This window comes from Esox lucius, chromosome 10, assembly GCF_011004845.1.
Source record: "Esox lucius isolate fEsoLuc1 chromosome 10, fEsoLuc1.pri, whole genome shotgun sequence".
Classification (NCBI taxonomy): Eukaryota; Metazoa; Chordata; class Actinopteri; order Esociformes; family Esocidae; genus Esox; species Esox lucius.
Window position 1 is genome coordinate 21,419,373 of NC_047578.1, and position 288,358 is coordinate 21,707,730.

Genomic DNA, 288,358 nt, shown 5'->3' on the forward strand with positions numbered 1-288,358 from the left:
AGGGGGTTCAGGGGTCAGGGAGGTTCATTCTGTGGTTCAAGGGGGTTCAGGGTTCAGGGAGGTTCATTCTGTGGTTTGGGGGGTTCAAGGGAGATTCAGGGACTAGCAACAACATGTGGCAAAACGCTATTCCTCATTCACCAGAGTGGTGATGTATCAAAAAAGACACAAGCTATACCACTTTTCCGACCAATCCTCAGTGATTGTTGTTGTTCCATAGTTTTGAATAGGGGTGAAGAAACCAGTTCCACAGGAATCTACCACACCTCTCTATCTCTGCCTATCATTAACACTAACCCTAACAATCCTCTCTTTTCACCCATGCACACACGCACGCACATATATAAAGTTATAAAGGTGAAGAGGAAGTGGTACAGAAAAGGGTGGAGCCAACAGGTGAGTTTCAAAGCAGAGCGACATGAGGAAAGAGCAGGGCAACAGAACAGAGAGAGACTGACAGAAAGAAAAGCTGGTGGATGCCAAATATCAAACGCCGGAGTTATGGGGATTATAGAGCAATGGACGCTGACAGAGAACCGCTAATATCAAACCTCAAGTGATTCTCATTCTGAGAAGCAGCACAGAGGCAGTGGATGCCTGGGACATAATACCATTAACAAACACATTGAGTCACTCAGCCTAACACAAGGAGCATGCCACGTAAGTTTAAGTCCAATGCGGTTCATAGATTTACAACTATGCGTTGGCAATTTTTCATACATTGACATTTAAGACTAAGTGGTAAATATTTAATACATAAAAGTTCCATGCTGAATAAAATACTGCGGTGTGTTTGTGTGGCATATGAATGAGGTGACTGTCAAAGAGCAATGTAGCCAAACTGGTTGAGTAACACAGACACAGTAAAGAATGTGAGGTAGGGAATAAGTCAGGCTGTGGCTATGTGCTTCAGATCAGTGGAGGAGTGGGTTGTGTGAGAAGCGACGTTCATTACCATGAGAGCAGTGACAGGAGTGGTGGTGGTGGTGGGGGGGGGGGCAACTTAACACCCACGCCTAACCTGAAATGACCCCATCAAAGTGTCTATCAATGATTTCATAAAATATAGTTGATATTTGGAGAGTTAATCATTTAGACAAGTTATCACCTGAAATTTGTGATGGTAAAGCATATATAGCAAAGCACCTCATCTGTTTCTACCATAAACAACTAGTCTATTTTGGCAAAGCAATGATATAATTGAGACAGCCCCCCCAATATAGGACATTGTATGCTATTCCAGTATTTTGTTAATCTAAATATGACTATACAGTCACTGGATCAAATCCAAAATGTGTTGCACCCATGTTAAATATGAACAAAAGTTGTAAAATGTATAATATATAAAGAATCTTTTACATTGTAAGATCATATTTTTTATTTTATACTAATACTGTTTAAATTGAGAAAATGTTTAAATGATTCCCTCTAAACAATTTGTACATTAAATCTAACTAAATAAAAACTTGACTCTTTATAAAGTTATTCTCAGCTTAATCAACGGTTTTGTGGCATTTGATAGTTTCCTGTTTCACTCAGGTATAGAAAATAGATAACACCCATGTAAAATCTCTGTTATCCATGATAATAGGAAACAGCAAATAACTCCCAAATGTTATACACAAATAGCAATTGACAACAATAAATGTTGCCCTTACACTGAAATCCATACCAGCTATAAACCACAACATTAAATTATCTGCTCATTAAGAATATCTGATCACATTTGAAATGTTAAAGCTTTACTGAATTAAAAAAAGTATCTCTCAAATAGCAAAAAAACATGCAGGCCCCTGGATCCCCTCAGGTTCATTTGAAATGTACTGTGATAAACAAAGAAATGATCAACGGTCCTTACATTTGTCAGCAGGGGATGAGCACTGCACTACAGAAGTAAATAAGGTGCCATGTCACACACAGCCAGTCTCTTTAGCTCATGACTATTCATTCATCCGACATGCCCTGAACCTGAGTTTGAATAATTATGTCCACTTTAACTCTTAGTAGAAAGTGCTTATTAACAATCCCACTGAAGAACAGACAGTGAAACAATTAGTTTTTTTTATTTGGTCCCAAATATTAACATTGAATCTTTAACAGTGATGAAACCAGTTAATGAAGTGACCAAAACATGTCAGAGGGTGTATGAATGTATCATCGTGTACAGTAACCTAAATACCAACAATGTTATGGCACCGACGCCCGGCCAGGCGGCCCATCCCTTCCCGGGCTTTGCTTCTTTAGGACGCACATCCCAAATGCCAAGCGTGAGGAGAACGCTCAAGCCTTGTCACGTTGGTGCTATAATGCAGGGCCGGTTCTAGTCATGAGAGACAGAGGTGGATGCTTAGGGCCCCAAACCGCTAGGGGCTCAGACAGCTAGGGACCACTAGGAGAGGGTCCTAATTTTGCTTAGGGCCCCCAAAAGGCTAGTTTCGGCTCTGCTATACTGCTTTATCAGTCCCTTGCTAAGCTGTCAATATCACCATCTTATGCAGTTGTATGCACCTTATTTTCACCTCGTAATCAGACACTACTGCATTTGCCTTTATCTATAATTCATCCAGGTTAAATGTTCAACATTAAACATTCAGCAGAAGAATTCTCTGAGATAACATTGTTCTCTGCACAGTCAAAACAATGTAGAAAATAATAAACTCATGTAGACAGGGTCAACTACATAGGTTTCCCACAGAGCAGATAATCTAGTGTTTAGACCATTTGACCAGCAACATGTTGCTTAACTGAATCAGAGAGCATGAACACCTGGAATTGCATCTTTGAGCAAAAGATTACAGCCAAAGGTTACTGTAAAACATCAGCTAAATCAGTGGCTCCCAACCTTTTCCAGTTACTGTACCCCCAAAAAGATTTTGCACAGCTTGGAGTACCCCTGAAGTACCCCCTCGTGTTAATTTCCCTAGTAAATCTATGGTTTCATGAGTTTTCTCATGTACCCCCAGGGGTCCTAGTTCCCCTGGTTGGGAATCACTGAGCTAAATGGTTACAGTCTCAAATGTAAATGTTTCACAATCCTCTTATTATTATTCATAAGAAGTGGAAGACATGCAACATGTAATGAAATAGAAATGGTATGCCAAGTCTGTCGCCCATCACTGAAGTAGCCATTGATCATCCAATGTACAGACTAATGGACTCCAAAAGATCCTGATCTTGTGTGACAGTAGGTGTTAGACATTCCATGCTGTGTCATTGAAGCCCAGGGACTTAATCAGACTGCTGACTGATGGTAATGGGATCATGATATGTGTGTTTCCTCTCCTCAGGATGTCATCTAATGCTAATTCCAGTGACGAGTGTCAACCAACCGACAGAATCTGTGGTGAGACCTGCTCTTCCATTTCATCTTTACCTTCCTCTTTTTCTCCTCTCACCCTGACCTTCCTCTTTGAAAACCAATTTCTACACCTGGCTGGTACTAGGTAAATACACTGGTCAACTTAGCCTCTGTAGTTTTACTGCAACAGAACTTTCGGGTAAATAAAAATCACCCATTCACTGCCTTTATGAAGCATTTGACCCAGTTGTACATAATACATTTTGGGTTAACCTATTTATGTAAATGCTAAGGACATGCGAAAATAGTTTATGAGGCAGTTAGATGTTCAGTACTGGGTTTCTGTAAGTGGAGACGTGATGATCTTCCCATAAAAACAATGAAAAGCAACAAACAAACCAGACACCTAGTAACTGAAAATTAATATGTGGATAATCATTGCAGTGTAAGTTATCGCCTTCTAGATACTTCTATTTACACAAGATCTAAGTTCAAGGAGCATGCTATCTTAATATAATTAGTCAAACTGAATAAATATCACAATCTCCGCAGGCTGGTGACTGTGGTTCTCTTGCGGAGCCTTTCACAAACAAAGCCAGAGCCAAAGGTGCTGTTGTAACCAAGACGATAAACCACCAAAAATGGTCAATAATTAGAAAGAAGACCAGAGAAACACAGATATAACATTAGGGTGGTGTCCATTGCACACCACCTTTGACAACTGTATAAAACTGTGAGAATTGAAAAAATGTAGGGAATAGTAAATGTTCACAAAGAAGCATTTTCACCAGTCTGCCCAAAAAAAGTCATCAGTTTTCTTATTTTTAATTATGAATTAATTAAATTTGACAATTTAGATCTCCACACACTTATCCTCGGCCAGTGTAGGTCTGCCAAAATGATTTAAAGAGGCACTTAAGAGTTAAGATGAAGAGTTCAGATGGTACTAGACAGTAAGGAACCAAAAAGGTGACTGGCTAAACATCATGGATCACCTGAGAACAAACCAAAAGCTATTAATAACAACAGTCATAAAAAAATCCCATTACTCACTCAGGACACAGTGTGCAGTGATTTCGGAAAGTATTTTTCCAACACCTACACTTTCTACACATTTGACTTAATTTACAATTGATTAAATATATTTTGCCATCACTCTATACACAATACCCCATGATAGCAAATGAAAAAGTTTAGAAATATGCATACATTTATTGAAAATAATTGAAATATCTATTGTACTTAAGTAATTACAGCTTTACGGTATTTAAGCAATTACAGCTTTGAACCTTGTTGGGTATGTCTCTGTTTTGCACACATGGATTTGGGCAGTTTTTACCATTTTTCCTTTCAGATCCTTTCAAGCTTTGTCAGATTGGATGGAATGCGTCAGTGAACTGTGACCCATAGCCACTTCAGCGTTTTTTTTTTTACTGTGTGTTTGGAATGACGATAGTTATAGGCCTGAAAGATGAATCTTTGCCCATGTCGAAGTTTCTGTACCCTCTGAATCAGGTCTCCCTTAGCAACAGGCACCCATCACCATGACTCACAGGGATGATAATAGCTAGGTGATGAATGGTACCTTGTCTTTATTCGCCAGATGTGGCGCCATTCAGAACTAAATCATGTCCAATCAATTAAATCTGTCACAGGTGGACACCAAATTGCCATGTTGAAGGGCCTGAATACTTCCGTACATTAAATATTTTTATCAATTACAAATGAATACCATAACACAGCAAAATATCTAGATACTCGGACCGAAAGCACCACACAATAGATTGACTTCGCCCAGCCATTGAGGTGTGGTGCACTACAAACACATTACACCATCACCTCCACCCATTCCCAGTGCTTCCACAGCACAAACGGGGTGTAGCTAAATGGAGAGCGTATTAAAATAACACGACAGGAATGAGGAACAGTGAAGGTTGACAAAAAATGCTTTTAAACTCCTTGCAGCGCGAACCTACCGATGAGTACGGCTGGCGCTTTTCTCGGTCTAACCTGTATATCCAAAACGTACAAAGGAGACAACACAGGACCAGGGAAGTGCAGCTGCCCCACAGCAGTATGAAACACTGACTCTACTCTTGACCCCCCTCAGTGATCACACTGCACGAACAGGAACTGATCATTGTGCCGGTCCTGTTCCTCGCCTTCTTCCTGGTCGTCATGCTGATCGTGCTCCTGCTGAGGTACTGCCCGAAGAGGAAGGACAGCAAAGGACCCGGCGTAACCCGAGCCCGTCCACACGGCAACGGCAGGTCAAGCAGACGCACGGAGAGGCAGAGCGCCAGACAGAACCTCCAGGGCATAGAGGGTAAGCCGGCGTGCGACGGAATGCTCCGACGACCTCGAATGAATGATGAGTCGGCATAATGGTGTCTTTCACCCTTTGCTTATTGCTATGTCACCGTTCCGGTTTAGCACGTTTTTTAAAGTTGCGGTGCCAGTTAGAACCGACAGATAAAGCATGGGACCGGTTACCAAATCCGCCTCCTGCCCGGGCTGAAACGGGCATGGATCCCTCTAGGCCACACCAACTCATCCAGACATACATTCTGTGAAACAGTCATTTCATGCGCATCATACACAGTTATTTGGAACACGCACTGGCTTGAAAATATGTAATTAATTGTTTCACCTTGCATTTCTGGGATCGTATTCACAAGACATTTGATTGTACCACTAGGATGACTCCTAAACAACAACGTTCCTAGTTAAGAGTTTCCTCTTAAAACCTATTCAAAGTTGCTAAGTCCAACTTTTACTAAGGAACGGGGAGAAATCTTAAGCTAAAAGAATGGGCAGGGTTGACCCTATTGCTATGGATGGTGTTGTGTTCCACGAGCAAGCTTACATACAATGCCCACAGTGATTGGCTGATAGGGTCGGGGTATCTGTCAGTGAATTCATCATAGCAATACTGTAGAAGAATGTGTCATGTTGCCATATTGAAATAAATATATGAAAATAAAAATGTAGGCTAAGTGTTACTGACTAAACATGAAACCAATAATGATATACTGACTAGTCAAGATATGTTCAACCAATTGTCAGCCTCTTACATGTCTGGCAGCTCTTAAAGAAATGTGCGTTCATCTTTTGATGGTTCAATAATCTATGCAGTTGTGTCGAATCTATAGCACCAACACCACCTGGGTGGCAGTGCTATGGCCACAAAGTCGGCTTTGTGTCTATGTAGTTGGCAAAATAGGGGTCTGAAGAGGGCATTTATTGATGTAATATTCTACTGACAGATGACTTGAGATGTACAGAGTTTGTCTGCGCTGCATAGCTGCATGTTCCTCATGGCCAAGTAGCGTAGAGTTGTCACAACCTTGATGTCAGATGTTATTGGGTTGTTTCGGTTTGTAGGCAAATTGACAACATCCCCGACTAGCTCTACTATGATCACAATGCCCTCGCAATTAAGGCAATACTTTGTCTTAGTATCAGTATCATTAAATGTTTCTAAAGCGTTGACCTGATAACGAGGCGGATTGCCGGCAGAATTGTCTGTGACTTGGTCTTAGTGACTTATGAGTCCTCTTGACTACTCCTAACTTTTCCCATATTTTGGAGTTGGTTTAAGCGCTAAAACACTGAAATACTCTTAGCCAAAAATGTTGTTAAGACTGACACGCCCATTTTTTTATGACTTACTTTTAGCCTTAAGATGTAACTTTTAGGCCCCAGATTGCTTAGATATTTTTTGGCAACGGAAAACAATGTCAGAGTGAAACAGACAACCTCCCCTCACTTTGTACCATCACCATCTACAATGGGGAGAACAAGTATTTGATACACTGCTGATTTTGCAGGATTTCCCACTTACAAAGCATGTTGAAGTTGTCATTTGTATCATAGGTACTCTTCAACTGTGAGTGACAGAATCTGAAACAAATCACATTGTATGATTTAAGTAATTAATTTGCATTTTATTGCATGACAAGTATTTGATACATCAGAAAAGCAGAACTTAATATTTGGTACAGAAACCTTTGTTTGCAATTACAGATATCATACTTTTCCTGTAGTTCTTGACCAGGCTTGCACACACTGCAGCAGGGATTTTGGCCCACTCCTCCATACAGACCTTCTCCAGATCTTTCAGGTTTCGGGGCTGTCCCTGGGCAATACAGAGTTTCAGCTCCCTCCAAAGATTTTCTATTGGGTTCAGGTGTGGAGACTGGCTAGGCCACTCCAGGACCTTGAGATGCTTCTTACGGAGCCACTCCTTAGTTGCCCTGTCTGTGTGTTTCGGGTCATTGTCATGCTGGACGACCCAGCCGCGACCCATCTTCAATGCTCATACTGAGGGAAGGAGGTTGTTGGCCAAGATCTCGCCATACATGGCCCCATCCATCCTCCCCTCAATACAGTGCAGTCGTCCTGTCCCCTTTGCAGAAAAGCATCCCCAAAGAATGATGTTTCCACCTCCATGCTTCATGGTTGGGATGGTGTTCTTGGGGTTGTACTCATCCTTCTTCTTCCTCCTCCAAACACGGCGAGTGGAGTTTAGACCAAAAAGCTCTATTTTTGTCTCATCAGACCACATGACCTTCTCCCATTCCTCCTCTGGATCATCCAGATGGTCATTGGCAAACTTCTGACGGGCCTGGACATGCACTGGCTTGAGCAGGGGGACCTTGCGTGCACTGCAGGATTTTAATCCATGACAGTGTAGTGTGTTACTAATGGTTTTCTTTGAGACTGTGGTCACAGCTCTCTTCAGGTCATTAACCAGGTCCTGCCGTGTAGTGCTGGGCTGATCACTCACCTTCCTCATGATCATTGATGCCCAACGAGGTGAGATCTTGCATGGAGCCCCAGACTGAGGGAGATTGACCGTCATCTTGAACTTCTTCCATTTTTTAGTAATTGCCCCAACAGTTGTTGCCATCCCAGCCTTGTGCAGGTCTACAATTTTATCCCTGATGTCCTTACACAGCTCTCTGGTCTTGGTCTTGGCCTTTGTGGAGCGGTTGGAGTCTGTTTGTTGGAGTGTGTGGACAGGTGTCTTTTATACAGGTAACGAGTTCAAACAGGTGCAGTTAATACAGGTAATGAGTAGAGAACAGGAGGGCTTCTTAAAGAGAATCTAACAGGTCTGTGAGAGCCAGAATTCTTACTGGTTGGTAGGTGATCAAATACTTATGTCATGCAATAAAATGCTAATTAATTATTTAAAAATCATACAATGTGATTTTCTGGATTATTGTTTTAGATTCCGTCTCTCACAGTTAAAGTGTACCTATGATAAAAATGACAGACCTCTACATGCTTTGTAAGTAGGAAAACCTGCAAAATCGGCAGTGTATCAAATACTTGTTCTCCCCACTGTAGATTACTACCAAGACGGAGTTATCTGAGGCCAAGACTAACTCTGTACTAAAACATTAGCGCTTATTACTAACCAACTACGTAAAGAGCATACTGATATTGAATATGTAATATCCATCTCTCTATCTGCAGCTCCCGTGGAGCTGAACCCACTGGAGCATGAGTTACCTTGGAGCGCTCCAACCAGGCCCGACGCACAAGTAACCGTGGCCGCGGAACCGCGGCCGCTCGGCACATTCAACCTGGTCACTCCGGTGCCCATCTCCTTCTCTGTCAAAGCTAACGACGCGGTCACGCTCTACCGAGCGAGGTCAAATAACAGAAACGTGATTCTACGAACTCTTAAGGGTAACACTGACACACTATGTACTATGCTTCATTGGAGCTATTGAATGAACACTCATCCAGAATCACTGAAAGACAGTGCAAAACCTGTCAGTAGGCACAAGAAGAGAAACAGGATCGCTTATTCTGAATAGTTATTTGAGGTGCAAGGTGATTTGTAGATCAGTGATTTACACAGGTTTACTGAGTTGCATTCAGTCTCGACATGCAGGCCTACATTTGTCTCCCCGCTAGAGCCAGAAAATCCCAGCGAGCGCCAGTCCTTCCTGGGGTTTGCCTCCTTCCTGTCTGAGCTGGGGCCCCACCCCTTCCTGCCTGGCCTGTTGGGCGTGGTCTCGCTGCGTTCTCCCCTCATCATTGTGATGGAGGAACTGGAGCACAGGGATCTGCTGGGGTTCCTGTGGCGGTGTCGACAGGTATGGTGCTCATCTACATGACCGGATAGTTGGGTTGAGAGAAATAATCATCTTTAAAAAAGCCCAAATGGATATCAGAAATATTATTCTTGTTAGATGTTTTGCTAGAGAGTACACCACCTGTACATAACACTGAGTTAGATCTCAAGTTAGCACCACGGTAACTTCAGGAATACCTAGCTAATTATTTTAAGAAAATCATTTGTCGTGTGAATACTTACGCTGTGTGAATATATTAGGGACAGTGTGAATACTTACAGTGCTCTTTGGCAGGGCACAGACAGTGAGCACCCATGTGACATCACTGAGAAACAAATCTTCATCATGGCCGGACAAGTGGCTTCTGCTCTGGTTAGTCTTTCTCACTTTGTCTTATCCATCAAAGTGGTCCATTTACCTCCTTATGGTTACAACGAAAACAGAGTGCATGTGCTATTAAATATCAATCTAATGATTTCCTAATTCCTAATTAAATTCCTAATTAAAGCCCAATATCTCTGTGTATTCAGGAATACCTGCATGGTAGGAGCTGTATCCATGGTAACGTTGGAGCTCGGAGCGTGCTGGTTGGCCGAGGCCTGACGGCTAAGTTGTGGGGATTGGGTCCGGCTTACCGCAGGAAAACACAGGCGGGAAGCCCCAGAGAGCTGGAGGACTTTGAGATGAGGAAGTGGCAGGCCCCTGAAGTACTGGGCAGGAGATTTGTCAGTCAAAGCAGTGACATGTAAGTAGCCAATCTGAATGAAAATAGTCAATTGCGCACATTGTCTCCTCAAAAGATGCGAGACTCCCTACTTTGTTCTCTTTTCGCAGCTGGTCTTTTGGTATCCTACTCCATGAAATGGTCACGTTAGGCAAGTATGCTTGGCTTATATTTGTTACTAAATAAGTCTACCATTACTGGTGTACTTAACTCAGATAACAGACCAAAAATGTTTTACTACACAATGTTAATCATGTACACTATCATTATTTGTTATCTTGTTATTTTGCAGGTGACCCACCATTCCCTAAAATCATGGCCAGCGATCTTCTTCAATTCCTACAGAGGGGGAAGACTCTGAAGAGAGCGGCTAATTGTTCCAACTCAATGTAAGAGTCCAGTTTATGTAACAACCCAACATGCCTGTACACGCAACACAGAACCCGGCTGTAGCAGTGTTGTAATAGCTACATTGGTTACAATAGCTACTGTACCCTTTTCCAGGTATTCCATTATCAAGGCCTGCGGCCAGTTCGCACCACACGAGCGCCCTGCATTTGCTGAGCTGATCCGGAAGCTCCAATCGGGAGAGAAAAGTGCCAGCGATAAGACAGTACTTCGGGTGCATGAGCCACTGGACATCGAGAAGTACATGCGTGAGGCGGGATATGGAGATGCCTACAATTACGCCGTTCTCTGAGAGGCTCCTGGACTTACCTACGTTCAGGGTTGCTTTTCCCACATTATGATGAAGCCGACTGATAAATACTCACAATCTCACAAAAGCGAGTTCACCCCTCACATTATTGTAAATATTGGATTGTATCATTTCATGTGACAACACTGAAGAAATGACACTTTGCTACAATGTATGTAGTGAGTGTACAGCTTGTATAAGTGTACATTTGCTGTCTCCTCAAAATAACACAACACATAGCCATTCGTGTCTAAACCGCTGGCAACAAAAGGAAGTACACCCCTCACTGTGAAAATGTCCAAATTAGGCCCAAAGTGTCAATATTTTGTGTGAACACCATTATTTTCCAGCACTGACTTAACCCTATTGGGCATGGAGTTCACCAGAGCTTCACAGGTTGACACTGGAATCCTCTTTCACCCCTCCATGACAACATCACAGAGCTGGTGGATGTTAGAGACCTTGCGTTCCTCCACCTTCCATTAGAGGATGCTCCACAGATGCTTGGCCAGTCCATCAACTTTACCCTCAGCTTCTTTAGTAAGGCATTGGTCGTCTTGGAGGTGTGTTTGGGGTCGTTATCATGTTGGAATACTGCCCTGTGGCACAGTCCCCGAAGTGAGGGGATCATGCTCTGCTTCAGTATGTCACAGTACTGTAGCTCCCCAGTGCCAGCAGCACTCATGCAGCCCCAGACCATGACACTCCCACCACCATGCTTGTCTGTAGCTAAAACACTTTTGACACAATCTGAACCAAATAAGTTTATCTTGGTCTCATCAGACCACAGGACATGGTTCCAGTAATCCATGTCCTTAGTCTGCTTGTCTTCAGCAAACTATGTGCAGGCTTTCTGGTACATCATCTTTAGAAGAGGCTTCGTTCTGGGACGACAGCCAGGGAGACCAATTTGATGCAGTGTGCGGCGTATGGTCTGAGCTCTGACAGGCTGACAGGCTGACCCCCCAACCCTTCAACCTCTGCAGCAATGCTGACAGCACTCATACATCTATTTCCCAAAGACAACCTCTGGATATGACGCTGAGCACATGTTCTCAACTTCTTTGGTCAACCATAGCGGGGCCTGTTCAGAGTGGAACCTGTCCTGTTAAACCGCTGTACGGTGGTGTTGGCCACCGTGCTGCAGCTCAGTTTCAGCGTCTTGACAATCTTCTTATAGCCTAGGCCATCTTTATATAGAGCAACACTTCTTTTTTTCAGATCCTCAGAGAGTTCTTTGCCATGAGGTGCCATGTTGAACTTCCAGTGACCAGTATGAGGGACTGTGAGAGCGATAACACCAAATTTAACACACCTGCTCCATTCATAAGGAAAATGGCTAATTAGGCCCAATTTGGACATTTTCACTTAGGGGTGTACTCACTTTTGTTGCCAGCGGTTTAGAAATGAATGGCTGTGTTGTTATTTTGAGGGGACAGTAAATTCACACTCTTATACAAGCTGTACACTCACCATCTTACATTGTAGCGAAGTGTCATTTCTTCAGTGTTGTCACATGAAAATAATCAAATATTTGCATAAATCTGAGGGGTGTACTCACTTGTGTGTATATATATATATATAAGAATATTATGTTCATTTTGTATTTAAAGAGTGATATGTATATTTCTATATTTGTCTACTTTATGTGTGAAATATCACAGTGGTTTTATCTATTATTATTTTTTTTTTTTAATAAAAATTCCTTGCTTGCTACTGGTTTTAAAGCCAGTGTCTTCAAAATCCATATCACTGAATGTCATTACAATACCTCTCTCTTACATAAACTGTGATCACTTGCACTTTAACGCTTTAAAACAATCACAGTGACCTTAACCTGCCATGGTATTGAATAGAAATGGTGGAGTATCTCATCATAAATTACAAGGTAAGGTAACGTATTTGAGATATATTATATATATTTTTTTATTATTTTGCGTTTGAGGGGACACCCCTGCCTAACAAATGTTCACATTGTTACGTTTAACTTCTCAGGCAGTAAAGCTCAGTTTACAGAGCGCTAGTCAATTCAGTTGCAAAATAAAAGCTGTGCCACTCCTCCATGTTGTCCTATAGTAGTTTATTGGGTTTTTTTTGCATGTTATTGAGCGTGCCTTGTCCAAGTTTAAAACGTAAACACACAATTAGCAGAGCCAGTATTCAGAAGATTATTGATCATTCATAATAGCCACAGTCACTGTAACAAGAGCCTTGGTTAGGAACGAGGAAGTGATGAGGAACACTAACAGGAAGACAACAGTCCAGGGTCATGTTTGTGCTGCAACAGAAAAAAAATTAGCTTCTCTTATTGGACAAGTTCAGGCAGCTCTGAACCAGTTTCAGTCAGTTTTAATGAACATGAGCCTGTTGTCATTTTTTCCCCACTACTGTACATTTCGATGTGTGTAAAATGACAAAGATTTTACAAAAGAAATTAGCATTTTAAATAGACAAGAAGGCTAATGTAATCTAAAACCGGTTAGGAAAACTGCAGTAGCCTATGTGTAAGGTAACACTTGGATCGTGTTTCCCGGGACTTTGGAACTACATAGATTATTGCTTCTACCTCACAGACATTTAAAAAAGGACGTATTTTTCACTTCAATCCTGTGCAACAGTTGCCCTAATTGACCCTAATTTCAGTGGGTAGAAAAATGCCACCCTTTATTTTTCACCATCCCTCAGGCAATACATTTGCTACTCTTCGGTGATGGTAGGCAAAGGCAATGGTTCATCGCGGAAAATGGCCGTACCATACACATGTGCACTTAAAAATAAGGAATGATATTAAACCTCACCCACCCCCCCTACAGACTACTCCATCCTAGTAATCATTTTTCAATCGTCGTAACTACCTAAAAAAAAGGCCACAATTTCCACAGAGCAAAAAACGCGATGAATCTCTACAGTGTAAACAATGGCCGTCCAGCCAACAAAGGTCAATTTAAATATATAGGCAAATATTAAACACGTATTTAGGATCAACCAGGCACTCACTCATTCACCGTCTCACTCAGGCACTACCTTTTAAGGTACACGTCCTAAGGGCTAGAAGCCTAGCTTTTCTTTTTTTTTTTTTATGTCTGTCAATGTCACACAAAACAAAGTCAAATCAACAGGGTTGACTTCAACGGTTAGCCAAGTCTTTTAACAGCCATATGGTCACCTCTCCTCTCTATCCATCCTGTCTTCCCCTCCTTATGTTGGGAGTGGTTCAATAGCACCCCTGTCTCCGGTCGCCCGTCCTCTCAGTCCCTCAGGGTGTTGATGTGGGCGCAGATCTTGAGGGCGGGGCCGAGCTTGATGTTCATAGCGGACATGAGGTGCTCCTCTCGGAGCAGGAGCAGGGCCTGTCCGTCAATCTCCTGGGACAGGAACTGAGCCGCTAGCTCCTCGCAACCTGGGAGGTGAGAGTAAAGGGTCCGGAGCGGGGGGGAGGGGGAGGGGGTTGGAGAGTTAAGGAAGACAACATTAAAGCAGAGAGCAAGGCTACACATTAAAGCAAAGTTAAGGACCTGGAAACACAAAGACAACGAACGGGGCTAAGTGGCCTGTGTCCCAACCTTGCAGAGAGGATATGAAATTAGACACTTCCTCCACACTCCACCGGGTGGGGCTGCCGGGCAGGAAATGGGGTGACGCCGAGCTCTCCAGACGGAGCGTGGGGGGGCGCTGGTGGCAGGAAGAGGAGGCCGGGGAGAGGGACATGGGATCGTCATCCTCCTCCTCATCCTCCTCCTCATCATCCTCCTCGCAGCTGGAGACGTCGTCCGAGCGGCTGGATTCGGAGCGACACTGCGGACAGACAACCAGGGCTGTGTGAGCGGCGCGCATGTGTGTGTGACAAAATACCCGTCAACATGTGGAGTAGATTAAAAGGTGTAGGTTAGGCTTGGTGGTTTAAATCACATATGGGGCTACAAAGCTTCCACTCTTTCTAGCGTGGACCGACGGCAACACCCATTCGACACAGGTCGCTTTGGACATCCAAGCCGGCAGGCGACGGTCAGGACTGCCAACGACAGGCTGGCCATTACCTTGGCCGGTAAGGGTCTCCCGGCTATTTTGGCACTGGCGATCTGGGAGCTGGTCCTACGGGGCACGCTCCTCCTCAGGACACCGTCCTGGTCAGAGTGGGAGAGGTGACCCCCCTGACGCAGCCGGAAGTGCTGGCTGCAGCTCACATTGTACCTGGAGCCCCAGGGGGACACGGAGTAGAGCAGGGGTGAAAAGGAGGAATGTAAAGAACTCGGCCGGGTTCACTTTAGGGACGTCTCGAAATAAGACCTAAAGGACCAGGTAAAGGGACTTAACTAACAATTAGAAACATCCCTAAACTGGTGAACACAGTTGAACCCTGCAGACTACTTTTACTTTGCATTTTTTACACCACGGCAGTGGACCGGGCGTACACAACAAATGTATATATAGTATATACTGAAATGTATTGATCGCACACGCGTCACTTGGTTATGTTGTCACCATGAGTCATATTTATGTCCAGAAGTTGGACCGGTGGGCTAATGGCTTTATACAGCGGCTACGGTTTAGTCTAAATTACACTGCACAGGCTTTACGACAACATTGCTAAAGGTTAATATTTAGTTGAAAGCAACATTAGCTTGTTACGTGACATTAACATCATCCTGTATCGAAAATCAAGGTGACCTTTTTCAGGAACGGTATGGTGTTTAAGCCATAGTTATCCACTTCAGACCAACTGATCTGCCCGAAAATGAACATTCAAGACAGTATTTCCATGAAAACTGACAGAGTAAAATGTGCTGACATACTAATGTACCGTAAACATGTATGGACATATAGAACACATCAATTGAAATAGTATATTGCAGTTAATATTTAGTATGACAGTACCTCTTGGAACAGGTCAAGGAGCAGAAGCGCTTGGTGCCTCGAAACTGTCTGGCTGGAGCAAAGCTTTTACAGTATTCACACTTGAGCACTGGGATGAGAGAAGTGGGGGGTTAAATAATGATATAATGTGGATGGTAGTGAAAACAGACCTTGATGCAAACGTTACAGAGCACTGTGAAACCGACCTGTTGCAACATTCACAGTCTGAGGACGGCTGGCATCTGGATTCTCCGCGGCCATATCAGTTGCATCTTTTACTGGACCAATCACCTGTCAATCAAAACGCAGGATCAATCAAAATGAGCTTTGATCAACGTGACTGATAGCTTTTATAACTCTCCCTAGTGAATCCACACACCATTAAAAAAAAATAAGTATTCATTAAAGAGGCAATCCATTGTTTTTGTATAATTTCAGCCTCTAGTGGTAAAAGCGCTACATAGTACTACATAAGCAATTTGCAATTCATATATAATGATAGAAGACTTTGGGGTGCTGCGTTATGTCTTTTCACTAAACCTATTCCACAGCGTCAGACACATACAGGGAAGGGCTCTGCTCCCTCATGAATGACGAAGCCCTCGATGAGGTGGGTCAGGACGTGGGGTTTGACCACGGCCTGTGGAGGGGGAGCCCTCTCCCCGTGGCCACTCACGATGCGGGTCAAAGGGAGGGTGGCCGAAGGAGTGGGAGCGGGGGAGGGGGAGGGGGAGAGCGGACCAGGGCCTTGAGAAAAGAAGAGGTAGCGGGAGAGAACGGACTGGATGAACCATAGCACAACCACTTTGTACAATTCGTACTTTCTAAATCTTTGCAAATATTTGTCTGGGCCATAATGGAAAACTGTTTCAGACACGTGTCACAGATTTCTTACAGTACCTGCTTCCACAGCGGGGGAGGAGAGGACGGGGGAATTTTCCCTCACTGGAACAAGGTGGGGAGGTGGGGGGCCGTCTTCGTCGTCGGCCGCGCTAGAGTCGGACTTCCTCTTCATCGACTGAGAGAAACGCCAAGTACTTCAACAACTGCCAAGTAGTTTAACTAAAACAACAGTAAAGTGGAAAACAACAGTAAAGTGGAATGCAATGTGTGCGGGCGAACAACTCACCTCAGGTGGCTGGGGACACGTTGACTCTCCGTTGGTGACCACTGCGGCGGATGTGCTGCTCGCTTCAACAGATGGCAGCGGTAGAGCGAGGGTGGAGCGGGAGAGGGCGGGAGGAGAGCTGACGGCCCGGGGCTGAGAGGAGGCGCTGGTGGCCAAGCTGCAATTTGGACTGGGATTCACCGCGGGGCTCTGATTGGCTTGAACCTGCACGTGGGAGATATGGGCCAATGGGAGGGGTTCCTGGGCTGACTGAAGGCTCTTCAGACTCGCCCCCCGGCCAATCACCCCTCCCTCTCTGGACGCAATGGAGGCCACCATGGTCAGGAGGCTGGCGCTGCTGGAGCTACTCAGAATGGTAGCCCCCTCATGGGAACAGGCGTTCCGGGCATGGACCAAGGCCAAAGCCTGGGGGTTTCCTACGGAGCTTTGCCTGGCCCCTACTATCTGGACGGGGATGTGTGGCGGAGGCTGGGCGGTACTGGCGGGGGGAGCGGGAAGGATTGGAGGTGGGTTGCGCGATGGAAGTTGTAGGGGCATGCGGAGAGACTGTTGAGTTTTCGGCTGGATCGGAACAGGACCGTTCCCCTGACCTCCTTTGTCGTTAGCACTGACAGCACTTTTCTGCAGCGGCTGAACGACCAGAGTTTGAGCGCTTCCATTCGTCTTGATGGTGGCGCCGCCCATCTGGTAACCTCTGCCATGGGCGGGCGCACTGGAGGTGGGCACCAGAATGTGAGTCGCTGCGGAGGCGGAGGCCGCCGTGGTGACGGCTCCGCCCCGGCCAAATTTGGGTCCGGAGAGGAGGAGCTGGGAGAGGGGGATGGAGGTGGACGGGGAGGAGGGGTGGTTCGACTGGTGGTTGGACGTCTTGAGGTTCAGAGAAGACAGGCTGGCGTTGGAGCTCTGGGTGTACGTAGGGATCTTGATGTGGGGCTGTTGGAGCTGGTTGGGTTTAATGGGAGACTGTGGAGTAGACTGGTGGAACTGCTGCGGAGAGGACTGGATAAGGGAGTAGGTTGCTGAAAAAGGAGAGATTAAATGGTGGATGTAGGATTAGCCTCTAAGGCTATGCATGCACAAGGCTATGTATGAGATTTGGCGCCCACTGGTGTCACCTCGGTCTGAGACTTCAGCTTTGACCCCAACTGCCTTCGGATTGGAGACACCCCTCAGAGCCAGGTTCTGCACCTGACACACCGAAAACAGGAGATGGGCTTAGAATGCCTGACGCTAAGTAGCGGATGACAAGAAGCCAGAGAGTTGGACGCAAGACAAGTGCGAGCAAGAGTTCAGAGCAGGATCCTACAGTTATGCTGCATAAGGATCTTCGATTTTGCCAGGTGCCTTAAACTATGTGCTGTAATGACCACTGGATTTAGCAAGGAAGCACATATATACATCCAGGACAAGACTATTCTAGATGTCATACTTTCAATAAAACACGACTCACTTCAAAGCTTGTGGTCACAGACACAACGTTGACCTTGTACCTGATCAATATCCGACTGGTTGCTGGACGAAGTAGGCGGAACTTCCTGTTGCTGCTGCTGGTGCGGAGTCTGCGGTTGCTGGGTGACTGTTGCCACGGCAGCGGTTGCCGTGCTACTGGGCATGAAGATTAACTGGGAGGAGAGGGGAGACCTCAGAGATCGATTGACCTACGCGCACAAAAAGAGAAGCTGTTACTCAAACAGACAGATGCAATAACGGAGAGCAATCGAACTATGCTTCGGCCTTTTGTGACTGACTCTGCCCCCAGTCAGAGGGAAGGTCCGAGGGTTAACACGCATGCAAACTTAATAGACACATATGTAAAACAGCTGAATGGGAACGTAGAACAGTAGTGAGAAAGGCAGTGAATATGGTGGAGGTTTTTGGTCCATCCTGGAACAGCTGTTGTGCGATAGAGGTGAATGTGCGTGTGACCTGGGGAGCCAGGTGGATGGGCCATGTTCAGGCCACCAGCAACCAGCCTAGCAACAACCCAGTCAACCAATCCGAGGCAAGAGGCTGTGGTGCGAACGGACAGCTCAAGACTTAGGACCTTTGGCCTAGTACGCCAGGCTCCCGTGGTGGAAGGGCGGACCTAATGCAAATTATTAGAAGGTTTTTTCTCTGAGGAGAATCTTTTTTTCTCCTCAGAGACGCAGTTGACGCTTGAGGTTCACTAGCAGTGATATACCAATATCCTCAGAGATCAAAAATTTATATTTATTAAATTGTATTTTTATATTACTATTCTTAGTATTAAGTAATATCCAGAGGGGAGCAGGAGGGAGACAGAGCAGAGGAAGCAGGCTGCGTATGGCTCATTCAGGGAGTGAATCACAATCCTCGCCATGGGGCGGATGGGAAGGCATATGGTTCCAGAGTCTAGAGCGTTAAGACAGTTAACCTTGTTTGGGAACCTGGGGTTTATTTTTGACCACCTAATAATATGTTGTTCGTTCGGCAGTTGTCACGACACACAGCTGACTGGTGAAGGACACACAATATGGACACTGTCAACAGCGTGCAGTCTATCTGAACTAACAAAGAGGAAATCGGGCAACTCCGTCACGATTGATTTACCGTAAGCAGCCACCGGTATTGTTAATCATGTCCAATTGGAATATAGTTGGGTCTTTTTTTTGCTGAATAACATTCAGAAGCTGTCCTGTTCAGTGACAGCTAGCTGCTATTCGATTTTTAGCGGGTAGCACAGATTGTGTACACACATTGGTAATGAAATTCAAAATTGACTCTATTTTCTCCCCTTCAGGCACTTTTAGTATTGGTTTTAAAGCCAACTTGTGGTTTGCACCACTACCTTTAGTGGTGCAAACCACTACTCTAGAAGTCTTCCTGTGCCTACCAACAGTGCAAGACTCCTTAACTCAACAGTTCTTTACTCCTTTTCAATCATGTTCAGGTGTTGTTATCGGTAAACATAAGGTTTATCCTTGTTTTTAATTGATTTTCAGCCTCAAACCGGCTCCTAGATTTAGAGTCTCACCTCGTTGGTGTTAATACTGACATATTAAGCAGACGCCATCAAACAGAAAAAGCGTAAAATCAAGACTAGACGTGCTCACACTAGCCTGCAGAAATTACATGACGGAACAAACCTGACTAACCATGAACACCTGCCAAACCAATTGTCCCAATACTTTTGGTGTTCTGAAATAACTGGGCTGCATATAAAGTGTTGTCATTTGTTAACTGTAAAACAAATATGTACAAATACCAAAGAGAAGCGGATAATGTAATGTAACCTAGTAGACCCAAAACACAAATGACATTGTCCCAAAGCGCCTTAATTCACAACAATGAACAGTACTGTTTATGGAGCAACGGCAATCAAAAAAGCAGATCAGTAAGTATAGCTGATTAACATGTCTGAAAATTATTCTTGCCGCCTTGGTTACAAACATTTGCGCATAAAAGGCACCTTAGCGAGTACCAAGAAAATATTTTTAAAAAGAAAAACAGCAAATTATTTTTTTTTTAACAAAAAATAGCATTAGGTTCAACATTGCAGAACATTCCTGAAAAATCCATTTTGGTTAGTACTTTTCATCATTTAGACCACCCCCATAATTCACAAAAGTGCACAGATTGGCCCAGTTAAACGGTAGCTGGCTCCAAACTTAAGCCTATTCATCAGAACCAGACTGATATCCGTGTAGTGTTTAAAACGTGAACTCATTGGATCAGGTGGCTGTGCAAGGCTAATTTTTCTATGTGGCAATGAGAAGATTCTGTATTTTTCCTTTTAATGGCATTTATGTTGTTTTGGCCAAGCTCCACTGACCCCTAAAACATATACAGTCTCTGAGAACCAGCTACATTGACAATATTCTTAAAATTAACTCACTCTCAGATACATCTGTCCCTGTCCAGCTGTGCTCCCGCCCAGCAGCACTGATTGGCTGATAGTGGACGTTGCAGAAGAGCCTGGGCCAATAGTGCGGGTGGTGGTTATGGCCCCTCCTCCAGAAGTGGTTACATTCACCTAAAAAGGAAAGGAAAGAAAAGGACATGTAAGACACTGAAACATGTAAAAAAAACATGAGATATTAAGGGAGTTCTTTCTTCGAAGGTGTATTCGGAGTAGTAATTTCAGGGTAAAAGTTTACAGTATTTAAACATACAGATGTGACTGAAGTGCTGGTGGTCTGAGAGGTGCTGTTGGTGGAAGGGCTGGACTGGCGACTGGCAGCTAGTGTGGCCTGGAACAGGGACAACAAGGCTTAATGTCCAAAGCCATTGCCATACATTAAGGACAGAAACAGTTACCCAGTGAAGTTTAAAGCAGTGAAAATGGATTATGTGCCAAACCTCATAAAGACATTTTACCATCATACCGCCACTGTATAGCCTCATAAACACTCAGCTTTTAAAATGACAAACCACTCGTAAACTGATTGTGTCAAAACAGCATTCAACTAGAAAAATGACAAAACAACATTTGAAACATGCGTTGTTGGCGGGGATCCAATACTACTCCACCTGTTGTACGGCAGCCAGGTTCTGTAGCTGGGCACTGTTAATCTGCTGCTGCAACATAAGCTGCTGGAAATACTGTGCGGCATTGGGCTGTCTCTGCAGTGCCTGAAGGGCCTTCCGTTTTGCAAGACAGAAAACAGGGAGAGGGAGTAATTACATTGCACAGTCAATAGCCTGCAGGTTGATGTATGAGCGCTTGCACAAAGATGAAGAGATAACTACGCTAACGACGAGGATTACTGATGATCCTGTTTGACACAGAGTGCAACTTGAGATTGTCATGTTAGAAAAAGACAAAGGCTAGGCTATCCCTAACTCAAATGTATGCACACTCGGGCAATGCACAAACACATACAAGCGGACGCACGCACGCACGCACGCTCACCTGCACAGCCTGTCTCTCGTACAGGGACATGGAGTTCATTTGCGAGGGACGGGAGTTCACCCCCGATGGAGTGGTTCCGTTGGTAGAGCCTTGGTTTTGGTCCCCATCCGTCTCCATCACTGTGGAAGAGGAGCTTTCAATCAAATGATGGCTAGAAAAACAATGTGAAAAGGGTTGGCTATCAGTCACTAGTTGAAGGTAAAAAGATTAATCAGACTGCATCGTTTTGAGGTCTGGATGTATCTGTCAGGGATAACTAACGTCTGTATTTACATGTTGATGCAATTCTATTTCGATTGATGAATAACGATCCTATCACTCCATTACTTGACTGCTAGCAAAAATTGTATTGTCTTGCAAGATAAATGAAATTACATCTCAGTAATATCATTAGTCGACATCACTTTGCAAGTTAGATCATTATTACTGCTAACTAGCTAACATCATTACCGCCACTTATTGCACTGAAATTAAATGAAAGATAAGGAATGTAAATAGTGTAGCAGTTAACTAGCTATAGTATTAACTCGTTGGAGTGTTAGCAGACAAGCTTGCTAACTAGCTAGCCACTGTGGCTTGCTTCTACTGTACCCCGTGAACATCGTAAAACCACATTCCTACCGTGCACGTTGGTGTATTGTCAGCAATGATTCCCTCCCACATTCAGTAGAGTATTATGCAATGACTCCTTATTGCAAGACGATATGACAAAACAGTCAATTAGGCTGTTTATATTTTTGCATAAATTTGGGTGGACAACGCCTCCTTTTGATGGTTTTCATTTCCGGCGCAATGGAATGACGGAAGGACGTAGGTCGCGTGCCAAAATGTGTAACAAAATAGTTCTGATGTAATGATTAACTTACCTACAGTAGCAATGTATTGGTGACAGTTTTACAACACATTTTATGGTGCACATTGTGACGCTGCGGTAGCGTTCATGTGCTGCCAAATTTGCGACCATAAACCATTTTAAAATGAATTTTCTAATGCATGTATTTAAAGCTTTTTTGTTTTGTTGGTAGACACCATTTAAAATGGTGTCTACCAATTTGAATAGACTAACCTCAGCAGTATCTGCTGAAATCCTCAGCTGTTTGTATGCCTTCTGGTGAATGTCATAAATTAGGTTACAAAACATTGGTAGGATCACTGCAACCTGTTTGCCACTACTGGTGGTTTTTCCCTGGATGAGAGCCCGCAAGCTGCTGGAAGTATTGATTGGTAGGGGGCACTTCCCTCTGGTCTAATAATCAAGTCCCAATGCCCCAGAGTAGTGAAGGGACACTGCTTTGTGTAGGCTGTTGTTTTTCAGCTAGGTTGTTAAATAGGTGTTCTGACTCTGTGGTCACAAAATATCCCATGCCATTCATCGTAAGACTAGGTATGTTAACCCTTGTGCCCTGGACACATCATCATCTCCTGCATTCCTAATTGGCAAATATTGTCCCCTTGACAGCTGATGTGTGGCGAGTGTTCTGGTGCAAACTGACTGCTGTGCATTTCCAAAGTGGATGGGACTCTGTGGAAGTCACTTTACGAATCACATTGTTGGTGACTGAGGTGAGTTCCCCCCCTTACTGCTGAAGTGCTTTGGGTGCCATATTTATAATTTATTATAAGTATCATTTATAATAATTGATTATAAGTATGTATTACACCCTCACATACAGTACATTGATTCATAAACTTAATGATCCAAATCCAGCAGTGCATAAGTTAAGAACAAAAGAGTTTGTATAGTGGGGTATTTTATTTAACAATGTATAATGTATATAAATAAACACATAAAACAAATAGATGTAACATGGGGTGCATGACTGCTGTTTGTAGTACCGTTTCATCATGTAAGTCCAAAGGCCATTTAAAAGACAGGTTTATAAGGTTTGTGATACATTTTCCCAACAAAGGAACTGCCTTCAAATGTGTGCTTTCCTGCATGTCACACAATTTTGATACAATTAAGTAGGCAATCATTTTCAACACATTTTCGGCATTGATTAAACACATGGATCATTTGATATGTTTTAATTTCAAATGGAGCAGATGTATAGAGCTTTCTTAAATGTCCTTTGGTGCCTAGTAGAGTAAAAGAGTACAATACTTTGGAACCAGGAAGAATGTGTAAACACACATAAGCCTACACATCAGATGTAAGGTTCTAAATATGAGGCACAAGCAGAGATACAACACACAAACACAATCACTCCGAAGCAAATAGACAGGCCAGGATAAACAACTGAAAACCACAGCAGCAGGAAGGATAAAAACAAAACATTTCAGACATTTCATATCAACACTATTTTCTGTGGTAAAATTGAATACATCTGTGACAAACGGGGACACAAGTGTCATTGACAAAAATAAAACATTCTTTAAGCACACTACGAAGACAGTGGACACTATAAATGTAAAATGACATTGATAGTGTTATGTGGTCAGGACATGGGTTTTCTCTATTACAGTGTACATTTAGACATATAAGACATTAAATGGGTATTTTAATCCCACAGTTAACATAGCAATGTGTCTCAATGCTTATTTGTATTAGGAATAATTACAGGAACTATAGAAACGTGTTGTTTTCTTTAATTCCTCTTTCACTCATTGGACAATTGGCACCCTAGAAGCGAGAACAAGCGCACGGTCGACCACTGTAGTCAACATATAGAAATTCATTAAAAAAAGACATATTTACAAATAAATACTCTCCGAACTTTGTACAGTAAGTGAATGTGCATAAGGTAACTGGGCATGGTTTAGTTAGTACTGTTCCACATTTGTTAACAATAGTGAGGGAATGTTGCTTTGGAAGAAAATGTTGTCCTTGAAGGAGAGGTCAAATACAATACGAATACTACCATCAAAGGAATGTCTTTTCCCAGTGCAACACATACATACAGTATTTCCACAGTATCCTATATAATATGTAACAAAAGCCATGACCCTGTTAACTTTCTAGGCAAAATAAATAATGTTTGAGACAAATTACTATGTCTGATTGACACAACAACAAATAAAAAATAATTTCATATAACATTTCCATATACTATATATACTATATATCTATACAAGAAAACTTTTAAATAAATCAACCTTTTTAACCAAAGTTCACACAGTCTTCAGACAAAGTGTCACACAGTATAGAATATCAATTCAAAACAGAGTCATTAAATATCATTTTGCACAGATCCTTTCATTTGGTCACAACTTCACTCCATGCCTCGACTCTGGCATTCAATACTATTCTACATTTTGCTGATAGTAAGAGAACAGTCATATCATTGCCGCTCACATATCTACTTAATAACATCTAAAATAACCATCTTCACGGAAATGATCTGTCCTTGTAAAATGTTATGTTTTACCCTTTTTAATTTTAAACATCTATCAATCTCCTAATATGACAGTTAATGCATTTCTATGACATCTTAATTTTAAAGGCTGGCAGTAAAATCACTCCCATGAGTAGATATTTCAAATAATTCATTTTGATTCATTGAATAAATGAACAAGTATTGATTAATTTGTATTAAGTGTATTATAGTAATTTTGGCATTTTAAAGCAAGTTTAAGAAGTACCATACAAATGTCTGTAATGAAAACATCAGTAATCTTACTTCATTATGTAACCTTTAGAATGGGATACTTTATCAGTGGATTTTGAGTATGCTAAAAGTAAATCCTTTTATTCTCAAAAACATCAGCTGCTAAATTTCAACTATGCTAATTTTGGAATATTGTTGTTGTTTTATTTAAAGAAAAGCTACTCCTAAACCCTCACCCATAAAACAGTGCAATGCTAAGCTATTGATTCAGCGTAACTACAACACTTTACCTGAAACACTATTGAGGTTTTTTGTTTGATTAGGCCAGCTTCAGCATTTCTACAACCTGTTCAAATAATGATGCCTTCAGTAAAAAGGACCAACAAAATGAAAAGACTCTCTTTTGACCAATACGTTTTGACCAATACACTTTTAGAAAGACAATACATGTGGAAGAAAGAGATGTGAGAAAAATAACACCAATTTATCCTAGCTACCAGTTGGTGCCAACATGTCTGCCTCCAAAAATAAAGCTTCAATCTTTCTTTTTACCTCCGACTGTTGACCCGTCACAGGGTCCTACAAGCTCTACTGAACAGTTGAGTTGGATCTGTCCTCTGCTGCGGCTGCCTCCACCAAGGGTACCTTTTCCTTAATGGGCGAGGCAGGGAGTGTTCCACCACTGCCAGTGGGAGGAGCTTCTGCAGAAGTGGCGACGGGAGGGAGGGTCCCGCCGAAATCGCGGGCAATCTCTTCAAAGGTCTTGCCTTTGGTTTCGGGGACTTTGAAGTAGGTGAAGACGAAGAAGAAGATGAGGAAGACCAGAAAGATGATGAAGACGTACGGCCCACACAGCTCCTAAAGCATTTTAAACCAAGAGAGATGAAAATAAGTGGAAGGTCAGCACATATGATTTTAAATAATTAGCTAATTAAATTCCATTCAAGTGGAAAATTGCGTTTGCCCCTAATGAGAAGCCTCTCGCACCTCCAGTTTGGGGAAGCTTACTCCCACCAGGAAGTTGGCTGTCCAGTTGCAGCAGCCGGCCACGGCCATGGCGGCAGGTCGTGGACCTTGGGAAAAGAGCTCCGCCACTATGAACCATGGGATAGGACCAGGCCCCATCTCAAACATGGCCACAAACAGAAACACTGCCCCGATGCTCAGGTAGCTTAGAGACGAATAGCCCTTCTGCTCAGAGAGAGGACAAGGGAGAGGGAGAGAAAGTGAGAGGGTGGATATCATCAGCAGTGATAGCGATTGAAATTAACTATTGTCATCATTGACATTATCTGTACGGAAAGCGGTACCCACCAACAGTAAAGCAATAGTCATGAGCAGGGCACTGACGGCCATTCCAGCCAATCCGATAAGATGCAGTGTTCTTCGTCCCGCCCTCTCAACCAGGAAGAGCTGATGACAGAAAAATAAGTTACCTCACGGTGAACATTAGACACCCATGTAAACGCTGAAGAGTGAGAAATGGAACGTGTCCTACTTACAGATACCACAGTAAAGACGGTGTTAACAGCTCCTGCTCCGATAGTGGCGTAAATAGGTTGGGTGACACCGGCCGACTCAAAAATACCAGTTGAATAGTAGAAGACCTGAATAGGGATTGGGAAGGAGTACAAAATGGTTATGCTCTCGATCTGCGGTGAGGCCATTAACCATGACACAGCATGACGCCGTCTCTCTTTCTTTTTCGCTTTGTCATCTCCCTGTAACACTATGGAGTCGCCATACGTCCTTTAAGTTGTGTAATATCCAGCGAATAATCCAAAGAAATCTCCCAAAACACGCAATCCTTGAGCCCATAGCTGCTGTTTGACAACTGCTGTTTATCTAAATAAAGAGGCAGCTGCAGACCCCCCCGGTTTGATCCCTGGGTCGTATACGTTAAGGCGCACCGCTTACTATTGGACAATTTAGATAGCACCTCCACCCTTGTCTGCCTTTTTGGCTCCCGTTTGGTGCTTGGTAATATGACCCCATGCTGTAAGGCTGTCTGTGTGATGACCTCCGTGGCCTTTCAGCTAATGGGTGTGTGTTTGTCCTGCGGCCCCCTGGGAGGCGTGGCTCACTCACGGCATTGATTCCGGACAGTTGCTGGGAGAGGTGTAGCATGACGGCGATGAGGAGCGGCTGCCGGTAGGCCGCGATGCGGAACAGCTCGGGGATGGTCACTTTCTTCTCCATGGCCATCTTGGCACTCTCCTCTTTCATCTCCTGCATGTCTTTGCTCACGTCCTCAGAGCCGCGCAGACGCACCAGGGCTGGCGGGGACAAAATGGAGCAGTGAATGGGGGAAACGTAGTGGAGAGTGAAAGGTGAGATGAGAGAGTGTGTTTGTAAAATATAAATGTTGGTCAACCAATGGTAATATAATAAAGGGAAATGTATTGGAACACAATAAAGGTAAAGAACACAATATGTTTATAGTAGGAGCCAAACTACAAAACAGACAACAAAAGTATTGTAACAGTAGAGAAAAATGTAATAAGGACAGTTAGATTTATACAAATTATCATATGGATATTCTTGATGTGAGAAATGTGTCACAGTTGTGCTTGTGGCAGCACTAAAGCCTGTCTGCGTTTAAGATGTTTGTTTAGTGGCTGTGGTTTTCTGTCTTCCCTTATTCCCCAATGCCTGTCTTGTTAAAACAACAGTGTGAAGCAGACAGAAACGTTCACTCAGGTGACCACCACAGCCCTGATGGTACTGGGATGGAAGCCAGACCCTACTGCCGGGCATCAGTCGATTCATCTTTTCTTGGCTCAACAATCCTCTGTCTCGTCTGGCCTTTCTTGGTCTATTTCTGTGTGCATTAAACTCATGCCCAGTCAGATGAAGGTCAATAATTCCACAGGTCTTACTCTGACATTAACCTTCCTCACAGACCAATGGCAAGGAGCCTAGCTCACTATTTAGTCAGCCCTTTTAACAGAATGCTGCTTTTCATAATCAAGACGGGGTCAATACTAATCAACAGAAAGTAGTTTCCTTTTTCTGGGGGAATGTGTGACAATCTGGGTACCTTCACTAAAAGCAGGTAAATGCCAACTGAAATGTACGGGTGAAACAAGGCCCTAACACGTAGTCACCTTTGCGGGCCTCCTCCTCCTTGTTCTGGTTGATGAGGAGGAAGCGCGGGCTCTCTGGACAGAAGGGCAGCAGGATACACTGGACCACGGCCGGGACGACCGTAAGAGCCAGCAGCAAAGGCCACAGTTTTTCCGAGCCCAGGAGAGACTCCAAGCCAAAGATCTGCAACACAGAGAGGTTTTCTTTCAGGTTAACTTCACTACCAGCTTTATAGATAGGACTTGAGATTAAAATCACAATCACATACTAATAGTAGACCCTATTGTGAATTGGTATGAAACAAAACACTTTGGTATGAAACAATCTCTTCATGCCATTTTAAGGTTCAGTACAGTTGTATGAAATTCATTCAAATAGGTGTGTTTCTGTGTGAGAAAAGGCGTACTAGTACTGATAGTGTTCCAAAAGAAATATGTAATCTTCCATTAAAAACTCATTTGATAGAAAAAAAAATCCAATGCTCCAATGTGAAAAGCCATGGTTCCATTATCAGAAATATGAAAGTCAGCAATATTGACTTTATCATATAGGAACATTTGTCACACACATAATAATGTATTCTTTGTTGGGGAAATTAACTATGGGGTTTCCATGATCTCAGTACATAGCTTGTTGTTATAAATGTTTCTTACTTGTCTTGATGGCTACTGTTACTTAGATGAAGTAGTTGTTTTTTCCCCTTAAAATCTTATTTGAACAAAGTGAGTACATTTGGCTCTGGATGAGCGTAATCTAAATAAACAGAGAAAGATATGTTGATTGTAAAACAAAATGGCTGCCTCCGAGGACTGACCTGGGCCACCAGGATGCCCACCACCACGCCCAGTTGGTGCAGGGTGCCAAAAGCTCCTCGGAGAGGGGTGGGGGACACCTCCCCGACGTACATGGGCGTGAGGCCGGTGAAGAGGCCGCAGAAGAGGCCGATGACGAGGCGCCCGGCAATTACCATCTCGTAGGAGGAGCAGAGTGTGGAGAAACCCATGAGGAGGCCTCCGATCACGGCCAGGATGTTGACCAGGATCATGGACAGTTTTCTTTTGTCCCAACACACACACACACACAAACAGACAAAGAGGTTGTGTTGGACAGAGTGAGCGACAGAGAGGGCAAGGGAGGGGGAGGGAAGGCTAACAAAGGAACAGCTGAAAGGAATATCCAGGGCAATGATTGCAACCTCTCCACTGACTTCTTCAAGCTTGATTGGTTACGACAGAACAATACAGAGCAGATGAGTGACTCCACCTATTCCATAGGGAATGATTCCCTATGGAGATTCATCAACAGGCAGCATTCACAGCTCAATGTGACATAAACAGATTTTTTTTTTCGGGGGGGGGGGGGTTATGTGTTTAAAATCAGAGCCAGATAAAATGCACAATACTCTTATGAGCATAAATACAAATGTTATAGTGTTCTAACTGTTATTTCATATCCTAATGTTTTTTTGTGCAGTTATCGAAATGGAGCCCTTCACTTCCTAAACAGGAACGTCGGGCAGGTAAATGAACAAGAATCAATGGATTCAGTAGCATAGATGCTAGGTCAACCGCTCGAGTAGCATGGATGCTAGGTCAACGCTCACCTCCCGAATCTGTTCGCCAGGACGCCAACGCTGAAGGAGCCCACCATGCCGCCCACGCTGAAGATGGCCACCGAGAAGCTCCACACGATGGTGCACATCCCTGGTTCAATGGGCCTGCCGTATCGCTCCATCCACGTGCTGTTGAAGAAGGCCCGCAGTTTCTGCATGTGTGAAGAGAAAGGAGGGAGGTAGGGTAGATGTAGAAAAAGAGGAGGATGAAGATAGACAGAGAAAGCAAGTGAAATTGTGCAGTTCAAATGCAATACTGAATGGCAGTAGAATCTCCATAAATGTAATAAAGAGCTATTCAATAACATACAGTTCAACAAGACCAAAACACGCCCGCGCCTTTATTATGAAAACGCAAACAAAACCTACATACCTGTTCGGGCGCATTGATGACCCCTGTGTTGTAACCAAACTGCAGTGAGCCAATGACTGCAGTGGACAGGGAAAACAGGAGGTATCCTGTCACCTGCTTTGTCTAGGAAAGGCAAAGGGAATTGAATGAACGTTATTACAGTGCTGTCCTGTAGTTTCTGGAAGTTACTGTATCTGGACAGGAGCCATTTGCAGCCTGCATGACATGTCATTGAAGCATCCTCCAGTATCAGCCAAGGTTACACATCATGTATGTGTAGTTCATAGAACCTCCATTACATTCCATTGCATGTACATAAAGCTCAAAACTGGAGGACAGAATGAGGGCTATTTACATTCCACCATGTCCTTAATTGACCCTGGGGCAGGTTCTCCAGTGAGACTCCTTGAAGGATGCACAAATCAGGCCACTGGGTCTTTTTTCTGCTGAAGCCAGTAAAACGAAACACAGAGCATAGTCGGTGCTGAGAAGGCACATTGTTAGAGGTTATTTGATACTGAGGTGGCCGTGTCTGGGGGTTTCGGTGCCCTTTGGTGCACCTGTATAGAGGGTGTTGGACGCTGTGTTGAGATGGTCAGATTTGGGCAGACACAGGTGAAGGATATGCAAGGGACTCTTGTGGGAAATGATACTAAAGCCTTTAAAGCCTGAATTGACCACTGGAACAATAACATAGCATAACCCACGCCTAGTGTCAAAGATGGGGCTGGAGGAATGTCTGAACCTTTGAAATTAAAATACCTTGCTGGTGATGCTAGCACTGATGATGCACGATACCAAAATAAAAACTTGAAACATGTTTTATATTTACTTTGTTTACAAACTAAGGTGTGAACCAAGCTAGAGTTTTGGCTTCTGATTGGGTATAAGAGTAAAACTTAGTTCATGAGTCAATATAAAAATGAACAGTCTGGGTCCTCTCTAGGTTTCTTCCTAGATTTTGGCCTTCTTAGGGAGTTTTTCCTAGCCACTGAAATTCAACACTATTGTTTGCTTCTTGGGGTTTTATGGAGGCACTTTGTGACAGCTGCTGCTTTATAAATACATTTGATTGATTTATTGATTGAACAGCAAAATATGGTGCTTCATAGGTATAAAAAAAATAGATGCTACAACTTCCGATTGTCTCTTTAAGGGACTGCAGAACAAAATGTTGTTGTAAATGCCATGTAAATGCAAAAAATGTTCATGTCATCAGTATAATTTAATTTATCCTCATGATGATTGAATTATGGTCCTCTATGATCAAGGAAATGTCATTTCTTCCTCTAATCATTAACAAAGTCTGTATTACAGTTCACCTCCAACAGACAACATATTTATTTCACTTATATTTACTGTGTTATGTATTTCTGTATTTTGTTGGGAAGGTCTCTCATAGCGATGGGTGCTCAACTATAAAAAAAATAAAACATGAAAAATGAACTATTTGGAAATTGTAATGAAAAACAGGAAAGACGACATGGAGGCATCACAAGACCAAACATTTACACACAGCATGTCCACTGTGAGTCTATTTCAATACATTGTAAACAAACACAACAAATACAATAGCCCCTCCCCCTCCCTTGCTTCCCATTTCCTGCTGTTGCTGCCTTGTCAAGTCACAATGACTCAGTAAAAAGTTGCAGAAACAAGATCCAGTCAAAACAATGATCCAGTCAAAACAATGACCTCCTCTGTCAATTTTGCATGATGTGAACAATAATTTGATCCAAAGCAAATTAATAATTTTAAAACCGAAAAAAATACAAAATACGGTAACTATTGAGTGATTTTTATAATAATACTGCTGTAGTAAAAGCGCTTCCCTTTGGTTCTACACAAACACTGGATCATGCGTGTTCTGCAAGTACACAGTGTTGTGCCTTGGCTATGTTTACCATGCTGCTGTATGCCAGTAGCCTGCTTGTGGGGCTGTTTGCAAAGTGAGCACTGCTCAGCTGGAAATAAGCAGCCTGCAGGAAAGCAGTCATGGGAGTGGAACTTATTCATCTGACCTTAGTGAACTGATTCTTTCACGTTACTCTTACCCTCTCTTTTTTCCCTTCTCATTCTTTCTAACGATGTAAGACACTTACAGCCTACTCCCAGACTACATGACTATCACTCCTTATAGTTTTGTGCCTTCCTCTGTTTTCACTAGTGCACACGCACAACTTCCTTCAAGGGTCTCAGAGGCTTTCCCTTGTTGTCATAACAACTGCTTGAGGGTGACATTTAATGTAATGCTTTCCAAAAGAGAACAAAACACAGTGATAAAACATGACATTGTTGCATTGCTTGTGCCTATGCATTGTGGGAGGGAAGAGACATGTATGTTACAGTGTTACACTCTCTTCACCTCCCATGGTATGACAGCTAAGGATCCTGGGATTATTCTTCATAAGCCATTTGCTAAACTGCTTTTGTTTATCCCTAATTCAGGACACGAGGCCAAATTGTATTAATTATCTTAAATATTTTAATTTTGTCAATATGACAGATGAATGGTCCAGTTCTACCAGCTTGTTGCTCATGGTACATCAACTCATAGTGTAGAGCGCATGACTCACTGGGATTTACAGAATTATATACAGCACAACGCCCACACCATGGAGAGGGTTTCAACAGTCACATGACAATTCAGACTGCATTACACAGAATTGGAAATCAATTGATGGATTGCAGGCATGCAAAGGTGACCTTTTAAGGGGCCACACATTCTATGGTCAAAGTATATAGGCCTTGGGTGCTAGTAATACAAGCTCCTATATACGAACGATTAAATTGGGGAGCAGAACTTACCTCCTCCACCATATTCAGTAACTCGGCAGGTGTTCACAGAGAAATTGCGTCTATCAACGGAGAGTTTATAAAACGGAGGAACAAATCTTCAGTTGGAAAATTCTCGCGGGAACCGCCCAGTTGTTAAAGCTAGAGCCTGCAACAGTAAGGAACTGATAAGCCGCTGTCCTTGGTGCTGAAACTGATCACAGAATTAAAACAACCGCCACACTGCTGCGTTAACGAATCAAAGTCAAACTAGGCCTGCAATAACAATTTTAAAATTGCATAACCTGCCAAAATGTTTTACGTTTTCATATGCATTTAGAATTCAAACCATCCAACCATTGATGTTTTTTTTATCAGTCGTTTAAAAACCTATAGATATACAGGGCTATAGTGAATACGATAAAACAAAATATAGCCAAATCGTAAATTAACGTCTCTAGGTACTTTTTAAGATACGCTGCGATCAAATCGAACCACCCCTATAAAAGGTGCCTTCTTAGTCGTCCAAAGCAATAAATGCAAACTTGCTTAACCTATCGATCTGTTATAACGAGTTTGTCAGATATGCCCAAAATATATCATTTAATAACATTATAAATAAATAAATGCACAAAAATTCACCTGTCGTGACCAGTGATAATGGACTCTTGCGCTCCACGATTCCACCGGCCCCAATGCGGTAAACTACTATAACTCAGTCCTTTGCAAGTATCTTCGTCATTCGTAAAATAAAGCTTGTGGAGGGGTTGCGCGACAATCTGCACGTTTCACTTTGACGAAATAGGCTGGCTCCCATCAACCTATGAAAAACGAGATGCTCTCTGCGTAGCCAAACCTCATTTCGGATTCATCCGTGACTCTTTAAAAAAAATCTTATCTCGTGACAGCTATGCTGTCATGGTCCCTTCTCCTAATATGGTAGTGATGCTGAACCAAACAGAATTGTTGGTCTAGTTTAATGGGCGGTCCTCGCGTAGAACCAGTGGATCCAGTGTCTTCCCATAATCCTCTGCGTAGGCGACCTTGAAAGAGTGATCAGCTGATGATGGATGCTGCTGATGCAACTCTGCCCGGGTACCAAAACATACCCATCACGCGCCTGTCACGGTAGACCTAGGGTATTGTCCGCGTTACGGGAAAAATGTTTTTAGAAGCTCTGTTGTGCACCGTTTCTAATGTAGTTTCTATGTAGCGAAGTGGGTTTAACCAATAGTTTTATATCCAGCATATTTCTTACATAATTATTCCCAAGCAAAACTGTAAATGGATAATAGTATGTTTATTCTATAACGCTGGTTTGGCATTTTCAAAATCCCCTAATACTGAGACAAACGAATGGTTTTAGCCACTAGAAACAAGCAGAAGGAATATCATTATCATCAACAAATATTCTCATACTGCTAAGTTGAAGTTTTAGGCTATATATCCAGCAAATCACCAAAGGCCTACATCAGTTTTTCTATTATTTTGAAATCAAAATGAACATCACAACCTTGCCCAATTCACTTAGCTGGTGATAGAAGTACACCACTTTTTACAATCCATTTTAAAACTAGGTTAAGAGTAACATGGACAGTCTGTAGCAGCATCACATTCAACTGCGTGTCACAGCACAGCAGGTTTCATGACTTTTCATCATCATGTTTGAGTTAAGGTGGTGCCTACTGAGGCAACTGGCAATGTTTCATGTAAACCTAACTAGCGTCAAGGCTTATTTCCGTTTGTGTGCGCTCTTTGCAATTAGAAAAATGTGTCAGTTGAATGAGCATTTTTGGCACACAAAGGTGCTTGTTATGCATAATGATTGGTCACTGGAAGAAAACAGCAGTATCTTTGAGATTAGAATGTGTCCAACAGGTTGTGAACAGAGCAGTAAATAAAGGGCATCAAGTATGACTATTACCAGCCTGTCAGTTTTAGAATAGAGTTGTTATACTAGGCTGGACAGGAGTCGTTGAGGCCTCCCATCTTTTACATTCTTCTTACATAATAGAAATACAGGATTGATTTGAAATGCAGTTCTTGTGACTGAATAGAGGTGAAACACACTTGAGTGCAATGACACCTGGTGGCCAACCATGTTAAAATCCATACATTAGGTGTTAAATCAGGAAGGATGCTTTCCATAGGCATTTATCGTTGAAGTGCAGGGGCAGCTTGATCATCTGGTATTTAAGGCTGATAACAAAAAAAACTAGTCCAGTTGGTCTATTTACTGGCTAAAATGCAAAAAATACAATGCTGGGATCCATTTCAGGTCACATTCCGTCCCCTAGTATTCATGAAATGTAACAAATGAGAAATGTCTGCACTCGTTTGTAAATGTAAACAACAAGAAAACATAAGCAAATATAGTTGTAACATTAAATATTTATCTTAGCCATTTTTACAGAAACATCCAAGATGCTTCGACAGAAACAAAGATGTTCATGGGGAAAGTCAGGGGAATGGACGCGAGATCAGATGAAGATGTCATGGAATGTGTCCATTTATATTTTCCCAGGGAAACTTCCAGCTTCGATCTGGTCATCCCATTTCGCCACCTGACAGAAAGAGGGAGAACCTTGGTAAATGACCCGAGGTGGACAACACAATGGCTGACTAAAATTGACACTTATCATGAGGGGGAGTTTTACCAGTCACATTCCCTTCAACCTTACATAAATCAGCATGTTTATTATAATGTGAAAAGGGCCATTAGTTTAAATATGTGTTTTAAGAACTATTATACATCACAGTGTGTCATTGCTATACATAGAAGTGTGTCATTGCTATACATAGAAGTGCGTCATTGCTATACATAGAAGTGTGTCATTGCTATACATAGAAGTGTGTCATTGCTATACATAGAAGTGTGTCATTGCTATACATAGAAGTGTGTCATTGCTATATATAAGTCAGTAAGCTGCAGTAGGAACCAGTGAAACATACCCAGCTTAAGGGGCACAGGCTCTTGTAAACCCTCTGGTACCAGTCGCATGGAGCCACATCCTGGTCCTTCGCAGAAAGAGCCTTGTTACATCTGTGGAAGTCTGGAAGGAAGGCACAGGTTACTGATCCATATGGACAGACACTGGGACCATGTTCATTAATAGAGCATGTCCTGTGCCAGGATTTCACATTGAACATGCAAAGACAGTCCTCTTCGACTACTCAAATATGTAGAGCAACAGCAATAGTGATCTGAAAAGATGAGTGCTCAGTTTGTAAATGTCAGTCGACCAATTTAGATAATTAAGCTGTTCACACTAGATAATACATATGGCCAGTAAAAAAAGCCTACCACAATACACTGAAATCCTACAAAAAACATTAACATTAAATCATCTCAGCTGCATGAACATTCAAAAAATTATCATAGAAGACTTTACAGTTGATGTTTAATTCCTCAATTTTAAACACACAAAGCTGGTAAAATACAAAACATTTTGTTAATCTCATCATACACTGTTTATTGTCAGCAGAAATGGAATGATCATATGATGTTAGATATACAGTTGGTTAACAAAACAGCCAATGACTTCAGATTGATCACCTAGCAAACCAACAAGACCAGGTAACTTAATTGAGGGAGCTGGATCAGAGGACACAAATGTTCTGGCCTCCGATTCCCTTTTTTAAAGGGAGAAATGTAAAAAATGAAAAAAGGTGGCTGCAGATCAGATGACCTCGGACATTAAGAGAATAAGTATCTCTTTCATCAAGACCCAGAAGCTTTGGCGTGTGTGTGTGGAACATGAAGCCACTGAGACCATGTCAAATTACTTTCATATTGCTTTTTAAAACTGTATCTAATTGTGTATACAAAGCACAACCCTTGTCATTAATAGCCATGCAAATGATCATCTTTTGAAATGTCTAAGGGTTATTTTCACTTGTATTTCTGATGCCCTGTGGAGTTTTTTCCCCACCTTCTAATTGCATGTCGGAACGTTTGCACATAGCCAGCGCATTTCTCAAGATAAATATTAATTTGTTTAAATGGCCACATTGCAAATTACTACAATAGGAACATTTACATATTGCTTTTGCTGTTCAGTAACCCAACTTTTTATTCCAGATACCCAACACAAGGGGGCACTAATAGCTATGCACAGATCTACATTGATCCCTTAAGAATGCATGAAACCAAATGTGTCACAGTGACTGGGAACTTTTAACCCCAGATGTCAAGACTTTGGAACTCCAATGTTCTTTTTGGAAATCCATAGATAACTTCATTAATGTCTCTATGTAACCAATGCTTATACATTTCGTAGTTACAGCTTGGTTCAGGAAGTTTCCTTTCAGCTGAAAAATGGACACAGGAAAGATCATTGCAAGTGCTTCTTGCTGAGACTGATGGCTGCCACATTGGCATAGACCGCCAGAGACAGAGCAAGTGGTGCAGGCTGGGTGGGATATTTTAGATAATCCTAATAAAAAAAGATAACAGTATATCCATTAATTTCTTTAAATGCAATAAAACTATTGGGTTTTTAGTGTGCCATTCCTTTAGTATACTGTGGATTTGGCAAAACATTACAAAGAAAACTTAAGAGCACTACCTTTAACAGACAGCTAAAGGTCATAAGAACTTGATGATAACCCTATAGCGTCTGAATTCATCTTATAACTTTCCTAATACTTGCAAACGTTTCATTTTGAGTTGATAGAGGCGGTAGCTTGCATTACCAAAACTGTTGGCCGAAACACTTTGAAAGCGGTTTTCACCTAGTTGTCCGATGTTTTTAATCAAAACCAAAAGAAGCCCCCTTCTAACTAATAGTTGATTGTGTAGTTTGAGAACAGGGTGGTCCACCTCCATGTGGGCTTTCCTCTATTCTCCACCTGTCTCCAGTGACCTTTGCTTACAGAAAGCATTTTTGCAGTGTGTGTATTTGTTTACATTGAAACAGAAAAGGAAAGACTAACATGTGTTGTTATTAGATTCATTATATTATCTCTTTGCAGTTCTGGTCTTTTTAGCCAACACGAAAACTGAGCGCTTTATAATGAAGTCCAAAGGGGTGGTGTGAAGGTTTTTACCCAGGTAATTCTGGAAGCAGTTACGGGTCTGGTTGGTGTTTGGAAATCGGGCGTCAAAAGGTGCCGTCCTGTAGTTCTTGATCTTTTCTTCGATTACGTCAGACATTTCGAGCGATATTAATCTGCAAAACATTTGTACCAATCAAAACAAATAACTTCGTATTAAGATTACCTAAAATTCTATTCCTTTAAGTCAGATTATAAGCTTTAAGACCAGTCCTACCTCTTCCAACATTGACTCACCTGACCTAGCTACTACCATTTGCCTCGAATAACCTTCAGTTTACAGTTCTTACCAGAAGAACATATAATGGTAGATGTTAGTCTTTCAATTAACAGCACCCAATATAGTGTTACACATCAAAACAAACTGACTGAGGTCGAGGAAGAATCATACCAGCGGTGCGTTTTATATTTAGCTGGGCAAGTGTCAAACTAATGTTACACAATTTGTAGCTAGTTATACCGGCAACAGCATAGTTCTCAACTTAAGTGTAACGTTGTAAACTAATCAGCTTGACAAAGTTCAATGGTCAATGAAAACAGGCTTGTTTACAAGACATCTTGGGTCAGCTCGGTCAAACTATCTCGGTGAAAGATAGAGCCAAATAACTATAAACTATATAACTAACTAAACCTTAGGCGTTGTAGAGTTCCGATTATAAGCTAACAAACTACAATAGCTAGCTAGCTAGCTAGCTAGCTTTAACCGTGTTCCATTTGGTAAACAGACATATTATAATAAGTATATGTTGCCTTTTTCACCTCTATATAACAGCGACTGATCAAAATGTCGTGCATCTATTTGTTATCTAAATAACAATAAATGTTAAAACTAAGAAGGCCTACCTCCGTGCTAAGTCCGACCTCTTACCGTGTCCTCTGAAGAAGGGTGTCATACGCAAAGCATGATGGGAAGACAGACAGTACTATCCAAAAAGGTTAGGAAAAGTATTTTGCATTGAAAATGTACATTAAAATTATTATTATTATTATTCGTAGTAGTAGCATTAATGGATTAGAGGAGCACAAGGACCCTGAAGGGAGAATTACTTCTCCAGGTAGTTCAGTGACTGCGTACGTAGACATATTTTGGAAGGATAGGAGAATGCTAGTGGTTTGCACATCTGTAAACATTACTAAATGTGAAACATTACTGAATGTGTTTTTTATTACACACACAGGCACAGTGACTGCTACTACACGTTGATTTTGCTCATTTTATTTCATTCGGAAGATGTAATTCATGGGTAAACTTTGAATATCTTTCTAATTGATTTAGAATATTATAAATACATCCCGTACCGGCATAAACAACAAACTAGAGATGTATACAACGTGTGTCTTAATGCAACTTATTTTTAATATAATGTAAATTCCTCATATGTATTACAATGTATTATTGTACTCTATATGTAATCCATCTGGCTGTTCTAGTTCTCATTCTATTGATGTAAAAAGGCCTATATGAATAAATTTGATTGATTCTTTATGTCTAATATATTTTGTATGTTATTTTGTTGAATAATATATTTATTTTTTTACTTCGACAGGTAGCCGATTCAAAGACAGTGCAGTGCTGCCTCCTGCTGTAAAATAAAGATAGTCCTTTCATTGATACCAATCATATTCAGCACACGAGCCAATCAAACAGCGTCAAGCCAACGATTGCTAGAAACACATATAATGTACTAATAGAAAGATTAAAAAATATATATATATTATTTTTTTGTTGTTGATATAAGCTACTTTGTATGTTTGAGTAGAATTGGGAATTCCGATACAAGAAGTTAATGGGACAATCTGCTGTTCAAACAACAACATATTTGTATACCCCGCCACTGTTTTGTAAAGGGATCTCGTATGGACATTCAGGCCCAATCCCAATCCCAAGCGCGTTCTCGCTAAATCTGTAAGGGATAAGGGATGTCCCACTGTCAAATCGTCAAGTGCGCAAGGGCTCCTTCGCAGACATTTTGAGGCCTTTATGCATCCTTCTCGCATTTCTGCAGACTTTGCCTGAGGGAATTGCCCACAGTTCATATCGTTGTGACGTGAAACACCGGGGTTACCAGGGGAAGCCCGGATGCGAGAGAAAAAAGCAAATCGCTTTTTAAGAGAACAACGGTAAACAGCACTACATTATCAATGATTTAAGATGGCACTTAGAACACATGACATCACCTTATTACACACCTAGTATATTCAACTGTGTTTTGCTTAACTGTTTTAACTAAAAATAGTACATTGATTATTGACAAATATAGATTGTTATTGACAATTGTTCACTCTGTAGGGCAAGAGCCTGCAAAACATATAAATCAGGCAGTCAGTCTATTTAGTGCCTTGGCCACAAAGAAAGTAAAAAGTCCCAAACCCACAATAGTGTACGTGCCACATGTTTCAGCGTCGTCAAGGTAACATGATAAAGTCACAAAGTGCTGTCCCATTACTATTTATAGCAGTTAGAGCCCTTGCAGCCTCTTGCACTCAATCACTTACCAGGTGCTGTCAGTTAAGTCTGTGAAGGGTTCAGGGCTTAGGGTTTAGGGGGACATTGGGATTGGGCCTCAGACATTTCACCACTTTCAAATTCATTGACAAAGGTTTGGATAAATGCATGTTGATAATTTATTATATACAAATTATATATATATATATATATATATATATACACTCACTTAAAGGATTATTAGGAACACCATACTAATACTGTGTTTGACCCCCTTTCGCCTTCAGAACTACCTTAATTCTACGTGGCATTGATTCAACAAGGTGCTGAAAGCATTCTTTAGAAATGTTGGCCCATATTGATAGGATAGCATTTTGCAGTTGATGGAGATTTGTGGGATGCACTTCCAGGGCACGAAGCTCCCGTTCCACCACATCCCAAAGATGCTCCATTGGGTTGAGATCTGGTGACTGTGGGGGCCATTTCAGTACAGTGAACTCATTGTCATGTTCAAGAAACCAATTTGAAATGATTTGAGCTTTGTGACATGGTGCATTATCCTGCTGGAAGTAGCCATCAGAGGATGGGTACATGGTGGTCATAAAGGGATGGACATGGTCAGAAACAATACTCAGGTAGGCCGTGGCATTTAACCAATGCCCAATTGGCACTAAGGGGTCTAAAGTGTGCCAAGAAAACATCCCCCACACCATTACACCACCACCACCAGCCTGCACAGTGGTAACAAGGCATGATGGATCCATGTTCTCATTCTGTCTCCAAATTCTGACTCTACCATCTGAATGTCTCAACCGAAATCGAGACTCATCAGACCAGGCAACATTCTTTCTGTCTTCAACTGTCCAATTTTGGTGAGCTCGTGCAAATTGTAGCCTCTTTTTCCTATTTGTAGTGGAGTTGAGTGGTACCCGGTGGGGTCTTCTGCTGTTGTAGCCCATCCACCTCAAGGTTGTGCATGTTGTGACTTCACAAATGCTTTGCTGCATACCTTGGTTGTAACGAGTGGTTATTTCAGTCAAAGTTGCTCTTCTATCAGCTTGACTCAGTCGGCCCATTCTCCTCTGACCTCTAGCATCAACAAGGCATTTTCGCCCACAGGACTGCCGCATACTGGATGTTTTTCCCTTTTCACACCATTCTTTCTAAACCCTAGAAATGGTTGTGCGTGAAAATCCCAGTAACTGAGCAGATTGTGAAATACTCAGACCGGCCCGTCTGGCACCAACAACCATGCCACGCTCAAAATTGCTTAAATCACCTTTCTTTCCCATTCTGACATTCAGTTTGGAGTTCGGGAGATTGTCTTGACCAGAACCACACCCCTAAATGCATTGAAGCAACTGCCATGTGATTGGTTGATTAGATAATTGCATTAATGAGAAATTGAACAGGTTTTCCTAATAATCCTTTAAGTGAGTGTATATATAAAACATTTCTGTGTGTGGAGTGGAAAAACAATGGTTAAGGTTAACCAAAGATTCTAATATTTTGTTTTTGGGCTAAAGAAAGGCAAACATGTTTAAAAACTCTATGGGACCTGTGGGCTAATTCGTAAGCTGGATTCAAACCCTGGTCTCAAGGATGCAGCTAACTGCAGGGCAGTGACTCTGCCATTCCACGGCCCCAAATTATATAGAATATGTTGTGAGTGTTCACATCCCATTACATCGATAAAAATGAATGACAAATCACATGTACATTTTTATTTCATGTATTCATACATTACATAAATACCAACACCCTTCACAATCTGCATCAAAAGACACATTTCTCAATAATTAAATCATACTGGACTGACTCTAGCAACACTGACCTCTCCCTTTCTCTGTCTCTACTCATGTGGGATTTCAGTCATTGCAGTGTGCCTTGTGTCTTCTCACAAATGCTCTTCAGGCTGTTCATACATGTGGTGGCATACCAATCAGCCTTGTGGCTGTCTGCTGGTAACAGCACAGCACACAGCTCCCTGGTGTCCACGTTCTTAGGATCATTATCTCCGAAAACGTCCAAAAACCTGAAGAGGTACAGTCTTGCATCAGGTAGATATTATTATATATTATTATATACAATGATTTGAAATGTCTCTAAATATATAAGACAAGGTATGTAACATAGTACATTTGTAATTTCTTCATGAGCCTAACTAGACCAGTATCTTATCAATGTGACCTCATACATTATGTAGCTTTTTGATACTGTGGTTTGAGGTAATATAATCATGCATGGTAATGTAGACTTGATGCTACAGAACTTCACACCATAATACAGAATTGAGACCCAAACCAAGGCCATTTTTAACACAATTTAGACCTGTACTTGGGAACATTTTTAGTTCATTTTTCCTCACAGATGCATATCACTTTAAAATAAGATTCTACTTTACCAGTTCGCCACAGGAGAATTGTCCACCCATTGCGAGGCTTTGCCTGGGTTACCCTTTCTCAGGCCGACCCAGTACGAATCTCCTTGGCTCAACTCCTTAGCTCTCTTCCAAAGGAAGATCTGAGAAGAAAGTAACACAGTCTCAAATAGACAATGGCCCCACATTATCCATTCTTATACTTAACTGACAGGGTCAAATGTATTGAATTGCATAGTGAATGCCAAGTAATATTAGACTTTTTTTTTAAGTTAGTGCAGTTCAGTGCATGTCGATGTTTAATGATACCACAGTCTGATGTGCCATGGTATAACTGAAGTATTATCCTGTGACAGTACCCCTTGTGCACTTATCAACACACCAGATCGTAAGTCTGGGCATGGGTCAGTTTGTGGCAATACTCCCCGGTGCAACTGGTGCTAACCAGGTCTGAGTAGATCTTTTTAAATTGGGAAAGGATTAAAAAAAAAATTGTGCCATTCCCCTGAAAACCATTACTCCACACAGACACAAATCAAGACTGTATTTGTTGCGTACCTGTTGTTTGCAGACTGTCAGAAAAATGCAGATTAATGCAGTGATGGGAGTTTTTATACCAGTTAAACCAGGCACAATAGCAATGATGTGGTCGATTTTGCTTAAACCCTGGAGAAGTTGGTGTGGGTAGAGAACAGGATGTCTAATTGCCCTCAAGGCCATCAAAACCATCAAGGACCATCAATGTGCGTGAGCAGAGGTACTCAGGAGGCTTCATTAGCGTTATTTCAGCAGCAGTATATTATGCTGGCAGCACTCAGATTTTAAAAATTACAATAAAAGCCATCATTGAGATTTCTAAGGCAATATAGTTAAAAATGTAGTCTGTAAAAAAGAACAGACATCAACAACATTGGAATGGACATTAAACAGAAAATGACAGACTAGACTGACAGTTTAGATTGTTAACTATTTTGCCGTATATATTTCAAAGATGGCTTTTATTTTGAAAAAGAAAATCTGAGTTAGCGCTGCTAGAAGAACGGTAATGAAACCTTGAATGGCCATCACTAGATGTAGGTGTTATGTCTTCCTATATCCTGGTGGCAGCTAAACACTCAACAACGTTTTATAGCTGTGGAACAAGGGAATTGTCAGTAGCCGGTTGACTGATGGGTGCATCCTGGGAGTATGCATACTTGGGGCTTTTTTTACACTGGGAGATGAGTTCCCCTTGCTGGAATGATGTACTGAGGATATAATAGATGGGTGGAGTCTATTCTCTTAGGACCCTCTGTGAAACATTCTTGGCCCTGGAGATTTGTTGGTTTGAAACATCAGGTTATAGCACCAACGTTTAGATTTTATCTTGGAATATCTTTAGAGGAGCTCCTTGTAGTCCAGCCATGATATCCTCGACAGAGTATAGAATATGGCATAACATACTCCTCATTCTAAAACATCACCTACTGAGCTATCCAGTTGGGACAGTTTTATAACTCAAGTTAATACAGATTTAAAACCAATTTGCTACAGTGCATTTCACCAAAGAAACAATAACATAAAAACCAAAACTCCTCTGTTTTTCATCAGTATCATCAGCTGATAGGGTTTATGTGTCACGTCCTGGCTATGCCCCTAGCCATCTCTGCGCTGGACATGGGGCATAGTCAGGACAGGAGGTGACAAATCTAGCCACCTCCAAACCTTTTGGTCTCCCCAACTGGAGGCAGGTGTCGGTCGTTGCCTTCAATTGGGGACCCTATTTAAGTTCCTTGTTTTGCCACACCAGTGTGGTTCATTTAGGTTTTGTCCCTGTATGGAATAGCCCATGTCACTGGTTGCTGTGGTTGGTTTTGTTTGAGTCTTTTCTTTTTACTAAACATGGATTACCTGTGTTTATTTGACTCTGTGCCTGTGTCCTTCCACAACCCAACTCGTGACATTATGGCTCTGTCATACCTGCTCCTCCTCATTTTTCACCATGGCAAGGTTGCCCCCTGCAGACAGGCAGTGGTACTGACTGGAGCTCCAATCCCATCTGTCCTGGGAGTAGAGGTAGCATTTCTCCCCAAAAGATTCCCATCCCTCTGGGCATGAACTGCACTCACGTTCTGGGAAACAGGTGGTAGGTTACTGAATGTTTTAGGGCTAAAAATGTAAAGTGTCCCAGTGTTATCAATCTAGGAGCACACATAAATGCATAAACTAAGTCTATAAATAAAATAAAAACTCTTCAAGTTACAAGCTGGCGATTCTTTATTATACATGTCTACATTAATTGATCTGTCAGGTAATGTAATGCTCTCCTTAGGATGCTTCTTTCAGAGCCTAGGATTAGGTGTGAAGCTGCCCAATTTTCACCACTCTTGTTATAACTCGCCATTTTGGAATTCTAATTTGATCGTGGATAGTATTCATTAGCTTTTCTCTGCCTGCACATTATATTAACCAGATTACTGGATTAGTGTCGTTTTCCCAACAGACTGTCCTCCATGTCTCAGGTAAAAGTGCCCATACTACGTTAGGGTCTCGGAGAGCTAACAGGATTATGCATACTCACATAAGCTATTCATATTTAATGGCACTGCAGGAAGCAGTTTTAACACTCTGTACAGTGTGCGTTCCATAGAAATAGTCCCTAGTCGAGCACTTAGGTTTTTATTTTAAACTGACTGAAAATATTCATTTGTTCAGCGCGCTAACCATTGTTGGTGCTGTTGGCTATGGAACAGTACTGGTTGAGCGCTGGGTACTTGCGGAAGAGAAGTAGGTAGGACTGGTTCAGAGAGTCCAGTTTCTGAGTAAGGTCTTTGAGCTTGGCCTCTTTCAAGGTGGACTGTGACTGGAAGCTCAAGGTGATCTGCAACACTGCGTCAAGGCCGCACGATAACCCCGTTGCCATGGATGCAAAACAGAATAAAGAGCAATGTCATAAGAAGGAAGCGTTAAGAGCCAATTAGAATCTGAAGGAGAAGTTTGGGTTAAAACATAAGATCTGTGACTATTTATAAACAATTTAGTGGAACATTTGGTACCTATAAAAGGATGACCTCTTTAAACATAAAATCAATGATCGATTCATTATTTCTACTCACAGTAACAGGTCTGTAGGAGTATGGCCAAAGTCAGCAGAAAACAAAGCAAAGCCAGGTAATGTGCTAACAGTCGGTATCGTGAATAGCAGCAATCTGAGGTAAACAGTAATGTCAGAATAAACATAATACATTTAAAAGCAAGATATGATGTATTTTAGACATCCAACTGACAACAATGCAGACTTGAACTTCCTCTGAGCTTTTTTTCCATTAATGTAATATAATTGCATCACCCATCTCTGTGGACCCATCCATCTTTCTTAGTTGAAGCAGGCCCGTTCCAGATGCTGTATTCTCCCCGGCTTTTACATTGTCCATTTTCCCAGAGCAGTAAGAAAACTCTCCTGAGTTCAACCTCCCAAATAAACGTTGAGAGGTCATGCTATCTGCACTGTACCTTTATGCAAAGTACATCCGATTGCAAAAAACCTGTTAGCCAGTAGAAGTTTTAAAAATAGTCGTTCAATCTATTGCCTGGATTTGCAAAAACATGTTATGCCTAGTCCTGGACTACAAAATAAATGAAGAATCTCCATTGAGCTTCTTTTTGTCCAAGACTTGGCTTAACCTATGTCTGGGAAATCAGCCAAAATGGTCTTTGTAAGAACTAACTTGTAAAAACAAGTTTTCCTGTTAAGAATATTGGTTGCTCTCCAGGTCTTCACTGTAGATGTTGACTTGGTCAGCCCAGTTTCACATGGTGCACTAAATAAAGATGTTTGCATACCCAGACCATAAAAAAGCAGTGTACCACGGCAAGACTTCTATTTGAACACCCTCCGTAAGTACACAAATACTCATACCTGAAATTGTATACTTTCAAAACATTCCCCTAATCCCCTAATCCTTAATAATCCACAATCATATTGGTTGCAACTGTCACAGCTAAGGTGATATGCTATGATTTTATGTGGACCCATTTGTATGCTTTGTGAGAGTCTTGTTTTGGCATCTGATATTCATCAGCCAGTTAAGACCGGTCACCACAGGATTTGAATTACTCCGTGAGCACTAACCCTCTGCACTGCTAATCAGCTGTGGTCTCAACACAGGGAAATGTCCAGGCATACAATATTTTGGTAGTTTGAAGGTGCCATACAAAAGAAACTCAAGGCTTGAGGCTAAATCCACACAGGCTACATTTTAAAATATGTTACCTCTAGAACTGATACTGTTATTTGATATTCCGAAACTAGTTTATATTAAGCCAAAGCCTTCGTTTCTATATTATGTAAAATGCCTTGTTAAGGTTATATCCGGGGAAGACAAGACAGTCCAGTAGTGGATTGAGTGTTGGGTTGATGACCAGGGGGGTGCAGGAAAGGGGTGTTGGGTTGATGACCAGGGGGGTGCAGGAAAGGGGTGTTGGGTTGATGACCAGGGGGGTGCAGGAAAGGGGTGTTGGGTTGATGACCAGGGGGGTGCAGGAAAGGGGTGTTGGGTTGATGACCAGGAGGGTGCAGCAAAGGGGTGTTGGGTTGATGACCAGGGGGGTGCAGGAAAGGGGTGTTGGGTTGATGACCAGGAGGGTGCAGCAAAGGGGTGTTGGGTTGATGACCAGTGGGGTGCAGGAAAGGGGTGTTGGGTTGATGACCAGGAGGGTGCAGGAAAGGGGTGTTGGGTTGATGACCAGGGGGGTGCAGGAAAGGGGTGTTGGGTTGATGGTAGCTACTATAGTAGACCGGCGACGCCAGGGGCTGGAGCAGGAGAGGGGCAGGCGTGATAAATGCTGCATTTAAATTCTCAAGCAAATGACTTTTATCAAGTACTTTGAGACATCATGGGGATATATTATGTAGTGTTATATTGTGTTGTAACCAAAGTCTACCAGGCACAAGGTTGGCAAAAATATGCAAGAGTCAGAGCTCTGCTTTGGCAGACCTCATGAAACAGCAAAGAACAGCAAAGAACACCAAACAGAATTGTCTTAATTTCTATGGTTGCCACACAAACACGACCATAATCCCCCAAAACATTCCGAAGGTTAACATTGTACATAAATTACAAGATGGCACAAAAAAACAAAGCTCTGTCACCTTTTTATCAATTACAACACAAAATGAACAACCACAAAACATGCTGGGATATCGATAATGAAAAAAGAAATACTCCTTATTTATGCTGTTTATTTTTGTACACACAGAAAGTTTTTCCAGTAATTTTCCAGGACAAATATTAAATGCAGGTTGTATGTCTAATTCAAAAAGGAATTTTACTGTCATTGTGAAATAAGGAAAATGACAGGTAAAATGTAAAGTAAATGACCATAAAATAACATGTATGTTAACAGTGTACAGAAATGTTAAGGGACAATATAAGTGCATGAATGCCCTCTAGCGTCATACAGTTTAAGCTGTTCTGTAAGGAGTGGGCACAAAACAAAGACATGTATTCAGTTTGAACTTCCTATATGTATTTCTGACGAAAGGTTTCCAGTTAGCCAGTAGAAGTTTTGAAAATAGTTGTTCAATCTATTGACTGGTTTTGCAAACTTCCTGTATTTATTTCTGCCGAAAGGTGCAACCTTCTTTTTCCATACTAGGAAAATAAATTATGTTAATGTTTGTTTGATAAATAAACAACATTTTTATGTACAATGAGTTAATGTAGGTTGCCATTGTCCATTGAGAAAAAAATGACCATGATCCAAATATGTCACAAGAAAATGTTCATGGGGCCTACTTAATTCCTCAGAGCAAATTACTGAACATGCAGAAAGAAAGTAGGAGCAACTAACACCCTCATGTGGCCAACAAATATAACTTATCTTTGAATCATGCTTCTTGCTCAGCAGAGGGTGTGTAGCCTTTTGCTCCATCCAAGCATTAACATCTGATTGTACAAATATTTTCTTTGTATATTCAAGGTTTTTATTTGTGTGAAGGTTGGTGTTGGGATTTTCACTTACTCAAACATGTCCCCGAAGCAGATCTGCCCTAAAGGCAGACAATAATTTGACTCTTTGGAGCGGGTAGAGCTTACCTTCCAACTCTGATATCACACAATGTGAGTTTATTTTAAAATGATAGGGCTGGTTTCACAGACACGGTTAAGCCTAGTCTATGACTAAAACATCAAGTAAAATGGAAAATTCCATTGAGCTAGATTTTATTAGATTAGATATAACTTTATTGTCATTGAACAGTACAAGTACAGAACAATGAAATGCAGTTTGCGTCTAACCAGATAGAGGAAAATGAAATTAAAATGCATTACATATGGCAGTTCTAAATGTGCAGTGGAAAATTCACAAATTTACAGAAATTGTACAGGTATTAAGTCAAATGTATGTACAAGTGAGATAAATAGTTGTGGCAATTCTTAATGGCATTCTGAATTTGCAATGGAGGCAAATTGAAGGAGTAAGTTAACATGTGCAACTGGAATGCAGGGATAGCAGCAATGAGGTTCCCGAGGTAGACCTGTATGTAACAATTGAAAAATAAAGTATAAATGTGCAATGTGCATTGAGGGTTAAGGTGCAACTTTAAGGTGCAAGTCGGCATTTGCAAATGAAATACAGGAATAGCAGCAACACACACGCTCCACCTCAGTGCCATTGATGAGAACTGGGACGTGGCTGCAGCCTTTAGACTTCCTGTAATCCACAATGAGCTCTTTGGTTTTCTTTGCATTGAGAGCCAGGATGTTATCAACGAAGCATGCTGCCAGGCACTTGACCTCCTCCCTGCAGTCCTAGACAAGGCTTAATCTGTGTCTGCCAAACCGGCCTAGAATGTCAGAAAGGTCAGTGTTAGGTAAGGGTTATCTTAGGGTTAGTGTGGGGACAAGTTAAAATGTGGGTCAAATGTCTACTCAGGGCCCAGTTTTTTTCACACATTTTCTGACGGGAGCAACTTGGATTGATAATGCTTCTGTTCAGCTGCTGCCACAAGACAAAGAACTTTAAGACTTGTGGCTGGGTTTGGGAGGTTGACGCTGGTTTTGTTGTTAGGAGAGTCCAAAAAATGTATATGTGATTTCCTTTATGTAACTAAAGGTGTGTAGTCAGCAGTACGTTGTCAGTTACCAATATTAAGTCCTGGTTCATAGCATGAACAGCAAAGGCACTAAAATGCCTGTTGTATTCAAACACATTTTATATACATTTTATTTGTTTGAAGGATTCAAAGCAATGACTGGAAAATACTGGAAAGAAGGTTGGATCCCGATTGACCACAAAACAGTACTGTCTATAAAGGACAGGAATGATAGAGTGGGACTGCAGATACAGAGATAGCAGAGGAGTTGTTTCAACAAGGTTCTCCTCTGGTGCATCAGAATTAGGCCATCTCATTCTATTAACCATAGTTCCTCGTATGTTTGTGCTAGCTGCGTAATTTCACTGGTCGTTGTCACATCAACATTCTCCATGACCAAATGGTTGGTTGGAGTTACAAACTTGTAAGTAACCCAGTTAGAATCAGGAAAGTCTTTAGAACACATTGATTTGTTTAGTTTTGCCGTTCAACCAACCACCTTCATTATATGCACTTACAAATAAATTCCCTAAAAATGAATGCTATAAAAAAATACAAATAAATCCCACATGCAGTTTTGCTCTAGGATGCCTAGGCAAAGGTAAGTACAATACGCTGTTGGAAAATTTAACATGAGGGTAAGGAAAATGGAACAAATGCTGCTATTGTATTTCAAAGACCAGAAGGAGATATTTATCAATGCATTGCTCGGTGCCTGGTGTCCATATCAATGACAACAACACTTTTTTTAATGCATCGCTGTTTTCCTAATTTCTTTTATACCTATTTATATAAATATTTACATTTTCTATTGAATGTTAATGTGTAATTTGAGCTCATGGAAAAAGTAATTAATGACATTCTGTTGATTGTTGAAGAATTGCCTTTGGATTGCCAAAAACACATGGCCCTACTTGAAGCAGTTGTACCACCCCTGAGTACATTTCAATATTATCATCAGGCAGATTCTGAGGTCTATTCCTGCTCACTAATATAATGTTTACTTTCTGGAATACCCTCCAATAACAAAGCAGTCCGTCCACCATATTTTTTTTTGAGAATCTATTCATATTTGTATATACTGTATATCATCAATGTATATATCATACATCTAAATGTAGCAGCAATTAATGTAACAACTGCTTATCAGCAAGGCTGAAAATGTAATCTGATCGGTTTGAGATTTATTTAAAAAGAAAATACTTTATTGAGAGTTAAACATTGAAAAATGTTCAAATGGTTACGCTATCAGGGCAGAGAAACCTACTGCTCCAAAAACAGTCTGTCTACAGTATACTTACAACATGGTCATCTAGAAAGAAAATTAACATATTCAATTAATTGGACAAAAACAGCTAGCTACCCATTCATAGCCAGCCTATAGAGTACCATGGCATAATTCTGTTTGGGTAATTCATAGCAAATTGTCCGACACCAGTTGATTCTTAAAATGACAAGTAACAGTAAATAACTGAATAGCTGGCTTCAGTAGAACTACATACAGTTAGTTGGCACAGCAACCAGTCTGTTTTAATGAGCCCAGTACTCTTTTATGAAGCAGCACTTTTAACACAAGCTATTTCAATAGTATGCACAGAACCTCATACCTTTCTTGATCTAGATGAAAACCATCCATTCTAGCTAGTTTACATTCATGAATGTTGTTGTCCTTACTGTTAATCTTCTAATTAAAACACAAAACCTTAGTGCTGACATTACCCAAACTCCCTGGTAACGCACCAGTGTTGTGAGTGGATAAAGCACTAATTCAATTTCTGGCATCTTCATTGAGTCAAACAATCACATTTATTTTTGCCTCCAGGGCAGATCTTCCCCAAAGTCATGTTTAAGTAAGTTAAACTATGTGTGTTAGAGTTTGACTAGCCCAAAAGCTTTGATCAACATCAGCCTTTGTGATGAAATACTGAGTGCGATGTATCCATTGATAAAATAGGGAATTATTTCAAAATATTGATTTTATTTACAAATGAAACAGCATTTATTTGTCATTCATGGTTTATGAATAATGTTACAATTTTGGCTTGCACACAAACACACCGAGAAGGGATTTTGACCAAATATACAGGAGTTAATGAATACAAGGTTGTTCAAAAGGCCCTATGTACACACAAGAACAAAAAAGAAGACATTCTATAGTATTTTATACAGATTAAAAATGCACACCAAAGGCGAGATTAAGCAAACTTTATGCAAGCAACATATATTCTGTTCATAAAACGGCATTTATTATGTATTCTTTCCAGCTATATTAACATTAGATAATCTCCATAAACAACATATTTGTATCGAGAAATTGCCCACTATCTGGAAAATGAAATGAAATGGGAGCATGGATTTGTTAATGCTCAACTTGGCATTATAAACTCTTATAAAACCATCCAGACCACTATATCCCCTCAAACGAAAGTGCATGAATAAATATTTACCAACTTACTGTAATAGTGTGGACTGAAATGGTTGTAATTATTATTAGCAGCCAGGGGGTATGTCCAGCCGAGCATAATAATATCACCATGGCAACAACAGATACCCCTTTTACGATCAGTGTTCATGTAAAACAATGAGACGATCCACAGCCCGGGTGAGTGAAAAAATAAAGATGTTTTACATTCCTCAAATGTGTATGCTTTACAGACAGAGAAAAGATACTCAGATACTATGAAAGGACTGAAAAGAAAATTATTACTTGTATATAAGTAGGGTGTATTTAAAAAGAAAGAAATGGTTTGTGTTTGTTTATGTAACTTGACAGTAGCTATTCAATAAGAATTATACATGCATAAAAAGCTGAAGACCCGACTAATAAAACATTGGATGAGATTGACACTAAATAATAAGCATTTTAAAGCCTTTATTAAGCTGTTTGGGGTCCATATGCGTACATATATCAATGTATTTCAGAGCACGTATTGACAGCACCGTAATAGTGTAGATCTGGATGAGAGCTCCACTTGTCAAGTAAATCCCATAGTAAGCTATTATGCAGACGTCAACATCATTGTTCACCTCTTGACAGGCATTTAACCTGTATTGTTGCAGGCTCGTGTCAACACTGCTTTTCCATAAAACCTCGTAGCCATTTCATGAACACTGATAGACATTTAAAAAGTCAAATTCAAAGTATTCAATTTCAGCTTTTTTTGCATATAAAATACCTACAGAAAATCTGTTTTTGCAAACCAAATACGAACAGGTCATCTGTGGCTAGGACTGGAGAGAATTTGTCCGGCAGTGCTAGGCTAGGGGTTTTGATTGCCCATTGAAAAAATTCAATCTACATAATGCAAGACAATGTCTGCTAAATGACATATTTTTGTGTATATTAAATTCCTCAGTCAAAAGCAAAGAGCACCAACATCTACTTTTCCTGTGAAAACTCCTGTCCAGTCTTGATTGGTTGTATTTACAACACAGTAATAAAAATAGGCTTAAAATCTCTGAGGGCAGGATAGATTCGTGACAGGCTAAGAGCCCAAGAAAATCCCTCCATCATAATGTACAGCATATACAATTCATTTCACACCTCACATCTATCACATTCAATCATCAAATCATTATCAATGCTGTTTAACTCATACACTTACCATAAGCATGGCTGTGTTTTGGGTGACCTTAGTTTGTTAATTCCATGGTAGCCAACATTGGTTTATAAACATCTCCAAGCTTTCCATTTAATCATTGGTACTTTGCTGTTTACCAGACAAAAATGTGAAGATTGAAAAAATAACACCTGGCAAATTATGATTTTGAGAACCATGTGAACTTTCAAGACATTACTTATGAATGGCTAAAGTGAATGGAGGGACCAATACACAGTCAGAGTTAGGCAAAGAACTTTGAAATTAAGAGATTTGTTTTACTGAAGAACATTCAGAGTAATGTATATCCAAGCCTATACTGGTGGCCACAAATATCTGCTTTCACTGGACATCTTCATACATTTTGAGTAGTATCACAAAAGAACAACACAACCCGGAATCGAGAGGAGAAAGTGGCTCTATCAGAACTTTCAGCTGCATTTCTATCTAAATTACTAAATTATCTGTATTGGATCAGGGGAGCAGAAGTGGTCATGGTTGTTAAGGTATATACAACATTTGCGCTTTTTAAAGCCCTCACACTTCTTCGGCCAAGTGAGAGGAAAGGCTAAATAAAAAGGAAACGAATAAATAGCAATATAGCTGAATGGCTCTATGGTTCTTGTTGCTAAGAGCCAGCCAGGTTTGTTGCTAAGGGTCTGTGACGTCTCTACAGCATAGTGAACAGACCCCTCTGCCTTGCCTGACAGCTGGTTGACTAAAATCATGGGCTTGGTGATCCCAAAAATGGGGGGTGGGGGAGCAGCCATTTTGATGAGGCAGAGAGAGGTAGTGTTAGTGGCAGGGGTCGAAGGGATATTTGGTGACCCCACCGTGAAGCTCCACCACTGCCTCTGTCCAAGAGATTACGTCACCTGCCAAGTGACCTCCACAGGAAGCCTGGCTGTAGATTTCGTTCGGCGTAAGAATGCGGGACCACAGCTGGAGGTCGGACATCTCGCCCACAAAGGACTGGGTGGCATCAAATCGGCCACCTAAAGTGTCCTGTTGGCATAGCATTCTAAAGTTATTATAAAGGCCCCAAAATACATCTATTACTTTATACAGTCAAATCAAGAAGTATTGGCTCCCTTAATGAAATGCAAAAAGTGAATGCAAAAAATAAACAACACAAACACTGAGTCTTATTTTGGTCTCAAACATAAAAGGGAGACTTTCATTTCAACACAATTATTTCTCAAACACAAAACCTTTTATTTGCCTAGCATGATCTTTCTGCAAAACACATGTTTTAAAAGCATTGGCACCCCTGAAGAATATTTGACATGAAACCAAACAAAGTGGCATCTGTTATGAAATACTACGCTTTTTAGTTTGTCTCCAGGAACTGTATTGTGCCCTTCATCCATTCCTTTTCCCCTGTGGTATAAATTTGAGGTCGCACACCTGTTAAATCCCTTTGTCATTCATCACCATGCGTAAAATCAAAGAACTGTCACCTGAAAGGAGACAGATGGTTGTTGACCTTCACAGATCAAGTAAAGGATAAAAAAAACCACACAAAAACACAGTCAATCGCAAACTCAAGATGGCACCGCAGATGGCCTCCTTGGTTTGCTGGTACACATTATTCTGTCTTATTTTGTGGGTTAAATCAGTGTTCTGTGACAGTTCTCTGATTGTTTTCTCAAGAGAAGAGATCATAAAAATTGGGGATACAATCAGGGGTTTATTCCCAGGTCTTCTCGTAACATCCGTTGATTTACTGGACATTCTGGTCAAAGCTACATCTGCACTTAGTCAAGCAGTGGATGGCAGTCAGCGGTGACCTGTGGCGCTTGTACGCTCTGGGCACAGTGGGAATATTCCTCGCCAACGAGCGATCGCTTAACGATAAACTGGACCAACTTAATTTGCTGTTGGGGAACAACAGAGATCTCTCCCTCATCTTCCGCCTTGTGTTTTCTGGAAACGTGGCTGTGTGGATCTAAATTGGACTTTGCGGATTGCAAAACAAAGGGAGGAGGAATATGTTTCTACATAAACAACGGCTGGGGCAACGATGTGAGAGTCATAATACAGTCCTGTTCTCCTGACCTGGAATCATGTATATCATTGATATGACAGTCATACTACAGTCCTGTTCTCCTGACCTGGAATCATGTATATCATTGATATGACAGTCATACTACAGTACTGTCCTCCTGACATGAAATCATGTATATCAACGATGTGACAGTCATACTACAGTACTGTTCTCCTGACCCAACTGGGAGTGCTCGAGTCTCCTTCATCACCTTCTGGTACGCATCATCTGCTCGGCAGAGAGGGTGATTGGCTTCAATCTGCCCTCTCTACACGACCTACATACCTCCAGGATGCGGAAGCGAGCGGCAATGATTAGGGCTGATCCCTCTCACCCTGGAAATGGACTATTCAGAGCTCTCTCCTCTGGAAGAAGGTTGAGGTCTATCAGGACCAAAGCCTCTCGCCACAAGAACAGTTTATTTCCTAAAGGACTAGGCCTCATGAACATGCCCCTGGAACCAAACTGACTATAGCCCGCTCCTCACATACACACACAAACCTCAACTGGACAAATCTACAACCCCTCCCCACATACACACAGAAAACCCTCGATTGGACAAATCTTGTACCTTATATATTTTTGGGAAATGTATTAATGCTCAGTCTACTGTTTTTATGATCAGTCCACTGTTCTTATTTATTTTTATTTTCATTTACTAGTTTTGTATAAGTTGGTGCACTAAGGGGCCAGAACAAATTCCTTGTTTGTTGTGAAACTTCCTCAGCAATAAAACTCTTTCTGATTCAGATAAACAGATGGAAATACTGCTGACCACAGTTAGGGCAATAATACTTTTTTTTTAGCTTGTCTTCCCCCAACGCAAAATGAGGGAGACGGTGAAGGAAGCAAAGAAAAATTCAAGGATCACAGTCTCAGATCTGGAGTCTAGTGGAATCTTGGGTTTATCAAATCTCAGAACCAATGGTTAAATGCCACCTCCATGTCAACTAACTCTTAGAAAGGGTTGCAGTAAAGATGCCCTTACTGAGCCCAACCCACAAATTGCAGCACCTGGACTTTGCCAAACGTATTGGAACTACATTATGAATTATGTGTTGTGGTCAGATGAGGTTTTTGGCCATGCACACCAACATGTTTGCCAACAAAAGAGACTGCACACAATAAAAGCACATGATAGCCACAGTAAAAAACGAATGTGGATTGTTGATGCTTTCTGGGTGTTTTTCAACTAGTGGTCCAGGGGCTCTTGTTAAGATCGATGGCATAATGAATAGCCCAAAACCTACTCTGTCAGGAGATTGAAACTTGGCCATGGATGGACCTTTCAACAAGACAATGACCCCAAACATCCATCACAATCAGCACAGATATGGTTGCAGGAGCACAAAATCAATTTTTTACAATGGCTCAGTCTCTGGACTTGAATCCAATATTGGTTTGCACAGTACACAAGCGCAACCAAAAGCTATCAAGGATCTTCAAATGTGCTGCATGGTGGGCCAATATCCCTCAAAATGTGTGTGTCAACCTTGACAGACTTTACAGGAAGAGACTCAGTGATGTTATTCACTCCAGGGCAGACTTCACAAAGTATTGATTGTAGGGGTGCCAATAATTTTTAAACATATGTTAAAATGTTTTGTTATTTAATAGTGTTTTGAGTTTGAAGAATTATTGCATTGTAATGAAGGTATACAGCTTCCCCTCATGTTTGAGCCCAAAACACAACTAATTATTGTCCAATTTCATTTTAATGTATGTCCCACAATAAATAAATACTTTTTTTGAACACGATTTGTCTCAACTTTCAGTTTAACTGCACCCCCTTTTAAACAATTTTGGTTAGTCGGTAACAATGTTCTAAAACAAGTTAAGATCAAACAGTTTTTCTTAAATCTCATGGTCTGAAAATGGAAACGTTAAATTTTTTGGCCTAAATCATCAGTCACTACCAGAAATGCATTAACCGAGATATTTGATTCCTGTTTAGAGTAGATCTCTCAAGGAAGAACAAACTAACTCTTGACTGACTGAATTTATGCTGACAAGTATTCCGGCTATAGTATGCTTCGCGGTTACATTTCAGTCATCTAGTTGATGCATTCCTTGTTAGTGCATTCCTCTTAAGATTCTCGATCTTGGTGTGACAACTACATATCAAAATGACTATCAATGTACTGATTTTCAAGGCAATTGTGTTCTCAGGACATAAAAAATATTTGATTTATTTATTTAATTTATAGCTTATTGGGTATGTTAAATGAAAGAGAGACATCATATAGTAAGTTATATACACATAGTTACAGTACCAGTCTAATGCCACCTGAATGGAAAAGTGTGTCCTAACTTTGACTGGTCTTGGATACATAGTCATACCTGCTCCTGGCCAAGAATAAAGACTCCTCCAGGCTTGATTGGGTGCCAGGCAGATAGGTCTTCTCCAGTCCCCCTCTTTATGCCATCCTGGAATGCCTCCCAATGCCCATCATGTGTTGACCAAGTTATGCACAGGTGGTGCCACTTCCCATCCGTCATTACAATGGGCAAAGTCACTGCCTGTGGGGAGACATTTGAGACAATTGACAGGTTTCTATTTACCCTGAATTTTGTCCATGGGAAAAAAACACAACATTGCAATGTATAGGACATTACAGCTCTAGCAGAAATTTCTTCCGGATAGACAACATTACTCTTCATTTGATAGATGTGGATTTTTCTTTTGGCAAAAGTTGATTGCAAATAATGATGATGGCAACCGTGTTCAAATGACGACTGTTCATTTTGCTGACATTTGACATCAAGTTTTTAATCTAAATCCCTAATGCTTGCGCAAACTATTTTTCAACTAAAATATTTGGATTTCTGAATATCAACAATGTTTACATTTTTCAAACGTAAGGGGAGCCAGCCAAGAAGAGAGAATGTCTCTTACTGACTGACTGATTGATTGACTGACTGAGTGAGTGACTGCCCCTTGTTAAATAGCGTGTCGAATCTCGTCACAGTCAAAGCAAATTATGCGTTAGGATTTGTTCTGGGTAGACAAACACTTCGCTGGATACAACCTTCAGTTGCCATGTTAGTGTAAGCCTAAAATAAAACTGTTTACGTTTATATTATGACAATTTCTGGAGAATTTCCGAAGTAGTGTATGCTTTTTGGGTCAAGATACACAAACACTTTGCTGGCTACAATCTTCAATAGCTACGTTATAGTAAGCATAAACTAAAACTGTTTTCTGGTTAAATTGCGCTAATTTCTGCTGGATTTTCGAAGTACGCATCCGTACATTCTTTTTGGGGTAATATTGGCTAGATCAAAACCCCTTTGGCAGTAAAAGAGTATGGGGTTTCCACGATTCTCTCGTCTTTTCACCTGATGAAAAAGTCGGTTGTCATCATCTATATTGATAGTTATATCAATGTCATTCACGAATGAAAGAAAACTAAAAGTTTTACTTTTAATAGCTAATAAGCTATTAAAATGGCCAGTGGCACAAGCTATACATACAGATGTTATCTGTGGTGGAGGTAAACTTAATAAGAAACGTTAGTCAGTTTAACACAATGTAAAATGGTGTCTAACGAAATATTCAAACTTGGTGTGATGTTAATGCGTGACAAAATGATCTAATGTCGAGATGTTATACCGACACTGGGCCAAAGTGTAGCACCGTGGGTAGTTGTTAAGGACACTGCCTCTCACGTGGGATACCTGGTTTTGAATCCAGTGAGGGCAGCAGTATTTATCACTTTTAATTGCTGGCCGGCTGAATTAGGCTTGTCTGATTCCTTTTCTGGTTCAGTTAGATGTATAAATGTTTTACAATCCAATTTTACATATATACAGGAGTGCACGTAGATCTGCAAAATGACAAGATCCGTAGTAATACGGATTCAAAAATATTTCACTGAGAGAAAAGGGCTGTCACTATCCATTTGAAAGAAGAGATTTTTACCAGTTTAATTAGTTAGTTTATTATTCGTCTCTGTTATTCCAAGATATCAGAAGGTCATGTCATTTTTGAGGGAAATGTAATATTTTATCAAAGAGTTGTAGGACTTACGTTCAGGTTCTAAATAATTTAGTAACCCATGTGTCACATTATCACATTGAATGGAATGATAGCAGTCGAAACAATGTCATATGCCATTATTATAGCGTACATAGATACCTTGAGTAAAAATAAAAAGGTGTTATAAAACAATTATTAACAAAGTATCTTATCCTGTGAAATTAACTACATCCAAAATCTTGAAAGCATTTAACTTGATTTAAGGTGTGCACACTATTATTACATTTGGCATGGTTATGATGGCCATCAATCCATTCAGTTTAATATTGTAACACACAAGTTAATAAGCCCAGAAGTTTGTTTGCTTGTTCCAAATTATATTGCTAAGCAACAGGCATGTTGTATATAGCCAATACTAACTGCTTCATGCCACATACCATACCCATCAGGCCTTATTGCTTAAATACACAAAGGCTTTCAGCTAATCAGTATTTATGTAATGTGTTATATAGCTGTGTTAATAATGTGTTATACAACTGTTATAAAACCTATATCAATTAAGGAATGAAGACGGCAATAGTAAAGTGTTACTCGCCATCACAGTGCGCTTTCTGTCATTTAGTGTGCTTTACGTCAGTGCATAAAAACATAGACTATGATGCCATAGCTAAGTGTCCCCAGGTTAAACTACCAAATCCCCTCTGGTCTGAAAACCACCCTGACTCATGCTGAGCCACGGTCTCAACACTGATCATGTGCCACCCTGCATCCACCCTGCCAATATGTGCCGCTTCGCATGACTGCATTCTGTAAGCTGCTTGCTCTTTGCCCTCCATGGTCTTAATCCATTAGGTAGGATGATAGATGAGGACAGGGCCGCTGTCTCTTAGGGGCAAGATGAGGTGAGAAGAGGCTACAGATGAACTGTGACCGTTACACCTGTCTTCCTGTCTCGCTCCTTGAGGACCAAGATAAATCTAATTCTGGCGCTTGGTTGAGTCATCTGCCACTGGTGTGGGCTTGCATGCCTTGAAGTGATGTATTTTCGACTTGTGCTACCAATGGGGCATCTGACTACATGTGTTGGCTTACTAAAATGGTGATCAAAATGGTGATACACTAATGTTAATTAGGAAACCATTTAGCAGACAAATTTGCATAGACACCAGTGTAGAGAATATATATTCACAGGTTTTTCAATAGGGGATGAATTTGAAAATTGCTAATGCTCTTACCTTGTCATTGACTAGTAGCTCCATTGGGTTGTTGCCCCATTCGATCAGAACCAGTTCGTTGGCCTGTCCCGGGACAGAATAAGAAAAGGGTGTGCCGAGACCAGGCCCTGATCCCCCTTTTAGCCAGAGGCAGACAGTGAGGGCGAAGATTTCACTGAGTAGGGTCCTCTTTATCCTTCCATACATGTAGTTAGTGCGCATAGGAAAGCCTATCTGGAAAGCATCAGGACTCTTAGGCTTTTTGCGGGTTCCTGGAGTGATATGAAAAAGTAAAATATCACCAATGATCAGCTGATAAGTAAGGTTAAGTAATTCGTCAAAAATACTTGACTGAATATATTTACCTGCAAATCGCTAGAAACACAGGATGCAACTCAGAAAAGGATCTTATAGTTTTAAGGTTAAGTACAGTGCCCTCCAGAATGATTGGCACCCTGGGTAAATATGAACAAAAGAGGCAGTGACATTTTTTTTATTGTTGTTTATCAGCTTGATGTTACACTCAAAAGATCATATGAATCTAACCTTTTGGTGAAAATTCTTCAAAGAATAAAAAATCTACAACAAGAAATAAATATTGAATTAAAAAACGAGCTACAAAAAAGCCACCGTTGAATTCAATACTTTGTGCACCCTCCCTTTGCCAAGATTACAGCAACAAGTCGTTTCCTATAACATTTGATGAGATGGGAGAACACATATAAAGGGATTTGATGACACCTCCCCCTCCCCTGTGTTGTCCCTTTCCTTGTCCATCTGGTCATGCTTTCTGACCTGGACTAAGTTTAAATAGACTCTAGACTCAGCCCACATGCATTTATTAATTATTACAATTGTTATCTTAATATTTTCATCAGGCACAGCCAGAAGAGGACTGGTCACCCCTCTGAGCCTGGGTCCTCTCTAGGTTTCTTCCTAAATTTTTGCATTCTTAGGGAGTTTTTACTAGCCACTTACATCAGCAATTGTCACAAAGGGCTTTATAAATACATTTGATTGATTGATTGATTGATATGAGAAAATTCCTACACGGAGAAACTCTCCAGATCCTTCAGAGTCATTGGTCCTCGATTGTTGACTCTTCTATTTAGCTCCTCTTTAGTGGACTGTGATGGCCATTGCAAAAGCTTTATTCTACGATCAGTGGAGTATTTTTGACTGGATTTGGATTGTTGTCATGTTGGAAGATCCAGTGATGAACAGGTTTTAGCCTCCTTGCAGAGGCAGACAGGTTTTGGCCTAACAATTCCTTGTTGTTGAAGTATTGCATATTGTCATGTATCCTAACAAGGTTCCCAGGGCCTTTGGAAGTAAAACAGCCAAAAACATAAAAAACCCACCAACATGCTGTACTTCACAGTGAAGTGTACTGATCTGCATGGCTATTGTTACGCCAAACCCGCCCCTGGTATTTGTTGCTAAACAGCTACATTGAATTATCATCAGACACTAGTTCCAATGACATTTAACAAACTCCTGGTGCTTTTGTTTGTGGTTTGGTGGCAGCAGAGGCATTCTTCTTGTAACACTAACCCTAACACAAATGACATGTTGGCATTAAAGTGGCATCTAATTGTAGTTTTGGAGACCCCAAGATTTAACCAATGTCTGCAATTCTCCAAATATGACCCTTGAAGATGTTTGGTATGAACCATCCTTCTCACTGTATGTGGTGGCAAAATACCCAGTAATGATGTGTCCTCTTCCTCCTCATTCGTCACAGCTCCAGTTGTTTTATATTTCTTAATCGTTGCCTTAATTCTGGAGTAGCTATAGCCATTTCCTGATTTGTAAAGTCACACAACCTTTTGTCTCCTTTTCTTTGTGTTCTATGGTCTTTCCTATGTTAAAGGTTGGCTAAGGGATAACAGGGTGTTATGGATGACCACTTAAGAGTTCCTGCAGACTCACATTAACATCTTAATCAGAAAACATCAATTCGATTTTGGACATCAGGTTTTCTTGGGGTACCAGTGATTGTGCCACACAGGTTTTTGAATTAAATAATTATTTCTTGATGAAGATTTTTAAATCAATTAATGGTTGGATTAATGGGATTTATTGTGTAAAATCAAGCTGAGAAACAATACAGCCTTTTTTGTCCATATGTACCCAGGGTGACAATCATCATGGAACGCACTGTATGTGTTATTAAAAGTGTTATTATCTAAGATGTCCAATACCAGTGTCAGTGTTCCTGTGATTCAGGTGGCTCAGTACAGTTTCCAGCTTGTTGTGTCCGCGGCCAGGAGGTCTTGGAGCCGGTGGTTTGCTGTTATAGGATGGACGAGGACGATGGCCATGATCATCATTCCCATGGTGACCATCCTCATGGGGACTGTTTCCATGGTTGTCCTCATGATGATCGTCAAGGTGGTCTTCATGGTGGTCATCGTGGTGATCGTCATGATGGTCTTCATGGTGCTCATCATGGTGGTCGTCGTGATGGTCATCATGGTGATCGTCATGGTGGACTGTACTGTGGATGTCATGGCGGCCCTGGCTACGATCATAATGGCGGTCGTAGTGTCGGTCATAGTGATGGTCGTCAAGGTGACTGTTATGACGGCTGTTGTGGCGGTTGTTGTGCCGGGTGGGGGTATGGGTGTCGTGATGGTCCTCATGGTGGTCATCATGGTGACCGGGTCCATGGTGGTCGTCGTGGTGGTCATCGTGGTGACCAGTTCCATGGTGGTCATCATGATCGTCATCATGGTGACCGGGTCCATGGTGTTCCTCATGGTGGTCATCGTGGTCACCATAACCATAGTGATTGTTCAGCTGCTTCTCAAGTGCATTGATTTTGCGTTGCAGAAGGTCTCTTAGTGAGCTTGAATAAGAGCTGGATGAATTCCTGGCCTGGAGAAAGAGAGACATAACTAGTTATATTAAGAAATCGTTGGACATTAAAACTATTAGATGACATTTTTTTTACCCAGATTTCATTCAGTTTCATTATGCCAGGTACTGTATGCCGTGACCAGAATTTTAACTTTGACACAGCTTTAATGCAAGGCAGTGACACACTTAGACCAATCAGATGCCCTGTAGTCCATGTTTAAAATGAAATTATAATTATAATTATAAATTATAAATGAACGTGGATGTGATAATGGCATTTAAAGCTTGCCCTATAATACCCCACCGTTTACCTTCCTTATATCTTCTTATAGTCTCTCTGGGAAAATCCAGGCTTTACTCAGTGCCAGAGCACACCCTGATTAATAGCTTGTCAACATGGATGACACTAATTTGCATTGAAGGTGGCTAGCACACTGCTGTGCTTAGTTCCAGATTTGACGTATAGACCCTACAAACAACTGTAACTTGTCAGGACATCCCTGGAACTTTAGGAGGCTGTATTCTTTTCCCCTGGACGTCCCTACGATATCCACTGTTATCTGGGGAGATCTTGTTCATTTGCTCTCCTTTCGGTCATGGTTTTTGTGCGCTATTAAAAAAGAATCCTCCAAAAACTACACATTTCTATGATATTCATTGTTAAATAATGCAGTAATATGATGGCAATATACATACAGTGACTCAAAATAAATCACCCCCTTTTGACTTTTCCAAATTTTATGGCATTACAACATTAAATCAAAATGGATTTAATTAGGTGTTTTTGCCACCAGTCGACAAAAAAAGTAAAAAATTAAATCTATGAATTGTTGTAAATGAATCACAAATATAAAAAAGACAATAACTGATTGCATAAGTATTCCCTGCTTTAGTAAATATTTGTTTTCCTTGTTTCTATGAATCTCGCTCCAATTTGTTTTGTGTGTAGTTGCTGTTGTCCTAATTTGATACAGCCATTAAATATCTTTTGGTGATGCTCCTATCTGCAGATATATTGACAAACATTCAAGGTGTCAACATTTTGTCCATAATTGTGGCGGTCCCAGCAGGACGGGACCGTTCCGCTCCGTGTTTTCTGTGTCCTTGGTTTTTCATGTCCTTCTTTGGTATTTCCTGTTCTTGTTTCAATTTATCAGTTTATTCCTTTCACCTGTGTTTAGCCCCCACCTGATTCTGTTCTCCTTGTTAGTCTTTGTATTTAGTTCTGGCATCACTGAATCAGCTGCATTTGCTGATATTCGGGTGAAACATTGAAATACGAATTGAAGAATGTATTCATTAATTGCATTTGGACCAGTTTAACAGTTTAATCCAAGATGTCAAAGCTCTACTGTGGTTGTGGAAATACACATACTGCGTCTTTTTGGGAGGTTTAGAAGCTACAATAACTTGATCTGACGTAACATCGTTTTAAGTTATCGAAAAAAAATTATCCCAGTGGCTCGAATGCACTCGCACCCCAAAAATCAGTGTTGCCCCAACACAACCAACGGAATCAGCTGGTACATTCTGGAAGATTCCCCACCCCTACACACCTGCCTCCTCTTGGGAACTCGTCAGAGGAGGCATTTTCGGGTTCCCAGGAAAAGGCTCATGGTTGAGACAGATAGAAGGAAAATTGACAAGATAAGATTAAATGACAGAGGTGGACCAAGATGGCCAGGAGATGGATGGTGCTGGAGCAGCCTCCAAAATTACAACCGCCAGTGCCAATTCCTCCGAAACCACCCATCAGGGCCCAGAACCGACCCTCTGTGTCTGTGCCTGTGTCTCTCCCAGTTGCACTCCGTTTCTGTTTATCAATATATGTGCTTATAGGAAACATAAATGAATGACATGCAATGGCTCTATCAAACAAGGACACCTTGACTACACACAAAACAACTTGTAGGACGATTGGCATAATGGAGGCTTTGAAATTAAATGAAACAAAACCTGGCTACATTCATTTTTCAGATTTCGTTCGCCCTTCTATACACGTTCTGACAGTGTGTTTTTAGCATGCCAATGCCATTCCTTGTTTAGCATGTAACCTGCGTTCCTTCTGGCCAGTTTGTTTCAAGTGGCTAGAAGGAAAGCCACCGAAGGGTTTCCCAGGGTGAAATGCCCCTTTAAATCTGTGTCATGAGATCTAAAATTGTTGATAGTTGAAATGTGATTGGAAAATAATGATAGAACAGAGCAGTACTAGCAAACCTATTTTCATCCAGACAATGTAATATTTGATTATATGGGTAACTATATTTAAGGTTAATGAAAGCTAACATTAACTGCTTGGGTAGCTGGTAATATAACTAACCTTAACTAGCTAGGTCGTAGCGATTTTAATGCATGTCACTATTTACTCAGCTAAGCAAAAAGCTTTGAGATTAGTACATATTACTTACATAAAAAATCAATCTCTGCTGACCGGCGGATCCTGTTGCCAATGTTGTTAGACAGAGAGATGCTACAGCTGAAACAACTAGGATTATTCAGGCTAAACCAATGACTACCTTGTAGAAATTTGTGAAACTGTTGGGAGAGAAATGGTATTTGCACATCCAGCTCCTTGCTGTAAAGCTTTTAGTATACTGGCCATGGCTCTCTACAAACGAAATCAATTTCTGCCTTGACAAAACATTTTTATAGCAAGCAAAGACAATCGGCATAGATAGCTTCATGCTTTGATCCCGCCAAGAATGTCCAAGAAATTGAAAATGGGGGAAATTCATGGAGAAACAAATGGTTTATGGTTAGAAACAGAATTAATTACAATGAAAAATGTTCTCCCAAATCATGGTCAATTTAATTGGATTTCATATATATGCGCAATAAAGTAATTGACTGGCGGGAAACTAAAGAGTAAATAGACTAAATAAAGCCACGAACTTTGAACTTGCTTACATCATACAACTTAACATGACCCACTCCTGGGCTTCAGTAGTCATCAGTGCAACACAGGATGAGAGTCAGGATAAAGAACTAATCAACTTAGGTCTTTCTTACGCACGGACACGGATGGAGCTTGGGCTGCAGGGCACTGATATCCACACAGCGTGGGAGAAAACCATAACACCCTTTGTCCTGCTTAGTTTTAAGGTCAGTTGAATTACAAACACCAGACAAATTTACGGAAGTGGGTGCCCCTTAGTGACGCATACAATGTCCTCAATTCACGCAGGGCAAATAGGCTTACACTCCTTTGTAACTCTCGTTTGTTGCTGTTCCCCAACTCACCTGCAGGCTTTCCAGCCTTTCCTTGAGTGTCTGGAGTGTTTTCCTAGTCTGGTCGGGGGAGAACGCCCCGTGTTTACTGCCAGAGTTGTCCTTCCCCCTGTGCAGCGGGTCAGATCGGTGTCCGTTGCTCAGCGGGTAGTGTATGTCCCCGTGGTGACCGTTGTCATGGTAGGAGTGGTGCGAGCTGGTGTGGCGGGAGCTGTGACGCGGGGTTCCGTGATGGTCGTCATGGTGGTCGTCGTGGTGACCCACACCCCGGCCGAATCCCTCACAGAGGGTCAGCTTGGCGGTCAGTTCCCTGATCGTCTCCCGCTGGTCTAAAATGGTCTCCTTTTGCCGCACCAGGCTCTCGCGAAGATGCAAAATTGTGGATTTGGCCTCGTCTGATATTCCTATCCCCAAATCCATTCCAACCGGCCTCCTGCTGTTCCCGTTGTGGGCACCAGCGGCAGGTCCGTGATGCCCGTTACTGCTGGGTCTGTCGTGGGCAGGCCCATGCGTTGCCCCACCTGGCGTGAAGCAAGTTGGGTCGGCGTCCGCTGGAATGGGGGTGCAAACGAACTTCGGTTGGATTCCATAGTCGTAGTCTAATCCCGGCAAATTAGCCTTTGAGGAAGATATGAGAGTATAGAGGAGCAGAAGAAGTAGATGTACGGAAGGTAGGATGGAACCTGGAAGTGATACACGCCAGCGCATCTGCACCGCGGGCATGAGCATCGAGCGTGGGATGGCATTGTGGGCCATCTCTGATAGCTGTCTGGAGTCTCACCTGTCAAAGGAGACCGTCCTTCCAGGCTTTGTTTTTGGTGTGGTATACACCTCGAATAGGGGTCATTTGGAGTGGGTGGCGAGCGTAGTTCAAAATCCCCTGTGCAGCAGGATAAACTCCTTAGTGAGGTATTCCAACACGCTGGACCTTGTCTCTGCCAAAACCGTTAGTGCTTCATCAACGGCTATCGTACACAATGCACGTTGGCTCAATGACAGGACAAATGCTTGTTGACATGTCCTTTGCCACTTTTCCCAAAACAGGGGCCTGCCTCCAGGTGATCCCTCTTGGCACAGCTTCTCTCCTGTGTTCGGGAGACAAATTAATCCCTTTATAGGTGGCCTTTATCCGTTCGTGAGCTCCTGTCGGGATGTAGTCTGGAAGTGGAAGACAAAGGGAATTAGTCTTTAATGTCGTTGACTCTTACAACTGTTCTAAAATCCTAGGGAATTATCATCCTTTCCACGAATGCTATAATGACAAATACATTGTTATACTACACAGTACATAACAATAGGATAGCGATGACTGAAGTAGTGTAGTAAATAATTCTACTCCATTTATTGACCCAATCACCACAATTGTTTTTCAGTGAGCCAGCAATGGCCCATAATGAGTGATGCCAACAGCTGAGAAATTGCACTATACACCCCTTGGCAATGTAATCAATTTACACGGCAACCAGCGGCATACAGTTGGGAGTAATGGTTTTTACTTTAATGTGAATCAGAACGTTTATTTTGGACAGGTGTATTATTCATCGAAGCTTTTTACCAGTTTACCCAAACTCTTTTCTATGTATGGACAACATTTTAAATGTTATTTTGTTTTTAAAACAAAGATGTCTCAACTGCATATCTATGCAAGGCCCAGATTCAATACCTATTGGAAGGATTGTTTGTATTACATCTGTAATTTATTTAGAAAAAGATTTCTTGAACTTGATACTATTTATTGTATAGTTTGTATTGCTCAAGCTCTCTTAATTTGGTTGGAATTTATTAGTGGACAGCAATATTCAAACCTTGTCTCCGATTTTTATATCAACATCTATGAATCAGTGGTTATACAGGACCACTCCGGATGATTCTTCTCTTTCTATTTAAATGTGAGTGGCTCCTACATTTCTTTTTAACCCTTACAACTCCCCAGGCGTTGCTGATAACAACCATGCCCAAACATGGTGTTACCGACAAAATACTTAGATGATACAAGATGATCAACATGTCTTACCTCCACATTACTGGGCTGTATTGTATGTTAAGGTGAAAAGAAGAAAGGCTATTTTAGAAAAAAACTAATATCCAGTTAAAATAATTTAATGATCAGAGACACTTTTTCCTATATTCAGACAATACTCAGGCCATACTGTATAAAGAGTAAAGTATGTTACTGCCTCACTTTTCCTCTGCTGACCCCCCGAAATGAGGATGGAACCAGCGATTCTTTGAACACACCCAAACCAAAATTAAACTGTTTAAAGTGTTATTATTTTGGAACCACTTAAGTTGTAATTTAGTACACAAAATATATTATTTATTTGTTTAACTTTAAAAATAATTACCAGGCAAGTGAATTACAAACAAACAAATGTAAAATAATGACCTGACAGGAGGCAATAATAGTTATATGTATACATAAGTGTATTAAAATGGACCCACTAATTTCACACATATAATATACAGTATACTGATAATACATGATTGGAAATAGCATTTTAGTACACTAAACATGTACTCCTAATGTATACGTCACACCCTTTAATCTGAATAGCATTAATTGACCTATTAGACAAGACTAGCATTGTTAGCATGGATTTCTATATTACATGTACTCATTCCCAGGCTATTGTGCACAGCGCATATGAGCCTAGAACTCCTTCCCTTCAAAGTTAGCCTTTTTGGAGGGACAGTTTTTTTCATCATTTAATTTAATGATTATTATATTTTCAACTGTAGCAAAATGTTGAGGTTGCATGCTAATGGTATGCTAGACTTAAATGCTGTAAAACCTGAGTTAGCTAAACAAAGTAGTTAGCAATCGTTAGCTTCTGTCGTTAGATTCTCCATAATATTCAACAACGTTTGTATTGTCAGCATATTTCCAAACCCTAGTGTAATTTAGACAAAACAGTAATTATCTGCAAATTTGGGCGGCAGTGTCTGGGAATGAGAGTACGTGTACTGTGCCATCAAACCAACAGTCTGACTTCCGTAAACATCCCAGAAGCTGTTATTAGGCCTTAACTAATTGATTACTTCCTGAATTGGGGGTCAGCCAGAAAGTGAGCCAAAATCAGCAGCGGGTGACACAGCTCAAGGACATTGCCATCTAAGCCTCTTACCCAACCCCCACGGAAATAATTAATTTACCACACCTACTGATAGACCTCAGCCTGCTGCAGAATAAATACAGTCCCATGCCTTGTTTTCATCAAATCTTTAAGTGTCATGTATTTACCAAATTAGTTATACTTAATACAGCGTATACATATATGTATTCAGAATAGCATACATAAAGCACAGTACAGGTATAATGTCTAGCTGGCTAATTTGGATCTGTCAACTTCCTCAGTGGATAACAACTATCCAATGTAGGCTAGTATGCAGGTGTTGTTGAAGAATTACACATTGATCAGCATGAGTGCAACCAATGCAAAGTATGCATGACACATCAGTCTGCAAATGAACTCTCCACCATCTGTGTGTTCATTCACTTAAACACAGTAGAGTAATCTGACTTGATACTTTATATTTAAAAATGCTTGTGTGTCACGCGTGAGTTGTGCGTCATCATACTCTTAACAAAAGAGTCAGAATTGCTGCAATTACCCTAGTAACAACATTGTTTTAACATGGTCTTACAGTAATTCCGTTATCGATTTGTAATAGCAAACTAATGATAGCCCCTCTGAAAATCTCAGTTTGAAGACGTGTAGTCTTGTCTAAACTTACTAAGGAATTTATTAAAATCCAACGTTCTTCATAAAGTAACAAGTATGTTAATGAGTCAGGGTTGGGGCAATTGGGGTCAGAATTGTCTTGTTTGTTGAAATTCAAAATCAATGTCAAGAAGGTAGAACTTTTAAAATGAGAAAAATACATGTTTTATACAAAGGATATGATATTTAATGCAATATATATGAGTTCTTTATACACCAATCCGCCATAACATTATGAACACTGACAGGTGAAGTGAATAACCCTGATAATCTCGTCATCATGGCACCTGTCAGTGGGTGGGACATATTAGACAGCAAGTGAACATTCTTTCCTCAAAGTTGATGTGTTAGGAGCAGGAAAAATGGGCAAGCGTATGGATCTGAGCAACTTTGACAAGGGCCAAATTGTGATGGCTAGACAACTGGGTCAGAGCATCTCCAAAACTACAGCCCTTGTGGGGTGTTCCTGGTCTGCAGTGGTCAGTACCTGTCAAAGGTGGTTAAAGGATGGAAAAGCGATGAACCGGTGAAAGGGTCTGAAGAACACATGGCACCAGGATACACTATGGAAAGGAGGCAAGCCGACAGAAGCAGTGTGATGCTTTGGGCAATGTTCTGCTGGGAAAACTTGGGTCCTGCCATTCATGTGCATGTTACTTTGACATGTACCACCTACCTAAGCATTGTTGCAGACCATGTGCACCCTTTCATGGCAACAGTATTCCCTGATAGCATTGGCCTCTTTCAGCAGGTTAACGTGCCCTGCCACCAAGCAAAAATGGTTCTGGAATGGTTTGAGGAACACAACAACGAGTTCAAAGTGTTGACTTGGCCTCCAAATTCCCCAGATCTCAATCCAATTGAGCATCTGTGGTATGTGCTGGACAAACAAGTACGAGCCATGGAGGCCCCTCATTACAACTTACAGGACTTAAAAGATATGCTGCTATCATCTTGGTGCCAGATACCAGAGCACGCAGAGGTCTCAGGCTAGTGGAGGTCATGCCTTGATGGGTCAGGGTGTTTCCCTTTGGCCAGACATACCGTACAGTAACAGGAACTATGTTATTTAGAAATTAAACTCAAGTTAGCCAAAACAATCTGGGAATAATCTATCAAGACTATCCAAACTCCTGGAAGAATTGTCTATGGACAGTTGAATAAAAGTAGAGCTTTTTAAGTGACATTGATCCTGTCATATCCGGTGAAAACCAAGCAATGAATTATTGGTTGTTGACTTCTAATTAAAGGGCAAGCATGGTGGTGGTGGTGTGATATTTTGGGGATGCTTTGCTGCCCAAAATTCCAGTTCAGTTTCACCCATAAATCATGCCATCCATCAGCATATACACCGCAGTGGCAAACCATTCGGTATTGAAACAATGTACAAAATGAATAATCTAGAAGAATAACAGAATCATAGCAACACTCATTTAAGACAGATATCACGTCTAGTGCAAATGCACGAAAATCTATATTTTTTGATGACATCAAACATCATAGACAAATTCAACAAGTCAGACTATGTAAGCCAAAGTATGTGAGCACAGTGGAGCGAGGAGTAGAGCACATCATTTGGATAAAGCACAAAGAGGTTTAGGAAATGTTTAAATGGAAGCCATCTGTTCTCCAGTATTCACACTGGTACTACTCAGCAATGAAGTCTGGCTATACTCTGCCAGTGGTGTTTGTTTCCTTCATTGCCTTTCTTTAGATTTAGGCATAGCCTCAGAATTTTGAGGTCCTTTTCTCAGGCAGACTTTGACATTTTGAGCCTGAGATTTGGGCAGCCCCTCGCTGAGAGACAACAGTGGCCCACCAGCACAGAATAATGTGACAACACCCACACTGTGAAACAACCAATCTGTGGAACATCAACACCCACAGCCACAACAGTCACTGACATATCAAATTATGTGACAACTAGGGTCCCAAAGAGGCTGTGTACACTAATAGACTCTACACACAAATCAACATGTAATTCTATAGACTGTAATAGGCGACGTGTCATAATCCCCATGAGACCAAGCGTCCACTTTTGAGACACGTTCTTTTCACATTTCAACAGTCATTTTATTTTAGAATTGCATAAAAATAAGGTCTGTGTTTTGTTTAGGGTTACCCTAGCTCACCGATTAGACAACTGTGTAAATCTTGTCAGAACAGGGTTACAATTGTCAATATCAATAAAAAAATATATATTTTCTTATATTTAGCCATTATTGATAAAAGTCAACTTGCTCCATAAATGATTACATAGTTATCAAAACTGGTGTATGCCTACAACCATAAACAGACCTTATTTGAAATGGATCAAAAAAATTGCTATGGAAGAAATGAATGGTGTAAGAACGCAAACAGACTATTTTGTAGTGCTGGAGATAAAGACTCATACTATTTCAGACAATAACTGTTCATTCCAAACATTTTTAATTAGCACAAAAAGTAATCAGTGGTCTAATGTTTAAATGCAACACAATAATTCAAGCAGAGTCTATACTATTGTAATGGAGAGATAGTGGCAAGCGAGCTGAATTTTAAAAAGGTACCATTTACGAGACAGCAATAATTTGAAAAGTAACCTTTTGTTGATAGTTCATCTTGAAAAGGGTGATGTTAACAAACATTATTCTCCTTGATAACACCAACTGGAGTAGCAATCACAGTCTGTAATCTCAAAAAGAGCCAGAAATCTATTGAACTGCTTGCTGTTGTCTCTCAGGGACTGGTCTGTATGCATACTAAGAGCCCTTAACACATCACTTCTTCCCCCAAAACAGTCCCATCCATTGCAATTCATTGTTGATTCAATGTTGATTAGTTGATTCTACTGTCATTTCAAAAGGCTGCTCTATTACATTTGAATGACAGATGCCTTCTCCCCAGATTCTGAAAGCCCAGCCAAAAGGTGGCTGAGTTGCTTAGATTTTAATGCTTAAGAGACCACTAAAGAACAAGCCTTGTTTTTTTTCTTTTTGGTATTAACCCTTCCCTTTCCAACTCAAACAGAAAGGATTGAATCAAAAGATTGCTAAAATAATTAAATATACATTAAACGTAACACAATCCACATATCTAACTTAATGCAAGTTCCGCCAAAAGTAATGGCATAATATGACTGTATTTGAGTGTCACCAGAGCACAAGGGAGTGCAAGTACATTGGTAATTCTGCTAAAAAAAAATTGTGCTTAACGGGTCACTTTTAACTTGTTTTGCAAGGATTGGCAATGTATTACTGTCTTATTGGAAACAATTTGTTGGGTGGCAGTATTCTGTGTGAATCCTCTTGAATACTTCACATTTTGAGGGTTAGAATAGTAACCAAGGTTCCAAACTAGTCAATTCCAAATAGAGTATGTAACAAATATGACACAACTAGCTGATCAGTAACAGTAGGCTATACGTTTTTATGTAGTTATATGAACAGTTTATTTAGAGAGGGATAAAGATCCCAGGAATATGAACTGTTCACCGACAGTAAGACGTAGGCTAGAATCCGCTTGGCCCTGGACCTATTATAGTTATGGAAGATAGAATCATCATTCAGTAAAATAAGTTAGGCCAACTGTATTAGCCTACTACTGGAAGATATAATCACCATTCAGTAAAATAAGTTAGGCATACTGTATTAGCCAACTATCATTCAGTTGCATCCATTTAATAAGAGAGAAATTTAAAACTAGCACCAGTCATCATTTCTGGCACATCTGCTGACCATCATGACAGTTGCTGACAGACTTACATTTTCATTCCATCTGGTTAAAGAAATGCAGCACAGACAGGCTAGGTCTATTTGAGAAACTTTCTGAATGGAAATAGATTAAATTTGCAATCTCATGCACACACACCCACCTAAAAGGACATATCAATCAAAGCAACCTGCAGTGCATCTCATTCACACACAAGAAAATTACATACCTCCAAAAAGGTATTAAAAACCTTACCGATTCAGTGCTCTTCTGTAGGGTCGAAACTACCAAAAACTAGTCCAAATTATAGGATTATGCAAAATCAATATAAAATGAGAATTAAAGCTTGAAGTGAGTAGGGTGTTTCGCAGAAAGTACATTTCATAATGGTAGGTTATAAACAGTGCCTAATAAGTTTTGCCTCTTTTAGTTCTGTCTGTCCTGTAGCACATTTGGGATGGTGTTTCCCTGCTGATTTCCCTGCTGAGGACAGTATTCATGAATTGTACCCTGCCATTGAACTTCTTCGATGTGGGACCAACAAGATCAGTGGCATTGTTAGCCCTGGGTGTTTGGGACTTCAGCCCCTTTTGATCCATTTCCCCAAAAATAAAATGAAGATGTTTGCTTGTTTCATGCAGGAACAGCTGAAGTTTTCACAGCATGTTTTATTTTTAATTGAGCAGGGTTTTATCTTGCTTCAAATTATACATTTGAAATTCATTAGGTTATAAGTGGGTTCATTTGAACACACTGAATTATACTCATTGCTATTTAAATTAAAGTAATGAAATACTTTAAAAATACTATTTAGAAGTACAACATCAGCAGTTCCGAAATAATACACTTTAAATGCTCTGCCTTTTTGGTTTGGATGATTTGAACTAAGCAGAGTGTCTTCTAATCCTATGTTTGCATCTGTGATTGTGAACAAACTAGACCAGATTCTCTGAGAAACTATAAAATAATAAATCCTAGTCTTTCTACCAACATGCTTTCAATGTGCTCCAACTTTGATTTACATTGAAGCAACTATAGTTAACAATTCTGTGATAGCAAGGTGTAAATAGGCCCTTATCCACAATTTCTGTCATTTCCTTTGAAATGACAGCAATGTGCTGTTAATCATTGTTTTGAGCAACTAGGCAAAAACAATAACCAAGCCCTCAGCAAGTCACAGTGTTCTGACCACCAGACTGTCCTCCTTCCAAGGTTGACTCACTAAAAGGATTCCCAGGATTAATACCCAAGGGTGGGGCGAAGGATAGGCTAAGGCCTGCTCACTTCAGAAAGTCAAGGCATTGTTATCATAGAGAAGCAGCAAGCCTGCCTACAGGGCACAAGCCAATTCCAGCCATATGTGGGTAGACGTCTCCATGTTCCTTGTCCTTGCTTGAAGCTTCTACTCCTTCTGCCACACGCCCATGGCACGCTATCTAACTAGGACGAGTCACATGTAAACTTGGTGCAGTGAGGCACCCCTGTGCTTCAAAAAGACTGACCAATGACAGTCTCTCATCAATTGGAGAGAAGACAAGGTTTACCTTGATGCAATGCAATGAATGAGACAGCAAATAACTAGTCCAGAGAACATTTATTAACAGTAGTCATGGTAAACTTTTCCATGAAGTATGAGGTCTACTACACATAAGTAAATTGTCTTAGTATAAATGCTAAGAATGGTACACAATACATATTTTCACATATAATAAGCCCCGAATGTATTGTGATCCTAGCGACGCCTCTGGTGCTCGGTAATGTTCGCCTGCGCACACTTAAGTTGCTTTGCAAGCGCTGCATTCATTTACTACTCAACCCAGCAAACTCCACCTTAATGCGTGCACGAACCAGTCCGATGTTAATCAAACTACCTCAGCTCAGACGGTGTTGTTAAAAAAACAGAAAAGGTACTAGGCAGGCCTAGTTTGGCCAGCCCGTGATTAGAAGAGATGAATGTTGTTGTCCTCGCTGGATTCAAACCTGAGTATCTCATGTGACAGGCAGTGTCTTTAACCACTATCTAAGCTATACGCGCAGAGTGTCGGTATAGCGTCTCGACATTAAATCATTTTGTCACGCATTAACATCACGAGTTTTAATATTTCGCTAGCAAGACACAATTAAATATACTGGTGATCAACTTAGCGTTTGGATAATTTATTATTTGTTCCTTGCTCTTTTTCTTTGCTCTTTTTAGGCTGGATATCTTGGTAAGCACTTTATAACAAGTATTGATTCAAAAACGGCTTTATGCAATTATGTGATTATTGACTATTGGTGAATTGGACATTCTAATCGTGGTTAATTCTGGTATCCTGTTTGTCTTTTCTCATGTTTTACTGTGACATGGTGATCACGCCTCTCTATGTACAGTATAGCTAGAAAAAAGTCGAAAAGGAAGGTTTTGAGTGAGGAACAGGAGGGTTAAAATTAAGAGACAACTGCACCTTCCTTTTGAACTTTTTTGGAAAGGAAAGAAAAAGGTGCAGTGGTCTCTTAATCTTTTCCGGAGCTGTATGTATAATGGAGAAATAAATAGTAATGTCATTTATCTGTATTGTTAAACTCACAACATGATGATTATTACTGATGAGAACGTTAATTAGAAATAAGAGCAAATATATTGTCTAACAAGGTATTTCGTGTGTACATTGATGCTTTAAAGGCATCTTATGTGACATAACGGATTTAGATAATGCTAGTTTATAAGGTTTCTGTTGTGGAATTGTGGTCTTGGGAATGTAACAGCATTTGACCAATGATTATTTTGGTGTGTATAATACAATACTTATATATTTACCAGGCTTTGAGCTGGTCTCTGATGAGGCTTGTGGTAACAAAATAATGACCTTTGACCCAGGCCCACATGTTTCATATAAATCATTTGCAAATGAGGCCTTGACAGTATTACCACCTTTAAATATTTGTAATCTCAGTTTAGCTGTGATTTAAGAAATCATTTATACCACATTATAGTTTCAATACATATTTGGCTAGAAGTTATTTCTAAACTGTGCTTTAAAATTTGATTTACAGGATTGTTGTGTGTCATACAGGACAACTAATTATGATGTAATATAAACCACTGCACACATGCAGATCCAACTTCCTACAAAGTACCAAAAAGAACCCAAAAAAACGAATTGAATATGTTGGAAATGCAGGTCCAATGAGAAAGAACGTAGCTAGTTAGTTAGTATAGATTTTTTGTCATAGAATATTTTTGGATTAACATTTCTCCTGCCCATGATACTCCAGTTATGACTCAGCTGGCATATGCCAAATCCTCTAAGATTAAAACTGAACAACTGGGCTGCTTCCAGAGATACAAAGCAAATAGACTTAACTAGTGGGCGGCATCCTTGACATAAAATTAATGACCAGATTTGTATGAAATTTAAGATTTGAAAATTGAAAAAGGTTATATCTACTGGTTAATGTGTATTCATTTCGTTGTATTTTGGTAACTGTCATATAAGCTAGATAAATATCTCCATATTGTACATTACCTTAATAAAAAGAACTCCACAAAGGGAGGTAACTGCATCTCAACTTTTTGCGTCGTCCCAGACCATCACTGACCCACCACCAAACCGGTCATGATGGATGATGTTGCAGGAAACATAACGTTCACCACGGCCTCTCCAGACTTTTTCACGTCTGTCACATGTGCTCAGTGTGAACCTGCTCTCATCTGTGAAGAGAATGGTGCTCCAATGACAGACCTGCCAATTCTCTGGCAAATGCCAGTCGAGATGCACGGTGTTGTGCTGTGAGCACAGGTACCACTAGAGGTTCAAGTTGAAAGTTGATTTATCAGATGCACCGAATTACACAGCATTATCCTGCATATCGTCATCCTGCACTCATGGAGTCTGTTTCTGACAGTTTGGTCAGAAACATGCACACCAGTAGTCCTCCTGTTCCTCCTCGCACAAAGGAGCAGATATCGGTTCTGCTGCTGGATTGATGCTCTTCTACAGCCCTGTCCAGCTCTCCTCATGTAACGGTCCATCTCCTGGTCTCTCCTCCATGCTTTTGAGACTGTACTGGGAGACACAGCAAACCTTCTTGCGACGACACGTATTGATGTGCCATCCTGGAGGAGCTGGACTACCTGTACAACCTGAATGGGCTGCAGGTACTGCCTCATGCTACCAGTAGTGACAAGGACACTAGCAAAACACAAAACTAGAGCAGAATCTTTCAGGGAGGATAAGGAGAGAGCAATTGTCTGTAGCCACACCGGCAAAACCATTCCCTTTTTGATTCACAATCACTTATGCTTCCTAACTGGACAGATTGATATCCCAGAAGTTTAATTGACTTGGCGTTATACTGTGATGATTATGTGTTACATTTTTTTGAGCAGTGTAGATAAATTCCAACCTAGTAGGTGTTCCACGGCAATGGTTCCTTATCATGGAGTTGACAATTGGGCATTGTGGGTAGTTATGAAGATATGAACATAACTATTTGATAGTCATAGGAAATCAGAGTGTGACCATAACTAAAAAACTATGTCTTTGACCACACTGCATTGTGACTTTGGTGAGTAAAATTATGCCCCCTACCCTTTAAATTCGCAGTCCACGACTGTAGCAATTAACACCTTAGCTAAGGTTTAACCACATTCATTGATAAATTGGAATTTCTGCCCACTCATCTTTCCAGTGTTGCTTAAACTGTATCATGTTTGAGAGTCCTACCACTGTGTTTTGAAAGTATTAAGATCTAAGCTTTGACTTGGCCATTAACCCTTCATTTCTTCTTTTTGAGCCAGCATAATTTTCTTGTGTGTATTGGATCATGGCTTCTTCCTTCCTGACCTATGCAGGTCAAGTTCATGCCGCCTCTTACTCACAGTTTCTCACGCAATTTACATTAATTGTGGCAAGAGAGCAGATTCTTAGATGTTACCCTGGGGTTCTTAGACACTTCTATGAGCATCTTTCGGTCAGTTCTTGGGCTGAATTTGGTGGAATAACCAAATAGAACGCCAGTGGTCTGTAATTTTCTGCATTTGTAGATGATCCGTCAGACAGTGGAACAATGTACTTTGACTTGCTAGCAAATAGCACTTCAAAATTTCCGAGCATCATGGACATTAATAATCCTTTTTCGAAGGGCCTTGGATAGGTCTTTTGATCACACTCCCATATGGTTCAAACTAGTGACATAGTGGCAAAATAAAGTGGGTGAACTATACAGTCCTCAATGATTGTGTTAAGCCAACAATGATTGATAAAAAACTAAACATATCACATTTTTAAACTGAATCATTTGATTCCTTTTCATGCATGTGTTATTTTTTTAATCGCATTCATGTTATCTCATTTGAGTTGCACTGCAAATATTTATTGTAAACTACTGAGCTATTGAATTGAGCTAGTTGGGTGGCTGGCTAGCTCCTGCAGTTAGCTAACCACCTGACTGAAATATCAGCTATTTGATTTACTGTTTGACCACTCATTTTCCAAAAGTCTGGGTTTTCATTTCAGTTGTGTCTTTCTTTTTATTTAAAAAAGTTCCTTATGTCTGGTATCTCTCTCTGCGGCATCTTGAACTGGCTACTGTAGTTGCCAACACTGGCCTGGTTTATAGACTTTTGCCAGACCACATAAGCGTAGCCGGCCAAGAAGAGCTAATGTCACTGAGTGAGTGAGTGACTGACCCATGTTAAATAGTGGTTAGAGACGCGGACTGCCAGGCAGGGGACTGGTGTTTGAGCCTCACCACAGTCCAATCAAATTATACACTAGGATTTGTTCTGGATAGGCAAAATCTTTGCTGGCTACAACCTTCAGTAGCTATGTTAGTAAGCCTAAAATAAAAATATTTATGGTTATATTGCAACTATTTCTGGTGGATTTTTGACAAACGCATCCCTGCATGCTTTTTAGGGTAAATACAGGCTAGATCAAAATCCCTTGGGCAGTAAAAGAGGGGTTTCCACAATTCTCCATTCTTTTCACTTGACGATAATTTGATATATTGATAGTTATTTTATCAATGTCATTCACGAATGACATAAAAACTAATGTTGTAGTACCATGAAATGAAATAGCTTTGGCAGTGTAAAGAACATCTTCAGCCTCGTTAGCAATTGCTGAATTCTTATGACTATTCCAAGTAGTAAGTTAGTAGATAATAGTAAGCCGATTACTGGGTAATCATCAGTTAAAACGGCCAGTGGCAAAAGCCATACCAGTTCATAGATGCTATTTGTGGTGGAAGTAAACTTAATAAGAAACGTTAGTCAGTTTAACACAATGCTTAAGTACACTAAATGACAGTGTTTCACAAACGCTAATATAAAAAATTGGTTCTGTGGAAAATCCAAAACCATTTTGCTAAATTTCTGAAATACTACCTTTATACTAACCCATAAGCACTGTACACGTGTTTTCACACTATGCTCTTCCAAAGTCTACACACAACTCTCTTTATAAATCACAGTTGTCAATGTGTTGTCATGTAAAAAACTTTACATGGCATTCAATAACCAAACTCAAACTATTGCAGTTCAAACTCTCAACTAACAGTTGCCGCGGTGTAAACACATACAAGCATAATTAGTCAACAAGCAATCAGGTTGTTAGCATGACTAAATAAGGACACAGGTAAGCTCATCTGTGTTTTGGAACAGAGGATGACAAGATCAGAGAGAGACATAAAGGAAGAGGAAAAACAAGACGAGATGAGGAAGAAAATTATGATCTCTGATAGGAAATGGGCATGAGAAACTTAACACAACACAGATGTGCTGACTAGGATAGATAGGGAGTGATGCCTGTTACTGATGGATGGGCCCCACACATCCTGTCCATACATTCTGTCTATACCTCCAGCTAGGAGTTGCCCATGTGACGGACATAGGCTATATGGATAGGTCCATTGACCATTGGTTGGAACATACCATATAAGGGTCTGTGGTAGGATAAACCTTTCTTATTGGAGTGTATTGGAATGTGTAATGGTTGGTTATGACCAGTGGCCACCTCCTATGAATCCAGGTATAAAATACTGTGTTGCCTCTGTAATTATTGGAGAGAGAGAAAATGAGAGAAAAATGGAAGGTCAACATCATAGACTCATGCTGAATAAAGATGGCGCTCCCCTGACTTCCAGTTGCATTTATTTTGTTCATGGATCAGACTTGGACAGAATCTAACATCTCTAACGACATTCGTTGCACAGTATTTTACCATGTTCTTGTAACATGTTAAGACAATGATAGAAACTTGGATAAGAGTACAGCCAAATCTGAGCCTTTTCACTGTTGTATCAATTGTCCGGACAAAAATTAAAATCGTTCACGTACTGTAAACTCATCGGACTGCTGTGCTGACCACCCTGTTTTCTGTCCTCTGAATCTATATGCATTAGCTCAAAGGACAGAACAGCTGAACTATTCATATTCTATTAAAAAAGTTTTTTGTAGAATTGGGAGGCCAGTTGATAGGGAAGTCCATGCATGATTTCTGAGTCACAAGAACTAGACAGTGTGAACATGGTTGCCGAAAACAACCTTTCACGTTTAGAGAAATCTTACCTAGAAAAATGTTATTCAGACAATGCCAATTTTCATTGTACAAATCATGTGACAATTTGGCCTGAGAAGTAGGTGAAAATATCTGGCCTGGGTCAGACACAGGGTGCTGAGGCAGTATAAAAAATTATTGTTTATAAACATTGACATTTTCCCTTTTGAATTGGACTAAACTTCAAGTGTTGGTGAATTGCAGTGCTGCCCCCCTCAGAAAAGGAACCTTTTTATAGTAGTGTTTTCAATTCCTCTTACATGTGTGCAGTGGGTATTGAGTAGTGCCCTTGTATTTGATGCTTTTGTGTGACTTTGAGGGCAAACCTAAGTTTTATGCCAGATTATATGGATTTGGGTATAATGGGTGAGAAGTCTGGGGTGTGGTTAAATTTCAAGAAGTGTATTGATAGTTTTGAGAAGATGTTGTACACATTCAGGAAATGTGTGTTAGCAGTGCAGCATCATGCCCCAAATACCATTATCACTCAATTAAAAAACTTTATGCAAAATTGGATTGTTCTAGAACAAATTGCTATGGGAAGGAGGCTATGTATTCTATACATCTCTGACGTCATATTATAGATATTCATACAATCCCAGGCAAAGTGTATTGACAACTACTAATACATGAAGAGCAAAGCTATGCCTTGAAGTTTGAGCATACATGTTTTTATACTACCTTCTAAATCAAAGACTTACTAGAGAGCATTACTGTGTGTACATTTGCTTGCGTTCTGGAAGACTCTCTGTTTCCAGTAAACACTAAAGTAGATTGTGCTAAAAGCAAGCCAAACAGACCGCTAAGTTTTGTATATTTTTTAACAATTGCGTGTTAAATATTTTTAGGGAGAATAGGTGTCCTTACCTTCTCACAAGCTATAGAGTCCCAAGCTGGATAGTCCATTCTAAACACTGATCTGATTGAAAAGGATTTGCTGCAGGGAGATAATTTTAACCCTCCCCCCCTGTGACTCTGTCTCACTGTAATTTTCACCCCTTTGTTGGTGTTTTCCTACACTCCTCCTAAATGGTTCTCACCGTCAACATTTTTTTCACTGTATTATAGACAAACATTGTTATCCTTTCACTTCTACTGATTGTTTGTTCACACTTTATTTGGATAGTTTATCTACCAACTACCAACAAACTACCTGTGATAAGCAACTGCTCCCTAAGGTTAGTTTTAGGGTTAAGCTTATAATAAGGGCTAGATAAATGGTTAGGTATTGGGTTAGTAGATAGTTGAAATCTTACGTAGGCTAATACGGGTATTTTGAACCCTATTTAAACAATATATCATTGATTAGGGCTAGATTCATTTAGCTCAGAGCAATGTGACTGCTTTTATTTTCTAGGACAGTATGAAACCATTTACATGTGCTGTATAGACTTGGCAAATGGTACAGCCAATATTTTGCCATCTTGGTTCCCCATACATTTTTATCATAGACGTTTCAAAATAGGACTGGTTATGGACATTTGCAATGGTCAGTCCGCAAATGCTAACAAGTGAACGATCACCTAAAAGCTCAGGAAATCACTATTGCAAAATGTTGATATATTGGAAAAAAGTAAAACGTACAAGACTATGTGGGAAAGTTAACTACTTATCCTATCAAACATTACATTCTGTAGTGTCCAATCACCAACTAAATGCAAGTCACCTGGCCTATCTCCTTATAGAGCATGCACATAGATCTGGGGCGCAAACACTGACGTCTAGAAGTTACTTGCTAGCATAACTTTGTTTGGTAACTAGCAGTGGTTTATTTTAGCCTAAAATCCAGCACCTCTCAGATTTTCCTCAGTTTGTTCCGGCATCTACTTTTCGCAGATCCGGTCTGCTGCGCATTACTTGTCTTTTTCCATCTTTGCGTTTGCAAAGCAAACACAAAAAGGATAGTGATCATATGAAGCCATTTATTATCACATAGTTATTTGGCTTCTTTTTAAATCATAATGGTAACAGAAATCACCCAAATAGCCCTGATCAAAAGTTTACATACCCTTGAATGTTTGGCCTTGTTACAGACACACAAGGTGACACACACAGGTGAAAATGGCAGTTAAAGGTGAATTTCCCAGACCTGTGGGTTTTTAAATTGCAATTAGTGTGTGTATAAATAGTCAATGAGTTTGTTAGCTCTCATGTAGATGCACTGAGCAGGCTAGATGCTGAGCCATGGGGAAGAGAAAAGAACAGTCAAAAGATCTGTGTAACAAGGTAATGGAACTTTATAAAGGAAAATGATATAAAAATATATTCAAAGCCTTGCAAATGCCAGTCAGGACTGTTCAATCACTTAACAAGTGGAAAATTCAGGGATCTCTTGGTACCTAGCCAAGGTCAGGTAGACCAAGAAAGATTTCAGCTGCCAGAAGAATTGTTCTGGATACAAAGAAAAACACACAGGTAACCTCCGAAGAAATACAGGCTGCTCTGGAAAAAGACGGTGGTGGTTGTTTCAAGGAGCACAATATGACGATACTTGAACAAATTGAGCTACATGGTCAAGTTGCCAGAAAGAATCCTTTACTGTATAACCAGTGCCACAAAAAAGCATGGTTACAATATGCCTCTTCTGGCACAGTTTAATTCGGAGTGACGAGACCAAAATAGAGGTTTATGGTCACAACCATAAGCATTAGGTTTGGAGGGGGATCAACAAGGCCTATAGTGAACAGAATACCATCCCCACTGTGAAGCATGGTGGTGGCTCACAAATGTTTTGGGGGTGTGTGAGCTCTAAAGGCATGGGGAATCTTGTGAAAATTGATGGCAAGATGAATGCAGCATGTTATCAGAAATATATTTGCAGACAATTTGCATTTTTCTGCATGAAAGCTGTGCATGGGACGCTCTTGGACTTTCCAGCACGACAATGACCCTAAGCACAAGGCCAAGTTGACCCTCCAGTGGTTACAGCAGAAAAAGGTGAAGGTTCTGGAGTGGCAATCACAGTCACCTGACCTTAATATCATCGAGCCACTCTGGGGAGATCGCAAACGTGCAATTCGACCAAAGATTTTGCATGACCTGGAGGGATTTTGCCAAGACGAATGGGCAGCTATACCACCTGCAAGAATTGGGGGGCCTCATAGACAACTATTACAAAAGACTGCACGCTGTCATTGATGCTAAAGGGGGAAATACACAGTATTAAGAACTAAGGGTATGCAGACTTTCGAATATTTTTTTTTATGACTGTGCCATTCTGTAATGACCTAGAGTTGAATGTGAATCCCATAAGAAATAAAAGACGTGTTTTCCCTGCTCACTCGAAAGTTTTCTTTAAAAATTGTGCATATATTACCAATTCTCCAAGGGCACAACTGTATAAAATACACAGCCATGGTTCAGTGTTTTGTGCCAGGTTGTAATCATTGCTATAGAGCGAGTATTTGCAAATCATTTTACCCATTTCTCGACAACAAAGCTAAGAAGCGCCAGTGGACCAGAGTGATAACGTAAATAGCTAGGTATCCAGCTAAATATACAGTAACGTTATACTTCAGGACTAGCTACGACAATGTAGCAATATGCCTAAAGTTAGCTACTTCTGTAGCCTACTGGCCCCATGTAGCTGCCCATCCTCAAAAACCCAGACGAAATTGGTTGAATTAGCCACCACTTTGGTTAGCTCTGAAGATAATTAATTTTTAAGGCAAAGCCAGTAAGGCATATGGTTTGTGAATATTCTTGGTCTCTTAGAAAAACAGAACTGAAGGTAAAACACATTTCTGAACACGGAGGTTGAAACATTTACAACTGATTGCCATTACATAGACATACGAATTGTTTCACCATCTTGACATAGAACAGAACATCTACGTTTCACAGTAATATAGGAATCCTTAATATTTCATATCTCTATGGCTCAAAACAATGGATATTTTACATCTGCAACCTCACTTTCCAAGTCTAGGCTATACAATATTAAACAAAGTCCACTGGTGAAATATGATAATGAACACACTTCAGAGAATATGTCGAATACACTTGAGTACCCCAATGATCAGATTTTTTATAGTAGAAGCATATTCTGTTAACAGATTGCTGGTAGCTTCAGGTGCATTGAAGCTACTGCGACAAAGGGAAGTTTACTGACATCACAACATAGAGGTTGTGAGAGATAATTCAATTTGGGTTGAAAGAGAGCTGGATTTTAGCTCTTTCTACCCACATGACTCATCCTATGTCCACGGCCAGCTGAAAGGCTAAATAAGAATTGATATGTCTGTGTCTTATAGCCATGAACAGTACAGATGAGAAGTGGTCAAGGTTATGCAAGTGTCTATGGGAGTGGAGCCAGGGAATATTAGGAAAACAGGAATATGATTTAAACATTAAGCAGATGTGACTGAAAGATTGTTGGTTTAAATTCCCAAGCCAAGAAGGGGTAGAATCTGTTTAGTGCTTGAGCAAGGCACTTAATCCAAATTGCTCCTGTATCTAAGTCACTCTGGATGAGAGCATCAGTTAAGGGCCTAAAATTTTAATGATTAAGGAGTAAAGATGGGTATTTTCCGCCTGCCTCAGTTCTTCACTGGATCATAGTCCTTTGCCTCCCACACAATAACTGGAGACGCATACATTTTTCCTATGGTGTGTTAAACAAAAATAATGATGAAATCAGTCGGTTACAGAGTATGTTAAATTTATTTTTAATGATCTATGGTTTAGTGAGCATTTTGTTGTATTTTGTATAAGTAAAAAGAACGTGCCACCAGAAACATGCCATTTGAGACTACCAACAGGGCCAAGCAGGGCAATAAATACATTTGTATAAATTTGGCCTCTTGGCAAATCAGGGACCAGGGTCTTAGCAGGTTGCATCAGATCACCAACAAGCCAAACTGTTAAGTGGCAGGTTTTCATCCATGATGTGGTCATCCTGGGTCATCCTAATTTAGCCTCAGTATAAAATGTCTAGACCCAAACAGTCCCAGGTGAGGTGTCCTGTCATGTCTCAACGCTGTCAGACATTCAATTTGTGTCAATCTATTTCTGCTTTTAAAATCGCATTACGGTGGAGCATTTGAAGTTGTCATTCCGACACCTGGCCAGCTGACAGATCCACTGGGGATATAACAGACTTCACTCAGTGTTTGAGCAGCCATTTTGTTTCTCCTGCTGTGTTTGGAAGCTCGATGTTATGCTGCTGTTGTTTACATTGCACATAATGCAGATCAACTCCTGTTATGATGTTGTCGGAAGATATTGAACAGAATTTTTTGAGAATTGAGAAGGGAAAATAATATGAGTGAGAGGGGGGAGAAATGTGCCAAACAGTTGTGTATAGCATAAAGCGACAGAGGTAGCATTGGAAGCTATAGTGTGTGTGTGTGTGTGTTTTTGTGTGGGCGTCTTTTTGTGTGCACACATTAAATGTAATGTGTGTCACTGAATGAATGAGAGATGGATTGAGAGAAAGAGGGACACAAAGGAGGTTGATGAGTATTCCTTTTTCTTTGCAGTGCCCAGAACTTGCGGGCGCTCCTCCTGTGCTAATCCCCTTATCTCTCTCTGAGTCAACCAGGACCTTTATATAATCGGAGAGAAGGAAGCACATCATTATCAGTGGCTGTAATGCAGCTCACAGCCAGGAAGGAGAGGTTGCAACGCAATTCACACATAACAGAGCACAACAACAGATACACACTACTTTTTTACTAGCTATAGCTAACCCATTCCCTGAGTTTTTTCCGGTCAGGTCCCTGATTCATAAGGAAGTCCTGGTCCAACACAAGCCATATGTGCCAAATAAGGCATTGAGAACCACTTCAACATTAAACCCAGACCAATAATCTAGTGCCACAGCGTTACATGAGCAAAACATAATGTGTGAGTTTTTCACAACCGCAAACACACATTTCCTGAATGTGTACTACATTTTCTGAAAAGTTTACGTGCACCTTCTGTAACTCACATCATATTGACCAAACCCCAGATGTCTCATTCAAAATTTTATCCAAATCAAGATTATTTGGTATGTAAAGGTTTCTTGCTTTCTCAACATTGGTTTGGGTAAACAGTCTTGTTTCTGGAATTTTCTGTTTTTAAAGAACCAGATTTAGCAGGTGTGTGCTCGTGTAGTTCAACCAAATTAAAAATGATATATTCTTTTCCTAACTCTGTAAGCAGTTTATGGCCAGGGTTTGACAGCAATCCACACTTTGTTTTATGTTGTAGCATTTGTTGCACACAAATTACATCCAGTTCCTAGTACCAATATTGAACTTTTTCTGGCATTGTGTCCAAATAATCTATGTGCCTTTGTTAAGCTTTACAATACTTTATTTTACTAAATATGGGAAACACATTGAGGCACTTAATCTTTTGCAAGTTTACCCTGTTTATATGATACAATTTTACCCAGTTTATATAAATAAAAAATATATATCAACACATACAGAAAACATTCAACAAGCAACACAACCATATTTGAAAAGTAGGCACATTTGTCCTGAAGGGATATTTCAGCTGTGTTAATTAATGAACAGTTTGAACAGCAGTGGACCCACAATTGACCCATGAGGAATCCCTTTATGCACAGGCCAATGCCCTGATTGATATGGAGTATCTAGTTCTCAGACATAAAGAATCATAGCTGAACCTTCACCAATTCATTTCAAATTCTAGCTAGATAAGAAGGTTTAACCATTGGGTGATTGTGAAGGCGAAGGCTGTAGAAGTGTACCAATCTCTTATGGAAAGGAAGAACATAAGCCTTCTTTCTTGACTTTTGAGTGGTTTGAGAATGCTGATGGAAATCGCTAATCGCAGTATCAGGACTTGGATGGTATTTTTGCTACAAATGCTTAAACAACATTTAGAAAGAGTACTAAGCAAATGAAAACAAAGCATAGATTGTTGTAATATCTCTAGACTACTTACAGAGTAGTCTAAAATGATTTGAACCTTCAACTTTTCAAGTACAGTTACAGTTACACTTAACAACTAGATCTGCCATGCCTTAAAACTTAAAATAGTGCTCAACAGTCTACATAGAAGTCAGCAAATGAAGACCAAAGTTACAACTAGCCACACGTACACATTGACAAAGACATATGACATCATAATTGCTCACTATCTACTTTGTATTCACATTAAAATGTTTCACATCTTCATCAACTTAGCTATTTTTTTTTTTGACATTCAAAATATAAAGTATTTATATTTATATCCAACTCGACACAACCCCAACTTAGCCCCCAAATTTCTAAAAGTATCAGGCATTAAACCTCGCTATGCATGCCTCTTAAAGCTGGGGTGCTTACTTTTGTCAGCAATGTCAGGTCATAAAGCTCTGACTGGTAGTGCCATCTTATGGAGATTATTCACTATTACAGTATCTTAGTAACAGGCAGACCAGGATCCTTTCCTAATACTTAATTATTTTCTACTTTCCTCCAATGTAGCCATTTTGGCTAGTTATTTTGAAGGTAAGCTCATCTTACCCCTATCCAATCACTTATATATCTGTACTTATCTTAAGGACACAAGGACGTAGGGTGCATTTCTGAAGTATTAGAACGGGGCCCTGGTCTCTCATTACTTATCACAATGCTGAGCACATCTGACTGCAGCATTCTATCACAGACGGAAGATTAGTTCCCAGTGTGAATTCATGTTTCCAGTCCCAGAACTACCAGCCATGGCTGTAGAAGTACTTATATGGTCCATAGCAGTCACCTTTGTTGTTTTCCAGAAGTCTGAAGTATTAGTATTCAGGACTAAATGATTTAGATTCTTGTAGTGTGTTATGTGTTTTTATTACTGTCAACTCTTAGCACATGCGGTTGATCATTTTTGTGTTTAGCAACCAACACACCAGACATTCTATACACCTAGCCAGGATAACTGCTCAGTATTGTCTATGAGGGATTCCTCTCCTCTTCTCTCTCAAAGTAGCCGAGTTTGAAGACATTCCTTATTAGGGTCCCTTTATGACCTCACTAGCAATTGTTAGACTATGCCCTGTTCTCTTTGCTTCTGGACTTAAAGTAGAACGTAGAACAGTACGTGCAGGACCTACTATAATGGTTCCACAAGGCATCCCTCCTGCACTCACTGTGTATTGGCAGAGTTTTAATAAAGCATTTATTTGCAGTAATCCATCTGGCATGAAGTTGTATTTATACATGGTAAACACAATCTCTATTTCATCTTTCTCCAGCTAAGAGGATGCCTTCACCTATGGCAGCATTCTTTATTTGCGATCACTTTTACGGTGCATTGTATTCATGTAGTGTTCATAATATGTATCCCAGGGCGAAAGATAGCCCGGAGCGGACAAGTAGAAAACTCTGTTGATGTGCCCTTGAGCAAGGTGCTTAACCCTAATTGCTTCTGTAATATGCCCTGGATAAGAGCATCCGCTAAATGATTAAAAATAAATGTTAGTCAGTTCATGTATCAGTTCACTAAAGTGTACAGGTTATTAAGGATCTTGGATCTGGCTCCGAGGTAAATTACTGTTAAGTGGCATAGACCCTGTGAATTGACCCTGCAAGTGCAGTTGCTTAGCTGTAATCAGATACTAGTGTGTGCTCCACAGACCCAGATTGACATGGATAAACTATGGGTTTGAATGTGTCAGCAAGTGGGAGAGTATCCAGTTTGCCCTTTGCCGTTATTCGATCTGCTTCCCAGAAAGGCTCTCGGTCCAAGTTTCTTATTTGTAGTTTTGCAGTCACAATTCTTCAATCAACAAGAAGCTAATCAACAGAAGAACCAGGAATCTGCATCCACCCCTTCCCTGACAGAATCTCATTGGTGGCCCTGTGCCTCTAGATTTTTTGAAATGTCATTAACAGGTGGTTGTTAAAAATAGAATGAAGAAACAGGCACATACAGAAACTCTCCTGGGGGCCAGCTCTCTTTCACCATAGGGATAGAGTCACACACACCTACACATACCCCCCCCCCCCCACATTCACACCTACACACACCCACACATACTCACTCACCACTTACTCACTAACCCGCTATCCGGTGAACGGTCACACACGTGCGTGCGGGTACACACAATCACGCACGCTAGCACATAGACAAAGGCTGATGAGACAGCACACATACAATGCATATTCTCAGAGACAAATTTAACAAGATAAATCCATTGACCGAACACAGCCATAAACATGTTTACCTTCAAACGCCTAAACATGTGAAGATGTTTGGCCACATTTCTACTAAACCCACCCATTTACTCACTGTCTTCAAAACAAGGCTTGTTTGGCCTACCTCTTTCCACTCCCCCTGCCAGTCCTCTCCTGTCCCGTTCCTCTGTGCCCCCCCCCCCCTCCAAACTACCGCTCTTCACCTCGCCCTATTTCACTTCAAACTGAATCACACAAACGTCCAGCAGGTCAGAAACTTGTTCATATCGTTGTTGTTATGATTTAACGTGACCATGACTGAGTATATATCTTAAAGCATAATGAGTAGAAATACATTTATTTGTGTCTGCTGTAGATGAATATTGAATTACAGTGTTTTGGAATATGGACTGCATTGGTTATGTTCGAACTGTGTTCTCAGAGGTTGCTCTGTGGCGTTGTGTATTTGGTGCGAGTAGTTTTTTTTCTGTGTGCATATTTTAATTATGTCTTTACTTTGAATTTCATATTTATCACACTGTTGTATTCGAATTGAACTGGTTTATTTAAATGGGATGTTCGGAGGCACTTTTAGTATTCAAGAGTGAGTCACAGAAGACTGTTTTGCATCTGTTCTCGTTATGGTTCACAGCTTCCTGTCTTTAAGCTGTAGATTGTGATTTCCCTTCAAGGGTGATGGTTATATCCCTGATGAAACGTTTTCATTGCATTACAGCATTTTGAGTTAGCATCGCTGTGGTTTAGAGATCATCAAATCAAATTTTATTTGCAAGATAGTTTTAGACTAGAGTAGAACCATCATTTTAGACTACAGTAAAAGGATTACTTGTGCGCGTGCTCCCCTAAATGCAAAGTGGAAAGTGTGATACAAGATGTTTTTCTGTAAGCTAGTTTTACAACTGATCTATATCTATCTATCTAATATCTCTCTCTCTATATATATATATATATATATACATAAAGCTCTGGAACAAATTAGGAGACCACTGCACCGTTTTGTTCTTTCTTTTCCATTCTGAGTGAGGAACAGAAGTGTTCAATTTACAGTGATCTCTTAATTTTATAACATATATAAGATATAAAAGTCATAATGCAACTCAAGTCGCTAGTTTCACTTCATATTCGGATTAGTTCTCTGTATGTAAGAATGTGTCCATTTATTGTGTGGCAGAGGGTGGAACAGTACTCTAACGCCCTGCCGTCTGTGCATATGTACTGCATCAGCATGGGTTTGAGTCCCACCTACTGATCTACTCTATCCTGTTCCACTGTCCCGTTCAATATAGCATAAAATACCAGAAAAGAAATGTCTTTTAATCACACTAGTACTCATGCGGGTGATGGTTCAGACTATCCAATCATATGTTATAACTTCTTCGTAAAATGTTCCAACACTAAGACTTTAAGATTATGGGGATGTACAATGTGGTACTTTCTCGGGCTTTGGGACGTGACAGGCAGTTACATTGTGATTATACTGAACAATATGATTGATTAAAGACGATTATTTTTCCTGCCTGATGTTGAAACTGATTGTCCTTTTTTTTCATTTTCTTCCCAGATTAAGCTACTCTCTCATTCTTGGCTTTTCTTCCATATCTGTCCCCCAACATTTCCCCGGAAGCTACTTCTCTTTTAGATCTATTTTTTTTCTCCTAATCTCTTCTAACTGTTGACCCATTTTTCATTATGACCTGCTCAACAATGCATCCTTCTTCCAAACCACACATTAAATCAACCTTTCAACATAACTTGTTACTACTCAAAATGATTCGTGCAGACTAATCAAAAATCCATTTTAAACATCTCATTTTGCAATTTTATTGTGCGTTTGGTATGTTTCCTTCATAAACTGAATCTTCAATTACCTTTCCTGCCAATTCACATATTTCCTGTCAAACCCCCCTCTATCCAAATCACATCTCGTATCTTTACACATTTACACATCACGAACAACTTCAAAGCTGCAATGTGGTCTACCTTCTTTCTGCACGAAGACGATGGGCGGCCGTTACCACCTGGGGCCTCTCTAGGAAGTGGGGCCTTGGGAGGTGTCATGGGTGGGGGCTTTGGTGGCAGAGGGGCTGGTGCCGGGGCCATGGGGATTAAGCGGCGGGCGCTGAAATCATCGACTTCAGGACACCCGAGGGGCTTGACCGAGATGCAGGAGGGCAAGATCAAGCTGGCCTTCTTCGTGGCCATCGTGGGGGTGGTGATGACTGTCCTGGGCCTGGGCACTGACTTCTGGGTGGAGCTTTCCCCGCCAAAGAGCTTCTACAACAACCGCACCTGTCTAGCAGCCCACTACGGGCTGTGGAAGGGATGCACTCGGACGCTGTGGGTGGCCGACATTGATCCAGAGCGGGACAGCTGCGGGCCAGCCGAACTGCCAGGAGGTGACTGCCCTGAGGCCGCATGAATAGGCCAACGTTATTAAGTCAAATGTTGCAATTGTATGTTCCGAGCTATACCAAAAAAATAAGAAAACTCTTCACAATAACCCGCTTTTGCGTGCGGGTGAAATCTGTCAGCCTAAGGGCATTCGTTCAAACTTGTACTGTACATTCATAACTTTTCAGGACACCCTCTTAATATATTCTATGGACCCTTCTGTTTTAAATCAGCAGTTCACCCATACTTCAATTGTCCTAATCATTGTAGTGTAGCCCAGATGTGGCACTGATGTCAAGGCTAAGTAGGATTTATTTCAATTGCGTTCGTAATCACTGAATGCATCAGCTAAAGACAGATGGTCAACATTACCCATTTTGTATTTCGTAGTTTAAGACACTTGAACAAACGTACTTCCTATGCTCAAATATGGGACTGAATTTGATTGTTAAAGGGCGGTGTTGCACTGAATAGCATGATGGTGTACCTGCAGAATCCACTACATTAATTCCCAGATGCATTGACATTAATTGCATGGAATAGATAATAACCTTGGTATTGTCATTGATGTACATGGGTGCATAACAATAAGTGTGCCGCAAGCAGTACGAATCTCACTATGATTCTGGTGATGCGCATGTGGTTGAGGTCTCCTCCTGTTTCACATAAGTTCCTTTTCTCTCCCTGTCTTCTCAAGAATCAAACTGCACCTACTTCAAATTCTACACCACTGGGGAGAACACAGTCATCTTCCGGAAGACGACGGACAAGAGTGAGTCAGCTTGCCCCATGCCCTGTTTCAACCGTTCTCTCACCTTGCCCACCCACATGCTTTCGCGCGTACTCAAGTCTGTCAGCTGCATTTCACTGGGTCAGCCACTAACAGTAGCGAGTGTCTGAAATGTGTTCCTCCTTCTTTTCGGTTATAGCATTTAAGCCAGTAAAGCCGGCGTTCCTATGTGGCTCTTTTGGAACCAACCGTGAAATCCTGTTTTTCTCTGGAGCCCAGAGTTGCCAAGCATTACATGAAAGGCACTTAGGACCAAATTCCATACATTTGGTTGGAAAGAATTCCTATTTTCTTTTTATGCTTTTTATGCTGATGCCCTGCATGTCAAAAGTACATTGTTGCATCCAAAAGATAAGATAAAAAAAGAAATGTATTTTTTCAGTTTTTGAAAAATACATTCTCCAACAGCATATAAAATGCCTTTACCTTTATCTTTGTAGACAAGCTTGTGGGCATCCTGGAGCAAAACCAAAACCTCCTTGTTCCAGCAACTCTACTGCTTATAGAACATATTTGTATCTGTTAATAGCTTTAACTGTTAAGGTTTTAGTAATGTATTTGTAAGTGCACTTGTGATTTTCCCTTTTTACCAGCTATTCCTTCATTTATCTTTCACTCAATAGGATGGTTGTCCAGCAGCATAACTATACAAATCCACATGTTCCAGAGACTTTACCAATTCAAACACACATTCTTATTAAACCAGCTTCAACCATTTGGTCATGGTGATTGTGTATCTGACAAGACAAACGCCAGTATCTCTGGCTATGTGTGACATGTATTTGCCTGTATCTCTGGCTGTGTGTGACATGTATTTGCCTGTATCTCTGGCTGTGTGTGACAACTATTTGCCTGTATCTCCGATTGTGTGTGACAAGTATTTGCCTGTATCTCTGGTTGTGTGTGACAAGTATTTGCCTGTATCTCTGGTTGTGTGTCATAGTATTTGCCTGTATCTCTGGCTGTGTGTGATAGTATTTGCCTGTATCTCTGGCTGTGTGTGATAGTATTTGCCTGTATCTCTGGTTGTGTGTGATAGTATTTGCCTGTATCTCTGGCTGTGTGTGACAGTATTTGCCTGTATCTCTGGCTGTGTGTGACAAGTATTTGCCTGTATCTCCGGCTGTGTGTGTCAAAACAAAATAATTCATCCTCCAGTGTGTAATCCTGGTAGATATTTACGGACGTTTTTGTGACTTTTGTCTCTTTGGCACTCAACCTCTGCAAAAAGACTGCACAATATCGCTTCTGGTCATGCAAATAGATTAATGGCTTATATTGGCGGATTCACAAGAGTCTGATGCGCGCAGTAAAAAAAAGCAGCTTGCACAAAGTCATAATAAACTATGGTTTAATAGGGTAACATGACCTAATTTAGCTATCGGCTGTTCCATTAGCCTCAAGGAAGTCACTAACCTCTAGAAAAGAGCTAGGATAGATTTATACTGCGTGGACAAACAGGTGCTTTGACCATGAATATAATTTGTACCCCACAAATTAAATAAATTGACCTTACCCAAAAATAGATTTCATTTTGAAGTAATATTTTATGATATTATATAAAACCTTTTTTTCTTTTCTCCCAATACATTGGGAATAGATTGTCAAAAATACACTCCTTTTCGCTGAACTCCTTGTCTAATGAATGAGGCGTTGGTTCCCTGTTGTTTCTTGAGTGATCTCATTTTACAGATGCCACATACTTCCACAGTCTTTTTCAAACCAAACGGATCATTATTTTTAATAAAATCCTTAAAGGCCTTACAAAGGAAGCACTCTGCTGCCCTAAAATATGTTAGGAAGGAAATGTACTTACATACAGATTTCCTATTAGGATAATCCAATTAAGTGGGTGTCACAACCTTACCTTGTTATAGATGGGTCATTTTAAAACTTTTACTGACAATGATTGTGATTTGTGTCAGTTTTATCTACCACAGTTAAATGTAGCAGGAACGAGTAGTATAGATAAGAGAATCTGCTAAATGACTAAAATGGTAATTAATTTAATATCATTGTTCTTTGAATAATAGGTTGTATCTGTATTAAGACAGTAACGGCTTATCCTTTTCCAGGTCTAAATGTGGTCACGGCTATGATGGCACTCTGCAGTCTGTTTCTGATGTTAATGGGGTCCATATGCATCAGCATGTCCCTCAGCAAGGGAGAATCATTCTTCCTTAAGCCTGCTTCAGTTTGTTTCATTCTGTCAGGTAAGTACCCAGCAAATGGGCAATACCCTAATGTCGTTCGTGGGAGACATACTGTTGAAATACAATGATTACTTGACACAGGCACGTATGTTATGAGAATAATAATTTGATAGACGTCTTTTCAACATTTATTCAACCTCTTTTCAACCAGGAAGACATATTTTCAACGTCCTTTGCTCAGTGAGATGTTGCAGAGAACTAATAGTGAGTTGGGATTTAACTTGTGCATCCAGCCAATGCAAATTACTCAGCAATCAATAGCCCTCTATATATAAAGATATCTAGAAACATACATGCCGTATAGCCATTATAAAAGCACTTCATTGGATCTCAGTAATTAGGTACGCTGGGTATTAGTCATGGTATTAGTCATGGCCTGACTATAGGAAGTAGATGAGGAAAAGGTTATAAAGTTCAAATCAGTGAGATTGGTCTTTACCATCTTCACGCACATATACACACACACAAACACACACCAAGCCTTTAATATTTCTCTCTTTTTGTCTTTTTCCCAATCTATGAGTCTTTGGGCATTGTTCTATCTAACTGTATTCTATTACTCTTTTCTCTTTCTTAGGCATTCTGGTGCTCCTATCACTTCTTGTTTTCAACCAATCAGTCGTTTTGTTCCTAGCCAGCGACCACTTGGTTCCATTGCATCATGAGCTGTCCTGGTCTGTATCCTGTGTTGGGTGTGCAGGGGCTATTCTTATTTTGGGTGGAATCATCTTTCTCGTGCTTTCACTCCCATACAATCCCTGCCGAAGGTGTTTACCCCAACAGAATGAAAGCAACAGTTAGTGGTAAGGAAGAGGTATCTAAATACAGTAGGGCTCTCATGTTTGGCCCCTTTTATTGTGCTCCTAAACACATTTTAACCACCATGCTAGTAATCCTGCTTCCAAACAATGGAGAGTTGCAAAACTCTCTGAAGTTAATCATTCATTTAAAAGTTAAAAAAAAGTTTACATGGATAAAAAACAAATATATTTTTTATATAATGCATTTTTTTTAAGTAAACTTTTAAATGAATGTTTCACCACAGAGATTTCTGTACCTATTCAACTTTTGAACTGTGTACTGGGAAAATGCAATTCTGTTTGACTTTCCAAGTCATCATGTCCAAAAAGAGGTGGTGGAGCGCGTGGTCTTTGATCTTATACGGATGCCGAAACAATATATAGTCCCTCTCGCCTTAGTTCATTTTGTCTGAAATAAGTTGAAATAATGGAAAGCCTATGGATAATGTAATTTGCAAATGTTTCCCCAAAAGTCAAATCCAAACTAATTTAAAAAAGGTAATGAATAAGTGTAAAAGCAACAATAGCTCACAGTTTTATTTGGTAATATTAAGTATTAAGTGTTTATTTAAAGCATTGATGGTATTGTGATTGCTTTAGTAAAACAATTAAATAATCTTAAGTAATTTGAATACAGTTAAATATAGAATACAGTTAAATTTTGAATTAAGAATAGCTTCAAATTAAGGATTTCTTGCTAAAGTGTCCTTGCAATTCACATATATTTAATACTGTGTTTAATATACATGGTATGCTGTATAGTAAATAGACATTCAATTCTCAAATATAAATGTGTCAGACTTCAGAGGTCTAGTCAAGTTGAGTCTACAGCCTAGGTAAATTTTTTGGTAGTTTCAGTTACATTCCACAGTTTAAACATGGAAAAGATAAGCACAGTGTAAATTCCAGATCTGCAGCAGGGCTTATCTTTTCCATTCAGTTGTGCAGCTTGAGCTACAAAAACTGATAGCAAGGGATGTGCAGACTCATATTTACCTTAAATTATTTCTGAGGTGTGAAAACATTTCATACATTTGGATCATGGAGTCTAATGTCCCTTTGCATTTTAGCGGCGCCATCTACTCTTGTTGTCTTGATGACTATATTCTAGAATTGCTAATAAATGGTTTAGGCACCACTGTCTAAAACATTGTTCCCTGAAAGTCTGCCAATTTAATCCTAAATCTTAATGAAGAGGTCACAATGTGTCACAATTTATAATAGCAGTTGGGGGGGCTAACTGGTTGCTGTACAAAACCAATTCCAAAAAGTTGGGACACTGTACAATTGTGAATAAAAACAAAATGCAATGATGTGGAAGTTTCAAAATTCAATATTTTATTCAGAATACAACATTGATGACATATCAAATGTTTAAACTGAGAAAATGTATCACTTTAAGGGAAAAATAAGTTGATTTAAAATTTCATGGCATCTCAAAAAAGTTGGGACAAGGCCATGTTTACCACTGTGTGGCATCCCCTCTTCTTTTTATAACAGACTGCAAACGTCTGGTGACTGAGGAGACAAGTTGCTCAAGTTTATGAATAGGAAGGTTGTCCCATTCTTGTCTAATACAGGCTTCTAGTTGCTCAACTGTCTTAGGTATTCTTTGTTCCACTTTCCTCTTTATGATGCGCCAAATGTTTTCTATGGGTGAAAGATCTGGACTGCAGGCTGGCCATTTCAGTACCCGGATCCTTCTTCTATGCAGCCATGACATTGTAATTGATGCAGTATGTGGTCTGGCATTGTCATGTTGGAAAATGCAAGGTCTTCCCTGAAAGAGACGACATCTGGATGGGAGCATATGTTGTTCTAGAACATGTATATAATTGTCAGCATTGATGGTGCCTTTCCAGATGTGTAGGCTGCCCATGCCACACGCACTCATGCAACCCCATACCATCAGAGATACAGGCTTCTGAACTGAGCGCTGATAACAACTTGGGTTGTCCTTGTCCTCTTTAGTCCGGATGACATGGCGTCCCAGTTTTCCAAAATGAACTTCAAATTTAGATTCGTCTGACCACAGAACACTTTTCCACTTTGCCACAGTCCATTTTAAATGATCCTTGGCCCAGAGAAAATGCCTGCACTTCTGGATCCTGTTTAGATACGACTTCTTTTTTGACCTATAGAGTTTTAGCCGGCAACTGCGAATGGCACGGTGGATTGTGTTCACCGACAATGTTTTCTGGAAGTATTCCTGAGCCCATGTTGTGATTTCCATTACAGTATCATTCCTGTATGTGATGCAGTGCCGTCTGATGGCCCGAAGATCACGGGCATCCAGTATGGTTTTCCAGCCTTGACCCTTATGCACAGAGATTGTTCCAGATTCTCTGAATCTTTGGATTATATTATGCACTGTAGATGATAACTTCAAACTCTTTGCAATTTTCCTCTGAGAAACTCCTTTCTGATATTGCTCCACTATTTTTCGCCACAGCATTGGGGGAATTGGTGATCCTCTGCCCATCTTGACTTCTGAGAGACACTGCCACACTGAGAGGCTCTTTTTATACCCAATTATGTTGCCAATTGACATATTAAGTTGCAAATTGGTCCTCCAGCTGTTCCTTATCTGTACATTTAACTTTTCCGGCCTCTTATTGCTACCTGTCCCAACTATTTTGGAATGTATAGCTCTCATGAAATCCAAAATGAGCCAATATTTGGCATGACATTACAAAATGTCTCACTTTCAACATTCGATATATTATCTATATTATATTGTGAATTAAATATAAGTTTATGAAATTTGTAAATTATTCCGTTCCTTTTTTACTCACAATTTGTACAGTGTCCCAACTTTTTTGGAATCGGGTTTGTATATAAGATTGCACTGTAAATACACTACCCAAAATAATGTAAGCCTTCAGCGATGTAAATGAATAACCTGAGCACATTTCACTTGTTCAGTGTAAATCAAATGTCACACACATATAAATACTGTGTTATTTTTATAAATGTTTTCTTTTTCATGTGAGAAACATGTCGGAGGTAATCTGTGCTTTTCTGTATTTGAATAGGTATTGAAAGGTGAATTTTCGTAGTTGTTGCCTATTTAAATAATTGCTAATGTACGACTTGGTCTTATTATTAAATATGAACACAACACATGTCCTTCTCCTGCCTTTGTCTTCTCCCTCTTCTCCTCCATCTTTCATCAGCCCGTCATCATAACACACGTCTCCGTCACTGTCCTGATCTCGTTCCAGCGTTTTCCCCGTCTCCGCTGTCTCCCACATGTTGGCACTCAAAGGGGCTAAATTTAGAGTACGGCAAATAGTGCTGGGGTGAATGAGAAACACAGCCTGGGATTCAGACCGTGGTCCCCCCTCCGCCCCCCTCAACCCCCGCACTTTCTTTTTTTATTCCGTCTGGTCAGTCTGGTCCGTTCCTCGCGTAGGCCTATCATGTGTCTTCTCACACTTTCACACAGGTCTGAAGCCTCCTCTGCTGGCTAATCCTCCTGGACGAGGTCCAGATGATTAGTGGTGGGGTCTACAGGATACTTTGTTAACCTTTACCCCGCCAACCCCTGACCTGTCTCGCGTCTCATACAGCCCTGGAACACGAACCAGACGTTTCTAGTCACCTGACCCTCTGCCCACTTTGTATTTATAGCAAGCTAATTGTTTTCAAGGGGACGCACAGCTCGTTTCTTAAAGGGTGTGTGTGTGTGTGTTTGTGGGGGTGGGCCAACACTACAGGTGGTGTGAGTGTTTTTATGAAATCCTGTCATTGATATGTGTGTGACTGTGTGTCTACTAGCTGTACTATACTTGTCAGTACATGAAGTCCCCTCATGCACAGTGGCTCTCAAAAATATTTATTCCCTTTAGACTTCTTTGCATTTTATTATGTTACAGCATGAGTGACAAATGTCATCTTCAAATTGTTTCTAAATAAATTACAAATACAAAACAGAAAATAATTGAATGCATTGGTATTCACCCCTTTTAGTCAATATTTGGTAGAGGCACTGTTGGTGAACCGCAAATGTCAATGACAACTCTTTCCACATATTCTCAATTGGATTGAGTTCTGGGCTTTGACTGAGCCCCTCCAAGACACTGACCTTTGGTTTTAAAGCCACTCCAATGGGGCTTTGAGTGAATGTTTCGGTTCATTGTCTTGCTGGATGATAGATCATCTCCCATCTTTTTTTGCATACTTCAGCAGGTTTCCTTCCAGGATTATTCTGTACATTTTGCCCTCCACCGGTTTTCAAGGCCCTGATGCAGAGAAGCATCCCCATAGCATAATGCTGCCACCGCCATGATTCATTGTAAGGATGGTGTTCTCAGGATGATGTGTGGTGTTAGGTTTGCTCCAAACATAGCTCTTAGTGTTGAAACCAAAATGATCTATTTTGGTCTCATCAGACCAACATGCCTTCTGGTAAACTCTGGCCTAGATTTGATGTGAGTTGTTTTCTTTTTGCCACTCTCACATAAAGGCCACTTTTGTGAAGCACCCAGGCTATTGTCTTCCAGCTTAGGCGTGGAAGTCTGTAACTCCTTTAAAGTCGCCGAATGCCTTTTGGTTGCCTCCCTGACCAGTGCCCTTTTCACCTGGATACTCAGTTTTTGAGGAAAACATTTTCTTGACAGTTCCCAGTTGTCCCCTATTTTCTCTGTTTCTTAATATTGTGCACCCGGGAATATTAAATGCCTTGGAAATGGTCTTATATTTTAATCCTTCTTTGTCTTCATTGTTAAGAGTTGTGCTAACTGTGGGAGACAGGTGTATTTAACATGCTCCGAGGTGGACTCCATTTAAACAGTTATTTCTGAATTGTCATAACAAAGGGGATTAGCACTTATGCAATCAATTTTTTTCTGTTTTATATTTTTAATTCATTTAGAACAATTTGCAATTGTTGTTTTTCATTTTGACATAGACTTTTTTGATCAGTGGTCAAAATGCCAGATTGAATCCATTTTGATTATATAATGTAGAGTAACAATAAAATGTGATCAAGTCCAAGTGGGGTGAATATTTTTGAGAGACACTGTATATTTCACCAAGGACATTTTGGTTTAAGATGAGTAAAACAAGGATTTTAAGGAGACTCAATTTATGTGTGCAGGTGTATAAGAGCGTCTGATTATCTTTAGTATACTGCATTTGCTTGCCCGTGTGTGCAATCTTGTATGCATGGGTCACAGTTTGTTTTAAGATCAAAATGTAATAACAGGCCTGTCTTGACATTATCAAGATACACCTATGCCTGGGGACCTTGTAACTTACAGTACCTATTTCTGATGTGAGGGTGTCCTAAACAGTACCCTTCCCTCTTTGGGCTCTTTCTGAGGTTGAGGGGCATGTTTACTCATTTTCATGCCAATCCTGACCCACTATGTTTCCCTTCCACGTTCTCCTTAATAGCAATGTGGTTCTATGGCGGCTGCGCAACCAGAACTTCTTAGAACAGCTTGGGTTTCTGGGGATGGCAGGTCCGTAGTCGGCAAAAAAAGGGTTGTGTTCAGTAAGGAGAATGATTTGAATTTTGAAGACATCGCATAGACTTGCCCAATAAGGAACACTTGAACGTTTTAAAACATGTTGATACGGTATGATCTACTGAGTGCAACCCATGGCTCCCCAAAGAGTAAGGACTAATTAAACTGCTCAAGAATGTCAAACAACTGTGCAGTCTGTGCTGTTAAACAAATAAAGCAATCCTGTCCTTCCTCAGCAGCCATCCTCCTCCAAAGGCATTGCTTTAATGGGATTCAAACTGTCAACTCTCTTCCTGGGCAGAGTCTTTATCATTTCCATCCCAAGAGTAAAGGGATTTAATTCTATTCAATTATAAAACTTATATTAATTAACTGCCTTTGTAGTTGTAATGTATGGATCTGTCTCTCCTAGCATCAGTCTTCATCACAGACACATTTGACCTCTACCTCAGTATCAGCTGGACAGCCAAGGTCAACTGTTAAGGTATTGAGGGAACAAATAAACTTTAAACAAATATTTTCAGGTGTTTTTCTAGGACCTCAAAAGTGGTCTTTTATTAAAATATGTTATATCCAATCCTGCTAAACAATCTAATATGAATGCCAAAGATAGGTCACATAATTCTTCCGGATATTCGGTGACACAATTCTTCTCGTTAATCTCTTGCATTATAATTTTGTTTGGACATTAAATAACACACTTCACGCAAACATTTTCATATAGAATTTTATTGATTATATTTTTAGTCTTTTCTGGTGAGGCTCAGAAATGTTGTATTGCTTCCCCATCAAGTCCACTGCTCTATTCTTAGTTTGATGAATGGGCAGTAGGGTAGAAATATTGTGTATTGTGAAGAGATTGTTGTCTTTTTCAGTCACAGGACCAAAGGCTTTCAGCCTCCTAGCCCCAAGTTAGAATCTTTAAAGAATAACACTAAGAATATACTATACCACCACTAAAGTAAATAGATTCATATAAAGTCTATAATCTAGTACACTTGTCAGGAACAATAAAAAAAAAAACATGTTGGTTATACTTGTATTAACAAACAGAAAATTCAAAATGTGACGATAATAACAATAATAACGATAAGAATAATACTAATATTATTACAAATAATGTAAAATACATTTAAAATAAAATACAAACACAAAGTACAATATTACACAGATTTGCTCACATGCTTCTCACATGACGCCATCTGATTTTGTGTGATTGAGCAAGAAATCAATAAAAATTCTCAACTTTAAACGGAATAGAAAAATAAAAAATCATAGTTCAAAATGTACAAATGTACCCTGCATGTACGGTTACAAGAATAAAAACAACAGCAATTTCATAATATCCAAAGAAGTTACAATCTTTACAGTCTTGTAACCTGGCTATGATAATCAAGCACTCGGAATGTTAATATAACCCAAAGTTTACCACTACAGACATATTGTGCATTTCAAAATGAATATATATTCAATAATATTGTTAATATTACATTTGATATTCTAGTCTGTGGAATAGATATATTCATATTAGTCAAAAACTGACTATGCGCTAGGGCAGGGAAATGGCCAATTATTCTCTTTCGCATATCTTACACTTTTCTACAGACCTTTTTGGTAACACTTTACATAACCCCATGTCATACAACCCTTTTTTATTAAAATGTCATAAGCAGTCCTCCAACCAATACGGTACATATTGAAACACCACTAGTATGTCTCATTCAGCATTATCAGGGTGCTAGCTAACTACAAAACCACTATATAAGTCCACTATACGACCATGTTAAGGCAGTTGTCCATTTATTTTAAACCAGTTTTCATGACTGCTTATAACATCCGTAAATTCAATGTTGCCTATGGCAGCAGACAGTAGACTGTACAAGTAGTCAAGTCATTTGTAAACCCTCACCTCTTAAGTCATTTTTATGGCAGAAATATAGGTTGTAAGACAGGGAGTTACTTCAAATTGTCACCCGCCATTTTGCCCTGCTCCTTGGCTCGGGCTTCCATCCCAGCGGCTCACACTGGCGTGGTTCTCCTGTTCAGCGTGTCCGAGTCGCTGTCCCGGTTCCGTTTGCCCCCCAGGCGGTCCAAGGTGCCCATGCCCCTCTCTCGCTCCATGGTGCCAGTGGGCAAAGGGGGCTGCTGGGGGGAGGGTCCGGAGGATGATGAGGTATTGAGTGGGGCGATGGAGGAGGCGAGGATGGAGGCATTCTGGCCCGCCGCGGAGAGGTTTGACTTTGAGAGAGAAGGCAGCGTGCCGCTCATCATCACCCCGACTTCCTCTTTGGGGAAGTAGTTGTGCAGCTGGTACAGGGATGCCCGGTCCACCGTGCCGTAGAGGGGGGGCGCGCCGCCGCCAAGACTCCCCATCTTGGAGTCCCGGGTCAGGGTATACATGGAGATATCGCCCCCTCCTCCTCCGCCGGCATGGTGTGGGTTAGGCAGGGTGGCCACCGAGAAAGGCGGGGCGGACGGCGGCAACGCAAAACTTTTGGCACCCGTGGGCGAGGAGTCGCGCGGTGAGCGCGGCGGGTCGGTGGAGTGTGAGCTAGAACGGGAGCGCCGGCGGAAGCGGTAGCTGGGTAGGCGGAGCATGGCGTGCGTGGTGCTTTTGAAGAGTTCGGTGCGCGAGCGGCAGCGCAGCTCCTTGTTCTTCTCAATGTAGATGTTGACGGCCAGGACACCCACCATCTCAGCCAAGATGAAGGACAGACCCCCGAAGTAGAAGGACCAGCCATAAGAGTAATGCCATTTCTTGTCCTCATCCTTCTTTGGTGAAATGTCACTCAGCGCCGCGGAGATGTATACGATCACACCGATAATGTTGCTCAGGCCTGGGAATAGAGAGGAGGGGAGATGTGGTCAACCTAACATACTCAACCAACCAAACCACCCAACCTAACAAACTAAATCAACCAACCAAACCTACCCAACCAATCTAACAAACTAACCAATCAAATTAACCACCCTAACCAACCAAACCAACCAACCCAATTGACCTAACCAAACAAGCCTAACCAAACCTATCAAACCTACCCAACCAAACCAACTAACCGAACCAATGTAAAAAACCTAAACACCCAACCAAAACAAACCCCCCAACCTAACAAATCAACCTAACATAACCAACCAAGCCACCCCATCTAACAAACTATAACCAATCATCCAACTTAACCTACCTAACCAACCACAGATTAACAATAGTTCAGTTAAATGAGAAGATGGAAGAAAATACTGTATCATCAATGGACAAGATAAAGGGTTAAACAAGAACAGTATTTTCCAATTGGAACAAGAATGAATTTAGAGATCATTCAAGACCATTGCATCCCATCATAACAGGACTAAGCCAAACTTAGTGTCCGGGAGACCAGTGTGACCTCAGCAAGAGATTAACAGTCAAAAAGGTGGCACCCTTACCTGCAGCCACAAACAGGATTCCTCCTCCAAGGATGATGTTTCTCTTGCTCTTGTAGAAACTGCTGGAAGCCACACACATTGCTCCCATCAGGAGGAGTGTAGCGCTCAGGATGGGGAAGATACTGGAGGCTCGGACCACACCTGCAGACACAGGGCTGAAATGAGTTGCTAATCTAAGGTCCGTTTTGGTTGAAGGTGGTTAATTGTTGTAATTGGGAGGGAAATCTGATCCTAGGCCTGTGCTTACGGGTACTTTTTAACTGGTGCACTGCTAAGAATTGTTCTACCCTCTGATGATAATTTAAATGGCAGCAACCTTGTGATGTCATAACCTGCTGAGTGTAGCAAAATTATATTATAGATGAATGATTAGAGATGAAGGTGACTTTTCAGGCTGCCTGCGACATTGTCACCATCTGGAGTAAAATAATATGCCTGACTAAGCATTTATTTTGTTACACCTTACACTGAATGATTAATAAAAGTAAAGAGTATTTTTGCCATGATTTCTAATTTCAGGTCCCCCCAAGTTATGCAGTGGTCTAGGTCATTGCCTCGCAGTATCTCACATAAGTTTGAATGCTTTAGGGTTCTGCTGAGCTGTGCCAATTGCAACTGCTTGGGCCAGTTTCGTAGCCACAGATTAAGCCTAGTCCTTGACAAAACAAATCAAGGTCAATGGAAAATGTCCATAGAACTTGATTTTTCTTGTGCTGGACAAGGCTTAATCTGTGTCAGTGAAACTGGCCCACTGTGTTGGAGGGGGCTGCCTGCAAGATTACTCATGCTTGATTGCTGTTGTATACACTACCGTTCAAAGGTTTGGGGTCATTTAAAATTTTCCATAAAAACATACATGAAATAAGTTTGAATAGGAAATACACAAAAACGAATGGAAAATATAGTAACTGACAAGGTTAAAAATAAAGATTTTCAAACTGTGCTTTCATCAAAGAATCCTCCATTTGCAGCAATTACAGACTTGGAGACCTTTGGCATTCTAGTTGTCAATTTGATGGGCACTTCTTACCTACCATTCTGTCAAACTGCTCTTACAACAGCTCAATAGGGTGGCCAGCACAGTCACCGGATCTCAACCCTAATGAGCTGTTGTAAGAGCAGTGCCCATCAAGGTAAGAAGTGCCCATCAAGCCAATCCAACTTGTGGGAGGTGCTTCAGGAAGCATGGGGTGAAATCTCTTCAGGCCACTCCATTAAAAACAGAATACCAGCTGACTGATTCTTCCCTAAATAGTTCTTGCATAGTTTGGACCTGTGCTTTGGGTCATCATCCTGTTGGCTCCAACCAAACACTGTCCACAGAGTATGGCATGGCGTTGCAAAATGGAGGGATTGCCTTCCTTCTTCAAGATCCCTTTTACCGTGTAAAAATCTCTTCATCAGCCAAAGCTCCCCCCCACACCATCACCATGCTTGACAGATGGCATCAAGCACTCTTCCAACATCTTTTCATTTGGTCCGCGTCTGGCAAATGTACTTCTTTGTGATTCGAACACCTCAAACTTAGATTTGTCTGTCCATAACACTTTTTTCCTATCTTCCTCTATCCAGTGTGTTCTTTTCCCCAATTTAATAATTTCTTTGTATTGGCCAATCTGAGATATGGCTTTTTCTTTGCAACTCAGCCTAAAAGGCCATCTCCCTGGAGTTGACTCTTCACTGTTGACACTGAGACTGGTATTTTGCGGGTACTATTTAATGAAGCTGCCAGTCGAGGACCTGTGAGCCTTCTGTTTCTCAAACTAGGCACTGTAATGTATTTGTCCTCTTGCTCACTTGGGCACCAGGGCCTCCCACTCCTCTTTCTATTCTGGTTAGACCCAGTATGCGCTGTTCTGTGAAGGAAGTAGTAGACATCGTTATATGAGATCTTCAGTTTTTGGCAATTTCTCACATGGAATAGTCTTCATTCCTCAGAACAAGAATAGGCTGACGGGTTTCAAAAGAAAGTTCTTTACTTCTGGGCATTTTGAAACTGTAATCAAACCCACAATTGCTGATGCTCCAGATACTCAACTAGTCTATAGAAGGCCAGTTTTATTGCTTCTATAATCATCAAAACAGTTTTCAGCTGTACATACTTGCAAACAGGTTTTCTAATGATCACATAGCCTTTTAAAATGATAAACTTGGATTAGCAAACACAACAAGCCACTGGAACACAAAAATAATGGTTGATGATAATGGGCCTCTGTATGCCTATTTAGATTTTGCATTACAAATCAGTTTCCAGCTACAAGTCATTTACAATAGATATATTTTTTTACACTGTATTTCTGATCAATTTGATGTTATTTTAATAGACAAAAAATTTGCTTTTCTTTCGAAAACAGGGAAATTGCTAAGTGACCCCAAACTTTTGAATGGTAGTATATTGTGGTTGAGCAAGTAGTTTGCTAAGAAGCAGAACAGCTTAGCGAGATCAGAGGACACCCACATCCCCTCACTCACCATTCACATCCTCCCACCACCCACATCTAAATCTCCATTCACATCTTCCCACCACCCACAACCCCAGACTCTCCATTCACATCCTCCCACCACACACAACCCCAGACTCTCCATTCACATCCTCCCACCACCCACATCCCCAGACAATAAATTCACATCCTCCTGCCGCCCGCATCTAAATCTCCATTCACATCCTCCCACCACCCACATCCCTCGCCTCTTCATTCACATCCTCCCACCACCCACATCCCCAGACTCTCCATTCACATCCTCCTGCCGCCCGCATCTCCTTCACTCTCCATTCGCATCCTCCCACCACCCACATCCCTTCACTCTCCATTCACATCTTCACTCCGCCCACATCCCTTCACTCACGCAGGAGGTACTCGGCTGCATCCTGGTCATAGTCTGCATCATCTGGAAAATGATTAATTTTAGAGCACACTCCTCTTTTCAGCCCTGAGAAAGAGAGAGAGAAAACAGAGAGATGGACATAGGAAGATGAGAGAGATTTGGTGAGAAAAGTAATGGGGAGGGAAAGTAGATGGGAGAAGAATGTGAGTGCATTAGAGAGTATATGAGAGAGAAACAAGGACATATCTGGGACTTGCTGTTTGCACATTTTAAGTATTAATTTGAAACCTTTTTAAGTCTGTTAAAATAGCTCAAACCCAATGTTTTTTTCATGACTGTCAAATCAACCACAACCATCCATCCCCTTGTACTCAAAGGAAAGCAACAGGCTGCATCAATAAAAACAATCCACAATAATCATGGAGTCATAATCATTGGTTTCAGGATGTTGAGCAGTCACCTCAAATATGATCTAAAATGGCTGTGTTGTTGTCTTCTTTTGTCAAAGCTGTCGGACGCTTAGGTAGCAAATGGAGAACCACTCTGATCAGACTATCCCCACTGATTCATCGTTCATAATTGTCCTCTTTGACTTGATTCATTTCTCGCTGGCGTCAATAGGGTAAATATGCTAATGTTTAAGGTAAGCGGCACTTGAGACAAGCCATATCACCTCCTGACTGTCTTACACTTCCCTCTGGCTGTTCCTCTCAGTTTACTCATCCAGGTCACGCCTACACTGTCTTTCATGGCACCGCTGCTCAACAACCTTTTTCCGAGAGAAGAAACACCCTAATTTTCTAGAACATTGTAAAGATGTGGACATTCACACACACACACACACACACACATGCACACTGAACCATTAATCCGACCACCAAAACCATGAAAATATACTGAACCCCCTAACCGGTCACTCAGGGCCGGCTGTAGTCATAAGTGACACAAGCGTTCTCTTAGGGCCCCCGACCTCTAGGTTGCCTACGACTGCCAGGGAGCCCCTGACCGATAGGGAAGAGGGGGCCCCAAATGAAATGTTGCTTTGGGCCCCCAAAAGGCTACAGCCGGCACTGAGGTCACTACCCCAACGCCCTTTCCCCCAAACAGCCTCAGCCCAGTCCTCCTTACCCTCCAGGCAGCAGATCCTCCACAGGCCGGAGTGGGTGAGGGCGCCTGGGTCTTTCTTGTCCTTGTTGTTGGGGTCATCCTGGGAGGAGTTGGCCGTGCTGTTGCAGATGAAGGCCCGCGCGTACAGCCAGTAGTCGGTCCCGATGGCCACCGCCATCAGGGAAAAGGCTGCAAACGCCCCCAGAGTGGTGAGGACCACCTGGATTCCCTTCTCCCACCATACCATGACTGGGCCAGAGAGAGTGAGAGAGAGAGAGGGAGGGAGTGAGGGAGAGAGAGAGAGGAAGTGAGGAGGTATCCTCTTGAATGGTGGCGGTTGGTCGGGTGTTTAATAAGAACACAAGTGATCAACCACAGCTGACCCAAAATTGACCTGGTGTCTAGCGTCCATCTCAATTCAATAGGAGTTAATTATTAACAGCAGAGGAGAAATGGCACTGTCAGTGCTGTGTCTCTCTGATGACTTGTAATCATTTGGAATAAGACTAATGGAGGTCTGCTGCCTGGCAGTTACAATGCTTGCTTTCTTGAAAACACTGACACACATTTTATTTACATTTAATGTGCCAATATATGACATTATGGCGTTGAGGCTGACATCATTCTGCTACCTCCTCTCATCATTTCCCTACCTGCGGCAAGCATCCCTATGCAATGAAAACAGCCACACCAGTGAAAGATTCCTGGTTGCACACCAATTACTTGGGCAAAAAATTATGTTGTCTTTTGAATCCAGGCGCTATAGACGCATGTGTTGAGTGTCTCTCACGTTAAGTGTTTTAAGTGTGTGTGTGTTTCTGGCAGAGTGTGTGTTACCTTGGGGCATGCCTCTGCCTTTTGCCTCCATGTCTGTAGCTTGCTGTTCCTCGTCAGTGAAGAGTGCGCCTTCAGAGTCCCCTCTGTCCAAGCAGCATCCATCGACCGCTCTCCCTCTCTCGTTTCCTCTTCTCTCTCGGTCTCCACTCTCTCTCGTTCTCTCCGCTCCCCTGTTCTTCCTCTTTCACTCTCTCTGGTTCGTCTCTAGGTGAGCTTGGATCAGCAGCTCGAGGCTCCGTCGGTCTCCTCAGTGAATGGTCATGGCACCGATGGGGATCTTAGCTTTGGTCCTGTGGGGGGAAAACAAGAATAAAAAAAAAAAAAAGGATTTCATAAATTAATGTGACGTGAGAGGGAAGCCAAGTAAAATGTTCTTTCCAAACCTTGCAAAAATATAAATGATTCACAAAACAGGGTTTGCGCGTTCTGCAATGGTCCGCTTCCACATTTCACTGAGAAAGAGAGAGAGAGAGGGATGTATAAAGCAATAGTGAACGGGAAATAAGCAGGAGCGTGCTCTATTCCATTGCCATGGCAACAGTGAATTCCAAAGTCTACCATGGAACAGAACACAGCGAGCGAGGAGCGAGTGGGGGTGAGGGGCAGCTGAAACAGCTGAGGGGATTTTTCTGAGATTAAAATGAATATAAATACTGATGCTGAGGACCTTAGCCATTTATACAGTATAGACATGAACTGTATATACATATTTGTATCTATTATATATAACACACATACACACACACACACACACACATATATATATATGTATGTTTATATATATATATATATATATATATACATATATATATATATATATATATATATATATATATTGGGTGAGTCATTGAAAAGCCATATGCTGTTATAAAATATACAGAATCCTCATTCTCTACTGTTCTAAGAAGGGATTAATCAAGAGCATTTCAGATGATGACAAGCTTTTCGGCATCATTATGAAGTTGAGATACACACGCTGTACATGAATACTTAGATATCATAAACTGCAAATGCCTGTACATACAGTATGGTTTATAAGGACCAAACACAGGTACATTTACAGTAATGACTTATAATGCTATGGTATTGTTCTGTGATGGATACAGAGTACGTCAATCTATTTGTGTACTTCAGTAGGAACATTGTAATGACAATAAAATAAGCCAAAAGTTAGCAGATAGTCATCTAAAATGGTTTAGGACTCACAAGTTACTTCTATCTGTAGCTGACTGGGAGTATATTTAATCATTCATATTGAAAGCAAAATAATATTTTGGTTTCAATATGTTGTTTGTTGTATGAATAGTATTTAGAGTGCAGGCAACCCAGATGTACAGATAAGGAGGAGCCATCGGCAACATAAACACAGGACGATGATCAAGGAAAAGATTTTGTTCAAGGACAAACCAGAACCGCACATAAATATACAGCTTTTGGGTTTCAACATAAGGATTCTTGATTGCGGAGATATGTAAGCAATACAGGCAGAGAGGTTGTGGTTAATGGCCACTATACCACGGCAAATGGCTATTCTTAAGTTTAAGTGTCTGGATACAGCCCTTTGCTGTGACATATTGGCCATATACCACAACCCCCTGAGGTGTCTTATTATGACCTGGTTAATAGGAGTAGAACAGTAACATACTTTCTGTTATATCCATGGTATACGGTCTGCTATACCACGGCATTCAGCCAATCATCATTCAGGACCCAAACCACCCAGTTCATGAACAAGAAAATAACAATGCAGAGTGATCAGAAGGTATTGCACCCGCCACGCAACAACATGAGGTTAACCTTGATATTAATTGCTGTCGGTCGCACTCCATCAAACTTTGCATAACACATTTGATTTTAAAAGATTGCACACAGAGACACAAATGCTGAGAGAAGACAAGAGACACACACATGTTTCTTATCTGTGGTTAACTTCCTCAAAAGGTCCCCCAATTGAATGTATGTAAAGTGAATTGTCAGCAAAGAAGACGTGTGGCAAATGGGGAACACAGGCCAGTAACTCTGAATACTTAACGTGATTATGAGAATAGACAAGAAATGCACAACACCCTTATGGTTCACCAGTTAAGCCGTTATGGACACAGATTGACCAAGAAAATATGCAGTGTACTGAATCATCGTAGAAAGCCAAAATATTACCATTGAATTGATTAGCAGAATACATGGTTGAATAGAACGTTCTTTGGTATATGTTTTTTTACAGCACAGGGGGATTGCCATCAGCAACCATAAACACCAGAAGATAACAGAGCTTCCTCTGTCCTGTAGTCTACGATCAATACATTCTGTTTATTAATACATCTACCACTTGAAACATGTGTGAGATGAAGAAACATCAAAAAATAAATGTTTTCCAGTTAACATTTGCACTCTACCAAACTGTGCATGTTACATTTGATTTTGAGTAGTCTATTCAGACATAACACAGGTGATGCACATCAAGAACATTTGAGTGCTCTGCTGACGTAAATGATCTCAAGGCTATTGATTTGGACATAGGCTGTCATCAAGTAACCCCTACATTGGTGTGTAAACATGACATAACTCTCATTTCAATTGAATGAATGTAATAATATTTGGAAAATAGCATAGGCTAAATATATTATTTCTTTATGTGCGCTAATGCTGTTTAAATGAATACTTATTGTGTAGGCTACCTGGAAATGCTCAGCCAACACTTAACGCGAACATCCATATTTTATTCATGCACATACAAAATGTGTATAAATAAGCACATTTAACACGTATTCTACTTAAAACGATTAGAAATAGGGATAGAAGACTGTTGCTCGTCTTACCTGTAATGTTGAACTTCTGCAGCGGTGGACGAGCTGCGTACGAGGCTTGTGGTACGTGAGAAAGAACGTCGAGAGATGGGGTGGGAGTGGGACGAAGAGGTGCGGGCAGTGTTGAAATTGTGCTTTTTAATAAAATGTGAAATTCTCCGATTAATTAATTAATTAATTGTAACATAGACAAGCGCTGTTTCAATATGGAGATAAAACATGGAGATTTATATTAAAGGTGGGAAGGAGGTTATACGAACCAGATCTTTTAGGGCGTTTTTAGGTTGAGACTCTGTAGTTTGGCTTCTGTAGTTTGGACTTATTGGGCCTACAAAAAATAGAAATAATAGTATGCCATGATAAGCTATAAGCATTGCCCGTTAGAGACAGGTGTGTAATGGACTTGTAATACATATATCATATACCACAGTTTGGGATAAGGTTCACCACAGAATCAAATCATCTAAACCGCGCCAATTTGAAAATAAGTCAGCTTTAACTACCTGGCAAATTAATGGGCACATAGTGTGCAACACCTGTGGAACAACACTGATCGTCTACACCAGGGTACGTCAAGAACGAGGGGAGTGGAGGGGTGGTTTGAACTCTATGGAGACCTATTTGTGCAAATTTGAAAGTAATGCTAAATGCGAATGTCCTATATGATGCTTTAAATCTTTCAAATCACGCATGAATTGTAACACAAATAAAGTGTGACATTTTAAAATAATAATAATTGTATAAAAACACCATCTGCTTGTTTCGCTTGGTAATGACATGTATTGTGTATTTAGGAACAATTGCAAACCCCCGGATTCTAAGTACTGGGGTTTAGGTGGGAGCATGCATACAGCATCTGTTCCGAAGGGTGGTTGGCCACAACCAAATACATGTGACTTAATAACGTTATTGCCAAATCCAACCCAAATGCATAAAGTAGGATACTTTAATAATAGCCAGTAAGGTAGGCTTGGTGGCTAGAGAGGTTTATCTACAAACATTAATCTGGGGAGATCGGAAATGTACGGTCACCATGAAATGTGTTACTTACAATTGTAGTTCACAACAGTGAACTGCACTACTGTATTATAATATGTTTTAGCGGAAACATAGTTGGCAACAAAAGGAATGCTTAGCTTAAGCTAGCAAGAACATGAAATAATAGTGACATACCATACAAGCATGATTTCAGCAAGTGGATTTGGGCACACATAGCATCTCGGGACCAGTTGGAGAAGAGGGTCAGAGGGGAGGCATCGATGGGGAAATGTGGGAGGTATAAATATACAGTGACACACGTCAAAACCCACAATTATTAAGACACAAGGTTGTTGGCAGTCATAAATTAAGCAATGGCTATAAAGGTAAGTAGTATATCTATTATTCGGGTGGTAATTGAGACGTTTAAATCAACTGAATGAAGTATATTTGTCCCCCTCAAACAGTCAGGAGACTATTTAGAGCAAAACATTCAAGGATCGTTGGCAGAATTTCAGAAGTTGGTTACATTTGAGGAACATAGTCTCTAAAACTTAAATGACCTCCATGCCAACAAGGGATTTGGACATTTTGCCAGAAGAAAGCCTCAAAACCTATCCAGAAATAAACGTCAGTTTCTGAAGCTTGCTAAATGTTGGAATGTTGATTGGAACCAGCTATATGGTCTGGTCAGATGCATCTCTAAAGTAGCACACTGCTGCACACTTCCAAACTTCTGCGATCTAACTATACATATCAGTGGGTATTAAGTTAGTGTATGCAAAGCCTCCTGAAAATGACTTGTAGTATGTTGTACTGCACTACTGACTTCTTCTATCAATGTACAGCCAACCGGTGTGTGTGTTTCTGTTGAGCTAAGCAGGGTCTGTCCTGGTTGGCCCCTGGATTGGAGACCAGATGCTGCTGTAAGTGATATTGGAGGCCAGTACTCTTCCCTTTGGTACAAGATCAAGTCCCAATGCCACAGGGCTGTGAAAGGAACATTACCCTGTATAGTGGCATCTTTCGGAAGCAATGTTCAACTGGTGTCCTAAGCTCTCTGGGGTAACTAGACACAGCATGGCACTTATCGTAAGAATTGGCTGCAGGGTTAACCCCTACTCATGGTTTTCATCTGCCCCATCATCATGGCAAATCGGCTCATTCATCCCTTCTTCTACCAATGCAATAAGATTGATGAAGTACAATTGGTACAGTACAGTAGTAAATGAAAACAAAATGTGATTTCCCGACTCAAAATATTATTTCTACAGGTAGTTTGTATGCAGGGGGCAGAAACCCCATTCAGTGGCATAGGCCATCGTTTTAGATGAACAGTCACCTTTACCTTTCATAACTGGAAAAGTGTCTTTGTAAAAAAACTTAACGCTGACCTCAGAATCAATGTTTGTGGGAAGTCATATTTCTGACACACTACGTTGGGGATGTTTGCTGATTCACAGTACTGGCTTCTTCCCGGTGTCCTGCTGCTCCACAGCTGTACCATCTGATTTGCTGAAGGACCAAAGAAAACATTTGCTTCCCTCTTCAGTGGATCCATCTCTGATGAATGAAGGGATATTTGGGTCAATGTGGTTGTTGGAACAAAGTTGAGAGAAATGTGAATATTCTGGCAATATACTCGAAACAATCACAATAATGCTTTTTTTGACAGTCCGATGCTGGTTCGGTTATGCTGCTATCATATTGTTAAGGCTTATGTGACAGTGAACTCATTTTTGACTCTGTTTTACAGCCCTTTGGATTTGAAATGATACAATATGGAGTTCAATTTCAGAAATGTTGAGAAAAGTTACACTTAAATGTGACTGGATCGACCTTCAACTAATCAAACCAACAACGCACATGACATAGTACCAAAGTGCCATAATTCAAATGACCCGATAAACCAAGGAAGACCGCCTCAGTGGATGAAAAAGAGCACTCACCATAATGTGTCTGATGTCTCAGGAACATTGCTGAGAGATTAGCTTGGATATGAAAAGGGTATTGTGAACATTGAGAGAAAGATTAACATGATTGATTAAGAGAAAGAGAATATACTAGTAAACTTTTTTTTTTTTTACAATTTAACTGGCATACCAACTTATCTCTAAAATAAGGTGGAAGGAAAAAAGTTCTAACAGGTTAATTCAATATGGGCAATAATACCCTCAAATTAAAGCTGACAGTCTACACTAACTGAATTAAACAAAACCGTTTTCCCTACTCAACCTTCAGTTCTGCTTTAAACACTGGATTTCATAAGTATTCACTTTCAATTACCTTTTTAACATGTTGTAGTGTTATAGTCCCGAAGGAAATGTATTAAATTGGTATTCTCTCCCTTTGAATAACAGCTCATAGAAAACAAGGTACAAAATAATTTAAAACAAAACATAAATAGATAACTCACCCCTGAGTCAATACTTGATACAACCATCTATAGCAGCAATTAAGATGGACAATGTTGGTTAACAAAAAGTCTTGCCAGAGATTTTCAATTAGATTTTTTAGGATCTCTTGCTGTAAGGATAACCTCAATTACAGTGTTTCTGAAGATTTTAAAAACTCCTGAAGAACCCAGTAGAAACCAAGATTATCTTTTTTAAATGTACATATCACTGGATAGCCTTCTGCCAAGAATACATGGCAATGAATTTACACACGTTTACCTAACATAATCCCATTCTTCTATAAAGAGTGGAAACAGACTTTCTACCCCCCTCAACCAGCCCAAATACAATGCAGGTCTTTCAGAGCACAGATAGTTTATATCTACAAAACTCTAACATTATTTGAGGCGTACCTGGGTAATATTTGACCTATGGACAGTCTCTCCTATCCGAGTCATGGAACTCAAGCTCCTTCAAAGTTTACCACATTTTGTGACTTCTCTGACTACTGATCTCCTTGCCTGGTCAGTTTTAGGGGACAGCCTACCTAGGCACGGATGTGGTAGCCTGGTTCATCAGAATTTTCTCCTGAACTCCTGGGGCTCTTGAGCACAGCTCAGCTGCCACCCTTTGATGATTCCAATCAAGCCTCGTCAGGGGAAAGATAAAAGAACCCCTGAAGAGCATCTCTGGGCAGAGGAAGTACGGAGAGAACGCAACATTGCGACAAATAAGATGCAAGAAGACAGTAAAAAAAAAGTAACTAGAACAGACGTCAAGAAAACAAGGATACCTCTAAAGTCACTACGGTGAAACAAAGGATCCACAGCCCAATCCCAGAGGATTGGCCATACAGTTTTGTTTTAGAAAATGTTCAGTTTTTCCCCTACTTATTGTTTTATTAAATGCCCACCAGAAAACAGAGTTTCCTGTGTGAATCCCCATACCAAAATATAAATTGTGCAATACTTTCTTGTGTAGACCAGTGACAGAAAACCCCAGTTAAATCCATTTTAGTTTCAGATTTTCACACTTCAGAAGTCCTTTGAGAGTGACAATTTGTTCACCAGGCATGTCCATATAGATCCGACAGTATTGACAGTATCCTGGTTGGAACTGCTGAACAGAGAGCACTGACCTCTGCTGTTTTCATCTAGATAGTTCACCTGCTGATTAACTGGGAAGATAGTGATTTGAGCCACAAAGCAGAGGATTTTATTTTGAAATGGTAGCACACAGTATTGAATATCTAGAAACATATATTTTTTTTCCAAAATCTGAAAAAACATGATTGTAAATTAAACTGCTCTGGTTCTAATGTTAATGATAATATTATGGTTCAAAAGTTCTTGTTAAAACTTCATGTCCAAATTTGTTTAAAAATGTAATTCAAATGACAGATTTTTTTATTCCATTGTGCCTTTCAGTAATCAGTCACTGCTGAATACCACTTACTGTTGTAGCCCTTAATTTGCTCCCAACTTGTGTAATTACAGCAACAACAGTTTGCATTGTCACACTCTACTCTTCTATTTCAGAACGTGATTTGTATGCACCCTAAATAATTTCTTGGGAAAAACACAATGATTCTACTGCAGATACTTTATTATGTACACTTTCTTCAAATACAATGCAAAAATGCAATATATTGACCTTTTAACATCACAAATCATACAGTCAGTCAATCCACTGTCTTTGGTATGTGTAAACCTGAGGTAAAAATTCCTCATATACTGTTTGCATGATGGGTACAAACATGCACTGTGTGTGGCAGTGAGATCCCACTAAAATAGCTTTTAAACATGACCTGCACTGCAGCAGGCAATTTTAGGAAATTTCAATCTGCAAACCACAGTTCTGTTAGTGTTTGTCAAAGCAAATTTAATGAAGTAGGTGTTTGGGCTGTAATAATATTTTGTCTTCAGTTACCTGAGTAGTTAAACTGACGTGCGGTTAGAAGTACAGTCATTTGTGTAGCATTTAGAGGAGGTGATAGTATTCACTTGTGGCGCTTTACTGCTTAAGGATAAAGTGTCAGAAATGTTCATTTCCATCGGTTGCATCCTGTTGTTCAGGAAGTGAGAGATCCACTGACTGACGTAGCTGGACGTATTCAACTCAAGGAGTTTGTAGTGGTTCTGGGGTGGCGTTGAACAGGCCGGAAGTCGACAAAAACACAAACCTGCCGGTTGTTTTCAGGTTGTTCATTCCAAGGATTAAGAACGTTACATGCTTCTTCACATGTAGTCAAAAACCTTGCGTACAACAACACTGGTTCTTCACGCTGTAGAAACTCTATATGCTGTGAGAAACTGTAATCCATTATTATGTTTTCATGAAATCAGAAACAGATTTTAAAAATCAACGGACATAATCAGGGTGTGTTAGCATTCTTTACTCTTAATCACCTGACATCAATAGAATTTCTACTTTGATTTTGTTCATTTTTTCATCTGTCTATTAATTACATTATGATCACTAATAAGCTTCTGTAAGAATTTTGTTCTTTTGAGTATAATATTGAACAGTACATTATGCCAAGGTACTATCCAAAATCCAACATAATAAATCGACTGTGTTAGTCTGGGCCACAACTGTCTATGTATGTATGGGTGAAATATATTGTATTCTAAGGCGGGATTGAGGACAGGACCTTGGTCAACAAGCTCTGTTCCTATGGCATGATTGTGGCCACAACACAAGGCACCCGATCTTATCAATGGGCACAGCTATGGATAAGTCCAAAGTGAAGTTGCTTGTGTCTCTCTGGAAGAGCGCATTCCTCCAGCTAACAACCACAGCTGAGTTTTTTAGGTGCTCAACCCACTTCAAGGTGTTGCTACAGTGCCAGTTGTCAAAGCAAACCTGACCTGACCATCTTTCCTCCCGTGCTGAGCCCCTTTGTGGTACTCCCCATCACACCTGGTAGGCTGTACCTAGGATATGAAACCGGATCGCAATGACGTAGCTGTACTGCAATGCACCAATATGGAGCCCTTTAAAGTTAAATACAATATAAATGAACAATATTGCCATTAAGTTATTTGAATGATTCCAGTAAAGTCTTCAGCAATATATTTTCTACCGTGCACACACACTGTTATGACTAAAACCTCATAATACCTTGACATCCTTGATTAAGCAAAGCTTCAGAAGACAGAGTGGCAATTGGCTTAAAAAGATCCTGAATATGTCAATGTCCCGTCCTGTTTCATATTCCAGATAAAACTGTTTACGAGCAATGTCAGTGTCAATATGGTTTAGCATTGTGAATCTTTACTTTGTGAAGCTTTAAACATCCCCGACATCAGCGCTAGATGCTAGCTTACCTTGGTGTGTGTGTGTGTGTGTGTGTGTAGTTAAAAACCTGACAGATTTATCTGACCAGAAACACTGAGGACACAGACAGATTTACCCCTAGGATTTATTCAACAGCTGTAAAACAATGACATGGTTGTCAGCAACCCCCAGTCACAGATCCAATAACAACTCTCATATAATTCTAACATTATACATGATCTAAGTTATGAACAATCTCAAATTCATTAGTGCATTGCTTAGCAAAAATAAATTGTCATCATTGTCATTATTACTATTGAATCTTACCATTAATGTTATAGCAAATATTGGTAACATATTTACATTATTAATAATAGTAATGACAATAATAATGATCATATATGAATCATAAAAAAATTATGAATAACTTTGATCTACTTTTTTGTCAGGCACAGTTCCTATAATATGCTCAAAGAAAGGTTCTAAAGGAGAACATTTACAACGGAAGGAAGAAATGAGAAATGAGGCCTGTAAAGAGAAGAGACAGGTTTAACAAGTCCATCCCAGGTTACAACAATAGGGCTTTGAGAGCAACAAACCAAGACAAATGATAAATAAAGTTCAAAAGGGTGGCTATGAATGGATGGCAAGTGAGAGGAGGAAGTGAAGGCAATACCAAGAACTTGAGGAGGAAAATTAATATTAAGAGGGAAAAAAACATTGAATCCCTCTTTTGCTACAGACCCGATTTTTCACAGCTTCAATATAATTCACGGCATGAAGAAATCTCAATTAAATAGAACAGAAATACATAGGATACTATTTTATTGGAAAAAAGATACAGTAATCATTTTCACAATTCTTATTGCTACCACTGAAATCCTGATAATTCTCTCTCTCAATCAATCGGGTGATTCTCACGAAAACTGTTTTATGATGTACTCTACAAATTGTTACAAAACCATGATGTATCTGCCAAAATCTACCATTTTCAGAACTAAAATTTCAAGTTTTGGTGCAATATTTAAAATACATTTTCAACTTTTCCCAGAATGTATGCATTTTCAACAAATAATGTATCACTAAAATGTTTCTTGAATAAATTCTCATTCTCATTTTGGAAATGTTACTTTAGAAAACCTAAACACAACATAATGTTGCTGTAGTTTGTCCGTAGGTCACAACAATTAAATACTTAAGTTAAAATTAAACTACAATATTTAGTTTGTACAAACACAAGGTCGGTGGACTTTCTCCAAGTTCCTTTAAAAACATAAACAGGTTTTATTCATTTTATTCCCACATGATGCATCATGTGAAGTAGTTCTTAAATTAGCAGGATAATGTCTTTGTTTATACTGCATGCCTTCATCATACCCCATTTACTCCACTTGGCCTTATATATTCAGTGTTATAACTCAGGCCTTTACATTAAAGGAGCAATGTAAACAATTAAAAACGAATACAAATGTACTGTATGTATTACTATTTTTGCACAGTAATCATAATTTTTCTGGAAATTGGTGTAAAATGTAAAATATCTGATTATAAAAAGTAATCATTTTTATGAAAAAGACCAGTAAAGATCCTAATCTCAGTGATCCAGGAGGACATTCTGTTAAAAGAAAAACACTTCAGAATGTTTTGTGGGAATGACCTAATCCTTAACCAAATTATAATAGGCTGAGTAAATTTGAAACAATATGGATAAGTAAACTATAACACTACACTATTCTACCTCTTATGATTATAGAACAAGCTGCAAATATTATTTCTGTGATAATCTTCTCTCCAGCAGGAGCCAGTCCTGTTCTTTGATAATTGATTAATATATTTTCCTCTATTCATTTTACATTTACAATTAAGTCATTTAATAGATAGTCTTTTCTAAAGCCACTTACAGTAGTGAGTGAATACATTTTCATACTTACTGGTCTGCATTCTAACATGTACATTGGCTGTCCTGGGTCCCAAACAAAATTATTTGTTTTCATCACATATGCACATATGTGCATTTGTTATATAATGAACAGTATAGGCAATAAAACACATTTGATCAAGTTATCTCAATGCAGAAAAGGATATGGAATTCTAAAAAAATATCAGTTCCTCATAGGAAAACACTTGGAATGTAATGCAATATCTCAAACTGAAAATATTGTAAATTGTATTTGTATTTGTTAACTACTTGTAGGGAGACATTTATGACTTTGTTATACATCTTTTATCAGGTATTATCAGCGTTTTATGCTAGAAAAGTGTGCATGTTATGATACAAAAGGCAAAGTTCAACTCCGATGCAGAGAAATTAGACCAATGGCAACAACACTAGGGGGCGCTACAGAGACCCATTGGTCAGGTTTAGCGTTCATTCAGATCGTAATTCACTGACACAGATGCTTATATATAATGACATAGATGTCATTAAATATATTTCTGTGCATTATATCAGATATTGTTCAACTCTTATCAACCACTTCCCTTCTCACATCTTCATTCACGGTCTGATCATATATATTAATAAAGTTGCATTTACTTACACTATTATAATTATTATAATACAGACGCTTATAAACAATGATGATAATGGTCACAATCTTATTTTAATATTATTAGTAGAAACAGTAGTAGTACTTGCAGTCATAGCAGGACTGTTGTAGCTGGTGTGTGTGTGTGTGTGTGTGTACGAGTCTGTCTGTCTGTTGTGATTTTAATATCAGAATACCAAAACAGAATAGGATGTAAACATGTAATGCAGTAGCTTGTATACACCCAGTCACAGTTAGGAGGATGACGTGAACATTTCAAAACACACACACTCGTCACTGCATCCATCTACTCCATCACTATAAGGGAAACTCTTACAGCAACACCGAAGGTTAACAAAGACGCTCCATTCCAGCAGTAAGCAGCCACGTGCCACAGAATACGAACGCTTGAGTTAATTAGCAGTCAAAGGGGGACAATATGTCTAATGGCAACTGCAAGAAGCCCTCAGTCTTGGTGGTGAAGTGGGTGCTGTTTTATATTTTCAGCCTAAGCCATGACTTACGTAAAGTCAAGAATTTTGTCATGTTAGTCAAAAGCATAAAAAACTAAATTCAAGTGTTTTGCATGGATTCCAAACTGTATGCTGAAGCCTACACCGTGGCCATGTACTGTATACCAGTTGTAAAATAATGTTACTGCAGAGGTGAACCTGATATGTTACATTATGTACAGTTTCAGTTAGTCTCAGAATCCTCTTAATAAACGTCTTCAGAAGGCTCCCGTTTCTGTACCTAAAAACACTGCGGGAACGTTCGTCCCCAACGCTTTCCTCTTAAATACCAACTATTCCGAAAATTATGGACCTAATCGTACGGCATTACACAGCTCATGAAAGACAACCATGGGAAGGACTTCAACATATTGTTTTCCCCCCAGGAGTTAGATAAAGAAAAATTTCTATACATTTTAAGTATAAATCTCTATGCATATACAATTTGTTCTTTGATGCTTTGTGTGTGTTAGTGCTCGAAATGCTTTGCTTGCTCCTTCTGCTGAAAAAGGCACCAGCCCATTCGAGTCAACCCACTCACCTCCTTTTGCAATTTGTCTGTGTAATTATCATACCTCTCTTTCATTTCCTAACTCTCATAAAGTTTACTGAAGTGTTTGTCTTCATCTTAGGTATCATCATCATCAATTATCATCCTTCACCTCCTTTTCTTTCTTGTTCTCACTCATATCCGTCTTTTTCTTCATCTCCTAAATCTCCCTCTTCCATCCCATTATCACTCCTCCCCACCCTCTCTGTGTTTGTGTGTGTGCGTGTATCTGTGTGCGTGTGTGTGCGCGCGCATTGTGCTTCGCCTAGCACGGCGAGGCGCTCATGCGCATGTGTTGGTGGTAGCGTGGAGGGGGCTGGGCGGAGGGGGGCATGGCCATGGGCAAGGACTGGGGGGGAGGTCCGCTGGGGTGCGAGGAGGTGTGGTGGCTGGAGTGGAGGGGGCGCGAGGACATGACGCGGTGGGGGTAGGAGGACGACGAGGAAGACGACTGCTGGTAGTCGGCGCCCAAGGAGGGGCCAGAGGGCGGGGCCTGCTGCTGGGAGCCCCCCTTCGGAGGCGGGGGCGTCTGGTTCAGCTGTATGGAGATGTCGCTGGACACCTCGGACGCGCTGCGCCCACGCTGCGGAGGAGGCCACGACTCGGGGTGCAGATACTGGCCGCTGTAGTCGCTGCACTCGGACAGGCGGGGGCGGTAGAGGGACGGGTGAGGCCGGTACATCTCCTCCTCGGCGTAGCGCTTCATGAAGAGGTACACTGACATGACCCCTGCCCCCTGGAACAGAGCAGTGCGAGAGCAAGGGGCCATGATATCATGACTCATGAAGAGGTACACTGACATGACCCCTGCCCCCTGGAACAGAGCAGAGCGAGAGCATGGGCCATGATATCATGACTCATGAAGAGGTACACTGACATGACCCCTGCCCCCTGGAACAGAGCAGAGCGAGAGCATGGGCCATGATATCATGACTCATGAAGAGGTACACTGACATGACCCCTGCCCCCTGGAACAGAGCAGAGCGAGAGCAAGGGGCCATGATATCATGACTCATGGTAATTCGTGGCAATGACACACTGAAATATCCTCATTAAAGAGACATCAGAAGTGACACGTTCTGTCACCATACATTCGGGGCACTATGAGACAGCACAGTGAAGCCTTAAGAGAAATGTACTGTCGCCGAATTATATAAGTAGAGACATCAAATACACTAAACACTGTATTTTAATAAAATACATTTGTAGGAGAGTTGTTAACAATTTAACAGGAATTAGCAATGGGAACATTTTACAATTTATCCTTTAATTGGGGCAAATGTTTACAGGATGCGGGGTTGAACTAATAAGGTGAAGTCCACAATACTGGCATTATGTACGGAAGCCCAAGTGGCGTAGCAACAAAACATTAAATAACAACCCGAAAAAATACGAGCTCCGGCCCCCCACGGCCCCCCCACACCCGGTGCAGTCGTACCCCCTGCACCCCTGATAGTTACTCCAGTGGTACAGACTTCATAATGAGACTGCAGGAACCCAAGGAGTGACCAGAGGTAGCCTTTTTTGGTTGCCTGTCAGTTTTGATAATTGACCTGTAAAACGGATTCCCAGTCAAATAATTTTTCTCAAAAATAAACATTGGGAATCAGTTTTACAATTATGAAAAATACAAATATTTTCAATATGGTCTGAAAAATTTCAATATACAGTACGAAATGTTTTTGTTTTATGTATTTAAGCCAAATTTCCAAGGCAAGAATAAATACAAAATAAGCCTGAGCAAATACATTTAAGGCTGTTTAAGTTGTTTATCATTTGATTTAAATATGTTACAATTAACACCATGTTATTTTGTCCCCTGGAAGATCTATTCAATGTTTTGAGTCAAAATAAATTATTAGACAATGTATAAAACATTGAATAAAACAGAGATTTGTAATATTTATTTATTTTAACTGTTGAGGATGATTCTACAATACACAAACCTCTCAGCATCATAGGAACCAACCCACAATGCACTGAAGACATAACAGTGCAGAGATTCAACCAAACTGGCCCTCTGTGTAATATCCCATTATCAAAAATGCATTAACGTTGTGCCAAACATCCGCACAAACATTTACACATCATCCACTATTTATTGGTGACATCTCAGTACAACATTCTTGAAACTCGAGCTTGTTGATGCCGCCGCTGAGCGCTATTCCCCCTCCCCCTCCTCTAGCCCGCTATGGGTGGGCGGAAGAAGGAAAGCCCGAACATTACATTCGTGTGACAACGGCAGCTTTTAAGCTGCCGCCACAACGGAGCTGTCATCCTCAAGTGTGCGCTATTAGCGTTTATAAATATTGACGCGCGTCTGTCTGTCTGTCTGTCTGTGTGTGTGTGTGTGTGTGTGTGTGTGTGTGTGTGGGCTGGGTATCTAACAGTGAAGAGCTAGGTGTCGCTTGGCAGATGTTAGCGGCGAGCAGGGCACTTCCCTAGCAGGCGCCCTGACGGGCAAGCTCACCTCTTTGAGGAGGAAGGAACTGGCAGCAAAGGCGAAGGACCAGCCGTAGTGGTAGTGGAAGAAGTGCTCCGGCTCCCTCGGCCGATTCATCACCTCGTCGTTAATACTGGAGATGTAGAGGACCAGGCCCACCACCAAGCTCAGCCCTAAGCGGTGGACAGAAGAGGCCAGGTGAAGGGCGACGGGGAGAGAGATGGAACCCGACAGAGGGGGAGAGGAGGAGGCGAGGCATGAGGAGACAAGTAGGAATGAGAGAGGGAAAGGTGATGAGAAGAAGGAGGAGGGGAAGGGGAGAGGAAGAAACGCCAGAGGCCAAAGTGGAATGTGTCCGAGTGTGGACATGTCGGGCAGGGAGGATACACAAGGAGCAAGAAGGAGGGGGAGTGGGAGATGAAAAGAGAGGTGGAGAGACATTGTCAATATTTGGTCGGGTTTGACTGCTTGTTGCCTTGGCTTAGAGGGTGAGACAGCTGAAGAGTGGACAGTATATAATCATAGAGCTGGAATGAGATTCAAAAACACTCAGTCGTGTTTCTAGTGCCAAACTCAGTGGTCTCCTCAAAGAAATGAGATTAAAAAAAACACTCAGTCAGATTTGTTGTGCCAAATTCAGTAGTCCACTCAACAAGAGAAGCATTGAGGACAACCCATTGTTTTTGTAGAACAATTATATCATGATAATTAGAATGAGTCAGATTAGGGTTGCAGAGCCATTTACCAAAGTCACTGAAATCTTCAATAGTTTTTGTAATTATTGTAGCTTTGGAATTAAGATTTCTTGGTTAATTTATTGATATAGCATGCGTTTTGTACGGCATATACTTTGTCCATAGGACACACGTTGTTAATAGATAAACACATTTTGGTTAAGAGAAAATAGGATGAACAATTTTCTGTTAAATCTATATCCTACAATTACTTTTTTTGAGTTTTGATGCCAAAACCTTCATAAAAATGGTAGTCACTAAGCTGATGGTTAAATTCAAGAAACTGTTTAACAGCTTGGCTTAATTGTTTTAATAATACAATTTGATATATTTTACATATGTAAAAAGACCAAGAAGTGTGCCTGAGATAATTACTGAGTGACAACTGTAATCTCAACTGATAATCGGAAATACCCAAAAGGGACATTCGATGTTTTTGTGATTAGATTACATTACATCGCTTAAATAAAACCCCTTAATGGGATCCATAAAATCCAACCATACGGTAGTTTACTGGTAATATACACTCCCTCTGTAACTCTCATTAAGATACAATGCAAATGACCAACCGTTGCTATTCATTCTAACACAGCTGTTCTACATTACCTCAATAATTGCCACTGCAGCAAATACCCGTAGCGTTTTAATTGTTTACTCAGTTAACAATTAAAACTTTTGTGGCAATGTTTCTGTTTTAACCCAGAAACGAGCTTGTGTGGTCCGAAATGTGTTCACTGGACCTATTAAAAAACAAAACCATAAAACAAGCAAGCCCTCAAATCTTCCCCTTGAACTGCATGTTAATCATTCATCCTTTTGAATACAACTACCTCATTACACGTTCTGAATGGAAACCCAATTCCCAACAACCGTCTGCCCGCTCGGATAAACAAGGACGACATGCTACAAAAAGAGAAGCTGGAAGAGAAAGAACCTCATTACAGGATGTGTCGGCGCTTCTCCCCAGCCAGCCATTGTCAACGGCTGCCGCTGCATATGACCCTAAAAATCCTCAACCACCATTAACCAGCACAGCGGAGCCACTGCATAATCAGCTCTGACCAGCCCCACTGAAACAGCAGAAGCAGCAGGAGATTCAGGCAGCAGGCAGCAGCAACTACTGAAACTCCCGGCGGCCGGTGGCCTGGCTTTCCCTTTCAGACTCAGCAGGGGGAACTGTGGCTATCTGCTGCCATCTCCTCGCCTCACCTACTGTACTCCTCTCTCAGCACTCAGCCCTTCCGCGTGGGTGTGCTGGCTAGAAAAAAAAGAGCCTCCCTCTGTTAAGAAGGGGGTTTAAATTGTCTCCCTGTGTCAGAATGGTTTGGGTGAAGGGAAGGTGTGTGAAGAGCTGACCCTGAATGAGGGTGCATGTATGTTTTGTTTCGTGAGGAAATGTCTTTTGTGTTGGGGAATTCAAATTAAATTAAATTCCATGGCAACCGCAAACCTTTTTTCTTGAACAAAGACACAGCGAACAATGTCACAAAGAAAAAGCTGCCCGTTATGTTAAAAAAACTACAGTGAAAATAATGAAAACAAAATCATTATCCTAACAAAGTCTGGTCGATATATCAAGTTGTTCCCAGGGAATCATAATCTGAAGCCGTTATGGTTTAAATTATCTGTCTTAAAAACAACAACTTGACAAATACAGAAAAACAACAACATATATATTAACTGCTGGATCACCATTCATTCAACGTGTGCAGCTGAAACGGAGTCCAATCATTCACCACTGCAGGTCAGTAATAAGGACAAGATGGGCATGGAACTCCTCTGGCAGCCACATATCACGCTATGCTAGCATCTGTTATTGAGCCATGCAATATCCCAAAATAGAAACTGATGTCATCCCATAGACAACTGAGGGTCGTCACGAGTTTTTAACAAAGCCACCAAATAAACAAACAATCAGAAGGGCCACACTCCCCTAACAGCCACACAGAAGCTACGTTGCTTACATACGTATTTATCCCTCATCAAATGACACATGAACATCACTGAAACAACAGCCAACGGGAAACTTTCATCATTCCATTTTGATCTTCAAAAAGCATTTGGCTCCTTACCCGAGAGGATGAAGAAGATTCCGGAGATGAAGGCCAGGATGGTGCGCTGGGGCCGAATGTGTCCGATGTTACTGATGACGAAGGCAGTGAAGACGAAGAGCAGTGACACCATGGGGAAGGGTGTGGCCGTTCGTACCATCTCTGATGACGTGAAGAAGGTGGAAACGGGGAGAGAGAGAATGAGGGGAAAAGACAAGAGAGAAAGATGAAAGACCAGAGAAAGAGAAAGCGTGGCTCTCGGTTGGGACAGTTGTAAAGTCACCGCCTTGCAGTACAGTCGCGCCATTACAACCATGAGTTCAGATCCCGGTCACGGCATGATGACAATGCCTGGGGCCTTTCATATGGTGGCGCAAATTGGCCCAGTACCATCCTGGGTTGGTGGGGTTGGTGTCAGATATTAGTTGACTTGCCTCGCCACATTCTTGCATCTCCTTGTGGTAAGTCTCTTCCAAATAGTCCATGGTTGCGTTGGAAGTGTGATGAGAAGAATGGCTTGGCAAGATTTCTTTCAAAGGACACATTTTGATCTCTCCCGAGCTTGCCAGGATTCGCTCCGTTAAGCAACAGTGTTCATTCTGGCCGCTTTTTAGTGATTGTAGTTGTTTTCCTTTTTATCAATAACCCTGGGCATCAGGTCTACTGTAGTTGGACAAGGCTGTGTGATTCTGCACATGATGGAAGTAAGAAGTGGCCTAATTATGCACTGATTCATAGAAAGGAAGAAAGCATTGGCTCAAATGATTTCTTTGTCACATTTTAGTAATGACATTTTCCTATGAAATAATGCATATTCAGGCTACCTCTTACCTCCAAAGCTTTGTCCAACTGCATTAGGATTGTTTAGAGTTTTAGTATACTGATAATAACTCTAAGAGCAAAAAAGGTGACAAATTGGCAAATCTTTGTATCTAGAGTTCAAGATGAAATAAAGAAAAAAAGAAACAGTTAAAGATTTTCTCGATCACGCACAAGCATGTTCTCATATAATAACATGATGTGTTTTAGATAGAAACACAGAATATATTTATACAAAATAGACAATTGCCTACATCTATTGTGTCATAAATTGGTCTAAGACATGCAATCCAGGTAACCAAGGCAAGAAGATTGCCGTTCTGGAAATGTATTTAAGCATTTGACCATCTAAACATAGTCCCCAAAAATCACCAACAAAATGAATAAAACAACATTGCATCCAAGGTTGAGTGTCACACTGGGACAAAGTGAAGTGAAGATGAGTATAGGTTATATGTCCATTACGTAAAGAAAGAAACTATATATAATATAAAGATATATAATAATATACAATTATATATATTGTTGGTGGATTTTATAAATTGAAGCAGTTTTGTTATTATTCTGCTGGAGCTATTCCCTTGTAGCCATTCTGTTGTAGCTGTTCTAAAGTACCTGTTCAGATGTAATGTTCAGTTGCAGCTGTTCCTTTGTAACTGCTCTGTTGTGTCTGTTAACTAATAACTTAAGAGTCCTTATTACAATATGTGGTCAGCCTGTCGGCTTGGGCTAAAACTGTAATTTGGTAAGGTAAGATTTTGAATCGTCAGGTGGTGTTGTGATGTCCCTCCTAGGCATGATGTGCACTGAATCCTACTTTTCTACCTCATGCCGTGGTCTTGTCTGCTCATTTAACAATGTGTTGCCATCTTCTGTTGCTGTCATCTTTTACTACTGCCATCCTGGGTTGTTTCCATGGATCTCCTACTGTGAAGTATAGTGTTGTCTCTGATGTACCTGAGCAGTCAGAAGGACTTTCATTTGTGTTGTTTGTATACTTCTAAAAATCCGCACCCCCACTGCCAAAGAAAGCCTTCTGACTCTTGACAGGAAGCCATTGTAAATTAGAACGCGTTTCTGTTTAACCTTCCTGGTAAGGAAGCACAACATAAAAAAATATATATATGAAAGTCCCAAGTAAATCAATTAATTATACATGGAAATAATGTGTTATTTAATACTAGCTCCGACCATTCTAATTCAATTGCATTGCTTGTCAATAACGAAGAAAGGAAACCTTATAAAAGAACAAACAAGTAAAGTTCATTCCCAAAGGTATATTTCCCTCCGTTTATCATCCCCTACAGGTTGTAATGCCTGCATGTTGACTGTGGTACAATACAACATAATAAATGTCCTTGTGTATCTGCTACCAATCCAGGTTTGGATGACAATATTCAGTCATTTTTCAAGTTTCCATATCTGGAATAATTGGAACAGTTCAATAAAGAGAACCTGTGCAGTGTTTTTATCAAAGCGGCTGGGAACAATGTCGACTCCTTGTTTCCTGGGTAGGGCAAATAGGTGTATGAAGCAGGGAAGAAAATGACATGCAGTGCATGTGGGGTTACTTTACTAGAAGGTTCTCCCTGTTGCTAGGAGTCACAACTTACTCAGTATATTTGCAGTGTTCTCCGTCACAATATCAATCTCAGCTTCAGTGGTGAAGTATTCTGATGCTACACATCTTCCCTTCTCAGGTCCTTAGAGAAGAAAAGCAAGAGAGACAGACTGAGGCCAGGCGGAAAGGTGAAATCCGGTTTTATACAGTGGATGAGCAGAAGAAACATATGGGTTCGGAATGGCGAAAAAGTCATTAGCCTGGAATGGTGGACCAAGTAGGAGACACTTCATCACACTGGCACAAAGGAAAACAGTCACACGACAGCAACATTTCTCATATTTCACCTTGTGTACCAGGCACCAGCACAAACGATGCCATTCCCCTGGAGGGCAACTAATAACTCTATCTATAGGAACGCGTGTGAGCATGTGTGTGTGTGTGTGTGTGCGTGCGTGCGTGCGCATTCGTTTGTGTTCTTTCTCAAGCAGAGTGTTTCTTTAAGCAGAATGAAGCATGTAATGGCAACTAACATGCAATATAGTACCAGTCAAAAGTTTGGACACACCTACTCATTCAAGGGAATTTGTTAAGTTTTACTACTTTCCACATTGTAGAATAATAGTGAAGACATCAAACTGTGAAACAAAATATATGGCACTGTGAATTCCATATGCGTTAGAAGTGTTAAACAAATCAAAATACATTTATATTTTAGATTCTACAAAGTTGCCACTCTCTTGCCTGGATGACAGCTTTGCACACTCTTTGCATTCTCTCAACCAGGTGGTAGTCATGAGGTAGTCACCTGGTATTCATTTCAATTAACATTTCTTTCCTTAATGCATTGGAGCCAATCAGTTGTCTTGTGACAAGGTTGGGTTGTTATACAGAAGGCCATCATTATGTGTGACCAAAATAGAGAGAGAAAAACAAAAAGACAGAGATCATACAATGTATTTCTAGGTACGTGTTGAAATGTGCAGCTATGTGCTGCATACATTGTCAACTGTGACATAAACCATGTTTATATATGCACTCTACTGAATGTGACAATGTACTAAACGTATATATATATATATAGATATCTTTACACACAATATATAAATGACCTGTATTCCAGTACACCACAAAGCATTACACTAATGCTCTCATAAAAGGTGCTAACTGGAAATGACTATTTTCGGTTCTGCATGTAGCCCTTTCAGTAATGCAAGGTTTCAGGTGAAACTCTTTCGCCACAAGCAATTTGTAAGTAGAACCTGTTCACAAGCAAAGGGTTCAACTTGGAAACATAAACAGGCATCCTTTAAGGAAAAGCAAACAAGTATTAATATTTTCTTTCACATGTGAAATACTCTTTTGATGTGCATTGCAGTGTATACCTGCCACGAAGCAGACCCTCCACATGCCAGAGTGCAGGGCCATCTTGACCTCCATGCTTTGGTTCTGCTGCAGAATGATACCCTCCTCCATCAACAGCCAGTAGTCTGTAGACACAGCCACTCCCACCAGGAGCAGGCCACACGCCCCAAACACAGAGGAGAGGAGCGTGAGCGCCCGCGTGCTGAACGTGCTCATCTGAGGACACGAGAAAGGAGGACGAATGAGAGGGACAGGGGTGAGACTTGCGTTGGGGTCAAATCTTATTTCAGTTGAGGTCAGGGGATGAATGGAAAACGGGATGAACCAGGTGAAGGTCAATTGAACTACACTGTAGGGCTTTTTCATCGTGATAACTCAACAATGAAAGAAGAGCACACAATAGACAGGACACAAAAATGTTCAATGAAATAGAGAAAGCTGACTGGATAACCACTTTCATCGTCTTACATGTAGTTTAAGGTAACTAGAAAATAGTAAAATGGGTGCTTACTTACGTTGAACATGCTCAATTCATAGAAAGTTTGTTTATAATTTGTAATAGTTTTTTGGCTGATAAATTGACCCCTAACACATTTCAATATTGCAGACATGAATGTAGACACAATCAAACATTCCTGACTTCCTCCTACACCTTTCAATCGATCAAACCAACGCTGATATGTTCAGAGAGACCCAACTTGAGTTGCTGTCCATTTTATGAACTAAGTTTACTTGTACAGAGGGTGTGGACACAATAATGAAAATACCTAACAATGTATTAATAAACATAATACGTAAAAAAAGTTTATGGCCACCTTTTACCTTCAGAACAGATCCAATCCTTCTTGGAATGTTGTCATAATACAGGTCCTGAACTGATTGTAGTTGGATATTGCACCACTCTTCAAGAAAGATTTCAGTTTTTACAGGGATGAAGGAGGTGGAAATCTAATTCGCAATCAGTGCACCAGAACCTCCCATAAAGATTCAGTGATTTTGGTGATTTGGGAGGCCATGGAAAGCATTTGACATCATCCTGGTTTTCATAAAAAGATGGTTTTATGTGGGGGGTCTGCCTGTCAGTTCTCAGAACATACGCCGCACACTGCATCAAATTGGTCTGCATGGCTGTCGTCCCAGAAGTAAGCCTCTTCTAAAGATGATGCACAACAAAGCCCGCAAACAGTTTGCTGAAGACAAGCAGACTAAGGACATGGATTACTGGAACCATGTCCTGTGGTTTGATGAGACCAAGATAAACCTATTTGGTTCAGATGGTGTATGTGGCGGCAACCAAGTGAGGAGTACAAAGACAAGTGCGTCTTGCCTATAGTCAAGCATAGTGGTGGGAGTGTCATGTTCTGGGGCTACATGAGTGCTGCCGGCAATGGGGAGCTACAGTTCATTGAGGGAACCATGAATGCCAACATGTACTGTGACATACTGAAGCAGAACATAATCCCCTCCCTTCGGAGACTGGACCGCAAGGCAGTATTCCAACATGATAACGACCCCAAACACACCACCAAGACAACCATTGCCTTGCTAAAGAAGCTGAGGGTAAAGGTGATGGACTGGCCAAGCATGTCTCCAGACCTAAACCCTATTGAGCATCTGTGGGGCATCCTCAAACGGAAGGTGGAGGAGCACAAGGTCTCTAACATCCACCAGCTCTGTGATGTAGTCATGGAGGAGTGGAAGAGGACTCCAGTGGCAACCTGTGAAGCTCTGGTGTACTGCATGCCCAAGAGGGTTAAGGCAGTGCTGGAGAATGATGGTGGCCACACAAAATACTGACACTTTGGGCCCAATTTTGACATTTTCCCTTAGGGGTGTACTAACTTTTATTGCCAGGGGTTTAGACATTAATGGCTATGTGATGTGTTATTTTGAGGGGACTGCAAATTGACACTGTTATACAAGCTGTACCCTCACTACTTTACATTGTAGCAAAGTATCATTTCTTCAGTGCTGTCACATGAAAAGGTATAATCAAATATTTAGAAAATTCCAAATCCTATTTCTATTTGTGAGTTGCGATGAATATACGCACAGATTTTCTATATATATTTACGAATATTGAGACACATTTAACTCCATAATTTTATTCAAAGCTAGAAATACAAACTTTAAAGCTTTACTGTTACCCTAAAGTGAAATTCTACATAGTTTTTATCAACAATAGATTATTTTAATGTGCGTAATCTGACTTGTGTTAATTAAGCCTACAACAGTATCCCTTAAACCATTAAAGCTAGAGAGACCAAACAAAACATGTTTAGGTTATCCCAACTTAAATGTCTTAAACATTTCTTGACTATGACTATATATATTTGCCTAATTTGATATTTAGCGTTAATTAACTCTAAAGCATTAACTCTTGAACTTTGCTTCAAACAGGACCTGGAAAGAAGATAAGTCCTTGAAGACCTCTACCTTCCGGGTGCTGTAGATTACCTCTTGTTGCCACCGCCCTGATCTGTTGGTTTTTATTATATTGTAGGAGGACGTACTATCAAAAAAAATCTAAAATAACTTGATACTGGGAAGCATAGCTGCACTTTATCTTGTGTAAGTCTGTTGTTTTTCTCATGTTTCTTCGCATTTCTGAACACTTCCTCACCTGTTAAGCCTGGTTAAGGTGCATAATATCTTTGCATAAGGTAAGGTGAGAAGCAAACCCACAGAGAGCGATTTATAACAGAACATGATGACATCACGCTGTCTTGCAGGCGTGACAATCAGCCTAAAATAAAGTGACTTAAAAGATTTCCTCCTAAATGGAAACATTGAAAAAAAATCATGAGATGGCCATGAAAAATATCTACTTGCATTGCTGAAGAGTGGTTAGGATACCATCTTTCTGGTTTCATTTTTTGTCTTTAAAATATATTTTACAGGCATTAGAATAGAAAGTGGTGAAAGACAGAGGATGGGGTTTGTGCTGAAATTGCAGTCAGATTTGAACCTTGTTACAGGGCCGGCCCTAGGCATAAGCAACATAGGCGGTCGCTTAGGGCCCCCACCTCTAGGGGGCCCTATTCCGAATGTGAGCCCCGCACTAATAGGGAAGAGGGGGCCCTGAAATTTTGCTTAGGGACTCCAAAAGTCTAGGGCCGGCCCTGCGTATAAACGTTCCGGAGGCAGAGGCTTTGACTGCTGGAGAACCATAGACCCCCAGTGATAAAGTCTTTGCTTATAAATGTCTTGTCGGAGTCAGTTCAAACGCAGGCAGTCTTTAAGACAAAGCGGTCTTGATTCATTTCTACTGAACTTTTTGTCCTAATTTCAATGATAAATCTGCACAGGAAGATCACAGGGAGATGCAACGCTGAGTACTTTCCGCATAATTTGCCATGCTTCCCATGGGGTTCTGACACTCTAAGACATAGCAGATCGATCTCCCAATTTCGAACTGGGACTCCCTGTGCAGTCCAGCTCCAGAGAGCGAGGGGTGAATCGGGAAACAGAATCGGTTCAGGGCCCCGCAGATCTCCTTGTTAGGCTCTTTTACGATGAAGAGGTTTTAAATCCGAGGCAAGCTGGCATCAGGGGCATGAGGTTCGGGGAGTTGGCATATGCTAAGCCTTCCGGAGGCACAGTAGGGGGGAGCGGTGGTTGGTCGAAGGCGGTTGATGACACAGAGCTCATCAGTCTCTGGAGTATACAAGGAACAACTGATCTGGCTTTGGTCTGGCAGGTGCCCTTTTTCAGGGCTGCAGCTCGGCATTATGGTGCGCTTCAGGACGTGTCCGCGCCTGCTGAGATAGATATCAATTTTTTTGCTTGTCACACCCATCTGGCTGCTATTGCTATGCGTATGGATATATTCTGATATTCACAACAGGTGTTCCAGGTGTCCCCTTTTGTGTCTAAGCACGCTAGCCTAACGGGGACTCCACAGCTGTTAGCTGTTATTGCAGGAGGTCCTCCAGGGCAGTGTCAGTGTGACCCAGACTCGACAGATGCGTTCCCGCGGGGCTATGAGCCAAATATAGGTCTCCCGGAAGGGGTAAATTACGCATCCTAACGTTTGGTACTCTCAAGCCTTTTTTTCGACTGTTGGGGATGGTGGGCCTCAGGAGACCCTTATACAAGACCGTAATGGTCACGTCTCTGGCCGAAAGCTCTGAGGGTCATAATATGTTGTCGGTGCCCTCTCCCTGTTCCAAGGGGTGCACACGACGCACCATTCACGCCTAAGTAACGGTTAGAATGTCTAACTAGCCTCTGCCATTACAACTGATGCTTTGTCTCTCAAGGGATCTGTTTGTGCTGCCAACTCTGTCTACATAGCCAGACCGGTGCCAGACCGGTGCCAGACCGGTGCCAGACCGGTGCCAGACCGGTGCCAGACCGGTGCCAGACCGGTGCCAGGTAGGTTTTGTATCTCTGTGGTATAGCTAACAGGGTGGGTGCCGCTATTTACATATTATGGAGAACGACCTTACAGGGAAACATTTGCCTTTTATAAACACCTTTTATGAAACATGATCTCATGTAAAGCTACATGATAAATTAGCTGAATCATTTCTAATCACACTAATGTTCCTAATTGATAGGCTACTCTGTTTGCTTTTACAACTAATTTGGATCTTGGGCAAAAGTGCTAATCTGATTGGTTAAAATTACTGGCATAGAATTGGGCTGCCATTGTAAATGTAGCTGGTTGGATAGTAAATGTATTAATAAAAATGACTGCTCTTGAATTCGTCCAATAGTCTAGGCTGTAGGGAAACCGACTTTCCCAGTGATTAAGATAATGAATATAATGAATAGAGGTTATGCTTCGCCCATGAGCTTCTGCCAAAAGCTTTCTCTCTCAAGAAACATATAGTACAACAGTTTTGCCCAATATAGTTAAGATATTTGGGAAGCCATGTTGAGGACAAGTGAAAATTAGGTGGTTCTGAGTGTTTCTTGTAGGAAGGATTATTAAGGGGGTTTGCAAACTGCCCTTAGTAGCCTAGCTTATTATCTCTGTCAGCCTAGTGGCCTAATGATTTCTCAAATAACTTCTCTCATATTCCAGCACAACCAGTCATGATGCTTGCATCTGAATGCCAATCACTTAATGAGGCGCTCTTGTTGGCTACCCGCACACATTTCACCACTCAAATAATTTCATCATCCAGACTGGAGAAAAGATAGCATCATTAAGCCAACGATAGAAGTAGCCTTTCTGTGTACACAACTTCTAGTCTTTCTTCAGCCTTTTGGTTGACCCACAATTACATTTGGGCACTTTGGAATTTCACTTACTTAAACATGACTTGGAAGCAGATCTGCCCTGAACGCAGAAATTAATGTGATTGGTTGACAAAATGGAGAGGGCGGAACTTGCATTTTAATTTGGCTGAATGCTCCAAGTAGATATTTGACTGCGATTCGTGCCTGTCCCTAGCCTCAACCTTAACCCTAACCTTAACCCCAACCCTAACCTTAACCCCAATCACAACCTAACAGTTTTACACTTAATGGGAGATAAAGTCTATTTCCGTTTTCAAGTACATTTGCAAATATTCTTGCAATAATGTTACACACCAGTGTATCATTCGGGGCTCCAGACAATATAACCCCTGATATCGCCTATTGGAATGGTTGGTGACGTCTTGAGTGTTATTCAAAGTTAAATAGGGAGATTGTTTGGGCTGCTGCAAGCTAGACATTAGTTAACTTAATTTTATTTGTCAATTCAAAATACATGAATATGGTCAAACCAGGCAACAGATACACATACCTCAAACTATATAAACACAACAAATGTTTAGTTGATGCCTGGGTTAACCCCTTTCTGACCTTAGGACAGCCAATCTAGGCAATCCTATCTGTCCATTGACAGCCACTCGAGTCCATTGAGCTGGCATTGGGAGTGATGGGACTTAAGGTATTTTGTGTAGGAGGAAATACTGTTATTGTCCTAATTTGTCCCTAAAAATTAGAGTACATTTAGTATTATTTGTGTATGTATTTCCCACTATGTTGAGGTAAAAAACCGAAGTATAACGCTTCGTGTATGTTAACCATGTATGTTCACGTCATCGTAACCAATCAACCACACTGCAATTAAAAATGTCTTCAACTAGCGACACTGATTTCTGTATGTAAGCTATGCTACCAGTATACATGAATGGAATGTAGCATTTTGCAGTCACTCCTAAACTTGAAAAGGACCATTTCTAAATGTTATGCAGGGAAAACAGCCAAATATATCCAAGTCAGACTTGAGTAACTACCTTGTGGGCCTGTTACAATAAATAAACCATGACAGATTTGACAAATATCCACTTTGTTAGATCTGAGTTTTTGACTGTGAGCCAATGACAGCATCCTTCTTCTACGCCCCGCGGTCTAAGTTCCACTGACCTCTTTACAGGAAACGTTCCTTTTGTACCTTTTTAACTTTTTAACCTTCAAGGAAGAGGAGTTTAAAGATGTAACATTTTTGGTCTTCAACTTATCTTGAAAATTCAGACTAAACTGGAGACTAACCTGCCAGTGTGTAGAAGTAATAGGAGCCACATTTCCAACTCCCCTATATTATTCTTTGTTTTATTTCTATAGTATTCACTATATATGGTCCTCAGTCGGAAAAGGGTGGCTTGCCCACTTCAGGTTGGTGGAGAGTGCCTGCCTCAAGTGGAGGAGTTTAAGTATCTAGGGGTCTTGTTCACGAGTGAGGGAAGGATGGAACGGGAGATTGACAGACGGATCGGTGCAGCTTCTGCAGTAATGCAGTCGATGTATCGGTCTGTCGTGGTGAAGAAAGAGCTGAGCCGCAAGGCGAAGCTCTCGATTTACCAGTCAATCTACGTTCCTACTCTCACCTATGGTCATGAGCTTTGGGTCATGACCGAAAGGACAAGATCCCGGATACAGGCGGCCGAAATGAGTTTTCTCCGCAGGGTGGCTGGGCGATCCCTTAGAGATAGGGTGAGAAGCTCGGTCACCCGGGAGGAGCTCAGAGTAGAGCCGTTGCTCCTCCACATCGAGAGGGGTCAGCTGAGGTGGCTTGGGCATCTTTTTCGGATGCCTCCGGAACGCCTTCCTGGGAAGGTGTTCCGGTCCCATCCCACCGGGAGGAGACCCCGGGGAAGACCTAGGACACGCTGGAGGGACTATGTCTCCCGGCTGGCCTGGGAACGCCTCGGTGTCCCCCCGGAAGAGCTAGAGGAAGTGTCTGGGGAGAGGGAAGTCTGGGCATCCCTGCTTAGACTGCTGCCCCCGCGACCCGGCCCCGGATAAGCGGTAGAAGATGGATGGATGGATGGAGTATTCACTATTAATAGACAGCACAGTGAGGATAGGGGAGTGGGGGCACTAGAATAGCAGTACACCAAACTCAAACCCATCATGCACTAGTATGTTTGAGGTCACTAAACCAGATTGAATGCTGTGCTTACCATTGTGAAATGCACCTGAATGAGTTTATATTCCAGTATAACATAATGCTGACTAATGGACTGGCACCTAACTGGTGAAGACAAAAGTGGTGATAAAAGCAACACAGAGACCACTCAACTACCCCGGTCCACTGCGCTCTCCGAAAGAATGACCTCATTATCACGGAGCAGCGTGCAGCGAGTTGGAGGTGAGACTCCTCCACTGACTACAGCGTGGCTTTTCTCACTCAAGTGCGTAACCGACTGGAGGAAAGAAAGAGAGAAAAAAGAAAGAAAATCTGCAAGAGCGGGAGAGTTACCGTGGCGCAGAGTGTATGACCTCACCGCTCAGTTGAGATGCAGCGACGCACATTCAGCAACGTCAGAATGGATTTTTCTCACTCAAGATGACTCACCGTTTACAAATATCAGATATGGTAAAAAAGAAAAGTGGAAAAAAGCCAGCCTGCTTTGCGCGCTTCAACCCAGTCAAGCCAGATCCTTCAGAGAGTCAGAGAGAATAGACACGGTCACCTCAACCAGAGAGTGTGAGAGGTTAAAGAGTCAACTTTCCCTCAGAGCCACCTCTGATGATAGGAGCAGGAGGTGAGGAGTGGCAACAGTATGGGTCCGTTGTGCTCAGTTGTTTTGTATGACACATACTTCTTTGACTGCAAGGTCAAACGGACATAGTAGCTGAGGCACACTGCCGAATTGGAAGGGGAGCCACGAAAGGGCTTCCGCCAGAGCAATGTGTACTGGTGTGAGTGTTAGACATGGCAGCCAAGGTAGTGAAGGTACTGGTTTTACACAGACGCTGTACCAATTTGTAGTAAAACGCCGGTTTTCCTTAGACACAAGGGCTTTTCCCACTACTTTGCAGAAATGGGACAAACCAAGCTGGACACGGTCGCTGTAACCATTCTGAAAAGAAAAAAGCACCCAAAAACGGAAAATGTCAAAGCCTGCCATGTCGGGTTTAGTTTGGCATGAGGTGTTGAAACAGTACTGTATTACAGTGGATACTATCTGGCCTTATGGACGGAGAAAAAATAAAGAGCAAGAGGCATGGATTGTGGACAGCTTCAATAAATTGGGGCTCATTCAATATGCCCTCCACTGTTCTGTACATGTCAAAACAAGGAAAGGTATGAAATGGTAAACTCCCTGTATTCATCCCAACTGGACTGATTCATCAGTGTTTTGAAATTCACTGGGTTTTTAGTAACGAGAAGACACCTATGTTTCCGTAAGACAGGGTTGAAGATATTCCCTTTGTAGTAAAAGACTTCAGAATAAACCACGATTCCCATGCTGCCCCCTCGGCTAGGCTTCCCCTCTGTTGTACTGGGACTGGGAGAGCTTAGATCTCCCATGGGAGAACATGTCAGGAATTCCACATGAATAGGAAGATGAATGGTGAATGGTCCTTTATGTGCGAGCGTAAAGGAGGGAGGGAATCCATGGAGGAAGGAATGGATATAAGAAGGGCTCAGTAAAAGGGAGACTTTAGGAAGGGAGAGAAAGAAAGGAGGAGGGGGAGGGAGGGATAAAGAAAGTGGAAGGGGGGTAGATCTGGGGAATTTCAGGAGAGTTGGGGGAGGGAGAGAGATATAAAGAAAGAGAGAGAGGGGAAAAGAGGATGAGCGAGAGAGGTGGAGAGTGAAGGGTTAAAATGAGGGAGAGGAAAGCACAGAAGGACTCTTTTTTAGGTTACACAGTGAGTGTGGAGCTGGCCACTATTATGGTGGTGAAATAACATAAAATGGGAGCTATGAGTTTGGGTAGAAAGAGAGAGAGAGAGACTGTGGCTCTGGGGGAATATGTATGAGGTCATTGTCGGAATGGACTGTGGAGCTGTCCACTAGTATGGTGCTGAAATAACAGAATGCTAGCTAGTATGCAAGTATTTGTTTGGAGAAAGACAGAGAAAGAGAGAGGGAAGTCCACTGGTAACAACCTGAAATACTACAATACTAGATAGCATAAATCCAAGGCCACTACCGGTCTATGGTCTTATGTATGGGTCTAAGCATGCGACTGTCCTGGATTAACCCATTTTTATTTTGCTTAATTAAAAAACCCTACACTTAACTAATCGGCTAGGCTTACTAATGCAGTAATTTGGGGTCATTAATACAGTGGTGTTAATGGTTTTGATTCATTAAGTGAGGCACAGCGTCACTCTGGGAACAGGCACTTTACCTGAGGCCTTGTGTCCCGCAGAATGTACCTGTCATCCGAATAGCATTACCAATCACCTTAGCATGTCATTGGAGGTCATCAGCAAAGTTAGCCGAACCAATGTCAGGCTGCATGAAGAACTGGAAGTCATACACTACTGTAGCTCGACATGAACAGCCATAGCATATTTGTAAACATAATCGTGTAATTTGAATTAGCGGTGTTGTTTTTTTGGGGGGTTAACCATGTACATAGGAGTGCTGTGACATATTTGGCCGGTACAGTCACACAGGACAAGGGTTCTCCGACCCAGCCACTTTCAAGGACACGGCTAAATGTTTTGACTCTGCGTCCAGCTTCAGCAGTTCACAGAATCAAATAGGGGGACATGCTCCAGAACAGAATTGCATTAAACATAGAATTAGAGCCCAAAGAATGAAGAAGGACACAAACAGACGGATGGATGGATGAGGCAATTTGTAGTGATCATGGGTCAATATATAGTGGACCAAGACAAACTGCTGAGTGGCGTAGAAACTACAACTCCCAAGGCACCAGGACCCAGGCCTACAGATGGTATTCCCAGCTAAGCAGCCAGGGGTAGGCTCAGGAGGAGTGTCGTTTTCTGTTGAGGCGGCAATATGTTCCGCTGTCAGCGAGCTCGGCCAACTGGCATGAAGAATGCTGTATTTAAAGCGGCATTGGGAGGAAGAGGTGGTCTTGGCTCAGCCTATTGAATAGGAAGAACTCGCACCGATGTGTATCTCTAAGAAGAACGGGGGAGTACATGAACGGATATCCATTAATCATGTACAGAGTTCAGTTTAATGTCTGACTACACAGTACAGACTGCAGTGCAGCATGGACAGTACAAACTCCAGGACATGTTCTGAATGGACTGAACAGAGAGCGGGACATTGTGACAGAGAGCGGGACGTTGTCTGAATGGACCAAACAGAGAGCAGTACATTGTAATGCATGAATGATAGAGAGATAATGAACGCGAAATGTGTTCAGTGAGGGAAGATAAACTGAAGGGATAGAGCAATGGAGAGGGAGGGAATGTAAGAGAAACAGAGAGTAATGGAGAAAGAGAGAGAGAGATGAAGACATTGAGGGAAAACATGTCTAGGAAAAGACCTTGGCCCCAAAACATTTGAGGAGAGTCCAAGCCGTCTGAATGAGCTTATTGCTGCACGCTGTCCCACATGCCAGTACATGTGCAACGCCACCTATACACATAGTTACAGGAGCCAACCACCATTCACAAATACATCCATGATCCATGGACAGACGTGTCTGTTCTCTTTAGTTGGATGCACAGGCAACAAAGGCTATTAGGACTGACTGGATGAGACAGAGATCACCCATCCAAGCATTTCAAATGGACACCCAGAGCCACACTTTTCCGCACTCCTCTCACACTAACCCTTTCGACGTCTAGCATTCCTTCTCACCCCCCAACACACACACACACACACACAGAGAGAGAGAGAGAGAGAGAGAGAGAGAGAGACAGAGAGAGATCCACCAAACAAAAGATCCACTTGGACCCAGATACACAACTATAAAGCTACTGCAGTACTTCATATGGCATCGTCTTCCCCTCAATTTCTTCCAACAGGCATGACTTTCTGTCACCCGTTCTAACTATACACCAACATTGGCGTAATTCCCTCTACTCCTCACGCTTCCCAGATACAGCTTGCCTTAACACTCACTACAGCGTGCTGTTGCGCTTTAATGAACGCTTGCAGTACCAAATGCGACACGCGTATTATTCTAATCATGCAAGACTTGTCATGGGAAGGAAATATCCATAAATATAACATCCACAAAACCTGCCACACGCACATCGTGCTATATGAGCGATAGAGACACAGAGACCCGAGGCAGTCTATTATACAACGACAGTCCTTTCTCAGAATTCCAAGACCAAATGTCAGGTGCATTTATTCTGTGTATTCAGCTAGACTAAACGCACAAAATGTTTTGGTCAGACTTGACTGTGGCCAACAGTTACAATATGTCAGACGTACATCACCACGAAACGTGTCAACTGTTACAGCCACATTTGAGAACTATGATTATGCATGATGAGACATTTTTCAAGACGAATTAATTTAAATTGTATAGTCAAATGATAACACAGAAACAGTAGGCACTGTACTCACCCTTCCCGACCGTCCAACTGAATGGTGCAGCCGACGAAAGATCCGCCACTAGGGAGCCTTGGACGATTTAGCAGTTTTTCTTTTGCGTCTCTCTGGCTCTCTCTCTTTCTGACTCTCTCTCAGACTCTCTCTGACTCTCTCTCGTGTTTCCCTGTATCGCCCCCTCGCCTCTCTCATTCGTTTTCTTTTTCTCTCTCTCTCTCTCTCTTGCTTTTGCCCCCCTCTTTTCACTCACTCTCTATTTTAGCACTGCGGAGAATCGGTTGAATGGGCTATACCGAAGAGTGCGCGGGAGATGCGGTTGGGTGAAGGGGGGGCGCCACACAGAGCGAGGCACAGCAAGACCGCGGAGAGTTGTGAAGACGTTGTAAAAGGAGGCTAAGCCAAAATCACACGACACAGAAACAGATAGGGAGTAGCAGTTGGGTTGGCAATCCGCACTCACCCAAGCGCGCGCTCGGAGGTGCACGCAAGCGCACACCCAACACACAATCTTAAAAACTCCCGCAAGCACGCGCCGGTACAAACACACAAACACACACACACACGTGGATGATAATGAGGACAATGATTATGCTACCAGTCTTGCGCAACAACATTGCCTGCAGTACTGTTAGACTTTCCATTCATCCATTTACGGTTACATTTGAATTTTAACACACTGGACTTATACGTATATAGAAACTCGAGTTGGATTCAAATGAGGACTTGGTTTTCATGGAGGGGGAGTGACAACTACATAAAATGTGTATCATACATCAATAATATCGAATTGTTGCAAACTATATTTAATGCCTACAGGCTTACTTCATTAGTGAGCTCCAGGGGCATGATTGTTCATAGTGCTGTGGCGTGAGCCAAAGTTGTAGGCTACTATTGGAATACTTTTTAGCTACTGTTAGAAAAAAACTGGAGTGGTAGGCGGTAGTGACTCAGTTCAGGGGGTTGTTCCACGGCGTGGCGTTCACAGCTTTGCTTCTACCTCTGTCCTCATGCCCTGACACAAATACACAATGGGGATATCTTTATATAGGTGTGTGTGTGTGTGTGTGTGTGTGTGTGTGTGTGTGTGGAGTGTGTGCTGTGAGTTACAGGGAAATGTGTAAACATTGTGGTCAGCATTGGAATCGATATTAGCCCAAACTGCACACACAACCACACAACCACACACAGGACCAGCTTTATTCACTATACCACCTAATAGACTGAAAGGTCACAAAGTAGGACAGAGACCATTTTATTGACGCAGGAAAATAGACCATTGGATGCAGTGGATGCTATCACCATGGCTGTCAATCATAGAGGGATCTTTGACAGCTACCATTGAGTTACATACCCTTATCTGTTAGCATGTTACTTTCAGGGTCTTGGGTCAGGGTCCTACATAGCGCCTTCAGTATGTATTCAAACCCCTTGACTTTCTCCATATGTTTTTTGTTATGGATTTAATGACGAAGCAATTAAAAAAATGAATGCCAATACATTAAATGGAAATCTCATGTATTCAGAACCTTGGCAAAAACAATCCAAGTTCAGCATAGATGCATCCTGTCCTTTGGTCATCCTTCGGGTGTCTCTAGAACTTGATTGGAGTCCGTCTTTTGCAAACTCAATTGATTTAACATGATTTGGAAAGGCACAGCTGTTTATAAAACGTTCCACACTTCGCCGTGCATATCAGAGCAAAAACTAAGCCATGTGTCCAAGGAACTCTTTGTAGACCTTTAGAATTTTGTCAAGTTATAGATCCAGGGAAGGTTATAAAAAATAGATTTGAAACATAGTGAGCTCCATAATTGTACATTGGAACAAGTTGGGGACCACCAAGTCTCTTCCTAGAGCCAACCATCCAGCCAAACTAAGTAACCGGGCAAGAACGGCCTTGGTCAGAGGGATGACCAAAAACCCAATGGCCACTCTAACAGAGCTTCAGAGTTTCTCTGCAGAGATGGGAGAACCTGTCAGAAGGAGAACCACTTCTGCAACACTATATCAATCTGGTCTTTATGGTAGAATGGCCCGACAGAAGACTATCACAAAAGGTTTGCTGACCTGATGAGACCAAAACCGAACTCGGCCTGAAAGCCAATCACTACGTCTGGTGAAGACAAGGCACAGCTCTTTAACTGGTTACCATCATACCTATAATGAAGCATGGTGGTGGGAGCTATGGGATTGCTTTACAGTGAAAGGGATACTGGTCAAGGTTTAGGGAACGATGAACGGATGACGATGCTGGAGTGCCTTCAGGACAAGTGTGTGAATGTCCTTGATTGGCCCAGCCAAATAATGGACTTGAACTCCATTGAATATCTGTAGAGAGACCTGAACATCTGTGGCTTTCATAGACACTCACCGTCCAATCTGATTGAGTCTGAGAGTCTAAAATGGTGGGCAAAGCTGTTAGTGGCATATCCAAGAAGACTCAATGCTGTGTTCACTCCAAAAAGTGCCTCTACGAAGTACAGAATAATGGGTCTGAAAAATGTTTTTTTTTAATTGGCACAGTTTTAAAAAATGTGTCTTCGCTGTATCAATATGAGGTATTGTGTAGATAGGTGGCAATTTTTTTTAATGGAATAAATTATGAGTTAACTTCATAACACAACAGAATGTGGAGAAAGTGAAGTGGTCTGCATACTTTCTGAAGGGACTGTATTAGGTGATGGCATCTACTTGCTGTACTGGAGATGAGAATCTTTCTGCTATTGTACTTGCTGAATGCATGCTGGGGTAACTGCAACACATTATATGGCGACAGAAAGAGTCGATTGCCTACCGTCCTCCATCAATGCCCTTCATGACTCCAGGGAAGGATGTCTGCGGGCAAGGTCAAGAACCACTCCCAACCTGGTCACCCACTGTTCCAAGAAAAGATCCTACAGCAGGCAAGGGTCAAATAGGCAGTCCTGGTCAGTCATAACCAAATAAAATCTGCCCTGTGTACTTAATGAATTAAAGTGGTTCTGATTCATAGTGCAAGATTATTGGGTCCTGCAATAGAATTTTGACTTGGTTCTAGATCTGATTTAGGTTTTTGTCAGCTCCTGTGGTCAAGGAGTCCATAGAGGTGAGATAGCATAAAACAGGTATGTGATCAGGCAGTAGAACCATGAAGCACTAGGGGAAAGGATGGATATTCTGAGATGATGGCTGATGCGAGTATAAAGTAACAAAGGACTGTGTTAAATTGAATTAAGTAGAATCAATTTCATTTGCTAATTACAATTATACATACTGTACTCGAATTGTACTCGATGTAACTCTGCTGTCATGGGTATGCAAGATGTACGGACAGAATACCCCAAATCAATGCAATGGCGCAACTTGGGTCGAATAGAGGCAATCGACGAAAACATCTAAAATTGGATGCTAGGAAGTGGGGAAAAAAAGCAGAGACAACTCTTTATATCGCTGAAATGGATAGGATGAACGGAAGCCCCATATGAATCCACTTCCCTCAACCAAAGGACTTGTCAGCTATATCGACCCAACACTAAACCACCACAGGGAGAAGACACACATGGCAAAAATAGGAGTAATCGTTCCACTGTTTATCCCTCCCCGTTTCTTCCTCTCAGTATTCCTCAGCCCCCCCTTTCTCCCCCAGTCTATTTTTAGATGCATGCTAGGGAAATCCAATACATGAATAGAGATATAAATAGCTCACTGTACGTTGACCGCCACACATGAAAGAAAGGCAGAAGCCTGCTTCGGATTTTCTGATTAATGTTGGCACCTGTGCTAATGAATATGCATTTCTTGAATGGCTTGATAATGAGAACAAGGCTTTAATTGGAGCACTAAAATATAATTTGGACAAAGTTTATGTATATTCAGATGCCACATGACTCAAGCGTGCTTCCATGCGTTTGTTCGAGTGGAGTTGGTTGTTTCCTGTTGGAAAATCCCCTTCCCTTAATAAAGATTGTTTTTAATAATGTCAACGTCATTTTGTTGCTGTGACAACCATGACTTCAAAGAAATCCTGTCAGAAGAACAGGGTGCGGCGGGGAGAGTGAAAAGAAAGGAGGGAGGAAGAGACCAAATGTATTCAGCAAAAAAAGAAAAACGCAAGGACGGGTTTGACAGAGTGCTGGGAGTTTGGGATGGAAGGAGAGAGAGAGGAGAGGTGAAAAAGGGAAGGAAGCAGTTGAGGTGCAGAATAGGGGCTGGGGTGTGGGTGGAGGTGCAGAATAGGGGCTGGGGTGTGGGTGGGGGTGCAGAATAGGGGCTGGGGTGTGGGTGGGGGTGCAGAATAGGGGCTGGGGTGTGGGTAGGGGTACAGAATAGGGGCTGGGGTGTGGGTGGGGGTACAGAATAGGGGCTGGGGTGTGGGTAGGGGTGCAGAATAGGGGCTGGGGTGTGGGTGATCGTGTACAACAAAGTGATGGGAAACGTGGATGGGATACAAACAGGGATATTAACAACCAGAGAGACATACACATCCGCGCTAATGTATACACACCAGCCGTGTACACTGACAGAGAGAGGGAGAGGGGGAGTGGGCAGGGGGAGAAAGACGATTGGGGGAAGTGGGGAGGGAGATGATGGGGGATATGGAGGAGAAAGGGGGGTTGGGAGTGAGGAGAGGGGAGGAAGACAGAGAAGTAGTTGAGAGAAGGGGGAGAGGTGATCGGGAGAGAGAAGGACAGAAAGGAGATGAGGAAGAGCGGTTTCATTGACTTTTAGAGCAATATCTAGAGGGACAGTGAGGAGGGTAAAATGTGGAGGTGTTGGAGAGAGAGGGATGGATGGAGAGACGGAGGAGGCAGGCTTGAGTGACTGAAAAAAAAGAGAGCTTTTGCTGTTTCAACAATTACTAAACGGAGTGGTCAGCATCTTATGAGTGCAGGCTGAGTGAGAAGGTGATACTGAGGAGGTGATACTGAGGAGGTGCGGTTGAGAGGAAGAGAGAGAACTGTGAGGAGACGAGGTGAAATTGAAGGAGTGAGCGATTGTAGGTTGAAGTAAAAGAATGATGATCTGAATCAGAGATAAGGGGGGATGGTTGGGGGGGTTGCTGAGTGAAAAAGAAGAATGATGACGAGAAGGAAAATAACTAAGATTACCAGGGCTGGCAGGAAAGCAGGAAGGATTGTGGAAATGGAGATGGAAATTAGGGAATCAGTGGGGGATATCTGTCAAGGGTTCAAAGACACATTAAGAATCCTTTCTTTCAAAATTCCACCAAGCATATACCAGAATAAAAGCAACTTATTTTATCTGTTGTTTCAACTGTATATTTTATCAATTAATGTGTTGCAGGGAGAACTTGGTGAAGACCAAGTCCATCTAAGTGGCATACTGTATGAAAACAATAATAGGAGAAAAACCTACGGGGCATGCCATCAGGTCATAAATCAGAATGTCATCTCATAAAACATTGCTGTGCTAATAATAATAATAAAATGATATAAAGCGCCATTAAAATAGGCAACCCATTAAAAAAAGACAGACATCCACATGGGGACGCAAATGGCCAAACACCCACTACACATTTCTAGAAAAAACTGCCTTCAACATGAAGCAATTTCCTTCCATTGGGCAGATGCCACAGAAGTCATGTTCATTTGGCAGACAGTGCAGAGGCCTACAGGACATTGGCAGTGACTGAAAATGACTCCTCTTCTCTAATCTATAGAAGTATGGATGTACAGTACATACAATATACTATCTAATATGTAGTGTGTACGTAAATTGAATATGGGCAATAGAAATAATGAAATAAATCCAACCCTTTATTTACTTTTATGTTTATTTTCATTCTTAAACAAGATTTTTGGCAGCTACATGAAAATGTCAAAATGCGAGAACTAACATAAATACTCTAAAAAGGCAAAAGAATTATTGAGTAAATTCTCCTAAACTGCCACTCAGTTAACCTGTTAATGGCTATGCAAATAAGATGACATTGTCAGTCTCTAAAACAGATATCATAGACACAAAGTGGCTCAACTTTACTTCAGAGGTTTTCATGAGATATCTTTCTGCAAACTGTGCAAACTATGGGAAGATTGCAAATGTATTCAAGTTGTTCATTTCATTTGTGTTTAAAAACAAACATATTTGTTAATTGCCCGTGTACAGATAAAATCTCTAGTCATCCAAATGTATCTACTATATATGATGTTTTATTTCTATTTATTCCAAGCACATGTATTCATATAGATTTAATGACCCCATACATTACAGCTACTCAGGAATATTAAGCAGCTGTTTTAGAGTGTTTTTGGGCTATGACCCAGTTAGGGACTCATGTCTGGCCAAATGAGAGGTTCTCTGGGATGCTGTGTTTTTTAGCCGCTAGCTATTCAGCTCAAGCACATCTGTGACAGAAGCCTTTTGGACCTCCAAATGTGTTTGTGAGGATTCAGAGTCTTGTGTACTCCGCCATCCGGCATGTGATTCTGAGGAATTAGGTATCTCATGTCCTCATGGCATCATTATTCTCAGTGACCCATGTTCTCCCTTTGACATTTGTGACGGTTTCAGTGTTAAAGTCCACTGGAAGCCTTTGGTACAGAATCTTTGTAAAGATTCAAGAGGCAGCATCTTCAACCTTGACCTACATTGTGTTTGTGAGCACTCATCTGACCCGTGCCCACACTTTGACATTCAGTGTCTTTGAAGACTCATGGACCTTTGTACTTCGTCATTTGCGGCAGTTCAGCTCTTAGCTTTCTGAACGTCTCCAAGTCAGTCATTCAGGTACTGAGTGTCTTTGATTTGGCTACTGCTCCAATGGTGTATGAGGTATGTGGCTAAATAAGGCTTAGCGTAGCGAGTTCAGCCAGGAAACCAGAGTGGTATTTGGTCAGCAACATATCAGCTGATGCAGGATCTCTCCTATCACATGTCAGATTGTGTAGCTGTCTATTTAATCATCAGGTTGCTCACTCAGTCAGATGTGGGTGTTTGTACTAGCATGCAGGTGCACGCCCACCCACCACCCCTGTTTGGTTCTGTGTTCCTTGTGGGGGGGATCGGTACTGCGTACCTTGCTCATTGCCATGGGAATTAATATTAATAATATCAAGGTTATGTTATTGTTGGTAGTATCGTATATGCACGGTCATGTGATGGAAATGAGTTACCCTAGAGGAGCAGATCCTAATGCCAAGACTCGCATGTACAGGGCTCTGCATAACTTCTCTAATAAATGGTTAAAATAACATGCAGTATTTTCTGTCTGAACTCGTTTTAACATTTGGTAGGAGAAGATATATATTTTTTTTAATTATGTAATTGACACTGCACCAAAAACAGCGCTTGCTACCTCATTTTAGTGAATGAACCTCCAGACATACCAGCTGAAAGGGAAGAATAAATGAGCACAGCTAGACAGGATACATGAGTGGAAAGGTATGTTTATCAGTGTACAAGGCCACAGATGTATTTTTTATTCTTCATTGTTCACTGCAGTTGATGTAGTATTGAAGTATTGAAGTCTGTTGAATAAGCCTGGCCTGAAAATGTGGAGGCACTTGCCATACAAAATAATGTACTGATTTAAGAGATCCTTGATTAAAGAACTAAATGCAAATACTGTTACTCATTATGGTACAGGATTACTTGAGATAATAGGATTGGTCACTCTTGCTGTATAATAACTAATGATTGATAATGTTATATGCTGGCGACGGACACTGACTGTGCAATACTATGTAATTATACAATATCCCATTAAATGTCTGGCTTCTGGACATAAGAGATGAACATGTGAATATAGAATCAAAGGACGTATCTTAAAGTAATTAAGTAACTTCATGCCTTACTTTCTACAGCAAGTAACAAAGTATCATAACCAGTTACTTTATTGAAACTGTAATTAGTTTATTTTAAAAGTAACATTTCCCAACACTGGTGACCATAAGGATTTTGTGTCCTGTAAATGTCATTTGGATTTGACAATGACAAAGAGAATTAATCAATTGTTAGATAACTACATTATCTCACCATTACGCACACCGAAACACACATGCGTGCCTACACACACACTCAAAAACGCATGTGGATGTCCTCTCTCTTTTACACATCCGACATACACACACATTATGTAACCTGCTTTAGGTCAAAATTAAAGAACAATCTGTTCTTCTTAAACACCCCAGCGCAGGACAGTTAACAGTCTTATTAGGAGACACAAGCTCGTTTATTAATTAATTTGATCAATTAAAGCACTGTCTAGCAGCATTGAACACTGAACTGGGCACACCTACACACTTCATTATCTATCTGTCCCGTTTATTAAGTACATTACTGTTCCCATATGACTGTCCCGTTTATTACGTACATTACTGTTCCCATATGACTGTCCTGTTTATTAAGTACATTACTGTTCCAATATGACTGTCTCGTTTATTAAGTACATTATTGTTCCCATATGACTGTCTCACTTATTAAGTACATTACTGTTCCCATACGACTCTCTCGTTTATTAAGTATATTACTGTTCCCATATGACTGTCTCATATAATAAGTATATAACTGTTCCCATATGACTGTTCCTATATTATTATTATTCTATTATATATTATGTATATTACTGTTCCCATATGACTGTTCCTATATTATTATTATTCTATTATATATTATGTATATTACTGTTCTGGTTACTGACCCGTATTTTACATTCATTACTGTTCCGGTATTACTTTGTCATATATTACACATATTACTGTTCCCTTATGACGGTTCTGTAAATGATGTAATACTGTTCCTGTGCTACTGTCCTGTACACACTGTAGGGTTCACACATGCCACATCTTTCCAAGATTCTGGTTCAGACAATACCATAGGCATTTCAATAACATTGCTGTTTATCATGCTTTCAAATGTTGCATATGTACTAACATCTCTGATGAACCATTAAACAGTTTAATAAAGGAGGACCTATAAGGAACCAATTGTGGGACCAGTGAGACAAGAGTAAGAACCAGACAAAATACATATCTGAGAAAGATGGGGTATAAAAACTATAAAGAATGACCCTGAATGATATAAGGATACATTCATACTTGAAATTACATAAAAGGTCCAGAAAATATAGTATGGCTCTTACCAATATTACTGAAACTGAGGGAGAAAGTATAGGAGTGCCAAGGGATTGAAATTATTTCGCAGAACAGGAGACATTTACAATTGCTGCCAAATTTGACTGCAAGGAACAAAAGACTGCAAACAATGAATAGACGGCAGTGGCTTCCGTGGCTTTAATAAAAAAAAAAGTAAAACCACTGCAAAATAGCAATTAGAAAGAACATTCAAAGAGCAAATGACAAGGATCCTGTTCATATACTGTAGGGTGGACTCCCGAACACAGGCAATTGCTTAAAATAGGCCAGAAAAAGAATAACAAACCATAACTAGAAGCAGAGGACATAGATCCTGGTGTGACTAGTTATAATTGTGTGTGGGTGGTCAGCATGTCTGGATGTGCTGTGGGCAGGTTTGGGTAGGTACCTTTTTAAATGTAATAGGATAGGACAAGTCCTATCTGAAATCTGTAAAAGATAATACCAGGTATAGCCCATTATTGTTCTGAGAAATGCATGTCAGTAGTTGATTACAAAACCACATTGTCTATGGGCAGGCTAATATTAAAATAGCTATACTCTGCTTTTTATCAGTCCAAACCAGAGAAAATGAAAGATCTTCATCTGTCATGATGGGGTTATGCGCGCCCACCTCTGAGCGCACGATGATCACACACACCTGAGGCGCACACCTGGGTTTAAACAACAATTTTTAGGACAATGGAAAAAATGAAACACGCAACGCATCACGATCATTTTGCGCACTTATTATTCTTTCATTTAAAAGCAATCCAAGGAGGAATCATAAAAAAATAATCTGATTACAGTCACCTTCTTTTTGTTTTGTTTTACATCATCGGTTACACCCCAACTCTGGCTGTGGGAAGATCTACCAAACAGGTGCATGTGTGTGCCAAGGAGAAGGGTTCCCCTGAGGTGGGAGACGAGGTGGGAGACGGGGTGGGAGACGAGGTGGGAGACGAGGTGGGAGACGGGGTGGGAGACGAGGTGGGAGACGGGGTGGGAGACGGGGTGGGAGAGGAGGTGGGAGACGAGGTGGGAGACGAGGTGGGAGACGGGGTGGGAGACGAGGTGGGAGACGGGGTGGGAGACGAGGTGGGAGACGAGGTGGGAGACGAGGTGGGAGACGGGGTGGGAGACGGGGTGGGAGACGAGGTGGGAGACGAGGTGGGAGACGAGGTGGGAGACGAGGTGGGAGACGGGGTGGGAGACGGGGTGGGAGACGGGGTGGGAGACGGGGTGGGAGACGAGGTGGGAGACGAGGTGGGAGACGAGGTGGGAGACGGGGTGGGAGACGAGGTGGGAGACGGGGTGGGAGACGAGGTGGGAGACGGGGTGGCCTGTAATCCATGTAACTGAATTAAGCTTGAAAGTGAAGGAAGACAGGCCAAGTCAGTGAATGTGGGTCAGACCACGATGAGTGTGACCCGCCAACAGTTTTGCAGAGAAAAGAAACACGGCAAAACAGGCACTAATTTTTGGGTGTTATAAAATGAATTGCGCCGTAGCGTATGCAACCTGCCTATGTATACATCCCCATAAAAACACCATTCTCTTGACATCAAAAGCTTTCTATGTAACCGACACAGAACGAGAAAGACGGTCAAAGAACCAGAAGAGCAGCAAAGGCCGGCGAGAGCCTCAACCCACAGAGGAGCAAAAAACTAAAAGAGGGTCTTAACGTTGTTGAATCCAGCCTTGTCGATGTGTACACAGAGGGGCGAGGTAGTGGCAGGGCTGGTCACACTGGCTGGAGTGACCCTCGGGTCGGTTCAACACAGAGGGGCGAGGTAGTGGCAGGGCTGGTTACACTGGCTGGAGTGACCCTCGGGTCGGTTCAACACAGTGGGGCGAGGTAGTGGCAGGGCTGGTTACACTGGCTGGAGTGACCCTCGGGTCGGTTCAACACAGAGGGGCGAGGTAGTGGCAGGGCTGGTTACACTGGCTGGAGTGACCCTCGGGTCGGTTCAACACAGAGGGGACGAGTAGAATACCAATTGAAAGCAACAACACTGTTGATACAACAGCACATACCCAGGCAGCACAGCAGACCGTGTTGAACTGTCTGCACAGAGGACCTAGAAAGAACAGATCCATCCAGGTCAGTTTAAAGGGGGGGGGGGGGGTCTTCCGATCAGTTAGGACTTGATTTTGACCAGGCAGAACCGTCTACCTCAACGCAAATATGGTTGTACAGGACAACGCCTGCCCCATAGCAGCAAGCAGGGTTCAGTTCTCCTAAAAAAATTCAGATCTTGCTCACGGATTAACCTAGATGTACAGCAAATATGGTGCAATTGGGCAGCACCATCCGTGTTCGTGGGCTTAATGGATAGAAAAGGATTGCTGATTGTTGGTAACAATTTAACCGGGAAACGGAAGGTCACTGGTTCTAATCCTGAGCTGACAAAGTTAAAACTGAGTAATTTTGCCCCTGAGCGAGACAGTCAACACACATCGTCCTGTACATTTACATATACATGGAAATGTAAATAAGAATGTATTCTTAGTACATGTACCTGGTAAAGTAATGCTCAAATAATAATATGGCTATTCTAACGCACTGAAAAAGACATTCACATTTTTATAAACGACATAACATAATTATGGAGGAACAAGTGGGTATTGGAAAGTATGCTCTACAAGAAATTTGAATCAACTCATTGCTTGACAGCCAGACATGGTGTAGTCTCATTTCAGAAGATTTGCCATTTAAAACTGATTTAGGAATTGATCTGTAATGCAACTACCACTTGGGTTCAGGTCTATGACCTGAATGTTTGGAAGCATGATAACCAGCAAAGGGGTCAAAATGTATGTGCGATAAATATGTTTTGTTTCACCATTTTAGAAGTTTGTCTACTGCATGTTGCATCATGTATGAAAGAAATCATTTCATATCAAAGCCTAAAAAGTTCCTTGTTTTCCCAGTTATAAACATGGCTACTAATCCTTCCTATCCTCTGTATGTCCTGTATATCCTCTGTATGACCGTATGTCCTGTACTGAACGCGTTCCATTTCCCAGCTCCTTCCAGGACTGACAACCTGGGGCATGAACCGTGCCCAGCTAGCAGACAACTGATGATGTACTGAATGTTACAGTAACATGCAGAACACTCGCTTCTGATTTCCTCCCTGTTACGTTCAGTGTCTCTTACACGTACATGCTTTCTTCACACGTAGGGCAGTGTACACAGGCCGCCTCACCATCTGTATACGCACAAACATTTGCTCTTCATCACACACACACACACACACACACACACCCACTTTCACTCTTCGGCACGCAAGATCTCTCTAGCATGTCCAATTCTGTCTTCACCTGTGTCTCACAAGATCACACCTTTGCGCACAAACGCACCCTTTTTCCAACTTGCCTGGGTGCACATGCAAGTGTGTACACTGACGCACACAAGACACACATGCATACGCGTTTACCTGTCTGTGGTCTTTACCTGTCTGCCAGTCTGCCCTGCATAACCAAATTGACCATTGCCGAAGTGTGCATGAGGACACAAAGTCTCTCACATATACACACACTTTCTCACAGGCAACACACTTCACCTATCTCTCAATGACACATTTTGAAAACCCCCTCCACCCCCCATCGTCCTCATTGCTCCTCATGTCATATTTTCTGTGTGGTGCAGAGGCCCTGGAGGAGGGCACAGCAGTGGATGGTTCTGTGACTGTAATCATCTGAGGAACTAGCCTCCCTTTCCCCATCCCTGGGAGAATGGTAACTCTGAATGTATAATCGCTCCAGTATTTAAATCAATACAGGTCTGGGCCTGTCTGAGTCGTTCAGGTGGTGGCAGTGAGGAGATCCTTCGAAGGCGTCCAGGCGTCATGGGAATGGGGCTCGAATTAGACCCGTCTTCGACGTGCTCAGGCAGTTTTCCAGGAAATCTGCGTATAGTGAATGATTCCACTGACTACCTCCACACTCTGCTGCAGAAGAGCGCCTCCGTGCTGCACAGTGGCGGAAAAGGGTACTGCAGCATCCACCCCTTTTGGCACATGCAAACCCTAGCACCAAATGAGACGTAACATGTTGCGACAGCGCAAGAGCATCGGTGTACCCGAGGTCGCTGGTGCTTGTGGGTTTTGAAGGGAGCTGAAGCCCGCTCTCTGTCTACTGAGTTCAAAAGGAGAACTCGCTAAGATAATTGGTGATTGAAACACTAATTTGATTTGCATAAGGTAAGTAACATACAGTGGGGATTCCCTGGTCCCATTTAGGCGGGTCTACTGTCCTCTTGTGGAGTAATTAGGCTTGTGCGGCAGTACAGAGCAAGCCTCTAATATGACTCATATTAGTCAATTCCCACAGGCTCCAGTCTGGACAGCACATCTTCAGCGGAACTGTATACAATTCAGAGTGCCTATTAGGGGATTACATGTCATTCATCTATTGAAGTAAGTCCTAATGACGTGTCACTGTGGTAAACATTGTTTTGGCACCAAGGAAATGTCTTCTGGTGGTAGTTGTACCATAGGATTCACCTAGTTCTTTCACTCCAGTAGATACCATTTGGCTGTGAGATTAATGGTGCTGGGAGGTTTTTATAAGACAAGAATGGATCCAACATGGTTCCAGGGACAATTCAGTATCTATCTATCCTTCTCTATATTTATACATAGACGGGTGACAAATAAAAGGAAAAACCTCTGTAATGAGGGATTCATGCACTGCCGTCCTACTGAAATATCCCTCACTGTAGTTCTTGATGGACTGCTCTTGCTGAGACAGTCTGATCGCGTCCTGAATTTATATTCTCAGTCACCAAGGAAAGAGTCGCTCTTCAGTGTTCCCATACATATCGCAATAATGTACAAGCATCAAATGTGCGCTTTAGATCACAATTTCCTACCCTATTTAATTATGTCTGTTCCATAGCTCTAAATGCAGATGTCATTTTAGTCACAGTTCCTAATGAAATACTATAGAGTTGAGCAGCCTTTGTGACTGAAGATCCTGCCATCCGTGCCCCAATACCGTCATTTCCCGTTTAAAAACCGCAATTTTATACATGGATTTGGAAAACATTTTCAACCACAGCGTTTAAAACATGGGTGCGTTTTTTAAAACCGTTTCCACCAGCAACCTTTTTCACGGATGATTGTTTGAACAACGTAGTGGTCTCAGAAACTCATGTAGCTAATATGATACAACTGGCCTTACAGGGTTTTCAAAAACATTCTGTTCTTCAAGAAAATCATTTTGGTAGCACATTATGTCAGATGTTTAATATTATTGTAAAATGTACACACGAGTCATAATTAACCCCGCCTATCTTAATTACTGTTGCTATGCCTGTCAATCTGCGCTTCCTCGTAAATGGCAATGATTGTATACAGCCAAGCACAGAGATTCTTTTTGGAGTAATACCTCTGCAATATCCTCCAGATCGAGGCATTGCAATATGCAGTGGAAGGATATGTTCACAATAATCAGATAAACAAGGAAGGGGACAATCATTGAAACAAGCATACAGATCTCAATCAAAGAATGCGAAACCCCATGAACTCAATTGCGACCAGCACAGCCTTGTGGACCAGTCATGCTCTTGCACTGCCACCTAAGTTCTGTTTATATAGCAATTATTGAACTCTTATCAGTCAACACCATCCTATCAACTATCAGCAGAATCAGCAGAATGTCACAATATTAGAGGTAGCTAGCTATCTAGCTAATGTAGTAGTAGTAGGAAGTACGTTGTATGGTCACGTTAGGACAGATAACTATAACATCAGCGTTAGATAACATTGTTGTCTAATTAATAATTACGTATAAATGTTGACTAGCATTTCACAACCCAAGAGTAGTCACTGTTAATGACTCCCCCTCTACCGTTTCACGAAAGCTTGACCGACCTTCTTCAAGTAGTGACTGGTTGCATAGTTAGGATTGGACAAGGACCGTTTGGGGGAGGGGTTTTGCAAAAGGTCAGTTCTCCGGGCAAGTGCGGTTTATATATGGGTGCGGTTAATACTCAGGTATTTGTATACACACAAAGCTAAAAAATTTGTGGTGCGATTTATACATGGTGCATGTTATAAACGGGCAATTGCGGTAATGAATCCTCTTTCAAAGTCACTTAGATCCTTCCAAATATAAATCAACTGGACCTGCTCAGCATTTGTATGCATGCCATAGAGCATGTTAGGATGTTAATAGCTCAATTAAATCATGCAGTACACCTGTATAGAAGCGTCTGCGTTTATTATGTTCTTCCACACGTTTATTCACATCCTTCCACAAGTGAGACTATAGCAGAGACACTATAGCAACATAGTATCACCTTGTATATAGTTGTGCTCAAAAGTGTGCATACCTTTGGTGAATTGGTAATATATGTACCATTTGTAAAGAAAACAGGAGTGAGCAGGCAAACTTATGAGCCCAACTGTACAAGTCACTCAAAAGTTGTGAGAAGGTAGGGAGTTATTCTACATATACCAGGACATCCGTCAAGGCATGAATTCCACTAGCCCTCTGAAGGTGTGCTGTGGTATCTGGAACCAAGACGTTAGCGGCAGATCATTTAAGTCCTGTAAGTTGCAAGGTGGGGCCTCCATGGATCGGACTTGTTCTTCCAGCACATCCCACAGATGCTCGATTGGATTGAGATCTGGGGAATTTGGATGCCAAGTCAACACCATGAACTTGTTGTTGTGTTCCTCAAACCATTCCTGAACCATTTTTGCTTGGTGGCAGGGCACAATATCCAGCTGACAGAGGCCAATGCCATTAGGGAATACTGTTGCCATTGAAGGGTCTGCAACAATGCTTATGTATGTGGTACGTGTCAAAGAAACATCCACATGAATGGCAGGACCCAGGGTTTCCCAGCAGAACATTGCCCAAAGCATCACACTGCCTCCACTGGCTTCCCTCCTTTCCATAGTGCATCCTGGTGCCATGTGTTCTCCAGGTAAGCGACACACACGCACCCGGCCATCCACGTGATGTAAAAGAAAATGGGATTCATCAGACCAGGCTACCTTCTTCCATTGATCTGTGGTCCAGTTCTGATGCTCACGTGCCTATTGTAGGCGCTTTCGGCAGTGGACAGGGGTCAGCATGGTCACCCTGACTGGTCTGTGGCTACGCAGCCCCATACACAACAAACTGTGACGCACTGTGTTTTCTGACACCTTTCTATCATTACCAGCATTAACTTTTTCACAAATTTGAGCTACAGTTACTCGTCTGTTGGATCGGACCACACGGACCAGCCTTCGCTCCCCATGTGCATCAGTGAGCCTTGGCCACCAATGACCCTGTCGCCGGGTCACCGCTTTTCCTTCCTTGGACCACTTTTGCTAGGTACTGGCCACTGCAGGAATAAGGGCTGTAGTTTTGGAGATGCTCTGACCCAGTCGTCTAGCCGTCACAATTTGGACCTTGTCAAATTCGCTCAGATCCTTATGCTTGCCCATTTTTCCTGCTTCTAACACATCAACTTTAAGGACAGAATGTTCACTTGCTGCCTAATATGTCCCACCCACTGACAGGTGCCACGATAACGAGATTATCAGTGTAATTCACTTCAGCTGTCAGTGGTCATAATGTTATGGTGGATCGGTATATATAATTACATTGTTTTGGGACTACATATTTCATACATGTTTAAAGAATTCAGGGGAAACCAAGTTATAGTTTCCCCTGAATTCAATATATAACACTAAGCCTTTCATTTGCAGTTGAACAGCTACTCATTTATCCATTGGCATTTCTACAATATTGCTAGTAATAGGGCTTCCAAATGTTGAATTTCCTACAAAAATTTAAGTTGGTGAATCATTTTAGAAAAGATTAACAATCAGAATTTTAAGAACAAATCATACAATATGGAAACATAATGTAATGTATGTTAATGTCACGTATTCGATAAACAAATCATTTTCACATAGCATTTTTTTGTTAGCAAGTGCTCTAATCCAGAGTGATTTAGAGTCGTGAGGGCATTCATTTTCTTATTTTATTTGTTAGTTACCCTTTAAGGAGCATATTCAACAGAATATACTTTTATTATGAGTAAACAGTAGGTGATAAAAATCACCAAATGTAATTTCTGCTACAGGAGATGTGTTGATCTGAAAAGGAGTGTTATGCTGAGCCCCACAAAGGAGTTGAGAACGAACCTGGGTCATGCTGCCACCCTCTGGTTGGTCTGAGAATTTATAGATGTCGTGCCAACCTGTCTGTCACTCACAGAAACAAGAAACTGCATGCAGTCTTGGTCTCCTGAGATAAAACACAACCGTAATTGCATATCAAAGCCTATTTTACAGGGCAGACTCATTAACTACCTCATCAGCTTCACATGATGGCCAATATTTAAAAATGTCTCTTCAGGCACAATAGTCAGTATAATATTAGATCTCTTTCAAATGTGTCCTGTAGTATTCTGATGCAGTATGCAAAGCAGATCTATACAAGGTTGCTTGTGAGGAGTTTATAAATATTTTATTGCTATTGACAGTGTGTTTCTTTGGCATTTCCCAGCGTGATCCGGTGCCAAATTGATGCCGTCAAACCATTGACAACTGTTCTGTGCAGAATGTAATTAGGAAAAACTATGAGGTTGAAAGAACCCACAGACCCATCATCATTGATGTCTATTGCCCCCTCCATTCTCTATCAGTTTCTTGCCCCACGATCTCTGTCTCTGCACCATTCTCTCCCCCACCCCACTTCCCCACGCCTGTCTCCTGTCTCTATATCAGTCACAAAGTGCCCCTCTTCCTTTCTTTTGAACTCTTCTCATCTATCTTGGATTCTAGCCTTCTCGTATTCTTCTCTCTCCTCACTGTGTGCGCGCGCGCGTTTGTGCAAATATTTCGTTATCCCCATTCCTGTTCAGGGTTTACCTTGGCCTGGTTTCTGCTCTACTTTGTCTATTACAAACAGGAGAGAGAACAGACTGCTCAGCCAACATGTGATAAGTGTTCCGACATCTGCATGTAATGTGGAATACATTAACACACGTTACAAAGTGCCGTGCGCACCGTGAATCAATTCAGTGTGGGCTCATTCAACACAAGCACCGTGAATCAATTCAGTGTGGGCTCATTCAACACAAGCACCGTGAATCAATTCAGTGTGGGCTCATTCAACACAAGCACCGTGAATCAATTCAGTGTGGGCTCATTCAACACAAGCACCGTGAATCAATTCAGTGTGGGCTCATTCAACACAAGCACCGTGAATCAATTCAGTGTGGGCTCATTCAACACAAGCACCGTGAATCAATTCAGTGTGGGCTCATTCAACACAAGCACCGTGAATCAATTCAGTGTGGGCTCATTCAACACAAGCACCGTGAATCAATTCAGTGTGGGCTCATTCAACACAAGCACCGTGAATCAATTCAGTGTGGGCTCATTCAACACAAGCACCGTGAATCAATTCAGTGTGGGCTCATTCAACACAAGCACCGTGAATCAATTCAGTGTGGGCTCATTCAACACAAGCACCGCTGTCATTACTAGAGAAACCCAATGCTCATCGTTTGTTTTTTACAGGGGTGATCTACAGTGGGGAGAACAAGTATTTGAAACACTGCAGATTTAGCAGGTTTTCCTACTTACAAAGCATGTAGAAGTCTGTAATTTTTATCATAGGTACTCTTCAACAGAATCTAAAACAAAAATCCAGAAAATCACATTGACACCCAGGATTTTTAAGTAATTAATTTGCATTTTATTGCATGACATAAGTATTTGATACATCAGAAAAGCAGAACTTAAAATTTGGTACAGAAATCTTTGTTTGCAATTACAGAGGTCATACGTTTCCTGTAGTTCTTGACCAGGTTTGCATACACTGCAACAGGGATTTTGGCCCACTCCTCCATACAAACCTTCTCCAGATGCTTCAGGTTTCGGGGCTGTCACTGGGCAATACAGACTTTCAGGTCCCTCCAAAGATTTTCTATTGGGTTCAGGGCTGGAGACTGATTAGGGCAACTCCTTAGTTGCCCTGGCTGTGTGTTTCGGGTCGCTGTCATGCTGGAAGACCCAGCCACGTCCCATCTTCAATGCTCTTACTGAGGGAAGGAAGTTGTTGGCCAAGATCTCGCGATACATGGCCCCATCCATCCTCCCCTCAATACGGTGCAGTCGTCCTGTCCCTTTTGCAGAAAAGCATCTCCAAAGAATGATGTTTCCACCTCCATGCACGGTTGGGATGGTGTTCTTGGGGTTGTACTCATCCTTCTTCCTCTAAACATGGCGAGTGGAGTTTAGACCAAAAAGCTCTATTTTTGTGTCATCAGACCACATGACCTTCTCCCATTCCTCCTCTGGATCATCCAGATGGTCATTGGCAAACTTCAGACGGGCCTGGACATGCGCTGGCTTGAGCAGGGGGACCTTGCGTGCGATGCAGGATTTTAATCCATGATGGCGTAGTGTGTTACTAATGGTTTTCTTTGAGACTGTGGTCACAGCTCTCTTCAGGTCATTGACCAGGTCCTGACGTGTAGTTCTGGGCTGATCCCTCACCTTCCTCATGATCATTGATGCCCCATGAGGTGAGATCTTGCATGGAGCCCCAGACCGAGGGAAATTGACCGTCATCTTGAACTTCTTCCATTTTCTAATAATTGCGCCAACAGTTGTTGCCTTCTCACCAAGCTGCTTGCCTATTGTCCTGTAGCCCATCCCAGCCTTGTACAGGTCTACAATTTTATCCCTGATGTCCTTACACAGCTCTCTGGTCTTGGCCATTGTGGAGTGGTTGGATTCTGTTTGATTGAGTGTGTGGACAGGTGTCTTTTATACAGGTAACTAGTTCAAACAGGTGCAGTTAATACAGGTAATGAGTGGAGAACAGGAGGCCTTCTTAAAGAAAAACTAACAGGTCTGTGAGAGCTGGTATACTTACTGGTTGGTAGGTGATCAAATACTTATGTCAAGCAATAAAATGCAAATTAATTATTTAAAAATCATACAATGTGATTTTCTGGATTTTAGATTCCGTCTCTCACAGTTGAAGTGTACCTATGATAAAGATTACAGACCTCTACATGCTTTGTAAGTAGGAAAACCTGCAAAATCGGGCAGTGTATCAAATACTTGTTCTTCCCACTGTAAAATGGCAAGAATGGTCAATTGTAAGCTTTAGTTGCTATGGGACAAAGCAATTCTGAGAATGTGAAGAGGTACGAGTTACAGTGAACAGCACAACAACAAGCGCTTACCGAGGTGTGCTCTCGCCTTCAGTCGGTTTTGTTGCCCCCAGAGACCACGGAGGATGATCACGTTTGCCTAACATGCCGTTAATGCTCTCACAAAAAGAGTGTCTGACAGATTATTGCATCAGAACCCGAGGACCATAGGAATGGAATAATAATAGGTTATGGGTACATCTATCTCACAGTAACACACATCCAGTACTTGTCAGGCTTAATGTGAAAACTGTAGACTGGAGCATAAAACCAACAAGCTAAGCTATAAATCAATTTCAACAGAAATATATTAAATATTCAGAGGAAAGTATTTAATATTTTAAAAGGTATTTTATGTCGGTACCCCCTTAAAGACAGAATTCCATTTCTGCTTTTACAACATCTTATGGACAATACACATCATTTTTCACTTTTACTGGTTGGGTGAACTGACCTCCTAGCAGTGAGGGGTGATAGGAGATGGCACTCTGGCTCAAAATGGCTGTCAACCAACATCCATTAAGGTATTTAATAGGGGCCTGTAACAATGCCCTGTAAGTGCACTAAGATCTGTTGAGGGGCTCTATCTCAATGATATGTGATATTGGCTATAATGGGCTTTCATATCAGTATGTGTGTGTAAGTGTGTGAGATGGTTCATGGTAAAAGCACATTTGATTCAACAATTTGGACCTGAGTTCCAATTTACCACATTTCTATCCTTGCTTACACATTGTTGAGGTGAACATACGAATGAACCATGTACTGTGAAAAAAACATGTCCTTCCGTGGGTATGACATATTTCAATAAACTCGGCATGGCCACTTGCACATGGTGCAACTGTATGGAGTGTGAATGAGAACACAATCTATGGTATCTCCATTAAAGTGTCACTTGCTGTGATGAACCATTTTACGTTTCAAAAGGGCAAAATGCATTCTGCGCTACATGTCCTCTTGAAGATATATGAACAGATAACTCGCTTTCACACCAATCATTCCCACGCAGCACGCACACGACACAAAGGAAAATCGAAACGGACTGCGGTGAGGTTTTTCCTTATGAAAATCATTTTTTATTCTGTTCTGCTTGCAGTACAGCACAGTATTGTCGTTACAGTATTGTCTTTCCAGTGGCGAGTGACGGCCCAACGTGACCGCCATGTGTGTCCCGACCCAGTACGGCACAACGGTTCCCACGCGGTGACACAGTGCATGGCCGCCCCGGACACACTGTGGCGAAAAGACCCCGGCGGGGTCAGAGGACAGAGAACAGCGCTGGAAGGGCCGCTACAGTGGTGGTGGTGGGGCGGTTCTGGAGGAAACACAGTGTGTGTGTTTTTTTTTTGTTTCACTTCAACACAACAGACGCAGCTTTGCAGATAGAGAGAGAGAGCACACAACAGAATCCAGGTATGGCTCACTATGGATAGTATACTGTTGCATGACGCAAAAAAAGCTTGTTGCCGCCCGCTAGGCCACGCTGTGTTTCAGTGTTCTAAGAAGCCGCTGTACATTTCAACTTGCTGGTCCAGCTGAAATTCACGACCGGTATCTCACCAGACATCGGTACGCCCCGGTGAATGACCTTACAATAATTCCATGGACATAAATAAATGTGCTAGAGTTAAGGCCCAAACTCACACTCCTACAGTGACACGGTCGTCAGACACACGCCTTGGTCGTGTGCTGAGTTTCGTTATTAATCTAATCATGGTCGATGGTCGGCCGTGTGAGTAAGAACACAGTTAAGTACTGGTCTCTGATGTCACTGGGTTGTTGAGACGGGAAGACAGACAAACAGACAAAAAAGACAGCTTCATAGATAATACTGTAAATTTAGTAGACAAACTGAACATATTATATCTTATCTTGGAAATATATTATTATATAGATATGCTATTATTGAGATGAAAGAAATATTCACAGATACTGGAATAAAAAATAGAACAGTTTACGATTGCAGACACTCATCAATACAACAAATAGACATAAGGAGAAGGACAAGAGATTTGGGTTAATTTGTGGTGCTCATACCTTGACAGGGAACATGTCAGCCATGGTTTGCCTTATCATTGGATTCTTGTAAGCTGTTGATTGTAACAAGCAAATAACTGCTCTCAATGCCTACCTGTCACTCTTGGCTGGCCAGGTTTGAGAATCAAAACATACTTTTAAACAAGTTAAACAAAAGAGTACTCCCAGACAGTGGGTGAATAAGGTGAGAGAGCTCTTGTGTTTCCATCACGTGAAATATTCATATATTATCTAATGGCACTGGAATGAAAAACAATATCCCCATATCAAGATGCTAAACAACAATTTCTCTAATGCTACCCACCTCCACAAATATATATGTGATATATATATCTAGATAGTCAAAGAAATGCAGATAAACTTTACACAACAACATTGTGTTAACTTAGGTCACTCTTTTTTTTCTTCAGCTGAAGTATGGCTCAGATGCAGTCAAAGGCAGACAATGTCGCTGACCAGACTTATGAAGAAGATGGAACTAGCTTTGTGGGTAACTGATAACATGCACAAAAAGTTGTAACGGAATCACTTGCCGCTACTCCAAATACTGCCCGTTAACAGTAATGCAAAAGATTGGTGGAAAATTGGCTGATATTAAAGAACATCTGAATGTGCTGATATCAGCGTTGCTGCCAAATTGTTATGAATATGATTACGGATTTACAGACACATGTAGCCCCTAGTTGATGCTCTCACTTACATACTGTATCGACGTCCATCTATTACCATCTCTGGTAGCATCTTTTAGGCACCTATCATGTTGACATCATTACTGGGACACAGAGAATGAATTCCGACCACCTGTGTGACCACGTCAGACAGATTCGTCTAGCATTAACCCAATGTACACGTAGTTCCCCCCCGAAATGCTACGATCTTCAAGTGTCTTCATGGTTGTGACAGACTAGGTCGTGGCTACATTCTGTGTTCGGGGGGGGTGGGTGGAGGCTGCCAATGACGTTAGGTAGTTGAAAACATTTTGTGTGTACCCAGTATAGTACAGCACAGTGCTTATATTTTGTCATAATTAATACATTTGTCTCTTCCAATAACATATAGCAAAATAACCTATGAAAATAGAAAATTCATGAATTGTATGTGGTCTGCAGGTAATGTATTGCTCAAGAGGGACATGAACAGTGATAGTACCTGTGATATAAATAAAACAGCATTGTCTGTAAGCTCCACTTAAGTTTGGCACTCAGCTTCAGTAAGCCAGAATAAGATCAGTCACAGTCGACTTACCCTGTTGTCGCGAATACAAACACGGTAAAACACAGACACACATTAGATTTAAATCGTGGTTTGAAAGGGCAAAGGGGGAAAACGAGAGGTCTAGCTACTATTCTATCCCCATTGAAAGTCAAATATAGTACACAAACAACTGTGACCACAGATTTCACAGTTCTGCGATGTGTAAACAGTTTGGCAAAAGAAAGTTAGGGGTAAATGAATGTGAAAGGGAAGTGAAGGAATGTGTTTCTGCATTGAATCCCTCTGTGGGGAGGCCCTATGAATGAATACCTGAGCCCTCAAGAGCAAATATGATATCACAATAATAATCACTTCAAAACCCAAAGACACGCGCTGTCAAGAGGACTCATTTCTGACTTCCTATCTCTGACACCAATTTCAGTTTGCTAACAACACATGTCGTCTTTCACGCACTTTTCAACTGGAATGAAGAGACTCCCAGTAAACATGACATCACTGTCCACTCCCTCAGATTGGACAATGGGGTTTGTGCAAGTGTTCGAGGGGGCCGAGTTACAGGAGGTCGCTGTTGCCACTCAGTCATTGACCCAAGATTTTTATGAATAGGTCCACGGTTCTGCCCAGGCAGGTGACTTAGATAGGCCTCACACCTCACTCTCTACACTGGAGAAGTGAGCAGAGCCCCTTCGAGAGCAGAGGCTCTTGGCCTTGAGGGGCAGGTGAGGCGACTGTAATCTTTGTGGCTGGGGCACCGAGCGCAGTCTCTGGTACAGGAGTTTGGCACTAGCAGAAGCCATAGAAGAAGGCTGAGGGGCACCTGGGGTGGAGGACACTACAGATGGAGAGGAGACAGATGAGGAGGAGGTGGGAGGAGGAATGTGGATGGGATGGGAGGTGGTGGGAGGTGCTGGAAGGGCAGGGAGGTTTGGCGGAGGCAGGGAGGGGATGAGGGCCTGCGATGCCGACTGCTGCCGAACACGGTCGGCACGCTGTGTTCGCTGGATGCTGAGGTTGGACTGGCTCCCCGATTTGGGTTGATTCTGGGTCCGGTCGGGTTTGGCGGAATGCCGCTTGGACTTGGTGCTGCTTCCGAAACTTTGACAGTGTAGAAATAGCTCCTCTTGGCTTCGAGAGCTCACCCCAGCCCATTTGGAGTGAGCGTGTTGGTGTTCAAGAGCCGACTGGCAGTTGCAAGCGACATAACCACGCCCTTTGTCCTTCTGTCTGCCTTTCCTCTCCTCCTTCACTGGAAGCTTGTCAACCGACCAGTATCTTCGAGGAGGTGGAGGTGTCAAAGGCGGTGGAGGCCAGCTGTCCTCAGCTATCCGACCAGAATCCCAGGCTCCACCCGATCCCCACCCACCTTCCCCTGCTCCGCCGGCTCGCCCCCATCCCTCCCCACGCCCCAGTAATGACTCATCCCGACTGTTGATGCTGCCAGTTTTTTCTCTGGCGGGATAAGTGCCAAAGAACCAACCTCCCCCTCCGATTCCCCCCACCGCCCGACCCTCGTGTCCCTCCCAGTACCTTTCAAACTTTCCAAATTCTCCGGAGGAGCCGTCGTCATCCGTGTAGATGTCCGCCACCTTGTCTCGCTCCCTTTCAGACTCGGACGCTGTTCTCCTACGTCTCTCATGGCGCTTCTCTTGCTCCGCTTTTCTCCTTTCCTCCTCAGAATCTTCATCCTCGTCTTCAGAATCCCACTCGTGAAGCGACAGACCCTCTTTGGATTGCACCTCCCCTCTTTCGTTCCGACCCAACAGGGGACGCTTCTCACCTTCTTTGCAGAGGGCCTCTCTATCTGAACCCTTACTCCTGCGTCTGGATGAGAGCGGGATCAGGGGCAGAAATGCTGATGAAGGAGTCTCTGAGGATGGGTTCCCCGCTCCCCAGAATTTCACAGAAGCTGAGGGCTTACTGGAGCTCTGGTACTGCTTGCTGGAACTAGAAGGCCTTGCTGGATGTCGGTGGCGAGAATGCGGACTTCGGTGCCTTTCCTTGGCTCGAGGTTCCTCTCCATCGTCCTTATCCTCTCGTTCTCTCCTTTCTTCGTCTCTTGGGATTTCCCTTGGAATATCCCATCCGTAACTTCTGATAGAACTTTCGCTCTTTTTACGCATGGAGTCTCGCCGCGGGGCGGGATAGGAGTAGGCGTCCTGTGTAATCGCTTTGAGCTCCTCTCTCTTCTCCACCTCCCCCTCCTCATGCTCCGATCGCTTGCCCCGGTCTCGTCTCTTCACCTTCTCCTCTTTCTTCCGCTTCTTTTTCCCTTTGCGCCGCTTGCGCTCTCGTTCTCTCTCCCGTTCCTCCCTCTTCTTTTTCTTCCGGCCTCTCTTCCTCCTCTTTCGCTCCCTTTCTCTCTCTTTGTGGTGCCGCTTCTCGTCCTTCCCCTCGGCCCTGGTTCCTGTTCCTATGCGCCTTTCTCTCTCTCCCCAGGAGGCCCACCACTCCTGCAGCTGGGCTAGCTGGCTCCCGGCCCTCTCCCTTTCATACTGCAGACGAGGTTTGCGGGGTGGCACAGGCGGAGGGGGTGGAGTGCAAGGCAGTGAGCGAGAGGACATTTGTCGGGACTTGCTCTTTCTCCGTCCTAAAAGTAGGCTTGACTCCTCCGTCAGCTCGTCAGAGTCGTAGAGGTCCTCGACATCCCTGCTACCGGCCCTGTACTTGAAACTCTGCGAAGAGGTGTACGAGGCGGTGGAGGATGAGGGGGAGTGCGAGCGCGAGAGGGACACAGAGGATGAGGACGTGCTGGATGAGGTGGACGAGCAGGAGCTGGAGGTGTAGGAGGGGGTGGTAGGGGTGGTATGGGTAGGGGACGAGACGGACACGGGCAACGGGAGTGGGGGAGGGCGACGGCCTTGCCTGCCGCCTACATCCCTTGCGCCGTAGCGCCCACCCCCACGTCTCCCCAGGGGGAGGATATTCTCATACAGAGGGCCCCCCGAGCCCTTTCTTTTAGGGAGGCTACCTCTCCGCCAAAACGGCGCCCGACGCGGGGATGAGGAGAGCTGAAGTGAGGGCTTGGACATGAGGTGCCCGGGAGGTAGCGCTTTAGGAGGTGGCCGTGGCATTCCTGAGGACTTTGTCCCTCTCTGGTTTGTTTTAGGGGTTTGGGAGCCACCTATCTGCGTCTCGCCGTTTGACCCCAAGCCCTCTGGGTCGATCGGGCCGTAGTAGCGCTTGTATTCATCCAGGCTATTGTCCCCGCCACCGGCTCCCGATGCCCAATGAGGGGGCAGGCCCTGCTGAAATGGTGACATGTCCTGGATCCCACCGCTCCCACCGATAGGTTTCTCTGCGCTGGGCTTGGGGCGGTTCCAGCGGTCTACAACAGCCAATCTGCGGTCATGGCGAGGCAGGAACGTGGTACAGGGCATAGGGCCCTCCAAAAGGGGACTGTTTGAAGGCCCGAGCGCCATCGCAGAGTGCCCGGTGGTGGGAGGGGATCCAGAAGGGAGCATGCTGTATACTGGCTGCTGTTGCTGCTGCTGCTGCTGCTGCTGCTGCTGTTGTTGCTGCTGCTGCTGGTGATGGTGATGCATCTGCTGCTGTTGCACCATAGTAAGGGTGGTGTTACACGTCACAGCTGCCGAGATGTGGGACGTGGGCGGCGGCGGTGGCGGCGACATCGCGGGAACGCTATGATACAGGGGGAGGGTGCTTTTGAGGCCTCCGGAGATCGTTTCATCTTCAAACTTGCAGCAACTGTACATACCCTGGGTAGAGATAAAAGGGGGAAAGCTAATGAGGACACAGCCGGGAAACTACACGTCCCGGGCATCCTTTCATGAAAATACTGACACCCGGGAAGGTTGCTTAAAAAGAAACGCGGGACACTCGTGAGTCTAGCGAGGCGACGTGAGACGATGTCACATCTTTCGGGGGGGCAGAAGTGAGGCAGTGAACTGCACTTATGGCACACTCAAAATTCCATTCGACAGATCTTTTTAAACGCCCCCCCCTAGTGTGCTGCTTACCTCGGAACTCCCACCGCACAGCTCAGAAAATAAGACGGGACTGACTCCTCTATAAAGGAATAATCTGTCCTGTCTCTCTCCTCAAGTGTAAAATGTGACAGGCCACGAATGTGGTGGATGCCGCTCAAGGCAATGTCTCTGAATTCTGGGAGAGAAGAGGAACTGACCAAAAAAATATACGACAGTGGGACATTAACCCAGGGACATGTGTAAACTTAGCCATTGACTGCCTGAAAAGATTAATACAATTATTGGTTAAGTGCACTGAATGGCAGGACCATGTTCATCTTAACAGCTATATCACCTTTACTTGAAGGTGATTCATCCAATATCATTATAGTACACCTCAATGAAAAACAAGAGACATCCCACTAAATCTCAATTATCTGGAGGACACGTCTGATGGACTGCAGGTAATACAGGGATGAACACATGTATCAACAGCCCATTGAGATAAGGAATCAACGTTCTGTGAAATTGATAGAAGGGATCACCGACGGGCATATGCAAATAAAACAAATGTGTAACACATAAGTAAAGAAATACTATTTTAAATTACACAAAGTAATCGGTAATACAGGGAAAAACATGAAGACCCCACTTTTGCAACATCCACTTTAAAAAAATTACCTTGATTATATCCTAAGGGGAGATATTAGAAACAAGAAACACCTGGTTTTAAGAAGGAAGTGAAAAAACAAGGTCAAAACCAGATGCTTCTGGTTTACTCAAACTCCCCTTAGGCATTCCTTCTTTACACCTGCTATGTTAGGTTACCTAGACTAGGTCACTGTGTTCTTTAATTATTAGAAATAACAAAGCTCACTTTGATCTAAGGTCAATCCATTAGAGCAGTGCTGTTTGAACATAGTGGTGCATTGATGTACCAAGCCATTCTCAATCGTCACCCACTAGAGGGCGACACCACCACCAGATGGTATATAGATTAAGATATCTCACTCAGGCTGTTCCCAATAACAACCACCAAATCAAAGTTCTGTTCTGCTTAAGTGGTTGCTTTCCTGTAGGCAGTGACGCATTATCAGCTGGACCCGGTTCTACAGAATTAATAGACTGTATATCAACCAGGTAAAAAAAAGAAGCTTTGTGGTCAGTTCCCTCACAACCCCTAAACGCCAGCCGGCCAGAGACTCACCCTGCTGAGGGCCAGTAGGAAGTCCATGCCCCCGGAGCGGCCCAGGCAGTGCCTGATCTTCCAGTAGACCAGGTGCTCCCAGGCAAACACCAGCAGACTGAGCCCCATGGCCACCAGCAGCATGTAGAAGACGCCAGCCATGTTGTCAATGTCCAGCTTGGAGCTCATCACCTCAATCTTGTCGTTGTGACAGATCCCCGAGAGCCACAGGCGCTCAAGCATGTCGATCTCGTCTGGCAGCGAAAGAAGAGGGGACGGGGAGGAAATAAAATCGAGAAAAAGGGATTATTGGCCAATGTTATAGGACATACAGTGTCTTATCCCTGGAAGGGGAGAGCTGGTGAAACAATGGTTTGAAAGGTAAGGAGGAGGTGGGGCAAGGAAGTGTCTGGTTCAGAGCTGGTATGTGATGGCAGGAAACATCAAGAAATGGAGAACAAGTGTGTGTGTGTGTGTGTGTGTGTGTGTGGCAAAGCAAGAATGTGAGTAAGCTTCTGTGTGTGTAACAAGGAGATAGAGAGCGAGTGAGTGAGTGTGTGCATGCAAGACAAAAGGAGCAGAAAAAAGAAAGAGACAGAGAGAGCGGGAGAGAGAGAGAGAGAGAAGCGAGATGGAAAGAGAAGTTGCACAGCTTTGATGAAGGTCTAAAACGTCCTGGAAACACAGTCTCCAGTGCTAAGGGTGACCCTGACAGTGCTTTAAGATGAAAGCAAGCAGACACTGATAGGACTGCCGACACCAACCATTAGTACAATATATCAAACAACTGTTGCACTGTGAAGGAAAAAAACGAGAGAAAGCCATGAAGCACGTGATCAGCAGCAAGCAGGAAACACACATTGAAATGTGCATCCACATGTGGTCCAAAGAGTGTCTGCATTACAATAGTAGCTAGCTGTTTCACAAAACATGATTTTTAAACCCTGTTCATCGGAGTTATAACACTAGAACTTTACATATATTAACCTTAGGTTAATTGTCCTGTGTTGGAAATCCCATTGTCAAATCCAAGATAGATGGATTAGCAGAATTAACATGTTGACTCGAATGTCAAAATGCACTCGAATAGAACTCAATAAAAAGGAGAAAAATATTCTTCCAAGAATGTGTAGCTAGGAACTCCCAATCGGGACAGTTATAGTGATCTCTCGGATTGCAAAGAGACTATACCACACTGCCAATTGTGTTTTCAACAATGAATGCAAATTTGCATGATCCTAAACTGTGGAAGACTCTTAATCTCATTCATCATATTTCAATAAGCATCTGTTCCTGGTCTCTTTCACATTCAGTTCTTAATAATGACAGCAGCAGAACCCGGGGCTTCGTAAAGCTGCTTTGAGATCTTTCCAAAGACCGTTCAACTGAGACTGAGCTGCAATATTCTCTGCAACAGTCACAGAATAACCCCACTCTTTAATCACAGAACCAAATGAGTGACAGAAAAAAGATATATACGAAATAGTCCCTCAATCGGGAAAACCCCGAATCGGATTGTAACATCCAAATCAGAGAAAACATATTTTAATATACTTAAAATGATGTAAATTAGAGAAAATATGTTTAGTTATGTAATGTATTTAATATCAAATGTATTTAGGTTTTATTAGAATTTAACTGATTAAATACATTGAAAATAATACACATTGGAAGAAATGTTTGTAAATGGTTTAGATTGTTTCTATACAGCCCCAATTTAGAAGTATATTTAAATATGTATTTCTTCCCCTTGGGCAACACAAAGTCGTTCTGACACAGTACTTGAATGAAATACTTGTAGATCTCTTTCGATGAAAGGATTAGTGAAACATTCTGAGGTGGTTGTCCATGGACTAAAAGCATAGTTCAGCCTCTACCTGGGTCACAAACACCCAGAATCAATCCAACACTACAGGAGTAAATAGTCTTGAGAATATCAAGTCGTACTACAAAGCAGAGAATACATACTGTAGGTCTATTATAAAATATATAGTATTTACAGTTGGGTCCAGAAATAATTGGACACTGACACAAGTTTTGTTATTTTGGTTGTTACCGTTAAGTCATTAATATGGGATTAAAGTGCAGTCTCTCTTAATTTGAGGGTATTCACATCCAAATTGGGGGTTTAGGAATTACAACTCTTTAATATGTAGCTCCATGTTTTTCAAGGGACCAAAAGTAATTGGACAATTCACTCAAAAGCTGTTTCATGGACAGATGTGGGCTATTCCTTCATCATTTCTTCATCAATTAAGCAGGTAAAAGGTCTGGGAGTTGATTCCAGGTGTGGCATTCGCATTTGGAAGCTGCTGATGTGAACCAACAACATGCTGTCAAAGGAGCTCTCAATGCAAAGTGAAACAGGCCATCCTTAGGCTGCAAAGAATATCCATCAGAGAGATAGCAGGAACATTAGGAGTGGCCAAATCAACAGTGTGGTACATTCTGAGAAAAAAGAACAGACTGGTAAGCTCTGCCACACAAAAAGGCCCGGACCACAGAAGACAACAGTGGTGGATGATCGTAGAATCCTTTCCATGGTAAAAAAAAAAACCCATTCACAACATCCAGCCAAGTGAAGAACACTCTCCAGGAGGTATGCATATCATTATCCAAGTTTACCATAAAGAGAAGACTTCACGAGAGCAAATAGAGGGTTCACCACAAAGTGAAAACCATTCATATACAGATGAAACAAAGATCAACCCGTACCATGATGATGGGAAGAAAAAGGTATGGAGAAGGCTAAGATCGGCTAAGCATACCACATCATCTTTCCAGATGGCATGGCCATGTATGGCTTCTAATGGCACTGGGTCACTAGTGTTTATTGATGATGTGACAGAACACAGAAGCAGCCGGATGAATTCTGAAGTGTATAGGGATATATTGTCTGCTCATATTCAGCCAAATTCAGCGAAACTGATTGGACAGCGCTTCACTTTTCCTTACTGCAAAACTGCAAATGGAACCCAGGAGTTTTTTAGGGCAAAGAAGTGGAATATTCGAGTCAATCACCTGAGTCAATCACCTGATCTCAACCTGATCAAGCATGCATTTCACTTGCTGAAGACAAAACTTAAAGCAGAGAGTCCCACAAACAAACAACATTTGAAGGCAGCTGCAGCAAAGGCCTGGCAAAGCATCACAATGTAAAAAAACAAAAAAAGTTTGGTGATGTTCATGCATTCCAGACTTCAAGCCTGCAAAGGATTTTCGACAAAGTATTAAAAATAAAAATGTTATTCATGAATGTGTTAATTTGTCCAATTGCATTTGAGCCCCTGAATTTAGGGGACTGTGTATGAAAATGGTTGCAATTCCTAAATGTTTCATACAATATTTTTGTCCAACTCCATCTCAGTTGTTTAATTTCAAATCCATTGTGGTGGTGTACAGAGCCAAAATTATTTAAATGATCGCAGTGTCCAAATATTTCTGGACCTAACTGTAGGTCTACTGTAAATTGTACAGCACATAGGTACTGTATATTGTAAGATGTATAATAGGAAGGTATACTGTAAAATGTAGAGTACATAAAATGTACAGTACAATATGTAGTAATATAAATGTAAAAGTACAGTATGTAGGTTTACTGTTAGATGTATAGAATATATTTGTGCTGTAAAAGATTAAGAAAGACTACTGTAAAATGCACAGTACATTGGTATATGGTAAAATGTAGCATATGTAGTTCTACTCTAAAAGGTACAATTGAGGTCTACAGTAAACTGTACAGTATCAAGGTCTACTGTTAGATGATTATGGAGTATACAGTTAAATATAAAGTATCTAGGTCTCCTGTTAGATGACACAGTCTATAGTAAAGTGCACAGTATCTAGGTCTACTGTTAGATGATTATGTAGTTTACAGTAAAATGTATAGTATCAAGGTCTAATGTTGGATGATGTAGTCTACAGTAAAATGACACAATCTATATTTAGTATTAAATGATGCAGTCCACAGTCAAATGTACAGTATCTAGGTCTACTGTTAGATAATGTAGTCCACAGTAAAATGTACATTATCTAGGTCTACTGTTAGATAATGTAGTCCACAGTAAAATGTACAGTATCTAGGTCTAGTGTTTGATGAGTATGTAGTCTACGGTAAAATGTACATGAAGATGTACTGTAAAACATACAGTATGTAAGTCTATGGTTAGATTTACAGCGTGTAGTTCTGTAGACATACATTATTAATGTGTATGTAGGAAAGTGTTGTCATCCTCCCCGACTTCAATCCACCACAGAAGCCAGAGATATAGATTGATGCTGCCAGCCGGCCACTAACAAGCCAGCACATTTATCAACTTCTCCTGCATGCCCCAATCCCCCTCTCCTCCATCCCCCTCTCCCCTGATCCTCTCCCCTCCATCCCACTCTCCCCTGATCCCCCTTTCCCATATCCTCCATCCTTTTCTCCTCCATCCCTCTCCCCCTCTCCTCCATCCCTCTCTCCCTCTCCTTCATCCCTCTCTCCCCCGATCCCCTCTCCTCCATCCCTCTCTCCCTAATTCCCCTCTCCTCCATCCCTCTCTCCCTCTCCTCCATCCCTCTCTCCCTCTCCTTCATCCCTCTCTCCCCCGATCCCCTCTCCTCCATCCCTCTCTCCCTGATTCCCCTCTCCTCCATCCCTCTCTCCCTGATTCCCCTCTCCTCCATCCCTCTCTCCCTCTCCTCCATCCCTATCTCCCTAATTCCCCTCTCCTCCATCCCTCTCTCCCTCTCCTCCATCCCTCTCTCCCTGATTCCCCTCTCCTCCATCCCTCTCTCCCTCTCCTCCATCCCTCTCTCCCTGATTCCCCTCTCCTCCATCCCTCTCTCCCTCTCCTCCATCCCTATCTCCCTAATTCCCCTCTCCTCCATCCCTCTCTCCCTGATTCCCCTCTCCTCCATCCCTCTCTCCCTCTCCTCCATCCCTCTCTCCCTGATTCCCCTCTCCTCCATCCCTCACTCCCCCTCCACCATCACTCTCTCCCCTGCTCCCCCGTTCTCCAGACCCCCCTCTCCACCATCCCCCTCTCCACCATCCCCCTCTTCTCTGATCCCCCTCTCCACTATCCATCTCTCCCCTGACCCCCCACTCTCCCCTGACCCCCCACTCTCTCTAGACCCCCCTCTCCACCATCCCCCTCTCCACTATCCATCTCTCCCCTGACCCCCCACTCTCCCCTGAGCCCCCACTCTCTCCAGACCCCCCTCTCCACCATCCCCCTCTCCACTATCCATCTCTCCCCTGACCCCCCACTCTCCCCTGACCCCCCACTCTCCCCTGACCCCCATCTCTCCCTCATCCCCTCTCTCTCCCCTGACCCCCCACTCTCCCCTGACCCCCATCTCTCCCCCATCCCCACTCTCCCCTGACCCCCCACTCTCCCCTGACCCCCCATCTCTCCCCCATCCCCACTCTCCCCTGACCCCCCATCTCTCCCCCATCCCCACTCTCTCCTGACCCCCCACTCTCCCCTGACCCCCCATCTCTCCCCCATCCCCACACTCCCCTGGCCCCCCTCTCTCTCCGTACCGTCTCCCACTAACTGCAGCAGGGCCAAGTCCAGTGGTCGTTTCCAGCGGGTATTCTTATGCAGAGCGATGCCGTATCCTGTAGTTGCAAACACCTTCCCCGAGCCAATGGTCATCACTTTACAGCCCTCGTCCTTCCTGGCCATGTAGTTAAGAACGGCCGCGTCATAGATGAAGGCATCCAGTTTACTGAAGGGGAGCGAGGGAGGGAAGGGAAAAGAGATCAAATGACAAGACAGAATGCATCATGTGAGGTTCAATAACACGGTATGTCAAATCCCATTGAGGAATAGGCTGCTGGTAGTGAAATAATATTTGGAAAATGATTAATTGTCTGATGGCTCCTCTGCATCAGGGAGAGAAACGTATAATTCCATCACGCTTCCAACATGATGCGTATGTTCATTTTATTTCCCCTTAACTTGACCAGGAAAGCCAATAGGGAACCAGTTGTGTTTTACAATGACGACCTTGCAAAAGTATGTTTTATGTAACCACAATTAACAACTGGTCCAAAACTAACAGAATGACAGAATTACTATAAAGAGGTGTCTGTACCATAGACTGTAAAAATAATGGACGACGCCCTTTCGCTCTTTTCCATTGGTGAAAAATGAAGCCACCAGTGTCCTGATACGGCGCTGACATCTTGGACTTGCGTCTGCGCAGATAGCGATCTTGGGACCAGTTCTGCGCAGTAGTTATGCGCAGTAGCGAGAAGGAAGTAAAGCCGTAAAGCCGCGAAATCAACGGCCCCACCCCTGTGCCCCGCCCTCACTCTCCCTCGCAGAATGCGCATACCGTAATCAATCGCAAGTCCAAGTACAGTCCAACCTTTGCTTGTTAAACCTAGACGATATGTTATAGCCAACTTACATCATGTTTAACCTTAATTTAGAATAGGCCTAATACAAAAATAATTGGTAACTTCTAGCTAACGATCACTTGCTAGCTATTAACATGGCTATTAACGAGGCTTGTTGTCTTTTAGCTAACGTTAGCTAGCCCATTACATTTATTTACTAATTAAATAGCTTATAAATTTAACTTACCGAAAAAAATTCAAAGATCGATTGGAAATGCCAGATCGGTTAGCACAATGTACTGCAGAACAACCCATTATGTCCGTGTGAAATGATATCAATTATAGAAATTTAGAGATTAAATGTAAAGTTCCAATCTCCTCAGTCCTCCGAAGATTCAGTGGCTCCTCGGCTCAGATAGCTGTCAATCACAGCTGTGAATCACGACGTCACACCACCGTTTTTAGACCATTAAATAACTAACTAAAAACAAACTTATTTTAAAAACAAACTCTTGAATTTACATTAGCGTGATACAAACTACAGTAAATGACAGAAACCAGCTTCGGAAAAAATATATTTGAAGGGTAATTTAATTGTTTAGTTGGTCTCGCGTCCCATTGAATAACATGGGGAGGGCGGGGTTTATGACCTATACTGGGACCACTCACTAGGGGGCGATCGAGACGTTTTGGCTTCACTTTTCAGGGCTTGTGCGGCACGCTTGGTCTGTACTGTGTCATGTTCATTTGGCCATCATATTCCTCATCAGAAGACGACCTGAAGAGGTGTCTATCCTGTGTCATGTTCATTTGGCCATCATATTCCTCATCAGAAGACGACCTGAAGAGGTGTCTATACTGTGTCATGTTCATTTGGCCATCATATTCCTCATCAGAAGACGACCTGAAGAGGTGTCTATCCTGTGTCGTGTTCATTTGGCCATCATATTCCTCATCAGAAGACGACCTGAAGAGGTGTCTATTCTGTGTCATGTTCATTTGGCCATCATATTCCTGATCAGAAGACGACCTGAAGAGGTGTCTAGCCTGTGTCGTGTTCATTTGGCCATCATATTCCTCATCAGAAGACGACCTGAAGAGGTGTCTATTCTGTGTCATGTTCATTTGGCCATCATATTCCTCATCAGAAGACGACCTGAAGAGGTGTCTATCCTGTGTCGTGTTCATTTGGCCTTCATATTCCTCATCAGAAGACGACCTGAAGAGGTGTCTATCCTGTGTCATGTTCATTTGGCCATCATATTTCTCATCAGAAGACGACCTGAAGAGGTGTCTATCCTGTGTCATGTTCATTTGGCCATCATATTCCTCATCAGAAGACGACCTGAAGAGGTGTCTATCCTGTGTCATGTTCATTTGGCCATCATATTCCTCATCAGAAGACGACCTGAAGAGGTGTCTGTCCTGTGTCATGTTCATTTGGCCATCATATTCCTCATCAGAAGACGACCTGAAGAGGTGTCTATCCTGTGTCATGTTCATTTGGCCATCATATTCCTCATCAGAAGACGACCTGAAGAGGTGTCTATCCTGTGTCATGTTCATTTGGCCATCATATTCCTCATCAGAAGACGACCTGAAGAGGTGTCTATCCTGTGTCATGTTCATGTGGCCATCATATTCCTCATCAGAAAACGACCTGAAGAGGTGTCTATCCTGTGTCATGTTCATTTGGCCATCATATTCCTCATCAGAAGACGACCTGAAGAGGTGTCTATCCTGTGTCATGTTCATTTGGCCATCATATTCCTCATCAGAAGACGACCTGAAGAGGTGTCTATCCTGTGTCATGTTCATTTGGCCATCATATTCCTCATCAGAAGACGACCTGAAGAGGTGTCTATCCTGTGTCATGTTCATTTGGCCATCATATTCCTCATCAGAAGACGACCTGAAGAGGTGTCTATCCTGTGTCATGTTCATTTGGCCATCATATTCCTCATCAGAAGACGACCTGAAGAGGTGTCTATCCTGTTTCATGTTCATTTGGCCATCATATTCCTCATCAGAAGACGGTGAAGGTGTCTATCCTGTGGAAAACTGGCAATTAATTATTATAAATTAGAGATGAGTGTGGAGAAAAGCTTATTTTAGGTGCTCTATTGTCCTACAAACTCTGAACATACTAATAATGTTTACAACATTACAATCCATGGATTTTATTTTTGGTGTACAGAAACTGACTCCAACCCTGGCAATCTGCCGCAATATGGGTTGGAAATTTTGATTGTTAGGCAAATGATAATAAAATGACTATTGACGAATGAGTAATACTATTGAAGAATGCCAGAAAAATCTCAATAACATAGCAACATATTACTGTGGTGTTAACCTAACAGAGAACTGTAAAATGAACAATCAATTCAGTTTCAACATAAAATAATGTATATTCTCTTATCAAAGAAAGCTACAGCCACGAACCATACAATCATGTGGAAAATGTATTACAGTCCCAGGAAAGTTGTCTTTCTTTGTACTGATTGATAGTTGTTTTTTGTACTGACAGATGCATGGAAAGTTTATCACATTCATTGACAAAGGTTCTTCAAAAAAATTTACTGTGAAATTATTTATGCAATTAAAATAGGAAGAACTGCAATTCTGGGATCTACAGGCTTCTATTGCGCAATCAATATTGAAGTGCATGACTCAACAGTCAAAAAAGAGACTGCACAAACCTGGCCTACATGGAATGGCTGAAAGGAATTCTTGAGGAGAATGTGAGGGGATCTATCAAAAAGTGAAGCTGAACCAAACATGGATCTTGTAACAGGACAATGATCCAAAACACAGCATAAGAGAATGGCTCAAAAAGAAGATATGGAGGGTTATGGAGTGGCAGAGTCAAAGCCCAGATCTCAATCTGATCGAAATGCTGTGGAGGGACTTGAAGCCGTCTTTTCATGCAAAAAAGCCCTGGAACATGATACAGTTGAGTACTGTAAAAGAGTGGGTAAATGTAAGGCACTTATAGAAAGTTACAGGAAACGTTATTTCAGCCAAAGTGGGTAACACCAGCTATTTAAACTCGGGATATACTTATATTTCATTTTTGTACGTTTTTTTATGAATTAATGACAGCAAAATATAACCTTTCAGTGTTATTTGTAAAATTAGGTGATGTTCATCTACCAGTAGCACTGAAGTCAAGATATGTGAAAAAAGACAACTTTACTTACTGAAACCTACTTTTCGGGGACTTTACTGTGTCGCTGAAAAGGAAATACTTTATATATTTTGTGATTTTGGCAAAATAAAAGTCAAATTTGCGTTTTATTGCCCTCTGTTAGAAGACTTGAGATATGTTCTGCATGCTAAAATGTTTGACGATTATCCGGAAGTGTTCTGGCCTCTGGATCAACCCAGGCTTGAGTTATATCTCAGGGGTTGTTTTTGACCTAACACAATATTTCTTCAATGCCTGGGACAGAAGGAGAAGTGTATCGTTTCTTTAGCAATACATAAAGCAAAACGGTACTAATTATGCACTTCATTAGTTTATTGTAATATGTTTTTGATTATAGCAGTGTTTCCTCTGAAATATTGCCTGGGGGTGGTGCTTACAATGTGAATACATAATAGATTATAAACATTGCAAGTCAACGTTCCACCAGTCTGTAATTTATACAACGTATAGCTTCACTAAACTACACTTTCATACACAGGATCAGTGATGACTAAGAAGTACACTCAATGAATATTAAAAACAAGTGTGAATACAGTTGTTGAATACAGCCTTCATTAAACCATTGAATTACTACTAAGTAGGGCGAGGGATACAATAGCATCATCTATTTTTCACAATGTCAAATGTAATTTCTTATTAATATGAACACGGCCGGAATCTTGAAACACACAGCCAAGCAGCGCAGTGAGCGACTATTGAGGCAGCATTCACTGGGCCTTTTCTCAATTTATGTTTGAATCATATGTGGTGGTAAGATTTCCTAATAAAAGAGAAAAATGTAGATTGTAGAAAGAGCTGAGAGCACCAAGCAGCTTGAAGCATCAAATGACATGACATGTTTTTAACTTTCTCCCATTATCAACCACCAAATGAATAAATGATCCTAATAAAGTTTTTAATGAACAGACAAAAGAGTTATAATCCGTAGGATATGCCTTTAGCCTATGAAGCAAGCATGAAAATAAATAATAATTAGGCTATTATAGATTCTTTACAACGTTTGGGTGAACAGCATCTGGGTAAAGATAATACACTGTCTTGTGCCACCGAAACGGACAGTTAGCGGACAGTTTTGCATGGCATGTCACCAGCTGAAATGATCAATCAGTCAATCAAGTTTATTTTACAAATAACTTTTTACAACAGCATTTGTCACAAGGTGCTTTTACAATCTGTAACCCCAAAGTGCAATCAACAAAAGGGCTGATGCACAGTGGCTAGGAAAACCCCTAATGTCAGAGCAAATCCTAAAGGAACCAGACTCTGAGGGTTGGCCAGTCCTTTTCTGGTTGTGCAGGGTGAATATTTTAAGAGCACACATGCATTTATTAATTATTGCAAAATATCCATTAATCAACCAAATGTATTTTATAAAGCCTCATTTACACCAGCAGTAATCACAATGTGTTTTTACAGATACCTCTTCTGGCTGTGATTAGAAGAGTAAAACAGTATAATAATTAGTAAATGCATGTGGGCTGCGTCCTGAGTCTTTAAACATAATCCACGCCAGCTGCGTGACCAGGTGGACAAAGACAGAGACTGTCAGGTGGAGTGAGGACAGAGACTGTCAGGTGGGGTGAGGACAGAGGTGGGGTGAGGACAGAGACTGTCAGGTGGGGTGAGGACAGAGACTGTCAGGTGGGGTGAGGACAGAGACTGTCAGGTGGGGTGAGGACAGAGGTGGGGTGAGAACAGAGACTGTCAGGTGGGGTGAGGACAGAGACTGTCAGGTGGGGTGAGGACAGAGGTGGGGTGAGAACAGAGACTGTCAGGTGGGGTGAGGACAGAGACTGTCAGGTGGGGTGAGGACAGTGACAACCGGAGTCGTCAGGCAGCTGCTTGATCAGCAACACAACCAGGAGGACTTTGGACAGGGACTGGCATCAGTCATTCGGGGCCTGGTAGTATGATATGACAACAGCGAAAACACCAGTAATACTTTCCTGTGCTTTCCGTACATGGTACGTTCTAACCAGCCCAAAAGTACACATACACTGGTGTACGACAGAGAAACAAAGGTGGTCCAGGTGGTCGCTTCCTGTTTCAGGCTGCTTGCATCTGTTCGTGCCGTAATTTACACAGCACAGGCTAAATAATAGGAAACTGACCGAATCCACACAAACACGTAAAACTGACCCAGTCTTGAGGTTGTCGATGGCCTCCTCCACCCCCTTCTGGTTGTTGCGGATCATGAAGTTGTGCATGTTGGCGTAGTTGCTGCGGATGTTCTCCTCCGTGCTCCCGTTGGGGACGGTGCCGAAGCGGAGTGGGGGGTACTGTTCAGTGGGCTGCTGGAACTGTTGGGGAGAAGGGGGGAACACAGAAAAAAATTATCGAAATGACTTCCCAGCTTCTATGTCCTGGCCAGGTTTAGATTTAGCGTTATTTTGCTGATGACAATCTTCTCAGCTCTCCATCAGAAGTTGCCTCAGTTACCTGTCCAAAGTTATAAGAAGTAATGGTTTTGCTTCACCCAAACTAACTAAAATACCTTAATTCCCTTCAGTTACTTCTCAATGACATAAACACAAAAAAGGCATTGGTAGAAGCCAAGAAGGGATATAACCAACTGAACGACAACTATTGTAGTTTCAATTAATTTAAATCAAAGTTAGAGTCAACATAGCTAACCATCTCCTTAGGGACCCCAAGTCATTTCACCATTTTGTGGTAGCCTTGAATAGCCATACCTGATTCACTAACCAAGGGCTTGATGATGAGCTGACAAATCTAATCAGCTGGTCTTGCTCTGGAATAGATCAAATACATGGAACGGCTGGGGGTCCCTTAGGAGAGCGTTGAATACAGTCGCAGTAACATCATACCATTACTTCTTGGGTTGGATATGTTTGTAATGCGTTGATTTTTTCCAAAATAAATAATGATACAATAAAGCTATTCATAGCTATACGTTCGACTGGAAATCTGTCAGAAATGGCTGTCAGATTTCCAGTCATTCACATTCATTAAATAATATTTGATGGAGAATTTGACTTATTACAGAAATAGATTCATTAGATCACTCTTTTGTGAATGTTTTCTTGTCATGGAGCACTGATTGTGCAGTGTGTATGTCAGAAATGATCATTGTTTCCATTATCGTTGGCGACACTTTGATGTCTCAATAATTTCAGATTTTGACTTCCATAAAAAAAGAGCATTGTGTGTTAGTTGAAAAAACATGTTAAAAAACGTGTTGACCATATGTCAAGCTCAACACCATAGAGGAGTTTAGATGGTAATCCCCCAAATTTCTATTCCATATTATCTGGGATCCAAATATAATTTGCTCTATGATATTGCAAGAAATAAAACACTGACTGTCCACTGGTTTAAAAAAATATGATTTATAGGCTGTTAAGTTACACTTCTTCAATTCAACCATTATAGGCTACATTTAGTCATTTGAGAGTAGCCAATCACAACCACAATCCGTAAGGTGCAAATAATAGAGAGAGAGCAGCAGGGAGATTCACATCATTGTAATTATAGAGCCGTGTAAAAAAGTTGTCTTCAAACCAGTGCACACGCTGTCCTCTGTGGACTTGCCGCGCAAATGTAGCCTATCAAGATGGATTTTCAAAACGCAAGACACATAACAGAATATCAACTAGGGAATTGATGGCACTTTTCTAGAGTCCAGAGCAAGCAGAATCATAGGGCCTATCTATAAGCTGCTAAGTTTTAGGATTTAATGGAAAGTGTGTCCATTGCAAACTTTCAGTTTTTTGGGGTGAGCATGCTTTATGTATTATTTGATGGATATGAAAGGTAAAGGGGAAGGATTCTGCTGAAAGAGCATTAGACCTGATTTGAACCCATTCTGCAGCCTTACATGAGACTGGGAGGTGCGACTTAGACTGCTTGAACACCATTGACAATTAAAGTGTATTTTATAATGATGGTTAAGAAATAAAAAATAGAAAATGTCACACATTGAATACGTGCACCCAACATTTATGTCAACAAATCAAGACTTGCAACTCTTTATAAGTCAGCCATTTACTGCAATATCATAAGCCTATGTTAGAAACCAGCTAAAAGGTCTCAAGATTTCTATTGCACACAGATCTATTATGAATTTGCAAGCCATCCAAGAATTTATCATTTCGATTTTCAAAGAGATATGTAATGTGATCACACAACTATCCATTGGTAATGTAACTGATTACACTTACAATTTTTTCTTTATTATTTACATGTAATCTGTTTTACACCAACTCAAGATATACTGTACTAGAAAGAATTATAGTGTTAAAAGACGAGAATCAGAATAAGTGTTGAGAAAAATGTAGCTACATAATACATTCTGAATAATGCAAGCATAAAGAAGTTGGACAGGTGGACAACACCTCAGGCAACATGTCGAAAAATCAAAGAGTGGCCAAAACGTAGGAACATTTCAAAAGATGGCCGCTAAAATCTCCAACACCAACTCAGCAAGTTCAGTGTCTATCATCTCGTGATTTTTGGCTGCCTCTCAACATGCTGTCCAGTGTCTAGCCAAAATCCTTAGATCTTATATGTGAAAACTCCGTCTGCATTTCCTCAAAGACTACCAAATTCCGCTCTCCTTGCATATTTTTTTACAAATCTCTTCAGGATGCGAGAGAACTTGAGGGAAAGGAAGTTATCAATGCATAAGTGGATAGGAGGTTGCAGAAGCACTACCACTAGACCAACCGCCAGCCAAACAACTTGTATCGGCTTCTGGGTTGCACTCTGATACTCTATTTAACTCCCCAAGTACGCATTTGCACATTTCCCATTATGGATTAGCAATAATGGTTTGGAGTTTCCATTATTGTTAATCCATGACAGGGAATGTGCACGTTCTAAGATAAGCGTGAAACATTTGAGGAACGGCAGTCTAGGGAAACAGACCTTGGGGCCAGCTCGGCTGTATCAGAATGCTCTTTTTGATCACGCACCTTCTTGTCGCTGAGACCTGACACTGTGTCAATGTATTCCTCCTGGATCATGAAGGCAGCCAGGTTGGCTGTGTAGGAGGCCAGGAAGATGACAGCAAAGAAGGCCCACACCAGCACCATAATCTTACTGGTGGTTCCTCTGGGGTTCTCCACGGGCACAGAGTTATTGAAAACCAGCGCCCACAGAAGCCAGATGGACTTTCCTATGGTGAATTTAGAACCACCTGTCTCTGGATAGAGATGTTGGGGGAGGGGAGGAAAGCATAGAGAGATGGAAAGGGAATTGAGAGAAGGGAGACAGAGATAGTGAGAGAGCGGAAGGGGGAGGTTGAAAGATAAATCGAAATAAAAGAGACATTGAATGGAAAGGAAATATCCCCAAGGTACAGTACTCACTCATCACAGCCACTTCAACTGCTTCAGTGGAGCTAACCTGAAATACCAACGGCCATACTAATGAATGACTTACTCTTCGCACTTTGCAGGCTGCGGTTGTAGCCAACCGGGCTGAAGAACTCAAAGATAAAAACGGTGACGGCGACCACGGACAGACACATGACGAACATCATCACCCAGACAGCGGGGCTGTATGGCTCTGAAACAAGACAAAGACAAGGGCTCGTTTGGAAGGTTCTCGCTAGAACGCAACCCTTAAATCCACCACATGGCCCCCCATTCCCTACACAGCGCCCTCCCTTTTACCTAATCCCCACGGGCCATCGTCAAAATAAGTACACAATTTAGCGTCGGTAAGTTACACTGGGACGTGGAAATGTTTCGTACATGCATTAGACAATCGTTCCACCGTTTGCCTTTTATCGGGGTTGTAAAACCACATCGTTTCATTTCAAGAATGTATGCATGTTGCACCTTTACCGATTACTCATTAAATATATGCAGGTATTGGAGCGTTTGTGCATGCAGGTCCTAGTTTGCGTGGAACAGCAGCCCGCTAACAGATGATGTATGTTTGACTTTAAAGGCTGGCCATCGGGCATGCATTATAAGCAGCATACGCTGATAAGAACAGACAAGAAAGGGATTTTATATAAAAAGTAATTCTCAAACAACCATTCTCATATCCATGGTAGCGGCAGTCGTATTTTAAAAAGATGTTGGTGGTAACGAGACGTCGATACGATGCCCGTGCCGTAACACTGTAAATATGCAATGTTGTAACACTTTTTATTTGTCAACGCCTTATGAAATAGTCGTGAAGTTATTTTGCGATTGTTATGAATAAAGAAGCGGAGTCTCTTCAAATTATTAAAGGTTCTACAGGAACCCTAGTCATAATGGAGCTCAGAAATAATGAGGTCGAACGAAGACAGTTGACAAAACGAAAACAGAGCAAAGTTATTTTCTTGCCAGGAGATTACTCTGGCATCTGGCCAGGTAGGGAATTCTAAGTCCTAGCCAAGGACACGTAGTTCAACATCAAATCAGTGACCCTCGATTCAAACAAAACGGCCTCTGGGTAAAAAAAAACAACGGGTAGCCATCAGATACAGTTCACGTCCAGAGTGTCTCCTAAATCTTACTTGACAGATAGTGTACATACAACCACACTCCAAAACAGAGCCTTCGGGGATGAAAGCCACACGCTAATATACAAGCTGTGCTATTTTAGTGTGTCTGAACCTTAAAATGTATGCAGTCTGTGCAATTTGAGTTCCTGTCTAAAGTAGCTCGTTTCACTCCCATCCCCTGATGCCTCTGATGGCCAGATTGCTGCGTGTTACTGAGTCATATCTGATGAGCTGCCATTACCTTGCTGCATTTCACACTGTATTATCTAAGATCCGGGCTGCTGATTTAGGCATACCGTCACGTCTCGATCGAAGGCTGTAGGATTAAAATGTCTGCCCTGTCTGAAGACTTCGTTTCTCTACAGGGCCGGGCTAAGTCCGGAATTATGCTAAGGCGATTTGAAACGTAGACGTGTTAAGGAAATATTTTGACTCAGAAGTCTTCACCCTACTAACTGTAGGTACAGTGAAAAATACATGAGTAAGAATGTAAAGGAAAAAAGGAGATGAAGCCTGTGAAATCCAGCTTGACAACTTTGCCACTAAACCAAGGTACCGAAATCAACGTTTTCCTTAATGGAGGTTAATGCTGGTCGGGGTATATCAGGTGATTTGCGTTACCACAGACACTTTACAAACCCTTCAAAGTCCAATATAGGCCCTGCATAGGCCTTCCAAGGCCCTTCGCAGGCCTTCATGAGCTCTTACACAGCCCTGCTCACCAAGGAAGGCCGACGGCGAGACGGTGCCATTGCTACGGGACACCATGACACTGATGCCCGTCTCCACGAAGGGCACGGAGAACTCCACGACTTCTGACCTCTCCTTGTTGACGGTCAGGGAGCCAATGGCCATGTCGGCCCGTTTGTAAACCACCTGGTGGGCGGGAGGGGGAACTGCAGTTAGGAACAGAAAAAAACGGGCCCATTCACGTTCACAGGCACTTGCAGCTGTCTCAGTAGTACAACCGGTTACGCTAATGAGATTTGAGAGCGAGGAGCGGCTGGGGAGCCTCACGGCTGGGAAGAAGGGACACCTGCACCTGGTAGCGAGAGCCTAGCCTGAGGTGGCCGTGTAAACACCACAACACACCCTTAGCATTGCTGTCACTGTGCATGGGGGCTGACACTTAACATGCCCATCTCCTCTCTTTTAACCGACCGTATTAATCCCGACACCCAGAGGGGGATTGGCGTCCCTGCAAATAATGAGGCATCTGCCCAAGACTCCAAGCCAAACACTTCCAGAGTTACTACCAGGGGATGCTAATCTACTTGACAGTTCTTAGTCTCATTCTGTCTCCGCGATGACTTTAAGGGGATTTTCGAGGAGGAAATTAAATGGCACACCTTAGACTTGTTCTTTGAATGAATTATTTACAGAGAGCGGAAAGAGAAATGGGGGAAGAAATGCACGACCCCTGACCTCCCCGACCATGCCGTTCCACTGCCCATCACTCCCCCGCTTCCCGTGTCGGCCGTTGGTCACCAGATAGAGATCATAGGAGAAGCCCACTATTTTGGCCAATCGCTTGAGGACATCGATGCAGAAACCTTTGCAGCAGTGCTTTGACGATTTCTCATCTGCCGGCACACTGGTGACAGAGAAAGTGAGGGGAGGGGAGGGGAGGAGAGGGAGGCAGGGGGAATGAAAAGGAGACAGGGAGGGAGGGGGTAGAGACAGGAGGCAGAGGAGAGAGAGAAACAGAAGGGAGACACAGAAGGGCAAGGAGGAATGTAGCGTTATTAGCGAGAGCTGCATAAATGGATCAATACTGCCTGTAGTTGGACTGCTCAGTTTTAGATACAGGACAGACAGGTGGACTACATTAAAACTGGATTAAAAGCTATTGTCTGTGTGGGTTTTCCTCAAAAGCAGGAGATTTAACAGAACATAAAGACTCTTCCCGAGCAATTAGCTTAACAACAGAAATATATATGGAAAAAGTTGAAGGTTTAACTGGGCAGATATCAATGTCTGCCCACTATGACAGCCCTCACGTCAGTGCAGAAGGTCTATAGATTTGAATGGAATCTTCAAAGCAGGCTGATTAAACTGGGACAAGCTCCATGAGCCAATACAAGTGATGTAACTTTCTGTTCATTATCTCACTTTCAGCAGGCCTTGTTACCAGACATCTTATCAGACAGACTGGGAACACACAACAAACTCAGTAGACCTCTAGAGACCAAGACAGACTGTGAAACACTGAGTGAGAGGTTATCAGAGAGGACAAGAAAGAATACACAACAATATTTCAATGGCAAGTTACTGGTTAGACTGTTTTGCATCCCAAAAAAGTGTACTTGATAGAGAAACTTCAATCAAAATTCTAATTGGATGCTTTGGCTGGAACAATAAAAATAAGAATACAAAATTCTCACCATGTGTATAACTCAAAGCAGTTCTTCAAAATTACTAGCAGATCTCTGAATACATTTTTTACTGCATTACTAGGGCGTATTGTGGATGATCTGATATTTTGACAACCATTCTAAAGACATTCAGTTCAAATGTTATATTACATATTCACTGACATTTTATTAGTGAATCTATACACATTATATGCAATTCAATACTTAGAATAACTGGAGGAAAGGAAGTGTTAGCCGGTGACAATTTTAGAAAGAGCTACAGAATGTCATTTTAGAATGGAGTAACGCATTGTATTTGAAACATAATGTTAGTTATGTATATCAATAATGAGAAGCAATGTTTTTTGTTCAGTCGGGCTAAAACATCTGAATGGTTCAACCGTGACTAGTCGCTTCAGTCATGGTTAACCTAGACGGTTCAGTCATGGTTAACCAAGACAAAACATTGGAAAGGTTGAACCGCGGTACGTCACAATGAAACAGGTAAATAGTTCAACCACGGTCCTTCGTGGTAAAACATGCTAACAGTGTAACCATGGTCAGCCATTAAAAACATCTTCCCCAGCAGGTCTTACTTGGTTTAACCACGGTCATTCGTGGTAAAACATGCTAACAGTGTAACCATGGTCAGCCATTAAAAACATCTTCCCCAGCAGGTCTTACTTGGTTTAACCACGGTCATTCGTGGTAAAACATGCTAACAGTGTAACCCTGGTCAGCCATTAAAAACATCTTCCCCAGCAGGTCTTACTTGGTTTAACCACGGTCATTCGTGGTAAAACATGCTAACAGTGTAACCCTGGTCAGCCATTAAAAACATCTTCCCCAGCAGGTCTTACTTGGTTCAACCACGGTCATTCGTGGTAAAACATGCTAACAGTGTAACCCTGGTCAGCCATTAAAAACATCTTCCCCAGCAGGTCTTACTTGGTTCAACCACGGTCATTCGTGGTAAAACATGCTAACAGTGTAACCATGGTCAGCCATTAAAAACATCTTCCCCAGCAGGTCTTACTTGGTGGCGTTGAGTGGTAGTCGGCAGGGAACCGAGTCCCGGATGCAAGAGTTGGTGCCCGGGTCGGCAGGCTCAACAATGACAAAAGGCCTCTCCTCCAGGGTGACCACTTTCAGGTGCTGTGTGTCGTCCAGCGGCTTGAGGAAGGAGCCGTAGCGAGAAAAGGGCTGGATGATGAGGTCCAGGACCCCATTTTGCCACGTGCCAACCTGCAGGAGATCAATTAAAGCCACTTAGAAAGGATACAGAGCGTGAGTAGGAAGGAGGAAACCTTTGTGTGGAGCGGCGTGTCTTTTGTTCACAGCGCCGGTTTGCGGAAAATGTGGCATGTGGAGTGTTTCGGTGTCACTGCACACAAGCTTACTTAGGAGACTGCCTACTGGGAAAAAGAAAACACCAGAAGCGACAGAGACCGCAACCTCAGTTGAAGTTATTAATTAATTCCTCCATTCATTCACAGTTTTTTATTGAAATCACTAGTGCTAAGAGAGAACCATTTCATCTGATCTTTAGTCGAGTTGTCTGGTTCTAATGTCACGACAATGCATGACGACCGCAGGATGGCCAATTATATTCCTAATATTTAGAAATCCAGTTCATTATGGGAACAAGAAATGAAAATGAAAGTACTTCTGGATCTACAGAGACTATATCTGCCCATTTATATCATAAGCGGTCTGGCTCCTTTCCATTATATAATAGGTAATGTACTGGTCCCAGAGCTCAATCATTCACTGCTTGTTCACTCTCCTCCCTGATCATAGACGAAAGCTCTAAGTAAATCTGCTCAGGTGCCATGGGAAATGAAGTGCAAGAGCGTCACACCAGGGCCCATGTTATCATTCAGCCACAACTGGGTCAGATTAGCCCACCTTGACACTGACAGTAGGATGGCAGGGAATCAAGATTCACGCTGAATGAACTCTAGTTGCTGGCGATGGATGTGAATTACTCGGCCTTGAGGCAAAGACGTGGGTAAACATAAGGCGTGCTGAAAGGTTAGTTGAAAACGTCAGGGATGCGAGTGAATAAAGAGCCAAAACAAGAGCACAGGCTTTCCCTCTCTCGGGGGAAACAAACATGAGCCGCTGAGTTAGCCTGTTAGCGAAAGCAGGAAGGGTGAAGGAAGGGTAAGCAGGCACAGCGGTTAGTGTGGTTAGCGAAGTGAGGTGAGTGAGCAAGAGAGAGAGAGTATTTGCATGTCTTCGCGCATACGTGAGGATTAGATAGCCAGAATTCATGGGGTGTGAAATGGCGGTAAGTCAAGTTAGTTAGCAGTTAGCAGGCTAGCTCACTGACCTCCTCCCAGCCTTTTCCCTCGGAGTAGGAGATCACATCCAGCACCGGATTGGACAGGTAGCCGTCGCTGTTGAATGAGTAGTCCCGCCCACTCAGCACAATGTTACTAAAGAACCTGGAAGGCAAAGAAGGGAGTGAGAAAAGAAAGGCGGGGAAAGCAACACAAACCGGAAACATGGAACACCAGGCCCACATCGCTCAACTCGGCGGACAGACTTGCAGACGGACTGAGAAGCGGACCGACAGACAGAGGGTAGCTGAGATTTTGGCGCGACTCCTGTTTTAGCTGGAAGTGACTGTGGCGACAGGGAAGACAATGAGTGGCAGAGATAAAGAGAACGAGAGAGGCAGGGGTCCCTTCACACCTCATATCTTGCAAGGGTCTTCAGCTTCAAGCCTTGTAGTTGAAAGGTACAAGAAACAGGGAGGGGGAGAGTGGCCGAGTGGCAGGGTGAGAGACGGGGGACGCAGGTGGGCTGTGAGGCTCTACCCTGGAGACCTTGATTGTACGTCCCGAGCTGCTTGTTATCACGACCCGGACGTGTACAGTAACGGTTCGTCGCGGGACCGGCCATTTAAATAAATCAATGGCTCTGTTAATAAAACATAGTCGTCTCTCAACCGAGAGGTTCTGCAAGACAGCAGGTGGTTTCTGCTTATCACATGGACAATGTGCAGAGCTTGTAAGTGTGAGCATTTGTGTGTGTGTGTGTGGGTGTGTGTGTGTGTAAGTCAGTGAAATTTGCAAAGACTGCAGTATGCAGAGGGATAGGTTGACTATTTTCCATTATCTTCAACGCATCTGTACCTCATTGATATCAAGAGCGCTAATGGTTTCCTAGCCTCACTCTGATAATCAGGGGTAAAAGCTATAGAGCGAACCACACTAGCAGTTGGCTTTCATGTTGGATATTTTGCTGTTAGGTGTGTCTGTTACAGAGTCTGAGATGCTTCTGTGTCACCATGACAACACTGCATCTGAAAGCACCGTTCACAGAGGACGTCGGTCAGACAGAATGTTAAAAACCCAACAACAGCCTGGTTTTTCCCTCCCCTCCTTGATATTTGTCATCAGAGCTCTCTCGTTTTTGTCATGATGCTGCGATCATTGATTGAAGATGCCCTGGTTTCATTCTCTATTTTAGCTTGTATTTTGGCCATTATTTCTACGACTCTGTGGCATGCAACAAAAAAGCCTACAACACAAAATGAGATTTGTATCTACGTCTCTACCTCTGCCCTCACTCGGACTTCACAAGAGCGTTCAGCAGAATTACGATGCATCATTTGTGGGTATTTCAATATCATAGCAGGAGGAGTTATTCGCATTCCATTACACGGTCATACAGGCTGGCTAGTACATAGCTGAGGGCTACATTGGCCTCGATTCATCCTGATGTTACTGTACATGAGGGGCAAAACTGCAATGCAAAGTAATTCAATGCAAATGAGATTGAGGGCCCTCTGTGTATGTTTGGGACATTATTACTTTTTTATTACACACACACACACTCACCCATACCCAATTACACAAAATCACGGTCACACACTATTCGTCAAACCGAGCCCATAAAAAAGGAATCCAAAAAACAAACCATAAAGAAAAGAAAGCTAAAAAACGCCCTGGTGGTTTGGAAATGGAGAAAAAAAGAATCCATCTGACAAATATGTAATGATTCATCCTGCTGTACAGTATTTGCTTTTCTTATAAGATGAAAAAAGACAGTGTGTCAATGTTAGTATTTACTTACCAACTCAGCAATGCCACTGATCTTTCTCTCTCTCATACTCACTCCCTCTCTCTCTCTTTCCCTCTCCCTTTCTCTCTCTCTCATTCTCTCGGTGGGTGCCATGTTGTCATGGCGACACAGTCATTGACATTACATGTGTTTCCTCTAATGCCGAACATTGTGGGGTGAACAAACAACCAGAAGCAATGGAATATTTGAATATAGATTTAGCTCTTGTGCTGTAACAGAGATAACTCATAATGACTAATGAATTCAGACAGAAAGATTGATGGTGAGATAGATAAAGAGAGATAGATAGAGATAGATAGAAAGAGAAAGAAAAGCCAGGAGAGAGAGAGAGTGTGATGACATGGGAGGAAGGGGGCGTTAGGCTGAAGGGGAAGTGGGGGGTAACTAGCTGTTTAAACATCAGACAAAATTCAGTCAGATTTTAATGTTCTCCCTTTAGAGCTACATTTGCATGTTGATAAGCATGAGTGGCGCCCCCCCCCCTACTCCACCTCACCCCCCTCTATTAGTTTATTCCATGCTCTACTGATGCCACTGCTTTCATTAGGAGGAGACGGGATGGAACGTGTGGTGGTGGTGATAGGTATGTGTGTGTGTGTGGCGGGGGGGCGTACAGATGTTACAGCGTAACATCTTTAAAGTGTTGGCATGGGAAACACTAGAAAGTGTTGCTCTTTTAACACTGACACATGCACATTACCTAACACTAATGGTGTAGATCAGGCATGCCTAAACACTATCAAGAAGGGTTTGTGGTCCCATTCATTTTCTAGATGGCAATGATCTTGTCATTTCTTAGTACAGTAACAAACCCGCACACCCAAAGCTGATTAACTCCACTGTTGGATTTGAATTTACACATTGTGCCACGGAGGAGAAAAAATCTTATTATTTAAAGTTTATTTCCAGCAAATCTACATTTCACTCATCATGTCTTTTCATATGAAACCTGGAGTCAGGAAACAGGAGTATTCAACACTTGTGAGAGGCGTAAAAATGCTTTTTTTAATGCTATCAAATCTTGTGTTCTCTTGCTGCTTTTTATTGTTATGAATGAAGTAAAAAATTGTAAATGTGTCTTTATATACACAGGACAATTCAACTATTTCATTCCACATACAAGTCCTAAAGCTTAAACCGTTCATAAATCAAAGGGCAGAATGTTATTTAGGGAGGAACTGATATTACTTTTTTATTGCCAATACAGATTCTAAGTATAGAATTTTGAGTATCTGCCGATACCGAGTGCCAAACCAGTACTGCCATTTCATTTTGTTGACATGTGCTATTATTGCCATCAATCATTTACATGACTGAAGGGTATGTTAAACCACCTTTTATTAACAACCACATTAATATTAACTTGAGATTTAAAATGGAAATGTTAACTGCATTAAATTAAAATATGTTCAAATAAACTCCATGGACACTCCAGGGTAGAGTAAGGTATTCACTGAAACTCTATATCTTGAATGTAGAATGGGAAAGTGGATAACTATTGGACAAAATGTAACTACAGTGAAAACAAGGGATGTGACAAACTTAAAATTTTCCTTAAAGAGTATATTTTAACATTTTCTATTTTGTTTTTGGCTAAAATCATACAGTTCCGCATCAAATGCATGTTTAGCTTATCATCTTCCAATAACAACATGATGAAAGTGGTCAAATGAATTGTAGGCACTTCATCAAAAGATCAATGTAAGATGGAACTAAAAGGAAAGGCTGTAGCGACAAAATAGGAAGACTTGCTATTTAGCCATGGATCAGAATGGATTTGGAGAATAAAAAGTATTGTATTCTCAAGTAGCCAGAAAATGAAACAGAGGTTAAAGCAGCCTGGACATGTTATTTTCTACCCTCAAAAGACATACAGGCTCTAGTACTGTAAAATAGTCTTTTCTAAAAAAAAAAAATTCTAAAATGATTTTCGGCTTCTTTACAAATTCAGTAACATGTTTTGAATGACATCTCTTCAAGTCAAATACAAATATGCTTATAAGGAATGCGTTGAATGTGTGATCTGTCCAGGGTAGAAATGTTAAGGTACTTTGAGTTGTACTTTTGAGATCACTAGTTATAAAGCTAATAAAGCCAGCACTGCCTAGAATATTATTTTGTTTCATTTCAAACTTGCAAAAAATGTATATCTAATATTAATTTTCAGTTAAGCTTGAAATCTGACAGTGAGAAATGAGAAAGGCTTAGTTTACAGAAGAAACAGTAGAATGAAATAGTTTGTCATCAGCATGAAAATAAATTTAAAAGAAATGTACAATATTTCCAATGTACTTTCACATGTACATTCACAGTGAGAACAATAATCAACCAAAAATCAAACCTTGTGGTACCTCGTTATGCTTTTCAAGACATTCAAATTGAACCTCCTTTCATGCAATAGCCATAGTTCCGCCATCAACATAGTTCTTTAACCACAAGCAGGCAGCATTTCCTACACCAAAAGAAGTTAACTTGTTCAGTAAAATGTAACGATCAACTCTACCAAATGCCTTGGATAGCTCTATAACCAAGGCAACACAATGACATTTTTCATCCAAATAATTGTGTGCCCTGGCTCAAATTTGATGAACTGAATTTTTAAAATATACAGTCACCTAAAGCAGTGGTTCCCAACTACGGTCCTCAAGTACCCCCAACAGTACACATTTTCATTGTAGCCCCAGCCAAGCACAGCTGATTCAACTTGTCAACTAATTATCAGGCTCTCATTGAGTTGAATTGGGTGTGCTTGTCCAGGGCTACAACAAAAATGTGTACTGTTGGGGGTACTCGAGGACTGGAGTTGGGAACCACTGAAGGATTATTAGGAACACCTGTTCAATTTCTCATTAATGCAATTATCTAATCAACCAATCACATGGCAGTTGCTTCAATGCATTTAGGGTTGTGGTCCTGGTCAAGACAATTTCCTGAACTTCAAACTGAATGTCAGAATGGGAAAGAAAGGTGATTTAAGCAATTTTGAGCGTGGCATGGTTGTTGGTGCCAGACGGGCTGGTCTGAGTATTTCACAATCTGCTCAGTTACTGGGATTTTCACGGACAACCATTTCTAGGGTTTACAAAGAATGGTGTGAAAAGGGAAAAACATCCAGTATGCGGCAGTCCTGTGGGCGAAAATGCCTTGTTGATGCTAGAGGTCAGAGGAGAATGGGCCGACTGATTCAAGCTGATAGAAGAGCAACTTTGACTGAAATAACCACTCGTTACAACCGTGGTATGCAGCAAAGCATTTGTGAAGCCACAACACGCACAACCTTGAGGCAGATGGGCTACAACAGCAGAAGACCCCACCGGGTACCACTCATCTCCACTACAAATAGGAAAAAAGAGGCTACAATTAGCACAAGCTCACCAAAATTGGACAGTTGAAGACTGGAAGAATGTTGCCTGGTCTGATGAGTCTCGATTTCCGTTGAGACATTCAGATGGTAGAGTCAGAATTTGGGGTAAACAGAATGAGAACATGGATCCATCATGCCTTGTTACCACTGTACAGGCTGCTGGTGGTGGTGTAATGGTGTGGGGGATGTTTTCTTGGCACACTTTAGGCCCCTTAGTGCCAATTGGGCATAGTTTAAAAGCCACGGCCTACCTGAGCATTGTTTCTGACTGTGTCCATCCATTTATGACCACCATGTACCCATCCTCTGTTGGCTACTTCCAGCAGGATAAGGCACCATGTCACAAAGCTCGAATCATTTCAAATTGGTTTCTTGAACATGACAATGAGTTCACTGTACTGAAATGGCCCCCACAGTCACCAGATCTCAACCCAATAGAGCATCTTTGGGATGTGGTGGAACGGGAGCTTCGTGCCCTGGATGTGCATCCCACAAATCTCCATCAACTGCAAGATGCTATCCTATCAATATGGGCCAACATTTCTAAAGAATGCTTTCAGCACCTTGTTGAATCAATGCCACGTAGTATTAAGGCAGTTCTGAAGGCAAAAGGGGGTCAAACACAATATTAGTATAGTGTTCCTAATAATCTTTTAGGTGAGTGTAGTTCTCAGAAAGAAAAAAAAGGGTGGCATTCACCAATACCTCTAGGACCTTAACAAAACAAGACAGGAAAAAATGGACGTCAGTTGTCAAGGTTACAAGCATCCCCATCAGGGGTGAAAGTAAACCTGTAACGTCTGATACGAAGCACCGGGAAAGAAGAAGAGGGTCTGGCATAACGGTTAAACTGGAGTCCATCACAGTAATCAAAATGAAACGCCAAGAAAACAGTAGGGATCCACACCATCATTAAGCAGAACACTGCCAATGACATTGGGCAGGAGATCGGTGCCCGAGGCTGAGGAGCGGCCGTACAACGGTGAACACTCAATTCAAGCAACAGGTACTGGGGTCCTAATGACAGCGTCTGACACTCAATTTCATTACACTTTTAGATTTTTGAGGTCCCTTTCTAATTTTTTTAATTGTGGTTTCACTATTTGGTTGCTGGAATTATGCTGACACTGGACAAATATTCTCAGTTAGCCAATAGTGTCTTTTGAAGTGATTATTTTACAGTCAGATGAAGACATCATGAGTGGTTAGGTTTATGACACACGACAAGGTAATAAGTACCACCAACATTACACACTGTAAAAAGTGACCATGAGTAATGTAATTCTAAAAAAACATCTGTGCACATATACGAAATATATATTATCGGTAAGAAAACAAATCTATTTTCAGCCCTTTCCCAACTCGAACAGAAAGGAAATACTTAAGCAGCTATCCACACTGCAAAAATATCTTCTAAGACCAATGTTAGATTTAAAAGAAGGGTTATGGAGCCTCTGATAACCTGAAATGCAGACTAAGCAGACCTGGTCAAGATTGTCAGCCAATGTGGACATATTTGTGTATACTGTAGCTAGCAAGGTATCAAGGACTTGAAACATGAATTGCTAAAAACATGACTTTTCATTCTTAACAAAAAGTATGAGCATTCGCCCTAACTCACAATGAATAGGCATCAATGTTCTTTCAAAAAGACAGCCAAGTGAAATAGTGGTGATTAAATGCATCGACAATAGCATTATCAGTAATGGGGCTAGAGTCTAGAGTAATTTGTGGGGGCAGAGAAGAGGAAAAGCAATTTTCAGGGATTTAATCATTTTCTAGAACTTAGTCAGGTTCCCTTTAGTCAATGTTTACAGAGAAGTACGATTTCGTTTTTTTGTGTTAGACAATGATTCCTCAGTTACTTAAATTACTGCCATTCGGGAACTGAATGCAATGTGTGGTGTAGTTACTGGTGCTTGCAACCTCTTTAGGGTTTTGGGTTCGACCCACAGGGGACTGGTGGGGGCAAAAAATGTATACCTTAATTACTGTATGGTGAACGTAAAGAAACCAAAAAAGGAACCAGGAACAAGCCTAGTTCAGCCAGCCGGCAATTAAAAGTCATGAACGGTGTTGCCCTCACTGGATTCGAAAGCTGGTCCCCCACATGAGTGGCTGCGTCTTTGACCACTATGCCACAGTGATACACACTGGCCAAGTGTTGGTATAGCATTTCAACATTAGATAATTGTGTCACGCATTAACATCACACCAAGTTTGAATGTTTCGCTAGACACCATTAAACATTGTGTTAAACTGACTAACATTTCTTATTAAGTTCACCTCCAAGTTCACCTCCATCACCTATCACCTCCATCACCTAGACACCATTAAACATTGTGTTAAACTGACTAACATTTCTTATTAAGTTCACCTCCATCACCTAGCATTTATGAACTGTATGGCTTTTGCCACTGGTCATTTGACAGCTTATTAGCCAGTAATAGGCTTAGGGTAACATGGGGCAATATGCCTCCCCTAAAATTAATGTCTATATACTGAAACCAAAAAGAACGGTTTAGTGATTTTTTTTGTATGTTGAAGATAGCTATGCTTAGGGTATAAAGCACAATAAATGGCTACAGTTGACAGATTAATTTGTTTTTAATAACTTTTTAGGAAAGGGGCCTATTTTACAGCTACTGGTGTAATATGCCCCCCATGGGGTTATCTGCTTCCCGGGAAGTCTTATGCCAGTAGAAGATAATGCCTAAGGGATATTAAAACTGACCCTGTTTTTTTACACCACTAACATTTTCCTTACACACCATTTCATACAGTTAAACTAAACTTATTATCATTTAAATAAGGCAATGTTTTAAATCCCTGCGGTCCTTATAATTAGATAGAGAAGAAAACATTTTTAATAGTTAGCTGAGAAGGTGTGATGATACAGAGGAATTTTGTAGCTGATCAAGACCAGTGATACCCAGAGGAGGTGTTGAAAAAAATTACGTTTTTTGTGAGAGATACATCTTGCCCCATGTTTCCCTACTAGTATCTACTAAATTACTACTTGGAATAGTCATAAGAATTGAACATTTTGCAAGACTGAAGATGAACTTTACACTGCCAAAGCGATTTCACTTCATGACACAACAAAGTTTGTTTTTCTTTCATGAAATTGATACATTGATACAATAACTATCAATATACACTCAGCTAAAGGATTATTAGGAACACCATACTAATATTGTGTTTGACCCCCTTTCGCCTTCAGAACTGCCTTAATTCTATGTGGCATTGATTCAACAAGGTGTTGAAAGGATTCTTTAGAAATGTTGGCCCATATTGATAGGATAGCATCTTGCAGTTGATGGAGATTTGTGGGATGCACATCCAGGGCACGAAGCTCCCGTTCCACCACATCCCAAAGATGCTCTATTGGGTTGAGATCTGGTGACTGTGGGGGCCATTTCAGTACAGTGAACTCATTGTCATGTTCAAGAAACCAATTTGAAATGATTCGAGCTTTGTGACATGGTGCATTATCCTGCTGGAAGTAGCCATCAGAGGATGGGTACATGGTGGTCATAAAGAGATGGACACGGTCAGAAACAATTCTCAGGTAGGCCGGGGCATTTAAACGATGCCCAATTGGCACTAAGGGGCCTAAAGTGTGCCAAGAAAACATCCCCCACACCATTACACCACCACCAGCAGCCTGCACAGTGGTAACAAGGAATGATGGATCCATGTTCTCATTCTATTTACGCCAAATTCTGACTCTACCATTTGAATGTCTCAACGGAAATTGAGACTCATCAGACCAGGCAACATTCTTCCAGTCTTCAACTGTACAATTTTGGTGAGCTTGTGCAAATTGTAGCCTATTTTTCCTATTTGTAGTGGAGATGAGTGGTACCCGTTGGGGTCTTCTGCTGTTGTAGCCCATCTGCCTCAAGGTTGTGCGTGTTGTGGCTTCACAAATGTTTTGCTGCATACCTCGCTTGTAACGAGTGGTTATTTCAGTCAAAGTTGCTCTTCTATCAGTTTGAATCAGTCGGCCCATTCTCCTCTGACCTCTAGCATCAACAAGGCATTTTCGCCCACAGGACTGCCGCATACTGGATGTTTTTCCCTTTTCACACCATTCTTTGTAAACCCTAGAAATGGTTGTCCGTGAAAATCCCAGTAACTGAGCAGATTGTGAAATACTCAGACCGGCCCGTCTGGCACCAACAACCATGCCACGCTCAAAATTGCTTAAATCACCTTTCTTTCCCATTCTGACATCCAGTTTGGAGTTCAGGAAATTGTCTTGACCAGGACCACAACCCTAATTGCATTGAAGCGACTGCCATGTGATTGGTTGATTAGAAAATTGCATTAATGAGAAATTGAACATGTGTTCCTAATAATCCTTTAGGTAAGTGTAGGTGACGATAACTGACTTTTTCGTCAAGTGAAAAGACTAGAGAATCGTGGAAACTGCTACTCTTGTACTGCCCAAGGGGTTGTGATCAAGCCTATATTACCCCAAAAAGCCTGCACGGATAGGTATTTCAAAAATCCACCAGAAATAGTTGCAATATTGTATAAGTGTAAACAGTTTTAGTTTAGGCTTACATTAACGTAGCTACTGAAGGATGTAGCCAGCAAAGTTTTTGTGTATCCTGACCCAGAAAGCATGCACGGATGCGTACTTCAAGAATTCACCAGAAAAAGTCGCAATATAACCAGAAACAGTATTATTTTAGGCTTCCTATAACATAGCAACTGAAAGTTGTAATCAATCACTCACTCACTCACACAGTAAGAGACATTTGCTCTTCTTGGCTGGCTCCCCTTACGCGGTCCAGCAAAAAAACATTGTTTTATGGAACATGATTTTTGCGTAATCTGTGAATATACTTATTGGCTGGCTCCCCTTACAGTATGAGAATTATTTTTTAAATTTTTTTATCAACCTAGGAATGATATTCAATGTATCCAAAATGGGTGGAGAAAAAAAGGAAACACCACAGTGAAAAAGGCCTGTTACTTTGAAATCAGAATTACAAACACAGCTGCAGAGGTCACATTAGGCTGATTGCCAATTAGCAAAACATATATGTCAGCTATGTATGCGAGGCACCCATCATAGGCAATCAGAGGGGATCACAAAAATGCTTCCTGACCTGAGCCATGGAAAAAGATAACATGCTCTGAGGAGTCAACTTTAACTCTATTTCTAACATCCGGTCGGATGTACATTTGGAGAAAGTCAAAATATGAGTTGAAGCCGAAATGTCTGTTGCCAACTGTTAAAAATGGTGGGGGATCCATAATGATATGGGCAGCCGTCTCATGGGAGTCATTAGTCCCATGACTTCTCTGCATGATCGTATAACGGCCGAGGAACATGAGGTGCATCCTATGGTGCAAACACTGTTCCCTCATTATAATCCCATATTCCAGGATGATAATGCACCCATGCTGACCGAAACATGAATTCACGAGTGGATTTATGAATGCCGGGAAGATGTCAAACGCCTTCCACAGCCTCACCAATCACCAGATCAGAGCATCGTTCAACCTTTAGAGGAAGTTTCAGAGCGCAGAGAGCAATGCAGATTTCCACCTCCCTCATCCCTCAATAAACTGGTGGCTTTTTTTGGGGGGAAGAATGGTGCAATATCCCACTACACAAAGTTCAGGACTTAATAAGGATTGGAGCTGTTCTGTAGGCAAAAGGCGGCCCTGCTCCTTATTAGGTCCTTGATATTTATTTGTATTCATTACTTTTTCACAGGTCCAAACAGTTATCCACTATAATATGTTCAACCTCAATTTATAGAAAACCCACTTAAAGAAATGTCCCAGTAGCTGGTAGGGTTATAGTGTCTGTGCACTGGCCGTGCATTACGCCACCATAGCCAATTATTCAATTTAGACGCAAAGCGCCCTTGCACCCTTTTTAAAGCCGGGCCAAGAAAAAACTAAAAGGGTCAGGGAAGACATGGTGTGAGAGGGAGAGAGAGGGAGGGAGAGCCAGGAAATGACAATAGATGGATACGCGTGGGAGGAAAGGATGGAGGCATGGATGGAAGGGAAGGACAAGCAGATTGAGGATGAGATTGGGGGGGAATGGAAATAATGTATAAAGAGCATGGCGATGGAAGAGATGTTTATAGGGAAGCGCAAAGAGGAGACAAAGGTGTAGGGAGCAGGGAAGAGACAAAGGAGCAGGGAGCAGAGAGGTGCAGGGAAGAGACATAGGAGCAGGGAGCAGAGAGGTGCAGGGAAGAGACATAGGAGCAGGGAGCAGAGAGGTGCAGGGAAGAGACATAGGAGCAGGGAGCAGAGAGGTGCAGGGAAGAGACATAGGAGCAGGGAGCAGAGAGGTGCAGGGAAGAGACATAGGAGCAGGGAGCAGAGAGGTGCAGGGAAGAGACATAGGAGCAGGGAGCAGAGAGGTGCAGGGAAGAGACATAGAAGCAGGGAGCAGAGAGGTGCAGGGAAGAGACATAGGAGCAGGGAGCAGAGAGGTGCAGGGAAGAGACATAGAAGCAGGGAGCAGAGAGGTGCAGGGAAGAGACATAGAAGCAGGGAGCAGAGAGGTGCAGGGAAGAGACATAGGAGCAGGGAGCAGAGAGGTGCAGGGAAGAGACATAGGAGCAGGGAGCAGAGAGGAGCAGGGAAGAGACATAGGAGCAGGGAGCAGAGAGGAGCAGGGAAGAGGGGGCAGAGAACTAAGATGCAGGTTAAAGAAAGTCTTGAGTTAAAGAGGCCAAAGTGGTGAAAGGTACAAATGTATCATCTTGACTGGTCAAAGCAATGTGTTAAAAAGAAATGAAGAGCAGGTAGTAATAACTAAATACATTGGAACCGTTAATGCTATTTTTACACTACAATCCTTTTATATATATATACATATTTTTTCCATTATATTAATTGTCTTCTTTATTCATCACACTGAAATTGTGTGTATGCATTCATAGGTAAGCCTATATGAATATACAGTACAATAGTGTTATTTAGCAGAATGACACTTGATGCCAGATTGTCAATTGAGATTGTTTCCTAGTGTAAACGGATGAAAATAGCTACAGTTGCACGTCAACTTCTGAGGTAACGTGTGACACGGTTTTTCAGAAACGTTATTCAGTACTTTCTATAAGTGCCTTCGACAGCTATCACTTCTTCTTGATGACAAGCCTTCTTCGATATGCCTCTACCGGCTTTATTCACACATGGATTTATCCAATTTCTCCAATTCTTCCTTGGAAATCCTCTCAAGCTCCGTCAGATCTGAAGGGGAGCATAGGTGAACAGCAATCTTTAGGTCTCTACACAGATATTCAATAGGGTTCAAGCACGGAAATTCAAAGACTTGTCCCAATGCCAATCTAGTGTAGTCTTGGTCCTGTGCTTCAGGTGATGGTCTTGCTGAAAGATAAATCACGGCCTCAATACAAGGTCCTGTGCGTTCTGGATCAGGTTTTATTCAATAACCTGTCTGTATTTTATGCCCTTCTTCCTCTCCTCAGTCCCGGTCCTTGATTTTGAGAAACATCCCTAAAGCAGGATGCTCCCTCCACCTTACTTCAATGTAGGTATGGTATTAGCCAGGTGATGAGTGGTGCCTTGTTTTCACCACTTGCTTGGCAATCAAGGCTAATACTTTGGTTTTGGACTCATCAGGGCAGAAAACCTTTTTTTTCATGCTCTCAGAGTAATTCAGATAGCATGTAATTTGCCTTTTATTGAGGAATGGTCTCCTACTGTATCTAGCCAATACCATAAAGACCTGATTAATAAATGCAGCAGAGATGGTTATCTTCTTATACAGGTGGTCTCTAATAAACTTCTAGTTACATCTCAAGGATTATTAAGGGACACAGGATGCTTCTAAGCTCAATCAGGAGTGTCATGGCAAAGGGTCTGAATATTTTTATTTTTTTCAATGAGTTGGCCAAAATGTCTAAATACTTGTCACTTTCTCCTTACGGGTGTAGATGGACAGCAAAAAAAAATCTATTACATTATATTCATTATAAATTGAGTCTATAACACAGCAAAATGTGGAGAAAGTGAAAGGGTTAGAATACATTCCGAAGACACTATATAGAATCACTGGACATGTGTTGTTTTATAGGGCAACCACCATACCACCAAGTCACATGCATACGACAGATTCTTTGGTAGCAGTTGCAGAGGTTTGTCTGTTAAAGAACACTTATCCCTAGTATGGCCCATATACTACATGCATGGAGAAACCACTGAACAATAATATGTAGAACTGTCAAATTCTCATTGAATTCATTTGCATGGCAACCATTTCAGAACAAGTCAATTCTAAGTTGATTCATGTGAACACAATGACTCATATGTTTTTAACCAGATTCATACAGACACGAGTCATGCATGGTGAATGTGATTAAAAGAAAACATGGCTCATGCTCTGATTAATGGCTCACCACTCGTTTCTGTGCTGTGTATGGAGAGACGCAGACATACAGCATGTACTCATGGCTCATGATGACTACGGAATAAATGACACGAAACAGACCTGGATGAGTCACATATGAGACATGACTGACAGGCAGCAAGACAGACAGAAAGGAGATTCAGAGACAAACTCCTGGGAATCAGACGGAGAGACTGAGATAGAGAATAAGGACTAGAGAGAGGGAGATGTTGAGGTGTTTCAGCTCAAGATGGGGCGAGAGAAGTCGTCAAGAGAGGGAGAGAAAGAGGGCAGATGCCGACACAGAGAGAGAATCAGAAATGACAGAGAAAGGCATCGAGAGGAACAGAGGCAGACAGATGGCAAGAAAAGGCAAGGAAGGAGAGAAACAGAGAGAAACAGTCGAGAGGGGAAACAGAAAGACAAGACAGACGCATCGAGGACAGCGACAGGCAGACGGAGGAGACAGAGCGATAGAGATAAATGGCGAGAGAGAAACAGGGAAGGACAGAGAGTAAAGGAGAGGCGTAGGATAGACAGACAGATGGAGGAGACGGAGCGATGGAGAGATGGAGAAGGAGAAACAGGCAGAGAGAAGCAGCCAGCAGCAAGTGACACTCCTTGGCCACAGCCGAGCAGTTCTCCCCCTAGAGAGTTCTCAAAAGGGGCGCCTCTGCTCTGGCTCACCTGATCCTGTCGGGCACCCTCTGTGTCTGGTTACCATCTGTCTGGCAGTTGCCGGCGAAGTAGTGTGGCCCTCGGGCCCAACCGTACTCCTTCCTCAAAGCCATGGCTCCGTGGGTCAACACTGAAACCCCTTTGGCAATCCTCTGGCGTGGTACGTCCCGCCAGCCCTGCGGCCGCACGGCGAACAGGGCCTTGGGGAGGCCCTCGAGGCCCAGGCCGGAGAGAGCGGGCCCCACCGCAAACCACATGTGTGAGTGGCCGGCTTGACCTGCGGCCCAGGCCGCCTTGAAGATCAGAGCCGCCTCCTCCTGCGAGCAGTAGAGTAGACGCACCTGGGGGCGGAGGAGGAGGGGAGGGGTTAAGCGAGAGTCTTGTCGGACCCAACTGGGTCAAGTGATGGGACGTTTTTTGGTGGGGGGGCACAGCTGACCACGATGTCTGCCCCTTTTCAGAACTCAGATCTCAATTCAGCAAATTCTCCACTGGAGGCTTACTTTCATATCGTTACATCACTTCTGTTTCTCTTTGTTCATTCTCCTATATCTTATTTGCATGTGTAAAAGAAAGGGGAAAAAATGCATCTACAGCAGAGCTTCTGAACTCTGGTCCTGAGGACTACCGTGAATTCCAGTTGCAATGCAACCCATTTACTCAATTACACGGAAAGGAAAGACAAAATGAAACAGGCCTGATCAAACTTTTCAAAGAATTCCAGGTAACCTGTTAAGTACTCAGAAAAACTGTCACGAGGTGTTTTGCATATTTTCAAGACAGGTGATTGGAGTGTCTAACAGGTAATTGGTTACCCGGACGATACTGTTCTAATTAGCATCTAATTAATTCTCAGCTGGAGTGAAATCCAGCATAGCCTGCACAGCAGGTCCCAGGGAACGAGGTGGAGAAACACTGTTCTGCAGGAAAGCACACTGCAATGAAAAGTCTGCAAAAAAGATGACGAGGGCATGAGAAACAACAAAGGTCCCTGGTGTCCGGTGCCTGGGGCTGGTGAAGCGGGTTGAGCTACCATCAGCTTTTATCGTAGATCTGGGTTGTACAGTCTTGGGGAAAAAAAAATCTAAAATGGTTGTTGGCAGAAGGATGTTTGAAAGGGTGCTAGCCAGAACTATTTTTATCCAAAGAACAATTTCTGGGAGACAAGGGCTCTCGTAAGGCAAGGACTTCCACCTATAACCTTTCTCAGACTAAGAATTGTTTAAGCAACAAAGGATTCATTGATTGTTTTTCATGAGGGCTAAAAGGATTCTTTGAATCCAAACGTTTTATTATTGTATTTGTTCTTTCTTTTTGTTACAAACAGGGCTTAGAGCATACATAGTGTTTACCTCACTCTGTAGACCCCTAGAGTGGTGAAGGTATGTGTGAGAATGTTTGTACATAGCAAATTGGCCAGTGTTAGCTTGTGTTGATTTTTCAGTTTAACATTTCAGTGTAACAAAGAGGTATATTTACATTCAGTGGTGTAAACGAACCCCAGTGCTGCCATTAACAAAGGTTCAACTGTGCCATTATTTATATGTACACCGACAACCACACCCATCAAGAACTTTTCCATTACACTCTATATAAGACTGATTATATAAATTATTTGCAGCAATATCTTTATTTTCGCATGTATACTATTGAATGATTGACTGCTTGACTTTGTCCTTCATAAGAATAACATGCATTTTTCTAAACAAAATGTATTAGTAGATTCTGAGAAGGTTGTTCCAGATTAGACTCATCAGTGCCATACATCAGCATTCCCTACCATACAATTCTGAATGCAAATTGCGTTTGATAAAATTTTCGAAATCAGCTCATGGCCTGATGTAAACCAATTGTTTCCTAACACCATTTTTAAATGGTATACAGTGGATTTCAAAACTATTTACATGCCAATAATTTTTTTTTACATTTACTTGTGCTACAATCTCAACTTCCACATGCCTTTTAACCAAATTAAAACATGATTTTAAGTGAGCTTTCAGTGAAGGCTTACTCATGGATAGCATCTCTCATCCTTGTCAGTGAAATCTGTAGCTCCTTCAGTTACCATTGGCCTCTTTGTGACATCTCTGACTATGAACCGGCTTGCCTGGTCGCTCAATTTCATTGGACAACCAGATCTAGTGGTTGTGCCATATTCTTAAAAAAAAAAATTGAATTAATGTAACCATGCCGTTAGATCATGTGACATCTTCATTTCACACAGGTGGACTCCAGTCGACTGATTATATGACTTTAGAAGGCAATTTTCTGTGATGCGTATTTAAGTGTGTCACAGCATGGGGGTGAATAAATACCCATCCAATTAAGACTTATTATGTAAATCGTATTTTTTAGGTCATTAAAAACAGACAATACTGTCTACTTTTATTCCTCCAAGATCGACATTATGTAATACTTTGTGTAGATCAGTGACAGAAAATCCCAATTAAATCCATTCTAGTTCTAGATTGTAACACTACAAATGTGCAATAGTCCTTTGGGGTGAATACGTATGCAATCCACTGTAACCATGCCCTCAAAGAATGGCCATAGGACAAATATTCTTATAAAGAAATTAATTTAATAAGGCTGGTGAAACCATTCAGAATTGTTGTAGAAAGAACCATTCAAAGATTAAAGTGATCTTAGTAGAATTTTTTTTAACCTTGGGTTATGACCAGATTCTTGGTAGAACCATATATAGAAAGTTTTAAGAAGAACCCTTCAGAGAAGGTAATGTAGAACAACTGATTCTACCTTGCACCAGAAAAAGGCTCCTCAATAGGAACAAACAAACATTTCTAAGAGTGTATATGATACACACGTGTGTGTTCACCCAAGACTGAAAGTCGCTCTGGATAAGAAAATCTGCTAAATGCCTTAAATGTAAATGAAAGTTTGGTATAAAATTCCAGTCCCATAGCTATTCTGTATTCTATCCCTGTCTCCGTTCTGCCTTCAACCTTTTCTCAAGAAATCTAAATGAAAATGAGTAAATGATTAACAAAAGGGAAAACAAGGTCCCCCATGTCGACCCTGTGCTGGTGGCAATACATGTTGCTAGTGCATATTGCAGACCTCCCAATTGGAGACCAAGGTTTAACCCCCCAGTGCACATTAGACCAAGGTTTAACCCCCAGTGTAAATTAGACCAAGGTTTAACCCCCAGTGTATATTAGACCAAGGTTTAACCCCCAGTGTAAATTAGACCAAGGTTTAACCCCCAGTGTAAATTAGACCAAGGTTTAACCCCCAGTGTATATTAGACCAAGGTTTAACCCCCAGTGTAAATTAGACCAAGGTTTAACCCCCAGTGTATATTAGACCAAGGTTTAACCCCCAGTGTAAATTAGACCAAGGTTTAACCCCCAGTGTAAATTAGACCAAGGTTTAACCCCCAGTGTAAATTAGACCAAGGTTTAACCCCCAGTGTATATTAGACCAAGGTTTAACCCCCAGTGTAAATTAGACCAATGTTTAACCCCCAGTGTAAATTAGACCAAGGTTTAACCCCCAGTGTAAATTAGACCAAGGTTTAACCCCCAGATTATATTAGACCAAGGTTTAACTCCCAGATTATATTAGACCAAGGTTTAACCCCCAGTGTATATTAGACCAAGGTTTAACCCCCAGTGTATATTAGACCAAGGTTTAACCCCCAGTGTATATTAGATCAAGGTTTAACCCCCAGTGTAAATTAGACCAAGGTTTAACCCCCAGTGTAAATTAGACCAAGGTTTAACCCCCAGTGTAAATTAGACCACGGTTTAACCCCCAGATTATATTAGACCAAGGTTTAACCCCCAGATTATATTAGACCAAGGTTTAACCCCCAGATTATATTAGACCAAGGTTTAACCCCCAGTGTATATTAGACCAAGGTTTAACCCCCAGTGTATATTAGACCAAGGTTTAACCCCCAGTGTATATTAGACCAAGGTTTAACCCCCAGTGTATATTAGACCAAGGTTTAACCCCCAGTGTAAATTAGTCCAAGGTTTAACCCCCAGTGTAAATTAGACCAAGGTTTAACCCCCAGTGTAAATTAGACCAAGGTTTAACCCCCAGTGTAAATTAGACCAAGGTTTAACCCCCAGATTATATTAGACCAAGGTTTAACCCCCAGTGTATATTAGACCAAGGTTTAACCCCCAGTGTAAATTAGACCAAGGTTTAACCCCCAGATTATATTAGACCAAGGTTTAACCCCCAGTGTATATTAGACCAAGGTTTAACCCCCAGTGTAAATTAGACCAAGGTTTAACCCCCAGTGTAAATTAGACCAAGGTTTAACCCCCAGTGTATATTAGATCAAGGTTTAACCCCCAGTGTATATTAGATCAAGGTTTAACCCCCAGTGTATATTAGACCAAGGTTTAACCCCCAGATTATATTAGACCAAGGTTTATCCCCCAGTGTATATTAGATCAAGGTTTAACCCCCAGTGTATATTAGATCAAGGTTTAACCCCCAGTGTATATTAGATCAAGGTTTAACCCCCAGTGTATATTAGATCAAGGTTTAACCCCCAGTGTATATTAGATCAAGGTTTAACCCCCAGTGTATATTAGACCAAGGTTTAACCCCCAGTGTATATTAGCTGCATCCCTTCATACTTCTGTGCCGCCGGGAGACGACCTAAAAGCGTGAAAAAAACAATTGTCACCTGTGCCTCGTTCTCCTTGAGCTGCCTGCGCGTTCGCGCCCCTCCTGGGTCATCTGTGACGTTCAGCATGACCACACCTTTTTTCTCCCAGCCAATGAAGGATCCGTCCGTTAGGGCCTCAACCATGGCCAGGAAGTCCTCGTACCCATGGTGACGGGTGGTCACCACGGAGAAGGAGGTCCAGTCGAACTCCTCCAACACCTCGAAGATCACATCCAGCTGCATGGCCGTGGAGCAGGTGAACTGAAGGTAGATGGAGCCACTCTCCTGGGGCAGGGCGGGGGGACAAGAGCGGCGTTCAGAAGGGACTCAATGGTTTGTTAACAGCAGAAAGGCCTTGTTGGACCCACTTTTCTAATAAATATAAGGACTACATGCTATTGGAAGAATGCATTATTTGGCGGTGTTATTTGGCAACTTAAATTTATTATCTGAATTTATTATTTCTCAACTATAAAAATAAATTGCTATTTTTAAGCATAACAACAGCATTGTCCCTTTTGCTTGTGTTAGTGTATGTTATTACTGCATGCTCAGTTAAACAGAGGCTTCTCTCAGAAAAAGAGATATTTTGGAATGGAGCAAATCTCTAATTATGTAGCAATAGTACATGTTTTGGAAGCCTGTTTTTGAAATCAAAATTCTAACAACATAATTTGTTAAATCGACTGAATTAGGAAAAGTCAAGGATAGAGGGTTCCTTGATTGAATAGCCAAGCCAGCAAGGTGAAATATCTGTTGTTCTGTGTCTGAGCAAGACAGTTACCCTAATTGGGCCTGTAAGTGGCTCCGGATAAATGAGTGTAGAGTGTGAGTCAAAATGACTGACTTGGCCTTTTCAGTGTTCAAGATTGAAATAGGAATTCAAGACGGGGACGGGCTGAGAACAGCCGATGAATGAAGGAGGAGAGGAAAAGGTGAATTGCAGGTAGACATATCTGCTCTCCTGGAGGGTGGTGCTCAGCAGGGAGTAAATATTTCGGAACTTGTCAAATGAAAACAAATGTCTTTTTTTTTTCTATTGCGGAAGAGGGACCCGGGTCTGGTAAACACGGTATCTCACTGTAAGAGCACTGATGTAAGTAGTTTGTAGTCTTTCAGATCGTAACAGGTCAAACACACGGCCAAGAGAAATCTGACCTGAGATCAGTATTCTTAGAATGAGATGCTTCTTTAGTATGAGTCCGGTGTTTGATGATGACAAAACATTAGCCCGTGGAGTGAACTGTAGAGGGAGGGGCATTCCAATCTCAACATGACCAATACAAACAGAAAAGCTAACTATTAACCATGTAAAGTGGAAGGAAAATAAGGATGACACTGCCAGCTCAACTCAATCTCATCCGCATTGCAGTGGCTTCCGCAGTGGGTCTGCTAAAGGCCTTCATACAGCTGACCAAAACCATGGATCAGAAAAATCCATTTAGTTTGTGGTGCAACCACATTTCAGTGGTATTCGGGGGCTTAGGTTTATGGCACAGCAATTTCACTGATGGTTAAATTAGGCCCACGAATACAGAATGGGTCCTATAAAAACATTACTGTTGCTTGCCCCCAGGTAGATTCCTTTTTAAAGCTCAGAGCTTCCAGTTTAACCCCCTATGCACGTGGGTAGAGATCGACTGATACAGAAGGAAATACAGGATAGATTTGAATGAATGATAAATACGGTTGTATGTTTATGACACATTTGACAACAGTTTTCTTTTTATTACCCTTTAAATCCATATAGATGGCGTTTTGTAGACATCAAGCGTCCCAATAACAATTGCTCATATAAAATAAACTGTTTCATTTCTAATTTTAAATTGATCTAGTACAGGCTGCTAGTCATTACAGTTGGTGTCGATCATTTTGTCTTATCATCCCAGCTCTCGTTGGTAGACGCTTTTAAACAAAGACACTGCCAGCATCCAATTGGTCATTAATGTCAGCCTCAATAGACTTCACCTAGTCCTTTTCTTTATTTAGACATATTATGTTTTCACTGAAGTCTTTCCAGTACATCACTACTTTTTCAAATAGCACCCTCTTCCTTTTAATGTGCACTATTTTCAACTGGAGACTATTTTTAACCAGAGGTGTACTATTTTGGGAATAGTGTGCTATTTAAAACTTAGAACAAAAGTGATTTGAACAGTACATTGTACTGAAGTAGCATCCATGTCAATGAAAATGACTAGCCTGCATCTTAAAGCATGTCACCTTTTCTTTAATGCGCACTGATCTGACCAGAGCAGACTGGACAGGTGAAAGTGATATAAGGGAAGCATACACCTGTCCAGTTCTTTCAGATTAGATTACGATAAGAACAGATAAGACGATGGATGGGGAACAGGAAGACACTGTACTGAAAGGTTTAAGTAGAAGAAAAGGATAACATTTCCAGACTGTTATACAGCGCATAGCACACTAGACAGACAAGATACAATTTAGAAGGAACTATGTGCTTTGAATATATAAATTGGCACCGTTGAACTCCTTTCGCATATTATAATATTTTTTTTTTTTTTAAAGAAGTGCACACATTTAGCAAGGCCAAGGAAGAGACTAGAATGGAGCCTGTAATTCACCGTTCACAAAAAGATGTTTAGTATGAAAAGCAACATTCTAAAAAAATATTCTGAAAATACACAGACTAAAGATTAAAAGTGACAGGCAAAGGTTTGGATTGCACTGAGTGCTCTGAGCTCATATTGGACTTTGCGGAAGATATGAGTAGACTCTACGACAAGGATATGGTGTTGAGAGTCTTTAGAAGCTGGCTTACGCAACGCCAGTCCTCAAGAGCACTCTCCATTGTCATTTTCATCAGAGGCTGATTTTGACCTTTGGAAACCAACTGTTGAACCTTCTGAGTAATCAGTGGCATTAAACGTTCAATTAGAGCAAGCGCCATGGCAGACACAAAAAGCAGCAGGACTGTAGCCCTTGAGCGATGAAGTATTTTACTCCTACTCAAAACAACAAAAAGTATACAGCAAGCAAAACTTGATGGAAAAACGATCATCATACCACTTGTGTAAGGGAGACATTTTGTATCACGGTTGCTAAAGCCACTCCGCTTGGAACGACAGGTTAATGGGTCTGATTCCCTCGACCACCCACATGGGAAATGTATTCAGCGCATACATTTGCTGTGGGTAAAAAAAAAGCTTCTGCAAAATGACGCATACATGTCTTCTGAGCAACCCGATAACCACCGAAATAATAACGCCTTTCCAATGTAATCCTGAAGTCATCGTTCATTCTAACAGACACCAGTCGGTTACAATCTGCTTACATAATGTCTTTTAAAAACCGAATACTCATTTGGAACGCGAAAATCAAGACATCGTGTGCCACATTTTGCCTGCTTGAGTCAGATGTGGCTCTGAATACACAGTCGGTTTGGATTGATTTATCACTTGAAGTCCATTAAGAATGGAAAGGTCACGGTACGGGAGGTTACCTGTGGCTCCCTGCCCAGGCTGGCCCCTCCTCCCACGGCCATGACAGGCACTCCGGTCTGGGCCGAGACGAACTCCAGCATCGGGGCCAGCGGGGCCCGCGTGGGCGGCGGGGGCCTCTCCTCCTCGAAGACCAGGCCCTGGAGCGGCGTGGTGGCCAGCAACTCGCACAGCTGCAGCAGAAGGCTGGCCGGGCTGCTCTCGTTCACCGTCAGGTAGATCACGTTGACCGGCCCGTAGTACGTCATCACGATGTCGACCACCAGGGCGGTCGACGCCGACGCCAGCGGCGCAGACGCCGCCACCGTGACCGATGCCGACGAGGCCCCCCGCCCCGGAGGCCCCCCCAGCCCGCCCGTGGCGCCCGTTCCCCCGGCAGCGGCCGTCTCCGGGAGCAGGGAGGAGCCCGAGTGGACCACAGCGATGTTTACTACGCCCAGGTCCCTCTCTCTCTCCCGGGGGCGGAGCGGGGGGGGAGGGGAGGAACGGGCAGGCCCTGTGCAGGCCAGCACGGCCAACAGGAAGGAGAGGGCGGGCTTGGCCGCCATGGGGGGGGGAGGGCGCGGTTCGGTGGGCGGAGCAGCGGTGGTTCACGGGCGAAGAGGGACCTGGAGAGGCGGGAGAGAAAGCGTTCAGAGCCGTGGGGGAATAAGCAGCGAAGACTGAGAGACCTGTGAGTGACTGAGGACAGATGCATTGAAGCGGGGGATACAACTGGAAAACCACGGAGCGGAAGCGGGAATGGGTTAAGGCGAAATGCTGAAAGGAGTGCTGTCTACGACGAGCAGGTTGGAACAGGGAAAGGGAGAGAATGAAAGAGAGAGAGATAGAACAAGAGGGCGAGAAAATGAGAAAGAGCGAGGGTGAGGGAAAGTCGTGGCGGGGCAGAGATTGTACTAGATGGGGTGGAGGGTGGATGAAACACATATCATCCGATCAATCAACATCCATTAAGGTCAGTGTAAGCATAAAGCTTGTATAGTCGACTACAGGAAAAGATAAGCACCCTGCTTACGAAGTACATCAGGAGTAATAACCCCTTGAACTTAAAAACCAATTCCCTCCAGCTCAGCTGGTAGAGAGACTGTGGGTTCGATTCCCACTGGGGCCCAGGTCAGAAATGCACGCGATCACTGCATTAAATTTCTATGGATAAGGGCATCAGCTAAACGACTAAAATGTATGTAATGATCCATAGTTCAGTCCCACGCCGCTGAAGAGCTTCGAAACAAATCTATAAATCCCCCCGGCTGTAAAACACCTAACGCCCACCTAAAAGGAGCGGACTACATCACAATCCAAACAAAACGTGGAAAAGGCCGGCGAGTTCGGGCCAGACAGCTGTGTGTGTGTGAATTTTCCCCCAAACTACTGTTGTCTTCGAGTCGCGGAAATGCTCCACGCGACTACACATGGAATGTAAGGAGATGTAAAGTGTTCGCCACTCCACAAATCATTCTGAAGTCGTTCAGCGTGCCAGCCAGCCAGTCAGCCAACCCCCCTGCCACCCCCATTTCATTCACTCTCCTTAATTAACCCTATGTCTCCCTCAGGAGCACACGCAAATGCACAGTGGAAAACGTGCTCTCTCCAGATCACACAAACCGAGTAAGACGCGCGCGCCCGCAATCAGAATCTGTCACTCCCTTTAACGTTGGCCGTTTTTTTTTTGCCTTTCTTTTCCCTTCTCCACCCAGCGTCGGCAGCTAATGTCACCGTATTGAAAACATAAGGCTCACTGACGTAATGTTCACCCCAAAAACAACAGCTTCCTCCTGCCTCATTCTCTCTGTCCGTCTCTCTCTCACTCGCTCCCTGATTCCGTTTTCACGTTCCTGCGTCCCTCCTTTTGACGCCGAGTCATCATCTGAAAAAGGAGTGCATAATAAGAGGGGGATTAGCGAGATGAAAAGTGCTCAATTTCTGGTGGTGGGGTGGGGGTGCAGACAAACGAAAAGAAACTGTGGAGGTTTCAGCTATAGGATAGACAGACAGCAGATATGAGGGTGAGGAAGCCAGTGAGCCACGGTGGAGGGGAAGAGTTGGAGAAGGAAATAAAGGCATGGTCGGTACATCCAGGGGATGATAGAAAGGGGGAGGGAGGTTACAAAGAGAAATATTTAACACTGCCCTCTATATACCATTCAAGCAGATCCAGACCTCGGCTTGAATGAATGGAAAAACGTCTCACCGGGACCCTGCATAATTCCGCCCGCTATTACTAACCCAACCACATTTAAGCCTATGGGCATAGCCAGCCGCGAAACCTATCGGCCTCGCCATTTTTCACATGGAGATTTTTCGCTTGAAAATGTCTGCCTGACCCAGCCTCGAGGGTACGTTGCTGATTCCAGAAAAGACCCTGTGAAACCAACACAGACCTTACAAATCCAGTAAGACTCAAGATCTTGACCAAGACGTTCAAGACGTCCTCTGAAACAAGTTGGGTAAAGGATCTTGCCACGTATTGCTCAGTCCAGGCCAGACGCTGTTCAAAATCTTTACGGCTGGATCCAGTAAAACCTTTACAGGTTCCAAAACACATCCGAAAGCCACTTGCCTGATTGCGGCCAGCAAAAATGCACAGCAGCCCGAGCGTACGGGTTCCGGATCAATCATCCCACACCATCACACCATCCACTATCCTTAACAGCACTCAGCCAGGGTTGTCGCTCCCCAGAGCTCTTGTACACAGCCATTTTATGGTCTTCCCCTGGCACGAGGAGCATTGTTTGTTACCTGTGATGAAAGGCCTCCGCGGTAGGGCTTCAGAGTGGTGTAGTGGTTAAGGAAATAGCTGTCCAAAGCCCACGGTCAGGGGTTCAGGACACAGGTCAGAGTGCATGCCATGACCCCCACCAGACCCCCCCCACCCCCGTGGGGAAGAGCTACACTAGTGAGGAAGGACAACACACATTCTGGCTAGTGTAAACCCTGTCAGCTCAAAGTCCCCGGATGAAGCTATGCAGCTTTGTTGTCTACCCATCCATTAGCATAGAGGCTTTACATCCTTGAACTCACCCCACTATCGATTTGTCTCTGTTGACAACGACTTGTGGGTCCTACAAGGTTTAATGAACGAGTGTCCTCTAAACGCCAACTCCCATGTATCACATGTTCATCTCCAACATGGATCTTCTTTGGCACTCATCGTATCATTAAAACGCTATCTGGGGAAAAAAGGAACTGGTAACTGCACTGACCATGAAGACGAAAGAGGGGCACAGCAAACAAACCATTTTCCGCCATCTCAGTAATGACAGATGCAGCTCGTAGTGCATCACAAGGGTTATGAGGAAGCCCAAGTCTGCCTTGGTCTTATTGCAGACGGTCACCACTGGCGATGCGGCAGTCACACAAAGACGCCATTAGCACGAGTACGATGGGTGGTCCAGTGAGTTCGAAACGTCTCAGTGTCACGACCCAAACGTCAAGGCCCTCTCTAATAATCTCAGGAGATGGCTTGACTAGCGCTTTCACGCCCGCACCCAAACACAAGGACTTATACACAAGGACGTTCCGCACATACACACCCTTGCACTTAAACGCATCCACAAAGAGTAAGATGTAATTCAATTGTGTAAACGCAAAATGCTTTTCAATGCACTTCATGACTCCGCCTGGAATTTCACACAGATGTCTTCACCTCGCTACAATACTTGTTTCAGTAGTTACAGCTCTATGTGCATTAGCGATTGTCAAATAGACTGGCAGTTCATATATCTATCTTATTCTATGTCTATGCATAATAAAATTGTGCAGGATAAATCCTATCAAAGTCATCTGTCTTATTTTCAACAGAGTCCCAAGACAATAACTGAACACAGATCAGATTTCCCTGAGCTTAAAACAAGTAAACACTCCTATATCCTTCCAACAAAAAAAAATAATCCAATTGCCTCACACTCAGCACAGCCGTTAGTTATGCAAAGCTAGTTTAAGTAGGCTTTTTAAGATAAATTGTATAAAGGATTTGCCTGGATGAAATGCAATCATTACTTTATGCACCAGTATTTTTTGTTCCATTTTGCACCAATACAGAGAAGCAAGAAGCAATATTTCCCATTTCACACGATAGCTTCGAATAACCAATTCTTTAAAAATATCTTCTTTTTAATAATTTTGCTGAAAACGAGGAATATTGCGTTCCAATTTATTGGGGACTCGATGCATTTCCACATGCATCCCCTTTGCATGAAAGTAATTTGGTGTTTGGAAATTGTACTGGGAACAAACCTCGCCCCACAGCACTCTGCATACAAATAATTGCTACACTAATAATGCAAACCACATTGCATTTGCTGAGGGTCATTGGTGGCATTCTTCATTTCCAATATACTGCGGCTGCGTGCAGTCGGAGGGGAAGGAATCAATGAATGCGGGCCTTCTCGGCTGAACCAACAACACTGAGGGGGAAGCGCAGGGGCATTCAACAGTGTCTCTGCAAAGGAGTAATCAACAGGCTAGCCCGGCGACCTTGCTAACGGCGTTTTTAACAATCATTAACCTTCGTTCGATTTCAAGAGTAGGTGACGGACGGATACGCTGGAGAGAAATAAAGCGGACTGAAGGACGAGTTTCAGCTTCGAAACAGGATCTATTATCCCGGGGGATTACAGATGGGACGATGGAAAGGTGAGAAACTGTGGGAGAGATGGGAGAAGAATGAGATGGGGGGGGGCATGAGGACAGACCAAGGACGGTGGAGGTGGGGGGTTGATATAGGATGCTGAGCGTGTCTCATGCTCCCTGTAAACCTCTCAGTATCTCGCTCATGTTTGGTCTTCCTGCTGTTATCTCCCTATCTCTCCTCTCTCCCACCCATTCTCCCTAGCTGGTCCCTCTCTCCCTCGTCCTCTCTACCTAGCCTTCTGCCTCTCTTCTCTCTCGTTCCAGCCCTTTCCATCCCTCCCTCCCCTCTCCTTCCATTCTCTCTCCTGGTCTCCATCCCTCTCTACCTAACCAATCGCTTCCGTTCCATCTCAAGCTCAATCTCCATCTATCCTTCCCCCTCTGCGCTTCCGCTGTGGTCCCTCTCCTCTTTCCCTTCTCTCCGACTCACTTTCCATCTATCGCTCTCCCTCCCACAGGTTTCAATCTCCCCTCTCCTTTTTTCTATGGCTCCGTCAGCCTTTACACACTTCTGTGGCTTTCTGGTCTCCAGAGCCCCATTTGGTCAGGCCTAATGAGTTGGTATTTAGCCGGCTCACGATCCTCAACTTTGAACCCAGGGGAGCCGGCGGATTACAGGTCTCCACCAGTAGGCGTCTCGGTTATCATGCCACAATAAAGAACCAGCAAAGGTGCCTATCTACATGCCACATGCAGTGCCACCACAGATTAGCGACCTGTTACGTTCCCGGGCACAATGGAAACCCCCCAGTGAGCAGCCATATTGTTAAACACAGCTTTACGGACAGCTTTATTAAATCCAGTAGGCCTATGCGTTTCAGTTGAAATTATGTAGAATGCCCTGTTTGATAGTTTGGTGTTAAGGCGGAATAAAAGGTGTTCAAGGTAAACAGAGGCAAGTACATTGTTAGGACTTTAAACAAACAAACACCTAGGACGAAGTATAGAACAAGAGAGAAGACAGAAGCTCAGAGGCAAAACATATATCGACTGTCTATTTCATCCTCTATGAATTTCCCTTCTCTTATGTCTTCTCTCTCTCTTGCTCACTGCCTCTCTCTTTGTCTTGCTCCATTCCCTGACATGTAGTCTATTGCACATACTGTACTGGGTTTTGTGTCGAAATCCTGCATCTGTGGAAAAAGGTCTACAGACTTATTCGTCAAACGGTATTCATCGGCTCTTGTCAGATTTGCGCAGCCGGCTGCCAATCAAGCAACAGACCAATAAAACTGCCCGTCAGTAAAACTGACTTTGCACAGCCAGTTCTCTGAAGGCATACAAAAACACTCTGATCTGATACATAATCATTAGTAATCATTTGTTTTGGTCAGTGTTGTATAGTAGCTTGACTGAAGCTCAGCTGCTTTCCACTGTGGAAGAGAAATCAAGACAGACTTTACAAAAGCAGGGGCCCAGTAGGTCTTCGTAGTGACTTCACCAAACCAAAGTGTGTCAATTTACATTTTTACGAAGGAGATTTGCAATCAGTGCCATTAGCCAAATGTTATATCTTGTTTGGTAATGGAGACAGAATGTATAACTTCAATGTAAAACCATCTGTTCCAAATGTTCAAAACCATAATTACAACTAGTACCACTTAGTATCAGACCGACCATTTTCCCTCAATACCAAACCATTTGCCCTAGTCTAAAAAAAGAAAATAAAAAGAAATAAAAAAACATAGTTATACTGTATGCCCTGCTAAATATATTAGATCAAGACCACAGCATATAAGAATGTTTTGAACCTGAATAATTTTTCGAAAGACAGCTCACAGGACAATTACTAATTCATGGAATGTATTTCAGTTCAGGATCTGAAGAAATGATCAGGTTGGTGCTGTAGTTGCGGATTACACATTGCAACATCGACGTTACAGCTATGATACACTGTACTGCAGGCCCATCGGCAATAGATAGACAGCGAATGGCTGTACTGTAAATAGCTTAACAACAGCAACAGACAAGGCACCATAAAAACCATTTGAGAGAGTCACAGAGGAAAGGAGCTAACATTGCAAATACCTACATAATTTATGACCTGCCAAACCACATACAGCCGATAAAAAAACTATAAGGAGCACTAATGCATTTTAAAAGTTAGATGTATCATATATTGGTTCCCAGTTAAATGAGCGGGTGCCCTTGTTTAGTCAGTGTGTGGTGATACCGAAAACGATAGCCAGTTTAGGTTTAAAGAAAGATTTGTAACTAAACCAACATAGCCCACAAGCTGTCGTTTCCAATTGGAGAATAATAAAGCCAAGTGGGCAGAACATAGTAAACGATCTGGGCAGAGCCATACACAAGCTAGCAAGATCCTATTGAGCAATATTGGCGCGTTCTATAATGTCTGTTAAAAAATGCTTACTCTGTAAAACGTCCATGTGCAATAACTCTGTTGGCCCTGCAGTACTTCTAAACAACACCATTGTTTTTAATTCAGCGGCAAACAGTCAGCAGCCTTCTGTGAGGGAAAAAAAATATTCAGAACATTGTATCAAACTGAATAATCAAGACAAATAAAAGAAATCGAGCATTACATCTGGCTCTAATGCAAGAGAATCAATGCTTTTTGATTACATCATAAATTAATCAAACCGGCCTGAGCTTTAGGGATCCGTACACCAAAGAGACAACAATACTGACACAAAATGGAACCAGCATCAAAAACAACACTGTGGACCCACCAACCTATTGTACCCTGACAGGGTCACTAACACAACTCTCACAAGGGTCAGGGAGTCCTGAAGAGACAGTTGCCATATACACTTGATGTATGTTTCATTTTCATTTGATAAAACAGATCTAGAATGGCCGATACAAAGACAGCGGTACAAAAAGCAACAGTATTAAGGGCTCCATTCACTCAGACTGTATAGGCAAGTAGACTCTAATCATGACAATGCAAATACACATTTCCAAATCATCATGTATTACTTCTCACTGCAAACACACTTGATCAAGTTCAGCACAAGGTAATCAGTAATCTCTAAGTTAAAATGTAAGGCTGTGTCATCCAATCATGGGCAATCAAACAACATTTTCATAGATAGCTAACAGGCAAAATACACTCATCTGGCCACACTTGGCCGCCCTCATGTGAATACAAACAAGCTAGCAACGTCGTCCCACCCTCGCACTTGACCAACAGCCTTCAGCCCAACGGGTCCTCTGCTTCTCACAGCTTTCAGTTGTTTAGTGTATCACTGACGTTACCAGGCAAAATACACTACAGTTGTCAGAACACCATTCTTCACAAGAATACTGCAGCCGCCACTACCGTCACACAAACTACACATGTAATGGAAGCTAGCTCCAAAACGCATGGGGAAACGATTCACTCACAGGCACCTGTGAAGTGTCTGGGCCTTCTGAATGTCTTAAAAACTTGTTTCCCCGAAACAGTCCCACTCATTGCCAGTCATATTCTGATCTAATACAGTTAAATAGCAAATGCTTTTTTTGTCAAGATTATGAAGGCCTAGCCAGTAGGTCCTCATGGCAAAGCAATGTTTTTTATAAAATGCACAAGCAGGGGCATGACTGGGATCCAGGCCTGATTTCAAGCGATAACTTAATTAATGCTCCCTTCCAGATATTCAGTCATGAGTCAACTCTATGTAATACAATTTTATTGCAACATCAACCAGTGAATGCCAGCGACAGTTCACCAAACTAACTCACCACACTAACAACTCTCTATGTATGTCTTATGTATGTGCAGGAGAATAGACCTTGCTTGAAGTGGTATGTAATAAGTTAATAATGATGTTACCAAAGTATGTTACAACAGACATTTCAAATAACATTCCCAGCTCATGAGAAAACACTCAATATATTTAATAGAAGAGCATAAACAAGATTTAACAAGGCAATTTTGGGGCAAATTGGAATTGACGCCAAGAGCAGGTTTTACAGGATTATTTTAGATGTCAGAACAGAGTGGCAACTTTTAAAGAGAGTGAACATTGTGAAACATTATCTAGTGATATGCTGTAGCTATAAGCTAACTAGGCTATGTACTGTAGCTTACCTATCAACAATAATTTCCCATATAGAAATATAAATGCTTGATAAATGAAACACTTTCATTTACTTCACAATTGTTTACTTTGATTGCTTTTCAGAATGTATGTATTTTATACATTATGTTTGTATGTGTTTTTTTTTATTATTATTGCTGTAATACTGCCAAAGAGTCTAAGACTCAGGTGGTTTCCTGTATAAATCAAAATAAATCAAAAACAGACTTGACTATGTACTGTAGCATGTGTGGCTAGGTTAATTGACTAGACTATGTAACTAGCCTGAATAATTATGCTAATTGACTAGACTATGTACTATAGCATGCCTAGCTAGGATAACTATGTATTGACTATTCCTAAACTAATCAAATAAATTGAAATAGAGCATGTAAAATGTTGGTTGTGGTTCAGAAGTTTCACAGTGGCCTTCAAGCTGGGTCTGGCTGAGTTTCTGTCACGTACATTCATGCAGACGTGCAGCAGGCCCCCACCTCCATCTCCTTACTTTGACATTAAGTTGGATCGAAAGCTGAATCCTTTTTTTTCTGGAAAGCTGAGGTCTCAAAGTCGGTCCCCTGGGAATTGTTAAACCAAGCAACACTTTGACCACCATCGTCATTGAATCCCTTACTTGGCTTGTCTCCAAAGAAGAGGATGATAAAATGGCCTCCTTCCTAGCAGAAAAGGCGATTTTAGTCCAAGGCCCGCACTTGCATAGCTGCCAATGACATGCAACCAACAACCACTCATTCATTCACGAGTGACTCAATGAAACACATCCGACTGAGCCCAATTCTAAAGGGACAAAGAATAACATTTCTAAAGGAGCACTCAATATGAAAGGACTTCCTGTTTTATTTTCCTTGTCTGCTGTATACAGGTTGTGTTCATTAGTCACCAAATCGGAAAAAAAACTAACGGAAACAGACAGGGACAAACTGTACTTTCATTATCTGTTACAAAACATATTAACAACTTTGTCCATTGTGTTCCCCTATATACCCAACCCACTCTTGGCTAGAAGTTGGAAGCAAAGAGCTGAATCCTTGGGTGATACTGGAGCCTTCTTGTTCTTTTATTTCTGTCTCCTACTCAATGGATCTGAACTTCAGTCACATTAGTCTGGTGCTTTATTGGTATTTACTGATTTCCTGGGACACGTCCCCACAAATGCAGAGTTGCTCTGAGTTGAAATAACTGTCTGGAAGAAGCCTCCTCTGGTCGACTTTGGGCTGTCATTGTCGGATTTGGCTGACTCCATTACAGGGTTCCTCTGAGATGACTTAGCTTAAGTCAGGGGTAGGAAAACCTGTTCCAGGAGAGTCGCAGGGCGTGAAGGATTTTTCTCAAAAAAACTGGAAAACCAGGTGTGTCATCGAACTGACCAACTGAGTTAAATCAGTCAGAAGCTAGAATATCAGCTGATGACAAATAGTAAGATGCTTCAACATCTTTCAAGTATTAAATGGATGAAATGGAGCGTTTTGGATTAGTACTAGTAACACAATAGGTTTCACTGAAAATGGCCTAATTTAGACTCAATGGCCTGTCACACTTCATGCGTGTGAAAATTGATGATTCATGACTAGGACTATTTTATTTCAATAGCACATCCCATCCACTTCAATGTACACACATCCATTCCAGAGTAACTAAAAAAAAATTAACCACATGTCAGCTACAATGTACTCATTTGAACAACGGGTTTTCAGACAGTTTAAAGCTTACACGCTGTCTGAGCCTGTTGAAAACCCCAAACATGGAGGTTGTCACTAGAAGGCTATCTATTGCATAGCGATATACGGAAGCTTTCATAGAAGCTCTAGAAAGAAAATTCTAATATTTATTTTCCCAAGAGTCAGTCTACAGTTTAGGTACCTAGTTTTAGTAATGCAAAATATTTTACCATGACATCTACATATAAGTATGAACACAAATCAGTGCAAGTGGGATATTCTAATAAAATCAGAGCAAGAAGCAGTCTGCACAGTTCAACATTGCAATTCAAAGAGGTGTCTGTCCTCCAATGAATTCACACATAGGCTATTGGGCAGCCAGCTGACAGATTGGTACAGAAAGCACAATAATTGATTTGCCATCTGATAGCTGCCTTGGGCAAATAACAAAAGAAGTGCTGAGAAAAAAAAGGCTACAAAGTGTTTTCCGTGTAAAATAAGACAATAGATACTATATAAGACAATAGATAAATACACACATGCGCATAAACCGGCTTTAAAGGAAGCAATGCGGCCGACATGGCAAAACAGCTAATGGTAATATATCCTGATAGCCTGCACATGCGGATTTCGGAGAGACATGAAAGGTACACATTTCTTTCATCACTAATGTAAGTTATGTGGTGACTTAGAGAGGGAACGAGAGAGCGAGAGAACGTGTCTGTGTATGCGTGCATCAAAGCTCGCGCACCAGTGTGTGTATGTACAGTATGCATGTGCAGAGTGCGTCTGGAAATAGTCAGAGCCCTTGGACTGTGCACGCGCATCAATGACAGAGGGGTCAAAGCCTCGCGCACCGGCCGGTTGTCGCCTATCCATCAAACTAGCAGCCCATACGACGCACTACATCTATATCCTCGAGAAACGCCACGCCACCATTCCGGTCCTTGTTCATATAACATTCAGTGAATTTTGAAGGGCAAATCTTAGAACACTTATTAAAGATATCCCAAACATACCACCCTCACAGAAAGGACAAAATACTCACTGTTTTTCAGGAGCCCGATACTCTCTTCTCCCCACGTCTCTCCATCCACAATACATCCATTCCTGTTCTTGCCATATCCTGCGGGTTATCTCCCGGTGTGTAGCCTATGTTTAAAATTTTCACCGATACACAGTGTCGACCTTTCTTTACTCAGCGAGCCTACATGTTGCTGACATACCTCTCCCTCCCTCACTCCTCTCTCTCCTCTCACCAGTTATTTTGTTAAAATTCAGTATATACGCCTCGTCACCTAGCAACCTCTCTCTCTCTCTTCATCACTCCCGCGACACGTGTTGAATGCTAAACTTGTCGTTGTGGAATATTTTTAACGAGGGAGTGGACACACTTAGTGGTGTATCAGTATGGAATCAAGATATTTATTAGAACTCTCTCGCTCTCCCATTCTCCCTCCCTTCCCTCTCTCCTTTCCCCTCCCCTTAACCCCATCCGTAAACCTCTATTCCTCCTCCCTGCTCCCTATCCCTGCTCTTCTCTCTACAAGCAAGAGAAGCTCGTTTGTAGCCTACCTACAGATAAGCTAATTCTATCCATGCGCTTTGCGGTTATGTGTTGGCGGTTCAGTTAAGGGTATACATCATATAATTGTGAGTATTATATTAAACTCTGGGCTGAACTTTGTCTCTGCGTTGGAATTTTGGCACTTGAAATGATTACACATAGATTGAGAACTTAATCGTGCATATATTGGTTAGAAAGAATAATAATATTGAATGTCTGTAATTCTTTTGTCATCTATGTGGGGAAATTAGTTGATATTAGTAGGCTATTGTATATTGTTGTATATCTGAAAATGAATGATATAACTTGCTCATTAATTTTATTTTTTATTTTATTCTGCTCAGGAACACACATTTTGGCTTTAATGCTGGACATCAAATGTTTTACTGTAGCAAAGGACAGAAGACATGCTCCTCTGAACCATACACACACACACACACACACACACACATATACACACCCCTTTTTATCTTGATGTAATCATTAAGGAAAAGAGGGTGAGTGTTTCAGAAAGAGAAACAATCTCTATCTATGCCTCTGTTTTGTTTCTAGTAAATCCACATTCATTTACAGGCTTGTTATCATGCATAAATATAGAGCTTCCACATTGTTGATCAATGCTTTGAAATGTTACAAATAGGCCTCAAATAAGAAGAAAACAGTGGACACCCATCTTGGTTGTGTACCCTGTTGTTTTGTAATTGGAAGACAGGGCCTTGACCTCTCTTGTCATGAAGTCTGATAGGGGAGAGAGAACTACAGGAATATTGTAATGAAGGAGAGGTGGGAAGGTGAAGCAGCCTTTCATGAATATATTGCAAATCCAGGGACGTCTGAAACAAACTGCCACAGGTGGAACAAAACCAAGTATATAAATCCAATAGGGCTTTGATAGCCTACAGGCACTATCATCTCTGCACAGCCACTGCTTCTGATTGTTAAAGAATAACTACCACGGAAAATCTCTCTATATTTATTATAATGTTTCAGGCAAAATCAGATGTTCTGCATTAAGTTAGTGAAATGAATTCATTTTTGTGAACCTGACACAGGGGAGGGTTGTATGTTTTTTTCCCTGTTTGCATTCGCCATTTAGATATTTTAACTATAATATTTATTCTGTATGTGCCTAAGATTAAAATATAAGTTAGACATTTTAGACACAGATTTAGACATTTTAGGGTGATCTAACAATGCAGCCACTAGCTGGTTGATAATATAACAAAGATTGTGCCTTTTCTTTATGCAAAGAAACATTTATGCTAATAGAACATTAGTGTAAATAATGTCTGTTAAATGGCATTTGAAGCAGTTATAAAATAATCTAAAGAATTCCCACATTTCTGTGGGCGGATTTTGGCTAGGCTACTGAAAATTAAACATGCCTCATAAGAGGCATTTTTATGTATTTTGACTTTAAGGTCAACATATTCTGAGTTTAAGGTCAAGCTGATAAACAACAATGGCATTTTTCAAAGGATGTTTTGCTTGTGTTTACCAATTTTACCAATAATTGTGAAGGGCAGAGTAAAAATGCAAACCATTATGTTGAAGCACTCAAAGTCGGTCATCATTATGTTTAGAGCGTTAATAGTCTCTTCCAGCAAGTGTGAAATGTAGAGCCCCATGGGGAAAGTGGGATTCCATAAGGTACCACATAATATATTTATTTATGTAGCTTTCACAATTTTAAACAAAATAATGTATAGGCATCCATAATTATATGACATTTATTCATTACTAATTTGGAGGATGACATTTTTTGAGATGCACCATATCATTTTCAAGTAACCCCCCCCCCCCCCAAAAAAAGTACACTACTTACTAAAAAAAACAATTCCTATCTAACTCTAATGATAAGATTAAAGGGGCATTTCACCATAAGGAATCATTAGGTGGTTTGTAGCTGTTTCTACAACTTGATTGCAGTTCACCTGTGGTAAATCCATTTGATTGGGCATTATTTGGAAATGCACACACCTGTCTTAATAAGGTCTTTCAGTTGACAATGCATGTCAGAGCAAAATCCAAGCCATGAGTTCAAAGGAATTGTCAGTAGGACTTCGAGGCACAGTTCTGGGAAAGGTCCTGAACTGTGGAGCATTGGAGGTCCTTAAGAAGTTTAGTTCCAAACATCTTTAATGAAAAAAGTTTGGAACCACCAACACGATTCCTAAAGCTGGCCACAAGGCTAGATTGTGCAGTTGGGGAGGAGGTGCCTTGGTCAGGAAGGTGACAAAGAACCCAACGACAACTCTGTCAGAGCTTTAGACTTCCTGTGTGGAGATAGGAGAACCTTCCAGAATGAAAACCATCTCTGCAGCACTCCACCAATCAGACCTTGATGGTAGGGTGGTCAGACAGAAGCCATTCCTCAGCAAAAGGAGCTTGACAGCCAGCTCAGAGTTTGCCAAAAGGCATCTAAAGGACTCTCAGACCATGAGAAACAAGATTGGTCAAATGAAACCAATGAACCTTTTGGCTTGAATGTCAAGCATCACATCTGAAGGAAACCAGGCATCACTCATCAGCTGGCCAATACCACCTCTACGAAAGTTAATGGCAGCACAATGCATTTTTTTAGCGGCAGTGACTAGGGGACTAATCAGGATTGAGAGAAAGATTAACAAAGCAAAGTACTCAGATTCTTGATGAAAACCTTCCCCTAAGTGCCCAGGACCTACTTTACGAATGCACTGAAACTGTCCAAAGGAGCATGGAAATGAGATTTGCATGCTAAACAATACATTTTATTACGTCAAATATGTTGGAGTATCCAAAGATGTTCCTATAATAGGGCTGCATGTTCCTCAACTAAGCAGACAACAAAATAATTTGAGTATTCTTTAGTGAATTAAATTGTGCAGTATGAAACAACATACAGTTATAATCCATACATTTCATTAAACAAAGAATAAACCCTGAGCAGTACCGTGTTTATAATAATTTTATAATTTCTTTGCCATCTTAAATGTGATGTTTTTAATTTGTGTTCTGTCTTTTATTCTAAATGTATTTCAATAATTTTTTCTAATGTAAGCACTTTGAATTGCCCAGTGTATGTGCTATACTAATAAACATGCCTTACCGGTACTGTGAAAATCGTTTTAAAATGACCACTTTAAAAGTGCACACTTTTAAAGTACCTTACAGGGGCCACCCTGAGAATTTAGGAAACGTTCATTAGTTGTCAGTCCACAACTCAATGGCAAAGTGCAGAGGAAGGTGCTGTGCTGGTATACAGCTCGTCCAATCAGATCAGAAACATATGTTGGACCAGCAACAGATGATGGACAGTTAAGCTCAGAAATCTCAACAGCAGCCAGCAACAACACAATTTTAAATTCTTTTAGATAGGAATGATGTGGTTGGCAATGAGTATAAATGTGCCTGTTTAATCAGCATGCCTAAAGCATGTGCACAGCTAATATGCATAACCTAGGTGCATCACTAATATCAATCAATTGACAAAGAGAAAAGTTAAAGGATAATGTCACAGTGTTGTAGAGGCAGGACACATGGAGCAGAGCAAGCTTGAAACATTCCTTTGTATATCTTCAACCACAAAAGGAGAGCCACAAACCAAAACTGTTGCAGCAAACAATGACCAATAAGCTGAAGCGAAACAAGAGCAACTCAAATACGGTCCCCAATCAGAGACAACAGGGAGTTGTCTCTGATTGGGGAGGACAGAAAACAGAAGTGCAGAGATGCCTCAAGGCATCCCCATGGTCAGGTCCTGGCTGTGGCCTCCGGGCGCATAGAGATGCCCTGACGCACCCCAGACAGGATGGGGCGCCAGAGCAGAGGTGGGAGGTGGTGACTGGAGGGGCTCGCCAGCCCGTCACTCCTGAAGCAGTGGCAGCAGTGGCTCATCGTACTGGAAGCTCAGAGCAGAGGAAAACCTTACTTGAAACATTCCTTTGAATATCTTCAACCACAATAGAAACAAAAGGAGAGCCACAAACCAAAACTGTTGCAGCAAACAGCAAACAATGACCGACAAACTAAACTGAAATAGTGTCCCTAATCAGATACAACAAGGTGCAACTGCCTCTGACTGAGGAGAACAGAAAATAGAAGCGCAGAGACGCCTGGAGGAATCCCCACGGTCAGGTCCTGGCTGTGGCCCCCTGGCGCACAGAGATGCCTAGAGGCACCCCAGCCAGGACCTGACAGATAAATCCATTCCACAAAATACAAAAACCACCAAGGTTACAATAATATGTTTTGAAGGACGATATCTCCAAAAAATGTGGGAGCCTTTTTTTCTTTCATTTTGTTGTACCGATTGTGCTGCATGCGTATTGGTGTGCAGTCCTAGTGGTCCTTAATTCATAGAGCCACTGAATGTCTTACAGCAATGCTCCTATCTGCAGGTTTATTGATAAATGTAGAAAAGGTCAACATTTTTCTTCTTTCTGAAAGATTACAACTCTGGGGAGACAATGGTTCCTCCTTTCGCCCTGACCCTCCCCATCCACCTCCCCTCAACGAGTTTTCTAAACATCGGTCAGATAGACAGACTGATAAAGGTTGTAGCTACTGGTAAACGTGTGTAATGTAATTTTTTTGTTGACATGGTATAACCGGTATAAATGTGAATGTGCGGTTTACGCTGAGATCTGTTGTAGTTACTTATTATAGGTGCATTGGGTTGTGGCATCAAACAAATAAAAAGAGAAAGAAGCATTTTTCTACTTTAGTACTACTTTAGTGTTCTCTGATCACCTTTGGTTTGGGAGAAGACATCTACAGGTGCTGGTCATAAAATTAGAATATAATCAAAAAGTTTATTTCAGTAATTCCATTCAAAAAGTGAAACTTGTATATTATATTCATTCATTACACACAGACTGATATATTTCAAATGTTTATTTATTTTAATTGTGATGATTATAACTGACAACTAATGAAAATCCCAAATTCAGTATCTCAGAAATTTTTTATATTATTTTTAGAAATGTAGGCCAACTGAAAAGTATGAACATGAAAAGTATGTACAGCATGTACAGCACTCAATACTTAGTTGAGGCTCCTTTTGCCTGAATTACTGCAGCAATGCGACGTGGCATGGAGTCGATCAGTCTGTGGCACTGCTCAGGTGTTATGAGAGCCCAGGTTGCTCTGATAGTGGCCTTCAGCTCTTCTGCATTGTTGGGTCTGGTGTATCGCATCTTCCTCTTCACAATACCCCATAGATTTTCTATAGGGTTAAGATCAGGCGAGTTTGCTGGCCAATTAAGAACAGGGATACCATGGTCCTTAAAACCAGGTACTGGTAGCTTTGGCACTGTGTGCAGGTGCAGCTGTTGGAAAATGAAATCTGCATCTCCATAAAGTTGGTCAGCAGCAGGAAGCATGAAGTGCTCTAAAACCTCCTGGTAGACAGCTGCGTTGACCTTGGACCTCAGAAAACACAGTGGACCGACACCAGCAGATGACATGGCACCCCAAACCATCACTGACTGTGGAAACTTTACACTGGACTTCAAGCAATGTGGATTCTGTGCCTCTCTTCTCTTCCTCCAGACTCTGCCTCTCTATTAATGTGCTTGGACACAGAGCTCTGTGAACAGCCAGCCTCTTTAGCTATGACCTTTTGTGTCTTGCCCTCCTTGTGCAAGGTGTCAATGGTCGTCTTTTGGACAGCTGTCAAGTCAGCAGTCTTCCCCATGATTGTGTAGCCTACAGAACTAGACTGAGAGACCATTTAAAAGCCTTTGCAGGTGTTTTGGGTTAATTAGCTGATTAGAGTGTGGCACCAGGTGTCTTCAATATTGAACCTTTTCACAATATTCAAATGTTCTGAGATACTGAATTTGGGGTTTTCATTAGTTGTCAGTTATAATCATCAAAATTAAAAGAAATAAACACCTGAAATATATCAGTCTGTGTGGAATGAATGTATACATTATACAAGTTTCACTTTTTGAATGGAATTACTGAAATAAATAAACTTTTTGATGATGTTCTAATTTCATGACCAGCACCTGTACTTTCGCTATCAATGCTGAAATGTTTTTTACGAACAGCTGAATATAGAGGAAGTCGATTCTACTGCAAAATTCTAATTCGCTGTTTTGTGGCTCTAGTTGACTAGATGTTGTATTTTTATGACACAAATGTAGCATTACGAACATCCGTAATTAGTGCTTTAAGTGGCTGAGCTAGGGTGAAATTCCCCTTTAATATTAATAATAAAGAATAATAAAATAATTAATTTTATTAGCAACATAAAAGTTCCATTGATTGTACGGTACAACTACATAATCTATGAATCATTTAAAAAAAAAAAGACTGCTACATTACAAACTTGCCAAGAAATAACCATAAACATATGAAGTTTTTCTAAAATATTGAGGAGGTTGCCTTGGTGATTAGGTACACTGTATTATATCTTAGTTTCAGGCCCAGATGGCTGATGCTAAACATGAGCCAGCTGGCTAGTCTGACTGTGATTATACATTTGTAAATACTAGTTACTAGTTCCTTTTAAAACATTATGTTCAAGTCATGGCCATAGCTAAACTAATTTAACTGCCCACCGAATGATACACTGTAGCAGAAGCAGGTGGACAAACGAGAAACATGGGAGTACAGTAATTGCTTTATGGCTGCAGTACAACAAAAATCTGTAATTTGTTAAAATGTGCTGCAAGATACAGTTTATTTCCCGAAACTCTAAAAATGAGTTATTATATTGTTCATGGCAAAAAATAAAGTCCAGCTTGCAGTGTTTGTAAGTGGTCTTTCATGTGATTACTTTGTCCAAATTCCAAAGTCCCCTAACAGTCCTGGGTTCTCTAATGTAAAAATTTTTCCCCCTAACTGCCAGCTCAAAATTTGACTGGGCATCAGGCCCGACGCCCAGAGCTGCTGCTGACAAACTAGTATGTAACTGAAAAGCTTGTTTTTAAAAACATTTTTTTAAACAGTAAAATGCAAGCATTCACCACATTTTTATTTGCAAGATAATGCATAACATAAGAAAATACATGTAATCATCCCAGGAAAAGTCAATAATACTTCATGGATATCAATCTGTCCTGTTAGGAAGCATAAGCGGTTGTGAATCAATATCACCTGTTTTGGTGCAAATGAAAGTGACAACAGGTGCACTGGAGAGGCAACAGCAAGACAACCCTGAAACGGCAATGGTTTTGCAGGTGGTTGACACAGACAATTGCTCTCTCCTTATCCTTCCTGACTGATTCTTCTCTAGTTTAGCGTTTTGCTAGTGTCCTTGTCACTACTGGTAGCACGAGGCAGTACCTGCAGTCCATTCAGGTTGCACAGGTAGTCCAGCTCCTCCAGGATGGCACATCCATACATGCCATCACAAGAAGGTTTGCTGTGTCTCCCAGTACAGTCCCAAGTGCATGGAGGAGATACCAGGAGATGGACCATTACACGAGGAGAGCTGGACAGGGCTTTATAAGGGCACAAACCCATCAGCTGGACCAGTTTCTGCTCCTTTGTGTGAGGAGGAATAGGAGGAGCATTGTCAGAGCCCTACAACATGACCTCCAGCTGGCTACTGGCATGCATGTTTCTGACCAGGCTCCATGAGAGTGGCATGAGGGCCCAATGTCCTCTAGTGGCACCTGTCCTCACAGCCCAGCACGTGCAGCTCGATTGGCATTCACCAGAGAACACCAGGGTTCCTCCTGGTGCAGGACAATGCCTGGCCTCATGTGGCCAAAGTTTGTAGGTAGTTCCTGGGTGACGAAGGCATTGATGCCATTGACTGGCATTCACATTCCCCAAACCTGAATTAAATTGAGCACTTCTGGGAGGTTATGTATCGGTGCATCCGACGCCGCCAAAGTAGTGCCACAGAATGTCCAGAAGCTCACTGATGCCCTGATCCAGGTCTGGGAGGACATCCCCCAGGACACCATCCACCATGTCATCAGAAGCATACCCAGACATTGTTGGGAGTGCATACAGGCATGTGGGGGCCATACACACTACTTAGTCACATTATGCCATGATGAAATTCACGCAAGTTGGAACAGCCTGTGATTTCAATTATTTACTTTGATTTTCAGTGAGTTTGAATCCAGCCCTCAATCAGTTGGCGATTTTGGTTTCCATTGACCATTGTAAAGTTATATTGTTCTCAACAATTTACACAATGTACAGTAACATTTTTGATCTTATATATATTTCCTTCATCAAGACCCGATGTGTGATTTAAGTGTTTTTTGAGCAGTGCGTATTTACCTTTTTCTTTATTTTTTACAGTCTCAAGTGCGGCAACAGAGCTAATGCACTGATGGTCGGGCCATCACTGCTCTCATCTTGAGGGTAGCCCTGTAGCATATTAACGATTGCTAATCATTCACAAAATGCAGTCTAGAAGCAGATACTTTTCCTGGTCTGACATATCAGAAGCAATTTGGAGGATTTATCATTACGTCTGTCTAACAACTGCAACCCAATGATAATTCTGAGACTCCAACCCAGCGGCTCCCTCATGTGCATCCTGTGGCTTCATTGGTCTAATATCTTCCTTTCCTGAATCCTAGATACTTCATCTGCATCCCTCTGCCTCATCCGGTCCACTCATCTCCACCCCTGATCTTGCTACATAAACCGTTCCTTTCTCAAAAAAGTTAAACCCATTGCATGTCTAGTCTTTGTACTCATAGATACCTAAAGAGGATAAAAGCTAACCAAATCCTCCTTTGTGGAACCATCTTTTCATGTTAGAAAATAATAATACGGAAATTGTAACAGAGAGGTGCCATGAAGAAATAACTATATTTTAGCATGCTTTTCAAGGCTGTCTCTTGCTATTGGGATTATATAATTAAAGCAGCATATTCATCCATCATTAATAATTGAGTTAAAGCAACTGATATTCTAAAAGAAATATGACAGGACACTTTTAATTGAGTCTATGATTAAATGTAACATCTGAATTTTCCCATTCTCTGTTCTGCCTGAGAATACAATGGAGTTAATTGCCTTTGAATTCTCTAAAAGGAGAAAATGCAAGCAATGGAAACATTTCTCTTTTCTGGCAGCAGGAAAAGAACAGAGACAAGATGAATACAATTAATGGTAGTTGGACCAAATACAATGAAGTGACAATTTTAACTAGGTTAAAAGTTTGTCAGACGCTTTCATAACTCAAAAGTGTTTAGATGTCAAGATGAGTATTCAATCCGAAGGTGTATTTTAAGAATAATGAAAATAGAGATTGAGGAACAAAAGACACAGTAAACAGCTGGATCAACAACTAGGACAGATGGCGTGCGACATTTATCCGAAGTATAGGTCTAGACACATCTCCCAAACCTTGACTTTGGAGTGAACTATCCTTTTAAACGGGTAACACCGTCCCAGAAACACAAATGATCAGTCGGTAAAATTAATAAAATCCACCATGATTTCAGATCTAAGTGAAATCTGACAATTGTGCCGTAACTCATGATAGTTAATATTCTTATTACAGTAGATGGGCAAAAACACACCATCACACTTCATAACACTTGTAAAACAATTACCTTCGCTGCCAAATCAGCCAGAACATGCAATGACCACATCCACCTGTCAATATAGTCATGACAAATATATTTTGTTTATATTTCTTCAAAGTACAGACTGCTCAATCAGAATATACATTCTTCTTCTGAGTACCATAATGCAATGCAATCTCCCTGCTTCCAAATTTGCATTGCCTTTGCTACTAGATAAACTCAGATATTAGTTGAACATGGTATGACTTTAACTCCTGATGCTGGTATTGGCTTTGTATCATTGTGTAGATAGCTTTTCAAGCAATCTAACCACTGAGGTAAAAATCTACCAAGCCAACCAAAGCCTGTCTAAATAGTATGTTGCTGTGTGGGTTTTGTAGGTGACATGAATCTTAACAGAGTTCTTCAAAATATTCCCTATATACTATTTGCATTATTTTACAGTGAATATTATAGAAATGTATGGTTTTGGGTGGATTACCCCTTTAAGCTTAGACAGTGTGATAGACAAAACAATGAAGACATGAGATACACTTTTTCAGCATGTATTCAGCATGTTCAGTACAGCCTTGATGGGAGCATCCAGCTATTGCATACAGTGTGGAGAACAAGTATTTGATACACTGCCGATTTTGCAGGTTTTCCCACTTACAAAGCACGTAGAAGTCTGTAATTCTTATCATAGGTACTCTTCAACTGTGAGTGACGGAATCTAAAACAAAAATCCAGAAAATCACATTGTATGATTTTTAAGTAATTAATTAGCATGTTATTGCATGACATAAGTATTTGATACATTAGAAAAGCAGAACTTAATATTTGGTACAGAAACCTTTGTTTGCAATTACAGAGATCATACATTTCCTGTAGTTCTTACCAGGCTTGCACACACTGCAGCAGGGATTTTGGCCCACTCCTCCATACAGACCTTCTCCAGATCTTTCAGGTTTTGGGGCTGTCGCTGGGCAATACGGACTTTCAGCTCCCTCCAAAGATTTCGGGTCTGGAGACTGGCTAGGCCACTCCAGGACCTTGAAATGCTTCTTACGGAGCCACTCCTTAGTTGCCATGGCTGTGTGTTTCGGGTCGTTGTCATGCTGTGGTCCCAGCTCTCTTCAGGTCATTGACCAGGTCCTGCCGTGTAGTTCTGGGCTGATCCCTCACGTTCCTCATGATCATTGATGCCCCTCGAGGTGAGATCTTGCATGGAGCTCCAGACCAAGGGAGATTGACCGTCATCTTAAACTTCTTCCATTTTCTAATAATTGTGCCAACAGTTGTTGCCTTCTCACCCAGCCTTGTGCAGGTCTACAGTTGTATCCCTGATGTCCTTATGCAGCTATCTGGTCTTGGCCATTGTGGAGAGGTTGGAGTCTGTTTGATTGAGTGTGTGGACAGGTGTCTTTTATACAGGTAACGAGTTCAAACAGGTGCAGTTAATACAGGTAATGAGTGGAGAACAGGAGGGCTTCTTAAAGAGAATCTAACAGGTCTGTGAGAGCCGGAATTCTTACTGGTTGGTAGGTGATCAAATACTTATGTCAAGCAATAAAATGCAAATTAATTATTTAAAAATCATACAATGTGATTTTCTGGATTTTAGATTCAGTCTCTCACAGTTGAAGTGTACCTATGATAAAAATTACAGACCTCTACATACTTTGTAAGTAGGAAAACCTGCAAAATCGGCAGTGTATCAAATACTTGTTCTCCCCACTGTATCTGTAATACTGATGACACGATTTAATGGAAAGAGATCAATCTCTCCTTCCCTCATTCCTTGCCTCATTAACTCACGCCAAGCTCCTATTACATGTTTGCATGCTATCAACAGTGAGCTCTACTGTAAATACACATCTCTTCACTATAATAAGCGGACCAAATATGTATGTTTATGTTGTGTAACTGTAAACCAATAACCCATTTCTTGTGTACGCCCCCATGAAATCTTTTTTACTTTAATTTCGGGTGAGCACAGTGTGTGTTTATTAAATGAAAATAAATACATAATATATTTGGTTGCCTCCTGGTCATGGGTGCTTTAGGGAATCAATATTTACATATTTATATTTACATATTTCACACAGCCCCGATTGGCCGGTATAATGGTCTTAAGTCCACCCCTTTTCTTAGAGGAACAGTCCTTGTATTATTATCCAATCATATCTGTGACATTACAAAGTACCTCAAAAGTCCCATTCCTGGGACACCTGAACTGACTGAGATTCGAGGCATTCTTATCAAAAGGCTCTTATATGAATAGGGCATTATCATTATTTCAATTTTTTGTAGGCACACTCTAGCTCCAATGGTTGTGTTAACATTTCAGGGTATCAAAAATATTCGGACAGTTGGATTCCAAGCTGTTGCTTATTATGCAGGTGTATCTTTTGTGCATGCACTGTAAAGCTGTCAGTGTTTAATCTTGATTCTAGGCTTAGAATTTGCATTTGGAGTTGCATTTGGAGTGCATTTGTTCTCTGACAAAATGAGGACACAAAAAGTGTCAATGCAAGTCAAGATGGTTATAATGTAGATAAATTGAATAACATGATCAGAGACTTGCAAAATGTACTTTTTGCACTGGTGAGCTCAGCAAAAACAGTTTGAGAGAACAAAATAAAGAACAAAGAAGAGATTCTAAACATGACAACTTCATTGCACAATGTTAATCTGTCAAAATACATTTGGCAGTGGATTTTTTAATGGGTCATCCTAAAATTAAAACTGACTGCACCTTTAACCTGTAGCCATTGTATCATTTCAAAGCCATAGTGCTTGTCTACAGAGCCAAACAAAAATAAGTCAATGTCCAAATACATTTGGAAGTCCATTTATGTAATTTTAAGAGTCTTCTATAAAGTGTAATGTGTTCTCCTTGTGCAAATGTCTGTGATATCCAATTCTTATGAATTCTGTCTATTTGGAGCCATTCCCAACAGGCTCATGGGAGTTAAAGGACACTGCATGACTTCGAACTAGGCAGGAATGCCAAGCCTTCATGCTTTTCTTCACACTAGATTTCTAACGTCAGATCACTAGAATGATGACCTCAGTTAGCTTATCCTGCACCTAACCTGCCTGGGGGAGTCAGTAGAGTTTGGCAAGACAAGGAAATCCCTTGCTGAAGATGTCAACCCATAGCCTGGGCAATGCTTGGCCTATAAGCACCATGGAGCTCCCAGCCACACGTCAGCCAGCAGCGCAGTCAAGATTCAAAGGTAGATCATGTCACTAAAATCAATCCGGTGTTTTAAGCCTTTTACATCAGCAGTCATCGCAAAGTGACCCTAAATATACCCAGCCTAAAACCTTAAATATACCCAGCCTAAAACCTTAAATATACCCAGCCTAAAACCCTAAATATACCCAGCCTAAAACCCTAAATATACCCAGCCTAAAACCCTAAATATACCCAGCCTAAAACCCTAAATATACCCAGCCTAAAACCCTAAATATATCCAGCCTAAAACCTTGAATAGCAAAACTTAAGATGGCTGGTCATCTTCTGGCTGTGCCGGTTGGTGATTATAAGAATACGCAGGCTTTTAAGGTCACATTGTCATTATCAATATATTTAAACGTTCATTTGGCCAGCAGGTCAATAAATACAGATGAGAACAGGTGGTCTGTGGCCAGTGTCTTCAGGCCAAATCTGCCACACTACCAGAAACCTTTGCACAGGGACGACCAGGTGGGTTAAGGGCAGTGACAGCAGGCTCTACATCAGCAACCGTTCTTAAGGTCCAACAGGAAACCAAATAAATGTAAGTGTAAATTCCTTAGATCCAACAGAATCCCAGATAAGACAGAACAGACTGACCTTAGACTCAACACTATAGCAGCATATAGACTGGGGACTAAGATTGGGGTGGTCTGGGAAAACTGTGGCCCAGTCCAAAGATTACCACAGTCAAGGCCAACCAGGCTTGAAATAGCTCCACCCACTTTGCTAAACTTTGCCGCAGGCCAATAAAGGGACACCAACAGATCACCAGTCATCCTGAGACACGAGTATAGCCCACACAAGTGCAGGGAATGCAAAGCTGGACAGAAGGATCTCGTCAGTGAGTCAAACCACTCTGATGATTGTGGCAAAAAGCTTGACATGACATGATGTACCTCCTTAGAAATGGCATGGGGGAACATGAGTAAGCCAGTGATTCAGGGCCTGTGATAACATTAGAGAGAGGATATCCCAGTGGAGAGAGGAAAGCCAGCCAGGCAGAGACAGGAAGGGGGGGGGGGGTCATCAATCCAGACTTGCCGTTCACCTGCACGCCCCTGGGCAAGACTACACTCAATCATAGGTATTAAAAAGGAGTCTCCAGTAAAGACCTAAAGGTTGAGACTTAGTCGGTGTCTCTCAATGTGAATCGGCAGATCATTCCACAATAACAGTGCTCCATGGGAGAAAGCCCTTCCTCTATCTTTCTGCTTATAAATTCTATGAGTAAGTCCATGTATTTGAAGGTTAGCAGCAAAATATTAAAACCACAGACACCAGGAAAACCCAGTTTTAAAATATTTATGTAAAAATATCCAAGGTGTTGAAATGGTGTCTGGCTTTAACAGGATTTAGCAGTGGTTAAGCGTTGCCTTCCCATTCTGTGGTGCTGAAGCATATTTATTTTATTATTTTATTAACACATCTACAGTGCTGGAAATAATGTATAGACCACTACAAATGTTTCTTAAATCAGCATCTCTACATGTATGGCAGCCATTCCCTTCCAGTGTCTTTTAAATTCCAACACAGGCACACCTCATTTTACTTAATGAGGAACTGATTAGGTGATTACCTGAGCTAAATCTAATTTAACAAGGAAAAGTATAAAAACCACTGCTGTGGTCATTGCTATCCTCTTGCAATATGACCTGCTGGATGTGCAAGAAGTACCTCAAAGGTAATTTGAATAAAACAATAACTATTCAGCATGAAAAAAAGTGTATGAATCAAGCCAAGTACAAGGTTATCCTGGAAGAACACCTGCTTTCTTCTGCTCTGACAATGTTTCCCAACTCTGAGAATTGTTTTTTCCAGCAGGACAATGCTCCATGCCACACAGCCAGGTCAATCAAGGTGTGGATGGAGGAACACCAGATCAAGACCCTGTCATGGCCAGCCCAATCTCCAGACCTGAACCCCATTGAAAACCTCTGGAATTTGATCAAGAGGAAGATGGATGGTCACAAGCCATCAAACAAACCCGAGCTACTTGAATTTCTGTGCCAGGAGTGGCATAAAGTCACCTAACAGCAATGTGACAGACTGATGGAGAGCATGCCAAGACGCATGAAATCTGTGATTACAAATCTGGGTTATTCCACCAAATATTGATTTCTGAACTCTTCCTTAATTAAAACATTAGTATTTTGTTGTTGAAAATGAATATGAATGTGTTTTCTTTGCATTACTTGAGGTCTGAAAACAATGCATATTTTTTTGGCTATTTTGACCAGTTGTTGTTTACTACACATAAATACTCTAAATGACAATATTTTTATTTGGAATTTGGGAGTAATGTTGTCAGTAGTTTATAGAATAAAACTAAAATATTAATTTTACTCAAACACATACCTATGTAATAGTAATAGTAACAGTCTCAAATAGTAAAACCAGAGAAACAGATAATTTTGCAGTGGTCTCTTAATTTTTTCCAAAGCTGTAAAACAGTTGTGCTCAAAGGTTTGCATACCCTTGGAGAATTGGTAATATACACTCACCTAAAGGATTATTAGGAACACCTGTTAAATTTCTCATTAATGCAATTATCTAATCAACCAATCACATGGCAGTTGCTTCAATGCATTTAGGGGTGTGGTCCTGGTCAAGACAATCTCCTGAACTCCAAACTGAATGTAGGAATGGGAAAGAAAGGTGATTTAAGCAATTTTGAGCGTGGCGTGGTTGTTGGTGCCAGACGGGCCGTTCTGAGTATTTCACAATCTGCTCAGTTACTGGGATTTTCACGGACAACCATTTCTAGGGTTTACAAAGAATGGTGTGAAAAGGGAAAAACATCCAGTATGCGGCAGTCCTGTGGGCGAAAATGCCTTGTTGATGCTAGAGGTCAGAGGAGAATGGGCCGACTGATTCAAGCTGATAGAAGAGCAACTTTGACTGAAATAACCACTCGTTACAACCGAGGTATGCAGCAAAGCATTTGTCAAGCCACAACACGCACAACCTTGAGGCGGATGGGCTACAACAGCAGAAGACCCCACAGGGTACCACTCATTTCCCCTACAAATAGGAAAAAGAGGCTACAATTTGCACAAGCTCACCAAAATTGGACAGTTGAAGACAGGAAGAATGTTGTCTGGTCTGATGAGTCTCGATTTCTGTTGAGACATTCAGATGGTAGAGTCAGAATTTGGCGTAAACAGAATGAGAACATAGATCCATCATGCCTTGTTACCACTGTGCAGGCTGCTGGTGGTGGTGTGATGGTGTGGGGGATGTTTTCTTGGCACACTTTAGGCCCCTTAGTGCCAATTGGGCATCGTTTAAATGCCACGGCCTACCTGAGCATTGTTTCTGACCATGTCCATCCCTTTATGACCACCATGTACCCATCCTCTGATGGCTACTTCCAGCAGGATAATGCACCATGTCACAAAGCTATGTATATAAATAGTATCTCACAAAAGTGAGTACACCTCTCACATTTTTGCTAATATTTGATAATACCTTTTCATACGACAACACTGAAGAAATTACACTTTTCTACAACGTAAAGTAGTGAGTGTACAGCTTGTATAACAGTGTAAATTTGCTGTCCCCTCAAAATAACTCAACACACAGCCATTAATGTCTAAATCACTGGCCACAAATGTGAGTACACCCCTAAGTGAAAATGTCCTATTCGTGCACAATGAGCCCATTTTCCCTACCTGGTGTCATGTGACTCGTTAGTGTTACAAGGTCTCAGGTGTGAATGGGGAGCAGGTGTGTTAAATTTGGTGTTATCGCTCTCACACTCTCATTCTGGTCACCGGATGTTCAACATGGCACTTCATATATATTTATACAGTTGTTTGGCTCCTTTTAATATCATAATGATAAAAGGATGGCCACTCAATCCTTTTATCATTATGAGCTGTACATACAGCTCCGGAAAATAATAAGAGACCATTGCACCTTTTTTTTTTCATTCCAAAAAAGTTCAAAAGGAACATTTTAAGTGAGGAACAGAAGCGTTCAATTTGCAGTGGTCTCTAAATTGTAACCCTTCTGTTCCTCACTCAAAATCTTCCTTTCCTACTTTTTTGGAAAGGATAGAAAAAGTGCAGAGGTCTCTTCATTTTTTCCGGAGCTGTATATTAAGAAATTGTCACGTCCTGGCTATGCTCCTAGCCATCTCTGCGCTGGGCTGGGGCCATAGTCAGGACCGGAGAAAAGGTGGCACCTCGAAATCCATTTTGGTCTCCCCAGTTGGAGGCAGGTGTAGATCGTTGCCTCCAATTAGGTAACCTATTTATGTAGAATGCTTGTCCACACCTGGTGTGGATCATTGTGGTTTTGTTTGTACTTGCTGCCCAACGCCACTGGTTGCTGCTTTGCTTTTTGTTTCGTTGTTAAAAGTATGGATTACCACACTTTCGTCTCTGCGCTTGTGTCCTGCCACCACAACCGTGATAGAAATAAAATAACAATACATTGATAAATAAATGTTTTCGATTGCAATCCATCATTGCTAAAGTGCAAAGTTAACAGTGAATGTAAAAAATACAACTGAATTCTACTACAGTAAGTTAAATAAACAATTGCATCCCTGAAACCATTTGGATATTGCTCCCACCAGCTTTGAACCATTTTCCCCCATTTTTCTTTTGAATACTGCTAAAGCCCCATCAAGTTTGATGAGGATTTTTGGTGAATCGCCATTTTCAACACTTTCCACATATTATTTTTAAATTGGAATAAGGTCCTGCCTTTGAATGGGCCACATTGGGTCATTGTCCTGCTAGAAGTTGAATCCTCTCACAAATCCCAGGTCACTCGCAGAACTCGCAGAATTTTGTCATCCATATTGCCATTTATCTTCACAAGCTTTCCAGGCCATGATGCAGAGAAGCATCCCCATAGCATGACACTGCCACTACTATGCTTCACAGTATGGATGGTGTTATCAGGAGGATGTGCATCAAATATAGCACTTAGCATTGTGACTGAACATTTATATTTTTGTCTTATCAAACCATAGGATCTATTTCCACTTGTTCTCAGAGTCTCCCACATGCCTTCAGCTCAGCTGTGGAAAACTGTAACTCCCTTAGAGTTGCCATAGGCCTCTAGGTGGCCTCCCTGACTAATGGCCTAGACATTCAGTTTTTGAGGTAGGAATGTTGAAGACAGATAAATAGTTCCCAGACACTTTCCCTAAATTTCTTAATAATGGACTTTGCTGTGCTCGTGTTCAATGGCTTGAAAATATGCGTGTGATTGGTGCTTTTGATTATCCTTATTCCTGATTGACTTTAATATTCCAGAGATGGTTTGGGGAGAACTGAAAATCCACTGAAATGCAATTTATGCCCACTGTGTAGCCTGTACGTTGTCAATGAGCCACACAGTGTTCAAGGAGTGTATTCCTTGTGGTGAATAGGAGACAATTAGGAGCTACAGTGGGCAACAAATAACTAAAACATACATTATGTAATGACATAATTCATCATGTGTAGAGTTCAATATTACAAATACTTTCCTTTATCTTTAGTTATTAACTTGTTCTCTATAATATCATGTAGTTTTGACATGACACAAGCTATATTTGTAGAAAAAAAAATATTTTTATACGCATACCCTAAGTTTTCTGTGGAGTTCATTTCTCGGGCAGTCAAAGCAGAAGAAGATTGGAGCAATTCATGGCTCCAGAACATATTCAGATTGAATCGTCTGAGTCCTTTGACAATAGCATTTTCCGATTACAATCTTGTCGTTTTCATATGGTGTGTTTGTATTTGGCTGATTATGTGATAAAATATGTTTACAATTGTTGCTTGTGTATATATTTTTATTTTCATTGTAAAGCACATTGAATTGCTTCTATTTATGAATTGTGCTACATAAATAAACTTGCTTGCTAATTTGCAATAGAAAAAGGGATCAACAGTAAACCAATTTATTGACAACGTTGTAGCGTACAAATTTGACAATTTTAGATTCATGCTTTTAGATTTACTTCAAGTAAGGTTTGTGTTTCGTATAGGCGTGCGCCAACTAATTTTTGATAACCGTGTATAACTTGTCAGGAAGAGTTGACATTTGTGCATCAATTCAATTAACAATAAACACATTGGCTAAATATATGTGAAGATACTCTGGTAAAAGTCATCTTGTCTTATTGATATTTACACAGTAATCCAAACGCTGATGTTGTGTAAGCCTGTATGGAACACCTTATTTGAAGTGGATCCAAAAGATTAAATTCAACTGTATTGTCATTGAAAAGTAACAAAACGCAAAAATTCCATGTGGAAGAAATGAATGGTGGAATAATGCAAAGAACCACTTAAACTTCTGCTCCTAGGTTTTATGGGAATTATTTTAGTCACTATGCTGGCATAGTAAGATTCAGCAAATACATTTGCCTGTTGGCATACTGTACATTTACTATTATCAGGAGTTTGTAGTAATAATTATTAATTATTACTACAAACTCCTGATACAGTTTATTATCTTTAGTGTAATGGTGTTTAGGGAAAAAAATATATATTAACGATAACTTTGCAAAAGCTTTAAGAAAATCAGCTTCTCTGTGCCTAGTTGGGAGATCACTTCTATAAAATCCTTCTCCATTATTAAGTCCCGTTATTTTGATTTATATGGAATTGCTTTTTACCACAACCAATCATTGAAATGCCATTTTTCAGACCTCCCAATTGCAAAATCTCAATATCTGTGCGATAAGGAAGGCAGCAATTTCGTCTGTTCCGGATCTGAAATAGAAGTTTTTCCATAAGTCTAATCAGTGTCTTCATCCATTGAATGTATGTTGAAATAAAATGAATTCAATATGCATTTACCTTATTCATTGTTTGGGAGTGCATGCAGACAGAATGACAGGCAAACAAGCAGGCAGGTGGATGGACTGACTTACAGACAGGTAAAAATAGGTAAACATTCCCCAGCTAATCAAAAAGCTTAAAAACAGGTTGGAGATGGACAGATAGACACCTTAAACTGTAAAAAAAAGTAATAATAATAATAATAATTGGACAGCCTTTGACTCCTCTTCCCACAGTGAGATGTGAAACTCAGATTTAAAATGATATATATGTGTATATGTATAGCTTTTGTGGATCTAATCGTTGTGTTGGTACGACAACCTCCTTTTATTTGCAGGGTTCACTCTATTGTTGCACTTTGTTTCCTCCTAGCGAGTTCTGCTCATTAATCATAATTAACATCATGTTGGAACGGATTCATTAAGGGCTACCCCTGCACACCTGTGAATCGGAATATATCTCCATCTATTCCCCAGGCCCGTATCCAAGTGGCCACAAAAGCAGGGAGCAAAGAGAAGTGAAATCAAAGAAAGATCTAATCACATCTGGTGAAAACCATCCCAGAATTCTCTGCAATGTTAAGACTTGAGTGAGAACCTTCACAAGCATCAACAAAGATTTTAGATAGTACTCCAAGATGACCTGTAGTCAGTGTATTGAGTTGAGCCTATGTAGCTATGTGGATTTGTAGCTTGGGTTAGATTAGCAAGTCCCAAACAAGATCCTGATATGCCCTGATAAATTATTGGTTTTCATTCAAACTATTCTGAGGGGACTCACATGGGATGGCCATAAGATCATTGTCTACAATAGGTCCAGTAAGAGAATCAATAGTCTTGATTATACTGTAGGTCATCAACATGATTTATTGAGAGAAACTAGTTGGGAAAACATAGATCAGGAGAGACTAGTTCAGTGATTTAGAACCTCATTGCACCTGATTGTATTTGTTTACTGTCTCCGGAATTAAAGAGAGATCCAGTTATGGAATTTATGGAAATGCACTGATTGTTTTCTGGCTAATGCCAGGGTAGGTCAACGTTCCATGAGATTACAATTCTAAAATTGTAATGATTTCTGTTTGCTATTGGGAACTTTGCTGCATATTTGTTGACTTTGCAGTAAAGTAATCATGGAGTTTTGTATTCAGGACATTCTCTGGCAAGGTCTGAAAACTCTGGTACAGGTGTCCAAGCTGTTTATGTTTGTTTATATTTAGACCACTCATTTTATCAAGATTTAATGGCTACTTTAATGGGAAATTGGAGGAATTAGATATCCCGGGTATCAGTCTCTTACTTTACATTCCACTGGCTGGACACCTTGTCACTGGCAGCAACAAGGGATGACAAGGAGTGGAATGTTGGCTGAAGAGATTGGACTGTGATTTACATAGTATGTGCTTCACTAAATTGGTAACAAATTCGCATGAACCATAAACTTTCCAGAAGTAAAATATTGGAGAACTAGGTCAGTACAATAATAGTGTAAATAGTGTAAAAACAAAAACGGATGAAAACATTAAACAACACAATAATCTGTGGTGTCACTATATCAGCATGGACCCTGTGAAATAGACCATTGTTCACGCTGCGCATCGTGCCCACATCTCCACATTGCTTGTTCAACGTGAATGATTGTAGACCAGTCAGATGTACTGTATATATCTGGAAAACGCATCACACTGTCTGCAATTACCTAGCAGGCCTTTACAAAAGCAGACTTTTACTTCTCTGAGGACCTTGGCCTTATGCCTCGGACAAGACTGACTCATCAAAAACAACTAATAAGGTCCTGGCAGTCATTAGGTCCTGAGTGCAAATATGCAATGTATTGGAAAAACAGTGTCCTTCCAGAACCAGAGTTTTAGAAGTCAAAAGAAATCTTTAACCCAATGGTGAATCTAACATAAAAAACATCCAACAGTGTAAAGGTCCAACTAAGAAGAAACCCAGACAACAAAGGAATTTCCCACAACATAAGAACATGTACCCTTATAAGTATTGTTAAGTAATACACCAGTTTTCATAGGAATGTTCTATTGACTTCCAAGGACTGTAACCAAGAAAAAAATTCCCAAATGTCAAAGGAAACTAACCCTGAACCATGTTTTCAAAGTATTCAAATCATTATTCTAGACACATTGTGTTGGAACACTACAAGATCACAAGTCCAGTTCCTGAGGCTAATGAAATCAGGGTTTGCATTATTCTTTTTTTTGCCTTGTTCCCAAAATGTTCTGAGAACATACCAAAAGACAGTTTACGGCTGCATCCGATACCCCGCAACACCCCCCCCCCCCACCGATACAAATAAAATGGACTCTGCTTCCTCCCTTGGTCATGTGACGATCTTCCTGTGAAATAACCAAGGGAATGAACGACGTACATTTTTCAGTTCTTCTTGCCTCATATCCCCGTCGATCCTGCCTGCTGTTTGAGCCTACCTGGGAATACAGCGTGCAGTTCTCCAGTTCTCCTACATAATTAGCATATCATTGGCCCTGTTTCTGTCCAGGGCGGTTTCCCACCAATTCATTAAGGGTGCTTCCTTCAGTCCTTGGAGTAATCATTGATTAGATGTGACTGGAAGAGTGGACATAGGCCATCCAGAGATCTCACCCAGGACTATCACCTGGGTACAGCCATTTCTTAGTGGTTACCCAAGGGAAAGAATAAGGGAACATTTTCAAACAGGGCCATTGGTTGCGGTTCTGCAGCGTCTGGAGAAGAGCAGTCCGTATCACAAGGTTTGGGTGAGCCCCCCCATCTGTCTGTCACGTCTGGTGGCGTGAGCGCATTTGCAATTACTGTATCGCAGTTCCACTTGGTGAACAGCGGGTGGCAGCACTGTGCTGCAGGTTATTATTTTTGTTGCCCTGCAGGCTGTCATCAGTGTTTCGATTAGCAAGAGTGGAGCTGTGTGTAACAAAGAGGCTCTCAAGTAGTCACACTGTATCTCCTCTCTATCTCCTGGTGTAGACTCACAACACAGGCAAATATTTGTATGAATGATTGTGTAGACAGACAATCTCACCCGTTGTATTGCCATACACACGTAAATGTATATGTACAGCTATACTCCAGAGCACATTCACAAACTGTATACGCGCTTATTTGTAGAATAGAATGCACTTGCATTTGAAAACACAAAGCTCATACAGTACATACATTCCCATTACATGCACGAAAACACTCTCTTACACGCATTTACGCATTCTTGTAGATATACAAATACATTTACAAACACACACACACACTAACACATCCCACGTTTACACACGTCCCCCTTTCTCTCACTCACTGAGTCTCTATCTAACAGATGGGACGAGGGCACTGCCAGATCCCAGTCCCCTGACAGCGTCCGATGGTGTGAGATCTGAGAGAGGGGGATGGAGGCATGGTGTTTAAAGATGTCACACAGCATCGAGAGGACTCCAGACACAATAACACTGAAATAAAGTGAGGAGATGAAAGGATGTAAGGGAGGAAGAAGAAGAGAGAAACAGAGACAGACTGAACAGGAATATAAGAGATGAGACAGAAAGGACACATATGAGAGATAGGAGGGAGAGCTTGGGGGGATCAAGTGCCCTCTCTGATTAATCTCTTTAGCAACTGGCTAATGGCTTTGAAATGACAACCTCATTGACATGGTGTATTCATTACACATATTTTCGCTGAGTTACCAATGCTAAGCAATGGACAATGAGGAGTGACAATTTACATGCTAAAACAATCTTTTATACATGCAGAATGGTTAACATGCAATATTCATTTTCTGTGAGAGCTCTCCTGCGTGACAAAATACTTAAATTAAAAGGCTAAATAATTATAATAACATAAGGTTTCTAGTGGGTGTTAGTCCCAAATTAAGATAATCCATGTTGTGTTATACTGTAGCCTTGTTGCAACACATTATTAACACAAAAAGCTAATGCATATACCTACTAACTAGTGACATGCAGAGGAATAGTAAAAAAAAATAAAAAATAAAAAATACATATTTTAAGTAAGTACCCTTTGCCATGATACACCAAATTGAGCTAAAATGCATTCTGTGTCTTTTGATTGTCCTTGAGAAGTAGAATTTGGAGATTGAAGTCCACAGTTGGCATATTCAATTGACTGAACAAGATGTAGAAAGACACATACTTATCTCTAAGGTTCAACTATTCACAGTGCATGTCCAATCAAATCTCAGTAGAACCCACTGGACACTAACAGAGCTTCAGAGTTTTTCTGCAGGACAACCATCTATGCAGCCCTCCATGAATCAGGTAGGTATGGTAGAGTGGTTGGATGGAAGCCACTGCTGACTAAAGTGGACATGACATGAAAGAGCATGAGGAAAACGATTCTGTGGTATGATGAGACCAAAATAAATGAATGCCACCATTCATCACCTGGCTACTACCGTCCCTATGATGAAGCAAGGTGGTGGGAGCATCATGCTATGGGGATGCTTCTCAGTGGCAGGGAGTGGGGTATTGGCCAGAGTTAAGGGAAGGATGATGGGAGCAAAATACAGAGAGGTCTTTGAAGAAAACCTGATCCAAATAACAGAAATACAAACCAGGGAAAAGATTAGTCTTTCAGCATGACAAACAACCCAAAGAAAATGCTGAAATGGCTTCGGGACAGGTCAGTGAATGTCCTTAAGCGGCCCAACCAAAGCCCACTTAAACCCCATTGAATATCTGTTGGGGGACCTCAAGCTAGGAAAGGCATACCCATACCCAAGAAGACCCAAAGCAGTGATCACTGCCGAAGGCGCTTGTACAAAGTACTTAATAAGGAACATTAGATATTTTTGTTTTTTATTTTCACATTTTAGTTTTTTTGCTTTTTCATTATGGGTTACAGTATACATATTGATTGCAAAAAATACTAATATTGAATCAATTCATTAAAATCACTTAATTAATCAGTCAGTGAATTAAGTCTGTAACACAGAATGTGGAGAAAGTTAGGGGTCTAAATTAGTTCCAAAGGCACTATGTATCTGTTTGTATGAGTCAGTGCAAGTGTATTTGTGCCCAGTTGAGCAGAGTCAGTGTAGGTGGTCAGACAGGTCAAGTGTTCAGCAGTCTGACAGCTTGCGGATAAAAACTCTCTGAGCCTCTTAATACATGGTACAGTCACCGTCTGACCCTCGGTAAGCGACAAACAGTGCGTGGCTTGGGTGACAAGAGTCCTTGATAATGCTGCATTGCTTTCACCTGGCATGCTTTTGGACAGATGTCCAAGATGGGTGGATGTACTGCCCAGGGATGGGCCCTGTGTTTGAACAAGTTCCAATATCAGGAAGTGATGAAGCCTGTCAGGATGAATTAGCTGGTGTAGCAATAGCATATGAGAGGGACCAGAAAATACAATTTGCAACCTCTACATCAATGGTGGAATTGACAATCCATGACAAGGAATTGGATATATGGACACAGATACTCAACAATCCTGGTTAACTGTGTCATATAACCAATGCCTTAAAGTCAACAATCATCTTCTTTGTTTTGTCGACATTCATGGAGAGGTTGTTTTACCAGTTTGTTTACCTCCTCCATGTGGGCTGTTGTTGGTTATCAGGTTTTATGCAAAATGGAATGTCATTTGTAAACTTGATGACGAAGATGGTTTCGTGCAGAGTGACACTGTCATGGGTGAACGGGAAATAAATCATAGGGCTGAGGACTCACCTCTGGGGGGAGCCAATGTTAAGAGTCTGGGATGATGAGGTGTTATTTCCAATGTTCACAGCCTGAGGCCTGTCCATCAGAAATATGTTCAGTATTCATTGGACAGGGTGGTTTCCAGACCAGGGATCTTAAAGTGTGTGAGTTGTAATGGAAATGGCATTCTCCATGGATCTGTTGCGACAGTAAGAAAATTCTGGGTCCATCTTTGATGAGGGCAATGACAGGCATCTCCAAGCACTTCATGATGACAGGGGTGAGTGTGACATGGTGACATTTGGAAATGTTACCTTGTTTCTTGTTAGACACCAGGATGTTTGTGATTTCCTATAAGTATGTGGAAATTAGGGTTACATGATTTGGAAGAAAATACTGAATCACGATTTCTTTGACAAATATTGCAATTACAGCTATGATTTGTGATTTTCAAACATGGGTGTAAGCAGCATAGATAATCTCACTTAAAAATAGAGATCATAGCCTACATAATGTACTATTAAACTGAATAGAAATCAAGTTCAAGTTTAGTGTTTTATATTTTAGACTTATTACCAATTTGAAGGTGCAGCCAATGTCGGACCTGTTTAACTGCTCATTTAATGCAAAGGCATTTACTATGTTTGTGCCATTGCCATAGATGGTTAGGCAGAATTTTCAACCCAAGAGGTAGGGTGGCTTGGGGTTAAATGCCCCCCACCTGTAATTCTCCACCAAACCACCAAATGCAGGCGGTTTCCTTGGTTGCCACTATTCTTGTTCAACTAGAAAATGTTGTTGAGTCATCTCAACTGAGTAAATAATTCCACAAAAATGATTTTGACAAAGGTTGATCTTATTTTTTGTCATTTAGAAAACATTGTAATTTGATGTGAAGAAGTTCTGACTTCTAAACTGATTTTTGATAGGTCAATAGGAAGGCCTTTGGCTAAGTAATCCACTTGTTCAGAGATACAAATTATAACACTTTTTTTATAGCAATCCTGTTTTTTGTGGTAATCATATTTGGGGCTAAACACCCCCTCTCCTTCAGGGCAAAATTCCAAGGGGGTATTTTACCCCTGAGAATATATTGGAAAAATCTAACAAAAATGTTAACAAAGAATGTGCTGAAATATAAAAGTTAAAGATACAGCCTAATATAAATAATTTTTAGTTTAATAGCTAGTTTACTGAGCATATATTAACATCTAATATAATAGGCCTATCGATTGACACTGATATTTAATAATTTACTCAATATTATTGATTTAATGTTAACCCACTTATTTAATGTTAACCATTTACATAACCCACTTATGTAAATCATATAGATTACATTGAAGCCAAAACTTGTAACAACCACACTATGTAGGACATTATCTTGGTGACACTCGCTAGATTGAAGCAGATGTCTTCGATAGCATATGCAATGTTAACTCAAACACCTCATTGAAAAACCATCAAATATTTAAACTTAATTAGTTTAGGTATTTACGAACCCCCAAAAATACCTACAGCACCCGCAAGAAAAACAATTACGGATGTACAAAGCAAACCTCACGTGAAGCGCATCTCATTCATTTTTTTGGAGCTGAAAATCGTGTAAGTCGGCAATTTGAATATTGCACATTTCAATTTCGATTATAATTCAATTAATCATGCAGCCCTATTGGAAAGTACATAATTTGACAGGCACCGGTAAAAGATGTCTGTAACAACGCCTACTAGATGGTTGGTACACACTAAAGACACAACAAGGAAATCCATCTGGACCAAAGGCTTTGTGAGTATTAACTCTTACTACAGTATCTCTTCTGTTAGCTTCAGAAAAATAGAGCACCTGCTTGTCTGGAGCAGCAAGGATTGTCTTACTGTTGTCAGCCACACAGAGCGCAGAATGTGTTGAGCTCGTCAGGGAATGAGGTATCAGTTGGCACCAATGGCAATTTGCCTTTGTGGTCTGTGATAATGTATAGTCTTTTGCCTCATGCATTGCGAATTAGCGAGAACAAAAGCACCACAGTTTCTTGTGTTCTCGTGTTATTGATGCCTTTTCCTGAACGCACACATTATATCCCCCAAGAATTGCACATCATTTAGCAGAAGACTTGGTAGCAGATTCTGCATAGCTTGCTTATCCGCATACCTTGAAGGCCTCCCTTCCTTCTGCAGCGTCAGCAAGTCCTTTGTCCATCTCAGTCACCTGTGTCAAGTAAATTTGCTTGAGGATTAAGAGGGCTAAGGCAGAGCATGCACAAATCCAGGTCTGACAGGCAGAGAGATGTCCTTTAGTGATGTGCAAATCCTTAACAATTTGTTCTTTTTGAACCAATCTTTTCAGTGAACTCACTGTTGTGAATCACAGCCCCAGAAGATTCACTCAAGTGAATCATTTTCACACAAGAGGATCTCACAGAGATTTAGGCTGCTGTGAAGTCAGAATTAATACTCTTTCATCACCAATGTTCAACTGGTGCAGTGGCCGTTCTAGCTTGTATGGCTCCCTGGGCAAACCCCCCGTTTAGCTTCCCCCCATATATAAAATAAGACTCATAAATATCAAAAAGAAGTAACAAAGACAAATAGAAACAAATTGTAGTATATAAATACAAATAAAAAAACAGAATTACATTTTTACACTATCATCCTATTGCTAAAAAATACACAAATAAAACAAAACTGCACAAAGCCTAGATGTCTCCTCATCCTGGACAGTGCCAGAGGGTGCTCCAAAATCTTTCAGAAGTGCCCCTGAATCTGCATACATGTGTTGCACAATTAAATATAAATGTCATTATGCATAATTTATGAAATTTTAAAAATAGGAACCAAATGTACAATACAACCTCCTTGGCTAATTCTAGACACAAGACACCCCAAAAGAGTCAATATATAAAAAAAGATACAAAATATCAGCATAATACTGATGTCTTCTAAGTTAGCATACAGCATTAGAAATTCCCCTTACTGATCTCAGGACCAATTCAAGACAATCACAGAAAACCTTTATGATGTTAACTCAATCAAAGTTAAACAAGTCGATATTGTGCTAGTTAGGTTCTAATCGTTTGCTGCAGGCTACACACATTATCATGATAAAACTGTGAAATTATATGTTACGTAAGCTTGTTGGACAGAACTGAATATAGTCGCCCTATGTGTAATAACATAGCATGTAACATTGGCTAACAAACATGTGATACTAGCCTATTTCATAACATGCATAATATTATACTCATTACAAGATGTCATAGCTGCGTACCTTTATCTTTTACACATTTCTCCTTTCCTGTTTTTTCCTAAACTAGGCACCTGATGGCTTAGACATTTTCTTATCAGTTTGTATTGATTTGGCACTCAAGCATCAGTACCTTACCCACCCCCAGCACTGTCAACCAAGAGTCAAGACTAAACCAATTCACCTTTTTTGGAAAGGAAAGAATTTTCCTGAGCTGTATATATTCACAGTATTATGAATGAATTGTGTTATATTTGGTAGTATTTTGTAGTGTGACTGATTTTAGTAATTGCATTAGTAGGCCAACTGTACAAAGTTAGAGATGCACTATTTGATAATTTCCCTGCTCCCCCTACCTCAGACTTCCAGTGAGGAGACTTCTGAGGCAGTAATCTTCCTAGTTTACAGACTAGAATCAGGGTGCCTACTCAGACAAGGGTAATGGACCCACAGTCCCACACCGTGACATGATATCATTTACGTGACGTGAAAATTAGCGATAGAATACCGATCATGCAAATGTCACCATTCTGATTTTATTTGTGCTGGGGTGCTGCCCATGTCGCCCGCACCTAAATCCAGATGTCACAATTCCCTGAATAACTGTAAATTCAAAAATAACTGTGGAAGCAAATACATTTACCTAAAGGATTATTAGGAACACCTGTTCAATATCTCATTAATGCAATTATCTAATCAACCAATCACATGGTAGTTGCTTCAATGCATTTAGGGGTGTGGTCCTGGTCAAGAAAATCTCCTGAACTCCAAACTGAATGTCAGAATGGGAAAGAAAGGTGATTTAAGCAATTTTGAGCGTGGCATGGTTGTTGGTGCCAGACGGGCCGGTCTGAGTATTTCACAATCTGCTCAGTTACTGGGATTTTCAAGCACAACCATTTCTAGGGTTAACAAAGAACAGTGTGAAAAGAGAAAAACATCCAGTATGCGGCAGTCCTGTGGGCGAAAATGCCTTGTTGATACTAGAGGTCAGAGGAGAATGGGCCGACTGATTCAAGCTGATAGAATAGCAACTTTGACTGAAATAACCACTCGTTGCAAGCGAGGTATGCAGCAAAGCATTTGTGAAGCCACAACACGCACAACCTTGAGGCGGATGGGCTACAACAGCAGAAGACCCCACCGGGTACCACTCATCTCCACTACAAATAGGAAAAAATAGGCTACAATTTGCACAAGCTCACCAAAATTGGACAGTTGAAGACTGGAAGAATGTTGCCTGGTCTGATGATTTCGATTTCTGTTGAGACATTCAGATGGTAGAGTCAGAATTTGGCGTAAACAGAATGAGAACATGGATCCATCATGCCTTGTTACCACTGTGCAGGCTGCCGGTGGTGGTGGTGTAATGGTGTGGGGGATGTTTTCTTGGCACACTTTAGGCCCCCGTTTAAATGCCACGGCCTTCCTGAACATTGTTTCTGACCATGTCCATCCCTTTATGACCACCATGTACCCATCCTCTGATGGCTACTTCCAGCAGGATAATGCACCATGTCACAAAGCTCGAATCATTTCAAATTGGTTTCTTGAACATGACAATGAGTTCACTTTACTGAAATGGCCCCCACAGTCACCAGATCTCAACCCAATAGAGCATCTTTGTGGACCAACATTTCTAAAGAATGCTTTCAGCACCTTGTTGAATCAATGCCACGTAGAATTAAGGCAGTTCTGAAGGTGAAAGGGGGTCAAACACAGTATTAGTATGGTGTTCCTAATAATCCTTTAGGTGAGTGTATGTATGCCTCCTCTTCAGTTTTAATTAATTAATTATGTTTTCAAAGCCATATAGCTAGATTACATTCATGATGAAACATTTCTGACCCTTGATAACTATCATCTTTAAATTACTAAACATTTTTAAATGGTTCTCTTTTAAGCATTCATAATGAAACATTTTAGTAAATATAATTTATTACTTTCAGAAAATATCTCAGTGAATAGTTAAACATAATTCTCGGCATGAGGTAGATCTACATCAACACAGTTTAAAAAAAAAAAATGTCAGTGTAACTGTTGAACTCAAAATGAGAGAACAATATATGGACCACTTTTACAAAAATCAATTTAAAAATTGCCAAGTGCACAATTTGCAAAATCCATCTGTTAACTCTTGGAGGATCAACAGTTAATCTCCACAGACATTTGAGGTCCAAGCAACCAACTGTGAGACATGTAGAGGTGATAAGTGGGTATGACACAGCAGATGCTAATGATGCTAGGCCAGATTCAGCTCCATCAACCACTACAACTCTGGCCAATTCTGAAACAGGTGGCGTTCCAGTGGTATGAACCAGAGTGCCTCAGGCTCTGCAGGAAACAAGTATGAATAGTTATGATATAATAGCACTTGTTTTTCATTGCAGCATAAGATGTGCCTGCTCCTTAACTTAAAAGAAACCAAACATGCACAGTGAATAAGATAACCTTTCATTGCTCATTGCAGCCTACTACATTTGCCTGTGATATTATTTTCTGTAGAATAGTTTGGTTATTGTTGGAAAAAAGAAACAAGGTTGAATTGTTAACATTGCTGGAAACTTTAGACTTTGTGTTATCATATTAAACAATAAGGTCCACCATGAGATAGAGATGATATTAAAAGGTCGGACAAAAAGATTAATTAAAGGAATAAGTGATTCAGTTTTTTTTTAATAACTCCACTGAATGATTCAGTTCAGTGTAGTGATTTGGAATGCACATGACAAATGTTTTTAGCTTTGTGCTTCCGGATTCTCTAGCTTTCATTTTTATGATTATTAGTAAGCTGGGCAGTCACAAAAAGGTATGAGTGTAGGTCAATTTCTACTACCTATAATTATCTAAAATCTGAAGTAAATTATTGAAACTCCAGTATCATGATATAGCTTATCACCCAGATGATTATTAGAATTAAGAAATCTAAATTTAGGTTAGAGCAAAAACATACAGGAAGATAGCTCTCTGGAGGTTGAATATTTTTTTTAATGATATCTGGAAATGTCCCACTCGATCCCCAAAAACAGCATATTGCAGAGACCAACAATTGAAGCCTGCTACTATCCTTTTATCCTATTGTGTTAAATTAGTCACGTTAATCACATTTCCTCCTATGATTTCTATTCAGTCGAATTGAAGAAAATTGAATTGAAAAATTGCCTGTGCTGTGAATGTGTGTTTTTGTGGGCAGAAAAGTGTCTCCATTTCTTTCTGTTTGCCAATATCATGATTTCTCTTTTCTCCCAAAACCTTTTTAAACCACATTAAGACAAATCTATTTAAACAGATTCACTGTGTGATTAATGTATGGAGCAGGTATGAAGCTGGGAGATTAGGAATTACTTATGATGGGATTGGGAAAAATGCATGAAAGCATTTACAGGATTAGTGTAATGATGAGTGAAGGTAAACAAATCACATTGAATCTCACATTGACTCTGATCTGACTGTCTCTCTGTGTCATACACATGATAATATAAGAGAAATCTGTTTTAGATAGCCTTCTGCCAGAAGGGAATGACATCATTTGAGAGAGAATGTGTGTGCATGTCCGTACAAGCCTGCCAGTCTGTGTTGGTGTGTGTGTGGCTTGCACAAGCATGCACGTGATACTGTCAGGAGGGATTGTGAGCAATCACCGCACAGCTGTGCAAGAGGGAGAGAGATGCAGTTTATCAGCAATGAGCATCTTAAACACAAGTCAAACATCTGGAGACATTGGGCAATACCAGCCACATGGCTACATCATTTGGCAGTAGAGGAGCATTCAAAGCCTTACCGATGAATCCTCTCACACTCAGACAGAAAAAGCCAGATGGATCAGGAGCAGAGAAGAAAGAGAGCGAAAAAGAGACCTGCAATGTGCGTGCATGAGGGAGACAGGAAGAGAGACAGCCAGAGGGAATTAAGGGAGAGATTTAAAAGGTGCATATATATGAAAGGGTTGTGAAATAATCTAGCAAGGACTGTACTGCACTCTGACAAACAGTAGAGTCGACTACAGCTGCAAACATGCAAGGAGAACGACACAGTCAACCACCATTAATGAACAACAAACACCCATAAACCTCTTCTATTTAAAAAAAGGTCATGCCCATCAGATTCCATATTACATTTTAATATCATTAAGTTATTAGATTAAGCAGGTCTGAGCATGAACAGCATTTAAAAGGGCATCATACATAGCCAGATTGTACCTATAGTAAACCCAGTGAAAAAGCAGAATAAATGTACACAAGGTGGAAATGTGCAGGAACATTGTGCTAAAATAGCGTATCACATGTAACATATCCAAATTCATAATCAGTTTGCAGGTGTGTGGGCATTGCTATAAAAAGTATGGTACCTATTTCAGCATGCTTATGAAGACATGCTATGCCTTTTCGGACATACAGTATCCCAGAAAAGTGAGTACACCCCTCACATTTTTGTAAATATTTGAGTATATCTGTTCATGTGACAAAACTGAAGAAATGACAGTGTACAGCTTGTATAACAGTGTAAATTTGCTGTCCCCTCAAAATAACACAGCCATTAATGTCTAAACCACTGGCAACAAAAGTGAGTACACCCCTAAGTGAAAATGTCCTATTCGGGCACAATGAGCCCTTTTCCCTCCCTGGTGTCATGTGACTCGTTAGTGTTACAACAAATGTGAGTACACCCCTAAGTGAAAATGTCCAAATTAGGCACAAAGTGTCAATATTTTGTGTGGCCACCATCATTTTCCAGCACTGCCCTAACCCTTTTGGGCATGGAGTTCACCAGAGCTTCACAGGTTGACAGTGGAGTCCTCTTCCACTCCTCCATGACAACATCACGGAGCTGGTGGATGTTAGAGACCTTGCGCTCCTCCACCTTCCGTTTGAGGATGTCCCACAGATGCTCAATAGGATTTAGGTCTGGAAACATGCTTGGCCAGTCCATCACCTTTACCCTCAGCTTCTTTAGCAAGGCAGTGGTCGTTTTGGAGGTGTTTGGGGTCATTATCATGTTGGAATACTGCGCCGCAGCCCAGTCTCCGAAGGGAGTTGATCATGCCCTCCCACCACCATGCTTGACTTTAGGCAAGACATACTTGTCTTTGTACACCTCACCTGGTTGGCGCCACACACGCTTGACACCATCTGAACCAAATCTTCAGTAAACTGTTTGCAGGCTTTCTTGTGCATCATATTTAGAAGAGGCTTCCTTCTGGGACGACAGCCATGCAGACCAATTTGATGCAGTGTGCAGCGTATGGTCTGAGCACTGACAGGCTGACCCCCCACCCCTTCAACCTCTGCAGCAATGCTGACAGCACTCATACGTCTATTTCCCAAAGACAACGTCTGGATATGACGCTGAGCATGTGCACTCAACTTCTATGGTCGACCAAAGGCAAGGCCTATTCTGAATGGAACGTGTCCTGTTAAACCACTGTATGGTCTTGGCCACCATGCTGCATCTCAGTTTCAGGGTCTTAGCAATCTTCTTATAGCCTAGGCCATCTTTATGTAGAGCAACAATTATTTTTTCCAGATCCGCAGAGAGTTCTTTGCCATGAGGTGCCATGTTGAACTTCCAGTGACCAGTGTGAGAGTGATGACACCAAATTTAACACACCTGCTCCCCATTCACACCTGAGACCTTGTAACACTAACAAGTCACATGACACCGGGGAGGGAAAATGGCTAATTGGGCCCAATTTGGACATTTTCACTTTTGCAGTTTAGACATGAATGGCTGTGGGTTTGTTTTATTTTGAGGGGATAGCACATTTACACTTTTATACAAGCTGTACACTCACTACTTTACATTGTAGCAAAGTATCATTTCTTCAGTGTTGTCACATGAACCAATATAAATATTTACAAAAATGTGAGGGATATACTCACTTTTGTGAGATACTGTATTATGTTTTTTTCAACCTAACTAATGTTTAAGTAACTTTTAGACAGTAAAATCCCATTGGTCCCAAGCTGTTGACCAACATGTTATAATATATAATCAGGCTTTTAGGCCATAAAAGGAATACAAATGGTATAATTCTTATTTTGTGGCTATACAATTTGAAAGTACTGGATTTTAAACGCTTCTCAATTCCTGGCCAGTAGATTGCTGGTGATCTGGCTATAGTCAGCAGCATGACAACAAACTGCTAAGCAGCTAACAGCAAGCCGCTACCAAATAGCATCCTATAAATAGCATTTGTCTTGTGGCAAAACTAAACAATTCACCACAATCAGTATTAAAAGGCCAGCTCTGATTTAACATTTTCAGCACCCTTGAAGTAGTTTTACTTTGCCCAGCACCCCTTATTTTCTAATGAGGTTAAAGGGTGTCACAGTTTAAACGTTAAAAAAACATTGAGATCATTGATGTTAAGAAAACCCCTAAATATATGCTATTTCTAGTCATGTTGTAAACATGTTGTAGTAAACATGTTGTAGCCATTCAGGCTAGCTTATAATACTAAGGGCCTCATTTAAGACAATCATAGCCATACTGTTTGCCCTTATAGTTGTGTATATAGACATTAATAACAATCTTTATGCAGCCGCATGCTATTGTCTACTCAAATTAGCAAAATGCAGTAGTTATAAACTAAAACAATAAAGGCCAGAAAACAAGTTAGTTTACCTCAAAGAGGCCATTTACAGGTGCTGGTCATAAAATTTGAATATCATCAAAAAGTTGATTTATTTCAGTAATTCCATTCAAAAAGTGAAACCTGTATAATGTATACATTCAATCTACACAGACTGATGTATTTCAAGTGTTTATTTCTTTTAATTTTGATGATTATAATTGACAACTAATGAAAACCCCAAATTCAGCATCTCAGAAAATTTGAATATTGTGAAAAGGTTCAATATTGAAGACAACTGGTACCACACTCTAATCCGCTAATTAACCCAAAACATCTGCAAAGGCCTTTAAATGGTCTCTCAGTCTAGTTCTGTAGGCAACACAATCATGGGGAAGACTGCTGACTTGACAGCTGTCCAAAAGATGACCATTGACACCTTGCACAAGGAGGGCAAGACACAAAAGGTCATAGCTAAAGAGGCTGGCTGTTCACAGAGCCCTGTGTCCAAGCACATTAATAGAGAGACGAAGGGAAGGAAAAGATGTGGTAGAAAAAAGTGTACAAGCAACAGGTATAACCGCACCCTGGAGAGGGTTGTGTTACAAAACCCATTCAAAAATGTGGGGGAGATTCACAAAGAGTGGACTGCAGCTGGAGTCAGTGCTTCAAGAACCACCACACACAGACATATGCAAGACATGGGTTTCAGCTGTCGCATTCCTTGTGTCAAGCCACTCTTGAACAAGACACAGCGTCAGAAGCGTCTCGCCTGGGCTAAAGAAAAAAAGGACTGGACTGCTGCGGAGTGGTCCAAAGTTATGTGTTCTGATGAATGTAAATTTAGCATTTCCTTTGAAAATCAAGGTCCTAGAGTCTGGAGGAAGAGAGGAGAGGCACAGAATCCACGTTCCTTGAAGTCCAATGTAAAGTTTCCACAGTCAGTGATGGTTTGGGGTGCCATGTCATCTGCTGGTGTTGGTCCACTGTGTTTTCTGAGGTCCAAGGTCAACGCAGCTGTCTACCAGGAAGTTTTAGAGCACTTCATGCTTCCTGCTGCTGACCAACTTTATGGAGATGCAGATTTCATTTTCCAACAGGACTTGGCACCTGCACACAGTGCCAAAGCTACCAGTACCTGGTTTAAGGACCATGGTATCCCTGTTCTTAATTGGCCAGCTAACTCGCCTGACCTTAACCCTACAGACAATCTATGGGGTATTGTGAAGAGGATGATGCGATACGCCTGACCCAACAATGCAGAAGAGCTGAAGGCCACTATCAGAGCAACCTGGGCTCTCATAACACCTGAGCAGTGCCACAGACTGATCGACTCCATGCCATGCCACATTGCTGCAGTAATTCAGGCAAAAGGAGCCCCAACTAAGTATTGAGTGCTGTACATGCTCATACTTTTCATGTTCATACTTTTCAGTTGGCCAAAATTTCTAAAAATCCTTTTTTTGTATTGGTCTTAAGTAATATTCAAATTTTCTGAGATACTGAATTTGGGATTTTTATTAGTTGTCAGTTATAATCATCACAATTAAAATAAATAAACATTTGAAATATATCAGTTTGTGTGTAATGAATGAATATAATATACAAGTTTCACTTTTAAATGGAATTACTGAAATAAATGAACTTTTGATTATATTCTATATTTTATGACCAGCACCTGTATATATCTGTGTTTGCTATTATCTAACTGCATTCCTCTCTATATATTACCTTTGAAACACTTCCACTTTTACTGTGACCCATCATTAGACAGGAGTGTGGGCTGTTGAAAACACTATCTACCAGAGATCAAGTAGCAGAGATCATCCAGGAGGTGCAATGTACTCCATACTACTGCAGTGGGTTTTCAACTGGTTTTATCATGGTTCCAGCCAAAGTAGCTGCCTGTGCTTTCCCCGAGGGTGCTCCCTACCATTGTTTTCCATATGTCCTTTCTATGGACAGAGGAGCTAAACCAGATAGAGCACCACACTCTTTGTGTCAGTTGGCCTATAATGTTCTAAACTTGCCTGCAGCCACTTTAGATGACAGGTCCAGACGTGCTACTCAGACCTCTCTGAACCCTATCTGGTGGGATCTGGCAAAATCGTCCTTCTATGTCCAGCCTTCATCTGCTTGTCGTTTTTACACTGCTATGATTCAAAGACGACTTCCAGCTCCTCCCTGGAAGGCCCCCTTCAGCCTCTACTGCATTTGCTTGGTCCATGTATCCAGGCTAATCCCCGGTCAGATCCTTGGTGGGACATCTGTGTTTCAAATTGTACACAACCACTTTCTCAAATGTAACTGGGCACAGTTGACAGAAATCATTCAAAGTCAGATGGACAAGGTCAGAATAACCATGACCCAAACATGAGACCAAAAGGATCGGAGGTGGCTAGTGTCACCGGACCCCCCCGTCTCAGTTCCAAGGTGTTACACTTGCTATATTATTGTGCTGGGGGATATGAGGGATGTACTACTAACTTTTCTCAGTTTCCTCCAGTTTTAAATTTTAGAAGGAGATGAGGTCCTGGTCCACACCTGCGGATTACCTGGTTTGGGGGGCCCGTTGCTGTCCCTGTCCTTGTCCACCTGGTCATACTTCTGACCTAGTCTAAATTCAAATAGACTCTGGATTTTGCCCAGAGAAATGTATTTATTATTCCAATTGGACTCTTAATATCTCACCCGGCACAGCCAGAAGAGGACTGGTCACCCCTCTGAGCCTGGGTCCTCTCTAGGTTTCTTCCTAAAATTCGACCTTAGGGAGTTTTTCCTAGCCACTGAAATTCAACACTACTGTTGTTTGCTCCTTGGGGTTTAAGGCCGGGTGTCTCTGTAAAGCACTTTGTGACAACTGCTGTTGTAAAAAGGGCTTTATAAATAAATTTGATTGATTGATTGATTAACATTAATATGAGTTGTACCGAAGTCTAACATTCATATGAGTTGTACCGAAGTCTAACATTCATATGAGTTGTACCAAAGTCTAACATACATATGAGTTGTACCAATGTCTACCATTCATATGAGTTGTACCGAAGTCAAACCTTCATATGAGTTGTACCGAAGTCTAACATTCATATGAGTTGTACCGAAGTGTATCATTGAGAAGTGTTGTACTATAGTGTAACGTTCTAATATTCATATGAGTTTTACCGCAGTGTATCATTCATATGTTGTACTATAGTGTAACGTTCATATGAGTTGTACTGAAGTGTATCATTCATATGTTGTACTATAGTGTAACGTTCATATGAGTTGTACTGAAGTGTATCATTCATATGTTGTACTATAGGGTAACGTTCACATGTGTTGTACTATAGTGTAACGTACATGTGTTGTACTATAGTGTAATGTTCATATGTGTTGTACTATAGTGTAACGTTCACATGTTGTACTATAGTGTAATGTTCATGTGTTGTACTATAGTGTAACGTTAATATATGTTGTACTATAGTGTAACGTTCACATGTGTTGTACTATAGTGTAACGTTAATATATGTTGTACTATAGTGTAACGTTCATATGTGTTGTACTATAGTGTAACGTTCACATGTGTTGTACTATAGTGTAACGTTAATATATGTTGTACTATAGTGTAACGTTCACATGTGTTGTACTATAGTGTAACGTTCACATGTGTTGTACTATAGTGTAACGTTCACATGTGTTGTACTTTAGTGTAACGTTAATATATGTTGTACTATAGTGTAACGTTCATATGAGTTGTACTGAAGTGTATCATTCATATGTGTTGTACTATAGTGTAACGTTCACATGTGTTGTACTATAGTGTAACGTTCATATGTGTTGTACTATAGTGTAACGTTAATATATGTTGTACTATAGTGTAACGTTCACATGTGTTGTACTATAGTGTAACGTTCATATGTGTTGTACTATAGTGTAATGTTCACATGTGTTGTACTATAGTGTAATGTTCATATGTGTTGTACTATAGTGTAATGTTCATATGTGTTGTACTGAAGTGACCCATTGACAGGGAACATCCTATGGTGAGCGATAAGATGGAAAGTTTTGGTCACAAACTTGATAACCTGATCCAGTTGTTACCTCAAAAGCAAAAGAATAATGGCCTCAGGAAGATTCTACTACAACTTTACCACACACTAAACAATTGTTGATGCCACAGAATTAAGAGAATGTGGGTCTCTAACGCAAACCAGTCCTGGAAGCATTTGTTCGATTTTTCTAGCTGTAGCTTTTATTCATTGTAAGGACTCACCGACTTATAACGACTTGTGGAAAGGAAATCGATACAATGACTGCTTTAAGCTACAATACTAAACAGGTATACATCAAAAATCCCCTGTTAAGCTCATTGCCAAAAATCAAGTGGTGGAGAGAACGAGTTCAAAGTTAACAAGGTCTTCTTTTTAAAAACAAAACAGTGAGAAATGCCATCCAGTGCAATGAAGAGCAAAGAATGAATGTAGTGGGGCCTAGCCACTTTAAGCCTTCATTGGCTTAAAAAGACTTAAACTATTCTTTGAAGTTGTGCAGACTGAGAACCCATACCCCCATGTGTGGTCTGAAAGTGACCGACTGAAAGAGAACATCCTGTGGGCAGTAATATGATGGAAAGATTCAATTTCACTCTTTGCCACCTGACCCGATAGTTGCCAGTGATTGCAAATGAAAAATGTCTCCAAACACAGACACAGCTGCTTGCCATAGCTAACTATCCAGTCAACTGTCCAGTTCGTCTGTCAGGCAAACTTTAAAAGTTGGGTGACTGCATTAAGAACTCACACTGGGGGTAGTTACAGATATTTGAAACATACATATGAAAAGGTTAAATCATGTTGCTCTCATACAGACATAAGAGATTAGAGAGCAGAAACTCACGTTGTGCCGCAGTAGTGGCAGCAGCCTAGTTAGTCATTAGCAACATTAACGTTAAGCTGGACCGTACATTCTAGTGCTGTGTAAAACTCTGACAATAAAACACCCAAACTATATGAGTTAGCTTTTTAACAGTCTTACTATCCCGTAAAACAATGCCAATAGCATTAACCTTGGGATGTTTATTCACTAACTTAATGGACTAACACATTAGTTACACAGCTTTCTCTCTCAGTGCCATCTCAGTAGCAGCCAGATGAAATAAAACACATTGCATGAACTAACATCTAACGATAAACTGTACCTCCTAAGCAACTGTAGCTGCCCTGTAGACCTCCACAGTAGTACATGTAACAGTACAATCAAAAGTAAAGCTCCTGGCGATCTTACCATGAAATCTGAACATTAAATTTTTTTGTTGGTAGACTTTAGCAACTAACCTGGGTGTTCTGTTCTGCGTAGATTATAATTCTATTATCTTAATAATATTATCCATTATCTTAATCAACTTGAAAGAAAACGTAATAACCTGCATAATCATCGTTTACTCTCCTGCACGGTCCTTGCTCACCATTGCCTGAGCACCTCAAATCAACAGTGTTACTGCTTTCAGGGTGAGATCAAGGTCAGAGATTTATAGCTTTCGACTTTCCCTCAAATTTCTGAACTTTTCTGTACCTCAGTATTTTACTTGTCTTTGCTGTGTATCTAAGTATATAGGTGCTGTCCAACATGGGAACATCACTTTAGCAGTGTGTTGCTAACGCAGTCAAGTCCTTTTCCATGTCATGTGTCAAGCTATTTCTAGCCTGCTTGTCAAAACGTTAGCCAGTCAGGCTTGCTTATTTATGCTATGTACCAAATGCTTGTTGAGGATACTATTATCAAGTCACTTTTTTTATTAGTTACTTTTTTATCATTCTGTTGGTGAAGATTTTATCAAATGCTTACCAGTAATAAGGCCTTTCCCCCGTAATTGTCATTATTAGTTCTGTATTTGAGTCATGGAGTCATGTAATTGATAGATTTGTATATTTACAGTGCAGTCTTTTAGTATTCGGACAGTGAAACGTTTTGTTGTTTAGGCTCTGTACTACAGCACATCACATTTGAAATGAAACAATGGCAATGAGTGACCCAGTGGCTTTTTAATTTGCCAGAAAGCATTCAGAGAAAATCTGTTTCAGTCAGTTATTTAAATGTGGCATACAAATGTATTATTATACAGATCTATTACAAAATTGTGGTTCTGATTCAACATACCAAATAAACACAAACATTTGTCATGGTTTACATCAAGAAAAAACTGAGAACATCAACACTAAAATGAAGAAATTGATGTGTCTGTGTGTAAACCTTTTGACCTAATAAAACGACCTGAAACTACTAACTGTTCAGACCTGAAATCAGGTATAGTGTCATCAGTTCAATAAACCACATCATCATGGAGAGGATCATGCAAAGAAAATGAATAAATGTCTAATATTAAGCATAGCAGTACTTAGGTACATAGGTTACCTACCTTTTTTGCAATAAAGTTTTTTTTAAAAGCAGTATTTTCAAAAACAGCAAAAAGGCATTAGAAAAATAACGTGTTTAACCATCAAAATGATGAATTGAATACTTGACTACCAAAATAGTCATTAGTGACAGCCATACTGCAATGCTGTGCAATAACATGTAGATGTATTCAATAAGCTGTATAGATTAAATGTCTTAATTTTCTATATGTGATCTGAAATATCCCGATAAACACCAAATACAATATTTGACCCATCCAAAGTTTATTGCACCATCTGAAAATGTTTTTGTTTTGGCACCAGAACCCATTCTATTGTATTGCTATCTGTGTTCTGGTCTCAGTGACTGGGTCCTGGGAGTTCATTCTGTGTGTCGATTTGCATCACAGCACATACTAATAAGGTCCTCTTCCCCACTCTATCTGGTCACTGCACAACGGTTTGGACTAATTTCTGTCCAAATCTCTTCATCTCTCTATTGCTCTCTCTCTCTCACACACACACAAACACGCACAGACACACACACACACACACACTCTCTATTCTCTCTATTTGGTCTTTCTGGTCACTGCACATAAAGATCTGGAGCATATGCCTCTCTGTTCCCTCCCTCCCTCGCTTTCCCCCCGCCCTGTACCTGTCCTTCTCTCCTACATCCCCACACTCTCTGGTCCTGTGCCTGTTGACTTTGAGCCGTGTTCCAGGAGACGAGCCAAAACTATGGGGCTGAGCTGCCCTCCTCCTGCAGCAGCCAGGAGCCAGTGCTCCAACTGAGCAGAGCTGCATTCCCAGTGTGTAAAAGGAGCATTCAGACTAGGAGCTTCGCCTCCACTGCAGCTACCACCCACGCACAGTGCAAACACACACACGCACACACACCTTATGCAAACACACACGGACTGTAAACTTGCAGATTTATGATTAGTGTCAATCAAAAGACACAGGTACAGTGGACTTCAGTGACACAACGGCAGCACACACACATGCACATTGCTGTGCAACCAGGAGTAGGGAGAATGCCCTCCAGAGCAGGGAGCCAGGCCAGCTGACAAGCAGGAGCCTCAGTAACGTCGGCACTCACACACTCTCTGCCAGTCAAACAGACACAGGACGTTGTAGGCAGCATGCGCACACACCCGCACACACACTCACACGCACCTGTGTGTATACACACAGAGAGGCACTGAAGCACTCGTGTATACATGAAAACACAGGCACACGCTAACACACACAAACACACACACACACACATTCTCACACATGAGAGAGCTTCACCTCACCCACCTCTGCAGGGTAACTAGCCCTCCCTACAGCACTCCAGAACCAGTCTCCATAGCGACGGCCAATCCAGAGCCGAGGAGAAAAAAAAGACATCTTTAAACCAGAACTGTCAGAGGAATTCCTGGAGACAGGAGGTACACAGGGAGAAAAGGGAGCTAGAGAGCTGAAGAGCAATGGAGGAGGGAGAGAGAGGTGTAGGGACCAGAAAGCAGAGGTCAAATCAAACCTGGAGAGAGAGGGACAAGAGTGAAAAAGGCAGAGTACGAGTGGCTGAAGCCTAGGGGGCTACGCTTGAACAATCTCCAAGCAACACACTGAATAACAAAAATGTCCACACATGCCTCGAACGTGCGTAATAGCCAACTCATATTTTGGACTTGTTCACAGAGAACATTCCAGAGACTCACATTCACACCCTAGAAAAGATGTCTGCGTGGTTATACCATTAGAATACAAGCATCCGTGTTAGCTAGAGACACACATCCACTCAACAGTGTTCTGGAAAATTCTCCTCCAAACAATTCCTGGTCCCCATTTACAATGTTTCAGGGATTAAACTCAGATTACTCCCCCATTTAAAGCCCTTTCATTGGTTTGCCATCAGCCCATTAAGAGAATGCAAAAGGACAACTGATTAAATTCACATGAAGTTTTAATGAGCCTTGACTTGATCATCCCTTTTTGTAAACGTGATCAATCCCTCCATAGGATTATAAAACCGGGATTTATTTTCTACGCTTAAATATAGATCTATCGAGTAAGGATAACTATTCCGGTATGTTTACCGAGCCAGTGCAACACATTCAAGTCCTATTTCAACACTTTGGGTCTCAACAACAAACTAAACTAGTGCATATCTGTAGATATTGCAACACAATCTCAAAGATCGAGATATTTGCCATAACGGCAAGCAACAGATGATGGAGTGCGTTGCCCTTTTAGTATACAGCAGTATTAATCATGTTTCTACTTACAGAACAAAAACAATACATAATGATTTACGAACGGTTAACAAACTACTAATGACAGTTCATACGGAGTGTATAACCTTTCTGCCCTTGTGTTTCCGTTGTTTTCTAAACCCTACTCCTCATTAATCATCGCTCACCTTTCCGTCAACTCAGCTCGGCAACATCAACTAAATGTCAGGAGCCTTGACAACTCTGCACATACCACAGGCTTGCGGCATACACGTAAATCAACAACAGTGATGATCAACAGTCGCACTTAGGCCTACATTCCATTACAAGCAGGCTTGAATAGGCACAACATCAGTGGATTTAAGATCTCCAACTGAAACCGTCACTCATCAATACTGGCCGCCTTTGAATCTGATTTTGCACGGAACTCGATACCACCCTGAAACAATTACACGGCTGATTCGGTAATCAGTATGCCTGTGACATTTGGCTCGCTCGTTATCGCAACTGCTTTCCCAGACCTGTCAGAAATACCAACCTCCAGCGCCACCGCAGAGGAATCGCTTATTAGGCCATCGGCACGCTCGGCTATGCTGGAGAAGGATGCAGGTGTTTACGTACGCGGCGCGAGGCCACGCGGAGACATTTGGAGTGACATTCTCTCACGCGGGGCGCCTAATCTCCGGGCTCAGATATGGGCTCAGATATGACAGGTGACCCAGCTTGACCCAACTCGCACCCCCCACCCGTCCACCCACCACCTCCCTACCACCCTCCTCTCTTCCTGTGACAAGATGGTACAGATCACAGCCAGTCTGTCAGCACCCCGCCAGCACATACTCCCAATAGCAGCGTTACCGGTTGGTTGTCAGGGTGAAAAAAAGGGAGATGGCATGGAGTGCGGAAGGAGAGTGCAGTGACAGTCCCTCTTTCCTTGCTGTCAAAATGGTTATTAAAGACACCTGGAGGAGGGTGACAGAGAGGAAGTGAGCGGAGGGTGTCGGCTAGTTTGGGTGGGGACCCAAAAAAAAAAACAGGAGAAATCGAGGAGATGAGGACAGAGAGTAGTGGGGAGTGAGACAGCAGAGGTTGGAGGAGAGAAGGGAAAAAAATGGCGTAAGATAGGAGTAAATAATCAACGGGGAACAGAAAGAGAAAGAAAGAGACTGAGAATGAGAGCGAAGACGAGAGGTAAATTGGTGGAGGTTCGTCTAGACACAGTAGGAGAAGACGACACCACAGTGAGGGATTTCACATCTGTTTTCCATTGAGGCATAGCACATCACACAGCCATAATGAACAGGACCTCTCACCCACTTCTCTAGGGAGCAGTGAGAGCTCAGAGACAGACGTCCTCCACAGCACACAGAGGGGTACACAATCACTCTACCTCTGTCGCTCTCTGTTTCTCCGGGCCCAAACCTTTCCGCGCTGACACATTGACCGTCCACACATGAATTCCATCTTTGTAAATTATTAGACTGTGGCTATTCAATCCGGTCACCCGTTTTTGGCTTTGCACATTTAGTCAGGCAATATTCCTCCGTTCAAAACATTCTCGCTAAACACTGCCTATGTCTGCTCAATCGGAAATTACTTTGAAATGTTAACTGCGCTATAACTCAGTCCTACTGCGGATCAGAATGATTCCTTGCCTAATATTGTAGTATATATACAATACTAGTCAAGGACTTGCTGACCAGGAATTGTGAATTCAGGCCCACTGCACCAGCGTAAGGTCTGGTGATGGGTCTGAGGATTTCTTCCTGGTACCTATCAGCAGTCAGGGTACCATTTGCTAGCTTATGGAGGTCTGTGCGACCCTCCACGGATACGCATCCCCAGACCATCACTGACCTCCCACCAAACCACTCATGCTGGATGATGTTGCAAGCAGCATAACGTTCACCACGGCATCTCCAGACTCTTTCACATCTATCACATGTGCTCTGTGTGAACCTGCTCTCATCTGTGAAGAGAACGGGGTGCCAATGGCGGACCTGCCATGTCTGGTGTTCTCTGGCAAATGCCAATCGAGCTGCACGTGCTGGGCTGTGAGCACAGGTCCCACTGGAGGATGTTGGGCTCTCATGCCACCCTCATGGAGTCTGTTTCTGACAGTTTGGTCAGAAACATGCACACCAGTAGCCCGTTGGAGGTCATTTTGTAGGAGTCTGGCAGTGCTCCTCCTGTACAAAGGAGCAGATACCGGTTCTGCTGCTGGGTTGATGCCCTTCTACGTCCCTATCCAGCTCTCCTCGTGTAACGGCCCATCTCCTGGTCTCTCCTCCATGATCTTGAGACTGTACTGGGAGACACAGCAAACCTTCTCGCGACGGCATGCATGGATGTGCCAACCTGGAGGAGCTGGACTACCTGTGCAACCTGAAAGGGCTGCAGGTACTGCCTCATGCTACCAGTAGTGACAAGGACACTAGCAAAATGCAAAACTAGAGAAGAATCAGTCAGGAAGGATAAGGAGAGAGCAATTGTCTGCGTCAACCACCTGCAAAACTATTCTCTTTTTGGGGGTTGTCTTGCTGTTGCCTCACCAATGCACCTGTTGTCACTTTCATTTGCACTAAAACAGGTGACATTGATTCACAGTCGCTTATGCGTCCTAACTGGACAGATTGATATTCTTGAAGTTTGAGTTGGTGTTATACTGTGATGATTACGTGTTCCCTTAATTTTTTTTTAGCAATGTAGTATCACATATATGACTGATCTTATACCCATATGGATGCTAGTTAAGTTCTCCCTTTTTCATGAAAACCCTGCTTTGCCCCCTCTAATCTTGATGACACATTTGAGCAATGGAAGGAGCTAGGAGGTCATGCTACACATACAGGCTAAGGAGTTTTTGAGTCCTTTTTGATTGACTACTTGAAATTCCAGATACCTACAGATGAGAAACTGTTAGAGAACATCTTTCAGCGATAGACCTATATTTGACAGATGGGCTCAGATTTTTATTTGGACAGTGACAATTTTTTATTGTTTGGCTCTGTTTCCCAAAACTTTATACAGGATACCATGACTCTGGGGCCATCATTTAAGGTTTCCTTTGATCTATAAATTACCATATACAAATGTATAAATTACCATATACAGCTGCACTGGGTGTTCAAATCTGACCTACTACTCTTTCAGCAAAAAGCAAATTTTCATTTCTTCTGATTGCTGATACGGACTGGATTTTATTTTCAGTTTACATAAACATAATCATTGAACGTCACTTTTTATAGACAAATTATGTATTTCAAGAATGTGAGACCTTTTTGTATACACACAAACATTACATGAACTTGCATGAACACACAGACATTCTACCTCAAACTCTGAAAAAAACAATACACTTTTGCCTGAACTAATGCTCTTGTTCTGTACCCTCTGTTGAACAATAGCTTGGGTTTTCCCCCTCGCATACTGTACTTCACAGGTTAAGAAAAGCAGTAATGCTGCATTTCCCTATCTTAGTGATTACATCAGAATATCATTCCGTATTGGTTTAATCAGTAGCAGGATGAGCCCTTGATCCAGTGATCAAAAGAGTGTGTGATGACCAAATGGCCCACTATTAAGTGTGCACTACTTTAGAGTAGAGGCCTGGTCAAAAGTAGTGCACTAAAAAGGACATAGGATCCATATGAGGCACAACCAGCAACATCTCTTTCCTCTTATGGAAGAAAACCCATTTGCCCTCCAGCAGTGTTGTCAAGGACACTGTGAGACCCTGATAATTGAAAGTCTCGCAGTGTGTCCAGCACTTAATTACTAGTCATGATCACTGCCCTGATAACAGAAACTTGCCTCTGGCTTTCCATCGAATAGTCTGAGATAGACGTGTGACTGCATATAACACAGGTACACAATTGCTTTGTCTGTAATATTTGGCTCGCTCCAAATTCTACAAAAATATTGTTAGCACTAACATCACATTTCTGTCAGCACAAGCATCCCATGTCATCCAGGATTTGTGAAGGATCCTCTCTTATCATATGTGAAATCATATGCCTTGTGTGGTCGACAATAAACAAAAATTTGGTATATTACTATATATGACCCAAAATTGACTTCACCTGGGTAATCATATTGAACCCCACCCCCCATCTGTTCTGAAAATCTTTTCATGGTGAAATGGATACGGTGCGGTCAGACAACAGATGCTCCGGTTCGTGTGGGTCAATCATATGAACCAATATTAGTTAACACCTGGGCACAGCCATACTGCTAACGCTGCTGACGGCAGATGGTAGACGGAGTTACGGGGGGAAACTGTCTGGCGGGATCCACGTTGACGAACAGCTGAACCGGTCCCTGCTGGTTACAGGTGGCACCGGGAGCACTGGGCCGCCATTTTAGGATGTCTAATACAGTCTCGAGGATTGCACCATCTTGAATGGCTCTATTTGTGCGACCTGATGCGGCGCAAGTTAAATTCAGTGTAGTTTGACACAGATATGACATAGGGTGACAACATACAAGACACCACGGAACCTTTCTCAGTGAGTAAGAATGAGCCTTTATTGGTGTTTTTTCGGAAAAGCCAGACGACATTCCCTATTTTCCCGATAGGCAGGAACAGTAGACATTACTGGTGCAATTGGGTAGTGGTGCGCTCATGGGAGTAGTTTATTTATAACAGTCACAACAGGGAGAAGTTTATAATCCACATGTAGAAGGAAAACTAGGCTGTGAAGGCCTACATTACCCGCAATGCCGTTTAGTAGCATACCATCATTGTGAGGATGAGCTACAAAATGCCCACAAAAAAGTTGAAGTACGCTTACACAGACACATAGAAAAATAGCACTGTCAAGAGTTCATAAGCTTCTGCAAACAAGTCCCAGGTATCAAAAGATGGCCGGCATTAGAAGCCTGCTGCTGGGAGGTGTAGTTCAAATACTTCCAGGGTTTCAAGTCCATATTTAGTGGTTGTTTCAGCTTTTGATAAATTCCAACACACAAGGACAGACTACAGCCCCAACAGTGCACCTGGGGCTTGGTACAGTGTCGCTGAATGGTGCCAATAGTTAACAAGGGAGAGAACTGCATTCCCTCTGAAAAGTTGTAGCAAGGAAAAGAAATATAAGAGTAGTAATAATGACAACAGCATCAACAACCACAACCACAATGATAATACTAGCAATCATATCTGTAATAGTAGGAAGAATACAAAATAACATTTTAATCCTGTCTAAAATGACGAAAGACCTTCAAATCCAGAACTGGTTTCATTAGAACCTCCCAAGGTGAGTTGGTAGTGCGCAGTACGATTCGGTAGACTTTCACTGAATTGTACTGCCAAATGGGCAAGCTCCAAAATTACAAATATGTAAAAATCTGAACTTCAGTAATCAAGGTTAAGATTTTTCGTAATAATAATTATTTTTGTACTCCCAGGACACCTGATGAATTGACAATGATTCCAATTAGTTCATATATATATATATATATATATATATATATATATATAAGTTATGTATATTATTACATCTATAGTCACATGTTCACGCATATATCATATACACATACAGTATATCTAGTGGGAGAAAAGCTGTAATATTTAATATTACTTGTGTATGGTACATTAGGGTGGATAATTTAATTGGGTGAAGTTCTTTAGGAGAGGTATACAGATACCTTATCGTGTTTCCATCTATATATACACGATTTTCTCTTACATTATGAAATACAAAATAAAGAAGTAATTCATCCAAATAAAAAGGCAATTCTGTTACTGTGTCGGGATGTGCGTATGTTCAGGTGGAGGGACAGAATGTGCACTAAAGATTGTCTATATAATAAAAACCACATGTTAGGTGTCGGTGTGTCCAGGTTCATGCTAAACACTGCCAACTTAACCTGGGCGATCAATTCTAAACCAGTTGAATTTGGTTTTAATAATTCAAAATGGAAGAGAGAGGGAAAGAGAGAGATTCTGGGCATTATGCTATATGACATTATATTTGTCTGGACTGCTTGTTATCATGCACTGCACTGTCTGTTTGTTTCAAGGTCCAGCTTGCATTCAGGACTGAATAAGAGAGTATTGTGTGTGTAGTCACTGGTCCAGCTTGCATTCAGGACTGAATAAGAGAGTATTGTGTGTGTAGTCACTGGTCCAGCTTGCATTCAGGACTGAATAAGAGAGTATTGTGTGTGTAGTCACTGGTCCAGCTTGCATTCAGGACTGAATAAGAGAGTATTGTGTGTGTAGTCACTGGTCCAGCTTGCATTCAGGACTGAATAAGAGAGTATTGTGTGTGTAGTCACTGGTCCAGCTTGCATTCAGGACTGAATAAGAGAGTATTGTGTGTGTAGTCACTGGTCCAGCTTATTTGACTGTGTGGCTAGTCGTGTTTGTATGCGGTGTGTGTGTGTGAGTGTGTGTGTGTGTGTGTGTCTGAGTGAGTGTGTGTGTGTCTGAGCCAAACATATGCACCTAGCTGCATGAACACCCGGCAACATGTTTTCAGAAATATTCAATAGAAAACATATGTGCGGATGCAGCTGTTTTCTTGTTTGATCACTGACTGTACATCTCCACTGATCTTCTCTCTCTCTCCCTCAATACCAGACGCATAACTAAAAAGATTGAATTCAAGAAAAAGGAATCAAAGAGAAGATAACAAATTAAGTGCTTGAACAAACACACAACGACAAAATTAAAACTATACAATGTCTGTTTCATCTTGGAACTGCTTATGTCCACAATCATTTATAAGATAGGTCTCCGCTCTCTCTCTGTCATGTTATCCCTGGATACAACCATTATACATTCGCCATTACGACCTCTGACCTCTAACCCCTCCATTTTAACAGCTTTTAAGTTCAAAATATACCATTTAGCAACACCGGTTGTTAAAACACCATATCGATCTCTCTACTAAATTCACCTATGTATAAAATATACAAAAGATTATTTTCCAAAATCTCCTCTCAACTGTCTGTCTGTCTTTGCAAATATATAAAAATATACAGTTTTCCTATTTTGAAGTTTCAATTTGGCTGCTGCCCACCTCTCCCCTTCATCTCGACCTTGGTTTTCTAGTTTGCCCATGCCTCCCTGACTAGTACAGTTCAAAAATATACATGTTTGTCATAGAAAAAAATTACACCTCTGTCCTCCCCTGGCTTGTTTCCTGGTCTTTAGCTTCCTCGTCTGTATGGTTTGAACAGCCCATTTGACTGGGTGAGTGTATGGCCTACGCACTACCCGCAAAAACGCAGCATGACACCTGGTAAAAACACCCAGTGAAGCAGGGAGACACAAAATGGCCGCTGGCGGTCGACACTACTACCAAAACACGGATGCTTGAGCCAGGTGTCATGCGCGGCTTACGTCCGGTCTAAGCTGGCCACACGCGCACCGCATTAACCAAAGTGCTGCCAATGTTGGGGTTGCCTTCTACCCCTCTCCTCCCTCCTCCAGCTTCTCATCCTCCTCTTCCTCACAAGTCTCCGTGTCGGCTCTCGTATTTGTTAAGGATGTTGCGACAGCGGCCCAGTTCCTTGCGCATGTCTGACACTTCCTGTCTGAGAGCCTGGTTCTCCCGCTCCAGGAAGGCGGCGCGCACCGTGATCTGGTTCTCCTTGAGGCGCCGGGCGTCACGAGAGCGCTTGGCCGCCTCGTTGTTCTTGTAGCGGCGGCTCCAGTACTTGTCGTCCTGCAGGGGTCACAGCGAAGTGCAGGCGTGTTTTCGGGGTGTGTGGTTGAGGAGGAGAACATAGGAGAGGGGAGAGAAGGGTCAGTTTCGTGAAGGTGAATGGGGAGAGGTAACAAATGAGATTTGTAGCCACACACTTAATGCATTGACATAAAGATTTCCTGAGAGTTTGAGTTCATACCAGCTGGTCTCAGAGGAATACATACATGATATTTAACCTAAGTGTTTGACAACCGAATTGGTAAGATATGTTAAGGTACAGACCCGCCACTAGGGGTAGCATATCATACAAAATAGTACACAGTCACATATTCCCCTGAGATCAAGTGGGTTAAAATACCTGAAAAAGTTAACCTGAGCCTCGCTTACAAGGCCATCATAGTTAGCTTCTCGACAGAAAGCAGTAGTAGAGCTTCTGACGTTACTCTTACCATGTTATCCACATGCCATTTCCATTGACAATATGCAACTACTTATACAGTTTAATTACCAAAACGAATTAACACACCTCAATAACATGTTTGAATTTGCCAATTTAGTCTTTTACATTTTAGAAATGTACCGGACATTTGTATCAACATACTTCACAATAAAATGAACCCCCCAGTGTATTAAAGGCGGATTAGAAATATGACCACACAAAGCAACAGTGACTTCCTGCCTACATGCATCAACAACAACTCATTTAAAACGTGCCAACCTTTGCAACTGGATGTATATCCATATTCTGATTTAACTGAGTAAGCAAGAAGCTGCCCAACCCTGCCATAAGCCTCTCATGGGCTAATTGCACTTAAACCCCAGAACTGTAAGAAACGTAGTACCTTCTGCTCATCTGGCACCAGCATCTTGCGGGCCTTCTTAATCATGGGTTGTGGCTTGAGTTCCTCATCGGAGAAACGGTGCCTCCGGGGGTCGAAAGCCTCCTGTCCTGGCACGCTGGACAGCGCCACGTCTGCCGGGTCCGGGTCAAAGTTCACCATGACGTCAGCCGTGCCGTTGGCTGCTGGAAGGGCGGCTGGCAGGGCTCCTGGTGGCCCAGGGGGACAGGAGGAGGTGGTGGAGGAGGGTGAGAGGTCAGGAGGCATGGCCTGGCCACCTGTATGGGGAGACGGCAAAAAAAAAATGCGGTCGGTTACGTGCTCAAAGACTCAAGCGTGCCGAGGACGAGCTCAGGGGGATGAGTGATGCCATTATGAACTGGCTGCTGCATGTGTGCAGTGATACTGGTCAGCCACCAGGTGGAAGCAGAGGCCAAATCATTCAGTCAGTCGATCAGTCATGGGATTGCGCTGGCTGATGTCCGCTGGCTGATCCGGGATAAGCCAGAACCAAAGCCCAATCGTAACGATGACCATTTTGGGCCAACATTTTGAAGTGACCCAAAAACAGTGCTGCTGGGTAAACATCCTTCTACACGAAGCTCTATACTCAGGGCCATTGCTCTCCACTTTTTCCTTCGGTCAATCTCATTGTATATTACCTTCTGTCAGTAACTATCTTCTGTCAGTTACTATTGATATGAATGCCTGTTCATTTTCTACAAAACTGTTAAGCAGATATTAAATCTTTTCTAATCCAAACACAGTGCTATTATATCGGTCTAACCAAATTTAACCAGTAAAAAACAGAAAGCAATGAATTATGCCTTAACCAAATAGTTTCCCTGCGGTGCAATATGAGATATATAGCTTGGACCACAGCAGCTATATGTCAAGGGTACAGAAGAATATAATCTAATCTCTAGACCAGCTGCTCCTTAAATGACAGCCAATACATTCCTATACATGTTAATACATTAGCTGTAATGAAGGCATTTCATACTACATGTCAATTCATTAGCATTCTCAGCATGGCTGGTTATTGCATTACCTCTGTGGAAATCAGTGTTGTTGACAACGATTGTTTGTTTGGGTTCTGTCTTCAGAAATGTGTTACCTACAACATAATCCCCATTTTCTTTCCACTAAAGCCACCACAAAGCTAGTCCCTTACAATACCCATTAACCTACCACACCTTACTCTATTCTCTATTTACAATAAACAGCGAATTCTGAAAGCCCTTATAAGTCTGTCTAGAACAAACTGTACCCATGTTCTTCCTCCCCCCTCCGTTAAAAAGGAAACACAAACAGAGAATACAGCTGTCTAAAGCCGTGGCTCTCAACTGGTGGGTCGCAGCTGAAATTTGGGTTGCAGGAGGTGCTGGGGATTTTGTCTCAAAGTTAAAACGCCAAAATACTTTCATCAGAATGTATCAGCAAATACCAGGAAGAAGTGTGAAGAAACTGTAATATAATGTTATCATCATGTTATATTGTCGCGTGAATACTGGGTCACAACAGAGACACCCGTGTGACATTTAAGCGTTCAAGTAGATTCTCCGCACACAGAAAACACACAGGGTCAAGCTCACAGTCAATCAATTATGTCGCAATATTTGTCTTTGTTTCAGACACAATGGTATGGCGACATGATGGGGATATTTCTGCAATTAAAATCTCTCCTCTACAAGTGCTAAGCTATGCTAAGTTAGTCTTATGCAATGTTATGCTAGTGCTATCCAGAGTTTCCTGCTTGACTCCCTATGTATGGCTCTCTCCTTCAAACCCCTCCCTCTCCCCATCCGCCCCTCCCTTCCCCTCTCTCGCTCCATTGCTCTGCATTGGCACGTGATGCGACGCCTGCACATGGCCTAAGCGTGTGAGGGAGAGAGGCACAGAGGAAGAAAGAACACTCAGCTGGACTCTATCCCCCTAGCTCTTTTGTACCCTCTCCTCTGTGCAGATTTTACTGTAGGCTGAATTAACCCTTGCAACTCATTAAAACCAGTCCACATTTGAGCATTTTTATGTTAACTGAACCGTTTGTAGGATTGATATCTGAATGGGTTTATTGTCGTGTTACTGTGGTACAGTGCTAGTCAGGACTAGGAAACTCCGAAATTTCAGACTTGCTCATTTGTTTGATGTGGAACGTAATTAATTAAAACAAGGTAGCAAATCAGACATTATTGAATTTCTTCGTTCAAACCAGAATGTATGGCGTATTTCTCTAAGCTCTGTCACTCTGATTGTCTTTCCTTGTCTATAGCGAATCCAAATTTTTCGCTGAGATTTTGACTATCTAAATGGTATGAAGTATGTATTCATGGGTGTCGAAACATGGTTGTCAAAAGAAGGGCAGTCTATATTCTCAGGGACAAGTTGTTCAAGACTTTAGCCTGTATTCCAGTACTCTCACACACCCAAATGTCCCTTTTTCCCCATTGCACAATGACCCATTCCTACTTCAGAATGACAAATCAGTTCCATTGGCCCTTCTCGCCTTAGAGCGCCAAAAACTGCCTTGAATCCTCCAAACCCCCCATGCCAAATTGGGGCATGATACCTATGGGTGCGAACACTGCAATGACATTTCCAGCCATCTTGGGAAAGAACCGATCCTCCTCACACAAGGTTAACTTAAGCACACACCGAAAACGAATTCTCCCTCACCTACACACAAGAACAAACACCCTCCTCTCCTACACGCCTTATTTTAGGGTTACACTACAATGGCTTTCCATATTCCTCACATTGCCGGGCTTTCACTAAACCACTGCCTTTCCTATATCGGCGCTCCCCATGTGTTGTCCTAATGGACAGTTCAGACAACACAAGGTCCTTCACTCGGTTGGTCATGAGGATTCTCGAGGTCCACGTGGCAAACTGTGGCACAAAATCCAATATGTTGTGGTGTGATCTACTGTTCACAATGATGAGCTGTTCACCATCAAAGTGGTGCATTTTGAACGCTGTAATGTCGCTGGTGAACACGAGAGCTGCGACGGTTTTACAGAAAGGCAAGCGCATACTCGACTGTTACTTGTTGTACAAGCACAAGTCTACGTAATCTATACACATTCTGAGGGATGCGGAACCGTTACATCTGGCAGGGTCTTATTGGCTATTGCTGATCACTGTTCTAATGTGGCTGCACATTTCTCAATACAAGCGCATTGCAGATTTTGTGCAAAATCAATCAAGCATGTTTGAAAATATCAAGACGTCTGATATAGCTTGAAGACCAAATTGGTAGCCCCTATCGATGTGTCTCCCCTCTTTTACCACACAACCTACTAACCATGTGGGCACTCAGGCCCTCCCATGATGCCTGGCGGTCCCTGCGGTGGTGCCACATTGTCCAGGCCCAGCAGCGAGGAGGAGGAAGATGAGGAGGACATGGAAGAAGATGAAGAAGAGCATGGTGGAGGGGAGGACGGTGGGCACTGAGAGCTCTGGTTGGGCACGGCTGACTGTACGGAACTCTGGGAGGGCACCTGGGCGCTGGCGCTGTTGCCGCCATTGCCGTGCATGGCCATGCCGTTCTCAGTCAGGAACTCCTCCAGGTCCATGTACTGCAGCTGGAAGGGGCCTCCGTCACCACAGGGCAGGGTGCGCTCCCACAGCAGGGGTCCCAGGAAGGCCGACTGGGGAAGCCGACCACCCAGACCACCACCCACGGAGTCCTCCGCCTCATCCTGTGGCTTATCTTTGTCTGTTAATGGAAGATAGGGTGAGAGGAGAGAGATGAAGGAGGTTGTTGGAGAGAGATGGTTGGAGAGAGAGGGAGAAACAGAATAAAAGAAAGAGAGAGAAAGAAAGAAAAATCGCATAGAGAAAAATGGTCACCGAGTGCAAAGATCCAGCCTGTTCATCGGGGCTGTCTCTAATCATCACTCAGCTCTGTAGGGAACCAACCGCCATTATGTGGCTGCAACAGCAACAGTCCCAGCAGTCTTCCCATGCCGGCACAGACTGGCTGACAAATGTGAAGTGAGACGCTATGTTAACATCATGAACAAGTAATGAGATGCTAGGCTAGCCTGATAGAGAAAGAGTGAGATGCTATGCTAACGTCATCAACAAATAAGGAGATGCTACACTAGCAAGGGAGAGATTCTATGCCATTATCATGAACAAGTTATGAGATGATACGCTAACCTAATGAGAAAGATTGAGCTATTATGCTAACATCATGTACAATCTATGACATGCTACACTAACCTAATGGAGAAAGTGTGAGATGCAATGCTAACATCAAGAACAAGTAATGGGCTGCTACACTAGCCGAATGGAGAAAGATTGAGTTATTTCGCTAACATTATGTACAGGTAATGACATGCTACACTAGCCTAATGGGGGGAAAAGTGAGATACAATGCTAATATTATAAGAAGAAGAAAGGATATGCTAACACGTGAAAGACTACAATGGTTTGCTAACATAATGAGTAGAGGTAACATTACACGGTGTCTCAGCCCTCCTCCCCTTGAGCTGGCAACTTGGCAAGGGCAATAAGTTCAGACGAGAGCCATTTCATTAATAAGCAAAGAGAGGAGTGCACCAAAAACTGGTGGAGACTACTAATGTGACACTGCTTGGAGCTAGGTTCTGTAGAGGCAAAGGAGATCCCACAGAAGGGGGAGGGGAACGAGCGACAGGGCTTATTCACAGTGCAGTGTGACGATGGCATCAGGGCTGTACTGGAAGCTCTGCACAGCACATTATTTTCAACACACACACACATGCACATACACTCACACAACACGTTGGGAGTGGGATGGAAAAGAGAGACATGTAGGTGGGAAATCAAAGGAAATTGAGAAGACAAAGTTCAATTAGCAAGACCGATAGGAGAGAAGATATGGAGGAGAGAAGAAATGAGAGGAGAGAAGAAATGAGAGGAGTGAAGAAATGAGAGGAGTGAAAGCGGAGGAAGGGAGGATGGGGGAGAAAAGGGAGGGAAAAGCAATGCCAAATCTGAACTAACCAAGAGACAAGCGAGAAAACACAAAGCTCATTTAAAAGAGCAGGATAAAGATAGAAAGAAGAGAGGGATGGAATGGCAATGGAGTGATTGTGGAGAGATTTAAGATACTACACAGATTCTAAGAGGAGAGATGGAAGATACTACACAGATTCTAAGAGGAGAGATGGACGATTCCATAGGGGTATTGGGGAATGAGAGGAAATATAACAGTGGGTGAGGTTAGAAAGAAAAGGCCCACTGAAAAGGAAGGGAGGAAAGGGAAAGACAGGATAGAAAACAGAGGGAAGTGGAAATGGTAGACACAGGGAGGGAAAAGGAATTGAACTGAATAGGCGGGGAGAGGGATGTGAGAAGTGGAGCACATTAGCAGATATGGTAAACATGCTAGAGATGATGTGGAGGGCAGAGGAGGGAGAGAAAAGCGATGCGCATAACGAGTGGGTGTATATGAGGGGCGTTAAACAAAGCAAGCCAGCAGACCCGGGTGAGAAATATATAGTGTTTCTGTTGAAAAGGAAATGCATCATGCATCGAAGCCAAAGGCAACTAACTATTTTGGAAGCAAAAAAACTCTACATCTCATGTGAAAACCCTTGTCCTTCCCTTTCCATTAGGGATGCACCACAGCTATGTGCTCTGATGGTGACATTGATGCCGGTAGGCCTTTGGTGCTCTGACTCCATTGGAGGAGCTGTCAGGTTTGGTCACCATCATCTCTCACACAAAGACCATTAAATGTTAAATGGTGGGCTGCTGTTCATCTATATGGCCACAAGGGGGAGACATTTAGTGAATGGGATATTTGTTTGCGGACAGAAAGCAGCTGACTGAGATTGTGACATACCTTAAAGGGATAGTTCACCCAAATAACAAAATGTCTGTTCTTTTTGGGAGCAGTCTATGAACAAGGTTTAATATGAATCAATGCAATGGTGTAATTTCTCTGCACTGTTTCCAAAAGCCAATATTTTTGCATTTGTAGCACAAATCCTATCCAGGTCGAGAGATATATATGAAAATGTTCACAAATCATATCCAATTGTCTAAAGGAATCTGAATTTGAATGTGAGGTAGTGATAGATGATTTGAATATGTGAAGAATGCTTGTATTGGAACATTATCCCTAAACATAACCATGGCACCATTATTATAATTGTATGCATGTGATATTACAATGGTTTTTATGTGCCTTTGTTGAGCTTCACAATACATTTCAAATACTTTTGGATTAATTTTGACAATGCAAGGAAATGCAATACACAACTCTGGACTTGGTTGGGATTTGTGCCAGAAATACTAGAATGCTAGCATTTAGAAACAATGCCAGGAAAATTAACCAAAGCATGTATTCATGTTATAATTTGTGTATAGATTGCTTACAGGGTAAGCCCACCAATGTACCATTGTGTAATTTTTGTGAACTATCCCTTTGAACGGGGGCACTCAGTTAACATTTTAAATTGATTGAGAGCTTTTGATTTTCTGATGGTACTGATGAATAATGACTTCTATTCTTATTGAAGGTATTTTTTAAGGGTAAAAGCTATAATGGTACATGCTTCATTTCTGTTCTTGTTTAACTTCTCTGAGGTCGTATGATAAGTCAAAGAAAGAATGGTCAAGTCTATATGGTTTATATTTTTAAACATGAATTGGCTATATACATCTGGATACTTAGCAAATACAGTGGATGAAGTCCATGAGTGATACCTAGGGCTTATAAAATAAACCAAGCCAACCGAAGGAAAACAAGGATTTCAGGCCGAGCCGGGGTGTGTGCGCATTTATTTAGGCATTTGATATGCATTAACTTTTAAAAGGTTTCTCACCCTCTGTCCCCACTTCACAGGCAAAACCTCACCTTTCATTTCACAGCAGTCTTTCGCTCGCTGGTCAACCTTGATGGGTAGCTGCAGGAGAGACTTGAGGCTAGCCATAGTGTTCAAATGTCCGCTGCTCGGAACGCTGGCCGCGACGTTACCAGTACCGAATAGTGGGTTTGCTCCGGCCGGGAGGTCCGGCGTTAGGAGCTGTGCGAGCGGCCTAGACATGTTGACGGCCGTCGATTTCCACAGTGGAATGAGCGCGGAAGTTATCCGATTAATCCACAAATGATTGACTGACTGACAGCGGGTTCACAACACTGTGACGTGACGTATAAAAAAGGTCGTCAGGATGGCAGCTGAATACACACTAGACCGATTGTTATTTTTCTTCATTCAACATCGACAGGCTATTTATATATGAATTAAGAAAATATTAGAGAATGATGGTGAAATACACATTATACAAATATAATTTGACATCAACGATAAATTATTGCTTTTGGTCTTCCAACTTTCCATGAAGAAATCAAAAGTAAAAATGATGTCCTCAAAGAAATGTTCATGTTCATTTAAAGTGTTCTATTCGACAATCTTGCGAAATGCAAGGGCCCTTTAAGACTTGCCTAAATCTCTTATCCCAGCCTGCTTGTGAGATAAACAAAGTTGAACTGTAGAAGCTACAGTTCCTAGATTTCGCAGAAATGCATTGCCTGATTACGTCCGTTTATCTGAGGCTAACAGGCATCCCACCGAGTTGATTTTCCTCTTGCCCAGGACAAAATTATTCTCCGAAAAAATTTAAACAAATGAAAATTAGGTTTGTCCATGGAGTAAAATGGATTACGGAGCAATAATGTACAGCAGCATTTAAGATGTAGGCCTACAGAAAGTCACACACTCCAGAAATCCAATAGGGCAATAAAGTTGGAAATAAATTGGGGGAGAAAATTATAAGGAAAAAAGGCTTCGTCAAATAATATCCAGCAGCATGAGTAGGCTAGGATAGATGTTGATGTTTCTTGCTTTTTCCTCTCCTCCCTAAGTCGCTCCCTCTCCCTTTTTCCTCTCGTTATTTTTGTCTTCTATCTTCACTCCATCACTCTCTCTCTTTTCCTGCCTTTCTGTAGCCTGCCAGCGAGGAAGCAACCGAGTGCGGCGCTGCAAGAGTCAGCTGGAACGAACACGGGCCGCTCTCGTGACATCACTGCTCACGGGGGATTGGCGCTGGGGGGAGAGTCTGGTTCATATTCATGATCTACCCCTCCTCTTAAAACGCCCCAAATAGCATTAATGAGCCCACCTCTTCTTAACAAACCAGTCACC

The 288,358-nt window shown here is 41.7% G+C and overlaps 11 protein-coding genes and 1 long non-coding RNA gene across 17 annotated transcripts; 2 read left to right on the forward strand and 10 right to left on the reverse strand.

Annotated features, from left to right (window-relative positions):
- The first annotated feature begins 351 nt into the window (after nt 1-351).
- styk1a (serine/threonine/tyrosine kinase 1a) lies at nt 352-10,983 on the forward strand. Its single transcript, XM_010896876.3, has 10 exons — nt 352-660; nt 3,288-3,343; nt 5,409-5,624; nt 8,783-8,998; nt 9,230-9,411; nt 9,685-9,762; nt 9,921-10,135; nt 10,225-10,265; nt 10,407-10,503; nt 10,619-10,983. The coding sequence occupies exons 2-10, from the start codon at nt 3,289-3,291 to the stop codon at nt 10,812-10,814; spliced, it is 1,296 nt and encodes a 431-aa protein (XP_010895178.1). The 5' UTR covers nt 352-660; nt 3,288; the 3' UTR covers nt 10,815-10,983.
- On the reverse strand, nt 9,347-10,011 carry LOC109616167. Its single transcript, XR_002197252.1, has 3 exons — nt 9,927-10,011; nt 9,670-9,811; nt 9,347-9,424 (listed from the first exon to the last, which is right to left on the reverse strand). It is a non-coding gene; the product is annotated as an uncharacterized LOC109616167 (long non-coding RNA).
- A 1,887-nt stretch (nt 10,984-12,870) lies between the features above and the next one.
- Nucleotides 12,871-22,459, reverse strand: LOC105025866 (polyhomeotic-like protein 1). Of its 2 annotated transcripts, none has more exons than XM_010896879.4 (15): nt 22,289-22,459; nt 21,668-21,786; nt 21,286-21,396; nt 20,928-21,005; nt 20,651-20,788; nt 18,285-18,452; nt 17,910-17,982; nt 16,795-17,813; nt 16,566-16,683; nt 16,231-16,412; nt 15,872-15,956; nt 15,687-15,774; nt 14,849-15,002; nt 14,375-14,606; nt 12,871-14,211 (listed from the first exon to the last, which is right to left on the reverse strand). In XM_010896879.4, the coding sequence occupies exons 2-15, from the start codon at nt 21,782-21,784 to the stop codon at nt 14,060-14,062; spliced, it is 2,715 nt and encodes a 904-aa protein (XP_010895181.1). In that variant the 5' UTR covers nt 21,785-21,786; nt 22,289-22,459; the 3' UTR covers nt 12,871-14,059. The 2 variants fall into 2 exon arrangements, with proteins under 2 accessions (XP_010895181.1, XP_010895182.1); XM_010896880.4 differs by having other exon boundaries at nt 21,668-21,818.
- Nucleotides 22,460-23,680: 1,221 nt separating this feature from the next.
- On the reverse strand, nt 23,681-34,022 carry LOC105025863 (solute carrier family 2, facilitated glucose transporter member 3-like). Its single transcript, XM_010896877.4, has 11 exons — nt 33,684-34,022; nt 33,075-33,210; nt 30,288-30,389; nt 29,906-30,066; nt 29,117-29,357; nt 28,323-28,485; nt 27,304-27,491; nt 26,718-26,822; nt 26,530-26,628; nt 26,203-26,406; nt 23,681-26,073 (listed from the first exon to the last, which is right to left on the reverse strand). Exons 2-11 carry the CDS (start codon nt 33,084-33,086, stop codon nt 25,804-25,806), a joined length of 1,545 nt encoding a protein of 514 aa, XP_010895179.2. The 5' UTR covers nt 33,087-33,210; nt 33,684-34,022; the 3' UTR covers nt 23,681-25,803.
- A 1,390-nt stretch (nt 34,023-35,412) lies between these two features.
- LOC105025867 (cytochrome c oxidase subunit 6B1-like) lies at nt 35,413-39,060 on the reverse strand. Of its 3 annotated transcripts, none has more exons than XM_010896881.4 (4): nt 38,940-39,060; nt 38,091-38,212; nt 35,994-36,094; nt 35,413-35,605 (listed from the first exon to the last, which is right to left on the reverse strand). In XM_010896881.4, the coding sequence occupies exons 1-4, from the start codon at nt 38,987-38,989 to the stop codon at nt 35,552-35,554; spliced, it is 327 nt and encodes a 108-aa protein (XP_010895183.1). In that variant the 5' UTR covers nt 38,990-39,060; the 3' UTR covers nt 35,413-35,551. The 3 variants fall into 3 exon arrangements, with proteins under 3 accessions (XP_010895183.1, XP_010895187.1, XP_010895184.1); XM_010896885.5 differs by having other exon boundaries at nt 38,965-38,989; XM_010896882.3 differs by lacking the exon at nt 38,940-39,060 and adding an exon at nt 38,856-38,922.
- A 3,311-nt stretch (nt 39,061-42,371) lies between these two features.
- On the reverse strand, nt 42,372-46,756 carry LOC105025868 (C-type lectin domain family 4 member E-like). The gene is made up of 6 exons (XM_020050196.3): nt 46,251-46,756; nt 46,018-46,110; nt 45,626-45,790; nt 44,882-45,033; nt 42,947-43,065; nt 42,372-42,577 (listed from the first exon to the last, which is right to left on the reverse strand). The coding sequence occupies exons 1-6, from the start codon at nt 46,396-46,398 to the stop codon at nt 42,415-42,417; spliced, it is 840 nt and encodes a 279-aa protein (XP_019905755.3). The 5' UTR covers nt 46,399-46,756; the 3' UTR covers nt 42,372-42,414.
- Nucleotides 46,757-51,800: 5,044 nt separating this feature from the next.
- On the reverse strand, nt 51,801-82,860 carry si:dkey-14o18.2 (neuronal pentraxin-1). Its single transcript, XM_010896887.3, has 6 exons — nt 82,750-82,860; nt 66,939-68,084; nt 63,041-63,716; nt 60,858-61,108; nt 57,984-58,163; nt 51,801-54,601 (listed from the first exon to the last, which is right to left on the reverse strand). Exons 2-6 carry the CDS (start codon nt 67,680-67,682, stop codon nt 54,392-54,394), a joined length of 2,061 nt encoding a protein of 686 aa, XP_010895189.2. The 5' UTR covers nt 67,683-68,084; nt 82,750-82,860; the 3' UTR covers nt 51,801-54,391.
- An 8,329-nt stretch (nt 82,861-91,189) lies between these two features.
- LOC105025870 (voltage-dependent calcium channel gamma-6 subunit) lies at nt 91,190-98,524 on the forward strand. 2 transcript variants are annotated; one of them, XM_020050039.2, is made up of 6 exons: nt 91,190-91,255; nt 92,569-93,403; nt 94,096-94,170; nt 96,264-96,401; nt 96,553-96,605; nt 96,979-97,116. In XM_020050039.2, exons 2-6 carry the CDS (start codon nt 92,977-92,979, stop codon nt 97,033-97,035), a joined length of 750 nt encoding a protein of 249 aa, XP_019905598.1. In that variant the 5' UTR covers nt 91,190-91,255; nt 92,569-92,976; the 3' UTR covers nt 97,036-97,116. The 2 variants fall into 2 exon arrangements, with proteins under 2 accessions (XP_019905598.1, XP_010895190.1); XM_010896888.3 differs by lacking the exon at nt 96,553-96,605 and having other exon boundaries at nt 96,979-98,524.
- A 4,872-nt stretch (nt 98,525-103,396) lies between these two features.
- Nucleotides 103,397-113,790, reverse strand: LOC105025871 (voltage-dependent calcium channel gamma-4 subunit). Of its 2 annotated transcripts, XM_010896889.4 has the most exons (7): nt 113,685-113,789; nt 111,252-111,320; nt 110,869-111,158; nt 110,053-110,280; nt 108,946-109,029; nt 106,099-106,239; nt 103,397-105,512 (listed from the first exon to the last, which is right to left on the reverse strand). In XM_010896889.4, exons 3-7 carry the CDS (start codon nt 110,897-110,899, stop codon nt 104,695-104,697), a joined length of 1,302 nt encoding a protein of 433 aa, XP_010895191.1. In that variant the 5' UTR covers nt 110,900-111,158; nt 111,252-111,320; nt 113,685-113,789; the 3' UTR covers nt 103,397-104,694. The 2 variants fall into 2 exon arrangements, with proteins under 2 accessions (XP_010895191.1, XP_010895192.1); XM_010896890.3 differs by lacking the exon at nt 111,252-111,320 and having other exon boundaries at nt 113,685-113,790.
- Nucleotides 113,791-120,452: 6,662 nt separating this feature from the next.
- On the reverse strand, nt 120,453-145,007 carry cacng7a (calcium channel, voltage-dependent, gamma subunit 7a). Its single transcript, XM_010896892.5, has 6 exons — nt 144,629-145,007; nt 132,909-133,104; nt 131,576-131,665; nt 129,165-129,305; nt 126,386-126,531; nt 120,453-124,651 (listed from the first exon to the last, which is right to left on the reverse strand). Exons 2-6 carry the CDS (start codon nt 133,102-133,104, stop codon nt 124,181-124,183), a joined length of 1,044 nt encoding a protein of 347 aa, XP_010895194.2. The 5' UTR covers nt 144,629-145,007; the 3' UTR covers nt 120,453-124,180.
- Nucleotides 145,008-165,938: 20,931 nt separating this feature from the next.
- grin2da (glutamate receptor, ionotropic, N-methyl D-aspartate 2D, a) lies at nt 165,939-216,533 on the reverse strand. The gene is made up of 14 exons (XM_029122948.2): nt 216,242-216,533; nt 212,791-213,057; nt 208,134-208,465; nt 193,928-194,042; nt 192,629-192,837; nt 190,664-190,832; nt 189,961-190,114; nt 188,179-188,304; nt 187,710-187,939; nt 184,915-185,075; nt 178,764-178,951; nt 173,255-173,487; nt 169,649-171,837; nt 165,939-166,184 (listed from the first exon to the last, which is right to left on the reverse strand). Exons 1-14 carry the CDS (start codon nt 216,485-216,487, stop codon nt 166,160-166,162), a joined length of 4,644 nt encoding a protein of 1,547 aa, XP_028978781.2. The 5' UTR covers nt 216,488-216,533; the 3' UTR covers nt 165,939-166,159.
- Nucleotides 216,534-276,224: 59,691 nt separating this feature from the next.
- Nucleotides 276,225-288,233, reverse strand: dbpa (D site albumin promoter binding protein a). Its single transcript, XM_010896893.5, has 4 exons — nt 287,071-288,233; nt 283,522-283,935; nt 280,221-280,495; nt 276,225-279,396 (listed from the first exon to the last, which is right to left on the reverse strand). Exons 1-4 carry the CDS (start codon nt 287,258-287,260, stop codon nt 279,181-279,183), a joined length of 1,095 nt encoding a protein of 364 aa, XP_010895195.1. The 5' UTR covers nt 287,261-288,233; the 3' UTR covers nt 276,225-279,180.
- Nucleotides 288,234-288,358: the final 125 nt, after the last annotated feature.

Bases quoted from the DNA above. Each gene is read 5' to 3' on its own strand.
- styk1a (XM_010896876.3), top strand. From the start codon at position 3,289: ATGTCATCTAATGCTAATTCCAGTGACGAGTGTCAACCAACCGACAGA. The intron at 10,136-10,224 runs GTAAGTAGCCAA...CTCTTTTCGCAG, and splicing joins GTCAGTCAAAGCAGTGACAT to CTGGTCTTTTGGTATCCTAC. The intron at 10,266-10,406 runs GCAAGTATGCTT...GTTATTTTGCAG, and splicing joins CCATGAAATGGTCACGTTAG to GTGACCCACCATTCCCTAAA.
- LOC105025866 (XM_010896879.4), bottom strand. From the start codon at position 21,784: ATGGAGACGGATGGGGACCAAAACCAAGGCTCTACCAACGGAACCACT. The intron at 16,684-16,794 runs GTGAGTTGTTCG...CGTTTCTCTCAG, and splicing joins CGTGTCCCCAGCCACCTGAG to TCGATGAAGAGGAAGTCCGA. The intron at 14,607-14,848 runs GTAATGGCCAGC...GTCTGTCCGCAG, and splicing joins GGAGACCCTTACCGGCCAAG to TGTCGCTCCGAATCCAGCCG.
- LOC105025863 (XM_010896877.4), bottom strand. The intron at 29,358-29,905 runs GTGAGCGTTGAC...TTGGGACAAAAG, and splicing joins CTGGCGAACAGATTCGGGAG to AAAACTGTCCATGATCCTGG. The intron at 27,492-28,322 runs GTGACTACGTGT...TGTCCCCGCCAG, and splicing joins GGAGGAGGAGGCCCGCAAAG to CCCTGGTGCGTCTGCGCGGC.
- LOC105025867 (XM_010896881.4), bottom strand. From the start codon at position 38,989: ATGACACCCTTCTTCAGAGGACACGGTAAGAGGTCGGACTTAGCACGG. The intron at 36,095-38,090 runs GTAAAAACCTTC...CCTTCCTTCCAG, and splicing joins CTGCTTCCAGAATTACCTGG to ACTTCCACAGATGTAACAAG. The intron at 35,606-35,993 runs GTATGTTTCACT...TCTTTCTGTCAG, and splicing joins GCCTGTGCCCCTTAAGCTGG to GTGGCGAAATGGGATGACCA.
- LOC105025868 (XM_020050196.3), bottom strand. From the start codon at position 46,398: ATGACCTCTCAACGTTTATTTGGGAGGTTGAACTCAGGAGAGTTTTCT. The intron at 46,111-46,250 runs GTGATGCAATTA...TGTTTACCTCAG, and splicing joins GGATGGGTCCACAGAGATGG to ATTGCTGCTATTCACGATAC. The intron at 43,066-44,881 runs GTATGACAGAGC...CTTTCTTCTCAG, and splicing joins TGAAAAATGAGGAGGAGCAG to ATCTTCCTTTGGAAGAGAGC.
- si:dkey-14o18.2 (XM_010896887.3), bottom strand. From the start codon at position 67,682: ATGGCCCACAATGCCATCCCACGCTCGATGCTCATGCCCGCGGTGCAG. The intron at 63,717-66,938 runs GTGAGTTGGGGA...CTCTTTCTCCAG, and splicing joins AAAGGCTGGAAAGCCTGCAG to GCCAGGAATTCATCCAGCTC. The intron at 58,164-60,857 runs GTAAGAGCATTA...GTCTCCCCACAG, and splicing joins AGCTACTAGTCAATGACAAG to GCAGTGACTTTGCCCATTGT.
- LOC105025870 (XM_010896888.3), top strand. From the start codon at position 92,977: ATGTGGTCTACCTTCTTTCTGCACGAAGACGATGGGCGGCCGTTACCA. The intron at 94,171-96,263 runs GTGAGTCAGCTT...ATCCTTTTCCAG, and splicing joins CCGGAAGACGACGGACAAGA to GTCTAAATGTGGTCACGGCT. The intron at 96,402-96,978 runs GTAAGTACCCAG...TCTCTTTCTTAG, and splicing joins AGTTTGTTTCATTCTGTCAG to GCATTCTGGTGCTCCTATCA.
- LOC105025871 (XM_010896890.3), bottom strand. From the start codon at position 110,899: ATGGAGGCAAAAGGCAGAGGCATGCCCCAAG. The intron at 109,030-110,052 runs GTAAGGAGGACT...TCTCTTTCTCAG, and splicing joins GAGGATCTGCTGCCTGGAGG to GGCTGAAAAGAGGAGTGTGC. The intron at 106,240-108,945 runs GTGAGTGAAGGG...CTGTGTCTGCAG, and splicing joins TGCAGCCGAGTACCTCCTGC to GTGTGGTCCGAGCCTCCAGT.
- cacng7a (XM_010896892.5), bottom strand. From the start codon at position 133,104: ATGAGCACGTTCAGCACGCGGGCGCTCACGCTCCTCTCCTCTGTGTTT. The intron at 131,666-132,908 runs GTATACACTGCA...TTCTTCTCTAAG, and splicing joins GAGGGTCTGCTTCGTGGCAG to GACCTGAGAAGGGAAGATGT. The intron at 129,306-131,575 runs GTAAGTTGTGAC...TCACGTCATCAG, and splicing joins GAACACTGCAAATATACTGA to AGATGGTACGAACGGCCACA.
- grin2da (XM_029122948.2), bottom strand. From the start codon at position 216,487: ATGACGTACTACGGGCCGGTCAACGTGATCTACCTGACGGTGAACGAG. The intron at 188,305-189,960 runs GTGAGCAGGGCT...GTCTTGTTTCAG, and splicing joins CTCGCCGTCGGCCTTCCTTG to AGCCATACAGCCCCGCTGTC. The intron at 166,185-169,648 runs GTACTGGGAGGG...TGTTTCCTCCAG, and splicing joins GAATTTGGAAAGTTTGAAAG to AACCGCCCCACCACCACCAC.
- dbpa (XM_010896893.5), bottom strand. From the start codon at position 287,260: ATGTCTAGGCCGCTCGCACAGCTCCTAACGCCGGACCTCCCGGCCGGA. The intron at 280,496-283,521 runs GTTAGTAGGTTG...CTCCCCATACAG, and splicing joins AGGGCCTGAGTGCCCACATG to GTGGCCAGGCCATGCCTCCT. The intron at 279,397-280,220 runs GTACTACGTTTC...TGACCCCTGCAG, and splicing joins TGGTGCCAGATGAGCAGAAG to GACGACAAGTACTGGAGCCG.